The 288,358-nt window shown below is 38.6% G+C and overlaps 1 protein-coding gene across 3 annotated transcripts; it reads left to right on the top strand.

Annotated features, from left to right (window-relative positions):
* The first annotated feature begins 104,825 nt into the window (after positions 1 to 104,825).
* Positions 104,826 to 227,053, top strand: pcdh11 (protocadherin 11). Of its 3 annotated transcripts, XM_067518942.1 has the most exons (8): positions 104,826 to 104,997; positions 105,583 to 105,672; positions 111,025 to 111,605; positions 117,812 to 120,319; positions 157,111 to 157,170; positions 176,336 to 176,371; positions 181,022 to 181,220; positions 223,055 to 227,053. In XM_067518942.1, the coding sequence occupies exons 3-8, from the start codon at positions 111,066 to 111,068 to the stop codon at positions 223,516 to 223,518; spliced, it is 3,807 nt and encodes a 1,268-aa protein (XP_067375043.1). In that variant the 5' UTR covers positions 104,826 to 104,997; positions 105,583 to 105,672; positions 111,025 to 111,065; the 3' UTR covers positions 223,519 to 227,053. The 3 variants fall into 3 exon arrangements, with proteins under 3 accessions (XP_067375043.1, XP_067375045.1, XP_067375046.1); XM_067518944.1 differs by lacking the exon at positions 176,336 to 176,371 and having other exon boundaries at positions 104,826 to 105,672; XM_067518945.1 differs by lacking the exons at positions 157,111 to 157,170; positions 176,336 to 176,371; positions 181,022 to 181,220; positions 223,055 to 227,053 and adding an exon at positions 124,851 to 126,972 and having other exon boundaries at positions 104,831 to 105,672.
* The last annotated feature ends 61,305 nt before the right edge of the window (positions 227,054 to 288,358 follow it).

Genomic DNA, 288,358 nt, shown 5'->3' with positions numbered 1-288,358 from the left:
GGATATTGTGTCAGCCTCTCTGGCAGAAACATTTTATGGGAGACAATTATTAGGTTGGTATTTTCAGTGTTATTCTCAAGTGGAACATGTGAAGAAAAGCTTAAAAACACTCAAAGAAAGACCCAAGTAATGTAGCAAGTTATAATATGTGATGTGGTGTGTGGATATTCCACTCACGCATGCAACATTAACGAGCACAATAGCCACAGACGGAGCAATATCTGACTGCATTGCTACATGTTGCACATATGCCTGCCTTACTATCAATACACATCTTTGTTTTAATAGACATTTGGGCTAGTGGGTGATGCTTTTATAATGCTACACTAAAGCAATTTCCTGGTAGAAATTCTGTCAGGAGGGAGGAAGCGAATCTTAAAATTGAATCAGTATCGCAACAATGGAAAACATGCTTTCATAAATATTGATTCTTCATCTGTGGAATTCTACAAACACAATTTAACTCTGGGCAGACAAACACAGAACGAACACCAAACACCAATGGAAGAACATAATCTTACTCTGACAGGGTAAATTGCAGGGTTTAAATGTTATTTGGCTGATTTTAGGTGATTTTGAGACGAGCGCGATAACAAAAACATAATGGATTTATTCAGAATCATCAAAAATGGTTAGATTTTTATTATAGGCTCAACCCACAAGCATAGTTATGAGTTGTTCTAACAACTCCCATAGGGAAAGAAAGTGCTGTGAAGTCTTGAGGTTTTTTTTTTTGCATGCAGCACATGAAGCACTCCTGTTATTGTTTCCTTCCAGGCTAAAGGAATACAGCTCACAGTAAAGAAGAAACTTCTAACCTGTCAACATACAAGCTACACGGTCTGGCCTTCCCTTCAGCTTAAAATGAAACTCTTCTCTTTCGACGTTCCAAAATGTGGTGGCTTTCATTTCATGCCTCATATTTTGATTAAGCAGTACATGACACCACATGTAAATACGTTTCTAATTCTGGCCTTTCTCCCACTCAGTACTTGTTGAAAAAGTTAGGTTCTACTTTGTTTTCTGTGACCGCTGATGAGCCTGAACGTTATATCTGCTCAACTAATAAACATTAAGTTCTGATGAGCTGACATGCAAAAAGGCAGATTTAGAGTTCAATTTGTCTCTAACTAAATCGTTAATACAGAAGATGGCTGCAATTGTCCAACCTTTTCTTTGATTAGACAGTATTTCCAATCTAAAATTTGAGATGAAGACAGATCATTCTATTTCTTTTTTTGTTCAGCATTTTTCTTTTCTCAAAACCAGCTGCTTTGAACACTTTTGTCACTGAACTCAACGGTAAGCCAGGTCATTAAGAACTAGCAAGCAGTGCAGAGGGCACAACTTGAGTGAACACACTGCAAAACAAAAATAATTGACGCTGATTGATATGAAGTTTTTATTCTAACTCATCCAAACTTTATGCACTTTTAATAATGCACATTTTACATTTGTCATTAATAGAAAAAAAGATGTGGACTTTAAAACCGTGCAGGATCTTGAGTGCATTGTGTGCCTGGAGCATGCCTCCTGTTTATGGCGGGACACAAATGCCAGCACCCGCAAGGTGAACTGTCATTTTGGCCAAGGGCTAAATTCCACATTACCATCCAGATTTACCAATGGCAGTGATGTTGTCATTATGTCCTGCTCTCTCATCACTGAGCATGCCATTGGTTTGCTGAAATATTTCTCCATGCCTCACGTAAATGAGGGACTTATCTCCAAAACAGTGCCAAGTAGCATAATTTGATTGCATTAGTGCCTTGGCATTTCAAACTGCTTTCTTCTAACTTTCCCCTAAGCGATTGCATGCTGTGCGTGCATCTGTAAAAAAGATGGCATGACTTAATATAGCACTCTCGTTTTATGTTCATTTGCTCTATTAACATGTGATTCATTAACACACTATTTACGCATTTTAGTGGGTCTCTAAGGTCATAGCAGTGATGGTGAACCACTGGCTATGAGGATATTGGCTGCACACGAGGGTGGTAGAAGGATGTGATATAATCCCACCACAATGTGCTTGAGAGCAAAACAAAAAACGGAGGCAAGAAGTGCAGCTGGGGCTGAGGGGGCTACTAACAACAGAGCACCAGCCCCTGCAGTGGCCACCATGCTGGCTTTATTAGTTTATCGTCACAAGCTGCTCTCCGTAGAGAGTGTGTATGTGGCAGTGAGAAGGGGAAGTAATGTTTTGTGTGTCTGTGCATGTGTGTGTTTTTTTTGGGGGGGGGGGGGGAGGTAAATGAGCACGGGGGTCTGTCTGCTTGCATGTCTGTTTATGTTTGTTGCAAAATAATTTGTGCATGCAGCTGTGTGCATTAATTCGTCTGTGTGTGTGTGTGTGGGCAGGAGTTTGTCTGGCCTAGTGTGTGTGTTTGTCAAGCCCTGTGATGTTTCCAGCCTGTTGTCTGATAGACATGATTCTCCAGCAAAATAAGCACACAGTGATGCAAAGTGCCCGCAAAGTAATAGTCTGTGCAGACCAAAACAACACAAACAATAAAATCCTTTTAACGGCAAGTTCCAAAACAATGCTCTAATAAAGAGGGCTGACCTACTGAATTCTAATTATGGCTTTAAAAGGACTAATTTGAATTTTTCTGCAACCTAGAGGTTGTTTTCTAAGAATGCGAGGACTTACCGCAGCAGCCTTTTCAGATGCATATATCTTAGGGGTAGAGACAAGGCGCTGGGTGCACTTCTTCAGGCATGAACAGCAAATAAGAGAAAAGGTGGGGTAGGTGTTGCAAAATTGAACAGCTGCAGTAGTAAATAAGGTTTATGTGGCAAGGGGCGAGCAGTCTCTCATCGGTCACCACAGTAACTATGGATGTTGTTGATCCCTTGGGGAGGAAGAGGCGTCTCTTTCTTCGCAGCAACACACTTACCACCACTACTCGCAGCAGCACTGCATCCAATTCTATCCAATTCTAATCTCAAGTGTTAAATACAGATTTCTTCCAAAAACAATGCAAAGCATGGGGGTTTAATAAAATAATGTTTTTTTTTTTCTTTTTGCTGTGAGGGAATAAAACACATGAAGAAATTACTTTCATGAGAAATAACATTTGGTTGTTGACCGAGTGACAACAAAACTAAGAGACCTGGATTCAAGTGAGCTTAAAGCAGTTAAGCTGACAGTTAAACACAGTGGTGCTGCCAGGAGAGGAGCAGTAGGGAGCCAGCAAACTATCTTATTTTCAAGATGTTTGCCAAGGAACTGGCTTTGGACCAGAATCCCATTCGAGCTATGAATTTGAAACAGCAATTATTTTCAGTTTGCGCTGTGTTTTATCATGCCTGCAGTGGTATATTTACAGAAAACACAGATGGAAAGAATGAACTGTTAAGATTTTGACTTTCCTTGTTTCAATGACACCTACTTTCCTGTGATTTTGTTTCTAATAATAATCTGTGTGTTATCCTTTATGACTAAGGATAAAGGAAAAACAAAACACAAATTCAGCAAAGAGAAGAGAAACTAAGTAGTCAAAAAGTTCAACTCCTAGAGACAAATTTGACATAAATCAATGTGAAGTTCCTTTTCATTCATTAAAAGTAGCAATGTTTTTTGGGGGGGGTGTCAGCATTGACTGTCAAATCAGTACAGGAGAGAGCAGAGGATACTAGCTAGTACAACTCCCCCAGGCGGAAAGGAATGCTCCTCTCGTTTCCCTATTGATCTCTCCCTGGCTGACATGTCCTGCTTTCCTCTCCGACTCGTTCAAAGGCTAACAGGCTCATTTGAGCCATTTCTACAGGGAGACATGGATGTAGTCATTTGAATAGAGTTGCTTGGACCAGACTCATGGTGGCATGGCTTCCTGCGCATTCAGGCCAATTCGTGATTGCCGTGCGGGGAGCCATTGTAGATTTCTCCACCATCCTTTTCATCCAGGACAAATCAGCCATTCTGTGAGCGTGTGCTTTTGAACTTCATTTATCCTTTGAAAAGAATAGATGCTACAGGAACGTACCACGATAAAATGAGCCTCTTATGCTATTCTGATGTAAATGAGTCATGCTTTCATAGGAAGCAGGTTGTGTGGTTTTATTATTGCATTTTAATAATAGATTCAACTCTAGCTTGTGCTATTTCCTCTTGTCTTCTACGTATTCTGTCAAACAAACCTTCCCCTTGTTTAGTGCTCTCAAAGCTGTAGGAATAATTGTAGAGTAATTTAAAATGCAGATTTCAAAAGAAACAGAAAAGGTTTCTATCTACTTCATGTATGTACTTACAGGTATATAGAGGTCTTGCTCAGGCCGACCTAACAATGCTTGAACAGCCTTTCTGCCCTTTTTCTATTTTGCATTTTATCACACACTAGTGTGTATAAAAGGTTATACTGAAAATGTGGCATTCAAAATGAAACTTGATTTACTGAGATGGGAGCTTTAGAAACTGAAATAAACCACAGTAACCTCAAATAAGGCTGGTCACCAGTTTCAAAATATCATCAAAATAACAAAACAATGACAAATGTAAAAAGGTGAAGAAAATCCAGTTATCTTGATTAATTGCAGAATTCCTTAAAAAAACTTAATAACTAGACGGCTTATCTGAGAAATAACTGATTTTCCAAGGTAATATTTGCACCAAAGCTTTAGGCTACACCTGTCCACTGTAAGTAGTCACACGGTAAGCAATCCATTACTAGTATTTCTTTGAGACAACAAGCCAATGCATTGATAATTGAGGTTTTGACTAAACTACTTAACATTGTCCTTTTCCAAAGTAAGACAGTTCTAGTCAAAATTAAAGATAATTTTTTTTTTTTTACTCATCATCTTAGAGGGAAGGTAAAATTATTCATTTTAAAACTGCTGCTACATCAAATATCCATCACAGAGTTCCCATCACTTCAGGATGTGAAGTGATGATCCTAGGACGGAGAGGGGTCCAGAAAGCATACTGAGTGCTTTTAATAAAAAATCAAGTACTTCCAAGGTCATCTATTTATTCTCAAAAAGCTTTTAAGGTTCCAGATTGTTTTTCTCAAATTTACTACTTTCAAGGATTTCTGAAGCCGGTGGCGACCCTGGTTTATTAATCTCTGAATATAGAGAATTGTTTTCGCCCTTGATTGTCACATACTGTAAGTTAATAACATAAGATAAAAAAACAGAGGTTTCCTGATTTGCAATATGTGTATATGCAATGTGTTTGCATGTGTCTGCAGATATAGCCAGAGCCCTGGAGATACAATAATTGAAACTACTAATACTCATTCAGCCCGCTGTAGTTAACATGCCACTGATCCATCTTAGTTGTACAGTGTGCACAGTGGAAGCACTACAAAAACTCGAATTTGCCAATCATAGCATTTCTTGCACATTTATTAGACTCATTGGAGTGTACCCATACTTTCATTGTGCACTTACATATAAAGACTTGCAGTTGGAGTTAATGCAGGCGTCTATATATTTTGAATAGGATTTGCTGGATGCAGATTGGAGTTCGCCTAACTCCCTTCATCCCTACAAGTCTGACTGCAGGGACATTAAACAAAAGCAAAGAAAATAAAATGATTGTTTTTAATTGCATTCACTCTGTTCAAGTCATCACTGAACTTGAAAGCAGAGTTGTTGCTGGTGCTTTAATAATAGGCCAATCAAGGATAAAAGGCAGTATTCACACACAGTAATTGAAACTGTCCTTTACCAAACATTGCTGCTTTCTGACACATGTGCCACCTTAGAGGAACCTCAAAAAGCATGGGTTCATTTATTGTATCACATGTTCATCCCACACCCAAACACCACCAGTAATTGGCGGGTGAGACTTTTAATCCAAACTCCGGCTGTTGGTGTTCACTCTGGTTAACAGAACAAATTGCATCGAGCAATGTCAGTCTGACCTGTAATTCTAAAATTGGGTGCTCCAATCAGCCTTCTCATTGCAAGCTCTAAGTACCTCTAAGTAGCTTCACAAAGCCAGAGTTGGAGGCAAAAGCAACCAAGGAGGAACGTTTTCAGATAGCGTTCTTCTTAAAATACTGGGCAAACTTTTTGTGAGGTGAAATACTATTTTTTAGTCCTTGTTTGGCCTTTTAACTACTGTACGTTTTTTCCTGGCATGATACAAAACAACAAAACTACAGTGCAAATACTGTTATACTGGCAGAAGTGGCTGACATGCAGGGTTCCACTTCAGAAACCTCACTTCTCTTGTGCCCTGAGGAAATTTTTGAGTGAAACTTTGGTTTGACCTGATTTAAGTGTGAGAGAAACAAGAAAAGTGCTTGTAGTCGCTCTTGAAAGTGACCTCTTCCTTTTTTTTTTTTTAATTCTCCTATGTGAAATTTGTTCTTGTCCCTCTCCACAGGGAGGGCAGAGGGCAAAGTGCAGGGTTAGACATAAAGTCATGCTCGCGTAGTTGGGAGGGATTCGGTGTCTTACTTGAGACACTTAAGCAGGGCAGGTTACAGGGCTGATTATATAACAGGCACTCACCATTACACCACCCTGCTGCCTGTAAAGCTTACAATGACCTTTGGGAATGTCACATCCCAAACATCACCATTGTGAAATAATAGGCTGAAATAATAGCTCCTGTCACACACCCCATATAAGAGAAATGATCACAAAATAGAAATGAAAGTAAATGTGTTGCTGGAAATTATCACACAATATTTTAAATTGCCCTGATCAATAGTCAATCTGTCAATCAATCCTTGGCAAACAAGTCTGTCAATATGCTGACGCTGATGATGGTCCAGACACTTGACCTTTTCCACAGCTTAATCTTGGCATGGGAGCTTGAGAGGGTCTGACAGTAGAGTGTGTCACAGTGCTGAGAAAGATGAGATGAATCACAATTTGGATTTTATTGGCAGGGTCTGAAATTAACAGGGGAGCTGGAGAAAAATACCCTTGAAAGTTCAGAAAATGCCCATAAAATTAAAAATAAATAGGAAGAATATTTCCCCTGATAATAATAAATACCCTCTTTTGTATTTCACCTCTTTCACATATATTCATTGAGCTGTCAAATATTCACATGTGAATGTGCCGACTGGGTTGTTTGTGGTGATTTGTAGCAACCTATAACAATGTGATTCTCTCCAGTGGATCTTGGGCAAGAATAATGGAGCTGTTTTTGATCAGAAAAACAACCGAGCACACACAGAGCCTGCAGCAAATGTTTGATTCTTACTGTTGATGTAACACACTGTGATTTGTAATAAGAGAAATCTTAGGGGTGGAGAATTTGATGTTTAATTACCAATATGCAATGCAAAAACTGACGATACCACACATTTAGTACTTACCATTTGCAAAGTACACCGGTGAAGGGAATCCAGGGACAAGCCTTTTTATTGCCTTTTTGTAAATCTAGACACATCTCAGAAGGAGGAAACTTAAAGACTTTTAGGATTTGCAGTTGGGATGTAATTGTTTAGAAGGAGCATCTTATGTTGAGCCATTGTATTATTTCGTACTTCACACAAATTACCCCTGGAAATAATGGAAATGCTCTGAAGACAGGGCAGTGAGATCAGAAAGCTGCAGAAAGAGAAAAAAAGCCTTCAGGAGTCGAAGAATAGCAATGATTTACTATCATGAATCAGACATTGGGCCATTATGCTCATCACTTTTATTTTTACGGCCGTCACCTTTACATCAGTCTGTTTCGATTATTTTAGCTGTTGCAGCAAATTTGACGGTTGCTGAACTATATGGGAAAGTAAACTCAGCCATTGTACATATACATGATTTGTTGGATATTGTCTCGTAGCATTTAGTTACAGCTACCAACAATATCTACCTGTATGCTCATGTGCTAGAAAAAAGGGGAAAAAATAAATAAAAAACAGGCGATGGAGACATTAGAGAAAACAGAGAAATAGCATGGTGATAAAATTACAGTATTCACATGAATCTAATCAAGCATTGCTGTGCACTAGCGTAAATGCAGTACTCAGTCTTGAAAAATTAACACTTTTTTTGCCGAACAACACTTGCTCAATCACAATGTGTTTTTTTTTCCTTGTCTGAAAATGTTTTGTGTATTTTAGTTTCTTTTTTTTCTATCTCAAATGCTTTCTCATCTCTTTCTTTTCCTTTTTGACCTTGAGCTTTTTTTTGTTGTGACCATATGTGAAATCAAGCTCCTTTATTATTAATATTATTGTTATTCTTATTATCATCACTTTTTTTACATGGTCAGGCCACCCCACTAAGTGCTTTCTTAGCCTGCTGTATTTTCTTAGTACAGTGTAAAATGTTCCACTTACATATGTTACTAGTGGATCGTTGAGACCTTCTACAATGCACTTGCAGAACTCTGCAGTGAACAGTACAACCACTAGACAGTTAATCCTTGAACACAAAACCAATTTAAATACTGTGGTTCTGTGCCTGCTAAGATACATACTGTATGCACGCAAACTCACACCCACACACCCACAAAGAAACAGACTGAAGAGCCATGAGACAAATGCAGGTAAATACCTCATATGACAGATCCAATCCTACTTGTGTAACACAAATAGGGATGGATGGGTGCAGACCCAAACAAAATATTAATAAAGAGTTGTGGTTCTGAGATGTGACGAGAGCTCCAGCATTACACTCATTCATCTTTCACTTTGCTTTTCCTCCAGGCCATAATATTTCTCATCAATCAACAAGTTAGGTGTCAAGTGAGAACAATTCAGCACAAAGTGAATGTCAAGCTCTCTTCACTGCCCATTTTCCAATCTGGCAAATGAATGGCTCTCTCATGCTAATGAATATGTATTGATAGAGTGAAGATGGGATGCAACAGGGGCCACACAACCTCACATGCTAATGTGCTGGAGACATCTTCTCTGGGTATGAGAACAAATGGAAATGTGGGGATTTGCACACAAAACCTCTCAACCGTGTGCACATAACTTTAGGGTTTAGGCATTTTTTTGACGGGCTTTATTGATGGCCTCACACAATCTGTTCTTTTCCACCACCTTCACTTAGCTCTTAATTAGCACTCTGCAGTACATCCACACACAAATTCGAAGCAACACAAGTGCACCGTTACTGCACACATTTGAAACTCTGCCCTGAAACAGGTACAAACACACACACACACACACACACACACACACACACACACACACACACACACACACACACACACACACACACACACACACACACACACACACACACACAAACACTGTGATACATCTGGGATTATTGTGTAACTTTTAAATTAGCATAGCTTGTTTGCTTGTCTGCTTGATCGTCACTTTTTAATTATGTTTTAATGTTAACAATTAGCCCTGAAGTGGAGTCAGCAACACTTGATTGGAATCCTTCATAAAAAAAAAGTGTGTAAATATGTTTTATTGTTTACTAGAAATTCAAAAACTCCAAAAAGGTAGAACTGATAAGGTGGGCTTTGATCTACAAAATACTAACCCACTGTGTGACACATTACTTATGGACTACTGTCAGCACTTTGCAGCACTGAGCATATGAATTATTGTGCTGTTTTACACATCAAGTCTTGACAAACATAAATACTTTATTACCTGGGAAATTATTCGCCATCAGTTTTTATGGTGCCTATGCTGTCTGATTAAGCTAAAAGCTGCTGTCACTGGACAGTGAAGCCTAATATCTTCAGATTAAGTCTTTCATCCAATATCTTTGCATTGAGACCTTTGCAGTACGTTGCTCCATCTCCTATTAAAAACCATAATGTATTCACTACTCACCCAGTTTTTATGTGACAATAAGTAATCTGGTAAATTGTAAACCAAAGTGTAACAGAGTCTCAGAATAGCCTTAGCCTTGACCCGTTCATGCACACCTAGCAGTATGCACCATCATTTGTGAAATTCTATTTTAGCGATCATTTCTTGGCTGTCAGCAGCACTCCACTTCAGCTTCACTCATCACCCAGAAACACATACATTTGGATAAGAGGAGAGGATTGGTCATTTGATGCTGTCACTTTCTTTTTACACCACCCGCTTCTTTCTCGCCACGTCACTTGGCCGGATAGCAAAGCACTGTAAAGTGTCACCAGTGAAGTGTGCTCCTCTAACCGAACCACACACCCACCAGTCCACCCACCAATCCATCTCACCCATCCATCCGTTCAGCCATACAGTATCTGTAACAGGCAAAAAAATGAAAGAGAGGGAAGCATCTGACAATGACATGTCGACCATCTGTTACTCTGTTAAAGTAGAAAATTTATAGTGTGTGACGATAGAGATAGTTGTTAAAGGGGAGGTTATGTGGTCATGTATTATCTAATGTCATTTTTAGACCCAAGTCATTCCAAATCATTGTACAGCATAAAATAAGAAAGCATGAGGGCATACGATGGCAATATAGGATCTACTTATCCAGCTACTGGATTTGTCTGTCTGGATAATATAGCGTCTCTGCCCCCCCCCACCCCCCCCACCACCACCACCACAAAAACACACACACACACATGTGCTGTTATTTTATCGCATGTCCTCATTCCATCTCTGCAACATCTTAGATGTTGTCTAACAAAAAGTGCGGTTTGAATTATAGCTAAAGATTCAGTGCAATGACTTTAATTGCGTCAGGAAATGCTGGCTCCTTTCTTTCTAAAGCGAGCAGTGTTTTTGATGGCCCATTTAATTTGTCACTGTTTCTCTATGCTCAGCCAATTTCCATTAGGTTGAGGCAGTGTGGCCCCGGTCAACACGCGTACTAACACCCATTTCTTGTTGGCCATCATGTCCGAAACATAAGCATCTAGTTTGTATTCCCTCCCTCTGTTTCAGTGTCTGCCTTTCTCGCTCACTCGCTCAACCATGACAGACCAAATCCCTCGCTTTTTGCTCATCTTCTCCACTTAACTTTAATAGTGTGAAAGAATAATTTGCATGTTTGAGATCAAGAGATAAGAAAGAAATAGCAAAAAAAAAAACAACACGTCATTGTCATCTTACCCCCAAATATCTTGCTGTCGCCAATCAACAAGGCAATTTTCTTCCTTACTCTTCCCTCCTGTCTCCACTGTTGACTGACAGAATCCATACACCTATTTAATTATGTATGTGTAGCACCTATGGAAAGTATGTATGGGACCAGTCAGAGCATTTATTAAAACGCGGCTATGTTTGAGATCATTTTGGAGTTTTTTGAAGAAGAATGAGTCATTGTCTCACATCACACTCACATTTTAATGAGAATTGTTGGTGACCTTGCAGGTGCAGGTTATCTTAATTAGTTACTTCGGCTGCAATTCTGTAAATAAGGCAGCTGCATAATTGTGTAACATCGTGCTGACCTGTGTTACCAGTGTCACCAGTCTTTTACGTTCAAAGATCACCATGGCAACTGTAACAATTAAGTTAAGAAAATAAAGTTAAATAAATTGAATAAAACAGTACCCCCAAAATGAAGCAATGCAACTTAGAAATTGAGGTTGTTTAGATCCAAATGGACCATTATCGAAGCCAGATGTTATAATGTAATTTTTTTTTTGGTAACTACTTTCTATTTGGATGGAATTTCTTTAGATGGTTGGTCAGGAAATGTTTGTTTCTTAAAGGGGCTATTAGTTTTGGGCCAAACTAGCAAGTGCTGGAGTGTACACACACTAAATATAAACAAAAATCTGTGATTAAAATTCATGTCGAACATTAACAACCCTATGTTGGAGCTTTGTTAGAATCCAGCAGAATCATCTGTAAAAGTCCAGCCTACATATCCAAACACCACCACAGTCCCCATGTACAGTATACCTGCTATTTTTGATGCTTGGTCAAAGCTTCATGGTTATTTGATTAAAAGTCTAATTTAAAAAAATATATATGAACAAATAAATAAATTAACTTTAGTAACTAAAACTAACTTTAGTAGAAGTCACCTTTATTCTTACAAAAAACATATTTTGTGGCATTAATGTCTTTGGCATGTAATCCTCTTTTAAACAGAAGAGAGAAAGTGAAGCAAAGGCATCTCATGAAAGCTAAGCCTATCCCACTGGGATATTGTTTAAAACCTGGAAGGAGTCTAACAAACTCTGACTAATAGCTGCACCTTGCAAATGAAAATATTTTCTAAGGACAGAGTGCATGTTGAAGGAGAAACCCACATTCAGCAGATTAAGCTCTACTCTTGATCCTCAGTTAAGAGTTCTCATTCTATTCCAGGAAATTTCACACTTTAAAACTGTCTTCAGCACCCTCTAAAATTCCTTTATTCACAATCCGATGTGCAGACATAACCAATATTGGACTGGGGTGTTTGCATGAATCAAATTTATCTCTCATATACAAAGGTCTATAAAAGTAAAATGCCATAAAACTCTGCTCACCTGAAGGTAAGTTACCTTTTCCTGGAAAACAAAATCTTTGCATAATGTTTTGGTTTGGCATGCAGTTATATGCCGTGGGCATGCTACCAGGCAAATATCCTTGGCTGCTGGTGCCTTTTCCACTGAGCACAGAGCATTACAGCAGGCTAGGCCAGAGGCCAAGCAAATATTGCCCATCTAACCTATTCATATGAATTATAGAATAAATTCTGCATGAGCACAGCTGAGCTGCCTGATATATAAATCTGATGAGTAGCTCTTGCAGGTAGTTTAACAGAGTGAGAAGTGCATCATTCATGACAAATGAAGAAATGTCCCGATTATTTAAATAATTAAAATTGCTATCATCTTTAAGCTTGGTTTTGCTCTCTCAGAAAACACCAAAGTTTGCGTTTTCCAGGTGCAATTTGCAATTGAAAATATACCTCAAAGATTTTGTCAGAATAATACATTAGTGACATTAATTCACGAAGGTTTTTTATTAGAGGAAATAAATCAGTGTCACTGACAAAAACATGTAAGGTAAAGCCACAGCCATAGTACGTTGTCAGCATATTTCCATAGGGAACTAAAATTGCCTCATTCTTTGGAGTTCTAAGTGAGAAAAGATGGAACTGAAAGCTTTCTCTCTTTCTCTGCTTCACTGGTTCAAGATAACCATTGTGGAGACCAGTGCTTTTGAAATCACCCTTGTGGCCCTGTAAGACTACCAATACTGGGGAGTCTCTTGATTTAAGAGCTGACAGACAGACTGACTACAGCCAAGCCTCATTGTTCTCAGTGAGCCCGGGAACAGAACAGAACAGACAGTGTGTACAGGCAGTAGTCGGAGCAAAGTTATTAGCCACTGATTGTTACTAATCATTTCAAGTTAATTAACGCCTTATATCAAAGAAGTACCTGTAAATTTGGTGTAACTACCCTGTAAGTCACAACCTGTAAATGAAAGTGTCAGGTATCAGGTGTCTTCTAAGGATAGAAATTGTTATCAGGCTGTTCACTGATTACAATTTTTAATCGTGGTTAATGGCATACTGTGCATATGTAATGGAGAATAATTACAAATTAATCGAATCTACAGAATTTACGGTAAAGAGACTTTTTAATACTTGTAATACTGATAGCACTGGACACATGGCCCTGACTAGGTGAATTTAATGAACTGACCACTGAGCACATTTTAATTTGGCCTAATTTATTTCTACATCTACAAAGTCACATAGACTTAATATCTGCATATATTCACAACCAAATCATTTTATCTACAAAACCAGTCACTCTTACTCACTGATCCTTCTTTATTCTCTCTCTGCCAAGCATGTACAGCTGGTAGAGGGAGGGGGCTGGTTTAGTGTGGAGGATGCTACAGAGTCCACCAGAACTTGCTCAGTTATTAAGTTATGTTACAAACAAGGCTGAACGGTTAGCACAGCATACAGACAGCTGCTGTTCATAGTGTGTTCATAGCAATTAGAGCTTAGACAAACTCACCATGGTTAACACATACACACTGTCACTGCCTGTATGTGTTAACCAGCTAGATGCAGGCTTCAGCTCAGCTATGTGTGTGGGAGGGCCCATCCTCTCTGTTAGACAGAGGGGCAGAGAAACGGTACGAGATACACCACAACTACAACCTCACAGATGCTAAACTTACTCAGTGCACTCTTCAAGCGTAAATATAATGCTGAGAATCAGTTTTCACTCCGAGTCACTCGCACCGTCGAGCCCTGACAGCAAGCAGTCATCACAACAGAACCTGGATTAATGGCATCAAAAAATGTTCTGCTATTTAATTGCTATGTTTTGTATGTTGCATGTTTTATACTGTGTGTGTGTGTGTGTGTGTGTGTGTGTGTGTGTGTGTGTGTGTGTTTGTGTGTGTGTGTGTTCTATTGCTCTTACTGTACATGTTTTATTAAATTCAAAAATAAAATAATTGCACTGTGTGTTAATTTGACTTTTTTACAACATACACATGATTAAGTCAACTTACAGTTTTTATTGATATTTAATTAAAAATATTCTTGCTTTAAGTAAGCTGAACTCAAAATTGTCCTTTCAACCTATTCTAATTTTAAGTCAAATTGACACAAACAAATTGGTTTGTCTGTTATCTATTACCTATTTTTAGGGTGATCCCTTCCCTCAAATCCCTTCCCTTTTAGGTTAAAGTAATTTCCCCAGGTTAACACTGTAGCTGAATGCAGTCATAAGATTCTTAAAGCATTTTGCACTCGATTGAACACAGTTCTTATAGCAGCAAAGCAAACAGACAAACCAAAACAAGTCTTTCATGCACATATATAAAGCATAATTCAGACCTTGAATTTATGATACAAATGTACTACAGCCTTTAGCATTTGCTGCTAATTTATGTGTTCCTTACACTAAGACAAGGACGCACTGTCATGCCCTGCCCCTGGGTGCACACCAGGACACTCTGATTGTAGATGTAGCTTTGCTGAAGACAAAGTCAGGGCTGCTAATCAGCAAACAGTGATAATTTCTCTGCAAATGAGTGAGTTGGGGATGAGGTGAAAGAAACTCCTTGAATTGTTCTTGTGGTATAACTTCCCTAACTTCAAAAGAGACAACTCAAAAAAAAGACCTCAGTGCTTAAGCATGAGAATGGTGAACACGCACAATGCTGTTTGGGACCTAAATGTAATAAATTCCAAAGGTATTTTGTTGATATTTGTTCCAGTGATGCCAGCCCTCAACTAGGCTGATTTGGGAAAAATGTCAGTGTGGAATCTTTTATAATGAAAAACACAGACCTGAAACCCTGTTATGATCTATCAATGTGTCGGACAAATCACTACAATGCTGCATTTTTTTCTATGCATATTAAGTAATGACATTGCAGTATCTATTTGGTAAATTCATGTTTCTGATAGTAGTTTTACTTAATCAGTTGTGTTGTTTCCAGAAGATTGAAACAGAGGCAGCGGGGAAACAGCAGCTGCATTAGAGAATCCACCTGTAGGGAATGAATGACAGGCTTATGATGCTCTGCGGCACATATTTGAGGAATCGAGTGGAAGAGAAACAGAAGCTCCTTCTGCTTTTTTATGTGAAGGAATAATGTTAAATGAATGCTCTTTCAGACTTGCACTCTCAACCACATTATGTTTCCTGTGAACATAATGACAATAAGGTCATATGTAACGTAAAAGTCGAGTTGCAAATACAACCCCTATATTCCAAAACAGTTAGGAAGATGTGTATAACATAAACAAAGAGAGAATGCAATGATTTGCAAATCTCATCAACCCATATTTTTTTCACAATAGAACGGAGAAATTTTAACATTTCATGGAAAATATTAGCAATGTTTTGCTGCCATCACATTAAAAACGAGCTAATATTTTCCAGGAAATGTCAAAATGTCTCAGTTTCAACATCTGATATATTGTTTATGTTCTATTGTGAATAAACCTTTTTCTGGGATTGGGGTTGTACATTGATAAATGCAACCGTAAGGGGACACAAGCCAGTGTCTTCTTGTGCTAGTCCCAAGTGTGGATAAATACAGAGGGCTGTGTCAGGCATCCGACGTAAAACACATGACAAATTAAAATTGCGAATCTTGACTTTTACACCGAAAATGACTCCCATACAGGATCGGGCGGGGCCCCTGTCAACAACGACCGACACCGGTGCTGTTAACCTACAGGGTACCGGTGGAAATTGGACTACTCTTGGTTGAAGACGAAGAAGGAGAGGAGGAAGGTGTGTTCGTAGAAAGAGAGAGAAGAGGAAAGCTAAGAATGTAGGACTGACAGTAGGCACTTTGAATGTTGGGACTATGACAAGGAAGGCTAGAGAGTTGATTGACATGATGCAGAGAAGGAAGGTGGACATACTGTGTGTCCAGGAGACCAGGTGGAAAGGTAGCAAGGCTAGAAGCTTAGCAGGGTTCAAGTTGTTCTACCATGCGTCAGATAGTAAGAGCAATGGAGTAGGGGTTATCCGGAAAGAGGAGTTTGTGAGGAACATTCTAGAGGTGAAAAGAGTTTCAGACAGGTTGTTGAGTCTGAAGCTGGAAATTGAAGGCGTGATGTTCAATGTTGTTAGTGGTTATGTCCCACAGGTAGAATGTGAGTTAGAAGAGAAGGAGAAATTCTGGAGTGAGTTAGATGAAGTGATGCAGAGCATCCCCAGAGGTGAGAGAGTGGTGATTGGTACAGATTTCAATGGACATGTAGGTGAAGGGAACAGAGGTGATGAGAATGTGATGGGCAGGTTTTGTCTTCAGGACAGGAACCCAGAAGGACAGATGGTGGTAGACTTTGCAAAGAGGATGGAAATGGCTGTAGTGAACACCTTCTTCCAGAAGAGGTGGAAACATAGGGTGACATATAAGAGCGGAGGTAGAAGCACTCAGGTGAACTACATCTTGGTGGTGTGTGAAATGACTCTGCTGGTGAGGAAGATGAAGAGGACAAAGTCAGAGCAAGGAACAAAGTGGTGCAAGTTGAAAATGGAAGAATGTTGTGTAGTTGTCAGGGAGGAGCTGGGACAGACTCTGGGTGGTGAGGAGGTGCTAACAGATGACTGGACCACTACAGCTAATATGATCAGCAAGACAGGTAGGAGGGTACTCGGTGTGTCATCTGGAAAGAAGAAAGTGGACAAGGAGACTTGGTGGTTGGAATGAGGACGTTCAGGAGTGTATACAGGGAAAGAGGTTAGCTAAGAAGAAGTGGGACACTGAGAAAACTGAAGAGAGTGGATAGGAGTACAGGGAGATACAGCATAAGGTGAAGGTAGAGGTGGCAAAGGCCAAACAAAGAGCATATGAGGACTTGTATGTTAGGTTAGACACTAAAGAGGGAGAGGTGGATTTGTACAGGTTGGCCAGACAAAGAGATAGAGATGGGAATGATGTGCAGCAGGTTAGTGTGATTAAAGATAAGGATGGAAATGTATTGACAGGTGCCAGGAGTGTGATGGGAAGATGGAAGGAGAACTTTGAAGAGTTGATGAATGAGGAAAATGAAAGAGAACGAACAGTAGAAGAGGTGACTGGTGTGGAGCAGGAAGCAGCAAAGATTAGTAAGAGTGAAGTGAGGAGGACGTTGAAGAGGGTGAAGAGTGGAAAGTGGCAGTTGGTCCTGATGACATACCTGTGGAGGTATGGAAGTGTCTAGCAGAGGTGGCAGTAGAGTTAGTGACTAGTTTGTTTAACAAGATCTTGGAAAGTGAGAGGATGCCAGAGGACTGGAGGAGAAGTGTACTGGTGCCAGTTTTTGGAAACAAGGGAGATGTACAGAGCTGCGGCAACTACAGAGCAATAAAGCTGATGAGCCAAACAATGAAGTTGTGGGAAAGAGTAGTGGAAGCTCGGCTAAGGGCAGAGGTGACCATTTGTGAGCAGCAATATGGTTTCATGCCTAGAAAGAGTACAACAGATTCAGTATTTGCTTTGAGAACGCTGATGGAGAAGTACAGAGAGGGTCACAGGGAGGTGCATTGTGTCTTTGTAGATTTAGAGACAGCATATGACAGGGTGCAGGGGAGCAGAGGTGAAGAAGGTACAGGCAGAGCTGGAGGTAGCAGAGCTTAAGATGTGGAGGTTCTCTTTGGGAGTAACGAGGATGGACAGGATCAGGAATGAGGACATCAGAGGGACAGCTCATGTTAGATTTTATGGAGATACAGTCAGAGAGGCCAGATTGAGGTGGTTTGGACATGTTCAGAGGAGAAACTGTGAACATATTGGTAGAAGGATGCTGAGGTTGGAGCTGCCAGGCAGGAGGTCTAGAGGAAGACCACCAGTTGGTGTGAGAAAAGAGGATGCAGAAGACAGGGTTAGATGGAGGCACATGATTCGCTGTGGTGACCCCCGAAAGGGAACAACCGAAAGGAAAAGAAGAGGAGTTGTACATTGATACTGAACATATCCTTACTTTGCTGCTATATCTGACCTCACAGTAAAATAGTTGCTGTAATGTGCAGTTTGTGTGACTACAGCGTTATTAGAGTATTTCATGGTTGTGTATAGGTAGTTACAGCAGCTGGTTAGGGTCAAAGATCGAGGGCTCGTGTAATGGAAGTAAATCTAGTTGTTTTACACAGAATATGTTTTATTGCTTTTAAAGACATCCACATACTTTCCCTGAGCTTAACTTCATTTGTTTTCTTGCATGACCCTAACCAGACACATGGCTCAGGAAATGCCTGCCACCCCTTTGACTTAATAAAAGTATTCAAATACAAAGTTTCATTCATTCAAATAATATGTTGCATCTAATCCTAAAGATTAAGCAATTACATTTGCAAAAACATAATCGGGTTTTCAGGTTAGCTGTATAGGCTGTATGGGAAGCAACATCCATATCATAGACATTAACATTCTTGTTTTCTTATGTTGCCATTTCTATCCTAATGATGACACTTTACAAAGTTACATCAGCCTGGCTGTTTGATAAGGTAGCATTTTGATGTTTTATGTGTTTATTTCATGTTTATTAATTCACATTTACATAGCAATATACTTATGGTATTAAGTTTATATCATGTTGCCTGAAAAAGGTTCCAGAGGACAAATGAAATGAAGTAACGTTATCTCAAAGTACATTATAGGCTACTTTTTATTTTTTTATTTAACATTTTCTTTAGTAAAATGTTTAATTTAATCTAACAACAATTTCATTTGACAAAAAACTGTATTTAAAGTATTAACAGTAGACTAAAATTTTTGTATTTATTTTTTTGTGATTTTTTTTGTTGCTGTTGGAAACAATGTACTCTCCCATCTTCCACAATGTTGAATAATCTTAGTGGATTCTACCAAATGGCATTTGCAAACTGTGAAACTCAAAAACTAAGAAACTCAGCAAATATTTCCAAGTAGGGGAAAAACACAGGTGAAGACTGAGCCAAAAGTCCACAAACGAGTAAGAGTTAAACATGAAAAAGTCTCACAAAACCAAAAGGGCAAACAAGGTAGATGTGCAAGGGAGACAGAGCACAGGTAAGCAACTGGGCAGGCAGACAAGACAGGTGCACTGGAGGGTCATGAGAAGTAGCTTGACAAAAAAATCAGGCAGTGAATGAGAGTAGCAGACTACAATAATTATTGTGTGTGGGATGAGTGTCTGGTGAGCAAGGAGGTGGGTCTGTAGACCAGGTGAATACAAGCACAAAGACGTGCAGGTAGGAGGGGTCAGAAGTAACAATCCTCTGAAAAAGTGTGTGTATGTGACAATGGAACATATGAAGGCATATATTAAAATTTTTATTACAAACGTAAATATTTAATCATTACGTCCAGATGTTTTTTTTAAAATAGATATATAACACATACATGTTGCCCATCAGTCAACCACATGGACAGGTAAATTAGAGGAAATACTGTGAAAGAAAATGCACTAGAAACTTTAATTCTGTGAATCAATAGTACCCCAAGCAAGATGTGTGTTTGTGTTCATGTGGGGAGTTGTGTCAAGGGGTTGAGAGCTGTATGAATTCTTTATCTGTAGAAATATTTTCTGAGAAATATTTTGGTTGGAGTTGTGTGGGGCAGACTGTTGTAGTGTGAGCTGAAATCTCAACACCTGCAGTAATCATTGAGTCATTGGTATTGATCGGCAACCCTATTAACACGCTGCAAGTATACTGTGGTCAGTTTGGGGTAAAAGTGCAAAGAAAAGCTTGATGCATGAAAATTCATGAAAGTAGTTTCACTGTGTTGCTAGCAGCCGATGCAACTGATGCTTCTCCACTGCTGTTAAGCACTGTCTATGGCCTCTGGCTTTTCAACTGTTTTCACAAGACTACCTAAGCTTAATGCCAGAACAGAGTTTAGGACCGATAGCGTGATGTACACAAACAAACTCTGCTGAACTGAATGAAAAGGGCATATAGAATTTGCCAGGCTTTGGCATGAATTTTGCAGAAACCAACTCTTTGAAGGACAAAGAAAAAAAAATGCTAATCCTGTGCCTTCTCTTCCCACAGTTCCATACAACTGTACATTATTTTCCTTTTTTTTACATTTGGACATAAACATCAAATCCCATTTGACCTCACTGATTCCCTCCACCCTCGTTGCCTTTCCCTCACACATGCTTTTACACAGATGAGTGGAATAGAAAGTGACATTTTCCAGCAAGCTTTGTTACCCATCAGTCACTGTTAGTATGTGTCAGGGAGAGAAAACCCTCAGAGTGCTGAAGAAGCCCAAGCTGGAGCGAGGAACACGGGCCTTTGAGGGTTGGGAGGGGACAAAGGAGCGAGGAAGGATTTAACGTGCGAGTGTGTAAGAGTGCGCATCAATCTGACTTTGGCAAATGATAGTCACAGAAATTAAATTTGTAAGAACCAAAGCATTAGGCTTAAACCCCATATTTTAAGTAGGAACAAACGAAAACTTCCCTTCATACAAAAGTAATTTATCACCCACAGCTGAAGATAAACATTATGTAAATTTAAATTACCATGTAGAAAGTTTTTTTATGTTGGTTTATTATATTTAGCTATTTTCCTTATGTAGAGTTACAACGACAGCCTTAATTATTTCTGTTTGAGCTTCTTCAGTTAGCTAATGAATATAAAATACACTACTTTTGCTAATTATTTGCTGCTGTAACAAAAATAATAAGTGTATGTGCATAATTAGAAACTGCACTTGTTAAGTCTATGTTGATCACAGGTGAAGGGCTCCGACAACTTTGCATGTTTACGGAATGAAGAGGTTCAAATGAAAAGGTTTGTAGTTATAGAGGTATATATATTTCACATTATTTTCAAATCCTCTGAATGCTGTGGCCTACAGTTTATCATTTTAACAATTTATTCAGACAAACTATAGTTTCATTTGCTTAATTAATGATTATCATTAAATGGATACTAAGCATGTGCCTTTTTAATAAAATATAATGGTTCTCTGACCCCTGAAAGACCGCTTGGTTCTCCCTCTGCTTCGGTAGCATAAACAGCAGGTTTTTTTTTTTCACAAACAGTGCCATACTTTCTACTGCCAAGTAACTGTCAGCAAATGTTGGCAGCTTATATTGGTCTGATAGCCCTCTTGCTTGCTAGTTCTTTCTTCTTTCTCAGTTGCTCCATCTCCTCTTTTTAAATGTGTATAGGTGTGTTATGAGATGAAGTAAAAAGGGAAAGAATTTCTTGACTTGAATATGCGGAGAAGGAAAGAATGTTGTTTACACAATTCACACTGAGGAGTAGAAAGACGGAGGAAAAAAAATACAGCCTCAGCCTTCTTGGATTTCCACATTGTTATAACAGCGGTGTCAATGATGTGACTGTCACACAGAGAAGACAATGAAAGTCTTTACTTCCAAGCACAGGCACACTTAAATTAATCTTTTTTTAAGGAGACAAGTAAAATTTCCCTCCGTGGTTATAGCTACGTTTTGTTGGAAGGTTCCTGTTATCTAAAATTAATGAATACTCCTCAGCCAATCAGAATAGCACATACACTCAAGCCATGTTGTAAAATAAAATATGTTCTACAATCAATGCATATGCACAGTGCAATAACTGTAATGAAAACGAGGATAATAGTCCAGTCTGGAATGAAGATGGTCTTCACATTGCTCCCGGACCAGATACTATCATCATTATGAAACCTGCGAGTGCAAGAGATTGAGGGAATGCAGAGGAAATGGATTTAGAGAGACATAGAAAAAGAAAAAGGAAAAATGCAAAGGGGAAAAAGGGAGATCTACAACATTGACATTATTGTTAAATACATACAATCACAACTAGAAAAATGCAAAGACCTGCTGAAGTGGCAGTACTTGACTCACCACTCTTATACCCCTCCATCCCTCCAGGATTCACTTTCATAGCGGGTGTACTAGTGCATAAAGTCTTCCATGGCTGAGACCTGACAGCCTTAGATGCCAAAAATCCATCTTCCAATGCAATTTAGCACAGAGGGAGCTGGGAAGATGGGGAAATTATACAGGACTTGAGTCAGAGTTTTAAGGTAGCAGTGGAGGCCCACAGACACATTTGAAATGATGACAGGTTGCAAGAATCTGACAAGTCAAAAGTTAGTGACTCCAAAAATAAAATTTCAGTCACATTTTTAGGACCCTTGTGACAAGGCAACGTATCCAGGTGCTGTCATGCTCCTTCTCTTTGTTTCCATAGGCTCAGGATAACTGGTCTTCTGACCAATTCACCTCTGCAGTCTTCTCATTTCTCAAGGCAACACAGAAAAATGGCAAAGATAAAATATGCCACTTGTTGACAATTGACTTGGTATAAGTGAATTCGGAAAAGAAACTTTCAAATATGAATGCATCTTACTGCAGTTAATGATTCTATGTTTTCACATTCTTGCATTTCTGTGTTTTGCTGAGCCAGTCCTATGTGAACACAATTATAAAATTGGTGCTATATTGCTCGAATATTTCAAATGTTTATAGTTATTTATGAATAAAATCCAGATGTATTTTAATATTGAAAGTCTCTCTCACAAAATATATTTTAGATATTTCTAAAGGTCAATTTGAAAATAAAACTTTTGGACAAAAATCCGCTGCAGTTTTTACCAAAACTAAAGAACCTCGTTTTTATGTGTATTATTGATGTATTATTCACTCAAATCTGAACTACATAGACAGTCTTCTTTTCCTTTCGGCTGTTCCCTTTCAGGGGTCGCCACAGCGAATCATGTGCCTCCATCTAACTCTATCCTCCGCATCCTCTTCATTCACACCAACTAACTTCATGTCCTCCCTCACTACATCCATAATTCTCCTCTTTGGTCTTCCTCTAGACCTCCTGCCTGGCAGCTCCAACCTCAGCATCCTTCTACCGATATATTCACAGTTTCTCCTCTGAACATGTCCGAACCACCTCAGTCTGGCCTCTCTGACTTTATCTCCAAAACATCTAACATGAGCTGTCCGACTGTGAACTACATAGGCAGTAGTCTATGTAAATTCAGATGACACTAGACTATCTTAGTATATCTAGTGATGGATCTACTTTGCAGATAAATGTCCATAAAAGGATTCCCTGAACTTTAAATCTAGCCTCAACCGTGTATATAATAATATTGACATGATATGATAATAATGACAAAACTGCTAGAAGCTAATGCAACATGGCTTTGAAATTTACCAAAATGTAAAATACAAATATAAACCAGCTAAGGTATGTAATTTAACCTAACCAAGGCCAGTAAATATCCCAAAACATGGTTCTTTAAACTCTAGAAGATTTGCATTCTGCTCTGCACATTTGTGTGTGTTGAAAAGCTCTGGACACACACACACGCACACACACAATTTTGAAAAGTCAAATATCATGTTTCATTTGTCATGGTTTTGATAATAACAAAACCTGGAAGTCCAGCATAATAGTGGTCTCTAAATAGTTATCTTTCTAATATGCAATAGGTGTGGGGTGTCATATGGCTGCCTCACTGTGGTTTGATAAAATAGATTTGTTTTGAATTAGTTTTTGGACAATGGAGAGCTGATCTGTCCAAAGTCGCAGAATGGTTACCACAGATACACTGACACTCGTCCAGACTAATGAAAATCGAAAATCTGGATTCTCTGTTTGGTGTTGGTTGGGCTGGTGGGGAGGGATTCACACATTCTGTCACATGCACATTTTAATAGTACTACTCCAAAGAGATTTATGAAGCAAAATAATATGTTTAAATAATAATAAATATTTTAGTATTTTTTAATTGTATTTTGTTTTACATTTTTGGTCAATTATTATATATTACATAATTATGACAATGAACACAATAAATCTGGATATTCCAGTGATACAGGGTGGTGGTAATGAAGGTAGCCCCAACCCCCACCAAGAGGAAAAATGAAAACAAATTGATTACTCTCAATGGACATCAAGGCTGGTTTAAATGTCTGTTGATGTGAGTGTAAAAGGCAATCTTTCCTTCTGGGGCTCAACACGGCAATCTGTGAGAAAGATAAATGCAATGTGGGCAACGTGCTTGTGTCCCTCTGAGGAACACATGACCCAACTGTCAGACGCCAAAATGCCAAAGGCTTGATTGACAGTCTTGTGTTAAACTGCATGTTTGAACTCATTAGCACATTAAGGCCTCGCTACATGGCGGACCCCGAGTCATTGTTGTACTCGTGATTCTATTAACTCGTCAACTCAACACTGCACCTCTTAGGGAATGTGGAAATGTAACATGTGAAGGTAACACATTTTGAAAAGCCTTCAGAAATGGTTATTGTCCATTAATACTTGTATATAGAATTTATTTGCAATCAGAGCAGGTATTGTATTCTACAAAAAACACCTTTACCATATATGCTGCACTTAGGTTAGTAATGTACACACACACATTTGGGTGCATGCATAAAAATGCGTCCATCCCTGGATACACGCACATGCACACATAAACACACAAAGCAAATCAGTCAAATGTCAGCGCACGTTCTTTCTTCACAACAGCTGTAATTCCAGTCTCAATCATAGCACAGTACTGAGAGCTCAACATCAGTCAAGTCCGCCCACTTGTATTCTCACATCTGTCACATCAAACAATCATGTTGAACTTTAGGGTTCAAAAAATCTTTCAAGCTTTGCTACAAAAAAGGATTCAGAACTGTAAGGGACACATAAACATGTGTTCATGCCAGACTTGTATTTGGTGACAAAAGGTTAGCTCAGGGACACGAGTGCATGAATATACAGTGCCAATACATCCTTGCTGCGATGTGCAGATGATAATACCTTGATGCTGCACAGGTTGCAGAAAGGGTTTGCTTTTCAAAGATGAGTACCTGCATTTTGCTTTTTAAGTTGTGCCTATCACCCCCATGCATCTTTCATAAAAGTGATTGACGTATGGTGTTATCATCCTCAGTGGCATTCTAAAGAAGGCTAGTGGCAGTCTCAATGCGCTCTTCATTTTTAACTAATAGGGACAGCACATAGCTGGAAGCTGTCGCCTTGTTGGTCCCTGTTTGACACTGATGCGTTTCTTTCCCAGCTTGAAATTCTTGGTCAATAGCCACCCTCTATATGTACTTTGTAATGGGCATATGGTAGGATTTTCCCTTGGGTTTCTCAGATCCTGTTTTCTGTGGTGTCTCGTGGTACATCTACAACACATCGTCACGGATTTATGTTATTAAAAAAAAAAAAATCTTGTCTTTGTATTTTTGCACAGTAAAATTTTCGCATTTCGCTGATAGTCCTAAGGAGGATGCTCAGACACTTTAGTCCACTGAGTGACAAGCAAATGCCCTTTAGCATAATGAGACTTTGACAATTAAATTCCACTCTGACACACTTTTCCACCCAGGTTATAAATAATTAATTTGAAGAAGTAAGCAGTCAAGAGAATGTCACGTCTCATTTAGTTGTGCTGAGCGACAATGACGAGCTTGAAACATGCAGCTTACACGATGCTATTGGAAGCCTCTTCCAGGTATCCTGTTTCACAGTGACACAGATGCATTCGTGAATTTCAGAAAGACAGGTGATGCTCAAAGCAGGGATTTCGTTCAGTTAATTCTCTTAACTTACATTGGAGTAAGTTAAATACTCTTTGTACTCTTACACTTCAAAGCTTTTTTATTGTTGAGGGTTACCTGCGTGTTCTGTGTTGGCACACCAATAATAGCAGCGTATGACTTTAAGCATAACACACATCACGCATGCAGCATTTATAGCATTTATAAACATTAACATAAGGTGGCATATGAGGGTAGATGTTCATTTTTGGAGAGGAATTATGATCTGGTACAGCACTGAGCCATAGTTTAGTCATTGACAATGCCAGATAACACATTGATGCAATTTTAAATATTTGTTATTTGCATGTATAATGTTCTCTTTAAAACACGATTCATTAGTTTTGAATTGTGACTAACAGACTGACACTAGTGACTAACAGTGGGTTGGCTTTGCCTCTGTACTGGTCATGTTATAGTGAAGCAATGGAGATGTTTAGTATTTTTAACTAATAGGGACAGGAGGTATTATTTATGATGTATTTATAGTAACTGTTAAAATCTGAAAACTACTTTTTAAAAACAATCTTGTTATAATGACCATGTTAAGTATTAAAAATGTGAAAGTACATAATTTAGTTCTCCAACATTTGACCTCCAATAACAAAGACACTATCTAAAGAAGTTGTAGGAACCTGTTATGAGGCTTGATGACTGATGTTGCTGACAGCATGTCACATGCAAATGACTTGGATGCTATTTTCTATTTCACAGTGAATTTCCTCAGAACGTTTTCAGCCATCATTTTTTGAAACAATCACTTTCCCCAAGATTGTGAGTAGACAGACTATATTGACTATAGATGAACACTGCCTAACCCTCCATTCAAAGTCACTGTATTATGCAAGTCAATGCAAGTCAATATGTTAAGGCATTTCACCTAAATTACCTTGCACCGTCCTACAGGGTCAACATGCTCCAAAATCCTGAGTTTTCCCTGCGTCTGTGAATGGGAGATTTTTCCTTCCACCCCCTGCAATTTGGTGATGGAAATATATTCCTCTTTCAGGCTGACATGGAGTATCGTACAGGTCATATCAGTCTTTTGATCCAGCAGCCATTAATAATCAAGGGGCATAAAAAACTAGTCTTGCATATAGTCAGTCCCATTAATAAATTATAGCTCTGATCCAATTAAAAGGCCTTGCAAAGGAAGGTTCTCAGTGTGTCCTCACAGAACATTTTTTGAAGGCACGCAGGCCTGTAAATAATCAAGCCCAGGGCGATCCCCCCTTCAGTACCCAGGAGATGCAGGCTGTGTCAACAGCGTGGCACTGTGCTGTCACCACATATCACTCCTGAGCCTTCTCACAGCCCTCAGCCGTGTGAAAACACCACAGCCCTTATCTTTCCTCTCCTTACCACGCCACCATGTTAGCCTTAGTGCATACACACCGGAGCCAACTATACAGACTCTCAATTTTTGGAGAATTCTCTGTTTCCCTACTCCATTTAGCTTCTTTTATGCAGTTCTTTGAGCGCTGCAAATAGAATACGGAGTTTGATGATGTGGATATATCAGCATGAAAACAAGCAGATATATTGTGTAACTTGGAATGGAAATTTATCCCACTCTATTACCATTAATCCTACTTAATTGTACAATATAATTTGTACATTTATTACTGTAATCATTAACTCATGGAGGAAATAGATTGTTCTGACTGTATCTAAGCGACAATACCTGCTGATGTCCCTTAGAGCTTTAACTATAATATAAGCTTGTCGCCGTTGTCGTATCATTATAAAACACTCTTCTCATGCTATATTGTAGTTTTCAATTATGGCATTTGCTTACAAATGTTCTCAACCACTGAATCTAACTCTCAATATGAAAATATTGTAATTATGAGACTGTGGTGGTTGCTGGTTATCATTCCCTTCTACAAGGTGTACAGACTGGCCCTTTAAAAGGACATGCATGCAGATTTAAGGCCTTAGATGAAAATTTATGTGACTTGCCATCATTAGTAGAACGGACACGCTCATCCAGGTTGGCGTTTAGCTTTATGCCTCAGGCTTGATGATGCCCTAAAATACGAGCCGTAGTGTGTGGAGAGCGGGCTGTGACCTTCTTATACAGAAGCATTAATACTCCAGAACAATATGATGGAACATGGGAACAAAATGATCTTAATTAGGAAAAGAACTCATTCTGTCTGACACCAGCCAAATCACCAGTCCACCAGTCCCCTCTCTAGCACATTATCATGAAATGGCTTCCATTGAATTAAACTTGTCAGCCTAACTTTAAATGCGGAATGTTAGACAATACAGCACTGTATATAATAGAGTGGGTTGGTGTCATTGCATTCATACTGAAGCTGGGACTGGAAATTAAGAGGTTATGAGCAGTTTTGTGTATAATACAATCTCTTAGTGATAGAAATGTTCAGCGTAAAACTGCATTTATCTGTCCATGGCCACATCATTCAATCCTTTTTTACCAAAACATGACGATTTTAAATTTAAGCTGGAAGCTAATGCCACTCGAGCATCAATTTGACATTATGATTATCATTAACTGCTATGGGTGGCCTTGACTTACAAATGGATATAATTCCATTTTGATGTGTGACACGCAAGCTGGGCAGTGAGCAGCCTAAGTCAATGGAAATCCAGAAAGTGTCCATTTCTACATGTGCCACATGCTGCTGGACAAAGATTGTTTTGCTTAAACTTAGTGTTTTTGGTTCCACTGACATGCTGAGGACTCTAGAATAACATTTAATTTGCACAAAACACCATGATCCGTTATTTTTAAGGTTATGGATAACAAAAGGTTAATAATTTAAAGCCAGATTTATTTTTATGAAAAAACAAACAAACAAACAAAAACCAAAAAAAAAAAACTAAAAACATAGGGTTTATTAAAGCTTAAAATTAATTCACTTAAAAGTAAATCTATGGCAGAAAGGTTTTTATTAGCAGAAACCTCAATACATTTAAGTTATTATTTAAGAGTGAATCAAACAATTTACCCTATAGACCCGATTTACACCAGCGTAAACTCATTGTAATTCTTGTGATACCTGATTACAAGCTCACACTGTTGCAGGGCTCCAGTACAATTAAGATGCTTGTTCTTGATGACTTATTTGCCCCATATGATAATTGATGTATCCCTAAAGTGCAAGCAAGGCATTAACTCTGGGCCAAAAATAGATGCGAATGTTATGTATTTATTGATGAAATAATCATCAAGCTGCAGTTCATTAGACCCTGCTTTATGTTTCTGTTTTAATTATTGGTCCTGGAAGATGTAACATGACAGGATCTTTAATCACCTGAGACAGAGGCTTGCTTCCAAAGGACACTTTGCTGACACACTGAGCAGGGAATGTCTCTGCAATGCAGATTCACTGATCACTATGAGTACATGTGTCACATTACCTTGATAATTAACTAAGGGATATGTCAATTACCATAGGAGCAATCAGGAAAGCCATGCCAGCAGGTGGCTTCTAAGGATTGGGGATTTCAGATGCAGTCTAGACATCAGCACTGCCAATCAAAGGTGTACTCACCTCTCCATAATGGCCGGGAGAGACCACCGGCACCAGCAGCATTCCCACAGCAAACATTCAAAGAAGGGCAAATTGGACTCAGCTCAGTGGAGCAGGGAGGGCACAGAGAGAACCCTTCTATTGCCTTGTTGTGCACATGCGTACTGCAGTCCTTCAGTTCCCGCAGAGGTGATCTGCATTTTAGGATAGACTAGAGCTATATCCAAATCTTAACCAGGTTTAAGATGCATTGCATCACACACGGTGGTAGATTTCCCAGAGAATCACTGTGAGATTCCTTTTTGTCCTAAAATATGCTCTCACCAGAAAATGAGGGGTTTCTGCTGTCTATACCTGTCACCGATAATCCTGCTGTGACTGTTGATCTTGCAGGAATGCACATGATCCAACATGAATAAGCATATATTAATATGCTTTTCAGAATGAATGGAGATAGGGAAATCGGGCAACGTTTTGGCTGAGAAGACCCAGTCAAATGTGCAGTAGAATAATAATAAGAGCAGACACAGGGGAATGAAGGCAATAGTGCTGCAGTTAACGTAGGAGTTGAACAGTCTTGGCGAGACAGTTTCCACATAGTTCTCCCTTTTATTGTAATGAATGATTAGAACTGTGACTTAGCATTTCCAGGTCACTATAATCATTCGACAGTTTTTACTCAAATAAATGTCTCGTCCCACCATAATGCAAAACACCTTAGACGGAAAATAGGGAAAAAATCAGGCTTTGTATGTGTTCATCCACCAACACTGCACTTCTGCAGCTTCTTCCAGCTAAGCGTGACCTCATCTCTGCTTCATATAAACTCATATGTGCATGTTTGGTGCCCCCACTAACTTATTTTTTTCATTCCTCAGTGAAGTACCTGTGGGTTACTGAGGGCAGCTATCAGGCATTATAATCGCTCTACCAGCCCTGATGTATCACTATGGCGCCACTAGATTTGAGTAGTAGTGCTGTGATGTCACAGTCTTCAAAGTGCAGGTGGAACAGTGTGAGACCCTTTGCCTCTTTCTATGTCTCCGTTGTAAAAAGTAGGTGGTTGCTGAAGCAGTTGCTGTATCTTATGAGGCAGTGTGGTCGTGGGTGAGCCTGTGTGAAATTGAACTTGGGCTTCATAATATTGTGAAAGGCCAGTAAATCCCTCAACCCGCACATGCTACTCACTGAAACCAAGTAAATGATTTCCATATATAGTCTGAAGTCTTGTGATGTATACAACTTTGAAAGCCTGCTATTAACAAATGTGTGGAATGAAGAGTATCTGTAGACATTTTTGTTTTTCAAGCTGCCATGCTTCTTTGAGGCTTCAGTCTCACTCAAGTTTAGTCAGAAATTGCTTCACCAAGAATCTGTGCTTTGTGGCCAATTAAGCAAACATCATGTCTGGTGTGTTTATCGTCAAAGTCAGACGATCATTATATGGTAACGGCAGTGAAAGAGTGGATTAATTTGATGTGTTATCACATATCCAGCCTGGAAAACAATAAGTACACATGCCATGAAAAAAATGATATTTCATTCGACTCTGTCTCCTAAAAGTCACATTCCTGTGCACTGGTTTGGTTTTTGTAGAGAACACATTGTAAGGGAACAAAGCTCTGCACTTACTAACCAAAAGCAAGTCACCAGGGTTTGAACGGTGGGTGTACAAAGTACACAGCTGACCCAAGTCCTGTGTGTGGACAAGTGAAGTGCTCAGATTGCTGTTAACTAAATGTAATGTGGTTGTAATAATTTTACCCAAAGAATGTGTTTGTGGTTACAGCTTAGTTGTATAGAAATTAATAATTTTAAGAGACAGGACTGAATTATTTGCACATTTACAACTTCATAAAAACTCATGCTTGCTCATGTCATTACATTTCTGTGTTTATTTTTATTAGACAGAACTGAATTTTTAGTACAATAATTTAACAGCTAATTGTACAGTTGATACAAATGTTAATGTACGTACACACCAAATGTACTTTACATGTTTGCCAATATCTGTGACATCTAATGAATTCATCAATGTAAACACTCCTTCTCCATGTTTCTTACTTACACACTATATTTAAAATGCTGAAATTAACAGCAGAATATTTCAGTGTTTATATTCCATTTTAACCTCCCGTCTTTGCTTCTAAAGGGATTGTTTTTCTGCACAGGGATTGTAACTGTTTCAGCTTCCTCTTCCCCGTTTTCGGTTCTAGTTTTGTGTATTTTTTGTCCCTTACAATTATTTAAAAGTTTTTCCTACTGATCACTGTTAGTGATGTACAGTATTTTATATTCTAAATAAAAATATAATTTTCTAATACACGATGATAGATTATTGTGGATTTAATACCTGCATGTAGCTAAAATTAGCTCCACATTTACTAGCTGCTGTTTTTATTCCACACAAAGTCTCTGAGTCTCTATAGTAACAGGTATATTTGTTCTTGTTATTTATTACAGAATCTCTTTCCCATAATTTTCACCTTTGAAGGTTTGTTGAAGAAATCTAGACAAGACTTACGTTTAAGACACATTGTTTTCTCAGTGGAAAAGTTATAGTATTTCAACTAGAGTAAAGGATTTGAAGTGGTACTTCTACTTATATAGCAGTTGTACTTCCACTTTTACAGTAAGTATTGAATTTGTGTACATCTCAAAATTGAGTCATTTATGTGTGCCTACACACATCTTCATTTTGTGAAAAGACAACGTACTTGATTTGAGTGTGGGAGGACATTTGGCCCTGATGAACTGCCATGGCACATTTCTCACATTCACTTAAGATAAAAAATAAGACAAATATAAATAAATATCAGCATACAGTGATGCCTGCCAGCCATGTAAACAAATATAATTGACTTGAACGCACAAGTCCATAACCAAAAGGAGCAAGTGTTGGCATACCAACAGGCTATTTCTACTTTGATAATTCAGTACGCTTGTTAATCAGGTGGATGAGTCCTACGAATTGTATTTACACAGTAAAATAAAATACATTTCTTATGTAATTCATCAGAGTATGCTGACCTTTAAAAAATAGAAGTAATATAGATTCAATCCTACAAATCATAAATATTCCAATATTACATGGGATCCAGAAATCTGAATACGCCCTGCTGAGAAACAGCGCATTACCCAAAGTCCCTAGCTGAAGGACTGCCTTTTTCACAAGTGGAAAGCTGTATCTTTGAGGAGAACACAGCCTCTTGTACTCATTTTGCTCCGGGGGACAACAGTGAGCTGATGCAGCTCCCCATCTGAAGTGACAATCCTGACAGAATAAAAGTAACAGCAGCCCTAAACAGTGGACGGTGGATCTGACAAACATTTAGACGTTATCTCCCAGTTACAGTGAATAACTGCGCTGCCACTCTTACCACACCAGTGTAGCCAGTGGCAACACCAGGCAGACACGTAATCCCTTTGGACAAGAGAGCACCTCATCAAGCACAGCCCCAAATCAAAGTAATTGACAAAGCAGGGAAATAAAGAATGCATTTTGTTATCAGTACAAAGGCTTTAGCTACTTTAGTTATCTGAACGACAATAACAATCATGATTTAGAGACACAGTCGCATTAGAAAGTAAAGTCAAAATGAACTGAAAAAAGAAAATTTAATCTGAATGAAAGTAGTTTTCATTACAATGTTATTTTATTTTTGTTTTAATTTTTTGGTACACAACTCTTGATAAATATCCACAATCAAGTGTATGAATTAGGCATTAAACTGACTTGACTGCAGCATTTTTTACTTTTAGGTGCCTGTTACCTTTTTTGTTGTAAACCAAACAATATTTTTACATCTCATTTATGTCCCCTCTGGGTCATACTTTGTATCCGGGGATTGACTTTATCACACAAGCACAATCAATTTACAGATGTAATTTCATACCAGCTGCTGCAAAGATAATTCTATGTTGCTAGCTTGATCGTGTGTTTAAATCCATTTTCATGTCTGCCCATTTCACCTCCCCTGTGTGTCAGCAAGGCTGAACCAAAATTTTAATGAGGTCAAAAACTGCAAAGCCTTAGAAAGGGATTCTGGGGGTCCCACTCTGGAGACATATTTTACCATTCTAAACAAATTTCTTGGAAATTAACAACAGACTGCATATTCACGTGATGTCCATGTCAACGTGCAACCAAGCTGACTTATTGTGCGAATGTTGTAATCATCACAGCAGCCTGGCCGTTCATTGATCGGGGTGAAATTTGTTCCTTGCATTTCTTTTTGGCATTCGTGTGTTTTTGACAGGGCATTCCACTTAGGACTGGTGCACATAAAAAACTTCCGTGATCAAATATGACTTCAGACATGAAGATGGCAAACACAATGGCTTTTTTTTCTATTGATGACTGGGGAGGCTCTAAGCCAGCTAGCAGCACAAGATCGTGCCCGCATAACCTTTCACACCAAAGGATCATTTGGGCCGATGATTAGTTCTGAAATTGGCCTAATTATCCTGTAGTGTGGGCCCAGCTATAACTGTACTATGTTCTCTTGACATGCAGAGATCATTGTCAAGTCATACAAACCATACAGTTTGCTAAATAACAGGCAGTACAGTTGAGAGGATCAAATAGGCTCATGTGCACTTAAAGCCCCCACAAGAATCATTGAACATTTTTTGGTAGAACACAATTTCATAATTACTATAATTCATATTTAACTTCATAACAACATATAGGACAAAACCTGTCTGAAAAAGTAAAGCTCACTCTAAATGCTATTCGAGTATTTTATTCTAATTATGGAAATCAGGTAGCATAACGGTGGGCTAACAACACTGACATAAGCTGTTACTACTCTCTTCATCTTTAATATAATGTTGGCCACAGCTTACACTCACCATCAGTCACAATTAGGTTAGACCAGCAGAAGAACCAATAAAATAAACAAATAAATAAATAAATAAAGCTTACACATTGATCCGAATTTACCTTTCTAATTGTTGAATGAAAAACAATCATAATATTTAAATTTTAAATATTAATTTTGTGCCAAAGCTGTAGTGAGCTTATTATTTAATAATGTAATTAAAAAACATCTCAGAATGATTTGCTATGCTTGTTCTATTGATCTCAGTGATATTATAAAAAACAGCTGGGCATCTTTAGGGTACACCACGTTCACAATCAATCTGTTTTTTCATTTCTCATTCTTGGCTCTATATGTAAATGTTCTGCATTTATGTGCATATCTGTCATGCAAAATGGGACATTATGAAGGTTGAACCTTTCCTTCAGAATGAGAAGAAAGATGACAGAGAATAACCTTGAAAGAGATATCTGAGTTTCTACTGTCAGCAAGTGTAGCGATCACAGGGGCTGAGGTGTCTCCCTTTTTTTTCTGCCTTCAATGTAGCTTTCATGCAATATTTCACCTCATTACTGTAAATGTCCTCTAACAACTCCAGCAATCAACCAGTCTCTCTCGCTCTCTCTCTCTCTGTGTGTCTCTCTCTCTGCATGCACTGGTACAGTAAGTTTGATGTATTTCCTTTGCAAAAGTCTCGTAATACTGTTGCCTCATCTGCCCCAGTTTCAGAAGTATCACTTGATGGTCTAAAATCAATGAGAGACAAGAGCACAAGAAACAAACTAAAGCACTTGTGTTTGTCATGTTTTTTTTCCTTAAAAGTACTTTTTCAGGAGAATATTTGAAGAGCAAAAACAGCCAGTTCACATCCAAATTGCAATGCTGGTGCAGTATTCTAGAATGTCTCTATCAACTGGTTTAACAAATGTATTTTGCATTATAATCAATACTCAGTACTGTGTGTGTGTCTGTGTGTGTGCGTGAGTGCGGGTCTGTGTGTGTGTGGGTGTGGGTGGTTGTAGGTGATAGTATTAGTGATAATAGTTTGAATGAGTGCCGTCATATGCTGGTAAAAAAATTCTGAAACCAAGATGGTGGAAATAGGGCATCTCATCAATATTGTGCAGTCTAATTTTGTTCCCATATTAGGATATTAATTCCAAAGTGGACAGATGGCACCATTTGCATGTCTACCAGCACTCTTAGGGATCAAGCAATAATTTTGCACTTCACTGCAACTGTCTCATAAGAAGGTCATCCATTAAGTTATGCCAGGCTTTAAAAGCCTTTTCATGTATAATGAAATTAATTTAAAAAATGGGGAAGCACATGTGTATCATTCTTCACTGGATTAGCTTTAGTTGAATTACCACATTTGGTTTTTACACTGAAAAGGGAACAATTAATATAACACAACCATTAAGGTATTCAGCACTGAATTTTAGACACTAGCATGCTTGACGCTCAGAGTGCGTGCTCAGAAATGGAAAACATCAAAAGGACCTTTAGTAGTCCTTTCAGCTTTGTGCATGCCCTGCACCTCTTTGAGGGCAATGTTAAGGTCTTTGTCATTAAAGAGGTGAAAATATTTGGGGGATCATCTACATCTCTGATTTAATGATCCATAGTGAAATCTTATGAGAGTCACTTATGTCCCATAAAATCCCTGGACAAAGCTATAAAATCAATGACCTGTTTTGTTACTTAATAAGTACCTCAACTGTGGAAAGGTTAGACCTCTTTGATTCCTATGCTCCACCCCTAATATGATATAAAATATAAATGTTTCCTTGTGTCATCAAAAACATAACTTTATGGATCCTATTTGCCTCTTGACAACATACAAAGGTTTACTAACCTGTAGCCCAAGGTACCTGATTGTTATAAGGTATGTTGTTGTAATAGCTTGTGTTAATCTAAATTTTGATATACAAATTTGGACACTTTGCGGCCCATTGTACTACAGCCTTGTGGGCACTTTCCATAATATTGTACCTGCTAATCTCAGCGGGGCATTATAACTGGAATGATTGGTATGCAGCCTTAATGTGGGAGAGTCAAGAGTTAGGGGTGAGAGAAAGGATATAAAACCAACCAGGGGAAAAATTAATATGAGGCAAGGTAGTGGAACTGATAGTATTCTATAATGTGCCGGCACCAAGATTGGAGAAAAAAAATGTCACCAAATATAAATTGATGAAAGTTTGTGGATTGTTGAAACATTTTCCTATAGCAAATGTTATGAAGCTCTCGAAAAGGCAGACCTTAAAGTCTCTATTTGATGGTATTCAGTAAGTTTATTTTCTACAAATACCTTAAAATTGTGTGTTTTTTTTTAAACTTTCTCAGGGAATAGAAAAGGCACATAGTGAAGTTGTAGATCCAGGTGAGCAGTGATTATGTATTCTACTCCATCCTTGTAAATCCATAATCATTAACATCTGCTTTAGCTTTCTTTATTGAACTATTTCGCCCATGTGTGGTCCACTTATCCTCGTTAACTCCACTTTAGGCAACTCAGCACATAGATCGAAGGATAGATAGAAAGGAAAATGAGGGAGAGGCAAAACAGAAGACAGAGACAAGAGGGCACCTTTTGGAAGATAAAATAAATAACTTCTGGCTCTGTTCTAAGCATTAAAGTCCAGACATGCTTACTACAGACAGGGCTTACTTGCCTGTATTTTGTGGCTAGAAGCGATTCCTTAACCTACTGTATTTTGACAACTGACCCATGGATTTGCTGTCTGGTGGCAGGACGTCTTGAAACAATATCTATAATTGCCTTTCCACAATATTGATTTAGACAGGATAAAATAAGAGCACAGCTTGTATATTGATAATTTGTTGACTGCTGAAATTAAAAACTCATTAGAAATCCTAGAGAAGAATGACCTTGTCTCTTTGATAACATTACGGTAAAGCCACATGTTGAAATAAAGAAAAATTATATTGCATGCTGATTTATTGCTATTAGGACTTGTAAGAGCAGCAGATCAAACAGCAGTAACTGTGGCAGTTGTAGTTTAGTTGTAGTAAAGATGAGGCATAAACGGCCAGTAGACACCCACATTTGTCAAATCGCTGTGAATGACCCACAGTATTGATATCAAGTGGCACCAAACATCAACGTCCAGCCACTGTCAATATCCAAAACATTCCCTAAAGTAGACGTGCGCAAAACAGTACTCTAATAATTCCATTTGTATGCAATTATCATGCTCAAGCAATTACATTTTTGGGCCTGCTGACTTGATTAGAGTTTTTTGTGAATGCAGTGAAGGTCATATTGAGCTAAAGCTAAAGATAGAGGTGTTGTATCAACATTTGCCCACAACATACATCCTGGATTTGTTGACATTCTATCCTTGACATTTATCTTTTCTGACCCTGTGGTTTATTTGGGGAACTAGTCGAAGTAGTTGCAGTTAAAAGGTTTGGCACAAAATGTAAATGTTATCTTCACAATGTGCATAGGTTTTCTTTTATCCCAAAAATTCATTACAGTAAGTGCATGACATTACAGCTAAATAATGCTGTCTGGATGTACAGTAACCTAAAGGAGAAATGGACGATTGATGACCTGTCAAAAAAAAAAGAATTCTTTGTTCTATATATTGGTTTAAAAAATATAGATATTCCTCTACACTCGCGGGTGACCTCTGGGAAGCGGAGACATGGAAAAAGACTTTGATGTTGTGACTTTGATGTTGGTGGACTGACCAGCTCCAAAACCCCAAACAAACAAGCACGTGCTGTTGCAACAGTAGATGGCCTATTAACAGAAAAGTAACTTGTGCCCTGTGTGCCCTTCACAAAGAGACACTGAAGGAAAAATACCTTGTTTAATGTGTTAACTGTTTGATTACGTTACACGTTAACACTTTGTGGGCCATATTATTGCTGCACCCTAAATACTGCTAAACAATAAAGTTTTATTTAGTGCTGTACAAAGAGTTGCATGCACTGATGCTTAAATAGACATTCACATACACACGATTGCCATTAAAATGTATAATTTTAAGAATTTTTTGTTATTTGGGGATAAAGAGGTGCTAATGTTTTATCTACACTCGCTGGCCACTTTATTAGGTACACTCGTACAGTGTCATGTTATGCACTGCAGTAGGGCAGCACTGCCATACATTTAACTTGTACAATTTTGGAATTGTGGCGCAGGAGGTAGAGCGGTCGTCCATCTATCCCACATTTGTTGGTTCGATCCCCAGCTCCTCCGGTCACATGTCGAAGTGTCCTTGAGCAAGACACCGAACCCCAACTTAGTTGCTCCAGGTAACTTTTGGCCAGCTGCAGTGTAGCTCCCCCATCGTTCTGTGATTTTGTGTGTGCTTGTGAGTGCGAATGGGTGAATGAGAAGCAGTGTAAAGCGCTTGGAGTGCCGATAGGTAGAAAAGCACCTTATAAGTGCAGACCATTTACAAATGTCTCCGTTTTTAATTTGATTGTCAGAAACTACTACTGAGTTTACATTGGTTGCTGGCGTCATACTGGAGAGCATGTATAGCATGTGCTGTATATTTAGAGGTGTTTCTAAAGTTTTGGCCCGTGTAGTACATTAGAAACACCTCTTACTATAAGTCACTTCAGTCCGGTATAAAACAATATTACAAATGCTCACTGAATTGTTATATGAAAAAAAACGATTGCTGGAATTTTTCGCCCATTGCAATGTAAAGAGACATATTAGAGCAGAGGCCCTTAATACATAGCAGTTTTCTTCAACAGACAAAAAATGTTACATGATTCAGGCTAAAAGGTAATTTCAGTATCACTGCACTTTGATGTACACTTCCCTTAAATTGCCTCTCAATTCACCAATAAACAAGCTTTGAGAGGAAACACAAATGAGAGTTCTCTTTTTAGTAACCCACTGCTGCCTTTCTTTCACAATCTTTCTCTCACCCTCTCACTCTTTTCTAGCAGGTGATCAGGGCCATAACTAGAACATTATTTACTGGATTGGCAATGTTAAAGTTAATGTTGCAAAAATTCCCTTTCTACAGTTGGATTCTGGCTCTAATGAGGCTTTACTGATACAGCGTTGATGGCTCTGCAGAGGAGACGGGCACTGGAGAAATGTTAGACATCTACCTCCACATTCTTGTGTACCATCATTAGGGTCATTTAGTATTTCCATTGAATTGCAGAGTGAAACCAGTGGCAGCAAAGAGCAAAAAGTCCATGAAACATCACCTTGCACCTTGCATGTGCAAAGGGCTTAAAGTATATTTGCATGTTTGAGAGAGTGCAGGCTGTATCTGCTTTTTGAGCTCTTAGCACACATGAATGTATTGATTTAAAAGTAATTTCAGTGATCAGAGTCACTTGTAGAGCAGCATTGCATAGCATGAAAAGGTATTTTGAAATGGCCGGGTATATTAGAGGGAGGATTCTTGCCAGAGTATTTTTTCATGTTTTCAAATGCTGGGTGCTTTTAGTGAGTTTATATTCGATGTTGGTGTTATTCTGGTTTCCCAGATATCTTTCAAGTGACAGAAAAGTCTTTCAGGTGTCATCATTTATGAAAATTCCTCCACTTGTTCGTTTTAGGTTTGGTCCATTTGATCATGTGTTGGCATTTTAAATTCCTTGTGGAAGGCTGTGCTTTGACATCTCTGGTCATCCGGACTGTCCTGACATTTGCCGATGACAAGTGTTAAATCTGTGAGGAGGATTGTGGGGCTGCTGACTGACATTACAAATGAACAGCGGCTGAAAGAAAACACCTCTTGATGAAAAAGTTAAGTGGACAGTCAGGCAGTCCGCTCCAAAAGTAATGTATTCTCCATCACTCCTCACTCTTTTTTGATTGATTTTGAGATTTCATTTTTCTATTCACGTGCTTTCCATCAAATCCATTTTTGGATAGCAATGTCTCTCTGGTGAACTCCTGTCTGTGTATGACCATATAGTTCAAACTAGAGGAGGCTTTAGGTTTTCTATTTTATATTGTTTGACAGGTAATATGTCATCTAAAGCAAAATGCCATTTTCTGTGATAGAATCTTTTCAGTAAGCTACAACTGTGCTGTATATAATCGACACGAAGATAACAACGGTTTCTAAGAACCAATCTCAACAAAATGGTATAAAAATAACTGAGTGAAAATTATCACTGACAAAATTATATCGCATAGCACCACAAATCACATAAGAACTTGACCTCCAAGCCACCTACAGGTGACCCTCTGTGGCGCTATTACAGCTTAGAATAATTTTAGAACTTCACTAAACTTTTGAAAAGTTTTCTCATTGAGCTACAGTATTAGTTTATATTGAGTCATTCATAGAGTAGGGGAATTATGGTATCCAGAAAATCAAAATGTATAGGTGGAGGGGCTGGATACTGTAGGTGATGTTTTATTGATATTACCATTATTTATTCATTTATTTATTTTTGCCAGTAGACAGAATGATAGATTAAATGTATCATAAGTAATAATGTCTATGTTACATTTTAACAAACAAATTATAATTATCATACAACACAAGAGGTACAACACAAGCCCAAATGATGTAGACTGCTGGTCTGCATGGACACAAAGCTGGAGATCATGTATTTCAGTATTAATAACTCTGGAGTATTTTGCCTAGTATAAGAAGGAATTTGATGGAGGTGGAAATATTTGAATTACGATACACTCTGGAAATGGGCCACTACCTTCAACACAGCAGCTAAAATCCATATCCCAAAGCTCTACAAATTTTCACCTGCTGGGATCTGTCACAAGCATTTAGAGTTTTAGCTTTTACACTTCACAGAGAATTATACTTTCAACAGTGTAGGCTCAACATCATTGAGACCTAATACTGTACATTCATATTAAAAAGTTGTCAAGATTAACACAGCCGAATATGTTTACATACTGGGTCTTCCCTTCGGCAGGTGAAGGAACGTGTAAGCTAAGGCCTCAGTGTGTGACTTGCACGGTATCATGGGAGCTCCTTGACCTGTTGGTGAAAAACGGCCAAATCTTTCATTTTCCTCTATAAATGCATGGCTCTGAATTTCTCCCACACTCTTTTCAAGTTATCAGGGGAACTTGAGGCCAAAGTGAGTGATCTTGCCTTGAGGCAACATCTTAAAATTATGGAGGTTTGAAACTTTTCACTAGGCTGTAATTTTATTTTGGACAGGTTAATTTATAACCTTGTAATCAAGTTTAAGACACATAAAGACTGGAACTTTCAGCAGGGTGTGTATTTAATGTGCATACTTTTGTGTATGTTTGGTTGTGTGATTATATGTGTATGTATCCCCTACAAACAGTACAATATGCCTCATATGCCCATAAGCTATCATCAAACTCTTTGTGTGTACTGTATTGTCTCTGTCATTAGTCACACATTTCTATAAATATTCAATCAGCATGACTAGCAGCCGAACACCAAGTTTCCAAAAAACAATCTCACACCTGTTACATTATTTATTTCTGTGCCCTGGTATGAATTATTTTTCCACAACTGTCATGGCTTTCCTTTTTACCCTTTACTTTCTCAATATAAACCAAAATAAAAGCCAAATCAAACGTCTGATTCAGCTTAGAAATTCAGTCAAAAGTTCACATCTTGGGTGCCTTTGAATGTTGAGGCTGCTCCAGAGGTTTACAGTATATGAACTCTCTGATATACACAGAGAGATGTTTGGTTTACGAGGACACACGAAAAAAACAAATTTCTGCTGTTAATGTTTGAATTGCAAAAAATAATATAATATAATATGAATAAATAAAATATGATTTTGGAACTTTTTATTGCATCACATTTACTATAATATGAATGTGAATATGACTCTTGGTGTTTATTTACAACCTTAACATTATTTTATTTTACCACGTCTTTGATACAACAGAAAAAGAATGCAATGTCCATGTGTCATTTAACTTGGCTTATGAATACATTTAACCATATGTCAACCCTGAGTAATGTTCACTCTTGTTTGCTTGTTAGCTTTGTGCTCCATCATCAGTGGACCACAAACATTAGCCTATTGTTTAAGTCTGATATTCAGCCTAGCAGGTCATTAGTCCCTTTCTGTGGCATTGTTCATATTCAAAAACCCATGTTCTTTTCATCTTTCAGCCCATTTAAGCTCCATTTTCCCAAGTCATTTTTTGGTGATGAATTGGCCCCAACAGAGGCACTTCAATCAGGCCTGATTTTCTATAACACGTTAGAAAATGAGAGAGTAAATGATATGGAAATAAATCACATTTTGCTACTTGATCAGAACCACAGTCTGAGCCTGAGCTGCTCTCTGCCTTGAGTCAATTACTCATTACACACAGCTATTGACCTTTCTTCCAACAGGAAGTTCGGTGAATATCTCTGCAAGGATTGTAATTGACAAGATGTCTCTTTTAATAGAAAAATGCCCACATTTCCTCACAAGTTAATTATAAATTCAATAGTGGACCCAACGGCCACAGCCACGAAAAAGGTTAGTATAGACATTTGTACCTGCCAGACCACCCATACACGAACACATCTTTTATTCCTGACAGGGAACCCATTAACACATATACTTTTATGCCATTTAATACTTAACAGTGTCACAATTTGAAAATTCAGATCCATATACAGTACATAATTCCAGGAGAATGTGACAGGAAAATAGGCACGTGCATGTCATTTGTTCAGCATGAGGTAGCAGATATACTGTGGCCATATTGCATGTTAGACATAGTAGGCTTGTCAGCGGAGCGCACACAATACAGAACTACAATTTTCAAAGTGAAAATGATGTAATCGTACAGCGGAGACAATTTAAGAGTGGCAGCCCATCCATCAACATATGGAAAACATGACAAGTGCCTGCTATGATGCACACAGATCCGTCCTTCATTTGCCCTGGAGCCTCTCCCTGAACTCGGCTGTGGCAATGATCAACATACTGTACATCAAGTCCAATGGTAAACAATTTATTTGAAAGCAGTTGGTTCTTATCTGTTGAAAGTGTGTGATAAATCCTGACACATAAACTCCAGGGGTGTCTGGATGTTGCTTAAATCCCATCACATCAGACATCTCAACCTTCACAACCCTTCTGCTTATCTAAAGTGTAGCTGAGGGGACAAAGGAGGAAATGACAGCCTGTGCACATCTTCTTTAAAAACTAAACACATATGAGTTGTGGATGAATTTAAGCACACAGAATTTTAAAATTCACAATTTAACCCTGTTTACACGTAATGTAATGCAACAATGTTTACAGAAAATTAACAATTTGTTTTTATTTTTGTTTTTATTTTTTAAGCAAAACCTTTTTGTCCATTAAAATGAAAAGAAGCAAAAGCACTTAATGGTGTCATGCTGATTGTAAATGAAGTCAGCCTGGAGCTCTGCAACTGGCAGCCACTTTGCTGACTGACTATTTGGAAGTGAAGAGGGGCTAAATAGAACGAAAATGACAAACCAAAAATATTTTCCAACATTGAATAAGTGTCATATAGGAGAGCATGACATTAATCATCCTTTTTGCTGTAATCACCTTAAAGGATGAAGCTGAGCTTTTCTGCCAATCTTCATCATTTCTCTTCTTGTGACTCACTCAGTCTTTTTTGTTGTTGTTGTTGTTGTTGTTCCCTGAAAATACTTCAATTGATGCTAGTTGCCCTGTGGAGTTTCTGTTACCCTGTGCTTCACACACTCCATTCTGCTTTATCAAATAACCTTCTGATAGATATCCTTGTCACTATGCAGCCATAATTCATCCATGCAACATGAACAGTGCTCCCTATTTGTGGAGTATCACTATGGTATGCTTTACTATGGAGGCAATAATTTTGATATCTGGCAGCAAAATCCTACTGGCACATGAATCAAAGACGGCGGCAGGAATAACATAATTCATTTTGGATATGAATTTGTGACATAAATGGTGTAACATGAACACAGATTGCCAACTGTCCCTTGTTAAAGTGTGTAAAAGTGCGTTCAACTGTCTCACCAAAACCCTGAACTACTGTCTCTATATTTACATAGCTATTTAGGCATAGGCTTTATTAACTATAGTCAAAAAATCATTGCTACCGAATGAGCTGTCTTTTAGTTTTTCCATAAACAGAACAATAGACTCTGGCAAAACCATATGACACAAAGCAGCACAGAGGATAAAGCCGTTGACCTTGCAGAGTTCTACTTCTTTTAGCTGAAATACTTGCTGTGGTTTCACTGGACAAAGGAACAAATCACTCTACTAGATGATTGGAAATACAGATGAATCCTGGTTCCTACTGCTCCAAACTGATGAAAATACTATGGAGAAAAATCCACATGCATCATCCTGCACATGCATCAATCATGCCACACATCAGGCTGTGGCACTGTGGTGTGGGGGCTTTTTTTTCTCTGTGCCACACATTTGGACCCTTGATAAAAGAGAAGTGATGGTTCAATGCCACGGGATACCAGAGTGCTATTGCCAATCAGGTGCATCCCTAACAGCACTGAAGCACTGTTGCAGAAGATTTTCTTTTTCAACAAGGTAATACCCCATGCTACATGAACAGAATTGTCTAGGAATGGCTCTGTGAAGATGACAGTGAATTCAGCTTACTGCTATACACTGCCCAGGCACAAGATTTCAATCCAATTGAGCATCTGCGGCATGAGATTGAACATTTGGAGTTGAGATCTACTTCCAGTCAACTTGATGCTACTGTGGGAAGCGCTGAAGTCAACATTGGCTAGCATCCCTGTGAAACCATTTGACAAGATGTGGAGGTTATTACCTAACAAGCTGACACTGTGAAGAGGGCAAGAAGGGATGTGAATAAAAATGAATACTGTCCTTTAAATGTTGGAAACATATCTTACATGATACAAGTGTAAAATGAAGCAAATAAAAAGCATATGAACATAATGTGCTGTATTTTAGACAGTATGCATTTTGATTAGTTTTTTTACTTTATTAATACAGCCTCAATGAATCACTTTAATATTCACTGATGGAACAGTTGAACGTTTTGAGAAATGTGATTATTTGCTTTGTTGGCAAGATGTGGATATGACTTATGACGCTTGATTGTCAGTGTGACTACAAGCAGCTGCTTGGCTTAGCTTGCCATGAATAAAGCAGTTGCCAAGGAACCAGCTCTCTAGAAAGTTACTGGTCCTCACTGTGAAGTATTTCAGTAAAGCAGAAACCATTTTTTAATCAAACAAAGTAATTAAATATAAAATGCTAATTTGGACAGAGGTAGACTAGATGTTTGGACCTTTTCTAATTCTTTGTGCTGCAAACAAATAAGGTGCTGCTGGTTCCAGCCACTTATTTACTTTATAGACATGAAAGTGGCACCAGTCTTCTCTTCTAATTATCTATAAGAAAGCTAATAAGTGTATTTCTCAAATGTGTTGATCGAGAACATGCACCTAGATCTTTATTGGATGTTAACACCCCAACAAATGCACCAACAGTGTTTACAGTGATACTAGTTTGATATTACTAGCACTTATTGTCTCAATACTTTGTGCTTTACTTTTTATTATAATACAGTCCTACAAAAATAAGAGACTAATCTATTGTCAGAGTCATTTAAGTGTGGTAAAGTGATGATGCATCAACATTAATCTTTCTTTTCGATCGCATACTCTGGAAATGCATCTCTTGGGAAGTTTAGGGAACCTCTTGACACGCTGTTTCCTCTTCATTACCCAACCAGCTGTTGTTCCTAATGAGCCCAAAGGCAATCTCTCATTCTCCAACTTACAGCCATGTCTCTTGTGCAACTGGTGACATATCATCTGCCCACAGAGTGAGGACCAGCCACCAGAAAATGAAGTTTGCTGTCACCATCAGTTTGCCCACGTTTTTCTTGAATGTTACTGAAGCGCAGCAATAGGTTGGGTGGACTACCGAAAGTGAAGTGGATTTATTCAGATGTATTCAATTTAAAGTAGACATCTGGGGAATTTTTAACATTTCAGGATACATTTGTAAACAACAGTCATTATTTTGCATTAGATTTACAGTACTTCTATGCAACTTAGCTTTTAGTCACAAATAGTATTTCATGGTGTTTAAATAAAAGTGTTAAAGTGCAAAGAATTCGATAACAATAGAACAGAGAAACAGTTACAATACATGCTGAAAATATAGAGGCCCAGCATAACTTTAAGGCTTCGTATATGAGTAAAATTCCACTATATTATCAGTCTGTGCATGAAATTCTTAAATCAAAATGTCTCAGTGTTGCATGATCCTGTTCCTCATTGGGTTGGTAAAGGCAATGCTCCCTCATTACTGCTACCAAAAACAAGAACAATGCGCAAAGGGGAGACTCCTCATCTGTACAAGTTAGCTTCAAAGTATGTATTAGGAATATCAACACCTGAGAAATTTATTTGTACATAGTCACACATGTCTTTGCAAATAATCAGCATCAGTCCCTGACAGGGTGCTGCAGGTGTAGATTAGTTCCCACTCAGATTACAGCCTCATGAATCCTCATAGATAGACTATGCACCCTGACGCAGAGTGAAACTGCTTGTGGTGTGCCAGAGGAGAATTACTCCCCTGATGTATCACATTAATATGTGATAAACAACCTTGCATTGCCAGATTACAATAAATAATTCACTGCCCTTCAGAGGATATGACATGTGCCTGCACGGATTATTTACAGCTCTGAAATTATTCTTTTAATCTCGTACAGCAAGCTGCCAAGGTGAACCCGGAGTAAATAATGCATGGCAAAAGTTTATTCCTGCTATATATTCTTTTTTGTCTGAGGATTTTCCTATTATTTTCAGTCAATGTGTGAATGGCTGGAGAACTGTGGCAGTGTGCACCGGGTGTTTTCTGTTGTTTTGTTTTCTAATCGAGTCTGAGATAATTTGAAGGTTATTTAATATTCGTCTGAGTTACTCCACAGGGTTCATTCTTGGTCCACACACAGCTAGCCGAAGTGTAGAAAGCTAAATAAATACTCTCCAAAGAATGAATGACTTTGAATTTTGTGCTACACATGAGCCATTTTTGAAGATACAAATATATAGGTATGGGCAGACCATCAGTAGCTCAACTGGTGCTGAAAGAAAATGGCTTTTGTACCATCCCAATTGAGAGAGTAATTTTTTTAAACCATCAAAGTATCAAAAAATCTCTGAAGTGCTTCAGATTGAAGCTGATTTCAACGTTCATTTTCAGTCAGTGAGGTGTAGGCAATATTATATACTGCAAGAAATATGAAATAAGTTGGAAGGAAAAAATGTGTGGAAAAGAGCAGCTCTCCTTAGTGCAAACGTTAGCTCTTAATGGGCCAGCTACGCCCATCAGCAGACGTTTTCCCTTTTCTTTACATGACAAGCCACCAGTTCACGAGTGCCTCTGTGAACATTAAGGAGAAATGTTGGTTTGTCCCTGCTGAGTCCAGGACAAAGGAGGCCAAAGAACAGCTGTTGCCTTGCAGTATATTCTAATCTCCAAGCTCCACTGAAAAAAGGAAATGTCCGTGTTGTGCCAGAGTAATTAAGAAAGAAGTGGAGTCAGATGGATTTTGGATATAAGATGCCAGAAAGAGAGCCAGAGACAACTAGGAACAGTATCATTGTACTAGGGTGACCATTTCAAATATTCAGGTTTTTTTGTCCATTCACTTCCCAACTGCACTTTACTTTAGTGTAACTTTAATTACTTTATTGTAATGTTATAGAGTATACTGAAACTTATGTATTCGGAAACTCTGTACAGCACCTCAAGCTGAAAGTGGCAAACTCCTCATGATAAGTTGCAGTAATGCAGCTCGTGGTTGATGTGTGTTCTCCATGGCAACTGACAACTGGCAGGAAGAGAACATTAGGCTGACCTACCATCACCATGGGAATCACTCAGTCAAATCTACTCATGTGTAAAGTATGTGTATTCCATCTTAAACATGTAGCATAATATCTACTACAGTAGATTACACTGGTGGATAAATGACCAAACAGGACTACTGGGCACGCCAGGGACACAAGAGGTCATGTAGTGTTTCTTGAGAAACTCAGTACGAAGATAATATTTCTTGTTTGACAGCCACGTGCTCAGCTAAAAGGGAATAATCCACCGCAAAGAATGCGGAAGGAAATGAATACAAAGAGACACAAACTGCTGACAAAGACTTGAGAGATGTTGTTACAGAGATGTAAAATGACAAAGAAGACACACAAAACGAATACAGACACAAACTAACCACAATGAGATGCTCTGAGGTGGGGGCCTCTTACCTGTCTATTATAGGGTAACGGTTAACGGTTTGCAGAAGGATTTGCAAAGAAACGGTCACCTGTAAGTCAATTTTGTGTGTGTTAAAGTGCTCAAATTCTGATAGTAATGTTATGCTGAGCATATGTTGAAGATATTGATAGTTTTCTACATTTATGCTCTAATAAAATGAACAGCTCAGACTGGCAGGTGGATAAAATCAAGCTAAAGTTTTACAGCCACCAAACCCTTAGGCTACAGAGCCTACTTATATCATCCTCCCCATGAATCTGTAAAGCAAAGCACCTTTACCGTTGCCTTTCTTTATATACAACCTCCTCGGTTGTTTGGAGCCTTGAGCTACTGTGTTTTAACTTCAGGAAACACTGTTGCCATCTTTCAAACCTTTCAGATGGGAAGATTAGTGTGTTAACGCCTGAGGATTACAGTCAGTGCTCCATCAGCAGTTCTCAGTCTAAAGTCATTTACCTGCTCGCTGTGATTGTTGCTCTCGTCCACAAGAGTCTACACAACAAGAGATTCAAAGATTTACAAAAGGAACAGGGCAGAAATAATGAAAGGGAACTTTTCAATCCACAATGATCCTGTCTCTGAAAAATATGCATGTTCATTGGGATATTAAACATGGATTAATACACGGTATTATAATCAACAGTTCCAAGAATTTGTGCTGTGTGTCTCTAAATCAATGGAAAATTTAAAATAATGCTAATAGTTACAGTATTTGTTTCTGCGGTGGATGACAACGTGATATATTTATTCTTTATCTAAGGCAATATTGTGCATAGAATGTACATATGAGACATTTAATATGAATAAATATACAGCATACATTTTGAAAATACTATTGTAAAGCATTTCTTAAACATTTACTATAAGGTGCTCTTGTTTGGTTTGGATTTATAAAGTTGAGGTTTCTGCTGAATGCTTGGTCATTTGTAATAATGATTTACCAGTGGGAAAGACGTGTTAGTGTGTCTCAATAGTAAACATATTGATTTTAATTTCAAAGTTGATAGAAAAGACACTAAATTCATTTAAATAAATCCTGTTTAATAAGTCAGTTAATTGTTCGAACGGTCATCACCATGGTGCATATTGTTGTAGCAGACTTTGTTACAAAGCTCACACTTCGCCACAGCTTCCACACTGTTGTTTTATACTGGCTGTTTGTCGTGTGAGGACAATGGTGTTGACAGAAATATTCTGTAATGAATGCAATAATTGGCTTGATCAACCATCAAATTAGCATAATAGTCTCTCCTAATATGATGATTATGGCACCACTAGTGCAGAGGTCAAAATTCAAAAGTTAGTTTAGTGGAAATCATTTTCAACCCTCTGCTCACCGTGAGAATAACAGTAATTTGTTTTTTAGATGAGTTCAAAGTATGACTGGCAAGTATCCTTTCGTAGTTACATGAGTAATGACTGTCCGTTCTGAGCATCAAAGGTAGCAGCAAGGTGATGTTGTCACACAAGGTAAAACCTGTAAAACACCTTATGAAGGAGGTCAGGCTGGGTGGTTGGGCCATACTTCATAGTAGCAAGTGAACTTTGTGCACCTGCAAGTTTGGATGAGAGGTGAGCCACATAGTAACAATTAGACGTGCACTGTATGTCTTTGGCAGTTATTCATTGACTGCTGACATAAAACATGAATTCGCCTTGTCAATTTCAATTAGTCATGTCTCTTACCGTATGTCTCTTTTATTAATTCACATAGGTTCATCTGATGTCAGCATAAAACATTTTGACAGGGAAGCCTTGTTTCAACTGGGAATAGGCTTGATGGTTATTAAAGGGATATCATTCATGTTGTCAAGTGGTAATAATGTTAAATCAGCATAAGCTTTGTATTAATGAAAGCCTTTTTTTTAATACGCAGGACATGCTGCTAAATATTTAAGAATGGATTATTTAAGGGGGAATGTGCAACATTTTGTGAACGTATTCACAACCAGATGCAGACAAGCAAGGCCACTGAAAAAGGGGAAAATGTTCGCATCTCCAAGGGCTTGACTCCTCACCGTCACCCCAAAAAATGATGACACAGTAATGTATGGAGAATCCCATACCTCAGCATTTTTCTTGGTGTAACTTGAATTTGATGGTAGTCTTTCGCAATGTGACAATACAGCAGGGAGGGAGATATGAGAAAAAAGGAAACTATGGCCTATCAGTGACGTAACAGCACATATTTGCATCCAAACTGTTGGTGGTTAATAACATATGTCCTCTCTTCTTTGTGACCTTTTAAAAAAGATACAGTAAAAAAAGATAATGACAAAGCTTTGCAAAAGCACCACACAATTACTTTAAATAGCTTTTCTATACAATGCTATGTTTTTGTCTATTTATCATCAATCACTGTGTCTTAAGCCTTAGGGCAGGTGAAGAGGATGGCTATGTGACAAATGATTAGCAGTGCTTTATCCCCCCTAATTCCATCTTGCTCTGATCAGGATGAATTGACTGTTGCATGGATTTAAAAATAAGGCAACATTTTCTCCTCTTTTGTAATCACTCTTTCCGAATGATTAAAAAAATTCTGCTGAGGTAAAAGTTATTATTCAAGAGACTGTGTTGTAATTCAGCGTGTGAACTTCTACAAGATAATTTTGTCTTTGTGTCTGTGTTTCTGAGGTCATTTCTCTCTTCCATGTGGTTTTAATCACAGAATTTCATTGAGAGACTCATACAACAAATAGATCAATGTTACGTGCATGCCAAAGCAAAAGTTACTCTCCTTCACAGTCACTATTGGGATAAGATGGCTAACGGCAACAGCCATACAATCTTCAAGTACAAATACAGCTAAGCCGCTAAGCTGATGATTGGTGTGGGAACACACTATGTAAGCAAATGACTTTGAGGAGGAGGAGAGGGCCCTGCTGAATTCTCAATTATACTTTCTCCTCGGGCTTGGGAGAGACAAAAAAGCTAAACTGCATCATTGACAGTCAACTGGGCCAGACCAAACTCTTGCCCTGAGGTATTGTGGTCCAACAAAAAAAAAAAAAAAAGGGTAATAGAGCTTGCTCCATGTGAGGGAGGTTCATGCTGCTTTGGGACCATAGAAAGCAAGGATACACACTCAAACAATGCGACAAGTGCACACACAGACTCGTGCTTTAAAGACATCTTCCATCCTTTGCAGTGCAGGGGGATGGAGTGATCTGTGAAAATGACATTTTTCCTTGATAAATAAATGAATGAATATGCACAAATATGTATCCCACAGTGCAGCGGGTAAATATGCTGCGTGATGCAGACACAAAAGATGGAAACTATTAAACATATAATTATCACATTAAATGCTCTAGTTGGTGGAAGGCCTACACCAAGTATTTAAAAACGGAAATTTTGTAATATTTACTTTTGTACTTTGTGTTTACTTTTTACATATTTAACTTTTTATTAATTGGACCAGGATTCAACTAACGTTTCAAACATGCAGGAGCACTGTAATAAACATCAGCATTTGCATTCATACTGTGGTGATAAGTAGGTTGGCCTAGAATAGGAATACATCCTCTGCGGTGCACCATTGTTGTTAAATACTTAATGGTACTGCCAGTATCTTCAAGGAGCACCTGTCCTGTTGTTTTGTTAGTCTGATTAGAGTGTGAAAGAGCTGTAGGGAAAAGACTCAATAGGGAGCTCCATGTTAAGTCAACTCTGCGTGAACATACTTTCGAAATGGCATATTTGTTTCTACAGAAAAAATGGCCCCACAAGTGACATTCAGCTATTATCTCATCTGGTACTAAACCAACGATGTAACAGTGAGTAAGAAAATAGTACGTGCTAAGCAATTATGATCCTGAAAATGACTGATTCAAAGCTGTAATACTCTAATCTTCGTGTATGAAAGGTATATGTGTCTTGCGTTTGTATCTCTGATGTACGTTGTTACCTACCAGTCCAGCATGTCCATGCCGTGGAGATATGTTTTACTCTTGCCAATTGAATGATTGCCGTCTATTGTTATTACTAATTTATAACATTCACACCACCAGGGAATACATTTGCATGCACAAAGCCAGCTACTGTGACTCTAGTCTAATTCAAGTCTAATTACACACATAGGTCTTTAATATTCAGTGATGGACTGCATTGTTGCTATGAATAAAGCAATTAACAGAGGAGTCATTTCTACCTGAGGTGCCTCCTACATGGATGGAACATTTCAACAGAAAAGTATGAAAAAGGTTCAGCTAAAAGCTTGACTCTTCGAGCAAAAGTTTAGTCTTTATATTACATTTTTAATCCCTGTAGCAAAAGTAAGAATTGCTGCTGCAGTGTTGTGTTGACATTACCCATAATGCTGTGCGAATTAGATTTTTCTCAGACCAAACAAAACCAAGTGGAGAAATAAGGTTGTCCATGCCACAGCAAGCATCTTCATCAGAGAGAGGACAATCTGAGAATATTTTCATAATCATAGGTTTGTCCTAGTTTGAAGCAAAACCAGCTCAGTGTAATATCGGGGTTAAGGCCACTTTTTTCATGAAAACATGAAATATCAGTATAATGAGTTCGCACTTTACATGTAAGCTGTAGTCCAACTGGAACCTGCTTTACAAGTTGCTTCAGATTAATCAAAGCCACTTCTTTTGCTTTACCTCTCCCTGTTTAAGTGTGCACAGACGTGCATTTGTAGCTATTCAAGGGATCAAAATATCATTCAAGTGCACAAAGATGCAAAATGCAGCAACATACTATTCAAACACCCGGTAGAAAGTACCTGTCATTCTCCCTCTGTGAAAGGTGTGGGAGTTCTTTCCCTCCCTGCCGAGCTCTTGTCTATTTTCAGTGATATGGTTTCCAAGCCGGCAATCACATAATTAAGGCCCTTCATCATATTTATTCATCCTCAAAGGTTTCTGACAACCTACAACTGTTTTCCACCCCCACTGCTAAACATTGTATAAACATGAATACCCTTGGCAGTATATTGATAATTTGATGCATTTTGTCTTTGGCTTGATCCATCTTTATGAGAGTGAAAACATTCACTCACACACCGTACTGTACTGACAACCCTAATAAATAGATGAATCAAAGGTTGTGTTGCATGTGCATGACAAGACTCAATAGGCAGAACCTGCTGCACTGAAAGCCTCACACTTAGCTAGAAAGACTTTCAGAACATACTCCCTAATTGAAAATTCCAGTGTCCCACCAGAGTAATACACTATCATTGTGCCTATTGTTAAAAGTTTATAAGCCTGTTACAGACATCTGTGGCCACCTTAAGAGCTTTCATGGTTTATTTACAGTAAGTAGGACTAGCCAAGCTTATAAGCGTTGCTCATAGTTGCATGGTGTCCATCAGATGCCCTTTGCATGTTCAAATATTCAAGTAAGTTTATAATGGACACTCTCAGAAAGTAAGTGACATTATTGTACCTTTAGGGGTACAACAGCTTGTCACTGGCCATGTACCCTGTGTGAAGGCCCAATTGGACCTTTCATACAGTGTGTTTATTTGCACCGTTGTAGTAATTAACTATTGCCCATTGAGAGCATGTGTGTCATTGCTTTTCATTTAGTCAATGATATTTGCATTAATGATTTGATGATTGTAATAGCACATTTTCATTTCCACCAATCTACCTGAAAATCAGACTATCTCCTGAAATTGTACCTTTACTGAATAAATAGTATGTTGCACTGCTCAGGCTCACATAGTTAGTTTGAGATCCAGTAATTAGCCCTAGGGTGAACAATAGCGTCGTTTTGACCTTGAGGCAACGAAATGGACCGCTGTACCTCTATTTTTGAAAGTGGACTTGCTCCAAGTCCCCAGCAACAGCTACCTGAAATTTGTGCATCTTTAATGTCTGAGTGCTGTGAAAACCGACAAAGTGACAGTATGTGAAAATGCCTCACTTCCATTTTAAGCCAATTTGAGCTTTTTAGTAAAGGCAAAGGAGAGTCAACAGTAAAAGTGAAATCTGCAAGCTAAATGGTTTTGGGGAAAGTTCACATTTCTCCACTTTTTATAATGGTTTCAGCTGTCTGTCATCATCATCATCATCATTGTTTATTTATTTACCTATTGTGTGCATCAAAGTGTGGAAGAGAAAGGATGTCTATGCATTCATGGTGTGATGGTTTGTCTAATTTACAGAGGCCATCATGCACAACCATATCTATCGAAAATTACATTTCTAAACTGCAAGAATTTATATTCTGCTAAAAGAATGAAGAATAAACTTTTACAAACAAAATTGTTTTCTATTAAAATCTCCAATCTTGTAGTATCCTTTTTTACTGACTACAAGATTATGACTCGTAAGTGTTTTTATAATAATATTCATATAGTCTTAAGTGCATGTGTGTATGCATTGAGTGAGTTGTCTGTATTATAGATTTAATGCAGTGTGGTTGGAAAACATGTTTGTATCATGACATAGAATTAAAATGAAATACTTTGGTTTGTTATAACTAACCCTCTGACTGTTAATTAACTCCCCCCATCAGGTAAACTGTAACATTGTTCTTCCTGTTATGGTGGATATATAGTTCAAGTGTTTTTCATTTTTTAAATTATTTTGCAAAAACAAAATTGTGATAGGTTGTTTCCTGCGCCCCCCTACCTAAATCACTAGAGGTCCTTGTTCTGCAGTAGGTTGCCCCCTGTGACTAATATATATTACTAGAGCTGATTGTTTATACTGATCCAACAATATGTACACAGCACTTTAGTAGCTACTTTTAACTACTTTATATAGGAGACCACAAGATATATGTGAGAGTAAATCAGATGATTAATGGGAGAGGAAAGTAGAATAGTAAGTTCTGGTTTACATATCTGTGTTAATTATTTAAACTTTTGTCTAATTTTTAATTTGCTGTAAAACTTTAGATAATTGCAGTTGGTGACGGTGGGTTAGACAGTGTCACTTGTTATAAGTAGAGTATTATTATCAGAAAAACCTACATTTATCTACATTTATCTAAAACTGAGAATGTAAAAATAATAAAAAGAATCAACTATATAATATTCCTCTCCGGAATGTGGTGCAATAGAAGTAATAAATGTGTTATAGTTTTACTTAAGTACAATGCTTGAGTGGAGGTGCCCAACATTTTACTGTACTACTATTCTTCATTTGATACAAAATATACAACACTGCAGTGAGTCGGTGATTATGTTGTCACACATTTAATGCATTTAGGAAAGCAGTTTAATAGTATGTTTAAAGGCATATGCCAGAGTTTGTAAAGATGCACTTTAAGTCTAATAAAATGACAATAACTTTGTAGGCGGTGTGGCACGCCCTGGTCAAGCTGTACTCCCACTGCACTTCAATCATCTGTGGAGCCATCAGAGGAAAAAGCCTCATTTATACCATCTACTGTAAACAAATTAAAACCCAAAGAGCAAGTTTGATATAATTAGACTGAGTAGATCACAGGAAAATGCTGCACACATAGCCCTAATGACTGCTGGGTAAATGACTAAATAAATATGCACGTTTAAAAATGAGATTGGGTTCACTTCCAGTTTTCTAGTGTAGTGGCTAGGCTCGCTGCCAGCACAAACTCATGAGGGTGTTGTGTCGTTAACAAACAAGCCCCACACAGCTTCATTCTTTGCCTCCTACAATTTAAAATACAAGATGGGAGAGTGTGCCAATGACAGAGTAGGGAGTGATGCCAGCGACTGCACAATGTGGGGGAAGTGCTAATGATCAACACTCCTTCCTAAACCATGCAGCTGGAGCAGGAAGAAATGAGGGAATTGTACAAAAGAAAAGTGCGTCTTGTTCTTATCGACGAAATTATCAACGCCTAAGTGCAAAACATTGTCCTTACAGTACCTGTCTCTCTATCTATCTATCTATCTATCTATCCATCTACCTCTCTCCTTTCTCTCTGTCTCTCTCTCCATCTATCCATCTATCCATCCATTTCTCCATATCTCCCCCTCAGTTTGCCTTCTCATTTTGCATGTGAATTGTGTGCATCTCTTTAAGGCATTATGAGAATGAGGCTGTACATATTCAATAATTTACTATTTCATTTGATTTACCCTTTGAATTCTGAATTAACTAAAAACATGTGACATTAAACTCTTTCCTTCTGTTATGTGTCCTTTCTGTTGTGAATTAAATTCAAAATGACGTAAATTGGTCTGTGTTGCCTTATATTAACCTTGTCTAGTCATTTGTTATCACACCGATCAAACTGCAAGGGCCTCGCCACATTCCTGCAATCAGTTAAAGACAGTTGTCTGTTGTTTGCAACATTTCAATTGCTTAGGTCATATTCATCAAAATGTACTACTAATGTACTAATATGAAATGGCCACAGGTGCCTTGTAGGCCAATGGTGAACTACAGGGTAAATACCTAAATGGAGTTTGGTTTGGGTTCAGACAGAAATTTAGAAGGAGATTTGGTTTCGGGTTGGTTTCTGTCACATTATAGAATATATAATGTGTGTTATAATACATAGACACTCTTAAAACACTTAAATATTTAGAACTATAAAAGACACTACACGAAATCACAAATTATATTTGGTAAAACTGCTTCTAAGATTGCTGCTTCAGCCACATGGAACGTAACCATGGATGAATTAAAAGAGTTCTTACATACAGTACTAGAGTGTTACTCTGTTTATTGTTGAATTTTAATTTATTGAAACATATTTGTTTTAGTCAAAATCATTGAATTGGGTGAATATACAATTGTGTTTTATACTGTTTTGTAAGATAAGGTTGGGCAAAAAAAAATGCATCCTGATCCGTGCTCTGTGGTGACTGTCTGTCTGCCTAGCATGTGTCCCACATTGTCTCTGCAGCAGCTTTTCAGCTGTTTCAGCTGACGCTTAAATAAGCGTCAGTCATATTGGTAAGAGAGACCACTCTGATGGCCAGGAAAAGGCCGAGGGGTAGGGGTTTTAACTGTCAAGGTACAAATAACAAACAGTGCTTTACTTCTCTTCTAACTCTTCCTGGCTTGTCAGCTGAAGGTTTATGAAACCCATGACAGCTTATGATGTGTTCCTTTAGTCTGCAATGACCTAGTGACTTGTCCTTCTGACATGCTTCTTGACACAAATATTTACTTTGGGATCGGGAGCAAGTTTTGGGCTTTTGCAGGTAATTCATTGTGTGGTCCTGTTTGGCAAGTTCTGAGGTTAATTGGAGCAATGTAGCCACTTAGAAAAAAACGGAACTGACCTCAGTTTTGCCACATGTCACAAACATTTAGTCATCTACAGTGTCTCTGATCTGGAACAACCTGCTGTTTGAGGCAATTACCCCTCAAGGGCAAAAATGTAAACTGCCATAAACGAATCACAAATTTACTGAACACTTGAGGCATAAAAACAAAATTCATGTACATGATGTTGGCCATTGACTATTCTTTTGCAGCTGTTCAATTTACAAATATGCTCAAAAAACAACAGACGTCACACACTCCACTGTTTCCAACAGAAGGACATTACTATTGTGCACTGAAGGCAATTCTTGTTATTGAGACGAAGTTAATTAGAAACAAGTCTTGCGTAAAGACTTTTTCCTGGTAACTATTGGTGGAAAAGAGACTGACTTCAGAGAAGAACAATTCCAAGTTTACTTCTCTAAAAAAGAAGTCAGTCATACTGTAGTAATACAAATTGCTACAGAATCCTCAGCTTGACACTAGCAGACCAATAATGTGTCTGGTGAATTTATTGCCTTGATAAAGTTCTTGAGTTATAACATTATCTGTAAAGATCTGTATGGCATCTTGGTGAATCAATTTTGTGTCATTAAAAGTCACTCTGCTTATTACTGTGAGATGCCTCCTAATATTGCACTTTAAAAGTCAATTACACAATCAATAAGGAGAAGATGTTTTAAACAGGATATTAAGAAAGATAAGATGCCTTGCTGTCGATATTAATAATAACATTTTTAGCTGTGTCCCCAAGCATAAACTGTTAAATACATTAAAATGTTTGTCTTCAAAAGGTAAAATAAGAACCCAAGCTAGGATTCTAAAGCCTAATAAACTCAATCAAATTGTCAAACTTCGGGCAAAGTTCTCGGCACTCTATGTGTTGGTTTGACATTGGTGGTGATTATCATTGACGTTCGTATAACCGCTGGAGTCAGGCTTCTTCCTGAACATCAAGTATAATTAGTTGGATGGTCTGGAGGTGAGGAATGAACATTTCTTTAAGAGGAAGAGAGATATAGTGACACGCTCCTTGATCCCTGGCCCTGGTCATCACCTAAGGGAGTCCCATTGTAAGACACAGAAGGTGAGAGAGTCTACTGATTGCCCTCTGGAGAATCACAGCAGCCTGCCTAGGACCTGACATCTTGTTATGGCTCAGTGGCTCACGGTGAAAATGAATGGCCGCCCACAGTTGAGAGGGAATTTCAGGATAGGACCCTGACTATCTAACAAGCTAATCACAAAAGCCAATTAGGAGCAAGGCGTTGCTTTAGGGATACAGAGATACCGTGTCTTGGGGAAGGGAATCTAGCCCTGGCCTGCGTCCATAACCTGGAGAAAAAAATTCAGTGTTGTCGGCAAGCGAACAAACTCTGGCTCTGGATCAATCTCACCAGTGGACCGAATCCGATACCCCTTGGTTCAGTGTGCATGGACTTATTGCAACATTACTTTAGTTAACTTAGTGTTTTGACAACTTTTCAAGGCTTGTCAACATGATCTGCCCTGTTCGTGTTCTTCCAAGTTCTCAGTTGGTCCATTTTTTTAATATACTTAAACAACACAGGCAGTCAAGTCAACATGGTTTAATAGTGGAAGTAGAAGATCAAGCTGTATTCAAACGGATGATCATCATGCATTGGTTTAATTTATTATTTATTTCTTGACAAATTATGAATCGACCCTCTGTAAAGTATGTTATATTTTATTCAGTTTCAAGATCATTAGATATAGACAATTAGAAATCAAAGGTGTATTCACAGGCACTGTATACTATTACATATTACAATATTACATTACATTACAAATATTAAGGTATATTCACAAGGTGTACATTCATAAGGGATCACAAAATATAGATTGACACTGATACCAATATACCATGATCAAGAATAAGTTGTATGCTCAGAAATAATGGGACTGTAAATATGTTATTTTCTTTGCTGTGGTCTCAGCATAAACATATTAAAGAAACAATATTGTCAGTCCGGGATGATTAGGCCAGAGTCTGCCCTCTTGTGACTCACCTTTTAATCCCTCCAGACATAAACCAACTTCTGAGGTGTGCGTGACAATAACACTGCAGATTTTGTCATTGTCTATTCGTACGCAATTAGCAAATGTACTCGGGCCATTTTGGCAATCACCTGTCCTGAATGGACCATCGGGAAGGTTAAGTGCCACACTTAGGTTTACAGCTGAAGTCATATCTTCTTTTTATGAATGTTTTTTTTCATGCTTGACTTAAATTGTCAGTTCAGACACACACAGAAATTATGTCTCAGGTACACAGAACATTCCACAATTTTTCTTATTAAGAACAATTTTGTAACCAGAATAAAATGTTGTCGTGACACGGCCATACCTTTCAATCTTTTTCTCCTGTGTTGCTGATTCTTTTTTGTTTGTTTAGTCATTCTTCACTTATTCTTTACCCTTCACTCCTCTTCCTCATTCTTATCTGCATTGAGTTGCTGACTGCTTTCTCCACTGCTTTTCAATTAGCAGCTGTGTCAATGTGGCAAAATGCAGTTTCTGTGCGTTTTGTGCAGCTTTTCTTTGTTACCAGTTACTAGCTCCTCAGTTCAGCACACCTGTTGCTGCTTTGACTCCTCCTTTCTGCTAACTTTCTGCTTTGTTTGCCAAGTACCTGCCAGATTACTGCTGACTGTGAACCTGCACATGGACCATGTTAACAGCCTTTAAACAGTGTGTCAGTGTGCACTCTTAGACCCACTCACATATTGCTAAGTTCAGGAGGTGTTACAAGCACAGTCAACATTAACCACAGTCAGTTCACACTGAAAGCCAGCATTTGATCAGCACCATACTGTTAATTTCATTTGTTTTATTTTCACTTTTGTTTTTCCGATAGGTCCTTACTATGGAAGCTGGTGAGGTGGTGAATGGCACAGACACATTCTTGCAGATTGGACTGCAGCATTCTAAACTTCTTGTTACTATATAAACCTCTTTTTCTGGAAATATGCTGTGTCAAATATTCTGTGCTAAAATAGTCCTCTACGTGAAGAGGAAATATGAAATGGCCATACAGTAGCTGCTGCTGTCAGAGGCTAATTTATTAATGACTAAAAACAGATCATAACCTGAAGAAATAAACACTAATCAGCCAAACTGTAATGTAGCATATTGTTTTCAAAGCATATGAGGACACAGTATGCGAGCGTAATTGTTTTGTTGGAAAACAAAAGTCAGCTCTTCTTGACATGTCAGTTTTTAGTCAAGTTTTAGCCAATTGAAAAAGACCTGACTAGTTTGTTTCCTGATTCGAGTAAATGAAACTGTGACATTGTATTAGTGTCTTGGCAGTTCAACCTCTTTAGGATGGCTGTGTTTGTTTGGAATTCCTGAAAGTGAATAGCACTTTCATGAATGGATTAGAGGTAATTAAGTCATCTGTGTCAGCGTACATTTGTTCCCCCTGTTTAAGTTAAGACTGGGCTAAGATTTCCATTTTTCAATCAGTCGAACCAAACAGAACGATGAGCTTGGAGCCCTTTCTGTAGATGCCACAGCACATTACTCCTGCTATGCTACTGGATTATCGAAAACTTTGTTGTTGAACATGAAAGCCACTCAATCTTATTGCTTATGCACCAACATCTACTTAACAAAAGACTTCCCCAAAGCCTTTGCCATGGTTCGATCCTAATAGTCTTAGCAGCATTAGACTGAGAAGAGTCACAAAAGGAAGATCTCTCTTCCCAGCCCCACAAATTAAAAAAAGATTAGGGGCACGCAACAAATCCACTGCATGTTTGCAACAGGTGAGACATGCTGTGTTTGCCTGCTTTACTGATCAAGATAATGTTGACATTTCCTCTGAAAGGGTGTTTAATGTTTTATATCCCAGTGTTGTCAGTACTTAAGAATTTGCACAGTTTTATCTAAACCCAGGAGGGATTATGAAAAAACAGAAACAAACTAAAGAACTGCAATAGTGCGTTTCCATCCCCAGGAACATTCTGTTTGAAAACCAATAAACATACAGTACAAAAGATGGCGTAGATCACGTAACATATCAGAACAATGATGTGGCATAAAAACCCACCTTAAAGGTGAATGTAAGAGATTACCACATTGTATCAGGTGCCATGGCTCCACTTGACACAGCCCATTGGAACGAGCCCTAAATTATTCATGTTCTGTTATCTGTGATTTGTGAATTTTGCCTGATCAGTTTAGTGGGTATTTGTTCCCCCTTTGTTTTACAAGCAAAAATTAAAAAATTAAAAAATAAGCAGGGGCACAGCTTTTGTGAAAACTGTTTCAAGATCAGTTATTTCTGTTCTTCCAGTGAAAATATTAGTCTGAGACATGTTAGTCTGAAGACTGAAGGTCATCGCATGAAAGCAGACACAATTCTTACGGAATCCGTAAACTAAATTACAGTGACATTCCCATTGCTTTTGGAAAAACCTATTACTCTTTGAACTACTTAGTAACCCAGACGTTCCAATGTTTGCAATTTACATTTGAGCATTTACTAATCACACTGCTTTTTCTCTTCCTTACACATTTGCTTCGGGGTCTTCTGATTTTCCATAGGCCGTCAAAGAGCAAACGTGAATTTCCAAAGCAGTGTTGCTTTGTTTTTGATGGCCAACAATATTTATAGTGTCTGTCTTATCAGTCTGTGTCTTCAGTGTGCCACAATATGTTAATTTATTATCCAATAATTATTTATTCATTTCATTCATTTTTTTTAAGTTACACTATGATAGGGATGCGAACAGGTCGCATTAAGAACTTTAGGGCATTTACAGTACAGACTGGCATTTTGTGCCATTTTCAAAATTTAGCTCGAACACACACACACACATGCGCGCGCACAGTGTATTGTGCTTGTAATGTAATCATCCTGGCTTACTGTACTTCATTTAAAATAGACAAATTACTGAATTCATGTCATGTCCGGGTAAATTGAAGTATTTGGTTTTTAAGCAAAACACAAAGAAACAAAAAATCAAAATAATTAAAACCAGCAGATGTCATTTGATTACTACTTTCAGATATATATTATTGCTCACACATTTAGAGAAAGACAAGTTCTGCTGTGAACATTCACTGAAAGATCAGAGGTGCACCTGTTTTTTCATACTTTAAAAGGACAGTGTCAGACTTTAACTTTTATACAAGGTAATTTGGAATGTTAGTTTGTCACCAATGCAGCCTGTAGAAATTAAGGTTTATAGGTCAGATTTCATCTGGTCATACCACCATCATTTTCTCCACTGGTGCTCTCAATAATTTAAAGTGTGAAGTTAATGAAGTACAATGGGAAAACATGAAAGGGGGGGAAACTAATTGTTGTAATCTATCAAGACCACATCTGTGGGTCAGTATAGCTGTACCCTACCTCCTAGTCTGCTCAGTGGGGCTTTAGCATGTGCTGGACCTTTTTCACCATGGCCTAATAAAAAAGTCTATTAGGTTTTGCCCTAAACTGCTTTTAGCTTGGTTTATACTTGAGCATTGATCTGACGCAGACACTATGCTTATACGGGTGGGTTTTCTTCGACACTGCGGGAATTTTATTTGGTGTACTATAACCAAAGGTGAGAGAAATTGAGCAGATGATGTTGAGTTGCAGCTAACAGATGCTGAACAGCAGTTACTTTCACTGAAATGACTATAACGCAGTAATGAGAGCAGATATCGGCCCGTACTGTTCGCCTACTGAACCGACTGAGGTAGAAGGTCACAGTGCACCCATTACAAATATTAGAGTCTGCTTTGCTGCTGTGTGTAGTTATATTTCTGGGGAGGTGCATGTCAGGGGTCACCGTAGAATTCTCTGCTACGCAAAACACACACAACAACGTAGATTCAACACAAAAGGAGAAATGAAGCTTTACTAGTAGGTTTATGGAAAGATCCTGGTTTCACTTAGAATATCTTAAATTAAAAAAGCAACACTGTGTATTGGTTTGAAATGGGGAAAGGATCAACAGTTTTCTATTTTGAAAGTTGTATTGTACAGTATGTAAGTTGCGCAGCATTTCGAAAGTTGTCTGGCCTACAAGTTAAAGAAGCAATTAGTGACATGAAAACACCTAAAACTGTCCATTTAATGTGGTGATAATCATACAAATGGTTAATTTCTAAAGGCAAAATTATTAATTTCAGCAGCACATTGGTTATGATCACTGTTTTTCACAGGTTTTGCAAATACAGAGCAAAGTTGAAAGAAATTTGTTTTCCAATATAAAAACAGTGAGAGAGGTAATTGATTTTATTTTGTGTAAACAAGACACTGTGTGTTTGTGTGTGTGTGTGTGTGTGTGTGTGTGTGTGTGTGTGTGTGTGTGTAACTATACGCTCTAAAGTAGCCTGAGTGGAAATGAATTGACACATTAGTGCAGAGGCTCTTTAACGATTTGTCAAAGGAAATTAGAGCAACTGCTCTTTATGATGGTGCTGCATAGTAAAGTAACTGGGGGAGAATAATTCAGTCTCAATTCATTTTATGCTGAAGGCAGGTCAGGGTTGAATTGTACCATTTGGCTTTCGAAACTAATGGCCATGCATATCTCGATTGCCTGAACAAAAGCGCAGGATGGCCTTTATGGGCCCTGGAGTATGGGTGTGGGGAGGGCTTAGCCTGTAATGTCCATTGCTAGAGATGATCACTGACAGCTATAACCTTAAGGCACTATTACCACCAGCAGCAACCATCATTTGGTTATTACATTCAACAATGTAGTCTAATGGGTATGCCTTTGTAGCTGTGCTACAGAATGCTACGTTACCAGAGTATGCAATTGCTGACAACCTTGTTTCCCCACACTGCCTAGTAAGTGAATTAATGATATCCAGGGAGATTAAATAAAATCTGATTCATAAATTAGGTTCCATATTATGAAAATAACATACTAATGAACTCTAAACAGCTGGCTGTTTGAAAAAAACTGTGCTCAGGTTGTATCTGAACATAAAAAATTAACTATTTCGTAGCCTGGAGGAGCCACTGCTATGATTGCATGCTGTTATTCTAGTTATAAAATCTACAATCATGTAGTGTCGCAGGTTTTATGTGTTGCTAGGATGTAACAAAACTAAATGTTGTTGTTGCATAATGTTTGACTGAACTATTATCTGGCAGAATCAATCATCAACGAAAAATAATAAGACGGAAGAAAGAGATTCTCAAGGATTTTAAAAGCAATCAAAGCTCTTGTTCTTTCTGCCCGAGCACATTTTATTTGGAAGATGAGCCATCCCTTAGAGAACAGATGCACCCAATGCAGACCACGATTAGACTTCACCCTTCACATGGTTCAGAACAGGGTGATATTGACTGCTTCCGCTTCAGTGAAGTTAGTCGAGATTGACACATAATGAAAGCACAGCGGGGAGGAGAAAACAAGAAGGAAAGTGGACATGCTTTCTGCTGGCTTTCAATTGTCAGATTTCTTTAATATAGTATCAACTGCGATTACAATTACTGTTTATTATTGGTACTATAATTCTAAGAGTCCTCTTAAAAAGTTTACTCACCCAACTTTGTGAAATAGCATACTAACATTCAAAGGACCATCCAAATAAGTAACTGCTTAATGATAACTTTCTTTTAGAAACAAGGTTACAATTAGCAGCTTAACAAAACAGACGTGTTGTAGAATCAGGTAAGGTCACGCTAACAATAACACTTACTGTTGCAGCTTCCAAAATACTTCACACTGCAGTTAGCACAGTTTTATTATCATTTCTTCCTTTTGTTTAATTTAACTTCTTGGCACCTGGATAATACCGACTGAAGTGTCCTTTAGGGGGGAAACTGGGTGAAACTGTTCTATGTGGCTCTATAGGTCATTTGTAGCAGCAGCAGAAAACAGCCAAAACAAACATGTTACATTTGGGTACCAATAAGAGCTGTAGTGACCATGACACAATCACATAGGATGTAGACTCACAAAGTCTTGTAGAAGGGGGTCAGGGATGGTGATTGGGTAGACAAAGCAAAGCAATTTCCCACAGGAGGCTGGCTGGAAATTGAGTTCACAAACCACGAGGTCGTTACATACAGTGCGTAACATTAAGTGGGCAGTGTTTTTAACAACATTTCTTCCTATACCTATATATGTTCATTTAGCGCCCAACTGTCACAACCTGGCTCAATGGCCATGACAAAGACAAAAACTAGACAAGCAGAAAATATACCAAAATAACGATATCAGTCCAATGAGTGACGAGCGTCTGCATGGATGAGTGAAATGTAACATAAAAAAAGGATACAAAACAAACAAAAAGGTGCACAAGGAAATGAGATCTTTCTCGCCTGAGGAAGGCCGGGGAATCTCAAATAGGAATAGGTATTTTTGGGCGGATAAGACAAAAAACAGCAGTAGCTACTGTAGCCACAGCGTTGGTGCCATTAGTCTGCAGGCACGATTACAAATTAGAGATAATATGACAGGTTCTTTAAAATGGAGCAGTGCAGAAGTGTTCTGCTGGCACTTTGCTCCTGTTGATACCGTAAAAACACCAAACTGGGTTTTTGTTGCACTAGACTGACAGTCCTGTGTGTCTCCAAAGGGATATCTTTAGTTTCATTTAAAATCACCAAAGGCCTTGACAACGTAGTCATTTTTGATGCCTTGGGAATGAGATCGGGCTGGTTGAGACTGTAAGAGGAAAGCGGAAAACCGAGAGAAAATCCACATGAGCATGAGTGAAGCATGCAGAGTCCACAAAGAGAAGGAATGTTAACCTCTGCACCACTGTGCTGCCAAATAAGAAACTTTGTTAAAAATAACTTAAGCAAATGATGTTTTTAAACAATAATGTAATAAACTATAACTGAGTGAGTATTTCTCACAGTAGAGCACAGTGTGTAAAGCTTTTTCTGTGCACTAAGAGCTTGAAGTCATTTAAAAGCAGTAAATGTGTGTCTGCAGTCTCTAATTTCAGAGGCATGAACATCAGCTGTGATTACTTTGATTAAGTTACGTGCGAAACACCTGCCTGTTAAAAATACCCACACACTGAGCGGCCATTTAAAACTCAGCGTTGTCCTTTTAATGTGGAGAATATCAGATTGAAGATCAATATATCTGTGTGGGTTTCCCTACATTTAAGCTTTCCCTTTCATATTTCTGCCGATCATATAGTATTTTTGAAATGCTTCACAGTCTAGGTGCAGCTGTATCCCATTTAGAAACGTGATGTGGCAATGTACAACATGAGACAGAAAAAATAAGTTTGCAACCAAGACCACTGATTGTTTATGTACCATTAGGTGTCAGCACCATTACAGAGAACGAGAGACAAATCGTTTGTCTTGTAACTTACAGTATAACATTTGGGGCAGCTGTGGTAATGAAATGACTTCACTAAGCAACTCTTCCTTACCTCTAAAGCAGAACTTCTTTCATCTGATGTGTGCAAACAGAATTGACATACTGCTGATACATTGGGCAGGGTCATGACACTGCTGGCCATAGCAGCAAAGAGATAGATTTTATTCATATATTTTAAATTTTTTGTCGCGGTACAGCACCTAATACCTGACCAACTGGCTGTAGTAGGGACCACAATGTCTTCATACAAATAACCAGCACGAGTGTGAGTGTGATTTCTCATACTTGCCTGACAGTCTATTGAAGCCAGAAAAAATTGGAACCTGGGGCTTTTGCTGCTAGGTCTCCTGCCAGACTTACTTGAGCAACTGCCAAAGTTGCCCATGAAAGGAGCATGAAACACAAACATTTCCAAAGTCTGTCTGAAATCACATGCACCCAGAAACATGGGGCCAAGCTCAGGCAGGGCTCTGTGTGCCAGCATGGAGAGGTGAAAGCCTTCTGCCATTGCTAAGACATTAACTCTGAAGTCTTTTTTGCAGAGACAGTGGGGGGAAACTCTCTGAACTCTTCAACGAGTAAAGTAAAGGAAGGGTGCCTTGCTGCCCACCTCAAGGTCATCATCTTCTAAAGGTGAATGGCGAGACAGCTGGATGTTGCCAGCGAGCACGGCTTGTGGAGAGGTAGGGAACTGTGTCATCATCGTTATACCATAAAATCTTTAGCTCCAGAATCTTTCCACTGAGACAACTGATGAAACACCGTGAAGTCCAGACAGGTTGAAGCCCAGACAAGTTCGCCCTGTCGGAGGGTGAAATAGTGAGGTAGAGTAAGTGTCTATGTGATATGTGGCCTCAGAATCAAGACATGTGATTTAAGGCTGTAATTTGTAGAAATGTCATAATTTTACGCTTACGAGGTACAAAGTATAAAGACTACGGTGAGGAAACAGTCTTTATTCCATTCCACATTACTTGTACATATTTCATTCTTAATCCCATGTTGTCAGTGTATCACATACGTGCCAGTGTAAATAGTTCTAATTTTGTACGTTTGCTATTATTCTGATCACCATGTTGCTTTTGCTCTTGATTAAAATTATTCGCTCTCTTTATTATTATTTGTTCTTCAAATACAATATCCCATATAAGTTAAAACTGAGACCCCTTCTTTGCCTGCATACTTAATAAAGCCAGGCTAATAAGATTTCTAGCTCACTACCACCTATGGATGAAATGGTTCATCTTCATCTTCCTCTTTTCTAGTTGTACATACAAATGCTAACTACGGCTTAGTTTTTTTTTTTTTTTGGACAGAAATAACCTGATTGAATTAGAAGCCTTGAAAGAACTTCTCCTAATTTTTCCATTAATGAATTATCACTTTATCAGGAAACTGACCTGCTGTCTCAAATTACTGCAGGTGATACAGTCTGAGGTGTAATTAAAAAACAATTAGAAAATGTGGCAGGCTAAGAGCACCTTCACCCCCTCTCAGCTAAACGAGGTCATTAAGAATGCTGGATATGACATCTAGGCAATATCCAGGTGTGTGTAGGCAGAATCCACCTCAGTGTTACAGCAAGCACGTTGAATACATTTATGCAAAGTAGAAAATGTTTTAACACAATGTATGATCGAACAGTTGATGAAAGTATAATTGATGCAATAAAATTAGCCCTTAATCTACCGTTACATGAAAATATGCATAATTTAATTTAATTGCAGACAGAAATGACAACATTCTGTGTGCATCAGCACCAGCATGCCAGTCTGACATTTTACAATTTTATTTATTTCCAAACATTTTGAGCTTTAGTCGAGGACCAATATGCAGAAACAGATCTGCAAGGGTACTGCTTTGCTGAATCCGGTCCAACAACTTTTGCAAGAACATCTGCTTCTCCAGCTAGTTTTTGTAACTTACAGCAATAAATTGTGTGTGTATGTGTGTGTGTGTGTGTGTGTGTGTGTGTGTGTGTGTGTGTGTGTGTGTGTGGGGGGGGGGGGTGCAAGCATTACCAGCACAGTTTAGATGTTGTTTCAAAGGCATTCAATTTGGTATTTTGGTGTGCTTTAAATTACACTGAAGTGAAAGACACAGAAAGTCCACTAAGCTAAAAGTTTTTGCAAGTGTGGAGACATCTGGGTATGGGCAATGCCAACAAACACCTATGCTGAGAAGTGTCTCTGCATGAAACAGACAAACACAACAAGTAAACACACTCCCTTAACAGCATGACAGGAAGCTTCTGCCTCCTGTTTTAATAAAATAAACATAGTTTCGAACGTTTTTGTCAGATTCCTATTACCTAGAGATTGTTGGTGTTTCAACACGTTTTTGCCTCCTGTTGACCGGCTTTAGGTCACATCGTGGACAATTCCAATGAGCCACTTGGGGTTAAAATGAAGTCTTGGGCAGACACTCACATGTTGTGTCTGTCAAGTGGATCAAAAATTATTCACTCAAGGAAACTAATTAGGCAGGTTCAGGGCATCTATGATCACCTACGCACAGATTATCAAAAAGTTTACCACTCATACCTGCTGGGCTCTTTATCTCAATATAATTTGCTTCTTTTTATAACTTCAGACAATGAAAGGCAGCTAAAAATATAACGGGGCGCTCATTTTACTAGTCACTCTCATGCATTGCTGGGAGGCATTTTCAGAAACCTTTGGAGACTCTGTTGAAACCAGCTTCCTTATTGCCCTCCTTGTTTAATTTCTCATCCCAAGGAAATAAGGAGTAAAGCCTTTTTTTTTTTTACCCATCTATTGTCTGTTCTTTTTGTCGCTGTCTTCATAGCCTACAGCTCTGGTAAGGTCCATAATTTCACTTGTGTATCGTGCAGCCTTCTCAGTTTTTCTTTTAAATTAAAAATCTGGCTGCCGTTAAGTTATCGTTTCAGCCTTGTGGCAATGAAATCATTTATTTTAACTGAAGATGCACCCACTTCCCTGCCCATTCTCTAAATGAAATTAATTAAAATGCAAATGCAATATCACTTTGCATTATTTAGATATTGTCTGAGTTTGGTCATCACAGCACATTGTGACATACAGACTGGCTCCTCTGTTTATTCCCACCACACTCAGTACAGTTCCTGCAACTTCCCAATGTAGTTTTTCTGTCACACTACTGGCTCCCGGCTTTCTGTGATTTCACACCGCGCTGTTTAGCACAAGCTTATTTGATTACAGGATGGGTTACAGATCACAAGTTTTGTCAGTGATCTGTTCATGCCCTTTAAGCCCCTATTCATCCACACAGCATGACCTATAGTTTACTGACATTACGGTGACGTGGCTGGTGTTTCACAGCATGACCCACTGGTCAGCAGGGGAGTCACAACATCACTCAATGTGTAAAGTGAAATGTTTTATGATGATAACACACATGCCATTAATGTTATGAGTGTGCCACTCTTTTGCCTGATGTATTTTGGGAACTCTGGAGTATTAGCTGGTCCTTATGCACCTGATTGCAGTAGGTTTTGTTATTTATCAGAATTGCATCCACTGCATAGCACTAGGCAGTATGGGCCAGGTATCATAAGTATCTTTTAAGATTCTGATTTCACAGTATATCATAGATATTTTCTTTTTGGATCTTTGTATAGGTCTGTGACTTATTATTTAAGTATTTAAATGTACTAGGTTTCTCAAATATCTCATAACACAAGTATATGTCATTCTTCAAGCCACTGTAAGTATTAAGTGGATGTTAATCAGTCACATTGTTTTTTAGTTACATTTTCTTAATTTACCGTAGTCATGTAGCTTCACTTCTTCCAGCTGTCAGCAGATGATTATGATACCTTGTTAAATAGTGAGCAGCTACCCAGCGAGCTGTTTGACAGGGTCGTTTTTACACACTCAGCTTTGAACATGATAGTACAATATGCTACAGCAGGTGACTGACTTATGTGAGGGTAAAATGTGAAAATTCATAATCAGTAGAAAATTAGATAAACCAGTATATCACCCCGCACTACTGCTGTATAGTTCTTAAATATATATATAACTCATAATATCAAGTTTAGCTGTTGGAATATTACAATACCATTGCTTAAAGCTAAAGTATGTAACTTTTTAAAAGTGGATTTAGTAGCGATATACCCCAGAACATCTCTCCGTGTGGAGAGGTGCTGTTGACGCCTTCCATAACACAGACTTATAAAACAGCACTGGCAGTGGTGCAGAGATATTGCCAACTAAACTCTTTTGAGCAAGACTCACCCTTATAACCAATTAGACAAGATAAAACTGTATGCGCCACTTACGCTGATGCAAAAGGGTAAAGCTACAGCACCTTGTACAGATCTATGGCTTATCACAGGCCTTTGACGCAGTATCAGTACTTAACACTCTTGGTGTTTTGGTTTCACATTTCATGCTATAGCCAGCTCTATTCCAAAAAGTTGCATATTGTACAGTAGCACCATGTAGCTTTAAATCACATAGCCTCATAACTGTCTTTGAAAATCTCTTTAGTAGTTTGGTCAATCAGTGGAATCAGGACCTGCAAATCACTCCACTTGTTACTATGGAAACCACACAAACAGAAAAGCAGTGAGTAGGAACAAAGATTTAGTTATTTATTTTTATATCTCATCTTCCCTTTCATGAGAACATCTAGCATGTTAAAGCATGCGTGTGCACACAAACACACACACAATGCACCAGGAGCTGCTTTAAAGTCATAGGGTGACTGTTGCTGAGGCCTTTCTCTATATTGAGGAGCCATAATAAAATGTACATTTTAACCTAACAGCTGGAAAACAAATGATTCCAGGATTATCAAGAATGTGGTGAAACACATTGTTTTACCTAATAATGTATATTGTATTGTGTATTGTTAAAAAGGCATAAGGAAATGAATTCTCTTAAACAAATTCTTTGAAGTGATGTTGCAACTGTGTATCTCTGAATCAGAGAGATATTTTGCTGTGTGGGCTTTTAATTCTCTCAAAATGTACAGTACTATACCATACTTACCATTTTAATGTACAAATTGGGTTATCCTTCTTTCAAGGTCTTCAGCTTTAAATTAATATGACAACTTTGGCAAGGAAACGAGAATGGCTTTTAAAAGAATTTAATAAAAAGCATTGCTGATGAAATTAGCTAATGCCCATTGACATTTTATCCTGAGCATTATAAGAGTAACTGGATCTGGTGATCATATTCCCCATGGTTTCTGATGCTCCCGTCTGATAGATTTCAATTTAATTTGTAAGTGAAAAGCTAGACTTAAGGTCAGGTGTGGCACTGAAGTTTATTCTGAGGCAAGCAATAATGCATTTATGTTGCATTTGGGGAAAAAAATAAATACATTAATTGTCCTACCTAGCAGATTTATCCTCTCACTAGCCTTGTTTTTCTTTCCACCTGAAATATTGACAGCAAAGTGTTTGGAGTCAGAGATACAAGAGAGTGTGAGCTCCAATAAACAGTTGCAAGTATTCACACAGACAGCTCACAGCAAATGGCAATTACAGACACTGGGTCCCTGCCATCATCCATATCTGAATATGGTTTTAATCTTACATTCTCTACGCACTAGACAAAAATGAGTACAAAACATCTTTTGCTTGTTTTATGTCACATGTCAGCTATAATGATGGAGGCCCACAGAGAAGATTCCAGAGAAGATAACCGTATGTCTCTGTAAACCCCCGAGAGCAGCAGTCTGTGAAACAAAGCAGCCTTCACTTTTATGTCCCTTTTTTTCTCTGTGTGGTTGTTGGTAAAGTTGCAAGTAGATTTGCCATTAAAATGGCAGCAAGAACCACAGTTTTTGAGCTTCTCAATCCATTTGAAGAATTATAGCTGGTGTATAGTGGTAGGAATGTTTTCAACGCTGTTGCTCAAGGATGGATGAAAGCACACTTTTTTAGAACTATCGTGTTTTTACACATAACGAACATGTTGCATTCTGCAGCTTGTTTACTCTTCAGAACCACTTTGCTTCATTTTGATTAAACTAAAAAAGGTTACGATAACAGTGCCGCAAGTGGTACTTTTAAACATTGCCTGCCCACTTTGTGTATGACATACTTTTTTGATGATAAATCATTCAAGGTCTCTAATGATGCATCTTGATGTCATGCGTTGGTGTTTTTTCCCTGTTTCCCCAAACTTTTTGACACTTACAGTACGGCTCTGAGTCACTGTAAACTCACATTATCACACTGAACGTAACAGTACGTTTGCTATTTCAGACACTGGGAGGAAACACTTTTTTCCTCTTATTATGCTTTTCAAGGAGATCTTATTAAAACACAGTGGAGCTGTGTGGTTAGCTGACTCTGACTTTCATATCAAAGATTTTGATAACTCTCCTTCAAACCCAATTCTACAGTCACTGCCTCGCCGAGAGCCCAATTAGTAGGAGGGAAAGAATATCATAGAGTCAAAAACATGTTTTATAAGCATATATATTAAGATGAGTGGAGGAGTAATAATTTTACACAAAATTCTACATGTAGTTAAAATGTCTGTTTGAGAGTCAGATGCCACTGGCTGATAGAAGCATTTGAATGCCCTGGGTTTTGGTGACTCATATTGAGCTTCATTATGAATAACAAAGTTAATATCTTGTGAAAGCAAATGTGCAAATATTTAATTAACACTGATTTTTTTTTGGCCAGCCTTCCTGGCACATACTATAACTTTGAGTTTACCAGGTCTTGGCAGGTGAGCCCAAAAAATTAATTTTGGAAACTGTGACCTGGCAAGAACATTTAGTGTCATTATCATTAACGTCCGTCATCTATTGTAGGTAATCTACAAATGTGTAAGGTAGTCAGGTTACTTTTCCTTTTTAAATGTCTCTACTCACCTGTCTAGATACTGGTTGCTTGTACCTTAACAAAAATCATTATTATCATGTTGTGCGAGTCACAGATTTTTTCGAGTTTCAAGCACTCCTTTCCAAGTTTAGCTGTTCTGTAATATTAATTTGTTTGAGTGTTTAGCTGGCACATTTATGTAAAGTGCAATAGCTCAGCAGCGCATCAACTTTACAGGTAGTTTGCGTATACAACGGAAAAAATGTTATCTTTTAAGGAAAAAAAGCGCTTAGAGTTGAGCTGTTGAGAGTTTTTGGAATAATTCTAATTTTTCTTGTCTTACTACATTTCCCATCAATTTGTTTAAACTTTTAAAGATGGGTAACTGATCATCACCTGTAGGACAATAGAGATAAAGATAAAGGTGGAGTTTTTTTTTGTGGACTTTTATAAGTTAATTTTGTGGGTTTTCTCCTAATTGGCCATGTCAGCCTGTTGTATAGATCCCTGTGATTAGCAGCAATATGAGTATGTGTCAGAGATGCATGCTTATCTCGAAGAGCAGAGCAGCATGTCTCCACCCTTTCAGCATCAGACCCCGAATAAAAAGTACCATGTGAAGGACGACGTGTATGCATGAGATACATTTAGTGTTTGAATTTGGAGAAATTATCTTTTAAAAGAAGATTCTTGCAATAATGTAGCCATATTTTCCACCAGTCACTACCAAAATCATTCGAATTGAACATCCATGCATTATATGTAACCGCTTTTCCTGTGCAGGGTCACAGGGGGGCTGAGTCTATTCTAGCTGTCATAGGTATGAGAGACGGGTGGACGCTGGAACCCTGGACAGATTTTCAGTCTATTTCAGGTCCAAATTGAAAAATGTTCATATATTATTTTGCTTCTTGTCTTTCTACATTTCCCATCAATTTGTATTATTACTCCAAGTGCCTTTTTCAAATATTAACAGATAAAAAAGTGCTACATACAATATAAAAAGGACCAACGATATTTTGAAAACCTTTCAAAATAAATTGTCATAGATACAGTAAGGTCAAGGAACATGTTTCTTTATACAGGCAGAAAAGCTGCAATCACACTGCGCATGTGAGCCCTCATAGTAAAATAAATCAGCAATAAATTGCTTTTTCTGGAGCAACACTTGAGCTCAGGACAACACATAATTAACACCAACCACAGAAGGCACAGGGCACCCTTATAGCTGTTATTATTGCTCATGTGAGCACACGCACTCACCCATCCAGCCAGATAATGTGTAACCAGTGCAGAAGGTTCACAGTGAGGTAAGGGACATAGGATGACTCAAAGAAATACACTCACACAAACTAAATGTGGTTCTAAGTTGAGGCAAGTACATTTATTTTTCTGGAGCAAAACAGGATAAAACTGAAAGGACAAAATATAAGACAGTGTGGTTGCACTGTGGATCGCTGTAACGTGTCTTCACTCGTACACTAGGACTCAGGTCTGCTTTCTTTTAGTGATTATTTAAAAATCTCATCTTAAATTTAGATTTCTTTTTTTTTATTTTCAGAATTGTAAGAAACTGGTGTCGTGTTAATAAGCATATGAGAAAAGCTTAAGTGTTTATTTTATTACATATTTATTTATTTTAATTAGTATGACAGACTGGGACAAGAGTGGGCCGAACACATAAAAAGAGATAAAGAAATAAACAAATTGTGGTAATCCCCAAACTAAACGATCTTTAGATACTCCGATTAAAAATGAATAATCCCTAAACCTTGGTTTGATAATCCAATTAAACTACTTGCAATTATCCTCAAGAGTAATTGGCCTTTTTTTGTTAATATTTATTGACTTAGAGCAGTGCACTCTTATATGAGCAAATCTTCAAAACAGTATTTGATACTGAAATTAACCTAAATAGCAGTGAAATAAAATATTTTGTCATTTGCCCATTTTAAATAATAATTATATATTAATATTATACATGTGATCACACCATATTCATACTGTATAAATATGATATATAATTAAAATTCAGATGACTAAGTAATAGAAGGGGTAATAATTAACACAGCTCCGAAATGACCTGTTTCTACTTAGTTCCATGTTAATATCAGATTATCACGTGGAGCATGTGGAGAGTCACTGTAAACACTGGTTTTTTATTTCATTTTATTCTTACCTTCAAATGGATATTCATATTAGTCCATCAGTTAACAGTTTACAATCAATGCTCTAATAGGACACATACAAGTAAAGTGTACCGGTTCTCTGAAACACATCAAATTAGCACAATATTTTAATATGAAGAAATCAGGTCAGCGTGGAAGACATTACTTTGATCACAGTTTGTGTATTTTCCATTAATGTCAGCTCTAGTTACAAATGAATGAATTTAAACTGCTGCGTTTCTCGCTTTACTTTTCCGCTGTCACGTTGCACCACCATGTTTCTACAGCAGCACAGGACGTCTTCCTCCCTGTAAGGTTAGAATAAAATAGTGTTTTCTTTTCTCAGTGCTTTGCTTAAGTGAACTTGTATTGCCATTAAAAACACATGGCATATTGTTAGCCATAAACTGCATCCACAGTGCGCAATATGGAAGCTGTGACCCACCAGTTAACTAAATTCACTTTCTAAATATATAGCTATCCGAAGTAGCCTCATCACTTGACTCTCACTTGTGTGGAAAGAGGGGCATTAGGAAAGGGGGCAAATCGGAAAATCTGCAACCTCAGCAGAACTAAATCTTGCGCTGAGGAAAATTGTATTCACATGTAAAGAGCTCAGCATCACAGAATTTGAGGACATCTTTCATTGCGCTCTTCTTGCCCTGGTTTCCGATGAAAGCAGATGCCTTCAGAATCTGCAGAAAGACACCAGGTGTGAAGATGGTGGTAGATTTCACAACGTAACATACAAAAGAAATATCCCCCCAAAAAGAAAAGACCTCTAGGCAAATATCTGTTTAACACAAGCTGAGCCTCTGGGTCGCTGGTGGCAACATACTCGACAAATGACAGGACTTGGTTGGTTCTTTCAAAGCTTCGAGGCCATTTACCTTCATGCGACTGTTTGTGTATCATGTTGCATAAACTGGCTGACAATAAGCTTTATTTTATAATTATTTTATTTTCTCAGTCAGTGGGGTATGCATTCTCAACAAGTCTGTTTGGAATTTTATACTTTTAGATACATTTCTTCTTTGTTTTGCTCTCTTCTGGTCAGCTAGGGGTCAGCAACAGGTTTGATGTTAAATGACCCGACGTCCTTTACAGAATTTTAGTCTGTAAAATCCACAGCTAAACGGATCAGATTGCTTTGTCAGTTAAATGCACTCACTAGACAAACAACTCTTTATAGTGGACACTACTTTATGATGATTCCTTTCAGTTTTGCAAATAATGTACTGAGCAAAGAGTGGAACAGATAATTGTAAAAGACATCACATAAAAGTTTAAATAACATATGAAAAGAAATTGATGATGTTAATTTGATGTTTTTACCCTCGGTGACAAAGCACCGTCACAGTTCTGAGGGAACCACCCTCCAAGTCGATAAACTATGAGTGTTAGAGTACAACCAGAAAATGCTAAAATATTCAACCCTGAAAACTAAATGTTATATAATTATGTAATATAATTATGTGTTTCCACTTTAGTGCATCTCCCATTTTACACACGTGATTGAGATCTCTGACAATATCGGGACTCTGTTCAGGGGTTTGTAGTCAATTTGCCTATTGTAGTATGACCTAAATGTTTATTTATTAATGGACGGTTTTTGTTTAGTTGCAACTATCAGGAATTTGTTTTTGTTTAATGTTAATTTGTGCAAAATACTGCAATTTGAACCTCGTATTAATTACATATGATTGTTTGATGGTTTTTTTGAGAAACAAAATCATTAAAATAATGACTATTGGAGTTATCTCCTTTTGCCTAAAAAATACAAAATTATGAATTTAAATTAGGTATGAATTTAAATTTGTTATTAAGTTTTAAAGTTATAAAGTTACATTGTGTATTTTTGTTACCTGAATTGTGTTAAGTGTTTTCCATAATCAAAACATCCATGACCCATTTACTATCTCTGCAGGGCACTAAAAAAGGACTTGAAAATGAACCCTTCATATTTCAACCAGTTTTTTTTAACCTTACAAGTCAGCACAACATACACAACGTATGGGGTCACACGAAGAACCACAGAAGTTCCATTAGTCTGCATGCACAAACAAACACTTGAAAACCCCACAGAAAGCCAAAGGCATCTCTTAAATGGGACACTGTAGGCAGCCACATGCATCCGATGGCAAAACATGGATCCAGTGAGAGATTCTTCCTCAGAGAAACGCTTTGTGCTCCTGTGTTTCTGTCTTTCTGGGGACTAACATTAGATTTTATGACCTGGCAAAGATTCTGCAAAAACCTCCCCTCCAGTGACTCACTTACCCCCATGCTGTCTGCAATAAACAGGAAAAACAATGTCCTATAGGATGGTAGTATTTGGTAACATATGTTATTTGTGGTAATTGGCAGCAATCATAAAATGTACAGTTTGTACGTTTCCGGAGGGAATCAGTGATACAGGTGAAACCTGTAATTGTAACAACATTTTGACATTATTAAACACATGTGAAGACAGATTTCTTATCATTTAAGTGGACTTTGAAATCTATGGTATTTCTAAAAAATGACCTGTCCATATATTTACATGTACAAATTCAATAATTATTCTGACTCATCAGCAGCAGCATAGTGGTTAATTTTATATGATTGTAGCTGTGAATATCCTGCTGTAGTTGGATAGAGAATGACCTATCAGCAGACAGCTGCTACTGTCTCTTACACCGTGCTCCAGTCTTGCATTGTGGATGATGCACCCTCTCTAATTGCCGCACTCTTCCCTTTTCTATCCTCCTACGTGCATATTATATTCATAAAGCGAGCACATGCATGACTGCTCCAGACTGGCTTTTGCACATCTGTATTAAAATCAGCATGGAAGGTCTCGGATGTGTAGATCAGCCAGATGCACTGTAGCCACTGTCACAGCTGTAGGCTGAGTCCCCTGGGGAGCACTCCACCAGCCACCCTGTAAAAGAGTGCCAGAGCACATCTGGGTCCCAGCAGGTGCTCTGCAGTCCCATGATAGATTGTCACTTGCTGCAAAACCTTTGGACTGGTGTCCTTGCTCATCACGATGAAGCTTCACATTCAGCTAGGATAAACATCAGGCGTAAGGGGCAAAAATCAGAGTGTACGTTTAGGCTCAAAACGAAAAACATCCTCGGTGAAAACAGTGTAAGGCCAAATTTCAGTCGTGTAATAATGTTTTTATCACAATGTGTTTTTTGGGGCTTTTGTCTTTTGCTTAAATAATCAAATGTGGCATGCTGTCCCCTACCATCCACCCATGCAAATTATAATAATGTTGAGTCAGGAGTTTTCTGCCTTTAAGGACAAACTGTAAAGATTGTTTACATTTTTATTGAAATGTAGTAAGGACAAAGCAAGGGTAGCCAAATGTCATCCTGTTTCATCATCATTCTGTGCCGCCGTGTACTAATATCATCAGAGATAAGCAAGTGCAGTGTAATTGCAAAGATAACTTTCATTTAAGCAAACTGTAATTCTTGTCTGTGGTTCTTAATTGTAGATGTTCTCTGCAGAATGTTTCTGACCTTCATCATTGAAGCGGTGCTAAATGATTAATTCAGGATTCACAGGCTCTAAATACTTTCTCTAAATAAAAGACTATACTTCTGAATGACATGTGAGATTCACTTTTAGACTGAGCAATGCACATCTCCCCAAGTATGTTAGTAAGCTTTAGTTATATGGACTACGTTTTAGAAAACATATTTGTTTGGTTTAGTTATTTTGCCTACTGAGAATCACACCCCCACATCCAGATCCTGACAACGAATTTGCACTTTAAGAGTGTTTGTGTGAATATAATAGTTAATATAATATTTTATAGTTTTTCCATTTTTACAAAGCAGCACCTGCCTGTAACAAAATCTGTAAGCCTCATTATTTAATTTAAAATATAGAAAGTTAGGATTCCATCAAATGGCACAATAGAAACTAAAAAAGAAACATTATAAGATGATACTGCAAACGCCTGGCAGACTTTTCAAACAGGAAAGAAAAGCAAGTAAACAACAATACAGATGTTTGATTTAAATAATTCAAAAGTCTTTGGCATTAGTGTTTTCCAAGAAATCATGCAAAAGTTCCCAGTGGGAAGCTACCGCCTTGGTCTTTACACTAGTGGCAATGAGCTGGAGTGAAGCAGCGATTACAGCAAAATAGACACAACAGATAAGGAAGTTTGAATATTATTCTCTTAGGATGATCTAATTAGATAAAAGGTCTTATGTAGTGATGTTATCCTAAGTGCTTCAAAACGTTGCTTATCATTCACCCACACACTCGCACCCTGATGAGAGCAGCTGCAATGCAATGTGCTCACCTGACCCATCGGGAGCTCGTTTTTGCTTCAGTGTGTTGCTAAATGCTATTTCGATGTGGAGCCAGGAGGAACAGGAACGTGAGCCACTGACCCTGTGGTTAGTGGACAAAAGAGGAACTGAGCCACAGCCGCCCTGGATAATAAAAAAAAAGATGTGTGATCTTACACATAAATAAGATTTCATTATTGATACAAAAGCAGAAATAGCTAACTGTATTTGCCGATGCCTCAAAGGTAACTCAACACTATTACATAATTAAGAGAGATGCATCTAAAAATGAATTCTAAAATTGCCGTGTCCTGCCCAAACCACAAATCCTGAATGGACTGCTAAATAATGTAAATTCAGAGCAGTTGTAGGACTGCAAACAGAAGAAAAAAAAGGCTCCTAATTTACATTTATTATCTTCTCACCACAAATCAGTTCTTATATGCTATAAAGTTGTACACATAACAAAATGAAATGACACAGTTATCTAAATCATAGCACACTACACCTTGGGTTTAAAATTACTGAGGCTCTCATAACATTTTAGTCGTGTAGTTGTCTTCTGTAAAGTACATACTTTCAGAGTTAACTTCACAGGTTTACACAACTGGGTCAGTTGGAGGCCTGGCCGTCCCACTTTGAGGGAGAGCAAGGTGTAACTATTTTACACTGAAAGCAAACCCAAGTTTGAAAATAGCTAAGTGGAATTTGATTTGAGCTGCGCTCTCCCACCTCCAGGTCTGAGAAAAACACAGTGTATGTTTGTGCATTTGAATCCTCTCCCCTTCAACTTGTCTGGGCTTTGATTTCTTGACACATTCCCTTGCTGCTTTTTTGCTTCAATGCTCTGTGTGCTGTGTTGTCTCCCATCTTCTTGTATCCGTCTCCTATCTCATCCCACATGTGCTTCCAGGCAACGCGATGCTCACAGTCTGCTTTCCATAAAGATAACATTGCTGAGTTAAACAGATGGGATATAAATGTTCTCTCAGTGATAAGTATTGGCTTAGATACACCAAGAGATAGAAAAGATTATTCATTGTATCTTGAATTTTCAACACAAAATACAAAATCTTCTGTACAGTTAGGGATTTGGACGTTTGCACAATGGATCTAAGATATTCCTAACACACTCGACACACACATACACTCTCTTTGAAACATGTTTATCATTGTAAATGTGTTTATTTTAATGTTAGTAGTTATACCAATATGACCATAATTTGTTTTAACAGTGCCTCTGTGGAGCTAACATCACTTTGGCATCAGATCGAGGTGTGAAAATGACTGTAGTTGCATTTCACAAAATACTAAAATTTAGAATGATATGTGCTGACTAGTAAAAAAAACTCCTCAAAGGTTCAAAATTTTGTTAGTAAAAAAAATCCTTACTCAGATAATAGAGCAAAACACTGGAGCATAGGGGCAATTTTAGTTATTATCTTGAATAACTGTGTATACAATTTTTTGTTTCTTAATAAACACTTGTAGATTAAATCATAACAGTGTTTCTGTATGTGTTCGTTTATTAGGGGTTTATTTTGGGCAAAGGCCACATGACCCCACTGTCCTTTTCCTAAATCTCTGCTGTGGTGGCAGTTTTATTCCACCCTGGGAGTTGCAACTTAATTCTAAGTGTTACTGAACTCCCTGTCAAACATTGTGTGTTGATAAATCTCCTAGTTATACTTAAATCAATATTGGGGGTAAGGTAGTGGGTGAAAAACCTTTATAATCCTTGCCCTCAGCAATCTTTTGCACGCAGGCCAATTTCAGTCTGGTTTTATCATTTGAACCTGACAGTTTGCAGTATGTTGAGTGGACCCAATCCATATTGTTTGATACCACTCTTGGCCCACACCCATAAAGTATTCCAATCACAGTTGGTGGAATGTGATTTTAGTGTCAGAGGAAAGCCGTGTTTATTTATGCAGTTGTGAGATTTACACATAGAATATCAATGGGGACGGCGATTGAGCAAGCAGTAATCAATGTCTACTAACATGAAAAATGTTACAGTAGCCTACATGATGACAGGGAATATGATTAAATTCTTAACCTTTTTAATTACACAACACAATGACACAGAAATGGGTATTATCTGAAACTTACACTAATGATCCAGGGTATATGACTTTACTTTAATTATAGCTCAGTTCATGTAATGACAGTTAGGAGTTTGCAAAGATACAGACTTTGGGCTTTTCTTTAATTTCCCAATCTGTGTCTTGAGAGTAATGTTCAGTGTGTCACAGCACAAAGTTAAGTAAATGTAAATGACATGTAAAGTTTTGATATATTTGCCTGGTTAGACATGTATATTTACATCCAAGCAACCAAACAGTTTGTTAAAAGTTTGAATAAGTGAATATGAACATAAACAATATTACATTCAAATTGCTCAAACCAGCGTAACTGCAAAACATAGTAAAAATCATATACAGTACAATATCCACCATCAATTAGTAGTTAAAGATTTAAAGTTTTAAAATGTGCCTTTGAATTATATATTTCATGAGGCATAGGGACTTAAATATACATTTTTTCTGATTAAATTTATTAACTTAGACTCAGATATATTGTCCATGAGATGAATTGTCTCCAATGCGGCTTCAGTTTCATTGTCGTTTAAATGGAAGCTGTAGTCAAGTTCTTTTTTCTAAAATTGACATTTTTAGTGTATTTTTTTCATATCACACATCGTACTTTAGTGACAGACAAGCCAACGCTATCTTTCCAGATGTCAAAATGATACGATGATTCATCTCTTGCGTCTCATGAAGATTATTTGCTATTTGACCAGTCAGGTTTGCATGCCTTCACGATGCCATATCGAACATCACTGGGACATCTTGTTAACATCCCTCCAATCGAGGCCCATCTCACAGGTTGCAAGAGACAGAACCAATCTTGAAAAGCTCCTCCTAGGCTGCGAGAAGCAGCGTCAAATGAGTGAAGGGTCAGCACACCAACAGTTAGAGGGAAGCCTCGGGGACATGTATAAAATTGGATCTGCCATTTTCTGAAAAATGTGCTGTTGATTTGATACTTTTCAGGTCTGGGTTTTGTTCCTGAGGATGTCCATAATAGTTGATGAAGACAAATTACAGGTGCTTCCCTCTAAAGGAAAAGAACGGGAAGAAGAAAAAAAAAGATCTCTGGGGGAGGTCTAACTCATCTTCTTATGCATTCAGAGAAAACTGTGCATATTGTACACAGAGCATTAGTCCAGTATAGCAGAACTTAGGAGTTAAAACGCATTATTAAAAGGTAATGCTGAGGTTTTTAAGTATTCATAGATTATTTTGATGTCCCAGGACAGTTTAGCCGATGTCTGTGAACTTGCATCAGTTTTTCCTAAAGCTAGACATCAGAGACAGAACTCTTGAATTTGTGATGTCACTTGGGTGCAAAAATCAAGGGCTGCTGATTTGTGGGCATGTGCCGCCATACTAACTTCACACTGAAATGAAATTAAAATTTTAGCTCTGGGAAGCAGAATGTAAACCTCATTTGCTTAAAATAAAATTATGACTGCACAAAGTCAGCATCTTATTCAAAGTCAGCTTTTGACTAAACTGTCCAAGGGCAGACAAACAGCAGCAGTTTAGGAATTTCTAAAATCTGTGGCATTCCCCTTTGAAAATCATGACCGTAAAATTAGTTTGTTTGCTGTTGTGTACAGTTGAAAAGCACTGTGCTTCCTTTAAACTACCCCAGTTCAAGCCAACGGGGGTTAAATTAAGGAGAGATGATGCCCTTATGATACAGAAAGCTTAGACTGACTTATTCTTCAGAAAGGGATGTGGACTGTATACTCATGCGGGGAAGTCAGAGAGCTCACAAATACATTTAAATATGTGTCTGCGTTGTATAATTTTCTGTGCTGGTGTGTTTGAGTGAGAGTCTGTGTTGTGCTGTAGTGTTAGCTGACAGCCTTATTGACATTTTCTACGCTGATTTCTATGAGCTTACTCTATTAGAATCACAGAGTGCTTCCATTTAGTCTGCAGCACACTGCATGCAAAAGAAGTGTCCCTGGAGCCTCTGTTTACTAACCAAGTTGGATTTGCTGCTCCCAAACACAGCCAGGCTAAAGCTCAGCTACCCAGCAACCCCCTCCAGTGTCCCTCCCTCCGCCCTCACCACCAACACCCCCACATAGACACACACCCCCGCCGGCCCTTGAGGCTTTCATTTTGTCGCTCATCCTTAGTCTACTTTTCGCCAGAATCTGTTCAAAACTTTCCACACTGCGGGCTTTTTATGTAAATCTTGTGGCAGAAAAATGTGAAGCCATGGTTACAAACCAAATCCACATCCTCCCCCCAAAAAAAAAAGAAAAATTAAAAAAAGAAACACTTCAAACAGATTTAAGTCTCAAAATAACAAAAAAAAAAAAGTTTTTGGTGGGGGTATTGTTGTTGCTTTGAGAGAGGTACATTAAGAGCTCTTTCTTTAATAAACACTGAATAGACGCCTTTTTGCCTGAGTGAAAATGTCTTCAGTCTTTCTTTAAACAGAATAAAAATGTAGAAGTTATTTTTCATTCATTCACTTGCTTAAAGACTTTGAGCATGAGGCAACTTTTTGTCATGGGCTTTTACTATTCTTTATTTTATTGCTTTTTTTTTTTGCTTTGTTTTTGGCACTTTGATATCCCCAAACAAAATCATTCTCAGTGGGTGAGTGTGAAATAAATTGTTGTCTCTAAGAATTGCTTCTTGATGATAAAGAAAAAAATCCAAAGACAAGGCAACAAGGGAACATGTCTGTTTCAACTACACAGCTCTTCAGGGAAGAAACTTCTCACTTCACAGTTGATTAAGTTAGTCAATCTCTATTGCTTTTTCTTTCTGTTCTTACTATGAAATATGTGAGAACAGCCTATAAATAGGCTGTAACAATGACTTAATATTGTGCTATTTAGTATTGTGCTTTTACAGGGGACTGACTAGGTTACCTATGTTGAATGGTCAAAATGAAAGTAGCAGGCCTGATGTATCTTGACTTATAGGGTTTTAGCTTTTAATACAAGTCAAACTGCGGGTGGGGGGTGGGGGTGTGTGTGTGTGTGGGGGGGGGGGGGGGGGTGGCATCCAGCACTTTTCAAAGGCTGAGTAATTTCAGCAAACACATGGCATGCACCTTCGAATGTGACAAGCATTTATCATGCACCAAGCAGAATTCATACCCTTATGGCACAAACTAATTCACAGTAAGCTTCAGTTCTCACTTTTCACACTATTCTCCAAGCCAATATTTAGCATTTAACTCTGGATCATAAACGGGTTGTATTTTTAATGCGCCCCGGCCTCTCTGTGTACCCTCATTATAAAAGGTCTGACCTGCCAACACATAGAAAACAATAAAAAGTAAACATCAACAGTCAATAAGAAATGAGGATGGCAGCATACCAAACATGAAAACTGATAGCATCATTTTCATTATTCTTAGCTTTTTTGTTATTTCTTGGCAAGAAGATTAATGCGAATTTACACAGGGTTGCTGTCCTGGCATCCACGACTGGCAGACTGCCATAAATGTGGCATAATAACGCCATTCTTCTTATCAAAACTACGCTAGAAGATAGTTATGACTGCAGTGATGCTACGTTAACTAGTTGGCACACGAAGTTAGAATAACATTATCACGAAGAAATTATTTTCTGTCTTTACAATAAACATCTGCTTGATAGTTTCTCACTGCACCTTCAAAGCTGTCTTCTTTCAGCTTTTGTCTGTCACTAGAACAAACTGAGTCACTGACTGTCAGTACCAGCTGCAGTCTGTAGGCTTTCCAGACACTAAATCAATACACAACATTTTCTTTCTGATGGACACGTACTGGGGACAGACAGATTCTCCTTACCGAGTCTGCACTTGATTGAGTCCCACTTAGATTGCTAATGTGACTGATGGACTGACACAGACAGCTCTACAGGAAGTTGTGTGATCTGTTGTGACAATCTCTTGCTGACAGCAAGGATGTGTATTTGAACTGGATTGGGCTGTCGTCTCCAACTGTTAAATGCTCTTTCCTTACATGCTTCCAGTAACTTTCTTTTTAGAGGTTGACATTAATCTAGGACAGATGATTTGGTTTTATCTGGAGACACATGCAACGCTGTGTTTGTATTGTTACTGCTGCTCGTGTTTAATAGAGCTTAACATCACAATAAAAGACTTTAAACACAAAACCAGACATGTTTAGCTTTGTGTAATTAGCAATGAACCCAGCAATGAAGTAACTGCACACAGCAGCTTGGAACAATGCATGTATTCATCTCAGAAGAATAGGATTTGCACAGTGTTATCCATTTTTTGAGGCATTTTCTAACTACAACATCTGGCAGCGTGGGCTGAGGCCACGGTCATGTCTTTAAGTTGCTTGCAGACCTTACAGGCAAACACTTTAGAAAGCTTTTAAAATTACTACATTTAGCAGTAAGCTCTGGGTTTTGTAGCCCGTTGATTGTATTAATATTACAATTGTGTTTATTACAGTAAACATAGGACCTAAAATACTGTATGGATTTCAGTAGTAGTTATGGATTTTAGTATTTCAGGTTTTTTTTTTTTTTTTTAAACTGATCTGGAAGTTTCACACCATTAAATATGAACAGCCCAATATTACAGTCTAGTAGGTAAACTACTAGATCCTAGGATGTTCAGTGACTTCTTATTCCACGTACGTCACATCAACTGAGAAGTCTCAGTAAGTCCTTATCTGCTGTCATGCATCCAACCGTTGTCATGGTTTAAAATACACAGACATACAATCTTTTCAGGTGTAGGCACCTCAGGGTATCACAATTGGTGCAAGGCAGACCCAAGTGAGGAGACTGATATGGACTGACTAAAACAAAACTCTAAACAACAAAAATCGCTCCTAACAGGAGGGTATAAAAGAAAACATGGCTGACAACGCAAGTATGCAGAGCAACACAGATCCCAGGAAAACAACCTTGAACCCCAAAACCGAATGAAAGCAAGACAAATCACATCCCACTAAACCTAAGTCACCGACCAAGAAACTCAACACACACTAAAAACTAAGGGGACAAAATTAGCATAAAGCACACCAAACAAAATAGGACACAGATGAGAAACACAAAGAACTAACAGCACTGAACATCAATCTATGTGGTAACTCAGGAAACAAAATACACAATACGGAAGCAACTACATTTAAAAAAACAAAACGATGAACTGAAAGACGTATGCAACAAAATTATGGAGCAGCAATTAACAACTAAACAAAAAAGCACTCAGAAAAATAACTAGGAGACAGGACAGGAAACAGACCAAACCACAGACCAAAAGTTGCTAGAAAACAGAGTCCAACACACACAGGAGTCAGGATTGCTAGGATCAGGTAAACCATGAGTTCAGGACATTAGCTGACAGAGAGATGATGAGGATCTGGTGGGGAACTGTGGGGGAGGCTGGACTTAAATACTGAGGAAACAGGTGCAAACAATAAAGAGTGATAACAATGGTAAAGTTAAAGAACAGGACAAGGAACAGCATGTGGGGAAAAGGGGGGCTACAAAATAAAAGTCCAGAGGGAGGAAGTGAAACGAGAGTGTCGGATCATGACACATGGTAAGATCTACTGTCAAATGGAAACAGACTGCTGTCTGCTCCGACCTTCTCCATAAGCAGACATTTTCTGTTTTTAAAAGAGACTGTCCTTCTGTGAAAGAGACAATATGTTTTCACTACTGGCTGGAAACTTTAGAAAAAATATGTCTCACCACTCGGCCCCATTGTAAGTAACCGTATCTACTTGTTTGTAGTTTGATGCTACTGTAGTTTCAACAGGCAGCTGCTTCCCTACACTATCGAACTGTTTCAAGAAGGGGATAGACGCAAATTGGGTCTGTGGACATTACGGTTGAGGAACTTCTTGCTTTAAAATACATCATCAGTCACATCTTTACAATACATTCCCCACGCTCCTGCTTGCTGGTGCCATACTTGCTGAAGCCAATAGATGGTGCATCTCTTAAGAGATCTCTGAAGGGAGAAGCCCACATACTACACCACAAGTATGGGCTGATAACTGATAATGGCCCTGGAAATAGTGTGATGACAGTCAAATGCTCCTTTTTTCAGGCAATAAGACAGAGGTTAAAAACACACATTGGCCTTTTTTGATTGCCATCCAATTCACAAGCAACTGGAGGGTGTGTGTGTTTGGAGTGTCTTTAATGTAATCGCACCAAAAAAAACAAACAAATCACATATAAATCCTGCTGTCACAACCAGCAAATGAATGGTTATTTGAATCAAGTTTCACAGTGGGAAAATATTTGCAAAATTGTGTTTTGAATTATTTTTTTATTTTTTATTTATTTAAATGTTATTATTTTACCTTGTATTACTTTTATTGGCTCAAGGCTTCCTAATACTTTCAATAAAATTATGGCTGAACAATTTAGAAAAATAATTGATTTTTTCTTCCTTTCTTCTGTTCTTTTTTGCATTTACATGCACTTTACCAGGTTACCTGGTGATCTCTGGTAATCTGGGTACATACTTTATCGCACTTGTTTACTGGAAATATGTATACACTGTACATGCAGCAGACAAGTAATCGAATTTCTCCTCCACCTCAAATTTATTTCTCTCTCATTCAACCATTTAATCAGTGCGAATTAAGTAACCACATTACAGTCGACTTTCTCGGGAAAGCTGATTTTATGTAAATGGTAAAGCTGGTTTCCAAAATCAGGGTGGTGGAGACCTGATTTCCCCCGGTAGATGTTTGTCGCAGAACGGTGATTTCTTTGCCATTAATACACGTAATCAGGTTTCTAATTGGCTTTCTCCAACTACGCATTACAGCATCTTGGCTTTCTTACTATAAGTGCATGATTTTCAGAAATTCCTATTCAGACATTATCAATGTACAAAAATTCAGTTTTGCCAGTTTATAGTACATATTCTCCCCCAAAGCAAAAGCTGTTTGGAATTTGTCTGTGCTGTCTTGGAAACAGTCTTGACGTTTGGGCAGCAGCAGTATTTGCATGTACTGTACATTTAAATGTTTATTTTAATGCTGCTTCCATTTTGTGGTGGTACGGTAAAGTTACCTTCAGAGACTAATATGTACATATAGGTGAATTTTCAGATATTATGAAAAGAAAAAAGAAGGACATTTTAAACAACACAGAGTCACCCTTTCTGCTTGCTTTTAGACTTAATTGCAGTGCATACCATCCATTCCTGCGAAGGAAAGCAACACAGATGGCAGGCATGGCCCTGAAGCAAGTTGCTGTCTATCACAGCAACAATCTGCACATGCTTTTGGTGGGGACACATTTTACTCATTTAGTCATCAATGTCCTGGCAGTGGCATTCAGCCTGCTGCCCTTCGCCCATTCTGTTACCATTCCTCTCCCACTTCTCTACCGTCACCCTCCTGCTATTAGATCATGTCACACTAATGTGGGCAGTTTTGAAAAGATCTTTTTCTAAATGTTTTGGCCTTGGCTGTGCAGTAAGCTGGCATTATACAGCTGTTTGAACCAACTTTCCAACACAGGGGCTTCGGAATTGCTCTTGTTTTAGGAACTAAATTATTATCTATTTTACAAAACAATAATATGTCAAGAAGATAAACACTGCAAGGACAAACTGTTTGACCATACGTTTGCCATCAATTATGGTCTTGACCATTTTTGCATAATAATTTAGTTCATCAAACTAGCGCTGTCCTTTCATGGTGTTTTCTCATCTCTATATGAGAACTAGTGAGACCTAGTAATGTTCAATTAACAACATAAGTGGGTATTTGCAGCTTCAGATGACTTTCCACCAATCAGCAATGACCTTGTGTCATCCTTTTGCTATTTCTCATATCGGTGGTTAATGCTCACATTTCTCATACGTCAGGCATTCCCTTCCACTGATGCTGAGCATTCTGGGTTTTATGGATAATATGTTTCCCTTTATCTCCCATGTAGAGTCATCAAACCAATAGAAGCATCTTCAGCCACTCTCCCTTGCTTCACCAGACAAGCTTCCACCGTGATAGAATACATTTTTTGCTTTGCCTACAGGTTCCTACCTTCACATTCCCGAGTTTGCATTGTCTGCATGTAGCATGGAATTTTGCACCCATGCAGGGAAAGAACCAGCATTTAGTCTGGTGTGAACTCCTCCTTTCCCCCACTCTTTGCTACCAGTTGAGCGTGATCAGGACCAGGTAACCCAGCCATTTTGTTTGATGTCCTTCTTTTGACACAGTCATCCACCAAAGACATTCATGCACTGACACTGTGAAACAAACATGCCTTTATTCTTCCCAGTGGAATTTTGACTGGCTTAGGGAGGCTACTTGGTTTCAGGGCTTTTTTTTTCAGCTGAGACATCTTACCCTGAACAAAGTCTAAACAGAAATGTGGCAATGTGTGTCAAACTCTGTAATAGGCTTAAACTTTGTTTGGCAACTTTTTCTCTAGCTCTGTTTTTATTTCCCTTTAAAATGTTTCCTCTGAGTGTAGTGGTGAATGCATTCATTGCTCATTTCGTTACAACTCTGTCCCCAAGAAATAATGTTTACATATATCTGAACTGCAACAGCAGAAATGTAATTGCAACCAGATTGCATTTTCTTTTAACATAATGAGGACATGTTGTTAAATTATGTGTTTTGCAAATAGCAATTCTTCTGATAACCATGTCCTTGCAACTCTGCTGCCATTAATAAATGTGCAGCTTCACACAAATGTAGAGTTGCAAATCAACATAGTACAGTTTAGTTGAATATAAAGAGAACGTTTAGCAAACAGGGTCGGTCAGCAACCCTCTCCTGCATCTCCCTAACCACAATGTTGTTTTTTTGGCCAAGTATCTCAGCTGTGTCTTTGACTGTATGGTAAACTGATGTCTTCTGCATCTGTACATTCTCTTTGTACATAGTACATCTCTTCCAACCTTCACACCCCAAGGGGTTTGTTTCATATAACCAACAATGCTGTTCAAAGAGCGCCCCCACATAGGAGGGTAGGTGTCTGTTGAAATGGCACCCTTTTTACACAAATACGGTGGATGCTCTTTCTCACAAAATAGCAGTCTGTGCAACACCAATTTTCTCTCTAACAGCCTTAAAATGTTAGATTACAACTGTGCAAACATAGCAGTTTGGGGGTTAGACAGACAGACATCAGGTTTAGGTGTAGACACTAAATATGGAGAAGCAGCAAACAGTATGGAGCTCAGTGTTTTGTATGACAAGCCAGCACAGTCCACAGTCCATTTATCAGTCTCGCCGCTTGTGCAAAGAAGCTGTTTAGCATCCTGCTGGATCTGCACCTGATACTGTACCTGTACCTCTTGTCATACAGCAGGAGGGAAAACAGGCCATGAGAGGGGTGGTGGTGGTCCTTAATGATAGAGATTGTTCTGCATATGCAGCGCTGCTGATAGCTCTCCTTCAGGAACGGGAAGGGGGCACCAACAATTTTGCTGGCAGTCTTAATAATCCTGTTGAGCTGTCATTGGTCCTGGGCTCTGCAGCTGCCAAACCAGGCCGTGAAGCTGTGCTTCAGGATGTTTTCGATGGTGCCACTGTAAAATGTGATGAGGTAAGTTGTAGGAAGTCCTTCCTTTCTGAGTCTTGATGAGATGCTCTACCTCCATTCTATACGCGGACTCATCATCGTCAGTGATTGTCACATTGTCATCTGCAAATTTAACAATGTGATCGGCGTCGGACCTAGCTGTACAGTCATGTGTGGGCAGGCTAAACAGCAGTAGGCTCAGGATACCCCCCTGGGGTACACTTGTGCTCACTGCGATTGGTCTTGATGTCTAAATGCCCACCCTGACTGTCTGCTGCCACTTTGTCAGGAAGATGAGTACCCAGTTGCAGGTTGCAGTGTTCACACCTAGCAGCTTCAGCTTTCCCACTAGCTACTGTGGAATCTTTATTTTAAAAGCTGAGCTGAACTCGTAAAAAAAGGACTCTGGCATAGGTGTTCTTCTTCTCCAGGTGTAACAGTGTGAGATGGAGTGGGGTGGAGATGGTATTCTCTGTGGATTTTTTTGCCCTATATGCAAATTGTAGGGGTTCCAGGTTTGTTTGGAGACTGTTCTTAATGTGTGTCAGAACCAGACGGGCCACAGGGCGAAGATCGCTTAGGCAGGCTGGGTTTGACTTCTTTGAGACTAGAATAATGGTAGCGCTTTTAAGGCAAGTAGGCACAACTGCCTGCCTGAGTGATGTGTTAAAGATAAAACATCCTTTAGTTGCTCTTCAAAGTCCTTTAAAATGCATACAGTGATGTTATCCGGTCCTGCCGCATTGCATGGATGGACACTGGTGAAGTCCTTTCTCACTTCAGCTGTTGACAGGTGGAGTACCTGGTTGCTGAATGATAACGGGAGCATCTGTGGATGGGTAGTCCTAAAACATTGTTCAGTTCCTGTGGTGGAGAGTGGTTGATTCGGCATATTATATGGTGAGAGGGCTTGTAGTCAGTGATGTTCTGAAATCCCTGCCACAGACGAAGTGGATCTTTATTGCACAAGAAGTGACTGTTAAGTTCTTGTGCATATAGCTTCTTCACCTCTGTGATGCCCCATGACATGGCACTTGTATGGATTAGCGGCTAGTGCAGCCTTAGCTCCTTCACATTTGCCCTGCTTCCGCATCCTGTCGCTTGGCTTTCGGTGTTTCCTCTGGGGTATAGCTCCCGGCTTGGCCTCAGGTTTCGTCTAACCTACTCGCTGTAGGAGGCCAAGCACGCCAAGCACACTCAGCAGATGTTTATCATAACCAGAAACTTTATCACAAATTTCCAAGAGAAACTATGACTTGAATACACATCAACACGCCATTTCACTGTTCTAGGAGAAGCCGCCGCAAGCACCGGTCGCGGTGCTATGTTGTTGATAGGACCATCTTAAAAATAGTATTTTCTGGTTATCTTCCTAAGTCAATGTTTTCACCATTGAGGATGTGGTATTTTTTACATTCATGTGTCAATCAAGCACACTCTCAGCTGATATGATACCTATCAATAAGTCATGCTGGAAGCGCCACGTGTCAGGATTCCGAACAGAGTCATCTACTGAGCCTGCAAACATCAAAAGCTTAGTGATATAAAATAAAGATTGGAACTCGGTGAAGGAGCACATGCATCATAAACATTATAGGATCAGGCAGATTATCAGGTACATTCAAGTTTAACAGTTTAACAGAACGCCTTGTGTTCACTGAGCTATTTTTTCTCTTCTGTCTACATTGCCTAAATATGGAATTTCAGCATGTAAACACTAATGTGTTTATGCACATGGAAATGGCCAGTCAGTGACTAACTCATGTGAAAGAGTGAAACACATACAACCATACTTTGTATTTCACCTTGGGCTGTTTATTTACCAAGGTGAGTGTAAAAATGTGTTTTGACTATTTCACAGACTGGAAAGAAAAAAACATGAACATTCTTTGCATTAGATTTGGCCATAGTTTATAAATAGCTTGTCATGATGACTTGGCAATAAACATTTGTTTTAGATTGACTTTATTTTTACTTGTTCTGTGTTGGTTCTGTCACATTTTGCCCAGATATTCTTCAGAAGCTGTGACTCTCAACAGACTCTCAACAGAATCCTCTTGATGCTTCACTGTTGGATATTCATGGACAGAAAATCAAAGTACAGCTGAGGTGTGGAGAGTCTGCATCTTGGTTATGTTGAGATCAATATGTCTGCTCCTTGAAGATGATGCCGTCTTTCTGGTTTCCTTGGAATTTGCATTGAAGCGGATTGGTAGTGAGTGTGATGTATTAGAGTGAGAGTCCGAACCAAAGTACAGTACACCAGTAGAAATATGTTGGACACCCAAAGACATTATGTGAATATTAAAACATACCTATTGAATAACTCATTTCCCGCTATGGGAACACCTTTAAAATAGTCCTCACTACTAAATACTACTGAATCTGTTTTTTTTAGCTAAACTAAAGTACTTGCAGGGTTCATTTACTGTGTAACCAACAATGTAAACTTAAAACCTGGATCGGGCCACATTTTTCTGTCCAAACCCGACACAAGCCCAAGTATGTGCTGGCCGGACCAGGCCTGAGCCTGCGAAGAACATGTCCAAACCTGACTCTAACTTGCTTAATGACTGCTTAACACCTGGCCAAGGGACAACAGTTAATAATTAGCCTCCTGGCAAACACTGGCACATTTACAGTAATGTTGATTAATGTGCAATATCCCTGAAATAAAGGAAAGAAAAAAGAAAAGAAAAAGACAAGTGCTGTGTCTTGTATAGTACATACCCTTAACCAGAAGCAACCCACCCCCTAAAGGTTCATCATTTTAGCGCCAAATAATACCAGTTTTAACTAGAATTAAGAAACACTGTATGTATATATATATATATATATATATATATATATATATATATATATATATATATATATATATATATATATATATATATATATATATATATATATATATATATATATATATATATATATATGTATGTATGTATGTATGTATGTATGTGTGTATGTATGTGTGTATATATATGTATGTATGTATGTATGTATGTATGTATGTGTGTGTGTATATATATATATATATATATATATATATATATATATATATATATACATACATACATACATACATACATACATACATACATATACATATGTATGTATATGTATGTATGTATGTATGTATGTATGTATGTATGTATGTATGTATGTATGTATATATATACATATTTTTTTTTTTTAATGCACTAAATGCAACCCCGCCTGAACTCAAATGCAATTTCTACATTTCTGTCTGAACCCAACCTGAACCCTCAGCTACCAACAGGTCCCCTTGGGGTCACTTTAGGTATCACTTTACAGTGCTCTTCCATTTACAACATTTGATGCAAATGGAGGAAAAACTGCAAAGAAAAAAACAAAGTTCAATATGAAATAGACATTTTGCTACAGTATCTTCACACAATATATTGTACTTATAAAGAACATTAGTGAGGCCCTGTAACTAATTGGGACTTGGACTGGGAAGAAAGTGATAAATGTGTACTTCCAAAATATGAATTACACTCCCTCAACATGGCCTTTTCCTACTTTTTTATGAAAGCTGACTGCAGTGCACTGACTGAACTAATGTGATGCTTATAAGAGGGCTTAACACTCTACAGTGGGAAACTGTTCTCTGAATGTCGACATCCTGGCCCTGTTCCACAATTCCTTTCTCTGTCTCACTCTGTCCCTCCCCTGCCTGGATTTTCCTCTGCTACGCTTACTGGCGTCGCTGATGCTGCTGGTGTTACTTTAACCATCATCTTCCACCAGCATCATTAATTTTCTGTCCTGGGAGGAATTGCACTAGAGTTTTTTTGTCTTATTTTCTCCCGGCCACCCTTTTCTTTATGTTCTCTCCCCATGCTGAGAAATGTTGTATCCTGCTTCCTGTCCATAGCCACTTCCATTAGTCAATTTACCCAGCATGAGTCCAAAGTAATTTATCAGACAAAAAACCATGCAATCATGATAATGACAATTTATATTAAAGATGTTGTAAAAAAAAACCTTTAGAATCTTCTAAATGTGTGTTTATGGGTTACATCTGCTTGTGTGAGCAGCCTACAAATATGATGCAGTACCAGTCCACAGAAGGTTGAGTCTTAAACAATTTGTTAGTGAGAAAGAGTGTGCTGTAATGTGAGTTGATGCAATATACAATTTTTGGCCACCATACAAATAATGTTAGCTGTTCCTATTATGGTTAGTCAGTCCACCGGCCAGACTGCCAGTCTGCCTATAAAAACAAGGTATTGACGTTGGGAGAAAAGACCTGGATCTCAGTTGTTTTAAGTTCATCCCAAGTTCAGCCCAGTATGGAAAGAGGTTGTTTCTCCTCAATATTCTGAGTGGACGTATACTGTCCTTACTGCAGTCCCAGGACAAGCAAGAGGAACAGTGTTTGTTGTCTTAGTGCCCATATTTGAGCAACTGATGTCTGGATTGCAGTGTTTGTTGTGCTCTTATGTGATCCTGCCCAGAATAACAAAATGGATGCAGGCATAGATAGACACATTAATGGATGGATGGATGAGTAGACAGTTAAGTTCAATAGTTTCAATTGTTGATTGATGGTGGGTATATTTTGTGTCTGCCCGGCGCTCCTAGAAGCACTTATCTCAGTAAGAATGATAGATAAAATAAATAAAATGAAATAAATGTAAAATATGTTCTTTGTGGTACTGGCAGAGGTAGCCATGACAGATGAACGAATCTTTTCTGTCAACTGGGTAGATAATTTGTGCACTGCAGAGAGTTAGATATAAACTTGAATGCTACCTAATCTGTGGCTTATCATTGTAGTTTTACATAAAACTATTGTGGTAAAAAGGTTATTTTTCTTCAATTTTCAAGTTCTGTAGATCCCAAAAGTTGCCTTTATTACAATTTTAGACTTGACTCAGATGCAGACCAAAGGGAAACCGTTCAAACATTTATAACAAGAATGTACAGATATGACAAGTGATTTAAAAAAGCAGGGGAAACAGCAGGCTAAGGAATTAAATGGGTCCTCCAAAACAAGTTACTTAATGTTAGAGAGGTATGTGCCTATAATGTGAGGGTAGGTGACCTTAATATAACTAAGTATATATTAATGTATATTTACTTAATGTAACTAATATAAGATAAGATGAGATAATAGTTTACGCATGACAAAAAAACGTTACCCCCTTTTGTGTCTCACTGTATTGATGTGTTTTACAGTGTGATAGCTTTATTCATTGGGGGTGTAACAGTCATGTGCTGAAGAAGCTGCTCAGAGCATCCACAGTGTGGTGGAGGGGGTGGGAGGTGGGACGTCCCTGTATTCCTGCTCATTTCCCTCGGACACACGGCCCAAAATGTCAGTGTCGTCTGGGAACTTCTGCAGGTGACAGTGGAGTGAGTTGTGCTTGAAGACACGTTTAGAGGGTGAAAAGGGCAAAGCACCATCCCCTGGAGGGCCCCTGTGCTACAGACCACCACATCCGACACATAGTCACATACTGTGCTCTGTCAGTGAGGTAGTTGATGGTCCATGCAGCCAGATGTTGGTCCAAGTCTCCCACCTCCAGATTCCCCTGCAGCAGTGACGGCTGGATGGTGTTAAAAGCACTGGAGAAGTCGAAGAACATGACCCTCACAGTAATCCCAGGGGACTCCAGAATATAATGACAGACTCTTTTACATGGAACCAAATAAGTTGCTTTAAAAATAAGGACAGATAGGTTACTTTAACATGAGGTAGAAAAAATATACTTACATATTTAAATATGTTACTTACGTATGAAAACAAGTATCACGAAGGCCACTTTAAAAGATGAAGCTAGGTGCTGAGACAACAGCAGACTAACCAAATAGTCGAACATAAAAAGACAAAATGTTCATAATCTAAGCACTCTGCTCACTCTGAATATAACCAAAATATGAACCCAAAACATTGTAAAATAAAAAATAAATTAAAAACAAGATGATATACATAGCAGTCATTATCAATGCAGAAAATCAAACAAAAGGCGCAGAATCAGCATGAGACAAAGGAAAGACAAATACAGGGTTTGCAGAAGGATCAGACTGATCATAGCTGGGAAACTACCAACTGCCATGGACCAACTGCCAAATCATGGCATAACTGATGAGACATCCCACTGAAGAGTGACTGCAAACCAGAAACCAAAGTAGGGGGGAGATCAATGGTCAATGTGATCCAGGTGTGTCTTGCTGAGAGAAGGAACACTGAACAAAGGTAGACGTGGCGCTGAGCGAGAAAATCGTGTGTGCGCGCGCGTGTGTGGGTAAGTGAGCAGACTGAAGGCCGAGCATTTGTGTGTGAACCAGACCAGAGGACAGAGGAGACCATAGAACAAAACAAAAACAAAGTCCAAGATGAGGATCATGACAGCTTTTTTTTGCTTATAATACACTCTGCTTCTTCTTTCAAGCCTCAACCTAAGCAACATTAAGTCTCAAGAGTGCCAAAGAGATGTCTGCACACATTGTCTCTGCAATGCCATGTCTTTGGCAAGGGGGCATCCACAGTTTACAAGGCTTGCCTTCAATTTTACTCATCAAACAATGGTTGTGTACACAGCCCATTCAAGGCAGGGAAAATGCAACACAACGTGACAAGAACATCAAGCATTTGGCCATCTGGGGAGGAAGAGTGCCAAATAATGACTCCTTAGTGGTTATGGAAGCACAATTCTTTTCCTCTCCTGTCACCCCACCCCCCAAAAAAAGGGTATGAAGGAGAAATAAGAGTGAGCATTGATCTTACCATGTGTTTCTTTGCCATTGGTTATATTCTCCTTTCATCCAGTGAAAAAGGAAAAAGCAACATGACATTTTTATGTGTTTAAAAAAAAAAAAGGTGCCAATTTAAAGGTGTTGATTGATTTAAGCCCCCCAGCATTAAGTCACTTCTATGCATTTTTTCCACTTGCTTTTGTTGCCACCAGGGCCGGTCTAGTTTGTGACCTCACAAAGGCTCGTCATTAAGATAGAAATCTTCACCACATAAAATTTTATTTGAAATCAATTCAGTGACCTTCACCATGGAAAGGCAAACACATTGTTGAGCCCATCCCAACTTTGAGGCACTGTGTTAAACAAGTGCTGCATATCTTTATTAATCAGTCCTCAGTGTGCAATATTGGAGAGGTTTCAAACTTCATATTTCATATTTGCTTTTCTTTTACTTTTAAGGACATATACCAATCTTTATAAAAGAACTTTTAGATTGAAATATTTAGTACTTGTGAACGATTAAAATCAATACAGTCCAATTTGCTTTCTTAAGGATTTTTTTTTCCAAGTGAATGAATGACATATGCACATGGATATAGGTTGGGCCTTTGTAGCTGAATGTACAGTATACAGCCAAGTAAACTATTCTCATTTAACAGTGTTGCCCCAGGCTCTGCTTCACAGTAGACAGATGGAAGGAAACATCGCCACAGCATGTACAATCGCTTTCATCAAACAACATACAAAGGCTGTTTCAGCAGTCAGTTACTTTTTGAGAAAGAGAAATCTTTCCAAGAAAGTGGAATTGATATGATTTAGGCATCAATCTTAAAAAAGAAACACTGTCACACTGAAATCTGTTGATGTTCTGCATGCGAATTTGTAATATTCATGTTTTTTTGAGCCAAAATTGACAGATAAAAGTGACTAGGTAACACATTTGTCCTTCTTTTGCACTACAAATTGTTCTTGCACTGCACAGTTAAAGAGAGCAGATGTGTGATGTGGGAGAAACAGAGCAACACACTACTACTGTTTGATTATTAAACACAAATTGAAGTCATACCCACGGATGTTGTCATTAACTGCCACTTTTCCAGCCATGCTTCATCATACAATTATCATCTATATTCTGTGCTATTCATAACACAACATGGAACAAGTCTTAGCACAAAGACCATGTTGTGTCATTAGTATAAATAGGTGATTCATAAATTGCTGATTGCACGTGTAAATGCTTACGCTGAAAAGATTTGTGTGTGCGTAAATCCTGACGAAATCACATTTTGTGCCTACTTTTAAAATTAATAATTATAATATTACAAATTTGTTTGGGGGGGGACCTTTCTCTCAACACTCAAGGTCACCTTGCAGACACAAAATAAAACAACAAACCAATTAACAACAGTAGCAGCTTGAAAAAATAAGACCTTTTTTGATTGATTTTAGGTGGAATAGGCAAGACGGAAAATGTGAGTTTTAAAACAGGATTTAAACATGGGGGGGGGAGTCTATGGATCAGAGGTCTGGTGGGAGGGAATTCCAGAGATGGGGGGCAGAGCGACTGAATGCTCAAGTCTCCATAGAAGAGACGCTAGCATGTGGAGTGGACAAGAGATGGGCTGAGGAGGAACGTATGGGCGTGAGGGTGTATATGACGGGACTGTATTCTGACAGGTATGGGGGTGCAAGGTTATGGGGGGCTTTGAATGTGAGAAGTAAAATCTTATAGTTAATGTGACCATAGACCGGGAGCCACTTTTCCAATCAGATAACCTTCATATGTTAGCTTCCCAAAAACAGTAGTTTAGTGAGACTGTCATGTAAAATATGATTATATAGGCTGTTTGGATCACCAGCCAAAAATGACCAAAAGATACTTATTACTGTTTGGTGACATCTAGTGAACATTGGACATAGGACATAGTATTAGTATTGAGTATTGAGGACATTATTAGTATTAGTACTGGAATTACCCACAGGAGACTGGGGATTCAGTCCATTGTTAATCTACTGCTATTGCTGTTGTTGTGACCAGTCACACAATGCCTGTGATGTGGAATATGATGTAGCATCAGGAAAGCAGCAAATTTTGAGGAAAGCCACGAATTCTTAACATCATTATTCAATCTCCAACCAAACTACTATGTTTTCACAGTTGTAATGCAGCATTTTTGAGTGTTTAGGGAAAAAAAAACTGTTTTGCACCAGTTACACAACCAAAAAGGATGCATTTTTAACAAACGCCTGCCTCTCTATGTGGAGACAAAACAAATGATCCTGTGGATCCTATGACAGGATAGGGACAAATGACCTCTGTGGGCATGAGGCCTCAGGTGTGTATACTTGCTGTTTATCAAAGTATCAGTGTGGAAAATGGCAGCATCATCAATGTCACTATCCATTCAGATTACTGCGTACTTTGTGTATGTTTGGAGGATTTAAAAGGTTAGCTATGAGAGGGCAGACTCCAGTCCCATCATCCCTGACTGACAAGGGCATTGCCTTCTTCCTTTGTATGTTGCTCATGTTGTGTAAAATCTGCCTTTACGCAACCTGAACAGAAGCCATGGCAACACTCCAACATCCCGACAGAGAGAAACCAGCAATGATGCATAAACAAAGCATATCTTTACTGTGTCTTTACTATTAATGATCATTATACTCCTCCACTTGCCCTAGAAGGGATTGAGTTACATTTACCTGTAGCGTTATTGTCTGACAATGTGCATAACCAAACGTCTAAACCTACGTAGACTACATGAGGTCATAATTAATGTATGTAAATAAATAGTTTTAAATCAATATATTTAGGGCCTAAAGATTGTGAAGTCAGTCAAATTTCTAGATGCTTTTTTAAAAATGCAATTACTAGTTTTTAGCAAGACATTAACACACATTCGAATTAGCTCTGCTGTAACCTATACCTCTCACACACATTAATTTGGTGAGGGGATGACAACTGACAATGATGGTGGTTCAGGCTTTGGTCTAATTGGCGTGCTGCAAATGCACATCACTCAATGTTAGACCTTTCATTAGCCTCAAGAGTTCGGAGTTTTTTGATGAATTCTGCCTCATCCTTCTTTACTCATGCTTCAGCTTTGTCTGACAGGTTATTATTGACAGAGGTCCTCTGTGCAACAGAATTTCATGTCGACTTGAGGCAAACAGTTTGATAGAGAACAAATACAATAGCATAGTTAAAGTCAACTGAAATGGTGCTTTGGGAACTCAAAGACTATGTGCAGTCTTTACCTAATCATACCAAATACAATAGTGACTGTGAGCTTTTTTGAAGTGTTGCCAGTTGGAAAAAGGGATTTTGGATTTCCTTGTTTCCTTTAGAGTTTTAGTAGGCTGAGTCACATGAGGTCCTATATGTGAGTAAATGCGTCTGTTTAATGGCATCACCTGTTAAAGTGACACCAGCGGTTATTGTTGCTGTCTCTTTAAGTGCTTAATTGGCAAAACCTCTGCATTGCAGTTTCTGTAAAAAGTGCTATAAAAGCACTGTCAAAAGTCAAGAGAAATTCCACTTAGTGGTCAATTTAAGTAACTTCCAGTTTCTTCAGATATTTGATCACTACTAAGATGCAATTTGCAATCAAAGAGTGTTTTTGCAAAGCATACCTGAATATAAAGTAGAGAGAAAGGATACTGTAAATAGATTATATTTCTGAAAGTGATGAGGTTTTGCACTCTGTTGGTTTAGGTACAAAGAGCAAATACACAAAGTATTAAAAGCTGAAATATTGCAAACCAATGCCTTCTTTTTTTTTTACTGTGGAGATCTTACATGTTGCATATTTGATAATAATCAGAATGATCAAAGCAGTAGTGATATGAATGACCCTCTGAAACACTGTGATTTATCTTTGTGGTTTAGTTATTTCCCCTCCTGACATGACAGTATAATCTTGCCTAAAGACTTTTTCTTCTTCTCTATCTACTCCTCTGAATGAAACTATGGTCATGCACACTGCATATTCATACTGTGTAGTGAAGTTCAAACATTATTTCATTCTGGCTTCTTGTCTATCTTGGGTTTTTACACCATTTCTATTAAATTCTATCCCTGTTGCCAATAAGTTGAAAGCAAATATTGAATTGTCCTCGCTCTGTCCACTCCATCGTTCTCAAATCTTTCTATTTCTCCAGAGATCCTTGAGAAAGTGGGGGAAAACAGATAGAAATAAATGAGAAAAATAGAGATAGTTTCTACTCATTGTGGTAAATCTCAGTGGTTCGTGAAAGTTACCATGGATACAAACCCAGCCTGTTTTGTCAGAATGTCTCTAACTCCTCAAAAATGTCTGCAGTATTTCTACAGAATGGACATATTTGCACTGTTCTTTTTCTGAGTGACATGCTTTGGGGAACTATGTTCTTCTTTTTTTTACTGCTGGAGAGATTGAATATTAACAATTTGGACTCAAATGCTGAAAAGTAAAAGAAAGGAATCCATGGCAACATTTAACTGAGTGATGAACAAAGACAGTGGTACAGCAGCCACTGCACTGTGTCTCTTTGGAAAAGTTGTGCTGTTAAAGCTAAAAACGTAGTACAAAACCGCAGAATGGCATTGAATTGAGTATGATCTGCAAAGAATCTGTCCTTTCTAAAAACCTCTGAATGTTAATGCACAGCGACCTCGCAATTTAGCTTTGGAACCCCCTAATTCACCCACCCTTCTCCCCAGCTGTGCCTGACTGATAAGGTATATTAGTGAGTGAGCTCTTTCTTCCAATTATTTCTTTTACATGTGTGCATAACCAGACATGGTTTCAGTGGGAGGCCAACGGCAAGCATGATTAAAAGCAATATTGAGAAAAATCTCTATTTAATCATATATTTATAAAAAGACAAAACCTGCCTTTGCACATGACTGCAAATAATTCTTTTAGCACGGCAGTTTTGTGTTAACATTGTCGGAAAGAGTAGTCGATTGGTTATTGTGACAGAAAAACCCCAAATTATTCTCATTTCATCCTGCACATGATACTGCACAGTTTTTTAACGTACATTAAGGAACAACATCAAAACTACAGCATGAAATTTTTAATTGCACTGTGATATCCAGATTACTTGTTGACGCTAACTCCAAGCTATTTGACTTTTAGAATAAAATTTTTTTAAAAAAGCCCGAAAAGAATAACATAAATACCTGGGGGAAAATTGGTCTTGGCACTGTTCACTAAAACAGAAATCTATGAAATAATCACTGAGTGGACCTTAAAGCTAATCTTCTGCTTTGTTAGGCTGCGGCAGCATTATAACTAAGGAGTTTTGCCATGAATAACCAATCAAGGGTAAAACAGTAATCATCACCAGTGTCAGAAATAAATAGTTTAATGATGCACCCATAAAATATTACACTTGAATACTTAAAGATGGCCCTGCAATCTCCCAGCAGTTGCATTTAGATTAAAGTATTATTTGGCCTAAACAGAAACAATCATCTGACCAAATCTCTGCCCCTTAGTCTTTAGGGATGTGTAGTGTGACAAGAAATAATGTGGAGGAAAATGGTGAGCAGGTGAAGAATGCTGTTTATGAAACCTTGCCAGGGGCTAAACTTGTTAAAATGCAAAGGTGAAGCCATTTTTTTGTGTGAGATGATGGCAAAGGGACCAGTGTAGTCAGCTGTAACAGGGTGGTGGTACTGATTGACCTTTGTGTGATCATAACCCTTTATGACCTACATAAAAGCACCTGTTTGGAACCACCTCAGGGTATTTGGAATGGAGCATCAACTTAGTGAGCCACAACAGGAAAGTGGCAGCTTGACAATGTTCAATCAGTAATGTTTTAGGCCAATCGATATGTTACATTGATGCCTTTCTCCTTTTGTGTTCTACAACCTAGTTATGTGTGTGTGTTCGCTTCAAGTTTCAGCAAGTTGAACTACTTTTATCACTTTCTGAAGATCTTGTTCACACTTGTATCGTTTTGATGACGTATTTCAGTTACCTTTTCATTTAGCCCACTTTTCAGATAATTCCCTCAACACTTGATCATTTTGTGTTGATGAGCTGAACTTTTACATCAAAGTAATTATTTTACATCATAGGGTTCATTTCTTTTCAATGCCGTGATAAGAGCTCTACCGCGGCCCGATGTCACTCTCGGAAATGTCTCGAAAGAATCTGAACCTCATCATCATTCAGAAGTGATACAGTGGACCTTCCCTGGAAATGAAAACGCAGAAACAAGCCTCGGTATAAAAGTGAACAGTGCCCCCCTCTTGCTTCCAGGCCGATTTCAGGAGTTGCGTGGCTCCTGCAAACAGCAGGGGCATCTGTGGTCCACAGATATCCCGCCATCCAGCTACATCGCAGTGCAAGTATCTCTCCAACGCAGTGCGGCTTTAAGAGGAGCGGGGCTCTTAAATCTGTGGTTGGCTCCTCCTTCCGGCATGATGTCAGTCGCAGGGAGAGCGAGAGTCGAGGGGAGAGCGAGTGGTGGGCAGTATTGAGGAACTGAGTTTATACAATACTACTGAGACATCTACAGCTTAGCAGACAGATACGGTGAACCGCCTATCCCGGCTCCTGTAAGTGATGCTGCACTGAGGCACACTTTGATCCAAGTCCACTGGGGGGGCGATGCGCTCTCTGCATCCCTCCTTTAAGAGTTTTTGGGGAGCGTGCACAAGCTCGAATCAGTCTGAACAAGTGGTTGCAAAATATATAATATTTATGCTTTCAGTTTTTCAACAGAAGTCCATTTTCGCTCTTGGATTGAAGTTTTCCGCGCGTGGTCAAGAAGCGTTTTTGACGCACACGTGTAAGTTTGGTGCCAGCGATTTTCGGCTGGCAAAATAAAGTAGGGATTTCAAGCCACACGTAGGCTAGAGGTACGAAGTTAATATAAAACAAGCTTGGACTAATGCGTATCTCCACCCGTGGGATTGCGAGCCCAACACATCCGAAGAGGAATTACAACGTCCCCTCCAAACAAAGTTGATCTCTGTGCATGTTCCTTTTTTTCCTTTTTCTTTTTTCTCTTCCACATGAGGACCGCAGTTTTTTAGCGCATGGATAAGTTTTTGTAGCGGATAACACTGTTTTTTCTGTTTGCATTTCATTTTGGTGCCGCTTCTGATGAGGATCTTTTCTCCTCCTTTCCCCTACTTCAGTTTAATTCATGGCGCATCTTTTCCGTAAGTCAGTGATGTCCCTACGCGGCGGCACTCGCGGTTGATTTTTCATCTAATCCACGCGGAAAGGTAAGCTTTACTCTGGATTACGACTTTTCACATAAAGCGTCTCTTACTTAGTCTTCTCTGAGTGTATACGTGCACATGACTGGTCTCTGTTTTACTGTGCGCATTGGTAAACGCTGGAGAGACACTAATTTATTGGTTCGCATAGACTCTAATCGATGTCCTAATACCGGCGAGGACCTAAATCACTCAGTGCAAAATAAACTGGGTGGGAATTTAGTTATAGTCTACAAGGCACCTGGATAAATCAGTGTGTTGCGACAGTGGGTCATATTGATGCTCTGTGGGTTTTCCTCGAGCTGCTCCCAACAGCTCTCCGTGCACCTGATGTAAACAGAATTTATCCATGGGCACAGTGCGTCGTGGATAATAGAAGGCGAGTTGTCGCATTATGAATATGTACCGCGCGGTTGGTCACGACTTCGGGCGTTATTAAGTCTTGCTTCAACACTGATCGCTAGATAGATAGGCCTACTTTCCGAGAGCATCCAACTGCAGGGACCTCTCAGTGCTGGTTTCTCAGCAGCTTGGCTGCTAAACACTGTGCGTGGGTGCGCGGCAACAGCGCGCTCCTGGTCAAGAACTACAGCTGCCATAGACCATCACCTCAGGGGCTACCAACCTGTCCACGCTCGGTCTCTTATAGAAAAAATAAAGCCAAACATAATAGCCACAAGGAATAACAGTTCAAATAGTCACGACGTAGAACCCCGCTGGCCTGAAGATTACACGCCACAGTTGGTTGATTTGGTTCCTAATATGTTTTACTTGCTCAATATACAATAGATTATTATTAGGTATGTTTTGAGGGACTCCCACAAGGTCTACTCAATTTAATATTTGCTGGAGAATTAAATCAAACGGTAATGTGAACCTTCCCAGGTGAGCAGCATATTTTGGCTGTAGGCTAAGGCGTTTGTATTAAAATAAGAGTCAGCGTGAAGCATTTAAAAGTAGGAGTAAAACTGTTTCAGTAGGCACAGATTAATTGATCATAGTCTGCAAAAGCTGTCAAATACTTTGTTTTGCTTTAGTCTTACTTTTCATATTATAGTGTACGATGGATTGTACAGTATGCTGTATCTCTTTCTCCATTCCTTTAGATTTCTGATCCATCCTTTATATGAAAAACTAATTTAAGAGTTTGTCCACCATTTAAATAGTTTACAGATAAATATTTTTTGTAGTCCAACTGTCATGAATGATAATACATTTAATACAACTACCCGGTGTGCAAGTGTACACATGAAAGAGACTATTTCAAAACTCATAATGGTATCCACTCTACTTTCTTTGGAAAAACGAACACGCTGCAATCCATAAAAATGTTCTGGAAGGTGTTTTACCAGTGTTTTCCCCTTTAATTAAAATGTAGTTTCGTTATTGCTTGAGACTTTCTTTTTTTTATCAATTAACTGCAGAATTATTTAGTCAGTCCACAATAAGATGATACGAGTGGTCACAGGGTCATGAGTTTAAAGTCAAAGTTTACATTCACAATGACGTAGAGCTTTACTTAAATGATTACGGTTATATTTAGTTTTAAGATTATGTTTGTCTACATTTGTATGGACTGCCCTCTTAAGGTCCATGATTACAATGTTGTAAATTAGTTTGCTAATTTGCTAATGCAGGAGTCTAAGAAATATTACTCAGCGACTATTTAGTTACTCACATAATACAGCTCTTCATAATCTAATCTAAAAATTAAGAACCTAGTTGAAATGTGAACAATTACTGTATCATACAGTCAAAAAGCACTGCCAGACTCGATGCAAACATTGTGCTGCAATTCATTTGTAATAATTACGATATTTCTTTGTCGTTGATATTGTCTCAGTAGTGAGACAGGCAAACACAGTAATCCCAGTATTACTAGAAACTGAATACACACATTCTTCCAGTATTCCATTTATTATTAACATTGTCCATATGGCCATTTATGTCAAGCATTGTTTTCTTTTTCTTTCTCATTTTCCACTGTCCACCTAGGTGATGTAGTTGTTTCCCAAGTGAAAACACCTTTTGTTCCCTATCTGTGTAGAGAGAATTGTTCTGGATATATGGACTGAAAAAGAACTGAGTGATCTTGACAAAGACCTGGTCTGTCAGCCTGTCAGCCATTCTCAAAGCTGTTGAAAGAGAAAAAAAAAACCCTGAGACAATCAAAAATATTACATCTACCAGTGCCCTCTTTTGAGAATCTCTTTGGTTCCACAGGCAGTATTGATAGATACAACAGTGCTGAAAACTTGGTGTTGACAGTTTAAGGACCCCAAACATCTTCAGTCCCAGCCTCACACTAACTACACTCAGAGCTGAGGCTGTCTTTAGGTGTGACGGTGGGAGGTGGCGGTTGCTTTATGCCTCCCCTTTAGCTGCTACCTCCAGTGGAGGGCCTGTCCATCACACTGTTGTGTAAAGTGATCCATGGCCGGCCTGCTCCTCTTCACTCTGTGCCTCCCAAGAGGGAGACTTGAGTTTGCCTACTGGATTCAACTTGCTGTCTGGGGCTCAAAATAGCATTTCTAGGGGACTAGTGAAATGTAAGCAAAGGAGACACTCTGACTGACACCTAGGATTTCTTTCTCCCTCCCTCTTACTTTTTATTCCCCTCCAGCACAATTCCTTCTCTCACCTAGCCTGTCCCTCACAGACAGGTTTATAACAAGGCCTACTGACAAGTAAAAAGCTAATGTTTGAAAGTCATGGTTAAAATTCAAACCTTTGTTAAGTCAATATAATAAAATGAGAAAACAATAGCAAGTGTGTTCGACTTGATGATTTCTGTATTTGAGCTTCATGTTGACACAGCAAGAGCTCTGTCTAGCTACCTGCTTTATACACATCATATATGTACACCGTCTATAATGGTAAAATGTTGTTTCCTAATTTCACATAAGCGGTGCCAACGTGTCCGTTTTGTTGCTGCATTTGTACTCCATGTACTTTGAGTCAAAAACATACTATACTCCTTCATCTGCTGGAACATTATCGTCACTTACAGGGCAGAGAAAATCTAGATCATGCTTTGATCTTTTATGTTTTGTTTTTTTTCACTTTGGCGAATCACATCCCATTTAAGAATGCAATTTAAACTTATTATGCATTGCACAAGCTCAGCCTCGGACTGCCTGGTGATCATCACAGTAAAGCAATTGCTGCTCACTCTCAGAAAGATGCACACTTCAAAGTAAAGTGTGTCACAGTTACTAATGGGCTATATTTCATCAATATTTTGACACGACAGTAAAATGGTGCCTGTACCATACTGAATGTGTAGAATGAATAATCCTCACATTGATCAATGTCAGCCGTTTTTTCCCTCTGTCCAACTGTCTTTAATGAGTCTCATGTGACTGCTTTATGAAATGTGTGAAAAGAAATCTGTCTTTACAGGCTGCACGAATGCCTTGCAATTGTTGCTGATTCAAAACCAGCTTAATTAAATTCTTATTTTTAATCAATTCCCCCTTGTCGGTAGGCCGAGAGCTTCAATGGCTATGAACACTGTTGCCTTGCCAATTTAGAGAACCCCTGTAGTGCAGTTTAGGTAGTCATACCTTTTCTACAGGATATTGTTTGACTCATGTAAATGGATGGAAATTTCATAAAGTAGGAAATATTAAGGTTCCCAAAGAGCTGTTTGAGATCCCTTGTTAATCCAGGTATGTGCGCTTTTTCCACACCGGCTGTACATCGTCTGTGTAACGGCTGTCACACACTTTTGCCATACTTTGAAGGCAATGGACGTTTGATTTCAAGGCAGCTGCTTTATTAATACAAACAAATATCTTTAGGAAAATAATATGGGGTTAATAAACACCTGGGGCTTGGTGGACCTAAACATACAGTGGGATATGAGCAGTGAAATTACATTAGTTGTTAAATATATTGCACTGGAAAGCACATGGGGAGCCAGTTTTTTTTATGTGAACATGTGCATGGGTGGCATTACCCTAATATGTCAGTGTGCACTAAAAACGAGCTAAAATTCTGGAATGTAATTTGGTTGTTCTACTGAAAAATATCTACTGAGCACAGATAAACTTTGATAATTACACTGCATAACCACCACTGCAATGTCAAAGCACAATTTAAGCCAGTGTGACCTAGTGTTTAGGAACTAATATGACTGTGGTGGAAATTATGTTATTTCTTATATACATTATTTAGATATTGGAGAATGGATTGAAAAAGTCAAATGGGTACTAACAAACCAGATGAAGCAACTCCCTAATATCTGACTAAATACCTACTAATTAGCAAGTGGAACACAGTCAGTATTTCGTGCTAGCATACTGTATACTGGCAGTGAATCCCTTGCTAAGTATGACTCCTTCATCGTCTTCCAGTGACCTACTTGGGCTTGGCAACTGGGGTTCTTGCCCTTTGGCAAGTGTTTGCACATATTAAGCAGTTAAATAATTTGTAGAACAACAGCATTGAATTAACTGGTACTCAACGCAAGAAAGCATATTAATGAACAATGTCCAACGATGGTGTAGCCATATGCACTGCATGTTTTCTGTTAAGGTTGTTGTTATTCAGTACACGCAGAGAATTGGATGCTGTTTGAATCAGGTGTTGGAGAAAACACATTCGTCAGGATGTAATGAAGTTATAATTAAATTTCACTAATTTGACTGATGACGCCTCCCACAATAAATAATTTCACATTGTTGTCTCCTTCCACCGCAGATACTCTTAACACTGCTCTTATCACACTGCGTATGTTTACACACATGGGTGTTCATGAAATATTTGAGAGCTCAATTGTTTACATTCAGAGCAAATGAGGCTCCCCATTAATAGCTGCTGTCAAGCGGTACAACTGCAAGTGTGTGTCTGTGTGTGTTGATGCGTGGAAGCACCGGTGCTTAAGGCTCATTTTAGCTGCCTCTAAATCAGCTGAAGTCGGGATGTGAGGTGCAGCGTATGACTGCACCGCGTTGATTCACGTAGATTCACATATGAATTTGTGCACTTTAGTTTGTGAAAAAGCTTTCAAATCAAACTATTATCAACAGTGAACTCAACTGCATTCCTACTTCTCCATAAAAATATGAAACGGTTCATTACAACGATGAAATGGATTGATGGAATACGTGATCTACTAACCTTTACGTGTCTGCTTGCTCAGTGGATGTCACCAGAGGTTAATTGTGTAAAACCGCTGTTAATTTGCTCTGAAAGACATAGCAAGGATGTAGGCTCATAGCTAGTTAGTATGAATAGGTCAAGATGAAAACTGTTCTTGAGAGAAAATTGTACTAATTACAGAAGAATTTGAATGCCATTTACATTGACAGTGCGTTCTCCTTTCTCTCTCCCTTTCTTTCGCTTTGACCTCAGAATTACTGCTGTAGAAGTGAATCACCCATCCACTCTTGATTATGGACTTAGCAAGTCAAGCTCATGTGCTGGTGGTCTTGCTCACCTGTGTGGTCTTACTATGTCAGGCCCAAGAGAGGGACTACACGGTGAAGGAGGAGCAGCCAGAGAACATCCGCATTGGCAATCTGCGCAAGGACCTGGACCTCAACCTTGACCCCAACATCAGGCTATCATCACCTTTGCAGTTCAAGCCTGTGTACAAGACAGGAGATGTGCCTTTGGTGAGAGTGGAGGCCAACACAGGGGAGATCTTTACCACCAACCACAGAATTGACCGGGAGAAGCTGTGCTCAGGGGTCTTCGCTGAGAAGCGCTGCTACTATGAGATTGAGGTGGCTGTGCTGCCTGATGAAATCTTCCGATTGGTCAAGATCCGCTTTCTGATTGAGGATGTGAATGACAATGCACCCCTTTTCCAGTCCACTGTAATAAACATCTCCATCCCAGAGAACACAGCCATCAACACTCGATACCCAGTGCCCTCAGCATTTGACCCTGATGTAGGGATCAATGGAATCCAACATTATGAACTGGTCAAGGTGAGAATAACTTCTGTTTTTTTTTTCCTATATTGAAATGTAGCCCTCATTGTCTTAACTGGTTTTTAATCCATGATGGCATTTTCCATGCTTTACTGTGCTTATAATTCTAAAAAAACAAACAAACAAACAAAAAAAAAACAGAATTTGCAGTGTTTGTGTGTATGAAAACGGGAACTGTTTTAAAAAGCATTTAAATTGCTGTGTGGTTGAAAACACAGTGCTACAGCTCTTCAGTGCTCGTCATTAGCCGAATGATTGTTGAAAATGAGGATTTAAAATGAAGCTTATGTGACCACATCTATAAATAACCTATTTTGTAAATCATTACAGGTTAAAAAAATGTTTGTTCAATGTTTTATGAATGTTGTTTTACCGTCCATTGCTTTATCATTGTTTTTGTTTAGTTTTTTTACATTAGGTACCCACCCAGATACAAGTCATGACTCCTGAAACGCCCTATTTTATTATTTGCTATACATTGGCAGCTGTCATTAAATATGAAACAATTCAAAATGTCTAAAGTAGGTAACTGAAGCTGGCTTTTTTAAGTAAAGATTTTTAAAGACCTACTACATAAGACCGAAATTGATAGTCGTCGGCTGTGTATCCACATTCTCGTGTCTGAACTAAAAGCCATCTTATACAAAGTAATTTAGTTTAATGGTGAATGTGTGAAAGGGCCCAAAGCCTCATGATACTAGAACCAAGTGCAAACTACTAGTTTGCTTTATTGACTTAATAGTGTAAATAGCTTTTTGTAGAATAAATATGCTTTTTGGAAACCCAAACACAGAACAATTAAAATAGTAACATTGGGCTAAACCATCAAAGACCACGTCACAATTTGTCTTGAAGAAACAATTAGAAACATATGAAACTGTTTAGGTTAGAAGTATTTAATGTTGTTTTTTTCCCCAAATAACCCTTTGGATGTCTGTGTGCAGATTAGTCAGCACACATATTGATGAGTCTGACATACTGCTACACTATGCCTCTAGCATGCCACCTGTCTACATCAGGTCTGCTGAATATGTTTAATAAATAAAGTCCTTACAGTATTTTTCTTTGCTGGTTTGGCAGATGTGGTTTTAATGTAATAATTCTGCATATTCTGATTGAAGCTAAACCTGTTTTAGTGTTCTGTACTAAACTAGTGTGCTGTAATATCTCCATATAGAAAAATTAATTTTGACTCAACATTGAAAAATGACCTACTTTTTCATGAAGTGGGATGTGTCATGGAACCTACAATGTTTAATACCGGCCAATATTTCCATATGCTTTACTTTATTATGAGAAGATTGTAAAGACAGGGAACCTTTCACTATGTACAGTAAAATCAAAGACCTCGCAGTGGAAAGTGCAGACACAGCATCTAGGGCACGTCCAATTTCCAGCAACAGGTTACATGTGCTGAACATGGTAGATTAAAACAAGTGAGAATGAATCTACTGCATTATGCTAATAGGTGTCTCATGCAGAACTAGGTAAAGGGTTTCTTTAGGTTCTCTGTAATGCTTTATTAAACTGTTGTGCCATGTTCTTTATTGCTTAATGGGGAGTCATCCCCAAATCCAGAATGTTGCGTATTAGTATGTAATTTTCATTTATCTTCCAGTATTTATTGATACATAACTACTGGAGGATCTCTGGAGGAAATCCTAAACATAATAAATAAATAAAAGTTCCGGGATTTGAGAGCATGGTGCAAGATAGAAATGACAGGTCCATCTACCCAGTCTCAGGTGAATAGTTAATAGTCGGATGGAATGAAGACAATCGTTGCTATCCGGGTCTGCCTTGAATACCAATTTGCATTTTTAAAGAGTCTGCCCACTGCCAAGGCCTCTCCAGTGCAATGTCCTGAATTGTTCATGCCTAGAAAATCACCAACCAAATGTTCTGCTCATTATGATGATCATCTGCAATCATTTGCTTTGCCCTTTTCACAATACAAAGCTTACTAAACCCCTTGCCTAGGCTGTGGTTGTATTATCTTTTGCAGAGAATTCTTCTTAGAGCATCCTTGGCACTGCATCCCTGTTTCATTTCTTCTCATTATATTCTCATTGTACTTGAGATTAATTTCCCTGTGTTCCAGGTTCCATAAGAGTAAAACACAGTAAGAAGCATTAAAGGAGCCAGAGACGTTTTCGACCTTTGCTATCTGTAATTTCAGAAGTACAGTAGAAATCCAAGGGTTTAGTGGGAAAGAATGTGAAAGCATTTCCTAGAATAGCTCTTGGCTGCTAAGCCACCCTTGGACTATCTTTGTATGGTCTTTTTCTCAGAGGCTCCCTCAAAATGATAGTTTGCCCAGTTTTCCTGTGTTGTGCGGGGCACGGTGCTGAAATTGCTACCATTGTGTAGCTCAGTGAGCCCTACACAATTGTCCATCACTCCACATGTGGTGGTCCAGCAGAGTTGTCAACATACAGAACAAATAAAGGAAATTTTGTACAACTCTGTCTTTTTTTAATGTTAAGAGTGACAGCGGGTAATTTCATCCTACACGGTGCTTCTGCACCGTACATAATGGTGGGTAATCACACTTTGAAGAAAACTCTGCCATCAGTGTAGTGCAGTCGCGTGTTGCAGTACCTGAACTGCAGAGAAGGCATCCTAAGAAATGGTCAAGGTCAGGGAAAGCAATCACATGCATGAATGGATGAGGATGTCCCATGAAAGCAGATTTGATCACTTTACATATTCACAGAATTTTCACAGCAAATATATATACTGTAAGACGAAGAGAAATTCTGCTTTTGGTTTTTGCTTGGGATTTGGCTTCACTGTTCACAAGCACTCACTCCTTCTCCTGTGATGGATGATTTTGTGGAATCACACATTATATTATTACGGGCTGCATTAATGTCAGCATCTTCAGACATACGTACTTAAAGTGGACTGTTCTGCTGCTAGCTGGGCTATGCGTAGCTGATAAGGTAGATGATGAAGAGGATCTCTGCATTTTGGTCTGGCAGTCTGGATAGCTCTTGAACCTAACCTCGTGTCATCTATCAATTTTTTTTTTTTTTCTGAGGTGTATGCACTCCACTTGGCCGCTGGATGTCAATCTGAAATATACCTAAGATTTCTGAGTGGATGGAGTGGTCTTTTGCTGGCAATCCAAGAGCTTGAAAAATTGTATTCCTAAACTGATTCCAACTTTGCATTTGATGATGCAAAATTTATTCAAGCTCAGTTCCTGAGTAGCAAGTAAAAATTGATTAATGCATCGCATGCTGCCTATAGGCAGTGAATAGGATTTTTTGGGGTAGAGAGCTCACTGTCAAACATTTCCAGTTTTTATTAGCATCCTATTTTGACACATTATCCTCTTCTAGCCGCTGACAAAAAGAGACAAACAATTCCCAGTTTCTTTTGTCTTAATTATATGCATGAGATCGTGGCCAGTGGCAAAAGTGGATGAGGGATGGAGAGAAAGAATGAGGGGGGGATGAGAGACAGAGAGAGTGAGTCTCTATCAGCATTATAAAGAGGTGTTATAGCTTGTGATGAATAGCCCTCCGCAGTTAGCCCCATCTATGGGCATCACCGTGACTACAGCTCTCCTGATATATTCACAGCCCAATCTCAGTCTCCTCTGAGTTTTAATAAGGTCATCAACTTGACTGAAAGATGCATCCACTGATAATCTGAGGCACTGGTTCAGAGTCGTCCTTCCCTCATCATGAGCCAGCTCTGCTTCTGTCTCTGTCCCACAGTCATTTTCATTCAAATTACCCAACTCTGTGATTAGATTGTGTACCACACATATCCCACATATATAGTGCCACAATCTCTGTCTAAGCTCTGACGAGACCTGTGGCCTCTTAATGTGGAATACAATGTGAGTCATCAAAGTTCAAGAAGACTTTACCTGTGCAGTATATGTGTGGTGAAGGACTGAGGCATTGTATAATGTGCACATTTAGAGAACTTTGTCCTTCTTGCACAGCCTTACAGTAGGGTTTCCAGTGAGTAACTCATGGTATTATTTGGCCTTTTCATAGCCTGCCCTAGATCTTATCAGAATCCACCAGACTAATTTTGCATTCAGGAGGATGCACAGCCTGAGAGATAGCTCTCTTCAACTTATTGAAATGCGCTGAGTGCTGTCTTGTCAGTTGTAAAATTGTGTGAAACCAAGACAAAAGCACAGAGGAAATGCTGTCTCATAAATCATTGTGCTGCATTTCCTTTGACACATACTAACTCTACATCCTACTATTAACATCAGGCTTTGCCAAATATCAGTGTGCAGATACTCAGCTACTGTGCTGAATCTGTGAACTATTCAAACAACTGAGGATTGAGGAGCTCTGTGCGGATGGATTTGTACTCAGCAATAGAGCCCCCAGAATGTTGTCTTGGACATTTTAGTGGTGAAAGAAATAGTTGTGCCATGTGCATAGATTAAGCACAGTTCATCCGTAAGGCACAGGGCTTTTGTACATTTACAGCTTTATATACCAAGTCTTCTTATCCTTATGTGACTTTTCCTTGCCAGAAGGATCCCAATATAAGGTGTGAGGGATCATTGCTGCTGTGTTGGCTGTTTTAAGTAGTTCTGTCAATCACTTACATGTTGACAACATTCCCTCTGCAAGCAATTTTTCAGAGTACACAATAATTTACATGCTGCAGCTGCACGTTTACTTGTGTCGGCTACAACACTATGTTGGCACAAGGGCGGTTCTAGATTTTAAAACCAACTGAGAACTCTCACAGCCCACAATTTGGTTGAAATGCTCCTTCCTTGAACGAGGCGAATGTATATATCTTAATCTCATTTGATAGCTGTGCCTAGACAGAGTAATCTCTTCCAACAATATGTGCAGCATGAAGCTTATCTCTTTAAAGAGGATGCTTTTTCTTGTTTTAACCATGAAACTGTTTCTGACTGAAAAAGCTTCAAAGGGCTCCTTTGTTTCATAATGTGCATGCAGCTCATTCATGGGCTTGATCTTCCCCTTATTTCCTTCCCCTTCTCTCGCTTTCTGTCCTTTTTTGTCACTTGTCTCTATCTTGCTCTCTTTTCTTTCCTTTTCTTGCTCTTTTCTAATTAGAAAATGTGAATAGATCCATACCATCATTTGAAATTGTAAATATTAGTGCTAGTTGTTTTAGGTTGAAGGCAGTTAATCTCTACAGCTAGTGCCAGTTTCTTGGGTTTCTCATGAGGATTACTTATATATTTGTTTTCATTTTCCTCCGGCTTTACTTTTGCCTAGATTTAGACATTTATGAGCCAAATGCCTTTCTAGTATGCATGGTTTTCACTCCCCTTCTTTTTAACTATGGTGATCTGGCTGTGCATTGGAGTTTACTGCTGTGCCTTTATTTCCTTTCTCATCATGAAGTTGTAACGGCTACCTGCTACATTCTAACTTCACACAAGGTACTATGGTAGAATGAAATCTCGTTTATAAAAGGTAGCGGAAATGTGACAAGAAGTCCAAAGAGCCAAATGAATCAATTTAAGCATTGGTTGTCAGAATGCGGACGTCTTGATTTCCTACGATTATTGTTCACATTTTTATTCACACTTTTGTGTTTTGAAAAGTGCATATAAGAAAAGAATGAAATGTTGAGACAAGCTGATGATGAGCATGTCTGAATATACTTTTGGATTTTTTATCTTCAGAATGGATGGAAGAACCAGCTACCTTGATTAGGAATTTCCTGGGATGTTTAATTTGATTTTGACTTTCATCACAGCCTAAAGGCCTGTGCCTAAGAAGAGCTACAAATAAACCTTATAGACTTTTTAGCTGTCTAAGACAACAGCAAATACTGCACTTTAGGAACAAAACATGAACAGGAACATTTCAGAATCAATTGTTCATTATTCCTATCTTTGTTATTACCCAAGAGAAAATATGATATTCTTATTTGTCTCTTTACAAATAGCTTAAGAATTTGCACAACTTACCTCAGCCTCTATCTGTGATTGTATGACCCTTTTTTTTTATATGACCCTTCAGTCATATAAGGAAAAACCCAAGAAGACAAAAAAATAAAAAACAAAACCATTGTGAAGAGCAAAATGAGGAGGGCATGTTTATAGTTTATTTATTAATCTAAAATAAACTAAAATAATCACATAATCAAAACTACAGTATTTTTTACGTATGATTTTGACATTCTAGTACTAAACTTAATAAAATTTAACCCAAAGTATTGTCTTGTCTTCGCAGAGTGTCAGCGAATTTGGCTTAGACATCATTGAGACTCCTGAAGGTGACAAGTGGCCACAGCTTATTGTGCAGCAGAACCTGGATCGTGAACAGAAAGATACGTTTGTCATGAAGATAAAGGTGGAGGATGGCGGCAATCCTCCCAAGTCCAGCACTGCCATTCTCCAAGTGACCATTTCTGATGTCAATGACAATCGTCCGGTCTTCAAGGACAGTGAGGTGGAGGTCTCGGTACCAGAGAATGCCCCCATGGGGACATCAGTTGCTCAGCTTCATGCCACGGATGCAGACCTGGGTTCAAACGCACAGATCCACTTTGCCTTCAGTAACCAGATCTCTGCCTCAACTAAACGTCACTTCGCCATTGACAGTTCTACAGGACTGATCACTGTGAAACAGCCACTGGACAGGGAGGTAACTCCTGTTCACAAACTCATCGTCCTTGCCAGCGATGGCAGCTCCACTCCCTCTAGAGCTACAGTGATTGTGAATGTAACAGACATTAATGACAATGTTCCGTCCATAGACACTCGCTACATTATCAACTTGGTTAATGGGACTGTTCTGCTGTCTGAGAATGCACCTCTCAACACCAAAATAGCCCTAATTACTGTTACTGACAAGGATGCAGATCTTTATGGCAAAGTGGCTTGCTACACTGACCATGATGTTCCTTTCCGGTTGAAGCCTGTCTTTAATGATCAGTTCTTACTAGAGACAGCTGCCCCTCTAGATTACGAGACGACTCGAGAATATGCAATTAAGATAGTGGCCTCGGATAGGGGGATGCCTCCTTTGAACACTTCAGCTATGGTATTAATTAAAATCAAGGATGAGAATGACAATGTACCAATCTTCCCTCAGCCGGAAATTCAACTTTCCATACCGGAGAACAATGACCCCTCCACACAGTTAATAAAAATCAGCGCCACCGATGCAGACAGCGGGCATAATGCTGAGATTATTTATACTCTTGGCCCTGATGCACCTGATGGGTTTAACATAGACAGACGGTCAGGAATCCTCTCTGTTGGCAAACGACTGGACAGAGAGAAGCAGGAGAGGTACTCATTCACTGTCATAGCGAGGGACAATGGCTCCACGTCCCTGCAGAGCAATGTCACTGTCAGGCTAATTGTCCAGGACCTTAATGACAACAGCCCAGCTTTCACACACCCTGAGTACAACTTCTATGTGCCTGAAAACCTGCCTCTCTATGGAACTGTGGGCTTAATCACGGTAACGGACGCAGATTCTGGAGAAAATGCTGTCATAACCTTGTCCATTTTGAATGGTAAAGATAATTTTATCATCGACCCTCAAACTGGTGTGATCAAACCCAATATCACTTTTGACAGAGAACAGCAAAGCTCCTACACATTTATGGTCAAGGCAGTTGATGGAGGGCAACCTCCAAGCTCCTCCTATGCTAAGGTCACCATAAATGTAGTCGACGTAAATGACAATCGCCCTGTGTTTGTCATCCCACCCTCCAATTACTCATATGACCTAGTGCGAACCACCACCACCCCTGGTGCTGTGGTCACCAGAGTGTTTGCCATTGACAATGACACAGGTATGAATGCTGAGCTGCAGTACAGTATTATCAGCAACATCATCATCACATCTAGGGTCTCTCCTCGAGGTCTTTTCGCCATCGACAAAACAACAGGTAACATAACACTGCAGGAGAAAATAGTGGCAGCTGATCAAGGGCTGCATAGGCTGGTAGTCAAGGTCAAAGATCTAGGCCAACCTGAGTCTTTACATGCTATTGCACTTATTCACTTGTTTGTCAATGACACTGTGTCAAATGCTACCTTTATCCAAGAGCAGCTGCGAAAAAGTATGGAAACACCCTTGGACCGCAACATAGGGGACAGTGAGATAACGCCTCAAACCAATGGATATGTGATTGTTGTCATTGCCATCATAGCAGGAACCATGACCGTCATCTTGGTGATATTTGTGACTGCCTTGGTGCGCTGCCGGCAGACACCCAGGCACAAAGTTGTACAGAAGGGGAAGCAGAGTGGTGAGTGGGTGTCACCCAACCAAGAGAACCGTCAGATCAAGAAAAAGAAGAAGAGGAAGAAGCGATCCCCCAAGAGCCTCCTCTTGAACTTTGTGACAATTGATGAATCGAAGCCTGATGACCCCACCCATGAGCATGTTAATGGTACACTGGATCTCCCTGTGGAGCTAGAGGAGCAAACCATGGGGAAGTACAACTGGGCCACCACGCCCACCACCTTCAAACCCGACAGCCCAGATTTAGCCAAGCATTACAAGTCAGCTTCCCCTCAGCCTACATTTCAAATCAAACCGGAGACCCCAGTGGCCCCAAAGAAACACCATGTGATCCAGGAGCTCCCCTTGGACAACACATTTGTGGTGGGCTGTGACTCACTTTCCAAGTGCTCATCGACTAGCTCCGACCCATACAGTGTCTCGGAGTGCAGCTGTCAGGGGGGATTCAAGACTGCGGGGCAAATCACCACCCGACAGGTAATTCATGACTTCCTTTTTAAACCCACCCACACTAGTCCCCACTCGCACTCCCAGTCCTGCTGTCCCATGGTACTCGATGTGAGAAAGGGAGGGTGGCAGCATGGAGCCAGTGGATTTTCCCACAAAGACCATGACCATGTCTACATGAATGTCATTTGCACCTAAAACTGTTTGTGCTGAATGCTTGCAAAAGTAAACAAAACAAAAATAGCACAATTTGTCATAAATATTACAGCAAACCTTTCATTGTGCTAGACTGTTATTAATTCATGTATTCACCCTCCTTCATAAGTAACCACAATTGCATAATTCTCTGCAAAAATACCTGTGCAAGTTAATTTCATGTTCAAACGCTTGAATAATGGCAGCAGTATAATTATGATGGCTAGATATTTAAGTGTGTGTGGTTGGTGGCTATGCAGCTTGATTTAGAAGGTGCCTGGATAGACGGTGATGACTGAACTCTACTCATGCATTTGAGGTCACGAGCAAATTAGGCTGCATGCTTATATCGTTAACTGGCATGTTTAAACAAGCCAAGTGGAAAATAAATATGACAGCCAGAGTGACAAGGGCTAATGTCTTTTTCAGGTATTCATTTTGTGAAGGCTACCTGAAACCTAATGGCACAAAGCAAAAAAATGTGCTTTTGACATGTTAAAACAGCTTGGTAAATAATGCTACTTTTTGTGGCTTCTGTCCTAAAATATTAAGTGCTGTCTTAACTGTGCCAGTGTGGCTTTGTGGGAGAGATGCTCATTTGAATGCCAAGGTACAGCAAAGGGCTTATGATTCCCTAAGAGATATGTGCCAAATGCAAAGTGCCCCAATAAATAAAAGCTGGCGAGGGACATAAATGTAAATCAGAGGTAAGGAGAGGTGGCCTTGCTCAGTGCTGACAGCCAGAGCAGAGCGCTGTGGGGAAGACTGAGTACTTCTTTGGGTGGGGGAGAGGGGTCACAGGGATCAAGGTGACGCAGAGTCTTGAGACCAATATACTTAAACACCAAGGGAGCAGTAGTCCATAAAAAAGCCTGCCTGGCTGGCGTTGCATTTAGCCCATAAATGCTCTACTTTATTGACCCCAATTATTGTTATAAACGACATACCTTATGTAGATACACATTCTTTACATTCTGTAGATTAGTTCACAGAAGCAAAGATGTAATGGAATCACAACAAGGTTTGCTGCGGTGATGTTTTGTTGCACGGAAGGATGCTTTCACTGTATCCCCAAACACAGAATATGTACAAGTTAAAATTTCACCTGATTTCACCAGCACAGTGGATTCTATTTTTTATTTTTTATTTTACTGATATGTGTTGTTGCCATAGTTTTCACTCAACATCAGCCATTGGGTTTATTTTGCTGGCTTTTCCAACCATTTCCTTTTTTCCTAATTTTGTTTTCTAGGGTTTGGTTGTGGCTTGGTTGCTCTGCCTTTCATTTTTCTTAATGTTTTGATCTTGATTATCGCAACTGTCATTCATCCAATTCTGGGTCAATTTCATGATATTGCATCAATAATTGATTTTGTTTGATGAGGTGCTTGCTTTTGTTTGTGTCTAGCTTCACATTGCACACAGTAGATCTTTGGTTCATTTCTGCCTTTTTTTTTACCCAGTATACTTCTCTGTGTTAAAATTCCTGATGGCATACTTTTGGTATATGACTGCTGATCCCGTGAAGAATCGTGCTTGAGATAATTTATGAAGACACCCACACAGAGTTGATAATCATTCACTTCATCCACCTTTTATTTGAAACCCTGGTTAAAAGATATGCTCTGCCATGGTACATTATACATAAGCCTACTACATGCCCTTGGTACTAAAAAATTTAATTCCTAATGTGTTTATACGACATACTGATGAGTTGTCAGGATGATTTTCCCCTCTTCCTGGTAGCGACTGCCCTGAAATACGCATAAATATTCAGGCTGCGTTCTACTAATTCTGAATTATTATCTGTCATGAATTTTATGCATTAAGGATCTAAATTGATTTTCATTTATGTAGCTGATCACAGTAGAGTATTTTTGTGCAAGTGATTTAAAATCAATGAATATTTGATTAGTACACATCCTTCCAAATCGTTCGTTCCACAATAAGACGTTATCTTGGTATCTGATTATTTCGTAGGTATGTTTTTTTTTTGAGAGAGGTCGAGTTTAATGTGTATAATAGCCAATATTTTAATGTCATATACTCCCAGCATTTAAATATGATCAAAAAACGGTCCTCACTGACTCTATTCAGAAACTTTATATCCTGTAATGTTAAGCTGATAATACATTAAAATGTTTCTGTCCCCTTGAGAAATTGACAAGTGATGCCTCCCACTTTAAACATTAGATTTCCCACTAGTTTTAAGTGTGCTTATTTAAAGCCTGTGTCATAGAAAAAGTAGCACAAAGCTTTGCCTGATGAGGGCTGATGGCTGCAAAGGTTAATTAAATGCACTAAAGGGTTAATCACTCGTAATACAGTATGATTAAAATCACTGTAATTAGGTTTCGAATGAGGCTGATAAAGAAGAAAAAAGGCAGCCGTCCTTTAAGATTATCGCTGATGCCACTTGCTATCCTTCTCAGGATCCAAAGTGATGTGACAATAGTTGACCAGCAGTGCTGTTTTTTGAGGCCCTATTATAGTTTCAGCTCTCCTTGATTTCATCTTTGTGCGTCTTTAAAGAGAATATATTTCCAAAGTCTAAAGAATACTTAAAAGTAGCACTTCCTCAGAAAGTGGATTTGTTGCTTTCAACTAAGGAGGTAAAAAAAAAAGACAATAGTTGAGCACTCTAGAATTTTTAGAGATCGTTTTAAGTATCGTTTAAAAGAAAGCTGCATTTGCTCTGTCAGTGCTGGCTACTGAGGCTCTCTTGATACTAAGCCTAATACCAGCAGTCCAAAAGCAGAGATCATAGGCAGGTTGTCATCTTTTTCTTTTTGTTCATCAAAGTGACAGACAACACCTTAGTGCCTTTACAACGATCTGTCATTACCCCACACTCTCGCACACACGTAAATCAACTGAAAATTTAGCAAAGATAAAAAAGCCACCCATGAAATCACAAAGAGAAGGGCACAAAGGAAAAGATGTTTACGATTGAAGGTCACCAAGATGTTTTTAGTGACTTTACAGATGTAGATGATAAAGATTAAGCTTGTAAAAATACTTCAGAGACCACAGATTTGTGCCACCATATGGCTTCATTATACAGTTAGAGCTGTATTTGTGAATGCAAACCTCCTCCCTAACCCTCCCGTCTCCACTCAGTTCTTACGCATCTCATCATTTTCTTTTAACCCCTACCCCATGATATTAGAGGTCAATCTGCCTCTGGTGATGAGGAGCACTTGTGAGAGCATGTGCTTTAGTGGAGGCAGATCAAATGAGTACCACCCTGCTTGAGTGATCTCAGACACCACCATGAATATGCAGGGAATAAAAAGGCTAATACATTCTTTTGTTTGGCCCATAATTCAGGGGCAGGAGCACGAAGGGTCACTGCTTAACAAAACTAACCTCCTATGACTCAATGCTGGAGAAAATGCTCTTATTGTATTTGTAGTATCACATTCACATACATCACATGATTAAATACCCTGTAGACCATAAGTGGTGTTTTTCTTTCTTATAATGCAAGCTATGGAATTGTCTTCAAAAAAAAAAAAAAAAAAAAAAGATCATAATATGAGTGTGCTGGAAACTGAGGGCAGCAGTGAGCTAAATCATAATTTATTTGTGTGGGTGAAAGTATGGGCCTTTCACACCAGCCACCCATGTTCTGATGACAAAGTGCTTGTGCTGACTCATATTGGGTGCATAGCCAGGGGAAGAAGTCATGATTTTAAAAGGCTAACAAGGCTTGTTAATCAAATCTAATGCTAGAATTAAAGCCTACCGCCTGATTATAGCGTTATTACTGTTGTTGTGTTTTACAGTTTGCTTTTTGTTCGTTTCAGTCTTATTTCTATCGACTCATTGCATCTCCAATCACTGTGCCTTGCTAATGTGAGCACTGTCAGGTCAGATTTATGCTGATTCAGCTATTGGCAGGTATGTCGTTAACTTTCTGAGGTACAGCAAAATGTCATATTCTGTACATATCAGAGGACCCACTGGCAAGGGTCCAAAAGACAGAGTGGGCCTAAATTGATCCAAATGGCTTTTGGAGGGGAAATGAAGAGTGCTGCACTAGTGTGGTGGAAGACAAAAAGACAAATTGGGAGTGATAATTGGAAAAGATTGCATGCTCTGATAAGTACAGGAAAATGCACAAATGTGTGACACCTGTAGCATTCTTCAAGGAAACCTGACAAGAAAATGACATGATTGCCAGCCATACCTTGAAGAATGCTTATATATAAATAATTTTTTATCTTCTACGCTCTCTTCAGAGATTTTTTTATTCAGTGTTCAGCGTAGCCTCACACTGATAAGGCTACAGCTTAGGCTGCTCAGAGCTCAATGATATTGTAACTACAATCTCCCTATATCTGTCTGTCTCTCTATATTTCAGGAGACGGCACTGAAACCACCACACTATGGCACACTCTGTGGCACAGGTACAGCTCGCTCCCACAGGATTAAAATCAATCTCTAGCTCCCACTACCTAAAGAGAGAAAAAGAGAGAAAAGGGAGAGAGAGGGCAGAGGGAGGAAAGAAGGAAGGCAAGAACTGAAGAGGTGAAACAAGTACTTTACTATCTCTACAGCCTCAAACTGCACCTCTTCATACAATCGAGGGAAAAGATGAACTTGGAGGGGGATGGGGTTGGGTGGGGGAGGGGGGGTCTCAGAAAAAGAGAGACACTTCATGTTGCCTGCCTGAAACTTGACAAAGCTCCTCCTGTGAATCTGTTGGAAGATTAATATGCTTTATTGAGTCCTATGCTATCACTTGTGTCAGTGCAGACGATGCTGTACTGTATGCCCTGAGCCCTCCTCGAAAGGGTCCCACTCCAGCACCCACTCTGTAAAATAGGTGTCAAATACAGTCAGTAGATCTGTAAAGTATGTTTCTATGTATGTATGTATATCTATCACAGAGTTGAAGGTGTTTATATTTATTAATTCTATTTCTTTGCCTTGTTTTCAAAACTGCCTGGTAGCCATTTTATTTTCTTATTAATTTTTTTTTTATTTTTATCTTTTTTATCATTTGACGTTGCTCTATTTGGGCTTGATCATGGAACTTAAGACTTCTAATGTATTTATGCTGCAAGGTCTACAAGCTGTAGGCTAACTGTAAATTAGTACTGATCTCATGTCAGAGTTATTGTTTTCTTTTCATTTTTACCTCTTTCTGTCCCAATTTTGATGCAACTGATAGCAATTTAGTGACAATGGTTGAGAAATGCGCATGGCCCCACAATATGACCACGTTTGTAGTGCTTTACAGCTGTGCTACTGATCGCCATGCTGTTATTACACTGGGAGAAATGGTAGGACATGTTTAATACTTTGAGCTAAGCCACAATCACAAGGGACTAACTGCTAGGGTTATAATCAAAAGCTGTTTATTTAGGGCAGATTTGAAGAGCACTAAGCCTGACCTTTTGTGTGTCGCTTTCAATTTCTTAGTCAGAACTGGTTTAACCTGTGAGATCCATAATAATATGACTCCAGATGGTAAAAAAGGAAAAATAATAATCCCCAGGCAGTCTTTAATATGAGTTGGTGGGCTTAAGCAAAAATGACTTGACTTTGTGCACTTATTTACACTGACAAAAGAAATTTTCTGATGTGAAGAACACTGAACACCAAAATGAAAAGGTAATCCAGGCTTCAGTTTGAAAACAGCAATAAGTTAACATTTGACAGAAGAATACACTATGGTGCACTTATTACTTCTTAGGCCTCTTGTTTTGAGCATCGTTTTGCCTCTATTTCTATACCTTTGGAATCATTAGGGTGCAATATGTCCTGACTAGAATAATTTCTACACTATACACAAGTAACTAGCTTGATGGGTTAGCAGCATTGTTGTTCAATAGTCCTGTTAATTGGTTAGCTCAAGACTGCTTTGATAGGTAAGACATAAAAGGCGCCTACGGTAAATACATATAACCATAGAATTAAAGACATTAAAATGGACATAGTCAATTGAAAATGTACAGATGGGCTGGACCAGACGCTGTTTCCCCTCATGTGAGAGACAATATATATATTTAAATAATTTTACCACACTGACTGAAAGTCTTTTTGATTTTGCTGCAGTCTTAAAATGTCATGGTCCTACGACTAAGTCTATTTTAAAGCTTTAAATTTCATGTGTGTTGCCTCTTTGTGAGGCAGGTTGTTATTATTGAAGGAGGTACATATATTCATTTAATTATGTATCAAATGTATTCACCACTGCGTAGGAGCCACGGTGTGAAATATACATAGCATCCTAGCACTGTGTGATGATTAGATTTGCCTGATCCTTGGGTAAAAAAAAAAAAAAAACTCATATATGGGGAGAACTTTTGTCCTTGTAAAGGAGATCTAGACAACCTCACTTTTATTCAATGTAAAGTACAATATGCACCTTACATGATCTTTGTAATTGACTTTGATTTGCCAGTGTGGAGAAAACTGTAATGTTTTGTTTATGTATGTGTGCGCTTCTGAAATTTATTAAAGTCTTTTGCATTGTATTGCATATTTTGATGACTCTTCTTATTCATTGTTTTGAACCTTCAATAACAGTCTGAATCACTAAGTCATTTTATTTTTCTGCACACTCTACTGCATCTGCTTGCTGCAAACTGTCAGACTAAAAGGAGGCAAAACACATACAAACACACAATTTTCTCATATGCAGTTTACCAGTAGCATCTACTGTATCTGTATTATAGGTCAAACAGGCTGTGGCCTGTAGACGTACACCTGTCTCTCTGCTGGTTTGAAAACAGTGAAGTGGCTCATTTTAGCAATGTGATTTGCAACAATATAGCACATAACTGGGAGAAAGAATATGAGAAACGCTTTAGATATAATGTACATTGCTCATTAGAAACAGATTACAAATAAAAAATGTTATGGAAATTTGGTGGGAGCACATCCTTTGAAGTGCACAGACAGAAAACAGCAGAGCAGAAGCTTTTTTTGGAACAACACAACTTTTTTTTGTTGTTGTTTCTCCTCCACGAGAGCTGATAATGATCATTTGATAATGATAACCCTGCTATTATGATGTACAGTCGTGCACAAACACAGGGTTGAACATATCTGAGAGGAACATTGATGCTAGAAGGTACAATAACCACCAATCTAACATTGTTATGAAGTGTTTATGCATATTTGATCCAAAAATACAGACTTGAAAGGCATTAAACAAAGTCAGAGTAGAGACAAGAGAAAATGTTTAATTGCTTATCAAAGTTGCTTCACATTTTAAAACTGAGAGGGAGCTAATCAGTTCCCTTGGGGGAAGTGTCCTTGGTGATTTGAGAAAATGATGCACACTCAAGTAGAGCATTCTCGTATAGAGAGTGCATAAATGTCAACTTTCTATTAATAGATAAATGTAAACCTGCTAAATGCCTCTTTCTCACTTAAAAACAGAGAGCTTGAGTAGATCAGAAGGTGGCTGTATCTCTTTCAGCTAGATAAATTATGGTTTGATTTTTTTTTTTTGTTATGCATAATTAGCAAATAAAATATTGTAAATGAACCATAAATAAATACATTAAAAACACAGATCAACAAAGCCAAAGCATTATTGAGTCTTAACATTTGTGCATGAAGAGTAGGCGATAAATTGATTTTTCCTCAGCTTCGGAGTACAAAATCAAAGATGAGAAAGAAGGAATGGGAGGAAGGGGAAAAACTGTATTATACCAGCAGGAGTTGCCAGTCTGGGTTATAACAGCAAATGTCTTTGGCATGTCTTTGGACCGTTTTATTGTTGCTTTTCTGTTCCCACAGAATTGTGAAGTTGTTTTTGTTTCGCTTGTGATTTTGGTCAGCTCGCAATAAGTGCATTGCCAGTGATTTTTATCATCCATAAAGAGATTTTAAAGGTTGTCCTATGGTTGTATTACAGCATGTCACTGAGGGAAGTATTTCCAGAGTTTCTTTGCTGACATATTGATTCATGATTTATGAGGATGCAGTATTCGATTTCATCTAACAGGCCAGGAAGCTAGTTATATGTAGAAAGTTTGATTACATCTAATGCAATAATATGTCTGCAGATGGTGCAGCATATACAGACACACACACATGCAGGAGCTCACACACACAGCAATTCATTGTGGTGTGATGGTGAGACTATCCATATGGTCCTCATTAATTGTATTTTTTTTCACTTTCCTTATTTCACGATTCATAGTATGGCTGTAGGGTTCTTCAAGCAAACGTGCTATGTGCAGCAGTTTCCTGTAATATAAAACCTTTGGGTGCATTGTAATTATGAAGCAGTCATGTTTATTGTTAGTCATGAAAAATAAGCTCTTAGATAAATCATAAAGTTCACATAAAGTTTGTAATTCTAAAAGAAAAAACATACACACACATATGGTTGGTGACATTCCACAACCTTGAAAATGCAATCAGTGCAATCAGTTAATCACCACCTACTTTCCGTCTGAAAGTAGGGGGTCTATCATGACATAAGGCTAGAAAAAAGTCCTTATTTGTGTGGATGACATTGCAAATGATCTATGGAGATGGCAAAACCCACTTTTCTTTTTTCACATTTATTTTACAAGTCATTCACATTCTCCACTTAGATTACCGCCAATCGCTGGAGGCAGCATAGAATGACAATGCAACATTACAGATTGTTTGAGCTTAAGTAATGTTGTTGTTGTCTCCACTAATTTTTTAAAGCAATGTGCACAATGAAATATGAGCTGAGCTGTGCATATTTCATATTTCTCTAAATTTATTGTGATTGAAAATCTGTATGAAATGGCTAAGAAGTTACAGATTTGAGCATTTTGGTAGTGGAGTCATACTTTTGTATGACTTTCACACATCTTTTACTTTTGTCATTAAACAAACCCTTTTTTGGTATTTCTGTTTCACTACCTCTTCTCCGAATGTTCAGGTGTAAATATTAAATATGCTTTAAATTTAAATTTAATGTTAAGGGTGTCTATGGGGATGTGTAGGTCAATTAGCTAAGCAGCAAGCATGTTCAAGATATGATGTGAAGTTGTCCTGAAGCAATACTGACTGTCTAAGCAGGGGCTGTTTATGCATGTGGTGTGCAGTGGTGCAGGAAACAAGAAGATGCTGTCTTTCTGTTGCACTCCACTCAAGGCAACACTCCACACTACTGCTGCCAAATCTCTGCCAAACTGAATAATTCAATCATCCCCCATAGCTGCGGCGGTCTAGCTACCTTTGTGTGTGCAACAATCAAATCAGTGTGGAAGCCCGCCGAGTGGTTCTTTCTGAGACACTGAGTAGCTCTACAGCCTGGAGATTGTTTCCATTGAAAACAATTCTGTTGATTAAACGAGGTGTGACCATGGAGCGAGGATCTGAGGAACATCGATTGCTTGTACAATTGTTTGTTCCTTGTTAAAAGTGTGATCTAAAGCAGCGGTTGCTGATAGTGTGCAAGGAGCATACCGTATGGTTTGCTGGTGTGCCTTCAAGACACAGTTTTTCTGTCTTCCCAAAAACATCCCAGCCAGAGAAATCCACCCTGATGTCTCGCGTATGATTAACAATTCCCTTATGACAGACAGCCATATAAATGTTTGGTGTAGCAGATATATGGATGAAATGTAGTTGCGAGTGCTTTGGCGTGACTTTGGCAGTGGCTGATTATTTTTTTAAATGCATGTACCTCCAGTTGTCACAGCAGGGATAAGTGAGATTTACAAGTATTCTTTAGGAGACACTCACCATCCCCATTGCTCTCTCCCCACCCCTGTTTGAAGTAATCACATGGCTTCAACCTCAGTGTTGTCCATGTAGATTTAACACTAATCTCTCCGAACACAAAGACAAATACAGCGAAGGGAAGGCAAAATCGAATTTGCAATTTTTGTGTATGTGTCTGTGTATGCATGTGTGGATGTGTTTATTTATTTATTGAGCTATACCAGGTCACTCATGGTGCATTTTGAAACTAAGGTACAGTCACGTAGCGGTTGTTTGCATTGAAATTCCACCCTCATTTTACTCTCTTTGAAGCATACAGTGGCATATCTGCCCAGCAATCTATCATGCTGCTGGGGCTAATAAATGCAGTTTTCAAACCCAGCCACATCCCACTGTGGGTCATTGTTCAACACTCTGTGATGCCTTCAATGTTGTGTAAAGCAGAGTCTCTTTCCTGAAGGGTAATGGAGCTGTACGACTAAATGAGTTCAGTCTCAAACAGTCAAAAATGAACGAAAACTGTAGCTCAATACAAAATCTATTGTGTGACAACAAGCAAACAGTATATCATCAGAACAACCTTTCCTGGAAGTGATTTTTTTGGGAGCGAGTTTCAGCTGAAGAGATTCAATCATTATTAAGAACATTTTCATGGATGCAGCCATTGCATGTTAGGAAACTGAAGTGGCACGGCTCAAAGGTAGCAACTTAAGACATTGTCCAAGAAGGGCTGTCTGTGTCCTCCTTAATCCTGGTAATCCTCATACAGAATTCTTGATTTGCTTTTGTAAAGAGATTGGGAGATGATAAGATGCTCGTCCGCCTCCTTAGAATAGCTGATAATCTGGTTTGAACAGAGGACTCAGGGGGTATTTAGTCTGCCTTAACATTTGCCCAAGCAGATGGCGCTGACGGGGGAAGGCGCAACCTTACACTCCGACCCCTCCCCCTCTGCATGGTCCACTTCTTATTAAAAAAAAAAAGAAGGAGAACAGTGGGATGATAATCAATGTTGTTTATTTTGCTGCTTGACTCTTTAAGTACTTTTAGCCAGATTATAGGCTTTTGCAGGGGATAATCGGGAGACCGCAGACAATTGCCTTTTTCCATGCTGACAGTATCCCCCCTCAAATGCGTAAGGAAGGCGATTTAAAGTAGATGCCGACTCCTAATTCCTGATTAGTCCCATTGCAAACCTTGTTAAAATTAACTGGACACCGCGCTAATCACTGCATTTCAAACACCCCCTGTTCCGGTGCAGTAGACATTGCATATCCGCCCGTGAGAAGACATCCCAGGAGTGATATCTCCACAAGTACTCGTGTTTGAAGCTGCAAGTTCACCAGTATGATGACACACACACTACGAACCCAGAAATCTACTCCAGGGTAATTGTAACACTTCAGGTCTGAACAGTGAGCGTTCTGGCCTCTTCTGAGACAGAGGCAAACCATTTCTCGTCTATGTTGTAGAGTAAAAAAGAGACAGTTCTTATTTAATTTGCACATGTCATTGTCAGTGTTTAAAATCACAATACATGTCAAGACATTCTTATCTGCTAAGCTGAATGAATGTAATGTCACTGTAACAACTACTAGAAGCAGTGCACTGGCCTGTCAGTGACACTGGAATTAAAATAGCTCTGATTACATGCAGTGTGTAAGTGTTGGCTTGCCAAGCCCACCTCTCTAGTCTCATGCCTCTGGCAATCTTGTGAGCTTGCACTGGACACCTGCAACAAAAGCATCTGACTAATAAGATCAGCCCATTGACTAATTGGCTTCACATGGCATAAGTGACTTTTAGAAGGTTTGGAAGGACTGTTTAACCAATGCATTTGATGCTTTCACATCTTTCTTTGTCTCAGCAGTTGTGTTCCATAACTGGATATATTACATAGCTGTCAGGCTCAGTCTGGGGCAGAGACACAAAAGACAAGCAGAAGCCCCAAAAGCATCCCACTCAAACATGTAGCAAAGTTAATCCACAGTCGCAGATTTTCTTAGCTTCCTTCTGCTTCATTCAGTGACAAAGCCAAAGGGTACAAAGTAAATGGGCGAAAAACACTCTGAAAACACTATCTGATGAAATGAAAAGCAGGTTGTGCAAAACCCACAAACAATATAAATTATAACTGCAACTGCATCCACAGCTTGATATCTTTGTGTCATACTTGATACGATTAATGCAGCAATTACAATGTTCTTGTCATGTGTTGCAGTGTTTAAGTGCTGTAATATGTCTTATGAACTAGAGATGCACATGCAGACTGGTTGTGTATTAGTAAGGCGGTACTGTATGTGTAGAGCCATTAGCAGGGAGCAATAAACGGTGAACCACAAAAAAGCAAATGCCAGTCAGTGGTAACACACATTGCATAGCTCAATCTAATGTCTTGGATCTTTAAATGTTGGGACACTTAGCTCTTTGAGTACAAACCACGGCATTAACTTACACTGCAAACAAAAGCAAACATGTCTAAGCTTTTAACAAGGTTTTGACCTAATAACCTTTCTTCACCAGGAGCAGATCTGCTTTCCTTTAGATGCTTTAACTGAATAACGTGTTGCTTTTAATATACAGCAGGTAGTAAAATATAGTTATGGCGCTGGGGATCATATCACACAATAAAGCTGAGATATAACTAGAGCTCGATGAATGGAATGATAATAGAATCAGGGATGTTTTCAAGAGACTTCCTAAATAATGTGTGTGATATCATCTGATAGACATAAAGAATTTATATGTAAAAAAGAGCAGCAACTCATTCCCAAGATCAGACAGACAGATTATTACATGTCACCTGAACAGGTTTTTGTTGCACAGGTCTGCATTACTTGACTGGTCAAACAGTCATAGCAAAGTAATATGGCTTCATGGCATGCTGTGCCATGAATTTAGACTGGGATTAGTGCTTTGCTCACACCTCTTGAGTTGCCCCTTTCCAGTTATGACTTGGTTATAATAGTCATTTAAAAGAAACTGGCTTAATTTAGTTTCTTTTGATGTGATTTTGGAGTTTCTCTTCACGTTTTACAAATAAAACTATTAAGACTGCAGTAATTCTGGTTTAAGGTCTTCTTCTCCACTAAATATTCGCGCAGCCAGTTCAGCATGATTAAAATAATTGAATTAGAATCTTTTCTTGTTTTGTTTTATCTGTTTTTTTTACTCTTTTTGTTTTTAGGAGCACATGGATATAGACTACACTATGGAAATGCTATGCACTAACAGACCTTTTTTTTCTCCCTCTCTCTCTGTGCATCTGTCTGGAGTGAATGCTGTTACATGGTCTGTTTTCAGCAAAACAGAAAGACCTATTCATCCAGGAGCATTGCTCGTATTACGGACAAATTCACTACATATATTGCCTATTCTGCCCACATATATAATAGACAGGCACTGTTTTTGATGGAGCACACAAATGTCTTCAAGCCCTGAGGTAATGGACAACACTTTGGTGAATTGTGCCGACCTTATTGTATTGTGTGAATGATTGTGTATGCTCCCTCAGTTAATGACTCTGCCCAACTTTGACTTTGAGGCAGTGACCTGAAATAAGGCACACAAGTGAAATCTGAGCCTGGATGAACCTAGAAGTGATTAAGGTCACCCAGACACCACATTGTTTGACCCCTCCCTGGTCAGACACAACGACCAGTGTCTGCAAATCCTTTAGGAGTCTTTTGTGGGATTCCTCCTCAACACAAACACTAGCCATTGATAACATGTTTGGAAAGAGTGCCAGGATGATTAAATACACCTACAAGGCAGGCCCTGATTTTTTAGTACTCTATTGTCCTGGGAGGAGTAAGAAAACATGTTGTTCCTTCCTAACATGACATGTTTTTAGATTTCTGGTGACCAACCAAAGTTCAACTTTATAAATAGCCTAAAGTATTTTTTCCCCAACACATTCATTTCTGGATGTAAACAGCTTATCTAGATGTGTGGTAAAATATTAATATTTTTTTATATTTCAATTGGCCCTCTTTGGCTTAGACTGGACAGCAGTATAATAAACGGTGTAATCAATAAATGATGCACTTTGTGCTGCTACTCATGTGTCCAGTATTGCTATGGACTTGCAATGGGTGCTGACTGCACAAAGGGAGAATCACTGAGATCACAAAACGTTCAGTGGCAACTTTTAATGGAAGTGCAAAGTAGTGCAGTACAATGAGCTAACTGAGCTAATGCAATAAGATAAATATAAAATATGCATCATCGAATATGCACATCCAAGTGCTTAAATATGCATCACATATAGGGAAACATCAAGTGAATGAAGCATTGGAAGCAAGGCTGCCACACAGGATCCTGGATTCCTCTTATATTAAACTCCTTTTGGCTTCTAGTTTAATAAATTATTTAACACAGTGACTGAAAAGGATGAGTTTCCAAGTGTCATTGACACGAAGCATCTTTGTCTTAATGCTATGAGGAAAACACGCATAACATGAGATCATTTCTGCGTCTTGAGGGTAGGGTGCGCCGAGTAGATCTCTGGCTTGTTTTTGTGTGTTGCTATTCTGCTGGGGATCAGTACACCGCTCTTCGCTACAGCCATGATGCTCAGATAAAAATTACTCTTCCTCTGGTGTGCTTGTAAATCAGAGTGGAGGGATATAATGAAATAATGAAGTGTGCCTCTGCTTTTTCCAAGAGAGACCATTGGGACCCTCTATTTTTAGACACAACAAAGAGATTGCCAGGGGTGTCCAGTCTCTCTGGTTAAGTTAGTGAGTTTTATCCACTTGTCAATGTACAACTGCTCGTCTCAGTGCTTGGACACATGCTGGGAAGAAATGGAGGCCAGTGTCTCCCTCTAGACAATGACAATTAAGTCTCTGTGGGATTCGGTGGTTGTGTGTGTCCATTGGTAGTCATTCTTTGCAACCTAACACATGATGGACTTCATTGGTGAGATCAGGAAAGTTGATTTTTTTTGTTGGCTACATGCGTGGTAGCCGTGTAAGGTGACCCTTCCCCACCAGCAGATAATGCTTTGTCACTCAGAGAAATATAGCAGATGAATACTCAGCACAATGCTGGAGCATTTGTCATCAGGTGTTCTCTTTCTAATGGGCTTACTACAGATGATCCAGGTCAGACAAGTACAAGGTGCTTTACACCAGCAGTTAAGAACGAATTCTTAAGAGGGATCACAAGATAAACCTCCTAACATTTTAGATTTCATTGTGTAAACGGTAATCTAATTCTCACTGTACCTTTAACAGTTACTCCTGCCAAATGTTATCCCTTTTGTTTGCGGTGCTCTTTCTAAATGTTTCTGTCCACGCAATGACATGTAGGTTGTGTCTACTTTTATCCCTGAGGACTGTTCAACCATCGATTTATTCAGCCAGAACTCGGTTAGAGATATATACCCATAATTTATTTTAACACCATTATCTTTGAAATGCTCACAACAACATTTGACCTTGAAAATATGAATTTGCAGATGCAGCAAGACTGGATCTTTGCAAAGTCAGATATATTATGGGATCCTTGGAAAGAAGGAGGGGTCAGTAATGCTGCCATGTTTGCCTTTTGGAGATAACAACTTAGAGGTCATTTGAATGACTCAGTGTAATGTGGGTCATATGGCCTTATAGCCTCAAATGCACTGAGCTACCAACTTCTTGGCATGAGATATTTCCTCTCTAGCAGGATTTTATTATATGACTGTGGCTAGTTGCTTATGTATGGATGATCACTCTGTTGATTATTTCCAGAGTACAGGGCCACACGCATGGGGCTGGTTGATAACACGAGGGCCTACGTGTAAAAATCCGGGAGGTTTAGAATGAAAGTTACAGTAATGTGTGTTGTCCTTCTATAAGATTCCTCATAAAAAATATTGTATGCCACCTGAATGGAGAACCATAAATGTATCCTTAACATTCAGAATTAGTTTGCCTCCAAAACTAACTGTCCTTGACTACTTTAAAAGGAAAACATAAAAGGCAGTGCATGTCAAGACACACATTCCCCAGCAAAGTGAAAATTCCTGTCTCTTATCTGTTTGATTTTGCACTTAGGGATTTTTTTCTTCATCTTTTCTCTTCAAACATCAAGTGCCAAAGTCATTTACATGTGCTAGGGGCAACCAGAGTTAAAATACAGACATACAACCTACTGCTGTCTACAGGCAATGTGTGAAGAATATAAGGAGAGTTTAATGTATTGGTAGTATGAGGAAACAGCAGAAGAGTAAACAGAAAAGAAGGGGAAACTGAAGGAAGGAAGGATGAGTAGGAGAATGAGGGAAATGAGAATGGTAGGGGGTGTGAACAGTGAAACACACAAAGGGTAATTCAATTTGACTAAAACTCTCTGTCGCTTCATACAACTGGGGGATTGCCCAAACCACCAAAATGAATTAAAATTCATGAACTATTGAAGAGTGAGCTGACAGTAGAAATGGAGAGTATGATACAGTTTTATTAAGATTGTTTCTTTCTAATCACAAATAAATGAAGCTATTACTATACCTTAAATTAAAAGCAGTATTGTTCCCACAGAGACATCTGATCCCATGTGTAACTCATTTAAGACCGATTTAGGCCCGTATTGAGCTGGCAGGAAACTGAAATTAGGGTAGCAGAGCATTTCGCTGCATAGCATTGTCCAACTCCTGTGGGCTTGGTTCACTGTCTTATGGACAGCAATGAAAGTTTTTGTACTTGAAAACCATATTTACCAGGTAAAAATAGGTGATGATGAAGCTAACTGTAGGGCTAACATTTCTTCGCCCGAGTTTGTAATCTTAGACACGCTCATTGATGTGTACACAGTGGAATCTGGCTCAGGAAGGACACACACAGCCCATTGTTCATAATTCTTCCCAAACCAGATGAATCACAAGAAAATCCAGTGTTTGACTTTTATCCATCCACAATATAAATAACTAATTTATCAATTATGCTTAAAGAGGCATACAATGGGCAGAACAGAGAAAACTGTGTAGCTGGGATAATCCCTTAGAAGATTTATCCTGACGTTGCCTTGAGGCGAATAGTGGGAGCAAGAAGCTGCCTCCCTCTCTGTCTCTCTGTCTCTCTTTCTCTGGATACATAGTCACTATCACAGCTCCTCATCAGCCCTGTTTAGTTATATTGCATTGTGTACTTTAATATTCCAGACCAGTTAATCCGTCAAGTGAAGAGATTTAGCCCAAGATTACAGTGATTCGATGAACTTTCAATGATGCACTACTCATGATTAGCCCTGAGGCACTGTTCCTGATGCACTTTATGTGCGTTTGCATATATGCAGGTGTTTGTGTGTGTTAAGTGAGGTGGCTGTCTACAGCTATCGTGTGGGCGACGTTGACTGCTACAAGATAGCGAGAGCATTGCCATCGATGGTCTGACAGCCCCACAGCTTCCCTCAAGCTACTCAGGAGATACTGTAGGCGGTTTGTATTCTAAACGCTAATGACAAAGCATAGTCAAAGCACATAATCCCAGAGAGCTTAATTTTTCTTAATGCTGTCTTAAGTGAAACAAAACATCTCTGTGTGCTAGCTGTGAGAAAAAAAACGGGACGCCTGATTCTTGGTTATATAGAATTGAGCCCTAATTGCAGGTTCAGACCTGAGCCATGTGGTGACCACCAAGTTGCGAGTGGACTAGTTTTTCTGTGGTCTGGAACGTGAACCTGGTAACTTGACCTACAGTACAGGCAGAGGTCCAACATCGTGGGCCACCGTAGTGAAATTGCACCTCAGGATTGCCCAGGCCTGTTGTGAAATTTTAGTATGCACATTTTAACCCAAGGTGAGGTGTGTTGCCTGGCAACAAAGCAAACAAGCCAGCACAGATTTGGATAACATCTGTTTTCAGTTCATGAATTCTATCAGTGGGAGCATTCTGTATGTGCAATTACTTGAACCAATCACATGCAAAAGCTTTTTCAATCTGGCTCCTTGAGTGCTGTCACTAGTTATTACAGAGCGTGCTATTTAGCAAAAGTGCATTTGCAGTTTGAAGAGCATCCCAAGATATTAGTGGCATCTAATTGCATTACCTGGAGGAGACTGATGGCGCCAGTTAAAACGACTGGCCCCAGTTCAGACTGTGTTGAAGGCAAGTGCTCCTTTACAGGTTATACGTCATGTTTCTGACTGGAATCTTTTGTCGACTAAGTGATTTTCTGACAGCTTTAAGCTTCCACTCACCTCACCAAATACCCCTATCCCCTAAGCAATCATACATCTTAGCATTAATCCACTTTCATCCATGTAAAACTAAGACAATGACAGAATGATAATGACAGCTAATGCAGCCAAATTTTGATTGCACGCTCCAGATTATTTCTCAGTAACTCAGTCCTGATTGATTCATGCAGTCACGATTGTTTACCTGGCAGTGGTATAACATGTTCCAAGAGTGCAATTCGTATTTATTCAAGCAAGCCACCAGTGAAGCTCACTGCAGTAACTCTCAATTTCAGCCCTGAAAAAGCCTGATTTGAATTTGGAAGTTCTTTATGATTTAATTTCTCTTAAATAACCATCAAATCTTTAGGTCTTATCAGCAATCCATTACCCTGCTAATATTTCCTGCATAATGAACAGAAATCTCCATGTAGCTTCTCTTTGCAAAGATGACAGAAAGAAATTGCGCTTCAAAATGTACAGTTTCCATAGGAACAAAAAAAAGTCATCTCATGGGCGGCTCAACATCATTTTCCAAAGGCCACAGGCAAATCTTGATGACTGAGAAGACAATAAGGTGAAAACTGCCAAGTGACCCTCACAGGAAATGTCTATAGCACCTTCTGCCTTCCACTTCTAGATTTAGTAGGGACTGGAGGGGTTTTTACCTCACTCTCTACACGTAGTCCAGTGGGACTGTCGTCTTGGGAATAGCATGCCAGTTTTATTGAGCAGGGAGTGGCGGTGGAAAGAGACAAGAGCTCTCATAGATGCCTGGATGTTTTTCATATTAAGGTGCGTGGAGAGGCTTAAGATCTCACTGGTGAAATGACTTTTTGGTATCAAAATGCCAGTTAAGGTTGCATAATTACGGTAACTGTGGCATATCTATCTGTATTGTTGGTTTAAGATTTGATCACACTTGTGCTACTGCCCTCCCTCCCCTCATCTCATTTCACTTCTATTCCACCTACACATTCCTCTCTTCCTCTCTCTACCCCCCTTGTGCCACTACTCTTCATACTAATTCCCCAACCTCAAACTCCTCTTTTTTTCTGCCTCACTTCCTGCAGAAAGTAGAATGTCTATGGGCATTTATAGTCACATTGATATGAGCAAAGGATGTGGGTAATAAATCGCTTTCTTTCTCCCAATGAGCCATAAGAAGTGGTGATAAAAACAACTTTTTCTGTTGTTGTGCGCTTTTGCCTCGTGAAGTGAAAAAAAAGAGCTCTGTTTGAAGTTCAGATTAGTCTTCAGGGAGTCCCACCTATTGGGACTGTTAACCTTTAGCCATTCAGCTATAAAGCAAGTGAGTTCCATTAAAATACATAATGCATGAAGTGCCGAGATTGCATGCCATTGATCAGCACTTGAATAAATTGAGTTGAAATCCTATTAACATAACCAGTTACACATAAAGTGAGATGAATAAAGTGCACTATAACAACCGGCAAAATTAGCTACTATCAGACACAGTTTTGTGATAGTTGTATCGGTCCAGCTTACTGAAGGTAATTTAGAAATAAACACTAATGAAATATAATTCCAGATATTTGGTACATTTTATTTTTTGAACGCAACAAAAACCTAAGTATAAACATGCTTCAATTTACAGTGTATCTGTGTATCAAACACACTCACGTCCTTTGGGATGTGGCCACAGTCATATGTGATAATTTCTTCCATTAATAGATGTAACTGGTTTGGTCCAGTGCCATAACATCAAATATTCATTACCAGCAACACAGTTGTAGTAATGCATTGCAGCTTCCAAGGCAGCATCTAGACTCATGGTGTCTGTCTGCTTCCATGTGTGCATGTGTGTGGTAACAAAGATGCCCCCCTGCCCCCTACAACCACTCCTTACCATGAAGAAATTGCATGCCCCCCACTTTTAAAGCAATTAAGACTTACCCTGTCATCTAGACAGGTAGCCTCTGTCTCCAAAAGCGCACATGTGCTAATGCAATAAGTCTTTGTTGGACTAACATGTTTTTTAGAAATGTTTTTTTTTTTTATCTTTAACACCCCCTCCGTCTTGTATCAGAAATAATTAGGGCAATTAATTCAGGTGGCTACCCAGTACAACATATGTGTTTTCAGATGAGGTGCCGAGGAGACTCTGTCACCGACCCCGTGCAGACTGGGAGATGACCCAAATTAAAGCACGTTTCCTCCCCACCCACCGCTCCCCCTTCCTTTTTTACATCCCCCCTGCCACTTCCCCCACACCCCCATCCCCTGCCCCCCTTCCGGTGCCATGCCAGCCTCCCCACAACAATGCCAGACAAAGCTTGCCAATAGCAGCAGCTCCTTAATGAAATAGTAATTGTGACTGTGACTTGCATGCATCAGTTGCTATTCTGTCCTGTGTCATTGCACAATGCAGAGAGAAGTCTACAGTTCCAGCTCTGTAATTGCATTAATGTTTAGTGTCACACCTCTGTGTACAGTTTGTTTTCATTACAACTTTACATTAATTGTGATTGTTTTACCAAGTCTGTTGCTTTAATGTTTAAGGTCTTAATATCTTAAGTGCACATGTATTTGTAGAATTGCATTTGGTAGAGTTAAACCCAGTGACTGAGATGCATGAAGCACATTTAATATTCCCTAAAGAAGACTTGTAAGAAGATTTTTGGTGGCAGTAACAGCTGTTCAGAGAGACACAATAGTGTGGAATATTAAAGATCAATATATCATTTATTTCAGTGGGAGTCTATAATGGCTGTGCAATTGTACGCTCCATTACTGGACACAGGGGCCTAGACTGCTGACCAGTCTCATCTAATGAAAACAAATGTACTTGCAGGCTGAAGAAAAGAAATACACTACACCACAGTTCATGTTCCAGTGTCATTTGGTATGAGGACTTTGGCCCTTGTCTATGCAGAACGGCAGGCTTAACAACTCAAGTGTCTCATTATGTGTGGGCAGGGAAAGAAAAAGCAAAAAAGTGTCCTAATAGCAGATTTCTGCTGAAACTGAAAACCAGATTGCAGTCAGAAATGTAAAATATAGCACAGCATATGTTCTCTCTCTCTCTCTCTCTCTCTCTCTCTCTTTCTCTCTCTATCTATCTGAATTGTAGAATTTTCATTTTACTACAGTCTTAAATAGTCCGGATACCACATTTGTAGAGATGTTCCAATGAAGTGTCTTTTACAGCTCTTTTATCAGAGCACAAATGAGATCAGGACTATTATTTCCAAAGTGCTCATGCTGATCCAACATCAGTTTTAGCTTTAGATCATGCCGAAAATGGAAGAAAAACAAGGACATATTTAGTGATCCCAGATCAGCACACCTCCTCTGAGAGGCGTTTGATGAGCACAGCTCTAGATTAGATTAGAGGCCTTGCACTGATGAATGTAATCCATCATCTTGTAAGCAGCGGAAATTTATGACAATTTAGTTTCAGTAACTCTGTCATAAGCCCTTAGCTTTTAGTTTTCAGAGTTGCATAACTACAAACAGAATAAAGAAGTACAAATGAATGCTCGTGGGGTGGCATGTTTTATAAAACTTGGGGGATTTTGATATGTGGCCATGACAGAGATTGAAAATACATTGTCTTTCTACAGTAAAAGCGCCTTTTTTCTATTTCCTGCCTCTTCATTCTTTGTTTCACCTTTTGCCACTCCACTGCAGGCAAAACAGAAAGTGTGGCGGTTCCATTTCATCAACTAAACTTGGAGATAAAACACGTATAAAACTGGATTTTTCACCACTTTATTCCAGTTTGTGAGACGACAACTTCTTTGAACTTGATTTTATCCCCCCATGGTGCAGCTACTGTGTAGCCCATGAAATAAGTCTTCTTACTGGGCACCAAGGGATTGAATTGATCAGCGTCTCAACACATTTTTTTTTTTTTGTTATTCATGTCATATTTCTGTCAGGTGTGGCAGCTCATCAAGCTGAAATAATGAGGCCACATTCCATGTTTGTGACAAAACTCTTTAGATATTTATGTGATGATGAATTCTTTTGTAAAAAAAAATTGGTGTTGTGATTATTCCAGCAAACACTCTTTTACTGTGTGCTCATTTTGTTTACATTTAGAATGACCAGTAAAGTGTAGCTTTTTCAGCCACAATACTGTAATTAAAAATAAAAAGATGAAACTAAAATTCATGTTTATGCAAAAGGTTGAAACCATAAATTCAGCAAACCAGTTTATAAGTGGGTGTATTAATTTAATTGAGGCAAAATCTGTTGGGTGACATGATTGTGGGATGTGGGCGGGGAATTTTCCCTGCTAAGGAGTTTAAATGTTTATGCTTTTTTTGTTTTTTTTTTATCCTAATACCCATTAAGTGGCGTTAAATAATGTAATTTGACACTGGAATAACAATTTAAGAATACTAAAATCAAGTCTTACTTCTCCCTGCAGTGTGATTATGGTGTTTATATTGTAGCAATAAAAATATCCCATGACATCATGCTCCAAGAATAATTATGGTACATGTCAGTATACTTAGAGTAGACTGGAGTACACCGCTTAACAGTGGTTACTGGTGTCTCAAACACATCTCGAACGCTGTGATAAGAAAAGCCATATCACATATCCATTCAAGCACTTCATAAAAGAAGGTGCAGGTTTTGGATGAACTCTTTGTATGCTGGTTGCACAGACAACAGCTTGACAGTTAGTTTCAAAGAACATCTTAGCACCTGAAGGGAGGTGTGCAAGTAAGGAGAGAATCACAAAAGTGGTTCAGTCATGCACATCACATTGTTCCTGTTTTATTAATCCCTACTGTACATCTCTGCAGCACTTAAAAAAGACTTTAGCTGGCACCCTCTTACTCACATCAAAGTCAACACTTGTTTGTTGTGTCATCATTAGAAATAGACATTTGCCCAAACAGCTGACAGTAACGCTTCTAATTATGCAGGTAGGAGTTTTCTTTGTGCTCAGTGGAAAGAAATATTGGTTCCTGTCAAGTTACAGGTGGAAAAAAGCAATCGAGTGAGTGGATGAGATTTCAAAATTTGATTTCCACAGATTCTGTCGACCTAATTCTGAAATATGCAGTTCAAAGTAGTTGACCCTGTAACAGTTTTGACTCGGCTCCACAAATGCATTAAAATGTCTAAACTCCAATAACATCTAAATGTTATTGAACCAGGTTTTTCTAATCCATTCACATCTGATTGCTGTAGCTACACTTTATTGTTTTGGGAACTGTCTGAACTATTTACCTATTCATTGTACAAGACATTGCAGAGGTGACTTCTGTGTAATTTACCTATATGTGTCACCTCCTGTTTTGTTAATAGTTGATTTGAATCATATGCCTCAGTTTGGTGAGCGTCACATTAAAACTTAATTAACTCTCCATCTACCACTATGAGGAGTTTGACGTGAGGCGAATGCCGAAAATGCACAGTAGGGAAAGCTTTGCAGAGCATGCCGTGCAAAAATCACACTAATTTAAATAATTGACATTATACATGCTGTGTTGAATAAATAATTATATAAATAAATAACACCTCCGGATCATAGCTTAGGTTTCTCATTAGAAGGCAAGCTGTGCGTCTTCGTGCTAAGGAATGAAAGTCAAGTGAAGCAATTGCAATAATTACAGCAGCAAGAAAGACATGTGCACGCACGTTTGGAGGGGTGGAGGCTTAACGGAAGCCAATGAGGAGGGAGGCGCTGACTGTCTACAGGTGCCTCTGATTAAGGGGTAATCTGGGCAGCCCTCCCCTTTCTTATCTTTGCAACGAGCCCTGCTGCTTCTGGGTGCCTCGAGCTTTGTGGCTGCCCGTCGTAATGAGCTCCACAGACACACTGTTGATGCCCTGCAGGACAGTCCCTACAGAGCCATAATGAGCCCTCCAGTGTACCAATTCACCCCCCCAGCCTCCAACATGGGTGGGCACTGCTTGTTCACCAAACCTTTCATTGCCACCATCCACTTCAACCCCCTTTCAGAGGTAACAGAATCCCCTCTGGGTTCACTGTGATGTCCCTGCATGTGTGGTAGGAGGGATGGCCCTGGGCCCAACTTTGGCATCAATCACTTTATATCGTGAGTGGGGTGGAAGGCAGAGGCGGCGATTGGGATTGAGTTGCGGCGAAGATAGAGGGGAGGCACGAGACTCCGGGATGGAGTGCTGGGTGAAGAGTGAGGACAGCTGAAGTACCCGGGGAAGGAAGAGGTAAATGATGTATAGACGGATAGAGAGGGTGAGGTAGCTGACATATGGAGTGAGTGTGAGAAAAGGAATGAAAGATAAATTGTACTTTGAGAGATCTGAGAGGGGGTGACAAGAAAGACAGGGAGAGAGTTAGAGAAGAATATCAGGGTATAATGAGCTCTATGGAAGAGGGTCGGTAATGAGAAGGGGAGGAGTGTCAGAGTCCAAGGTGAGCAAAGCTAGAGGGAGAGGGAGAGGGAGGCTCTTTGCTAAACAGCAGTCCCTCTGTTGGTGTTGGGGTGGATCTGTGTGTTTAAGAAACTGCACTGCTGTGCTTTTGCTCTCTTAAACAACCAGGAGGTGGGTGAGAGGATCGGCGGGTCTGACCGTGGAGCAGGGCTTTGAAGCTGCCTCATGCTGAGAGAAGCTGTACTGGATTTTAAAAAGGCCTTTCAAAAAGAAATAAAAGAGAGAGAGAGGGAGAAAGAATCATGGACAAAAAGAAATACAAACCAGAAGGACAGAAAGAAAAACGATACATACACTTGACATGATTCATACATAAGCTTTTGCTCATCTATATTTATGACAGTTTGTAAAATTAACATAACAATTACCTTTTTTCCACAAGCCTGTATGCAGATAGCAAGATGGCAATCATGAGCGTGGCGTAGCATTCATTAGGATTATTCACCATCATTAATTATGATCATGAGAAGTTTTCATGGTTAGGAATGCTTCCATCTGTTTCTCAAACATAGTTTCCTTTTGCATTAGAAAGGCAAAAAAATGGAGCAGCATGTCTTCAGTCATGTATTTTCCCGTGTCTTGCATCTACGGATGCCGTCTGTGTGTGTACGCTGGCGTATGTGAGAGTGTGTGTGTGTGTGTGTGTGTGTGTGTGTGTGTTCTTAGTCTCTTGTGACGTTCAGGGGTAAAAAGGAACTCATCACCTTTTATCTGTGCTGCATTTATTCTACACTAGCAGTGCAGCAGCTGTTGCAACCATGTTTTTTAAACTGTTGTAAACCTGGTACTAAAATCTTTTGCTTCTTCAGTGGAAGATAGACAGATCGGTAGTTGCTCCTACCAGCACCTGAAACGACTACATTTTTCATTTTCTGAAGAAATACACTTGGCCATGGAGTGAGAATGCCACATTATATACTGATACACGATAGATAGAGTAAAATAAGAACTTTTAAGACTTTTTGCACTACAATAGTTACATCTGTTTCAGAGAGGATTAGCATGGTGGGTAGAATTGAGCAGTGTGTCTTATTTTAATTGCAGTGTATTTTAAATGACTTCCCATTGCTCTTCTTCTTGAATACAACCTCTGCGGGGCCAAAAACGGTCTTTTCAGAACATGGTTCCATCTGGGAATAAGGATTACATTATTATTATTACTATCTTGTGAGGGATTAAGGATTTGTCTCAACCAGTGACTGTTGCCCTGCAAAATATAAATAAATCACAACACAGTGACACACAGTCTACTGTTCAGACCGTGAAAAAAAGAAGTCATTAAATCTTAAAAAAACAAGGTTTACATCCTCTGAACAAGGACAATGTGCTCTTTTAAATGACCACTTGTCAACTAAGGTTTAAAATACGTGAGTGTTAGAGTGATGTTTGGCAGTCCAGCCACAGCTCCAGTCTCAAGACAATTTTGGAATATCAAAATTGGTATTGGGCTTAGTTTTTATGTATTTGTGCCACATAGAAGTTAATTTGTCAATTATATATATATATATATATATATATATAAAGAGAGAGAGAGAGAGAGAGAGAGAAAGAGATGAATAAAGTTACCTAAGACAAGTTACCTAAGCCATTTTGTTCCCTCAGTTGTCCTTTGTTACTGTGTTTCATCAGACCTTGTTTATCCTAATAATACAAACATGTGATAAAAGGCCCCATCTCTCACAGAAAGATGAATATGTATAAACATTAAAACGCCATAGACACAGAATAAAGCACAATACTCAGTGAATGTTAGATTTCATACTGAGGACTTTATAGTACTAATATTGGTACCATTACTTGCTTTCACATGTGTCACTTGGCTTCAGTGCAGTTTACACAGAGGGGACACCATAACAAAGCACTGCCCACAGCCACAATTGACCTTTGGGGTTCTGATCCCTTAATGTGTTTCTCTGTGTTGGTGCTGATAAAGCCTTCCTTCGCCTCTGTCCAAATCTATAAAGCTTTTTCCAAAGATGCTGGTAATGTGGAGTGAGGGACACAAATATCCTCCCCATTCCATGGTCATAACCTCTGCCTCTGCCATGTCTAATAGGTGTTGAGAAAGCTTTGGATGCGTCTCTGTTTGATAGCCTGCTGATGGTTTGGCTTATCATTTAAAGAAAATGTTTGTATTGAGGGGGCTGGGTAGAAACCAGATTGTAATTTTTAGTGAGGTCCACTCAGGAGGTTAAGCCCGAAGAACAAGAGCATCTACTAAATAGCAATCTCTAATAAAGTTTATATATTTGTATAATCATACTGTACAATGAGTCTGAGCTAGCAGGTCATTGTCACCACTTGCCTAAAACGGTAGTTGGTACTGGAGATGTGAAGCTGAGTTTTTTTGGTTGGCCTGCAGAGATTGTAATACATGCTTTTAAAATTATAATCTATGATTCTGATTTCTAACAAATTTGGTCAAATTTAGCACAATCCCATAATTGTCCTCTTCTTGTCCACAAAGTGTTTGTGCTTAGAAAACACCATGTACAGATGAGTTTTGACTTTTAATTTAGAGTCCAAAGATATTTAAAGTCAGAACCCTGAGATCAATGTCAGTATTTTGAGAAAATTCAGGACTCCTAATCATTTTCTGTACTCCTAGCTCTGCAAATGGGAAAAATGAAAGTGGGCTGGGCCAGGTAATTGCAGCTTATCAGCACAAGGAGCCCTCCTACTGGAATATAGTAGAGAGAAAAAGAGCGGAAGAGAGAGAAGAAAAGAGGAAGAGACACAGATGAAAGTGCCATTTCAGTGTACAGAGATGCAAATGTTTCCTTAAGCTAACATAAAAACAGTGCATATGCAGCTGGTACAAATGTTGTTTTATAATCAGAAGTAACAAAAAAGTGTATTAAAACAGTTATAGTAAAATATTGAAAATTATATTGGTGCAAATGATCACATCCCCCTTGACGAATTAATACAAAATTGACTTTAATTAGATTCTGAAGTTGTTGTCAGCTTTGTCTTAAAAGTGTAGCTCAGCAGAATCCTCTGGCTCTCACTAATGACATATACCTGACTTCAACCTGACTTTGATAGGACCATTTGTGAGTAATTTCTCTAGATCACCTTGATAATTAAAAAGAGCAAACAATGGCTGTCTACCTTTCCCAGTCATATCCGATCCTGTCAGCGGGTCTGGCTGTCAACCAATGGACTGGATTATATAGTTATTTATTTATTTATTTACTGACCTTCACACCAGAGATCGGACTTCACATATGAATCCCATCTATAGTTAAATATACAATATGTCCAATATTTGAATAACATTTATTTATCGTAGAAATGTGCTCAAAAACTTAGTTTAATGTGGAGAGGTGCTAAAAAGCCTTCTGTGACCCCGACTTAATGAACACCACTGCAAGCAGTGCAGACATTCACTTGTAAATGTTTTCGAGTGATGTTCCCCCTTCTAACCAAACACAGAATTTCAATTATTTCGGAATGATTAAGAGGGTTTTGAGGCTTTCTCGTTTATTGTAATTTCATAACGACAACTACCTGAAGTGTTAGGCAGAGCAAGATGTAAACAATATACATTTGAAACGTCATTTCTTAAAAAATGTATTCATGGTTGGAGTTTAGCTCTATAGAAATTAAATTTTGATAAGACACGAATGAGTAAATAAAGTAAAGACATGTGATTATGCTACTTTTTCATGGCATAACCTATTTAACACAAAATGGTATACAAAATAATGCTGTTGATATGGTCTTGAGGCTTAGATCTTATTATTTTTTTAGAGTAAATAGAACCTACTGAACATTATATAAATAGAAAAATGAAAAGTCTGACTTTATGAAATTCAGGACCATCTATCTAACCCAGATAACATGTCTTAAGTATGGCTTAATTGCATTATTTTACTCAGAAAGAGCAGTGGGATTCATAACATTAGTTACCTCCTATCTTTCCTCCTGCCTTGTACATTGGGCTTCAGCAGCCCACTGCTGCTTGGCGAGAAAACTCTCCACTGAGGTTTAACGCAACCAATGAGATTATTTCTGCTTGCACAGCAGCTCTGTCTCTGAAAAATGTTTGTATAGCTAAAGCCCCAGTCTGCCTACATGTCCTGGTTCATGTGTGGCCATATCTCCCCAGACTGGGGTTTTGGTCGAGACCTCTCTGCCTTCTAGTAATGTGGAACACATGCCTGGCACCAGCAGGGCCATGTAGAGAATGGCACACAGCTGGTTTGATTGGGTTTTGGCCTTAGCTGCCGATGTCTCTGCCATCAGTGCTCAAGGAGCAGTCAATGTTAACTGTGCTCATACGAGGAAACTGGAGCCTTCCTGATTCATTCTCAGTCTAGTAGTGAATCATGCTCAGACAGATAAAACGCTGGTGTTGTTTTGTGAGATGGGTATCAATGTCTGACAGAAAAGCTGGGGCTAGACATTCCTCAAGCTCCTTCAAGTCTCAATCCCAGACAAATGAAGGGGTCTGTTTTCAGAGAGCAGATTGTTGGGTTGACTATGGCGGCTGACAGCATATTCTCCAAAGATAAGTACATCTACTCCTGTGGAAATGCTGTAGCCATGCGCACTTTAATCCTAAACGCGGCTGCAAAAGACTGCAATGCAAAAGCACAGGGGTCTGAAAGGTTGATATTGAGCACCTCTCCTGAGAGAAGGGTAGGCTGCTCATCAAAACAGAGCAGCATCTCTATAATTTGCGAAACAGAAGATGATTAGCATACATTTGCCAGATTTACTTCCAATGGTGTCATGCTCTTTTGTTCCTCAAATGTACTTGTTTGTAGCACCAAACTCACACAGCCAAGATGTTTATCATTCTGACCTTATTGTCAAAAAGACAGTAAAGTATCACAGAGTGGATTTGCTGATTTATAGCACATTCTCTGGGTAATTTAGCTTGATGAGAACTATTTATTTTCATTTATCAAAATAAAGTTTTGCCTGACCGTGAGACGCAGTCAATAACAATGTGCAGCTAATGTAATCCTGAATACAATTAATGCTCTGCTCACCCAACTAGAGAAAGAACTGCAGTAGTAAATTGGTTGACTGTTGCTGATAAGCTTAACAGCAAAGCAGCATCCAAGCGTTTGAATGAGGGCATTAATGGGTGTTTAAAATGGGAATAATGAAGTGAAGACAACAGGGTAGTGGTGCCTCTTGCTCTTGAGAGGAATGTTTGCCAGTGGAGGAAAATGGTGACTAGACTTACTTGTAAAGGACATCAGCAGATAAGTAGTATTGTAGGTTATAACTTAGAAAATACTATAATCACAAACAACGTGGAGGAAAAAATAAAAAGCTTAGCCTCATTCCAGGATAATTGTCTCTTTATATAAAAACAGCAGCTTCAGACACTCTCGTGCATTCATACGCAGATACTCAGTCGTGCAAAAACGTGAATTCAAACACTCACGCAGATCTCTCTTAATCTTTTCGGCGCACACATGTGCACGCTCATGCCCACTTGCACAAAAAATACACGAGCAAGCACAAATGCAGTGCACAAGCACAAAGCAAATGTCCTCGCAAAGTAGATGAGCTCCATTCTGTGTCGAATTGAAAGCATCTGCAAAGCCAGTTCCTCTCAGCCGTGGAGGCGTGCATCAGCCGGCAGAAGTGCCTGCTTGGTGTCCCAGGGTGGCTCGCGTAACACTTGGCCTACTCCCTAGCCACTGCCTGGATCAGAGAGGCCCACTGCTATCATCCAGGCGCTGGCAGCAGTGAGGCTAGGCTTAGAATGACAAATTGGTTAGAGGGAGCGAGTGACGAGAGCAGGCCAAGAAATATACTTTGAAGAGAGAAATGCATTGTGACAAGCATGCCACATTATATGGTCAAGTGTACAAGTCTGACTCCCGCCATGTGGATTGATCCTGATCCCAAAGACACTTAAATGAGGCGAGGCTCTCTCATCAAGACAATGCCAAAGTATTTATCTTAGAAAGTCACCCAAAATATTTCTGGATTAGTGAGCTTTTCAGCGCACAGTCTCTCGTCTCGTGGCCTCAATTTGTATCAAATTGCCCCACGTCTCCAAACTATCTGAGCGACAGTGTTCAGATTTTAACAGCATTGCAATATTCACAAATGTCTAAACACACATATAATTATATCCAGATTAATCCAAGAAGACCTCTCTCTTTAGAAATCAGGAAATTTACATAACTCATTTAAGACAATTACAGAAATAATCAGGAAAACTTCATGTTGTTTTTATAATATCATGCTAATATGATTCACAGCGATGAATTATTGATTCAGAATACTTAATTCGCTATTTAAACAAACTGATCATTTTCCTATCACCAGAAAGTAATGGTGTTTACAGGTTGGCAGAAACAGCCTTTTCGAAAAAATGCATACTAGGGAAGAAGTAATATGTTTAATAAATGTTGTTATTGTTTGGCACTGAGGTGGAGCTTGAACTTTAGTGAGAGTGCAGAAAAAGTGTGGCCATGCTGCAGCCCTACTCCCCTGAAGGTCACTCACTGCTGCTGCCAGCATTTGGCCATAATATGAATACTTGAAACTAAGAGAAAATAGTAAAACTGCAGGATTATTTAAAGAGAAAATTGGCATGGAATTGATACCTTATCTGAGAAACAAAATAAGCCACGCGTGTGTTACAGCACACAGTAGCTCTATCGCTCAATTTGAAATGGCATCAGGCTGTGAAATATTGGCCTTTGTGTGATTGTTTTCTTTAGGCGTCAGGTTTCCAAAAATGCTAGAAAGCGTATATAAACACTTTCTTGACATGTTATCATAAACCCCTACAGTATATAATTTGGCTGTTGTTAATCTGACTATTGCATTTATCAGAACAAACCGTGATACCATAGACTCTGCAATGTGTTGGAGGTCCACTTGCTTCCAGACTACGTGTGACGATTACAAATATAAGGAAATAATAAACATAAATGCCATCAAAATGTCATAAACAGCTTAAGTTTAAGGTAATAACCATAAACCTAATTTAAGCATGAAACTTTTTTTCGCATAAACACATTTTTCAGTCATACTCATTTGGAACTGATGTGATGTAACTAACTTTGTTCACAACACAGCAGCTTTTTCAGGTTGTAATTACAATGCTTTTCTGCAGGCTTGTTGGCACCTTGGTCAAAGGCAAGCTCCTGTGTGCCTCTAGGACTCCCTCTCATGTAAATTAGGACCACTTTCGTTGCCAAAGCAATCATGACATTGCACTGGTGCAAGGCTAGGTCTGCAAATAAGCCATGTCAGAAGCACACACACAAGACACCGGATGTAACCCTCTTGAATTCCCTCTCTCAGCAAACTGCACAGCCATACCAGTTGGCATCTCCAGAATTTAGTTTGAAGTTGTAGAGTATTTTACTTTTGTTGTTGAATTGCTTTGCAAATGAGGCCCACCCTGGCACGATTTCAAAGAGCTTGTGCTATATGTGCAGCTTCCTTCAGGCACTAGTTTCTGAACCTTGATTATTCTGTATGCATATGCACAGTGCTGCACTAAGCTCACATGGAAGACTAGATAAACATGCCAAGCTGGGACGAAGATGGAAGGCAGCATGTTTATGTCTTGTCAACCTGTCTGTATGTTGTTTCTGTGCTCCTCAGCTTGACTGACACGGTTTATCTCATAACATGGCAGATAGATAGTATGAAAGCCTCACAGGTTTTTACCCATTAAAATGATATTCAGTTATTTTTGATGGGCTTTTTTGCCTGAAACCACGCCTTATAATAATCCAAGGTTCGAGTGCCATTCATATTGAAATGTTATGTTGCTTGAAACCACATCAAAATAATTGTTTTGATATGTCCTGTTTCTGTTCTGGCAATGACATTAATAGGGGGTGATTGTACAATGAGGATAAAGAAAAATGTTTGAGGTACGTTGACTAAATTTGAGCCATGGATCCCCTGGCTCACAATTATAGGGTTTTAGTCTGGGCATCATGGAAAAGGCATTGCTTTGCAATACAAGTGTTGCACATATTGCGTGTCCCTTTGATTGCATGTCCAAGTCACCCACTAAATAATAATAAAGTAGGGATTGAAACACTGCAAAATAGCCCAAGGCTCAGAAATTGCTAATGAACAGCAGCGGGGTGCAGCTGGGGGTGCAGTGAGGGGTTAGGCAACTGAAACCTAACTTCCTGTTTCAAAGGCAAAAAAATGATTGCATTTTTATACTCAAAAGATCTGTGCCATTGCCTCAAAACACTACTTGTATTACTGGCTAAACGTATACGCATTTACTGTAGAGGACGAAAACAAAAGATCAACCCTGGTCTCCTTTTTACCGGACATAAATGTGCTAATCAAAAACGTCAGCACATGTCAGCTTTATCTTCCACAGCACTTGCTTGTGCAGATTACCTCTGATAAGCAGTGTGAGCACGAGCTCCTTCATCACAATATTACAAATACACTGCATGTGTTTTACGCTTGTTACACTCTCTTCTTTCTCTGCCTGTCAGGAGCTTTTCTGACACTGCAGAGAACCATCAAGTAAGGGGAAATCCATGGAGAGAGGATAGAGACAGAAGGCAAGAAAAAGGGAATATATTTGGTGTTATGAGCTGCAGATCAAAAACGTGGCAGTCACATGATCAAAGGCATTCGATAATCCTTGAACTACATTGCTCCTTTAATCCTAGTGAGAGAACTATGTTTTATTGGGGGAGGGGGGGCACAATGTGGGGGTGGCAATAAATCAGTAACTAGCTGTTGGAAATGCAGTTTAGTAAATGTAGCACAACACTTTTGAGGGAACAGTATAAAGCCTCCTTGTGTTTGGGGGGACGGAAAGCTGAGCCGATGGGGCTAAAAACACTAATGTGCCACAAGCCCCTGTCCACTCCCAGCACTGAATAGTGGTCTTGTTTTTTCAATCGGCTTGTTGGGGAAGTCGGTGTGTTGAATGTGACCAGACTGCTATATACTACATCTGGCACATAAAAACATAGCGCCAGTAACACAGGTTGTGGACTAGGGTTTCTTTAAAACAAGATGCTTCCTGGTTAGTTCTATGGCGTATTTCACAAAGTACATTTTAAAACTTATATCCAAGACTTGGGTGATCTGGAGGTTCTAATAATTCTTGAGGAGTGTGGCTACTTGAAGTAACTCAAAGGTACCAAGGCACAGCAAAATTGATCCAAATCAGCATGTCGCCAACAAAGCAGACAAAGAAACATCATGTTTCAGTTATCTTTCCGTTTCCTTGGATAATAAAATTTGTTATATATCATACAGTTTCGCTCTCTGGGCCTCATCAAATTACACCAGCCACCCCAAGTGCTCTGAAAAGACAAAAACATCAATATGTGGTGTAATCCAAGGCTCTCTGTTGCAAGACTTGTCAATAGTGTTTCCCTATCAGATGCAAAATGTCCCAGACCAGAGGTGAGCTGAAAAATGACAGTTGTTTTTCCTTTCCACGTCTTTCTATTTACCGTCTCTCTTCCACTTACATGATCATCATCACATTTGTGTCTCCTGTGAAAACAGTGTGAGTTAAAGCTCACCAAGTGGCATTGTTTCCGCTCTGATGACATATTAATCTTTAATAATTAACTTTTACATGTACTGGAGCTGTGTGACAAAGGGACGTGGCATAAAGTGAAATGTGATGTTTTGTTCTGCTCAAAGAAAAAAAAAATTAAATTGTAATGGGCAAACAGCAAAAAGTAAAACAACAATAATTATAGCCTGGGGAGATTTTGCTGTGTTTGTATGTGTATCCAAGAAAGGGAAAGGATTTAGATTATCTATGGTTGGTATCAAGCTTGAACAGGCTGCTTTAATAATGTGAACTAAAGCACTGAATCTAAGAAGGGATTTTAGAAACATATTTAGTTTTTATAAACATTTATTCTTTTACATTGTTTGTACTTTCAAATTGAAGTGATTGTTAATTATGAAATGCACACTTTGTTGTTTACTGGCAATTTTAAATGGACTTTTAAGAAAACATTAGAGCATGTTTGGCATTTGAATTCATATATTACACAGATGTAATGACCCTTTGCTTTTCTCTGTTAGTTTTATAGTGTTCTATATAGAATAATCTGCATATTGCAAAAGTTTGTTTGATGTTCTACTTACAGTAATGGAACCGTGCTCTGTTTTCATCCATCTTAACTTGAAGGGCACTTGAATGTTCCTCTTGCTCCCCATGGCTTTAGTTTAGGGTGTTAATATACAATAATGCTTTTAAACTTCTCTCTGACTTCCCTAAATTAAAATATCTCTCTTCTTCTGGATGAAAAATGCCTCCAGACGTCAACACTTGGAGGAACCTTCAGTTCAGATTATGTCATCTTGTTGCGCACACTATGGAGGGTGTGATTGTGGTCAACCTGCTTTTCCAGAGCTCCCCCAGATGGTATTATCTGAACTCTTAATGATGTAGAACTCCTCCGGGTGATGTCATCTGGAGGCATTTTTCAGCCAGAAGAAGCAAAGTATAAAAAAAGGGGAAGTCAGAGAGAAGTTTAAAAGCATTATTTTATATTTGCACCCTTAACTAAAGCCACAGGGCCTTTAAACAAGCGTTATACAGTACAAATTTTGAAATCAAGGTCATGCAGTCTTTGTCACGGTTGATCATACTCTGTAATCAACCCTGTCTCCTATACATTGCGTTCCTACACAACTCAACTACAAACACAATTAGGTTTTCCAGGAAAATGTAATTTCAACAACATTATGTTGTTATGTAATGTAAATGTGTAAGTTGCAAATATGTTGATACTGAATATATCAATATTATGTTACCAGACAACGTATTTTTGTCTGCCACAATATCAGATCTTGCAGCAACATATCTGTTTTTTTTCCTGCCATAATACGCGATCCGAGAGTAAAATGTCCAGTTTGTTTGACTACAGCATTGTCAGCATTTTACGTTTGTGATTAGGCAGGTACAGGAGCTGGTTAGGGTCTGAGGAAAATCTGTAGTGGTCTAATAGAGGAAAATCTAACAGTCCTTTTACCGCTTTTAAACACATCCGTGATCTTGCTGTAACCCTAAAGTCAACGGTTTTCTTTCCTAGGCCTGGCCCGACACGGGGCTCCGGGGCCAGACTTCGTTGGCTTGGCAGTCCTGTGCATTGTGCAGCCGCCACCCTCCACAACCACCTCTTGGCATTTTCGCTTATTCAAAGTATTGTTTCATTCAATCAAAAAATACATTGTTTTGGAACGTAATAATCCCTAAAAAAACGGAGTCGCGTTTGTTGTAGACAAACGTACATTTTTAAGAGACAGGGTTGTTGTGCATGTGCATGCTGAATGTGTGCGCACGCACAAAATCGCTCCTCTCCCCAAAGAAAATAACTTGTGTTTATTTGTCACATCAATTAGGATATCATGGTTATATACCCTAGTAAATCTGTAGGGAAAAATTTGTCTACTAATTCCATCATCCCAGCCAGACCCATTTATTCATTTATATTTCATGATGTGGTGTTTATGCTGCAGAGAAACCCTCCCTGTTTTTTATTCCTCTCTCACATGCCTTGGCCAGTGAGGTGTTCTCCTTTCGCGTTGCAATGAAATATAGATGTTAAGAGTCTGGAGAGTTGAGTGCCTCATCTGTCCTGGTGATACCATAAGGCAGCCATTAATAGTGTCAGGGAGCATCAGACATACCACAGGCACATAATTGGATATGGGGACATAACTGAAAGCACCTGCTTGGAAATCAACAGGGCCTTCCCAGGAGTCAGGTACTTGGTAGATACCCAAAGAAGTTTGCAGAGCTCATCCCTTTCCCTGCTGGGTTTGCCTCACTCGTTGCTCTTTTCATTTCTCACTGAGGTCAGCTCAAGATGGCTTCTTGTTTTCTTTTTTTATGATGGCATTGTGAGTATGCAAATACTTTGGATCTTTGCATAATCACAAGCAGCGGGACCATCTGTTGTTGGCTTGTTGACTTACCTTGTGTCTGCTTTTTAATGGTGTTTTGTTGTATCTGAGTGATGTATTGCTGTATTAACAATGTGATAATCATTTAACCTCAAAAAATGCATTCGGGCGTGTATGCAAAACTCTGAACATATGTTCAGTGAAATCTTCTGACAAAGAAGGATTTATAATCCTTGTGGCAGGATAGAAAGTATGGGGAACTGGAAAACAAAACAAAAGGCATCATTCTCATAATGTATGATACGTTGATATTGTTAAGATAAAGATTTAAATCATGTCGACAAAAGCAGTGGTCTTGGATTAGTGGACAACAAAGACGTGCTTGTTGAGTCGCTTAACCCCTCTAAAATATATTGCAAAAATGCTAATGGCAACGACCAGGAAATAAGCCGCAACTTCTGTCACTGAAGATTTGTAGGGAGATGCTCTTCACTGAAAACATGTCCCTGATAATGTGTTTTTCTTGTAGAACCCAAACCAGACACCGGAGAAGTCTTTTAACTCATCGCCCCCAATTTGTCCTCATAAGGTAAGCTCCAGTTGGCTTTCCCACAAGGGGACAAACAACATTATGTGAAATTGTTGCAGATATTTTAAACAATTATTATTGTCAATCTCACATTTGTAAATTAGCTGTATATCATGTCAAGATCTGTTTCATTTTTTCACATGTTTCACTCACCATATGCCTTCCACGAGACTCTTTGCCAAAGGATGCGTAAATTAATTCATCAGTGGTTCTAAAAAGAAAATGTTTTCATTTCAAAATCATCACTAGCTTGACAGCATACTTTCTTTTGCTGATATTATTTCTGTCTATATTCTGTCATAATTCAACATTTATTTAAAACAAGGTGATAAGGCCAGATTTATTCAATGCTAATTAGTCCTGTAAATGCACAGTTAAAATCCTCACTTCAGTCTGACTCAAGTCATCTCCAAAGACTGAAGTAACTTTCCCCATCAACTTCTGCTCCTGATGCATGCCTCTTGCAAATGTGATAATGTGCTATGTAGTGAAATTCGCACCATTTCAGTTCACTTAGCACCAAACGTGTTAAAAATGCCTGTGTCCTTTTTCTGGATGAATGGCTGGTATGGTGAAGAGTGGCTTATTGCAAGAGTGGACCTTGGTAAAAGGAACCCAGTGGAGAGATGTTGTCTGACGACCTGTCATCAACTGTTCAAACCCTACCACCCTGCTACATCACTAATGTCCAGCTATCTGTCTAAAGTGACTTTGGTGGCACTGAAAGCAGCAGACAATGGTAGGATAGTAAATATTAATAAAATATGTAACCCCCCTACCCCACCCCCCATCCACACATACGCCCCACTTGCTGTCATTGAGAAGGGAGACAATCAACTTGTGTTTGTAAATATGTCAATGCAAAATAAACCTGGATGTCCTTCAGATACAGTAGTGCCCAAACTTCATCTGACCTTGATGAGGAAATTATAGCTCACTACTGAATGTTGCGGATGTTATGATATAGGAATGCCTCTCTTTCAGTAGCTCTAAAGAATATGTAAGTTTCTGTCCCGACTGCCACTCATTCTGCCTTTCTCTGACTTGCTCTCTCTCGATTTTCACACAGCTGATCTGGGCTGATGTAATGGGGGAACACCGTGGGTTTTGCGGATAGTGTTATTCACGTTTTAGCTGTTAGCAGCGGAACATAATCTCCCTCTAGTCAGCTCACATTAGTCTCCATGATCCGCACCAACCCAATATGTGCAGCGAATGCAATGGGCCAGCTGGGGTAATTTAGTATGTCAGTCAGCTCAGGAGGCTGGTAAAATCAGTAAATGGCTGGATATGATTTATATGAAATGAATATTCTGATTATAATAGCTCTCAGAATAGAATATCCGCTGTCTTTTTACACTTCTCTTCATCTGCATTGTGTGTATCCCCCAGATAGATAGTGAAATGAACAGAGGGCTTTTAAACTGACTGCTCTGTGATTATATTAAGAGTGTGAGAGCGAGGAAAGAGAGGGGAGGGAGGAGATCGGGTGCCCAAGCACTAAGTATATATAATTGCTTCTTGACACATTGGCCAAATTCTGCAGTGCCAGGATCTGAGTGAAGATGATTAACGGCTGTCCGAGTGGGTGGGCACTGCAGGTCGTTCAGGGCCTTTGGTTTCCATAGCGATCCAAGTCTAAAGGCCAAAAATTGCATACTGAAAAATCCCAGAGGTCCCCACATTGTTAAACTACAATTATAACTCACATCGAGAGCATTGTCTGTCCACCACAAACTCTTTTTTTCAACGACCGAGTGGCATGCTGCTCCCCTTCGTTTCCTTTATTTTCTCCACAATTTTTATTAAATGGTCTCTACTAGCTGGCAAGAAGATAAAGAGTGAAAATCTTGCATTCTGTGAATAATTGATGAGTGGGCTCACCTCAGAGCATCATTACAGTCTGGCAGTCAGGATAGGAGGTGAGGGTAAGATCATATTTCTGACACTCAGTTTAATACAGAAGAAAATTGTATCAGTTTTTCACAATGTTTTGCTGAATCTACAGCATTAATAATAGTATCTTATTATAGTACAGAGGAATAGCAATAAAGTGTGAATACAATACATGCATGTTTCATTCGCACAACCATGAATCATATTTGTAACACTGCTGGTTTCTGTGCTTGACAAAATGTTCTACAGCAGATAGTTGGTAAGAGGTCTTTGCCTTTGGAAATAGCAGTTGGCGCTTTAGCTGATGAAATTATGTACGTGCATGTATCTATGTGAACAGTGCAATCTAGTTAGGTGACAGATGGAGAGGGCAAGGGATAGAGGTGGGGATCAAGCACCTCTGACAGTATGGGGCTTGCACTGCACCCTGTTCCTGCCAGCTCTGAAATTGCTATGGTAAACTAAAAGCGTGCAACTCCGGGATGCCATTTCACAGTTTTGTTTTCCACACCAAATGAGCACCGCTCCACTGAAATGCCACCTAACAATGTAAAAGTCGAGCGATGAACACGACAGACACCTTGATTTTTTTTTTTAAGCGCACTGTATCCCGTGGAGTTCGACTACGACTCAAATGTAAACACGCTCACCGCCACAGATAAAATGTGTAAGAGATCTTGTGTGCGGCTGCAGTTTTTAAGCCAAGAAAAGGCCAGAGAATAAGTACATCTTAATGATGATTCATTCTGTATAATAAAAGAAAATCCCTCTGGCATCCAAACAAGGGGCTAGTCATGCAGCAATTAAGCTTAGTTAAAGGCATCAAGCAGGCTACATGTGGTTAGCGAGGCATCTTCCTATACATGCGCGTCCTTGGACATCCGAGCGCACAGAAACACACAGTCACTCACTCAGTCCCTCTCACAGACACACGTGCACAGTCTATTTGAGGTAAATGTGATGTAAGAAGACAAGCAGCAACAACCCAACGGCTCCATCACGGTGCCTGGGGTTGCATTGGTGGCCATCATCAAACAAATAATGCTTTGTGACTGAAAAAAGGCAATGCAAAAGGTCATTTGTGACCCCTGGGACCAGTACTCTGCAGCATCTGTCACTAGCAAGCACCACATGTCCGTGTCAAATGGCAAAAGGTATGCAGTGCAGCCAGCCTGCCGTGTAATAAAGGCAGTAGCTCTATATATCCATAGCATCACTGACACAGTTGCATTAACAGGGCTCTGCAGTCTCCTGGCTTATCTGCTGAATGTCCAACATATACATGACTGCGAAGAGACACAGGCTTTACCGATACTCTAAGTATGACTGAGCTGAATATGAAACCAAACATAACCATAAATGGGTATTATATTTCAAAGATTTTTGTTTAACTTATTATAGATTCAGTTCAGTGTGCACTCTCATGGTAATCTTGAGGGGAATCTCTAACAATGACGAGGCTCCATGTTTGATGTTATCTCTTTCGTCCCACAGTTTTCACAACAAGAGTCAAGGGCCTCAGAACTAGGGAAGATTCAGGGGAAACTGATGAGGGAATATGTAATCCATGCTTCACACCTGCCACACTTATTTGCATCAGACCACACCTCCGTGTAGAACAAATCAATAACTTTATATTTCTAACCAAATTCCTCTTTTTGAATGGTGAAATCTAATTTTTATAGACACACTGACAAATTGGATACCCCGACAGCTGCATTAGAAACAAAACAGACACACAGCAATGACATGGGATGTTCTGTAAAAATATACCACCCATAGTGTGTGTAGAAGCTGCACATCTCACAAAATTACATTCTGAATTCTCTCAAAGTGCAAATGAGGCAGAGTTATATGGTATATTTCCCAGAACTCCTGCACTGTATTTTTTCTCTCTCTTACTGGCTGTCCTTTTCTCTCACTTGCCACAGCATATCCCTCCCCTCAATATTCAGCTAAACCAATCAGGGATTTGAGAGCCTCACTTCCAATCAATTACCACCCAAATCAGTGCAGAGGCCCTTGATATAGAATCATTTGTCAAATCAGTGCAGATGGCTGGGGGCAGGTACCCCTGTGCCATAGGCCATATCCACGTGGAAATCTCTGCTCAGGGTGGGCTCTCTTGACGCTCCCCAATCTATTAATGGGGAAGTCATTGTGTGCTCCAGGACTGCAGTCCAGCTGCCGATCCACTAGATTGCTAATGTATTAGCATCTCAACCTGACCAGTGGATAATACTAAGTCTCAGAATCTACCATAATAATTTGGACTTTAAGCACAGGCAAAATGTGACTTTTACTGATCCTACTTCAGGTGTTCATATGGATTGCACAGGTTGCATTTTAAAAATACAGCAATATCACATTGGACCAGCTTTTAGCAAAATATACATTAGCACATGTCTATCTACTGAAGCAGAGAACACACTAATATCCAGACAGACATACAGTTTTACATCACACATGGTGCAGGTGTTCACATGTGCACGACACCAATGTTTTCTCTTGTCAGTGAGGTGAAAGCATTCTGATCAAAATATACAATCTGATGATTGGATAAAACAAGGATACAGAAAAGTATAATAAAAGACAGAACAATAGTGAAAATGTAAGATGAAGATGGACTGTCACAACCTTAAATGGAGACGAACAGGTAAACAGTGTTTTCATAGAGCTTGAGTTAAATGATTCAAATTCTAAATAATGAGAAGCCACTGCAGATATCTGAATAAACAGAAATTATATTTATAATTAAATCATTATAATTAAATCATTATAATTAAATCACCATAGCAAACAAGGGGAGTTATTAAATAAAAAATGATGTAAATGACAGTAGCAGAGTGACAGATGTAACATGAATAAAAAGGATGTCAACTTTGTTTACCATCAAAAGAACAATATAATAAATCCACTTAAAGATGTCTGTTTGTCTCTTGTGCAACAATACAGTGAATATGTCTGGAGTAAGAATATAAAACTTGTTAAAATCAGGTTCTGTTGTAGAATTTACAGAACATAAGTATCACTGTTGTTGTGCTGTAAATCATTAGACTCTAGAAATGTTCTGTAACTCTTCTTCCGTGCTCCTCACAACTTGTTCCCAGTGTCAACAGGCAATTCTGAGAAGTTGCACAGTGCATCTCAAATGGAAAAAGTTTCCAAGCACAAAGTACTAGTCAATGGGTTGTGTCATTAACGTCTGATTGGTTCATTCATTACCCAGGCTTGAGAGAAAATGTCTATTTGCTACTGTTGATGTAGCGCTGAATTGTAGGGGGACTAAAAACCTGTCAAATCTGTCAATGTCTTTCAAACCTGTGCCATACGAATAGCGAGTAGTGCACAATAAAGTGACTAAGGTCACTCTTCTATCTCTCTTGCCAACATAAAATATAACTATACAACTTAATTTCAAGGGCAAATATGTTTGTGTATGGAATGTAATTGCACGTGGATTACAGTGTCCAGTAACACAGTGAGGGTATAGTGACAAATGGCAAGTGTTTATACTGTTAATAACATTTTCTCAGAAAATAAATTTACCAGCAAAAATATTCAAACTCACATTAGAACATCTTGTTTATCTGACAACAATGTTATTAAAGTTGTTTTTTTTTTTTGTGCATGTGTGTAGGCACTCACATCATTTGGTGAGGGGATCAACACAAACACGTCACACACAGCATGTTTGCTTCTCCTTAAACAAAGCCTTACTCTTTTTCTGACCAAATACTTTTGGGGCTAAACGAAACCACACTTCAAGCTCGGCAGTCAGACTGTGGTCTGTGGTTTGACAGTCCTGTGCTTTCATCACTCACCATATGTCCCAACTGAGCGCTTCAATCATTAAAAAATTACACTAAAGCCAAATATGATTCACCCACAGATTAAATATAGTGGTTTGATTCTAATTTTTAGAAGACTGGGTTGCTCTTACCACGTAAATACACAAAGGTATACAAAAAACCATAGGTCTTTTCATGCAATTCATTAGGAGGCTTTTTTTGTGTGTGCATGTAAGTCCAGCTCCAGCAACCCACACTTCAGTAAAGGAAGTCATCATTCAGTGAGGTTTTTTTAGGTCAAGGTCTTTTCTATAATATTTTTGCTCACTAGCTGCTGTCACATATGTCACCTTTGTCACCTGCACTATTACCAGGTGAATGTTTTTGTGTGTGACATCTTAATGTTGCATTACGCTTGTGGGCCCATGATCTTGCATGAACTGTGGTCGAAAAAACTATGTTGTTAGCAATAATTGAATGTTTTCAGATTCATATGATTTCCACAGTGCAAAACCCACATTGGAAAACCTAAGAAGATCAGGTGTTCTGTAGTTTTAACATGAGAGATGATGGGCTATTAGAAGTAATACATGTGGGGGAAGAAAGTAAATTTAGTCATATGGTTAGATAATTGGCAAACAGTCAACCAAGATGGGCTTATTGAAGAGGTCACAAAGAGGACAAGAAGTCACAGGTTGGGTCATGTTTAGAGGACTGCTTAAGATCACAGCAGGCACTTTGTTGTTACAAGGCCCAAAGCAATGTAGTAGATAGTGAGTCCTGGGGTCACAAGATCTACAAGAAGGTGCAATGAAAAGGGTTTTATTGCTTCTCAACTGACATCTTCAGATAACCTAGATAGGGACAAGAGTGATGACTGTCAACTGCATGCACCTGGTTTCTTTAGTCATGTTTTGTGAGGGTTTGAGTATAAATAGGAGGGGTTTGAGAGATACAAGTCAGAAGAAGACACCAACATCCATGTGTTCTTCTCCATGCTGGCATGTATTAAACTGAGATGGTTCATCATGCTGATTTCTGTCTACAATTCTTCCAAGAGGAAAATTTCTATCACATACAAAAGCTTTGCTGGGTTGTACTCACAGCCAAAGGGTAGGAGTTAAAACTGGGATGACAATGTAAGTTTTAAGACAATTTTTAAGTGGCAATACTAAATTGTTGTCACAGACCGGAGTATTACTAATCAGTGGAGCTCCTCTCAATGGTGACTTAAAAACCCTGTTTTCAGGTCAGCCATTATTACATCCTGGTTAAAAACATACTGAAGAGCACAAAGGCTATAGAGAAAATCATGATGTGATAAATTTCTTGCAAACAGGTGTTTGCTGAGCCACTGACCTTATAAAAAGTGCTTGTTGTGGCTTAGTTTTTTATGAGTAACTGAGCTTAACAGTTTGACAATAACCACCAACAGAGTAACTGAGGACAGAGAGACATACAGCTGAATGTAACAGCTTGATGTGTAATAGGATTGGTTTTCATGCATGTACTAAAGTGCATTAGGAAAATGTGGGGGAAAAAAATTATATGTGGTGATGTAAATTTTGGAGTCCTGGATAGTAGCAACGTTTTGTGTGGAGAATCTAAATGCCAATCTTACCAAGCCCAATATCTGTATGTCTGGGATAGTAGATTCTTCCCTGAAGTGTGTTGTATCTTGGAAATTGTGATCTTTTAGCACAGAAAGAGATCTGAACATTCATCCATCTGTAGCTTTAAGCACGTTGGCAAATAGTTTTACAAATATTGCACTTGTCCTTTAATGTAGTAAATAAGACTGCTGTATTGACAGGACAAAATGCAATATCGACCTGTGATGGGAGATGGAAGAATTAAATGTTAACGAGAAACAGAAAGTTCTTTAACTTAGGCACTTGTAATTAAACATTTAGAGTTTAAAATTAAGGATATGTACAGCAAAGTCCGGGAAGGATGGAGGCTGAACTAATACTTCAAAGTGTCACACTTGGAATCATTCATGTTTTTAAATATATTAGTAAATTAACTGTTTCCCCACATATTTTATGAATGACCAAAGGAGCATTATTATTATTGGACTTCTTTTTTGGACAGACATAAAATTTCTCTAAATGAAAAATCAACACTGTAACTAAATTCCTTTGCATTGATTTTCCTGGGCAGGTTGTCGTCATGTAATTGTTTGCCATTAGAAGAAAACCACGTAGCTAGATCTCCATCTTTAATGACTTAAACAAAGCCTTTGAGGCTTCATTAGTTTGCACAGTGGTGCAGCCCAAACTAAATTGTCTAAGAAATTGATATCAAAAGTTAAAGCGAATAGAACTTGAGTCCTTGGGTGAACTGGCCTGTCAAAACCAGCATGAAATAATAGATAACTAAACACATAAATAAATATATGAATAAAAAACCTTCAAAATCTCAAACCTTTCATTTAAAGATGAATCATTAATCATAAAACTCTCAAGATTCATGGTTATGGCCTAAGTTATAAAACAGCTTCTTTTAATGATTTTATTCATAAGCAAAGTATTATTCAGTGCCTTCATATTTCAGCGATGTATCCTGGCCTCTTATTTTTTCCTCACAACCATTATAAATCAGTGCACTGCTGTGGGATGTCATGGATGCCAGCCCTCAGTTCTTTGCGCAAGAATAAGACAAGTTATGTGTGTTGTTTGATACACAGTCTTTTAGAATCTGACTTCAGATCAACACAGCATAACTGTGTCTCTGACAGACAGAACAAAGATTGCCCAAATTAGAAAAAATATCGAAAAAACAAATCCTGAAAAAGCTCCCAAGGAGCCAGTGATCACAGGCATACTGACTCAAATGACCTGAGTGACCGATTTATATCTGCAAGCACATTCTACACAGTGCTGGATTTTATCAGCAATCGACATAATCATCAACAAGCTATATTCACTGACACTGTAGCCTGGTGGGTCCTTCATCTGTTCTCCAATTCTGCAGCCGTGCTTTCGCTGTTGGTGCTAATGAAGCTACATTTTAAATTCATAATACCTCAAGTGTTTTCCTGGATGTCATCACCTCTTTGTTTTTTCAGAGGTTAAAAGGTTTTATACCTAACTCCTATTTACAAACCCACTTATCAGTTAAATTAACAGCAAAAATGTGATATCCTGTCAAAAATACCTTGCACTACTATGAGAAGCATCTCAATGTACCTCATTATTTTTCCTCCTGCTAGTTTACTTTATTCAGTACACTGTGGTTTACGCATCATTGACAAAAGGCTGTTTTAACAATAGTCAGTGTCATCTCCTAAATTTGCACCAATTGTAACACACGCAATTTTGATGTTTCTATTCCGTGACACATATTTCATGATCTCTGAAAATGCTGTGTATTGCTTCAGGAAGAAGGGAAAAATTACAAATGGAATAATAAGAGGAAATTGCAGTTTGGAAATGATTACAAGTGTGTAAGCTCTCTATGCAAGAACATGCTGCATAAGACGTTTTACTCACCCTCTGCCTTTGCATACTTCACACTGGCATAGTCTTTGGAGATCTAAGTCATACTGAGAGAATTTGACTCTGCATGCTAAAAAGCCATAAATACGGACAAAGACAAAAACAAGAAAAAAACATAACCAGTAGATGACCTTATTACACTCAGAGTCTATCATGCGGAAGCAATATTGTCTTTATTTGCCATTATTACCACCCGCCATTACAGTGAGTGGGTGGAATATCAATTTGATAAAGAGGGCCTCTGACAAAATGTTAAGGAGCCCCCCTGTCATGCGAGACACATCCCTACTGTTGTGAGTGGGCAGATATGGCTGTGTTTTACTACTTATGGGTATGCAGTGAAAGAGCACAGAGCAGCTTTCGCTGTAATAAGGCATTTACCAATGCAGAGGAGCACTGTGCACTGTGAGAGCATATGTTAATGCACTTGGCTGTGGCCAGAAAAACAGCGAGAGCTTTGGAAGAAAAGCACATGGGACTGGCCTCCTGGAGCACACATTTGCCTTCCACAAAGGTATTAATATGACTGGTGCTCGGTGGTGGAGGAGCAGGAAAAATGACCCTGGCAGTGACGAGAAGTTTGTTTTGGTGATGGACCCCAGTTGAGCGAGGCAGGCTGGGGAGAAGAGACAGCTCTGTGTTCAGTGGCTTTTGAGTTACATCAATGACACACTTTTAACCGACACCAGAAAAAACTGACATCAACATATTTGAGGAAGATATGCATGTGCCAAATGGGGATATGACTGTGAGCCTTGTTACTGTGCTTTATCAATGTTTTAGCACAACTGTGCCATTGGCATAGCATGAGGACGCTGTGAGTTTCTTTATTAAAAGCTGACAGTTACATGAACAAATTGTGCACGGAAGACTCAAATGAAATGTATGCTATTAGTAAAAGAGTCAGATGAAAAATTATGTCCTGACCCACTATTTCCTTTAAGTTTACTTTAAGTCTCATTGTATGTTTACAAATACATAGGCTTCGATAAACAACATAAACAGAATGCTGATGCTACAGTAAAGAGCTCATGGAGACGGGGACAACATGCCAAGTAGTCATCTTGTCTGTTTTTCACATTAATATGTGGATATATGGATTATGTGAGAAAACATTCCTGAACCGGGCATTGGTCTCTCTTGGATAGTATATACTGAATATTGAGTATGTTGACTCTTAATATTTTATCACTAGCAGCAGTGGTCAAAGTAGTTTTGTGTTCTTGCTCCACTAAATGTAGCTGCAATTAAGCTGCAACTTGTGTTTTTCTTCCTGTGTGTGCAGTCCCGCTAAAAAGCTTAATATTGTGCCATCTGCCTTTTTTTTAACTAGGATTTCACAGGTCCCATGAGATTTTTATGACCAGTTTTTTTACTGGTAGTAAGTAAGTAAGTAAAAGAGCAAATTACAAAAATCATCTTTACATTTACAATATTAAAATGATGCCGGACAATTACACTTGACATCATTCAGCATTTAAAATAAACTTTGTGGTGCCACTGATAAAAACAAGAGCAATATGCTGCTGATGCTAACATTGCATCAATGATAAACTACATATAAACATAGTAAATACTGTGTCTAGGCAACATCAATGTTTTTTCTTTACTTATAACCCAATGCAAATGACTTGTACACACATTTCGAATGTGCAGTGCTGTGTTCTCTATGATAAATGTAATCTCTTAAATTATAAATTGACTTTGTGTAGTGATTAGATTACATCTGGAATAGCAACAAATGCAGCTTTCTGAAGTGAGATCCATCAACTCTGTACCAAACAGTAGCTATTATTCTTATAGACAATAATAATAAAATAATAACATTATCACTTCTTACTCTCACTGAAATATATGACAAGGCCTCAGTCATTTGGACTGAGAATCTTTCAAAAGCTTCTCTGTGAAATCCTTATGCTCATGGTGATATGAAGAACGACAGTGAATACATTTTAAAACGCAGATGAAATTAGCTGAATGACATTACAGCTAACCGCTTGGTTATCAATTGCGAGTTAAAATTCAGAAGTCAGAAGCAACTCCCAGTATTCAGGAGATCATTTCCATAAATGTTCTGAGAATCATTAATCATATCATCATTGTGCTTCATGTTTGTCGGTGAATGACAATGATCCTAGCTCTTTGCTTGTAATACAGTATGTCATTGCACATCACACTCTATGCACAATGCCTCTGCCAGTCTCAATGAAGACAACTGTCAGACGATTCAGTGGGAGAGAGATCAAATGGATGAACAATTCACATTACTAGGGAATCTTGATAAACTGAAGTTTCGACACAGGAAAGGGCTTTTCATTCTATTTTCCACTATGTTTCCTCTTTGACAGTACACTTTTTTTTTTTTTTGACAGTGCACTTAATGGCCACTTTATTACATGCACCTTCCTCTTAATGCAGCTTCCTCCTCTAGACAGTGAATCAAGCCTTTGTGACTCATTTTGCAAGCGGAGATCTTATGTAGACAGGGTTGAGAGGTTCATTTAGTGTCCAGCCAGACCTGTAGGCTCCAACATCAGTGCTGCACCATTTTTCCTCCACAGGTGTACAAATGAGTGAACACATGGTAGTGACATATGGAGGGACAGCATTGGACAAAACTTTGATTTAGATATACTGTTTAAACTTCAACAGTTAACACAGTTTCTCTGAAAAGTAGGGAACGTTAACGTGTCTTACAAATCCTGGTTTCTGTTGCAATGTCACTGTAATTTAACCTCCAGTCTGTTCTAATTCCCAAGACATCAAAAAGCATCACTTTTGTCTTGGTACAGTGAGTCACAGGAACAAATTCTTCAAGCATAGACACAGCATATATTACTCAAATGTTCAGTATGCATTAATACTAACACAGTGGATAATAGTTTAGAGTACATTAAGGCAAAATGGAGTTGTGATTTAATTCAGGAGTCTGTTGTGTCATTTCAGCTAATTTCCCTGCCCTGTCCAGTTAAGCAGGCTACACAAACATAAAAAAAAGGTTTTCAGTCATTAATTTATAATGCAGAACCTGTCACTTGTAAAATGATGGATATTGCAGTGCATCAGTAGGATAATCATCATTGATTGTGACATCTGTACAGTAGCTGACATGCTAGAATAAAGCAAGTAAAGAAACAAGTCAAAATACAGTAGGTGGGATGTGATAATGGGGTGAATGGGAAACATTGAAATCTGGATGTGTAATGTCTGAGCAGGCATAATGTCTGTGTCCCTGACAGTGGATTTTGATTTTGAACAGAAAATAAAAGACCAAAGACTATTACTGAATGTGGCTAAAATAGCTGCTAGCAATACCGAATATGACATGTTTGTTTCCACTCCATCTCAGTGACACTAAAGTGGCTGTTTAGTTATTTTGGCTTTTGTACACACATTTAAGACATGGAAGACAAACACTAATCAAAAAGTAAAACAAATGTGCTAAAATCAAGGTGACCACATTGTGCACAACTTCCAACTGCATAGTAAGGAAGGGCAAAAATGTTTATCTCTGCAGTGCAATGAAGACTTGATATCGGAGGAAACAAATAGCAGCTTGAAGGAAAACAGAATAATACCTCACGTCTGCCAGTACATGGTATATTTATGATATTTTTGGTTCTATAAATACACCTAACATTGTTGTTGACCAGGTGCAACCCTTCATATTGACAGAACACTGTTTTTTAAAAGGCATTTTTTTTCTAGCAAGATAATGTATCATTGTCTGAAGATGGTTCCAGGAAATTACTTTACTCCGATGGTCTGCACAGTCCCCAGATCACAGCCTGAAAAAACTCTTTCGGGATGAGGTGAAGTGGGATGTTCACAGCATCCACGCCACCGGAAAACTGCAAAATCTCTGCTGTCAAGTCAGTATAGATCAAAATCCCTATGGAACATCTCTCCCACTTTGCAGAATCAATGCTTGAAAAAAAAAAAGCCAGGGTCAAATAAAACCATACACAGTGTTACCAAAGTGTACCTACACGCAATAAAATTGCCAATGAGTGTATTTACAATACTGGAAAAGGACGACACTTCAGTCAAAGACCTCCGGATGGAATATTCCTTCCTTTACTTGACTTCTTAGCATAGACACCATGACATCTTGAATTTGCATAGTAGTAAAGATCAATGTAGCTCTTGGAGTCTGGTGTGACACTTATTCAAAACAGCTCCCCCTTTTTTTCCCTAGTGTAGTCTGGAGCAAAAGAGGGTGAGCAGGCAGTGAGTGATGTGGGTAAAGAAAGTCAGACACTTTCTCAGCCGTAGTCAACCTCAAAGAGCATTTTGTCATGTATCTTCACTTGGTAAAGTACCTGCAACTCTCTTCACATCACTACTGAATCAAGGTCTGTTTCACACTTTTTGATGCTGTTTGATGTCAGTTCACATGTGAAACAAGTAATGGGAGACTAAAAAGCACATCTTTTCCAAAACTGGCATAGCAATTTTTTTCCCGTCTTTTTTTTAGCACACAAATGGTTTTACGTAAGTGATAATTATTAAGTTAGATGTCACAGCATTGTGAAGGATGTCCTTCAAACTGCGCCTGATTTCAAGGGACAGCTTGACAAAACTCAGTTTGAATTTGGTTGAAAGCATGTCTAATTGAATTTTGATACGTAATTAAATCAAGCAATAAATCAGCCCAGATCCCAATGCAACCGACAATTCAACACTCCTGAGCACCACAAGCTAATTATGATGAAGTTATTATCTCAGCCATGGGGAGTACTCTGAATGGCTCCTTCTGCATCATGTAGAATCTTTTCAACTAGAATGTACTCAACCTTGAAGAAAGGGCATCTCTCATATTAAGGATCCAGAAGATCCCATAAATGTCACTTGCTCAGTTAGCAATGTACCCATGTTGACACATTGTCCCACTTCAAAGCAGGTGATTAAAGCAGTCACGGCAGCGACACGTCTTTTCGTACACACAAATGCACCGAGCCAGAAATGATCAGTTGTGTCATAGGTCAGTAATTACAGCAAGTAGTAATTCCTGTCAATAATCCCTCGATGTGTGGGAAGTGGCTATATTGATTAAACATGGATTTAGAGCATCCTCCTCATCATCTGTTTTCAGTCTCAAATGGTTAATCACTTACATCCCCTGTAATTTAAGTGTGCTTCAGATGCCACGCACAGTGCATGTAATCTCATGACATATAAGGTATTAAAGTGAAGTCTAATTATAGCTTTGCAGCTATGTGTCATATCATACCTTTTAATATCTTCACTAAGAAGACAAATTGGTGTGTCTGTAACGAGGGATGATGCATTTTCCAGGTGAAACAATATTCAGAAGATGGTTATGACTGTCACACAGTCCTTCCAAATAAATACGCATGGTTGAATAAAAAGTGTTTTAATGATCGCCCCGCTTGAAGCTGAGAAATCTTTTACAAACACACGAAGAAGCGAGACTCATAATTCTTCAACTCCCAAGACAGCCATACTCGATCTGGCTGGTATGGCTTCGTAAATGAATCCTCTGCAACAATTACTGGAGTAGCCTCCTTCTACATAATTTGATGAGCAAATAGAACATTGATGAACTTTTTTTAATTATTATGCCACTTGGGATTCTGACACAGGCACTGCAGAGAGGGAGGGGCTCCACCACTATATCTGCGAGGGAGTGTTTTTCCTCTTCCTTTTTTTTTCCCTCCTCCTACCTCCCTCCTTTAATTCACCCAATTTGTCGGTCCAAATGAAACAGCAAAAGGTTAGAGTGTGGAGTAATTAACAGCAGCTAGCCTAATGAAATCAGGAGGGGCCAGTACGCTGGGAGGATCAATACCTCACTGAGAGTGAAACAAGACGGGGGATTGTCCAGGGGAAACACACATATAGAGACCACTTAATAATAATAAGCTGATGAAAAGGCAACATGTTGTCCACTTGTAAATCAAAATTGGTTCGAACACACTGTGACATTATTGCTGTCTAGTAATTGTGTTGGAGGAAAGTTGCTATTTGCGCATACTTGAAACGTGCACAGGATTTACACCACTCTGTGTGGTTTGCTGAGAGGGTTTCCCTTTATTGAATGTCAATAAGTACATCAATACACTTTGGACAACTGAACACCAATGCAGAGGGATTCTATTTATCTAAGGCTACACTTAAGTATATTGAAGACTTTATTAGCCCCTTTTGATGAGGAGGTGTTTTGTTTGCAACAGTTTTATCACGCTGTCTGAGACATGCTGCGTTTGCCAGAAATATACGGGATGTAAACTTGAACTCTGCCCACTGTTTCTTGGCTGAGGCAGTCACGTCTCCTGTGCCTGCACACATGGGCAGATGGTGTTCTACGTCTAAGTTTTCCACTGCGAGTATTTGTTTTATGCATGCATATGTCTGCATGTGTGCGATTGTGACGTGGCCAACTGAAAAAAGCTGTCATTTTCTTCTTATTGATAAATGCAGACAAATCCATCTCATCTGTGGGGAAAAGCATTTTATAGCAGACCACATGCTTTTCTCCCACCCTTTCTAAACAGCTTAATTTTTACACTGTGGCACTGCACTGACATTTGTGGAATAACAGAGCAGCCCTGACAAGTCCTGCTTGACCATTATTTCCACAGACTTCATGCAATGGGACTACTTGAATTTAACAGCAGCACACTATAGTGAGCTTCAGCATTGAACCCTGAATCAGTCAAAACAAATGTGAAATAGGAAAAGGCAAGCTTTGGCAGCTCAAGAGACTGTGGCTAGATAGCATGCTTCCTGTCTCGTTGCCTCTCTGTGTGTGCTTTTTCCCACCTTCTAAGGTATTTACACCATGAAATAAACTGTTATGTAGAAGGCTGTAGAGACAGGAGCAGCAGATCTCATTAAACTTTTAGGAGAACGGGGACCCAAGGCATTAGGGGTTTAAAGCTTTTACTTTTGCCTTGAAGTTTTACTTTTCACAAACCTCAGGTATGTAAACGTTGCGCTTACTGTTAATGGGAAGACCTCAGAAAAGCTTTGTATTGTGATTGTATTGATTGTATGTTCAATGCTAATATTATCACACTTCACATCCGCATAACATTCCATGTCCTATTCGTTGCCTATGGGGTTGGAATTTTGTTGGCACATATTTCTCTTGGATTGCACATAGATCTATCAACAAAATTGCAAGAAACTGTGCTTTATGTATGGACAAGGAAAAAACTTGGCTTTCTTTATGTGAGAGCCACTATTTCTGTGGCCTAGTGCTTTAAGTTGCAACTGATTCGGATTCAGTTACTGTGTATACTCTGATGTATAAATATAAATGTAAATATGTACTGAGGGAGACTGATTTACTAGCCTATGTACAAAAGCTGATGGAAAATAGTCTTTTTAATATCCCTGGTATGCACACAGTAGGCTGATCACCTCTCTCTTGCACACTGCAGTCTTGGTTTCCACCATAGATGTAATATTAGCTCCCCTTCAATCACCTACGCACAGCTGGAATGAACTCTTAGCTACCTTCTGCCTATGCCTTTTGATTATTACCCAGTCTCTCTACCTCTGTTCCAACCTGCCATGCCACTGCTCAGACCCTCACTGGAAAAGAAAGGCTGTTGCAGCACTTCATGCTGTCTTCAGTTCAAACTAGGGAACTCTGTGCTGAGGAACTCAAAGACTGTACTGCAGCCAGAATGTGTTCACTTCATACGTTACAGCAATATCAGATATATCAGCAATACATTAGCACATTAGCATTGTTTGAAAAAATGTCATACAGTGCTGCAGTATAAAACATGTTTCTTTCATTCTACCCACCTTTGCCTATTTGTTTTTTGCACAGCCACTGTGTCTCAAAATTGGTATAAATTTGGATATAGAAAATTAGCACAATAAGGTCTGGTGTTTTTAATCAATTATTTATTCAATATTTTAATGATCAGAGTGCCTGGGGTGATCAAAGGCTGGGTTCAAGCTCTGCTGCTGCCTTTCCTCACTAAGACATCCCTCTGTACTTTGATGTGGTTCACCAACAAATGCACTTATCTTAAGCATAACTCTCTCCCAGGCTTGCATGTGGGTGCTTTGAAACTGGTAGTTTGAGAGGCGTGCATACAGAGAGAAGGTCACTGACCGATCCATTCTGAGGAGAGAAAAAAGATCTTCAGCAATCAAATGCACAACTACTATTTTGAATGTCATCTAAATGAGAGACACCCATAGGTCACCTTTTCAGATTCCTCATGTACATTATCATACGTTTAATTGGCTGGCAAGGGCTCTAACATGAGTATGCGTCATGAGGTGTTGAATAAAACATTCATTTAAGAAGAAACAACTGCCTAATGACAGTCTCAAGTAAAATCCTGCTTGACCAGTCAGTTGATGCAAATAAGTGGTTCGTCAAACAGACCTGACAAATGTTGGTGTGCTTAAAGTCGCAAACAAGATTGTTGTTGTTGTTCTTGTTCTTATGAAGAACCGTCATGTGTTGTATTGTATCTATACAGTTTTTGCATAACCTACTTGTGCCTCCTGCCTTACTGTGAATGAAAATAATATGGACAACATTAATTTAATGCAGGTAACTGCACCAATCTCTTTTACCTTCTTGTTTTCATAATTACTTGAGATTTTTCAAATTTGTGTGTGTATTAAATAAGTAAAATTATTATTTAAGTACAATTTAAACAACTTTGGACAAGACAAAATAAAAGGTATGAAGATTAACTATTTTAATCACTGTAGCAGGCGGAACGTTCCCCTCACGAGATGGCACTGCGATGCCCCAACAATAAACACAGCATAAAATACAGTAACTTTACCTATTCTATTAATCTGACATTGATTTGGTATTTTTCCACTACTGTGGAAATGTGGGGCAGTGTGAGAGGTGACAGCGAGTCAAAGCAGCAGAGACCAAAACACTGAGCTTAAAGGTGCTAAAAGGCTTCTTATAGCTGAGAAACACAGGAAAAAAAACGGTGCAAAATTAACTGTATTACTGTTGTAAATAAATGTTGTAATTACTTTTTATGTTACTCATAACTTTAATTTAAATGTGTGTCCCAACATTTATTCTCAAAACTTTTTTGAAAAAACATTTAGTCATAATTATGATACTGTGGCTGACCGTTGTTTGTCAAAAATATGGGGACCTTACTTTTTAATTTAGTTTAGTTGTCCACCACAAAGCACCATTTTGTTTTCTGATGAATAGCTTGGGGTGTACTGCTCCATCGCTCAGTCGGTAACAGCATCCCTGGGTGAACAATTATGGCGGAATAATCTGTTGACATGAACTTGCTTCCTGTTCATTGTTTTACCGTTCCACCCCAGCAGTCGTCTCTGCTTCTCTGCTGTCTAAGTGGCTCCACACTGCCAGATTTCTTCTATTTTCTTTGCAAATCAAGTCATGTACTCAGATTATTATACACAGTACAAAGAAAACAAAATTGGTGATTAAAAATTAAATACTCTTATCTCTCTGTGAGTTATCTCAGTCCCCAGAGAGAGGATGCTATTTTGCAGGCTTGCGGGTGTCTTTTGTTCCCAATTTAGAAGCTTGTTGCTGTTTATTGTTAATTTTTGATGCTTCATTTGATATTCTGTTCACTTTCCTCTCTGACATGCAGAGAAAACATCTTTATCAAAGTGTCAGTAGCGTTGTCAGGGTGTCAGGTTTGCCCTATTCTTTACATTTCTAGGGAGAGGGTGTGTACTCTGCACACTGGTTTATTGGCATGCCAGCTGAGCACAGAAATGTGCTGTACAAACTCTGTAAGCAAGTAAGAAATCAATATGTATCCTAAATCTCTATTCCACCTCGAAAAAAGACTTTAAACCCCTAAATCTGCGCGATTGTCAATTGTGAACTCAAACTGACTTTTAGAAGACTGGAAAGTTCCCAGTGCACTTTCCTTTGCTGGCTCCAAACCTCCACTTCCATAGAAAATCCTCTTTAGAGTAATTGTCAGACAGTGATGTGAAATGACTGTTCTTATGTCCTTGCAGGAGGCCTGTCAACTTGGCAAGATAACCTCTGTGAATGTAAGTCTTGCTCTGTTCTTTGCTCTTTCTTGCATGTGCGTGATCACAATTAAAGCATGATACTGTGAGCTGCTTTGTGTATATTTTACTATCACACATTAACCCCCCAACACACACACATCAACCCAACCATTCACCTGTCCAACCATAATCTTGTAATCTTTTTCCTCATACAAAAATGTTTGCCATTTAAAAACCAACAAAAGCACCAATGGTTTCTAATGTTTTAAATTGAGTTGAAACCTTTGAAATCAAGTGAATTTTGTAAAAACTCCAGTTAATGTGTAGCATCTTAACTCATGCGTTGTTGGAATGACAGAAATTTGTTTCTATTAAGCAACATTTCAACAATGGCATCTTCTCAATGTGTTCAATGTTTAGCAAAGGTATTTGTATTTGCTGAGAGTTACACAAACACGTCTTTCAAATTAATTGTCTGTATTGTTTCAGGTGAAATATTGGTCCCAAATTCATTCCACTCTTTAGTGAGATGCCAATACCATTAATTCCACTTGTGTTCTGACATAGTACCTTCTATTTTGTTTTAAATGTTTTGGTTTCTCTTCAGTTTTTCTTTTTATTGTGCAGTTCATGTCTGCACACAGACATATTCAGGGTTGAGCAGCAGGACTGTCGGAGTTCTTTCGGCAGTTTGCACAAAGACACGTTTGAGTAACACTTTATTCAAACATTTTTCAGTCTTAGCACACAATTCGGCTACTGTGTAATGCTGCAAAGCACATGAAAAAACACTTTTATTTTTAAAGTTTGTGCTCAGAAGTGTTTGGTAATAGTTCAGTTACGTATGAGTAGGTATTTTAGTATTAATATTAGTGAGTATTAAGATTTACTAATATTGCTATAGTTTATGTTTTACAGAGAAGAGCATCATTGCAGATGACTCAACAACAGATGAAATTTGTAAAAAAAAAAAAAAATCCATTTGATTTGTCAAAATTCTCCCAATAATCTCTCAACACACTTGCTAGAATCACTTCCCTCTTCCTCGTTCCCGCCGACTCACCATTTCACACGCAGTGGCATATCACCTCACACATAATAGGCTGCGCTGGAACAGCATGTACGGAAAGAGAAGAAACACCCACAATGAAAAATCACTAACAGATTTTTGTGAATGTTGCAAACAATCTCAACTAAGGTCTTGTGATACAGCATTTTTTTTTTTTTTTTTTTTTATCTTAGCATCGCTGTTTTATTTATTTATTTATTTTTTCATTCTGCATAAGGCATGCGCGACATGACAAATCACCATCTCCTCTGAACAGATTTATGCAGGTCTAGGTGTGCCCGCGAGCTGATCCTTATCTAAAATGGCAGAGCCAATCTCCCCTGATTCACTCCTAAGTGGTCCCTGTTTATCACTCACAGTGAGGTGGTTGTCAGCCAAGTCCTTCTCTGTGCAGCACTGACTTCTTTGCTATTTCTAGATAGGGGTAGTTGGGGGAAAAAGTGTACACTATTATAATAAAACTCAAAGCGCTGTGGTCTACCAAAGGACACGGTGGAAGCCACTTGGCCTCCTCTCTTCTATGTCTAAATATAACGGACATCTAATCCGGTAACCCGTGGATCCAGCCCCATCTGCCTATTGTCTGGGTGGTTACCAGAGGGAGGGTTTTGGATTTGCTGGCTTGTTATATGGCAGAACTTGGCACACATCTCTCCTGTTCGTTTTATCTCTGTGTACATACTTCTCAAGGCACTGTTTTATCTGGCTGAACGGGCTTTGTTTGGTCTTGATATCTCTTACCACAGCTTGTCTTTGCTTTATGGATTTCTGGCAGCTTCTTTAAATAAGTGATAATGCTTAGCACACTCACCTTGACTCCTGAGCGAGTGTTTGTTGTCGTGTGTCATGTTTGTCTTCTAACATCAATGTTTTATTCACATTATTCATTAACGCAGAGACAAAAACTTTTATTATTAAGACCCCTTAATGGTATTTAATTGTAATTGATAGCTCTATACAACTAAGTACTAAGCATCATGGAATCAAATGAGTCTTTTCTTAACATCTGGCACAAAGTTGAATGGACTTGAATAAACAGCAGTCTTAAAATGAAGCCACTCCCTATGCAAAATGATTATGTCCTAATTGTCACAGACAGCTGTTTGTTTTAATAGATTCTGGATGTCATTGTTGGAGCAAGTTTCCAATAATTAGAATCATGTGGAGAGGAAGCATGCTTTTTGTAGTGCTGCCAACCTTCCGTAAGTGGGCTCTTTCTTTTTTGCTGGAACCTGGACGTTGCTTCTGCGTGCGTCCTCCAGTAATTTGAGAAACAGCTGCCAACTCTGTTTGAGAACAACTAGATATTTAGACTACTTGAAAGAGTAGGGAAATGTGGCACGCAGAACTGCAAGATTTTGCCAACAAGGTATTTGTCTCATGTCTGTCATAGAAAATGAGTAAAATTGTGAGAAGTGTCGTATCCCTTTTTATACAAAAGTTAAGAAATATACCTCATCATTTTGGCAGTGGAACATGTCGCACCGCGTGCAGCAAAAGCAAGATTAATTTTAATCCTGTATCCTATATTTATTTACTTGGTACAGAAATTAGAGCAGTGCATGTGAACAGATAAGTATGTTTTTTCCTTATTTTGCCAGTAGAAACAACAGCAGTGCAAATCTTAAAGGCTGTGTGTGTTTTTTGTTTGTTTCTTTGACTGCATGCCCCCTTTCCTTCTCTTTTTCTCATTATTTCTGATGTCGTTTTCTTACTAGCATACACTCACACGAGCACACAGACACACTCAGTGATTTGTGGCCTCAGGATCTAGATGAATCAAGTAAATAGAATATTTAGCTAGCTGTTTCAACATCACAGCATTGAAAACCACTCAGTTGCGCTTTCAGGGTGCTAATTGTGTGGATTTAGGTTAGTCAACCCTCTCTGATAGTTTTTAAATGAAGCTTTTTGTGCACTTGGTTTTTGGCAGTTTGTCCTTCATTAGTGCCAGACTTTATTTCACTCTCCCTCTCCCCTCTATTTTCCTAGCCTTATTTAGTCTTATCAGAGAACAATAAGAGCTTTATCTGCACACTGTAGTGACTAAGGAAAAGTATATTCACAAAGAGACATCACCTCCTCCTGAGCTTAAAGGAGCATGTGTTAATGATGTTTTTAATTCAGGACTTGCATATTGCTTTTGTTGCTATAGCGATGAAGAAAATCAAGATAGCATGCTCCACTATTTGCTCTTGAAAAAAAAAAAATCTCTTATCAGTTTGAATAATGGGACGAATAAAATTCACTGCAATAACCGAAGCTGAGGGCGTAATTATATTTTATGTGTTTTATGTCCCTATACAGTGTGCTGCAGTATGATGTTACTCAGGGAATCACGCGAAGACATGAATCCAGTATACAGTATATATCACTCTGGCAGTGCTCAGTTTTAACAGTGTTACCTCAAAGCCAAGTCAGATCTCCTCGCTCATTTTTCTCTTTGTCAAACGCCAAGGACAAAAAAAAACAAAAAAAACCATAAAAAAGTAAAAACTGGAATCATTGGTGACTGCAGATTACCCACTGTGCCTCACGATGTGAATGTTTGTGGTTTGTTTTCTGAGGGAATTGCTAACATGTTAGCAGACACCGCTACATATAGTGTGGGTTTTCTTTTTCAGCTGCAATGAAAGGTCGCAACATGAACTTGTGTAAACCACTGGAGAAATCAAAAAGGCCTGTACCTTTCAGAAGAAAATGCCCACATTCCTGTGATCCCCAAGACTTTACAAATCAAAGTCTCAGTCTCCACTCTCTTCCTTTGTGTCGAAATTGGGTGAGAGGGAAAACTAGGACATAGTTCATCTTGTTAATTCACATCCCATCTATTACCAGGATGGAAATTCTCAATTATAAATCTTACTGTCGTTTTATTATCTGAAAATCCACTGGATTTAACACTCCAGAAATCATTTTTGGGTTATGAGGTCGATGTTTCAATTAGTCCCCTTGATGATTAGATGCAGTTTGGGCACATTTTCCTTCTAAAAGCAGGTAAAGATGATGGATGCATCGCTGGGCACGTAACAACACACTTGATACAATTAGACAAGGGTCCTCCTTGTAAATGCCACCTTACAGTGTTCATTCACTCATAAACAAGCATTGCTGTCACCATTCATGATGATATTAACTATCTTTATAGGCAAAGAGATTACCTGTAAAACATGGTTTCTTTAATACCAAGGTACATGCATCTCTGGAAGCAACATATGAGTCAGTGCTTTGTTCAGAAAACACAACAAACACAGTGATGCCGTAACAGAGGGCAAGTATCAAAGTTTGAGTTTATGAATTTTACATTTTGGTGATTCACTAAGGTTGTTTTCTACAAGTTTAGTCATTTGATCAAATAAGAAAAGAGCAAAGGAAACATATGAGTCTTAACAATAATTATGACACCCGACACTACAGTAAACTGTAGTTTTTACGGCCCTGAGAAATTTAATTTCTGATTATTCTTAAATTCAATTTTGGTTGTTAGGTGTGACCTACAGTCCAGCAAAGCTGGCCCTCAGACTTTAATGTTTTACTTCATGCTCATCCCCACCACACTTCTGTACTTTCATGCACAATGTGGAAGACTTCCTAATCTCTTGTTTGTTGTTGTGCCCTAGACTCAGCGTCGTGTGACGTTCCATCTTCCAGACGGTTCCCAGGAGAGTTGCAGTGACAGCGGGCTTGGAGACCCAGAGCCTAGCAGCATGGCCAGCACCACCCAGCCTCTTCCTCTGAGCTTTCCACAGGAGGAGTACTACGAGCAAACATCGCCTAACAGCCGTACTGAGGGAGATGGAAACTCAGACCCAGAATCCAGTGAGTCCTGAATTTTGCTAAATTTACACAGGCAAATCTGGTATGTTTCTTTTTTGTTTTTTTTTTATTTTTTGTTATTTTTAAGCCAACTCTCCACAGCATAATTTACAAGCCATCTGTGATTTTAGACATTAAAATTGTTTACTGTGCTTACAGATGCAATTGTCATAGGAACCACACAGCCTTGCAAATACTTAACAAGGGAACATTTTCTGTCAAATAATTAGCAACAAGCTAGTTAAACATCACATTTGGCTTGCTGTATAACACATGCTGTTTTCATGAGGTCATTTTTCAAGCAAGTAGGACAACAACTTAGCTGTGCAAGTAGGATGGTAGCACTGCTGAGAGGGAAAAATATTTGTGTGATTTGTGTGAGATTGAAAAAACCTTTAAATTACATATGCCAACAAACTGCATTTGATCAAAACAACACAGTAAATTTGTTGTGTTGTGTTGTCTGTTGCATGTGAAAAGTTAGGGTAAGGGTGTAGTTTGCACAATGATGCGTTTATTATTGACAATGAATTTAGTAAGACTGAATTTTGTAATGGTTGTGTTGTCCACTGCTAAGTCTACAGTATAAGGGGAATCATACTTCTGAAGTTGGAACTCTGCATTTATTTGTTGAATTTATTCAAATGATTCACCAGACAGCTGTCACTGCATGGCTTACTGCCCGTTGATGTTCTCCATAAAAAGCTTCATTGGACGCTGGGATGCACAACTCCTACCTCATACATAAACAACTGAATTTTTAAAAATCAATCTTCAAATAACTGGCTGAGGGGAAAAAGAGTGCTTAAGACACACCACAGAGGACTCTGGATTTTTTCCACCGATGGTAGAGTAGTTCCAAACCTGTGCGCCAGCAGCATGCCAATGCTGCAGCTGAAATAATTTTGCTCCACCTTAACACGAGCAAGGCTATTCTGAGTCCCCTATCATCAATATGTCCTTGTCACATACCGAACCCCCCTCTCCAGCACTGGATATTCTAGTCCTGGTGAATCAGATTTTGTGTGGTGGAGGTAACCCTGCATCATGTATTGCAGACTGGTTCGAGGCTCAGTTCGGAGCAGACCTTCACTCCTCCATTGGCCTGTTTGTGTCAATGCCGGGGAGGCTTTAGTCATTGCGTAGAGTTACCTGTCAAAAAATATCTTTTTTTTTCTGTCTAGTAGAAAAAAAATCTACGGGACAGGGGAAAATAGATTGCTTTGCATACACCTACGTGCAGTATAGCCATTGTGTCATAGATGTAAGTGAGACAACAGTCCTTGGTAAATCTGCCTCTCCTGCAGCTGCGCTGACAGGTCCGGGGCTGGGGTGTCAGTGTGAGTGTGACTGTGAATTTGTTAGACATTAGACAAGATGGGTGACATCCTGGCAATGGGTTCCTGCTCATTTACATGCAAAAGTCCAGCTCATTTGTGTTTTTCTATTTGTGTTGGGAAAATTACAGCCCAGAAAAAAGGAAAACTGTACTTTTTCAATTTTTTATAAGATTTGCCTTTTTTAGACAACCAGCTGACCTTCATATCCGTTCACTCATACACACACGAGTACACATGCAGACTTGTGTAGAAACACACACAAAAACATACATCCAATGACCAAACCTTATTTTTCCAGCTGTTCTCCTTAATATATTCACCATGGTAACTGCTGTGATTCATATACTGTAGATGATTCATTTGTGTACAGAGGCAATTGCTCATCATCTCATTAATATTCAGTGACATAAACATCTCATACTTCATAAACTTACTCAAATACTGCACTTATTACCCACTTTCCCTCTAGGGTAATATTTGTTGAAGTGCATTAGTTTTAGATAGAAAGCCATGCTAATGTAGTGAAAGCATGTGTAAATTGCTATATAAAAATCACAGCAGAGCGAGTGCTAACAGAATAACTGAAGGTGTAGAATAATAATATTATATATTATATATTATTAGTGGAAATTAGAGATTTAATTGTGTTTCATTGATGACAAAGCTCTTTGTAAAGCTGCTGTGTCCTTAACATATCATGCAGCATTAAAGTGTAATTCAAACTGATGTTGGTAGTAAAGCAAACATAATTTCATATTTAAGGGATGAACGGCACATGAAAAGGTTTTTGATTCTTTTTATTCACTCACATCAAATATATTTTAACAAATGTACCTATAAAGCTTTACAATACATTCCCATCTAAAGTTGCATATTTCCTATAATTTGCTTTTAGGTACTACTGATTTATTACTTGCTTACACACACTCGCATATCATTTGGAGGCAGAGTGAAAGTCGTCTGAGTCATCCGGCTCCATTTTTCCCTTCCAGAAGTTAAGTCAGATAAACTCTGACTCTCTGCTACTCAGTTCAAAAAAAGAGATGGATCCTGTGCATGTTGACTGTCTCAGAGAAGAGGGTGTTGGTGACAGAGAGGGGCCTAAGATGGATTAGATATGGTTTTATCAATGAGCACCAGGCTGGCATGGCGGTGGCAATCTCTTATCATGTCGTCTCAATTTGTAAAGCAGAAAGAACAAGGAAAAGTGGAAAGAGGGGAAAGGAGATGGCCTGACTCCAAGTGAACAGGGAGAAACGGAGCTGGAAGATTGAAATACTGTAGAAAGAGTGAATTTCAGGAGTCAAAAGCGGTATTGTTTTGTAAAGGTGCTTCAGCTTGGACCTGAATGTCAGCTTGCACTGAATAATTGTCACTGCCAAAGGCAAGCCATGTGGCCTTCTTATGACAATGAATTTCTTTTTTTAAGCTGCATCTTTATTAGACCACCCACTCTTGAAATAAAGTTCATATGACATTTTATGTTTTTATTATTTATGAGTTAGACGGCTGTTCATTTTATGGGCACTTGGTTCCCCCTGCAGGCTCACTCTCCCACCCCCCATCACTCTTACACTGTCACCTCTTTGTCACGCTTTGTTTCAAAGGTTTTAAAATTTTCCCCTTTGTCTCAACAAATAGATAAAAGCTACAAATTATTATCATTAGCATATGTGTTTCTAGGTCCAGCCCCATACATGCGACAGCTGGCTTTGGCAGAACTACACATCCAGAACAGTTAGGCGTGATGAATCGTACCTGTCCCTTTTGGCCAAATCGCAATACTTCATCAAAACATCAGAAAGGGGAATGCATAATGGTATGTGATGCACATGTCCCTTGAAGAAGAAGGATGTACAAAGCTTTCTTAGTTGACGTCCTCATCTCACCTCAGATTGCAGCACTATTACAGAGGTTCGTGACTAGACTAGACTTTTTTGTGAAATCATTAAGAGCAGCATTTTAAAACTACCCAGCTGATGAAAATAACTTCCTTGACCTGTCTTGGCTCAGATATTGTGTCGCGTGAAATGTGTTGTTTTTTTAATCACCAACCAATGAACAACCACTGGCCTTTTATTGAGTGAAGGTATTCCACTTGTGAGCAGTTCAGCTTTGTTACCATTAAATAATTGAATCTTGTGTTTTTATTTTTTTTTAATAAATGTACTAATGTTGAAGAGCCTGTCCTGATGCTGGCTTAATGATGTCCTGAAAGGTTTCTGCTGAATGATGGGAATTATCATGTCACAAACAACAACAGTGCTAAGCCCTCAGACAAAGTGCACAAAGTGGGAACAAATCCCTGAGTCTAAATCCTCCACATGTTTCAAACAATACACAATTTTGTTCTCTGGACAATTTGTAATATACTTATTTCCTTTGCCTGTTGTTGGAATTCAGGGATTTAGGAGCCTGTGCTTTTACCCACTCACCAGCAGCTCACTAAAGGCAGTTCTGAAGTGGTGCATTAGTCTCAGGAAGAAACATGAAAAAGCTGTATAGTATAGTGCTGTATCGTAATCTGTGGCATATGGCTTTCAAATGACCAGCTTACACCTTGTCTGTCTAATATCTAAATCGGCTATTAAAATAAGCCAATCCTTTTTAAACACTGCAGGCATTAATAAGATTATAGTTTTAAACATTCTGCAAAGTGTATTACAAAAGCGGAGCCTTTTCCACCAAAAAGAAATGGTTATTGAAATTTAAAAAATATAAGTCCGTTATTTTGTTAAATTTTTAATGTCTTTTCCCATTTTGCACAATTGCGTGTCTAAAGCTTATATAGCACATTGTATTATTCCTGATGCCAGACAAATAATCTGCTTATAGGCTTGTTGGGTTTTTACTATGTGGGGGTTACGTTCTCAATGCTTTGATTTCTTTAGGTCCAAAAGTTTCCACTTGACTGATTTACAACTGCTCTTTTTCTTGACTTGATCTAGAATGCCAAACACGTTGGTACCACTTGAATTTTTAATACTTCTCAAACCTCAGACTCTAACCATTATGACTGTCCGCCAATGGCAAGCTTGCACTACGATAGGAATTTAACTGTCTAGACACAATCTGCCCATGAATAAAGGGATTCTATGAAGAAAAAGCTGTGTGGTTATGATTGGAACCCTACAACTAAGCGGGACAAGTCTTAGTACAAAAGTGTACCACTACATTTTGTCATTCACGGCAATAGTTTAGCATATCATTATATGACGGCAACAACGTTGTAGTGTTCAGTACAGTTAGCTGCATTAATTATTCATAGGAGTCCAATCTCAGTTTCACTTTGAGGGTTCTCATATGCAATTAGACATAATGAATGTGCTTCTTAATTACATTCATTTGTGCAAATTTCCATTCCCCATTGAATTTTTCTGTGGAAACATTGTGACACTGACCAATGGCATATCATTTGCAATGTGACTAAATCCATTCAGCATAGAACAATTAGCTGTAATTAGTGTTACAATGTCATCAGCGACCAGGGGGAAAGACTAAGCTGACATGCAAGGCAGAAGAGGACCCTTGTTCAGAGCGTTAAAAGTCCAACATACTTAGTATGATCCAGATAATTGGCTGACCACAGGTTCGAAAGATGATGAACTGTTGTAAGGCTTTTAGATCAGATTTTCCCCCCACTAACTTTCATAGATGTAAAGTTGACTTAGAAAGGCGTTCTCTTTGAAAGCCATGCCCTTCTCCACATTTACACACTTAGGCTGCAACCTTTTACTTCTGGCAGATCATCTCATCATCTACTGCTGACAAATGAGCAGCTGCACTGAGGTAATTAGGAAGTGCCTTGCTTAAGGGTACATGGCTGGCGGTTGTTAAAAGATGGGTGGGAGCAATTCTCATTCATTTCACATTGTGACCCCACGTATTGTCATGGTATCAGAGATATTCTGGCTGCAGTGTGTATATTTAATTCATGATGCACATAAAATGGTAATGGAGCATATTTCTTTTCTTGCAGTTATCCCACAATCTACAAGATAACTTCTTCAAACTACTTCTTTTCACATAATTTGCACCAGTTTGCTTCCTGCTATATATTCTCCTTCATATAAATAAATAAAAGCCTTTGTGCCTTCTGGCTCCCAGAACTTTTTACAGCTGCCCCAGTGGGCCTGCAACAGAGCTAAATGAAGCAACAGTGAGTATTAACCTACATAGATTGGACCTTTCCTTTTAAGATGAATTTAGATTTAGATTTTCTCTCTCCTTTTTTTGACCGCCGGGGGTCTAGAGCTGAGTCAGAGGGGGATTTAGATGGACTCATCTGTATCCTTCTCAACTGATTGGGATTTGGTGCAAGAGCTCAGTTCTCCGAGGTGATGTGGAGGGGAACCCTTGTTTTATCTGGTTCAAATGCCACACCAGTTGTCTCAGAGAGAGAGACGAGCTATTGATCTGGAGGAGTCAACTCAGCTTGCAGAAATCTCTCTCCGGCCTCCTTCAAACGACTCAAAAGTGTCATGTTAGAAACCTCCTTTTCCAGAGTATTAGGCCCCCTCTTTGTTTCCCCGCCAAAGACTTCTGTGAAGTTGAGACAGAGGCTTTCTGGTGCAATCATCCACGTCTTACCAAGACAAGATTGGAAAGATATCAAACGATTTCAGGACAATCAGTTGTTGGACTTTACAGTTTTCCTTCAATTGGAAGCGTGTCAATGTCATGAGTGGTAGGAAATAAAGTGGATATTAAACACATTATCACAGTGTTGTAAGTTGACTGACAAACCAATTGAAAGTACTTTTTTATCTAAACCATAAAACCCACAGTCTCCAAAATACACAGCATATTGAGTGACGTGAGTGACACATACAGTGCTTACTATTTGCCTTTTACTTTACTTTTAGTGGATCCGATTTATTTAAGCTGATTTAGCTTTCACCATAAATCTACAACTTAACCTTTTTTAATTATCTTGCACATATTTAGCTAATTTATTCAACTAGCTTATTTTAGGGGATTAAATAACTTTTTAAAATGAGAAACATATTTTTGTTGTTAATGCATTCTTTAATACTTTTAGTTCAACATTTGCTAATGCTCTGGTGGGCTCTGAAACGTGTGACTGGAATACTCAAGCAGTTTAGGACGATTTCTAAGAGAAAAACAGGACAGTTGGCTGGACACACCATGGTTGACTGTCCAAAAAGTTGCTGTTTCAAATTCAGTCAGCAGCACTGTGACTTGAGTGGGTTTTTCAAAGACCTGTACAATTAAAATACTCATTCCGAAGTTGTTAACATGTTCAGTAAGTCTCGTGTCTGGTTTGGGAAGGGATCAATAGCTGCCAAGTTTGATCGTGTCTCTGGACAATCCATTCTGAACTCAGCAGGGGTAGAGAGAGACTTCAAACAAGGATAGAGGCTCAAAGACCCGAGCCAGCAATTCACTTTGTTCCATTTCACTGACTCTGTGATTTCTAAACTGGAATATGGCTCAGACTGCATATTAAACCAGTGAAATGTTGGGGTTGAGCAAGTTCTGCTGCTTTGGTCCTTGAACCCCTCTAGCTGATATGATCTCAAGAAAACCAAACATGAATCATTAAAAACAACAACACACCTGAAATCAAACGGGGGCAAGCAATTTATTAGTTGCCAATGGTGTCTATCACATGTGGTATCAAAAGGCCATGGTGCATTTTTTTAAATTCTCATTTAGTTTAATCTGATTGAAACGAAGCAGCCAGTAAATGTTGCCTGAACCCGCTAAGTCAGAAATCCTCGGATAATAAACTCGCTTGAACTTTTAAACTTTGAAGAAATCTCACTACAGATGTGGACAAACCTCCCAACGTTTCATAAGAACCACACTGCTCTTGCAGTGTGATGAGCTGAGGTTACACCTGCCTGAAAGAGCAGAAAGTTTCCCTTCAGAAGCAGGAGGAAAACATCGGAAGGCATAAAATATAGATGTTCTAATGTTTTATTTATGGGCATTTGTTATAGATAGCTTTTTTAAAAAAACTCACTCTTTTTCATTTTAAGTTTAAGAACTCCATTTAGCATTAACGTTTTTATGATTTAGCACCTCTCGTCCCTAAAAAACAACCCTACACAACATGTACACAAATGCACGCACACTACACAGAACACACCTGCCACTTCCCAGTTCAAACTTTAACTCAGAGCATAGCATTATGGATATGTCCTATTTCATGTCCAGTGTCTTGGCAGCACACAATAAAACTGCATCTTTGAAATAGGAATGAGCTTTTCATTGACATTCAAACAGGAAAAAAATTAACATTTGGATAAATGGAAATGTGTGAATATAAAATTTTCTTCATTTGAGATTTTATGTTTGTCTATAAATTGTGTTACGAGGTCAGAGGTCAGCCTGCTTCGTATTTCAATAAAGCCATTATGCTGTGGCTATGAGGTGTCATATTTCAGTATAACCAATGGTATGGTTTATTGTTAACAACTGCATTAGTGAGGCTCAGATGGGGTTAATGGAAGTGCATCTGTCTCTCTCTCCTTTTTCTCCCTCCCATCATCTCCCATCCCTTCTTTCTGCTGTTAAGATATAGCACCACAGACAGATTAAAATGCATGGTCTCATCCTTTTCTCATTTTTCACATGCAGTTGGTCTCAAGGATAAGGATGGCCTCTGCTTAGAAGGACTTATTGACCAAAATAACTGTGTGTCAATATGTCTCCTGAAGGCTGAACGGACCACAGCATCACAGAAGTTGTATTTTCACCGGCTCTCTCAGGCCTTTAATAATGTTGGTGTCTGATATGGAGCAAAGCAGCATGGCAGGATAGAAACATATGGCAAAACATTCTAAAAGCTTCATTGTTCTAAAAAGAGCACATTTATTGATGCACTGCATGAGGGCAAAATGAATATTATAAGTATGCTCAGAGGAACAGAAACAAGAGAAATCTGCTTGAAGAACGACACGCTGGGACCACTGTAAAATTATATTGCTGCTTTTCTCCGGCTTATTTTTCAATATGAAATCACTATGAGATAAAGTGCAGTTTTGATGAGATCCTATTTACAGTGATAGTTGCAGTATTGCTGCAATGACATCAATGATATGATGACAGACGGCTACAACTATGCTGCCATCTGTCTATATTTCACTTATTTGCATATTTCAACTAAATGTGTCATTCACGAGAAATGCAATATTTCCCTGTGAAATCATTAATTTCACAAGCGCGAACATACAATTGCAATAAATCTCATGCATAATATAACACACGCACACACAAACCCATACACACACTTTAATTTTGATGAAGTTACGAGCAGTTAATTTAATTGTTTGGACTATAATAAAGCATGCAGGTTACAGTCTGTTTTTAATCTGCATCCACAGTTAGTGCGGTGATTTAATCCCATTGTTGAATGCACTTGCATGAACAAGATTTCTCCCCACTGTACTGCATGGGACCACCCCCTCTGATCAATGTATGCACTGACTGGTTGAAAAATTGGAATTTGTGGACAAATGGATCACTTCAAAAACCACTCATGGGCTGGTAACACTGACAAATGGAGTGAGAGTGTGGCAAGGAACGAAAGAAGAAGTTGTGCTGAATGAGTGGAGTAGGAAAGAGAAGGAAGAGTATGGGGTTTCTAGACGGGGTATGCTGAGGGAGTAGATTTTCAGGTAAGCCCTGCAGGACATGTTTGGCCTAACAGAAAATGACAGGGGGGGTTTGAGGGGCTTGACACTGAACATATAAACCTGGCTGTTCTGTACCCTCTTCAGCAAGCGATCCGAGGCATTCATCACATTCACGGTGGTCAAGTTCGCGAGGCACTTCTGCTCGGGTTCTTTGTGAGGCATCTGTGGGGACCTCAAGGCAATGTAGCACTTGTGAGGTCAGTCAGCTGTCTGCCACTTCATGCATGCAGAAGCAGACCTGGCGTTCAAGCTTCTCCAGAAGCTCCGGCAAGCAGGCAGACAGACTGTGTCCCTTTGTCCCCATTTTCCCCAAACACCTGCGTGATTGCATTGATTTGTTCTGATTTCATTCAGCCAGGGGTCCCGCAGGATTTCAAGTGTCAAACATCTGTCATACCGAGACTCTCTTATCTTGACTAATTTACCATACTCATAAGGGTGAAAATTGCACAGAACCGAATGTGAATATGTAGCAAAAATGAGCAAATAAAAATTGTGTAAATTTATTTTAATTACATTTTTTTTCACATTGTGGCCAAAAAGGCATAAATTAGATACACAAGAATGTCTACTCAAGCGGCTCAGTTGTCAGAGCAGGCGTCCAGACCACAGGGTCAGTGGTTTGACTCCTGCTTCCTCCTGGCTACATGTCAAAGTGTTCTTGGGCCAGACACTGATCCCCAAGTTTCTCCCAAGTGGGTTGGGCAACACCTTGCATGGCATCCGTGTGAATGGGTGAATGTGGAGTAACATTCTAAAGCGCTTTAGATAATGGCCCTTAATAAGCAGAGCAGTTAGCAGAAGTGCCTGGTGTTTTTCAAAACGCATAGACATGACTTCTTTGTATGCATCTTTTGTATCATATATTATTTTTGTGTTTGTTTTAGATAGAATGGCAAGAGAGTGAACGACTTACGGACTGAAAGAAAGACAGCATTCCGCAAAGTGAGCTCACAGAGTTGGCAGAAAATAGACTGGAATGTCTCCTGAAGCCAGTTAGAGGCGGCAGCAGCAGCAAAGTCTTTGTTATGATAAAATCAGGGATGTCTGCAAGTATGCCCTTGATTCTGCCGTTGGATTAACTCGGCAGGTCACCAAGGGAAGGCAGATGTTGACTTGAGGCATGTCCCACTGCTTCCACAAGGGCTCCGGCTGGTGTCGCTGAGCTTACAGGTGCAGAGGGGATGGTGGACGAGGGAGTTGGGGGTGCACTAAGCCTTTGCTTAGCCGCCACAGGGCTGCACTGGGGATGTTGGAATGAGCAGATAGGCTCATTTTGATCCACTGAGGTATAATAATTGATGATCAGCCCTGCTGTCACATCTGGGAGTCACTGGTCTGTACCATAACAAACCCTTAATGCAACACATGGCAACTGTGGACAGACGGAGCCTTGGGGTCTCGTCTAGTTCTTGTGGTATAAAGGGTTTTTAGGGCATACAACTCCAAATAAAACCCTAAAGGAAACCTTAGTGTCCTATACTTTTATGTATGTATAGCTGAGGTCATTACTGACTAGACAAATGTAATTACTAAAAGATGTCTTTTAAACTTTTTGTCTCCCTGAAGCCGTGTTATGCCTTTTATTTTGATGATTCTGTCTTAACACACAGTGGCGAGGAAGAGCACAAAAATTAAATGTTTGAAACAAAGTAAAGAAAAATAGCATAATGAGGAGAAAGCCTCTGAAAAACTATGTTAGTCTTAAAATAAAAGAACATTTGGTTTACACTGCATATTGTAGAGCAGAACATGCAGAGTTTTTATGTTCTGGAAAAAAAAACACAAATTTTCTTCTAATTGTTCATTTTAATGAATCTGCAGAGAATAACAGGAAAGGGTTGCCCAGAATGTTTCTTTCAAAGTCCAATACCCTATCGAAGCTTAAAATCTGACCTAATTTCCTCCCCTCTTCTGTATGTTTGCTCTTGTTCTATAAAAAAAACTTATTTGGCGTTTGGTTTTCTTGATTAATCACCATAATTTTCACAGATACACAGCGCATGCGGCATTTTTACACGCCAGCCATACAAAGAAAGCATCCATAAAGGCACACACACACACACATATATATATACATTGTACACATGCACCTTGATCTGCATCTAGTTGAACAAACCTCCCACGTTGTACAACTAAGAACAGATATCTCAAACACAATACACTACCAATGACAACCTAAGGGCCTTTGAAAGCCTCCACTCGCTGATCCTTCTTCTGTGTGGTTCAGCTGCTGCAAGAGATCAAGCATAAACACAGCAGGCCAACACGAGAACATTCCCAAGCTGAAAGTGAAAAGCCTCTCAATAACCAGGTCTCTCATAGTGTCACTACCTATTCTCAAAATAAATGTGATGCACAAAAAAAAGGAAAAAAAAAAAGTTGGGGTTTCAGAATAAATTCCAGAAGGATCAATAGGCTGCCATTATCCTGGCCACACTGAACAACATTTAAACCACTGAGCGGCTTTTGTCTGATTAAAAAAAAAAAAGAGCGCTGTTCCATGTTTGTTGTCATTGTTGGTCGTCAGTGATCCGATCAAATTTTAATCACACTATTCAGCCTCATTGATTTCAGTTTACCACAGATTGTGTTGAATGAAATATTGTTCTTTTTTCTCCATCAGTGGCAATTACCCAACAATGAGAGCTCGATATCACAGTGTATTAGAAGGCATAGTGTTTGTGAAATGCTTGGTTTGGGCCACTTGTCTGCAGCTGCCAGGATTCCAATAGAGCAGGCATACATATTCACATGTGCAGCGGACACTCACTAGGCGCTCATTTACTTTAATATACTTATACACCCACATGTCCACCACTTACAGTGCAGACAAATGCCGACAGAAAGACAATCACACGCATCATAGGCACTGAATAGATGCCTTCTCTGTGTTGTGTCTCCGGTGTTGAAAAACATGTTTTGCCTTGAAAGTTAAGAGGACAGAAAGTCAAAAAGATTTGTGCTCGTATAAAAAAATCTTGGCTCTGGACTATTACTAGTTAATTATTTGTAAAGGTATTTCTAGTTTATTGTCGCGCATGGCGCAGATCCTATATCATTTCCATCTAGGAAGTTCTATTATGATCATGATGTTGCAAATGATTAATATTAATTTTCCCAAAGTGGAAAATGTGCATATTTTGTCAGAAACCTGGCAAAATCCATCTGTCTTACCTTTGGAGCATCTGCCATAGCTTACAGGGCCGTCCACCTCACGAGTCACGGGGACATAGGGACATCTGTCCCAACAGATAGAAAATCAGGAGAGGGCCATCCATTCAGTTAACGCTTCGCTGAGCTCTGTGTTATGTTCACCATAATTTGCTTTTGGTTGCTGCAGCATCCCGGAATATTGTTTTGCAGCAGCTCAGACAAAGTCGGCTGGTTGTAATGTGTCCCTTTTCGGCCATTCTGCAAGCAGATAATTTGATAAACCCCCAGACGTAATGGCTATGCTGCATCCTGATAAATGTGGGTAATATGACAAGGGGCAGAGGATTTCCCTAACAATTTCTGAAGAGATGTTTGGCTATTAGGATGATTTGATATTTTCCAGAGAGAGTACATTTGATCTGAAGGGAATGTATATTGTTGGCATTCAGTGTAACACTGTATGACTTTTTTAGTTATGGAAATTGGTGCCTAGATTGTCTGTTTTCTTTTTAGGCTCGTTTGTAAATTTGGATGCGAATGTTCTATTTGGATTTGCTCAGGCAATACATCCTTTCAAATTGTTTCTGCCATTTCAGATACAAAACCCATATTCCACAGGGGAAAGACATAAAGTAAGGTTACAAATACAAAGTGTTACACAACTTCTTGTTTCTGTTATAGCACCATATGCTCTTTCACTTCTCCCAAGCAAGAGCACTCTCCACTGCACACATATTATTCATAATACCCTCTTATATATTCTTGAAACACAAATCAGAATAAAGTTAGAGAAACTGACCACGCAGTGACCCAAAAGCTCACTCAGCCATTCCTCCTTCTCTCAGTTTGCTTTCTCTCAATCTTCTGAGGGGAAAAGCGTCAGCTATTCCTCATATGGTAAAATATGCAATCTGTGCCTGCCAGTCTATGAGCGAGTTTTGGGTTAATCCTCATGAATACGTGACTTTGTCTGCATGAATAAATAAAAACCTGCTCACTGGGTAATTGAGGTGCTGTTCCACTAACAAACGAGGACACAATTTGTAAATGAGATTTTTTTCCCCCTCTGATCTAGACCCATGGTGATTTTTATCACATGAAAGCGCTTACTAAAATCACATTGATACACTGCATAAAGACGACGTGACATTGAAATGGTGGGTTCTCCCCTAAGGACTCTGGAAAAAGTTCCATTATATGTCTGTTATTTTATCATTTGCTTCAATTTGTAGAAGCTTAGTAAGTTGTAAAAATGCCACAGAGTGTTGATGGCTACAGTCTTTTGCCTGGTGGCAGAACATTTCGAATAAACAAGGATTAACAATTATTTAACTCTACATTATATGAACGACCGACAGTAAGTGAAACTGTTGAGGAGTCTACTTCCACATATACTATTGCACATGTGTAAGCCTTTGGATTGTGACAGTTATTGTACAATTCTTCACATAATACATAAAATATTTATTCAAAATAATATCTATATCATAAACTATTATGAAACGTTCATTGGCTTAAAAGGTAGAACACTTGTGAAAAGGAGCTGTAGAAAGAAAGAAAGCCACAGAGAGAGGAGGTCACCCCCGATTCCATCACGGCTGGTTGTTCTTTAGAAAGTGTTTTTTTTTGTATTCAAAGTGGTCCCAATTATGGTCAATTTTGTGTTGTGAGTATAAGGGATTCCATATGTTGATTCCCTTTATAGAAAAAAAGCTGTCTGCCTAAAGGAGGTTTTGTGACAGAGCACTTTGCGATTTCCCACAGCTGCACTCCTGGTAATTGAACCAAAAGCCCAAAAAGGTTTCAACATGTCAGTGAGAGCCCCTACAACCTGGTTATGTAAACATTTATAGATGAATGTAGTGCTGGCAAATTTAAACCAATTATCAGACCTTCCCAGTAGTTTAGAAAAAAAACAGCATTACAGAAAATTACGGTTTGAAACCAATTTAAATATGAATTAACTTAGTTGTGCTCCTGTGTGCACAATTTAACATTAGAAAAAGACTTTGAACTCTGAAACCTGTTTAATCTGTGCATTGCCTTTTAGATTTAATTCACTTGCTCCATCTGGTGAAGGCTGTCTCCTGGACCAATAAAGCATATGGACATTGTTTTCTTAATCAAGATGGATAGCTACGGAACTGTAGAGATTAGCCATTCAGCAGTAGTGAAAAAGCTTGAGGTGGTTGTACTGCCTGACACACATGTAACAGTCTGATCTGCATACATCTGGAGACCTGATGTGATTCACACATTTTAAATTACTGAAAAGTCCCTGTATCATTCTCTAGATAGAAAAACTTATAACACATTGCTGGTTTTATATATGTCCACTGTGTCTCCACCTGAAGAGGGTGTCAGTTTCTTTTATTGATTTGGACCCCGTGGTACCCGTAGGAGTCCATCCTCTTCACTTTCAGGACAGGAGGTCTCCTGTTCCTCTGGTAGACCGCCGCAAGCTCACTGGTTCTGATGATACTGAGCTCCAGGTGAATGTCATTTCACAATGCGAGCGAGCTCTCAGGTCTCTGTACTCCTCTATACAAGCAGTTTCTAAGTGAAAAAACACTTTTTTTCTTATTGACTTATGTCTATATAGCAGCAACTTTGACCCCCCCAAAAAGTATCCTCAATATTCTTAACCTAAAATTCCTGAAAAGCCTTCAAATGTATTATACTGTATCAGTCTTGATAGACCTGCATGTAAACTGCAACCTCAATTTGTGGTAGAGACATGTTTTATTTAATTTTTTCTGTCTCAATTCATTTCTTCAAGATGAACCATTTCTTTTTTTAAGTGTTTGCGCTTTACTACTTATAATATCTACTAACTACTTGGTTATTCTGCACATATCTATTCTGCCCTGCTTGTCTAGTGGCTGCCACAAAAATAAACACAAATATAACAATACACTCCAGTTTTGAGCAATAAAGAACCTCACCAGGGTTTCTCAGAAATATCGAGGCTGTATGCAAAATGGCTGTCACCCTTACAAATCTGAATAATACATTAGAATGTTAAACTGGCAATAAATGAAAAGTCCAAAAGTTATAATTGTATCAGATGTGTCTTGCCATGCTTTTATGAATGTCTCCGGTGTTGTCTGTGGAAGCCATCTTGCATTTGCTCAGAGACTGACAGACCAATTAGCTTCTTTCGCACAAGAGTACCTGTAATGTATCTTTCCTTCTATCTTGGGAGACAAGCTGTGTACTACAGTAATAGCCAACAATTTGGGTAGCATTTACTGTAAGGGCAAAAATAAACAACTCTTATGATACTTATCTCACAAGCTCTGATGACAAAGAATATCTTGGGAATGATATAATCAAACTCAGATAGGGCACCTCCAGCTTTTAGCTCGTCATTTACCATCAAAGTACACTTTTCTGGTGTTTGATATCCCACCAAATCTGGCCTTGAGAAGTGCATTGATATCAGCAGGGTCTGCTTCGCCAGTCCTGCCCCTCACGCCTAGTGCTTGACCCACTTATTTTCTCATCTTTCCCTGTTTTCTCATGAGATTTATGCTTACACACTGCTTTTCCCATTACAGAGTGAGTGGATGCACGATCACATCACATAGTCTCTCTCTCTTTTTCACTCTCTCTCCCTTTCTCTCTCTCTCTCCCTTTCTCTCTCTCTCTCTCTCTCTCTCTCTCTCTCTCTCTCTCTCTCTCTCTCTCTCTCACTTCACTCTCTCAATATGACTCACACATACACATACACATGCAGTCTGTCTACCTGAATGAGTTAGGTGATACCAGCTCAGTTAGCCAACAAATAAATCACAGGACAAATTGACATATATGCCGCAAGAGAGACCGTCTTCAAAGGAGTCGTTGAACACTGCATGCACTATAAGGACCATGATGGATATTGACAAAGCACTGAATTTAAACCAATAACCGATTCTCTGAAATACCTCAGACCACATGGAGCTGGACAGAACCTTACGGTGTGAGCAACATTGCAGAGTTTAAAATCTAACTTCAAAGATGTTGCAATATAATGCATTAATTCACACTTTAGCATTTACATGCAAACCTTCAGGTTGCAGGGAAGCTTGTATACCTGAGGTTTTAATCTGAGGGTGTTCCTGTCTGCCTTCACCATGTGAGATAGATGCATGCAGGGTAAACAAGGCAACCTGCTGGGCAGAGATATTATGTAGTGCATTATCTATTCATATCTAACTACGTATTACAAACTGTATCATTTTTACACATTAAATACTATACAGTAAATATTGATTATAATGACAGTGACCACAGGATGCTGTTGCAGCAGAAGAGACAACCTACAGTGTCACGTTTTAGCTGCAATTCCCAAGATTACAGTGTAAATCAAAAGTAGTCTTCTGAAGATACAGTACAGCCAAACAGAAAGAAACATGTATTACTTTCATCATCCTCTATTTAAACCAGTACAGAAGAAGATGCATTTCTGAATAAAGCGTGTAGAGCTGCACGCTTTTTAAACAATGAAAACCAAACATCTGCAATGTTTTCTGACCTTGAGTACAGCATAAAGTGTTTGCTACTTGTAATGAAGCCAAGTCCCACAGTTTGCTGGAGGCAGTTTCATGTACAGTATATAGCTTGAAGCCAAGCAGGGCACTTTTCTATGCAGCAATGTTTGTGAATTTTTATTTTTTATTTTTTTCTAGTAGTGTGTAAAATCTAAGATTTGTATATTTCACCTTGTTGAAATTACATTCAACAATGTGTTGATCCTGCAATTCAACCTCACTGAAATTAGTTATTTTTCCCTGAAAAACTGAAGATCAAAGCTGTTCCCAATAAAGGGGATCTGGGACCTTTGGGTGCCTTATTGATTTTTTAAATAATATTTAACAAGACAAATTATATCCAAAAAAGTAAAGTGGAGCATTTATTGTAGTGCCTAATATGGTAGGTAATTATCCATTATCAATTAGTTATTGTGCATATATCTGACATTTTCATTAGGGAACTTGCTCAGCCAGGGATGATAAGGGATGGAGAAGTCATGTAGGCAGCAAAGTTTAGGGCTGGAGTTTAGGTTTCTCTGGAAGGCTGCATAATATTTCTTAATAGGGTTGAAAGCACGCTTGAGGCAGGTCTGTGGAGATTTTCTCTTCCTCCCCTGGATTATCATTTTTAAGCAGCTTCCTTGGGAGCATCCAGAATGAACATTATAAAAGCTGGGGTTGTAAAAAAAATACCATACCAAAAGACCATACCAATTTAGTTATTTCACCAATTTACTTCCTTTCATATGATTTGCAAAACGCACTACTCACCCTTATCCTGCCTCATTTTGACAAAAAAGCAAGAGCAATGTGAGCCTACTACAGGAACTACTTTAAGTTGGACAGTTTATTGATTTTTTTCCCGCTTATCTGACATACTCAGCCTGTGCACTTTGTTGTTCTGTTTATGCATTTCATAAGGAGTGGGCAAGCGCTATCATCAGATTAATGCGGAAAGAATGCTTTGCTCCTGATTTGTTTTTATTAATGACGAGGGAATAACACTGCGATATTATACCCAGTGCTGATGCAAAGAAGTTTCTTTTCATTTTCATAGAGATTTAATATAAACTTTTGGTTTGGAAAAAGAAACAAAACAGAACTGAGTTCATGACGGTAAAGGGAAGATTCTTGGAAAAGAGTGGCACTGATCTCTCCATGGATTTCAAAGCAAATATCACAGAGGCATCCCACTTTATTGTTTTATGCAGTTGATATCTATTGAGAGCTGTATATGCAGCATGCCAAATCTTTGAGCGCAAGTTGACTTTTATATTGAATCAAATGGTAAAATTACAATTCAGTATTATTATTGATTCTTAGTGGAGATAATGTACAAATGGTCTGTCATGTCAAGTGTTTGCATTTTCAACCTACTGTGTCCAGGTCATGTTTGTAAGACAAAGCTTTGTTAGCTGGAAAACCTGAAATTCTTCTTGTAGCTCTTTCTGATTTTCCTTTCACAGCAATAGCATTTGCATTTTTCAACAGAGCCAGGATTTGAGCAAAGAGTGTGATTGCTCTCTTTGCTAGTTAAATGTTTAAAGAAGACATGCAATTTGAATTGCTGCAGAGCTCATCAATATGAAATTGGACTAGTGGAGGGAAACAAAATGTAAAGAGGCAGCCCAGCACTCTGTATGCCCAAACCCAACACTCCATTTTGTACCACAACAACACAGGGCAGACCTTCTGAAGGAGAGAAAGAAAGAGAGAAAGAGGGAAAAAACTTTAGGCTACTCTACCTTCGCAGGGTTTTCCTTGATGTCAAGACCACAGATACTTGCAACACACACCGCAGCCTCTACACAGTTAATCTAGGACAGAAACGAAATGGCTTAGATTAGAAAGAATGAGAGATTAATATTTAATACATTTTAAACATACAGTTTATGCAATGTTCAGTTATTGGTAACAAAGCCAATGAATGACATGCTTTCAAAATCCATTCATAATACATCTTACAATGTCAGTTAAGCTTATTTCCACATTTACAGTCAGGAGATAATGATTTTAAAAACAAAAAGAAATGGGTCTGTTAACTAGCATAAAACATTTTATATCCATCCGGGGGAATATTTCATTAGGGCTCTGTGCTTGTTATCTGTCACTCAAAAAACGATCCAATAGCATTCATAATCCCCCTAAAGCCCACCCGTTGTTTTCTGCCCCCAAATCCTGCTGTGTTTGAAGATGTGTCTGCAGCAGCAAATTATTAAATTGTATTTTTTCACTCTCAAGGGTTGTCAGCAGCCTTGCAAAAAATACAATTTCCCAATATAATTATGATTTTAAGGGGGGAAGGGGAAAAAGTAGAGCTGATATGCTCTGACCAAACAATTGGGCTCAACCTTTTGACAAGTGTAGTCTCCTTGGTTCTTCCTCCTAATGTCAAGTCAGACCCAAATTTGACTGATAATCAAGCTCAGTCCTAACACAAATGTTTCTCAACAGAGTAAAATAATTTGTATGGAGAGACAGTCAGAGTTCAATAGACTTTCTGTCATCGACTCCTTCAGCTGATAAAATGCACAAGGCAGCAGGGCGAAAGGGAGCCATTTGCAGAGTTGACAGATTCCATCATGGATGACTTTAGCATACCTGAGCGCTGCTCTTTTCCTGCCTTCTGCATGCCCTCTGCAAGCGAGAGGAGTGATGAATCAGGCTTTATGGGCCTTCAGAGTGCCAGAGAGGCCAATCTGTGCGAATGGCTGTTAAAATTTGACATAACTTGACCAAGCCCTTTTAACAAGCTCGAAGCCATACTACACCCACAGCGCAGGCTACACATTTGTACCGTTCTCTAATATACTTTGCCCTGATAAGCTTCTTGCTGAGTTCCTGATTAACAAACTTGGCTGTGACTATAAGTTATAGTGGAGAACAAATATTTCTCCATGCAATTAAGTTCATGGTCTGCCTTGACTTGCTCCCTGACTTTTTACTGCTGCTTGCAGAGATGGAAGAACAGTAGCCTCTGATCCTGGGTTCAATTATAGTTTTATTTTTATTTTTTTCTGAAAGCACAGTTTAGATCATTGGCTGTTAGCCATCATACCATCCTTACCCGGAATTGTTTCTTCTGAATAAAAATGAACAAATAAATAAATAAAGACTTAGAACAAAAAAGGATGCAGAGGGAAAAAAATATAATCAAATTACTCAACATGTTTCCTTATTTCTAATAGAGTAGTTGCAACAGGAGGCCCTATCTTATTGTTTTATTAATATACAAAGCCGACAAGTTAATCTTTGTGTTGTTTCCCTTTTATTACTGGAGGTCCTAGAGCACAGCAGGCAAGCAAAATATATATACACACAAATTACAAAGCTGGGAAAATTAAAAATCATAAAAATGGTAACTTAATAAAAGAAATTAATCTGATGACCAAAGTGGAGCAAAATGCATGTAGTAGGTTCATAGCGAAAATGAACAATCGACTGTTAAGTCATGAAGCAAAAGTAATGAATCATTGTCAGTATTTTAATGTAGTGTAGTAGCTGTGAGTTTATCTATTAACACAAATCATTCCACTAGTATAAATGATGCGTAATGCTTGTTTAGTTTTTTTACCTAGAGTGAACAGAGTGGAGTACTGTGTTTTTTCCACAAAACATTCTAAATTTCAGTCTTAACCTGACAATCATTATCTTTTAAAATGACATTGCATCTTACATCAATACTGACCATATCAATTTTAATTTAGAATGTGCAGCTGCTGCCCATCTGGCTTATTTTGAAACTCCACACTGAATCCTTAATTCTCTCCACTCTCTCCAGTTGCCCTTTGTTTGCTTTTACAGTGACCTGTTTTGCCACAGCATCATATTGAGAAATTGTTGTAACTGTAAAAGCCTTTTTATTTGTATGTGTCCATCATGTTGCTTTGACGACAGACATGGCTAATTTATAGTGTATGGGTCACAACTACTGGGCCAAAGAAAGGGCAGATTGATGTACAAAAATGGCAATATCACCTGGGCTTGAATTCACTCTGATCCTCACTCTGAATATTTTGTTGATGTTGTGAAGTCACATTTTCACACAGTCGCTTCTATGTGTGTGTGTGTTAGTAGTTGTTGTTATGTGTGTGTGTGTGTGTGTGTGTGTGTGTGTGTGTGTGTGTGTGTGTGTGTGTGTGTGTGTGTGTGTGTGTTTGCGCGCACGCCTGGTTTTTGCCAGTGGTCTGGCAATCATAAGGAATAACACAGCTCCATGATTGCACTCTGCCTTTGAAAAAAAAACTATTCCCCGTTGAACTCAAACAACCCAAAGCCTTTCTCACCAAACTCAATATTTTCTCTGAATCTATTCGGCAATATATGGACAAGAAACATAACTGAGAGGAAACACTGGTATTTGTGACAGTGAATTACAGTAGGGCACCTACTGTATATTGTTCAATCTAGTCACACACACAGAAAATATTCATAGAATAAATTGGTTATTATGGAATCAAGTGATTTAATTTTCCAGTGGGTAATTCTAAGATTATAGTACTGCATAAAACAATTATACAGTAAGTCAGATCACAACACATGTGTGCAGAATTAAGCTCTGTGTATTCTTTAGTGTATCCCAGGTTAAGTGCTATTTTCATCCACATGTCAGCTGGTTTGGTCTTTTCATATTTTTTTTCTTTTAGATCTGACATGCTTTTTCTTCTTGTTAAATGTCACTGACAGATTTTGACATGAAAACTTAAGTTAGCAGTATCCAACCTGTCATACTGTATTTGTAAACAGCTTACGTTTCCCTTTCCGAGCTTAGGGGAAAGGAGGTGAAGCCTGACAGCAGACAAGGGTTTTTTAACAAACATCCTCACATGCATACATAATGCCCCATTTCAAAAAAGAGAAAGTTTGCCGCTCCATTTAATACGTTGCATTTCTGTGAGGGCCCAGAGGATACCTTCTGTCCACAGCTTCTATGGGCTGCATGCACTATTCTTAGCAACTGTGGATCTTACTGTATGGCAACACAGCTCACCACTCCCCCTATCTATGCATCAAGGAAATGAGTGATTTAGTGTAATGAGATTATACCTCCTGAGGAATCTATGTGCCTAAGCAGAGTCAAAGTGTCTTGGAATAATCCATCTCATGATGAATTACCTCGAGTTTTTGCAAGATGAACTTTGGTTTGCTGGACAAACTTTAGACGTCCTGCATTGGCCACATCAGCTGCTACATGCTGTGCTCATGTCCACAGATAATGATTGATGTAGCCGAGTGGTGCGATTGCTGTCTTACGCAGCACTAGACAAGGCCAATAGAAATCCTGTGGATTCCTATGGCTCAAGCCGGTTTAACTCATCAGCAGAATAGGAATCTTGTGGGTCCTTTGGGAGTTGTGCTGGGGATACATCAAGGGCACGTGTTAGGAGCCAGATGACCCATGGCCTTTGCCGACCACTACCTGACCTTGGAATGAGATTTTTGTCTCTGAGTGCAGGCTTAAATCTTCCTCCCTAGATCAATTTGATGATGTATGAACGGTTAGGCAGGAAGCTTTGGATAAGTATCTAAGTATAAAGACACACATGGGACATGGTGTATCTGTTAAATCATCTCTCATTTTTCTACACATTTTAGATTAGAAAAGCGACATGACACAGCACCAGGAAAAGCCTCACCTTTGTGCTACATGGACAGTAGCTAATAATTGTACACACCCACATGTATTATTAAGACTATCTTGCCCTGAAAATTAACCTATTGTTTCTTTTTTCAAGAAGCCTATTACAACTTTTAGTTCGATTTTATTATTAGGCAGCTTCTAGCAGCTGTAGTAATTATATTAGAAGCAATGTGAAACGTCTTTGTCAGAGAAGGGACATTTAATAATCATATTCCCATTCATTTCATATTTCAAACCTTGTAATTACAACCCTACAACCATAACACCATGTTTGCTGTTGAAACCATGACTATCTGACTAACCGTAAATGTAACCCAGTTTATACCTTCCCTAAGCGTAAAAAATAATTGTTCCATAAGCCTTCATAACCATTATCATCCTCAGCATTAAGATTCAGTGTGCCCGCGGCAGTCAGGGTCTTATATCAGGAGATGCTCCTAGCAAGTAAGAAAAAGTAGCCTGTACAATTGTTTAAGTTGGCAGGATGTGTTGATATTATTTGCTTTCTGAGATGCATTCAGATTTGGCAGCTTGAAAAACCTGCTTAGATAAAGGTTAACTCAATACTAAGCTCTTATGTCTGAAATGTCTGAAATTTTGTCTGAACACATTGATGATCTATAGGCAAAGAGACATCCATTCAAGAGCTTAAAAATTATTTTCTATCGGCAAGCTAGTCTGAGACCACAGAGGAAGAACAGGGCATGAAAGAATGAATGAAATCTCATCTATTCATTTTAATGTCTGTCCTGCTCTTCTCTGGCAAACCTATACAGTAAATAGTAAACTTGTTTCCATAATCAAAAGTTATATTTCATACCGGCATAAAGATTGGTTTACATATGACAGAAACTACAACAGACACTTCATATGTAAGTGTTTTTCTGTGTGTATGTTTCCACCCCATGAACAGTCTGATCAGTGCCCATGCAGATCAGTAAATGACACTGTAAGATTCCAAAATTAATGTGAGTAGTTTATTAACTTATAGTGAACTCTGAATAGTTTGTCTAAACCTTATTTCACAGTTGAGTCAGCATGTGAGACATAAATAATTTTCATAAAAACCAAAGTAGAAAGATTTAAATTATTTAGTGCCAAACTCAAATTGCAATCTTTAATAATGCTCTTTCACTACTTACAAGACACAATTTTAATAGCAAATTACTGCAAGTGTATATTTAGTGTTTGTTGCTTCATTGTCACATACGTAGCTATTCAATTTTTGCACAGTAAAAACATTGACAATGGTGACTATATGTAGCATGCATGGCTAAAACATCAACCAGGTGGCAGTTTGAAATTTCTCACCTTTGGAAGGAGCGAAAGTAAGCAGATGGCAGGCCTTTAGGGTCCATAGCACATTGTCGACAACGAATTACAGTCCAGAGGGGAATGGGATGGCTGATAACCTCCATCCTATGGTTCCATCTGCTGAATCCTAAGCAAGGACAGTGCATTCAGACATGCAAACTGAGACACTGACATCTTGCAAGCCTGGTGTGGATTTGTACAAAAGGTAAATGGAGGATTTTCTTTGCTGGAAAATGTGTATTTCATTTTTTTTTAAACGTACCAAGAAAAACTTAAAATGAGGCAGGAAGGTTCATCTTTTAGCTATTTCTATAACTCACCATTTTAATATTAAATGTTTCTTATATGAAATATTTGAACAGTGGTACATTTCCTGGATTGCAAAACCTGAGTAAAACCTCATAAAAGGAGAAGATGATGTAAGAAACTAAATGAAATGGTCATTCAAATAGATTCAGCCTGGCATTTGTACCTTCAATACAAAGCAATCTCCTGGCTGTTTTCAGGACATCTATTCAAAGCTCCTCTGCATGGCTCTTTGGGGTGATCTAGAAAGAAAAGCCTCAGAAATAGCAAACAAAGGCAATTGTCAGAAAACACATGCCAAGTCTTTCTTTTGTCCAGTTGAAACAAAGTGATTCGTCATGTTCTGTACATTCACCATGTTTCAAAATAGGCTTTCATCACAATAGGGCTATCTAAATCCTATTGTTGCACAACAAGGCAATGTTCTCCGAATCAAATAGAAAAGGAATAATGTTGTATCTAATTGCAGTTTCTTCACTATATTCTCCTACTGGGTTTAATCTAGCTCCATTCATGCCCCTGCTAATCATAACATGTGTGCAGCAGAATTACCAGCAAATATAATTCAGGCTGTTACAGTCACACAACAGGCGTTGGCAGGAGCCTTTATAGCCATCAACATAAACTATATACAGTCAGTTCAGTTTCACTGATTTCTCAGTACTGAAGGGCTACAAAGGAGAGTGGACATTGTAAAGTTACTTTCTCCACCCCTGTTGCAATTGCAACGAGGGCTGCAGCCACCCATATGCTCTCTACAAAACATGCTGCCTCCACAATATTGTTCAGCCTATTTGTATGTGACGGGAGGTCCCCTCTCCTGCCACGCTTCTATGAGAAGCGGGTGCAGCACGAAATCAAAGCCTCTGCCGATACAACAGCTGTTTCTACTTATGTAATGGCTGCAGGATGACTGTTCATATCCTGGCTCGTTGAAGCTGTCACAAATCATTACTCTTCGGCCTGTCTGTGAGGCCATGCTATCAGGTTGTTTTTGGACATCTGTGCCTAGAACGAAGCAGGACACATCATTTAAGCAGGCACCTCACACCTTTGCCATGTGACAATATGGCTTAAAATAATCTGGCCTCACCTGCAGCTCCTAGTTTGTTGTGCTAAAGTATGGTAATTCAGTGTCACTGAACGTCGAAAGTGTGAAGCTGATAAATGTTTAACCTGGCCTGTGCTAGTCTGTGCATGTGCCTTAAAAACAAAACTGGCTGTATTCATAAAATGTATACAATGCCATCTTTTTTCACTTCTGTGACTACTTGACTATTCAAGGAAGACTACAAGAAAAAAAAACTACTGAACATTTCTAGATGGTAGGGTTTATTTATGTCTGTTGCTCCCTCTTGTGCTTTGCTATGTATGTTGTAGGGTGGATGTATTACTGGTTACATGCTGCAAAAGAGGGCCCTGTAGTGGTGCCTCAGACCAAATAGCACATCAAGGGGCTTTGCTGCAGCATTAGTGAGGTCTTAAGTAACTTCTCAATACAGGAAGACATTGAAAAGAGAAACTGAGGGAGATAATATGCCCTCTACTGGAGAGTATACATGAAGAACTCGAGAGTATGCTTAAGAATTACTCACTTGATATAATGTGCTCAATATTATTATTTTACAGATTTTTATAAGATGCATTTATTGCATTTACTGTACAGGATCAACTAGAAAGAGGCAATTAATTAATGCATCCTATGTGTGTATTTCAACAACCTTCGGTACTTTTTGCTTTATTTTTGTGATATGCTTCATCTATTTTGCTTTATTTACAGCTGCAGGTGTGAACGGAATTTAATTACAACTAAGCAGATTATAATAAGCTTTTAATTTTGAATGGAGCATAAAGATGTAAGCAAATAGCATAGGATACTTTTTTTTTCCTGCTTGTTGCTGATATTTTGCAAATAAGAACAAATGAATTATAAAAAGCACTGAAGCATTAAAGTAAGATGTACAGTTTGGCCCAGCTCATAATTGCTTTTTCAAAGACTAGCCTTGGAAGTAATTAGAGGTTGGAGTAAAAACACTAACCATTCAGATAATCAGCCTGCCATTAACACCTTAGGGACTATATTCTGTTATCAGTTTGACCCTAGCAGGAAAACACATTCTCCCCTCTGATTTGCAGGCTTTACTCTTTAGACACAAAGTGTTAGTGGATTGATTAGTGCAAAGGTCATCCTGTAATACTCCCAGCATATTTGTGGTCCAGGAAGTTATTGACTAAACCAAATGGATGGCATCATACTTTTCAGCAAGATTGTTGTTTAGCAGCCCCATGTAGGGCAGCGTAAACTAATTAGGCAGTCTTTTGTTTTTTCCTGAAACAAAATCTTCTGTTATTGCTTGACCTTTCATGGTGGCCATTGATAAACTTGTCATTGAGTGTGAATTTTATTACGGAAAAGAAACTCATCTTTATTGATCAAATTAAGAGGCAGTGGATTTCAGGAGGGAAAAAGGGTCAGAAAGGTGTACAAGGTGAAGCCTGGTGAATAGGATCACAACCACATCAGTTCACCAACTTCTCACTTTTTATTTATTTATTTATCTTTTTTTATTCCAAAGTAGCTTTACTGTAGTGGTTTGACTGGCAAATCAAAGTGGAGAGGAGAAAGAATGTTGATTTAGGAAGAGAAAAAAATATGATTCATGCAGTCTTTGTCAGTACTGGCAAATGCTTAGTTTCTATAGTACACTTACGAGAAAAAGAACTTAAAAATACTGCATAGGGTACTTCATTACTTTAGGTGTATGATTTAGTGCTTTACGAAGCCTAACAATTCCTTGACAGTTCCTCCACATTATAAATGTCAGCATATGAAATGTTTTGAAACATTTTGGCTCCATTCTAAACAATGGTATCTGCCATTTTGTTGCAATCCCAATTTGCAATTTTAACAGACACCTGCCCTGTATGTAGCAGCGCTATTTCAACAAATGATTCACTGCACAAGAGGGACGGTAAAAACAACCTCTGTGACATTGTAGGATTTGTTATTTTGTCGCTACTTGATAAGTAGCAATTAAGTAAATTGGTTTCTTTAACTTCTAATGAATTAAAACTTCATAAAACTAACAAGAAGCTCATAGTATTGCTAAGCAAGTCAATTTAACTGAGTTGTTTAAGTCAGGAGATATGTTCAAATTTTCAGTGTATTGACTAAACAAATACTGTGAAATATTTTCCAGCCTTTGTTCATTAATGTCTTGGATGGATTCTAAATAACACAATTACAAGGAAATGTTTTGTTCATATTACACATACCTTTTAGTTTTTGTCTGACCATATGGTCCATGTGCATTTGGCAACAGGTATGTAAGGTGCAAATAACTGTGAATAATATAGGCCTGCTTTCACATGCCAGCCTTGACAGCTTTAAAGAAAAAACAATACTTGCTTTCAGTAGGACGTCATGCAGTTTTATTTATGGTTAATTTAATTTATTTACAATATTTCTGCTTCAATAATTGATGCACCATCCATGAATCGTCCTTTTCACAAGGAGGGAAGACAGCATCCTATTTAATTTTGTTATTTTCCCATTAAAACCTGAGAAAACATCAAAGGCAGAATGATTTAATTAACAATGTGGAGAGTCTGTGTACAGCCGTCTGAATTTTGCAAATTACTCTTTGCTGAGAATAAAAGACTTATCAGGCCCATACAGACATCGCTGCGCACCTCAAACGAAGTTGTGTTGACACAAGGAAGGGAAAATACATACAAAAAGAAGAAAATACATGTCTCCTCCAGACAGAATTATCCACTTCACAGGTATTTCCAGTTTCCAGTTTCCAGTTTGGAAAATTAATACCCTTTCTTCTTCTGCCAGTAGAGTTTACAATTCTTTGTTGTGTGCCCTGTGAAGTCCAGTGTGAACGAGAAATAGAAGGGGAGTTAAGTGTCATATATGAAATATGATTTGTTCCTTAAAGCCTTTTTAGTTCTTGATAATTGTTATTATCATTGTTATTATTTTAATTTTATTATTTATTATTATTTTTACCAAAATGTGTCTCAAGGATGCTGATTATTCCCTTTTTTCCACTTGGGTTTGAAAGCTTTCAGTCTGTTTATCACCACTCTTGGCTAAGATGCACAATCTAACCTAGCAAACCTACAGACGTCCTCAAAACATGTTTAATAATGACAATATTTCAGATGAAAACAGCAAGTAATACCAGTTGGCGCAAGTTAACTACTTTGAATGGTAATTGTGTTACTCACAAAGAGCTCTTCAGAGATCAATTGAAATGAATAGGGGTTTGGAGCCACAAGTATTCCTCATGGTCTTTAAGCTCTGAAGACATTGTCGTGATTCTTTCAGCAGTGCAGATAGTTTGTTTGAAAGTCTCCCATACCATATTGAAGAACAGTGTTTTGTTTTAACATTTCAATGTTGTCTTGAGGTGAGATATGATGTCTGATTAGATTTTCATAATGAATTATGAATAGAAATGACTGAGGTCGCATGCTTGCAAATTAGTAAATTAGTTTTATTTCTGCTTGTCAAAGAGATGGATTGTTAACACCCAGCCTTCCCTAAGTCTGACTTCAATATGTTGAGTCTCTAAGAGCTACTGTAGATAAGGGTCGATGTGTGGGTGAGGAGTGGAAGAGAGATAATGAAAGAAATACTACAAACTCTGCTGTAGGAAAACATCACCAGACGCTGCCCAACACAAGCTCTGTTTCTTTAAACTCTATCCCCAAATGGCTTTCCCTTGTTGTGTGGACAGCCTGTAGTGGAAGTTGCCCGATCCAAACACATGCTTTAATAATATAGCAGAATACCTGAAATTGTCCTTTCAAGATGAGAATACAGTCAAGAAAAACAAACACATAAACCGCAGCGGAAAAAAAAGAACAGCAAGAAACAGGCAGAGTGAGTAGAGACAAAGACAGAAGGGGAGAGAGAAAATAATTTTTTCTAGGGGTGACACTTCTAACCAATTCAGTATCATACCTACAGTATGCTGTGTTGCACTGTTCCTCCTTCTGTCTGACATTTCTGGGTTAGAAAGTGCCTCTTACAGCTCACCATCTGCATGTTTCACATAAACTCACATTAAGATATCTGAACTGAAACGATCTTTTTCACTGTCGAGGCGCGATCTTGTTCTATTATTCCGCTCATGAGCAAGTCACCACAGGTGAAGGGAATCGCAGAGCAAGGAAGAATATTGTGGTGATAGAAATGTCACATTTGATAGAATCACTTTAATTACATGTGTGTACTAAATTGTTCCTCAGCGCTTGTACAATGTGTTGGCTAATGCCATGCTTTGAGTGACATTCTAATTCACATTATTTCATGGGACATTGAAGAAAAAAACATCTGGTGCTTTATCATTTATTTTAATAATCAATTTAATTATGGCTTAAATCAATCATGAACGACCTTTAGTAACATTCAAGGAGCAACCAGTTTCTCTCGAGGAGAAATAATGAATCCGTCAAAACATAGTGACAGAGGCTTTAAAGCTATGTTAGAACAATGTTCAAAGCAAGACTTGAGTACAACTTCCACTACCGCTACTACTGCTACTACTACTACTCCTGCTACCACTACTACTGCTACTACTACCACTACTACTACTGTGCTGAAACAAAAATAGTAATATAAATTATTCATTAAACTTTCATTATTCTCATAATCATGTTTAATAAACGCCTCCTGATCACCTCACCCCAGACCCCCTCCCCATTTCAGTTTGCTTTGTACCCTGGCTCTAGATGCTAGGTATTTTTGATGGGGTTTGGGGCGGGTATGCGAGGGTAATGGAGGGAGGGGGGCGAATGTCATCAATCAGCATTAACCATCAGCTCTGAGGTATTGACTGATGATTCACCATGGCAGGATCTCTGACTCTAAAATGAAAGGGAGCAACAGCAGCGGCGGCGGCAACATGAGGCAGAGACACTCAGTTGATTGGCACCTCATTGAGTCTGGCAGGGGAGCCTTTGATTGCACTAGCTGTCAATATCACGTAATTGTTTTTCTTACATACATGGTACCCTCTGTTTTTTGCAGCAGGTTGTACTTTTCGGTTTGTCTGTATTGCATTGTGGAGCTACTGTTTTGGCAAAACTTATTATAATTTTAATGAATTATTACGAGGACCGAACATTTGCTGCGCGTACAACAGCGATTTTATGGCTAGGTGTATCCTTTTGTTGATACTGAGAGCAAAATAAAATGTGTTTGTATCACCACCCAAAACAGTATGTCATCATAATATCAGTCCATTAAGATTCACAACCCATACTAGACAGCTAGATTAGCTGCATATGGCTGTAAATCTGTCCTTCACAGCTACCCTAGGGTCCATCAGAGTAGTCAGTTATGCCTTGAAGCTTTAATTGGGCCCCTTTGAATTATCACATTAAGTGTGTTACTGGAATACATATACTGAGCACACTTCTATCCTGACAAGGGTGAACTCAGTGTGTATTCACTGAAGTGAGGCTCAAATTGAGTTTAAATTTCTTCTTAAATGGCACCCGTAACTGCTAGGGGAACTGTTCAGGGCTGAGAGAGCAACCCTGTTTTCCACCCCAAGGTCAGTGGAGAAGACGAGATTTAATTGAAATTGAAACTGTCTACCTGAGAGTTTGAAATAATTAGCAATAACAGAGTGGAAAGAGGAAGAGTCAGGGATGAAGAAAAATAAAAAGGACATCACCGCAGATAAAAATGGCAGACTGGTGGCAAGTCATCAGTTCTGGTGAATTGAATGTCAGCGTGATTGACTGGACTTGACTCTGGATGTCACACGTGAAACTCATACAAGTAATGCAAACAAGATGATGACACTAAAACTTTGCCCAAGGTTTATGGGAAAGACTTTTTTTCTTTTCTTTTTTTTTTTAATAGAAAAAGCAAGTGTAATGTTGGGAGCTGATAAGCTCTGACCCATGGTCTTATGCAAAATAAGAGACTCAATAGGCCACTAAATGTTCATGGAAACTAAACCTCTTGTCTCCGGCAAAAACACTATTATGGATGCATGGCTCCCAAAATCATCTACCCTGTAGTAGTAGCTTTCTCCTCCCACCCGTAAAACAAACTCTGCCACCTCTCAGCCCTGAAAGACTTCAGAAGTCACTTCTGCCGGCCCAACGTTTCCGCACCAGTTAATAAAGGGGAAATGAATTGTATCAGTGTTGCTGTCTTTGCTCATAGTGAATAGGAAATTATCATAGAGATGGGTATTGGTGCCTTCACACACTGAATTACATAGAATGCGAGACAGTTTCTCTGTCTCACACACTCACTCACACACATGCACATAGGGGTGCATGCGTGCAAAGACACAGTAGCTTGAAATAAACTGCATGGGTGAAATTGGCTACAGTGATGTCATAGTAGCTGCACCACTGGTGCCGGTGTCAACGATGAGTCAGGGAGCCCTGGCAATTTTCTCCCACAGTTCTACAAGCACTCGGACATGTTAGTGACATTCGGGGCTTTCTATTTCTTTATTTATTTACTTTTTGTGCAAACTTCTTGTCTCTCCATACCATCCGCCGGGCTCTGCTAAGACATGTCAACATTAGAGCTGATAGTAGATGCCAGACAGAAGAAACGTGGCATACCCTGGCCCCTTTTGTGGGTGTTTGTCATTTTAGAGGAGGGCAAAGCGATGGCCACAAATAGGATGGCACCACGGGGTAAACAATGTAAACCTCGGGGTCTGACGGGCACACAAAATCAAAGACATAGGGTGTTAATATCGCATAGTTAGCACTCTGGGCTAAACAGTATCAAAGACATTGAGGTCAATGGGTTGCCAGCAGTCTCTAGAGCAAAGTAGTTGCATGGCTATTTTCACCACCTTTTCCTCTGTGGATTGTTGTCGCCACTGGAGCATTCACTTCATCACCACAGGCAGAACACAATCAGCGATTGTACTTTCTGTTTTTGTCCCCTTTTTTTATACATTATTTATTTATTTCTTTTATTGTGAGTGTTTGGAAATGAAAGAGCAGCTATTAGACATACCACCCAAGGAGTAAAAGCAGTGCTGAAGACACTCAAATTTGTTGCAAAATATTCAGGCCAATGGGACGAATATGTTTTAACGATGCTAAAACCAATCACTTGTAGACAGTTGGTATACGGCTGTTTTGATTCAATATGAAATATGTCTATAGTTTTTAACCGAATGTAAACAAAGTTCTTAACAAAGTTGTTTAATTAACCATGTTTTTTATTACATTTATGTTTTCAACATTTAGAATTACTCAAGATACAGTAATGAATGATATCACTACATCTGTCTTGTGTGCTACATTTAATCTGTGTCAATAGCACTGTGTGAAGCTGTTAATGCTGTTTAATGTCAATTAATTATGTTTATGTAAAAGTCACTGTTTTTATGATGGAACTGCGTTATGGTTATTTAGTCTCAGAAGGAAACTGTTTGAATTGATTCTCTTAGAGTGCTCACACATACAGCAGCCGTGTCTGACTATTTCAACACTGCAGTAAATGGAAGTCACTACAACAATAGTTATTTGAACTATCAAGAATGTATGAAGAAGTTTTTCTCCATTATTTATATGTTTAAGTTTATGACTTTTTTTTTACGTTTCAGCACCTGCCAAATTCTTTCACAGTCTTTTATTCCCCTAGTGTCTATCTGTATCTGTCTCCCTGCCAATGCCAGTTGACAACACCTGAACTCAACACACCGCAATGTGCATAGTGACAAAAACATTAACACAAGCCCCCGAGTACCTCTGTGATTTTTTGTAACTGCTTACTGTATCCATCAGCAAAGGCCTGGAGGAGAAAAAAGCAGATCTCCAAACTTTCATGGCTGGGTTCTGGGGTGGAGGATTGTGACAGTCAATGTCAAAACAGTAAAAGTAAAGCTGTGATTTATTGAATGCCCTGCTTGTGTCTGCTTTTATGTTTGCCAGTGATACATTATATGACTTTTCTTCTGCTTTCAAGAACATGGTGATGCGGATGAATTAAACATGTTAAGCAGGAACAGGTCTTTCACTGAAAGCCTTACCCTTTTCATGATAACCCCTTTATTCAGTGGACTTATCACAGTGTATAAATAGGACAGAATTCATTATTCAGGGGAGGTTTCCGTGAAAAATTAATAGTTGTCCCCGGAGGAGGGTCTGTGGCGCTACGGAAAGGGAAAACCTTTAAAGTGTACATGCTCTAGGGGATCTGGAGAGAGTCTGCCTCTCATATTAAAACCTTTACCATGCTACACTACACACTGATACTGCATATGTAAGTTTGCTCAGCACTAATGACTGTGACTAATACCGTACACAGTCTGCACTCATGCCTAAGCTGTCCGCAATATACCCAAGATTGTGAAAGAAAAGGAAAGAAAAAAAGGACAGCGTGAATGTCTGCGCCTGACACCTCATATAGATTACACATTTTCAGGATTGCCTGTTGGACAAAATGCCAGGACTTGAGTTGTTGACATCTGAGGAGAGTCTCCTTTTTTGTGAATATTCTGAGCGATTCACTTAGAAAAACCACACTGTACAATAAACGCACACCGTAGAAAAACACAGCAAATACTGTATAGCGGGTCGTCCTCTCAGCTCCGTCATATAGGAGATTACAATTTTCCCCACGCCCAGATCACTCATGCAGGGAAATCATGCCACCGCTGGTGCTGAGTGGTTTTCAGCCTGCCAGTTATCCACTGAAAGATGGGCTTCAAGATGCCTTTGTATCCAGTCCTATCTGCCTGGCCATGGAGGCAATAACAGTAATGTATGGCTAAGGGAAAACAGAGCTAATCATCAATGACTGCAAGATATATAGCATATGCAGTGGCACCTTGTTTATTACCCTCTCTTCTCCCGCTGCTCAATCCATCGGCTATACAGACACACCGCCAGATCTGAGAGCTTCTTCAATGTTAATTTGATTCATTCTTGTTTTCCATAATAATTGGGGGCAATGGGTCAGTGTGATGAATTTGCTTGTTACATGACACAGGATGCAGCAGAGTGGTGTCTGTGGTGCAGTTTATTTCTCTCGTTGTCTCTACTCCAGCATCAGAAAGGAGGGGCTTTATTTTTATTAGCTGTTTTTCTGAAAATATCCAGTTATTACTGGCTCTTAAGGCAACAAGTTGAATTCTTTGAAGACGTCCTTATGCTTCAAATCAGCTCCTAATTGGATTTTCAAAGGAAAGCTTAGAGTGTTACAAGTGACATTTACATTTTTAGAGAAGTCATTTCCTAAAAAAATCATGATTGTTTAGATAGTATTTCTTCTGGAACAATCCAATCTACTTGCAAATATCAGACAGCTTTGTCAGGTCCCAGTAGTTTCCTTTCTTTCTTAATCCTTCTAAAATATGTTCACTTAATTTTCATTCCATGCTCTTTATTTTCATTTCCCAGGCCCTGTTTTATCTACACAATATGGAAATTTTATGACATTCATCGATGTGCCATGAATTTTAAGGTGGATTCACTTTTTTATCATATAAATATGCATTTATGTATTGCTTTCCTTGTCAGGAACTGCACAACCACTGTACGTCTACAGCATCGTCCAGTGCTTGCACAAGTACAGACACAGAGAAGAGAATGAAAATCTGCCTTTGTATGAGATTTTAATCTGTGAGCATCTGCGTATGTGTGCGTGGGTTTATGTGAGTAGGTGTGTGTTTGTGTGTGTGTGTGTGTGTGTCTACACAAGCATAGGATCTCTGTGCCTCCTCCTCCTGTGTGTTGTGTGTCATTGTGGTGATGAGCACTGATTGCAGATTGTTATGGTGTTTGCACCTCTCATGGATCTGGCCCATGCTGGGTATTTGGCCAGGCCTGATTGTGTTGATGGTGACACCGGCATCTTGTCCTCAGGTGGGGGGGCCCAATAGCAGTCCAGACATAATGAAGGATATCTAATCAACCAAAGTCGCACACAAAAAAGTCAAGTGTCAGAAAAGTGCTTTTCTGTGTTCTACCTTCCCAACTGTGGTCCCTGTTGATGGAAATCACACAATTGTGCTTGTTGATGTCGCAGCTTGCTTTTTTTGGTAAACATTTTAAGCTCGGCCAATACAAACATTTTGGGGTGTTTTTCCGCCCTTCACAACAAAAGGGACTTGGCAATAAAGGAATTTACATTAAATTAAGTCTGTACATTGTCCTCGTGTTGTATATCCTCAGTGGAGAAATGGGTGCTTCAACCTACAACATATTTCTAATCAATGACAACAAAAAGATAGAAGCAAGTGCTTGGCACTGGGCTGTTCAAGAGATCCTTTCTCTCTTTGTGCACTTTGTCCTTTCCCTGTGCTTTGTTATTTGTTTTGGTGTTCTAATCTCAGCCAAGTCAATAATATTCTTTGTTGTCTGAAATTGTGTGTCGGGAACAAAAAGGGCCTCCTTCTTTTGTTGAAAGTACCTGTCTGTGACTTTTCTCTCTCTCTCAGACTCCCAGATAAAGTAATCATTAGACGTTGTTTTCTGCCTGCAATTACTTTCAGTTACAATGGGTCAAACACTAGGAAAGCAAAGGGGGTCGAGGAAAGACAAGGCTAGATAGATTACAGGAGAGGAACTGTATAGGTCCCACAAGTGCTGATAAATACGTATGTGGCTCAGAGACTCACCGTTGTCAGCGATGCCTCAGTAAATGCATCAAGAGTAATTAGTCTAGAGTATATATGGACAACAATGCTCCACTCTTATCTGCGTCACATTGTCTCCTTTAAGAGGAGACTATTCATTACATCTGGCACTATTTGTTTCTAAAAGTTAAAAAAGGGGGAACTGGCTCTTCCATTTCATATATCTCGCATTTTATCGCTGCTCTGCAGAATTGCTCCGAATGCGTATGTTCCAGTGGAAAAATCATTACCTAAGGTAACCCATTACCTTTGGAAGTGGCATAATGGCGTGCTGTTCTTCGACCATGTGATGATGTGGATCCGGATGGCCAGGAGATAAGAGCTCCATAGAGATATTTCTATTGCTTCATTCCATTGTACAGCACAACAAAATCTTCAGTAGGCCTTGACAAGCATGTATCCAAACACAGATTCTTATTGATCTTAATACATGCCTCCCACATGGCATCACTGACCTCTACTGGTCTCTGTTTTCCAAAGAGCATACCAAGTTTTTATTGCCAAAATGGAATGTTTACTTCCTCCTCCATGCCCTTGTCAGCAGTGACAATGACAGCGCTTATTGCCTTCACCGGGGATTATACTGTACCTCTTTCTGATAAAAGTAAAGAAAACCAAATAGCATTTGAGTCTGACGTGCAGAGAAAAGTTAATTTTCAGATTCAATGCCGGAGACAGGCTTCTCCCAGAGAAGTTACAGACCTTTTCTCCAAAGCTGGATATTTTTATCGGATTTTTAAATACGAAAAATCTGTCACAAGTGTTCAACACAAACACGATCCCACAGAAAGCAGGAATAGTGAAAAGCACCAAGGGTGTACAGTAAGTACGCTGTCTCGATTTCTAATCCTGTTAAAGTGAAACATTAATCTCCTTCATATGATGATTGCTTGGGCTGTGATGAAATAATGACGTTGCTCTTTTCTGTTCGACACCAAGAGGTTTTAATAGCGCTGGTATTATTAATGACCATCCACTGCTTATCCAGATTGTACGTTTGGAGTGGGTATATGAGCGAACTGATAAAGTCTCAGTAATTACAAACCCAATTATTTATACTGATATTCTATGTTTGAAAGAATTTTCCATATTCTTGTGTTTCAGTTTTTAGTATCCTTTCAGACCTCACCTGTCTCCTAAAGGTTATGAATCTAAACAGCAAACATAAACATTTTTGTAAGTAATATAATGAATTATTGTGATGCAACTTTTTTTTTTAAGAAAACAGCACTACGTTTATTAATGAGTCATAAAAAAGCGGATGAGGTGGATAGAGGACATACAAAGGACAGTACTGTCATACGGAGACCTAAACATGAGTTCATTTAATGTTAAAAGTGTTTCTTTTAATCCAGAAAACAGCTGAGCTCCAACCTGAGCCAAGTGATGTGAGTAACTAAACACAATGAAACTTAAAAAGTACTTAAGGCAGACAACCTGGATGTTGTACTACAAAACTGAATATTTTGACAGAAAAAAAAATGTTGTCTGAGAACATTTTAAAGATATGTTGAGAATTAATTTGCAAATTGCCATTTTGGTTGCAAACAAACCCTCTTTATGTTAATTTGAAACATAATCCAGTTACATTCCTAATTAAAACAGCTGATTTGCATTTGCAACTTGGTTCTATGTAAACATAATTTTTAGGAGCCAGACTATCGTCTGTCTTTGCAAACACAGAGACACATGATAGTTTATCCCGTCCACCTTTCCTGTCACTTTCAGCCTCATTTCATCTTCTATACACAAAAACACATAATATGATAGTGATAATATTTTTGCACTCATGATAGCTGTAGTGCTCGCAGTACTTCAAGTTCTGTAACCCTTGACAAGCTCTCCATTTTAAATATCTCATATAGCTGAATATCTACCTCTTTGGTTTTTTCTTCTATTCTCTGGCACAATCAAACCTGTTGATCCCGAATTAACTGAGAGCGAGAGGGGCAGAGGTCTGAATGATAATTCTCTTGGTAGTGAAAGTTTATTTATTTATTTATTTTTTTTTGCATAGTTACATTCTGGAGAATGCATGAACTTTTGCACTTTAGTGAATGTTGTGTGACTAGAAAAAAAAGCTTTGCAGTGAAGAAAACTTTCTTTGATATGTATAAAACCTTAGACAATGACTTCACATTTACAAACTCCTAACAGTAAGAACTGTACTGTAGTCATAGGCTACACCTGAACACTTTTAAATCACATACAGTTACAGCATTGTGTAAAATATAAAATACGGAAACATTATCTGTTGATCCTGTGTGCTCACATGGAGGCAGTGTATACTCTGCAATAAAGCTTTCATTTACAATACATATGTTTCATGGCTGTGGCATAAAAGTTTGAATAGAATGCACTCGTCAACACTGTAGGATGAGTCAGGGGCCTAGTCCACCTTCATGATGGCTGTTGGAGGAATTTAATGTCCTAGATGCATGCAATTATCCTTTTAATTAGCAATAATGAGCTTGTGCATGCTGAAATAATGAGTTGAATCGTGATATGTGTGCAGACCTTAATGTGAAGCTCATCAAGATGTAACTAGCTGTGTCAGTAAATATCATCAACTGTCATGTTAAATATCTCATAGTATTGTACTGAAAAACCCCAATCAGCTGACTAATATGCATCATAGCTGTTTGTGTGTGTGTGTGTGTGTGTGTGTGTGTGTGTGTGTGTGTGTGTGTGTGTGTGTGTGTGTGTGTGTGTGTGTGTAACTTGTAATGCATATAAGTATAATAAAATGCATTACTTAAAGCTTAAATGTCAATACTGCAGATGGATAATTTAGCACTTGAACACCTTGAGTTTTATCATGGTTAAAACAAATAATTAGGACATTACCTTGATGATAATTGAACCAATTATCCCTATATTACAGACTGTGTACAATGACCTCTCCATAATCATAAGGCATCACAAGTCTCAAAATTTTTAATCACTCCTTAATATTTTAGCAATACATTCTGTAGTAATATTGAAAACAGAAAATACCATGCACAAATAAACTTAAGACATATGATTAGCTGATCATATTTAAGATGATTATAATGAAAATTAAATGGTTTAGCATCAAACCTGCACTGAAAAGGACACTGGTGAATCATCTGCACTCCAGGTGGTTTCCAAAATGTGCTTGAACAGGGGCTGGAAAAAATAAGTTGAAAAACTTTACACTATAATTTTGATACATTATATATTAAATTCTAATATTACAGACCTAACAAATGTAATGAAGCTTTTGTTAAGCTAAGATGGAGTGTAATACTGGAGTGAATTAGAAAGATGTCAATGTGACTCAAGTGCTTAACTTATTCTTTCCCTGCTTTAAAAAAAAAACAAAGTATAGTCCCAGAAATTCTAAATACTGAAATCTGAACAAAATATTAAATACAGTGTGTCACAAAAGAAAATATTTTAAGGCTATTGAATAGCTCTGGATTGCAAAATATTGCAAGCATTCAAGTTATCATGTCCAAGCCCCGTATACTTCGAAATTAAAAGATTTCACATTACAGAGAAGTATCTGCACTCTGTTAACCCCATCTTGTGTCCAGACGAATTGCATGCTGTAATGCATCTGGTATTTTCATTAATTCCAAAATAAAATTCTAGGGGAATGCTCTGCATGCCATTCAGCATTCTCATAGCTCTCTCTGTACATGTTGATACAAGCTGTAATGTTTGACCACACGAAAGTAAGGTCAGTCGAAGGTAGATGCAGCGGTGTTCGATCTGTGGCTGGCCAAAGGATGTGTTGATGTTGCAGAACAAGAACGCCATAGGCTACCGCTGGTATTGACCTTCCGTATGACCATAAGGTCAACTAAAAACCTAGAGCTGCATAGTGGGGTGTCCAGAAATGGGCAACAAGACCACAGATAAGATATTACCTTATGACAGATCAGATATATTAGCCTGCAGGCTGTTTTGAACCAAACACGAATTGAACACCACTTACCAGTTTTTCAGTTTAAATGTATTATAAGTTCAGTCAAATCTACAGAGTAACAAAACATGTATCAACCACATCACTACTGCTCAGTGAAGATGAATCATCTCAAATGAGCATGTAGGTCTGATCTGTCTATTACACCCCATTGTTTGCCATTATCCCCACTTGTCTGCCATTCAGATTTCCTTGAAGGGAATGTAGGAAACAATGTTCCCTGCATCAGGGGATCTGTGGCGTCAGTGATGTGTGATTCCTCCCGAAAGCTCCGCAGGGTACAGTTGTTTCCCCTGAATACAAAAGACAGCGGTATCACAAGCAGGCTGCGGCATACCTAGCTGACGAAAGCAGCCAGAGCTGTCAGCGACATCACTCACGCCATGCTCCCACCCTCCCAAACCCGCCACCGCCTTCCCAAACTATCCCTCTGGAATAGGAAATAGTACAGGCTCATGTCTTTTAGAGAGGCTGAATGTGAAATATTGAAATACAAAACTGGAGACACTGAAGGCTGTTGACACAGAACTACTAAGAGTTTAAGCTGTGCAAAGTCACAGAGCCAGGGATTACCTTGCATTTGTAAAGTACACTACGTTAAAGGGCTGATCATTTAAACTTGTGGCAGAGTGAAGAAATCTGACAAAGGCAAACACACATTTACTTCATGTGTGTGTCCAGGTGCATGTTTGGGCAATAAGACATTTATGCTAATAGCATGACTTCATCAAAAATGCCAGTACTATGAAAAGGCATCACTAACAGCAGAAAACACTCTGAGAGAGATTGAGTCGGGGCACGGCAGAGACTTGGCTCAGCTCTATTGTGCAAGCTCAGAGAATGAGAAAGCAGCATCCATTTTTGCCTTAATGAAGTTAGTGACCCTCTGAAAGGTGACACATTTACCACCCAAGGGATTTATACACTCCTGCTCCAAGGCTCCAGTTCAATATGGAGAGGACAGATTTGACTCCATGTGGGTACTCCAAATATATCCTCAGAATTTATGCCCGGCGATTCATTTTCAGACGCCGCTCTCATAATTAAAGTTGACGCTGTGCTGTTAAATGTGTGGCAGCACAGAAGTACAAAAAAGTGAGTGCGTTTTTCACCAATCCAGATACTTAAAAGACATATTACTATGGCACAGCAATCTGAACGTTCATTTGATTTGGTTTGGTAAAATACCACAAAACAATAAACAACAATAAACAAGGTGGCAAAGAAGATCTGCAGATGTCTGCCGATGAAACAGAATTACACCGAGCGTGCAGAACGTGTGTGTGTGAAGGAAATCATTGTCCTAGTATACTAGGGTCTTAGGCTGCTTAATTATGTATAGCATTCTTACTTATGCAAATATACTAAATAATTTCTACATGACAGCTTGAAGCTAAGGCCTAGAGGAGTGTTGTGATGTTGAATGAGGACCCCCTTTTCCTTTGCATGGCCTGGGAAACATAACACTGCAGGCTTTTGGTTGCCTTGGTGCATAGTGTTTTACATTCTAATTATCTGGCTTGACAGGCTTTATTGCAGAGTCTCAATGCTGAGGCCTCATCCCAGACTCATTCCACATGTGATGTCAGTGCCAGGATAATGAGATAAGATAGTTTGAGTGCTTAGCCTTGCCCGCGTCGCCTCCTCATTCAGTTTTCATTTTTTTCTTACCTTCCATGCATGCAACTTAGACGTTGCCACAATTATCTGTGTTTATTAATTATACCTGAATATTCTACAGAGGCTCACAGGAACCTGGGAATGATGTGATTTGTTTTTGTCTGTTTGATTTGAGTTTTTATATTTGACCAGATTTGTGGGGGATTCTAAAAGATCAAAGGGTTTAAGTCATGCCATATTGACAGAGATTAAAATAAACAATGCTTTGTTAAGATGTTCATTAAATATTTAATACTGTAAAGACAATCTGTGACACAAACAGTAAGACATTTTTTTCTAACTCTAATTAAGCAACAGGGAATTCATTGCATATTGTAGGTAAACAGACAGAGTCGTGGGAATACCAATGGAAATTAAATGCTCTGCCGCTGCTTTTTTTATTATGAGATGAAATGAAACATTTATCATTGACTTTCAATTCGCTAAAAGGCTGACATTTTGTGGGTCAACCACTGATAAGACGACAACTTTCTTCTGTTTACATTATGATTCATGAGTTCATTCAGTGCATTTACAGCACCCTTGTAAAATCATTGCATTCCAGCTGCACTCCCTGTATGTTCTGACCTGTTGGATTAACTACGTTGTTTGTCTTTTTCTCTTCTTTTTTTTTTTTCAGCCATCGAGGTGAACCTGCAGAAAGCCTTGGCTGAGGCCTCTGAGACCTGTACCCAAGAGTGTCTGATACTGGGCCACTCTGACAGCTGCTGGATGCCACCAGCCCTGGCCCAGTTCCAGAGTCCTGGCAGCAACAGCCCCACCTCCACCCCTTCCACCACCGCCATCACTGGTACCCTCCCCTCTTTTGGCTTTCAGCAGAGCTGTGCCCGGGGAGCCAAAGCTAACATGGGCAGCATGGGGGTCATGGATGGCCGCCATACCCTGGGTAGGTCTGTGCCCAAAAAAGATGAACTAGACAAAGGGATCAACCGGCCACAGTTCTACAACACCCTGGATAGACACTGCAGTAGTAAGAAGGAGGACCCAGTCAAAGTTATCCCCCTGGCAAGCTTCTCCTCTCTCGGGCAGCAGATGTCTACCGGCGGGGGCAGCAGCTCTTTCTTACATGAGCACCAGTTGTAAAAGACAGATCTTCATTGACCTGACATAAATGTGACTCCGTCTGTGGATGGCGTTTTGTCAGTGAGATTATGATCAGTATGTATGCTGCGTGTGGAGGTATGCATAATTAGAGTAACTTTGACCAGCTCCAGACAATGCAGACATTTGGGGATGGTTTTATTCATAATGGTTTTCTTCAGACAAATATGAAAGGAAGTGTAAGTCCTAACATAGCAGACCCATGTACAATAAATCAAAGGTAGTTCTATACCAAAGTAGTTCCATCACAAAAAACATAACATTTTTGCTTTTAGTTTGGTGATGCTTAGTGATAAGAAAGGGCAATGTACGCTTTAAGCTCCTTGGGCCTATTGTAGCTTAGTGGAACTGTGTCCTAAAAGATTATTTTGCACAGAAACAAATGCAAATACAGTACTTTGTGTTGAGTGAGCTAAACTGGGCTAAATGTTAATTATGAGCTCTGGGTGGATGGCGTTTCTGTTCAAGTTCAAGTGAAGTATTGCGCTGTATAACATGCCGCAAAAACTCCTTTGGTGGTGGAAGATGTTTCCTTTGTCTTGCCTGAATGTGTTTCAGAAGTCTATTTTGGTCAGGGGACTGCAGAAGGATTAAAAAAAAAGTCTACAAAGCATAACTAGGCCAATGGTAGACAGCACCGGTAATCTTTTGTATTCCACATTTTCACTATGGAGCAGTACACAAAATATAACAGAAAAAAAAAAAAGACACAAACTGCTGCATGCATTCATACACAGACACACACACACACTCACACATAGCCAAGATGTTTACCATATGGTGCTTGCTCAATCTGCCAATTCTATTAAGAAAATGTTCACCTCTAGCATTATCTCAGTAGTTTAGCCTTGCAAAGCGCAGAGAAATGCGCTTTGTAGAAGCACCCTTTGTTTCCCTCACATTGTCTCTATTTCTCACATTTTAATCAGAAACATTCACTTAATACCAGCTATGTAGCCAATTATAAAATTCTCAGCTGAATTATTTTGATGTGTGATCTCAGTAACGACCCTCAGCGTGGTTAAAAGGTCTGGAAGCGTTTTTCTGGCTATCCAGAAACAAGCCCTGCGTGTGTACAGGTAAAGGAAAGATGACAGGCGCTCAGAAATAGCAGCTTTATACATTCCCTCTCTTCATTTCACATCATTGATAACACCTAAGCTCTTGCTATTAATTATTATTTTGTGTCTTCTTACAGCTCCGTTTGGCTGCAGACTTTCTATTATCAGTTTTTACTTTGTGTTGACACTGGAATAATAGGCCAGGGTGCAGGAATTTCTTCAGGGCTGAATTATTCATGTTAATGTTATTTTTGCAGTCATGATAGAAATAGGCATTGGCACTATTTGAAGGGACCTCCCTGAAGGCTGCCCCTCACCATGGTTTCATCATCCACGCACTGCATCGTTGCCTATGTGTGCAAATTGTACTGATCATTATAACTAGAGTACTTCAGACTAACTTGCATCTGTAACAGATTGGGTGCAGTATAATCTATTGCTACAGCAAAAAGTGACTTTGCTGATATCCAGTTTTACTTTCCAGTAACATCTAAGCCAGGTGTCTACATCATCAGGTCTATGATTCATGTGATTAATTTTCTTGCACAATGTTGCAAATTGGGAACAGGCCTAAATCTATAGAGTAACGTGGCGTTCTCAGGGGAACGTGGAAGGCAAATTGTGTTTGCATCCTCTTAGCTACCACAGCTCTACTGTTGTATTCTTAGGGTCAGGACTTGTGTCATTATGAAAAGGAGACTCCGGTGAAATGATCACTATCAGGAACAGTGTGTCAAAGACACAGGAAGGGGCAATTCAATTTTACAAAAGTCAATTACAAAAATGAATTCACTTCAAAACAAAAGAAGCAACTTAAATAAATCCTCCTATAAACATCCGCTGATGAAATGCCCTTGTCTGGAAATCCAATTTGAACTCATTTACTAATACTTTTTTTTTCACTGTCACTTGACATCTCATTTTATTGTTATAGGACAGACATGTATCAGCAAATGTTAGAAACAATGCATATTTAATCAAAGGGAGCACATATCATAGGAAACATAAAACATGATGTTACAACAAATACAATTATATTGCTCTGACAACTACATGAAAACATATGATATTTAGTAGTCTTTTCAGTCTGTATTTACAATTTGAATAAAGAGGGCAAATGGCTGGATGCTTTTAACAAAAATAAATGTGAAAAATAACAATTAGGTCTTTAATAAATATGACACAGAAAACTGTGCCCTTCCTCATACTGCAGAGGGAACGAATATCCATAAAATAAATAAGTAATACACTAATAGACTTGAATAAAAATGTGATTGTTTCAAATGTATCCAATCACAGGTGTACAGTAAGCACAATATCACCTATCAGTAACTTCACTGTGTTTTAACTTACTCTGCCTACATAATCCATATGTACTGTAATGTTGCAGCAGCTACATTAATTAAAAGACCACTATTAGGGCGAATGGTATAAAAATTGCATGAATGTACATTTATAGGATGTTGCTTTTGATACTAACATGGGTTTTTGTCGAGCGCAGTCCCATTTTGTTTTACAATATGCCCTTTTAGAGGTAAGAAGAAAGGTGTTTTTATATATTTATTTTTAAAGTGAGCATACCATGATGTGAAAGAATGTGCATTTGTATTTTTGGGATAAGCCTCCACTGAGAAAGTACTGAGTGTTTCATCTTTCACAAATAAAAACAAAACTAAACTAAAAAAAAAAAAAAAAAAAAAAGAGTGAAAAAAGACAAAAATGTTTAGTGATCACAGGTTTTCACTTTGCATGTTTCCTCTCACAGTTATTTTCCAGTTTTGGGTTTCCTCTGCCCTAGTGATAGAAACAGTAAAGATGCTTTACATAAGACTGAACATTGCTTTTCATTTTCCGAATAATTCTATTCAAAACGTGTGTCATTATTACCAAGTCCGCCTCTGTCATAATCTGCATGAACTGTTTTGACATTGGAACTATGTAGTTCATGCATCAGTCATTAGATTCAGTGTCACAATTGATGTTTACTTGTTTGTCTGTCTTATGAAACAAAACAAATGTTACACAGTGTACACATTAAAATTTTGTGAAGTGTGCGTACCACTTATGCCTCTACGTACACTGATATCTATATTGTCAGGTAAACTGGACTTTAAACTGTACATAGCAGTACCCCTAAGAACTCGTAATGGTTACAAACTGGAAAGACATATATGGTAAAGACTAGACTACAGGCTAAATACTGGAATTCAAAGGCAAAAGAAGTGATGAGATGACAATCTCTCTTAATGTAAATGGATACATATGCATAATATTGGTGAGAGTGTGTTTGAATGTGTTTATAGGTGATCCTGTATGTGTGTGAGGGAGAGCGTCTCCTTGCATGTATGAACGCGTGTGTGTGCCTGTGTGCACATACATTGTATGTGTATACTGGCATGCACCTTGCCAGAATATTTTATGTACACTATGTATCTTGTACAAAAACTATATCAAAATATAAGATTTAAGTATATGCTTGTAAATTAGTCATCAGTGAGTAGGTCAAGAGGCATTGAAAGATGGCTTCAGTGCTTGCCAGCGAATCTGTATTGGTCGGTCAAAGCTATACAGTCTGTGTTGTCATGCCTTTGTAAAGTATCCCATTTAAATCTACAAAAAATGACCTTCCATATGGTGAAAAGATTTTTCTTGTCATTGAATTTTACTTTAGCCATTAAATATTGAGTCCTCAAAGTATTTGTGTGTCATGTTTGTCCTTCAATTTATACTGCTGTTTGATTAAGTGTTTCTGAAAGCGTTGTCATATTAGTGATAGATGTGATGTGAGAGCATACTGTCACTTTATTCCAAACATGGCAATGACAAACAAATGATAGAAGTCACATCAAACTGGACATGCTATTTTACCTCTGTCATTCATGTAAAAAAATTACCAACTTAGCCAGATTGATTATATGGTTAAATAAATAAGTTTTTTTTTTACATTTTTACACTTCCATCTGAGGACTACTGAGCTTATCTGAACAAAATCACAGCATTTGTCAACTTAAGGGTCAAAGATGCTTTGTATTGTTTTTATATGCACGAACAATTTATAAGCATGAACAATTAATCAACAAAATATTGTTAATGCTTTGTTATAATTACAGACAAATTATGATTAAATCTATTATCTTCCATTTGCTCAAGGACAAAGCTATCTTGAGAACAGAACTCCATCCTTGCCGTGCGGGAGGGCTATCCAGCCCTTCCGCATGGCAAGTCCCAGGGCAAACACAGACAGACATACACAGACAGACAACCATTCACACTGACATTCACACCTACAGGCAATTTAGAATCACCAATTAACCCGACACGCACGTCAAACCTGTAAGCATCGGTAGAACATGGAAACTCCACAGAAAGAGGCCACGATCAGTCGGACACACGAACCTGCAACCTTGTAGCTGTGAGGCGGCAGCGCTAACCCCTCCACAGAAAGTACATTATTTATTCTTCTGCTAAAAGGGCCATACGCCAGGCTAAACTGACTTTGGAAATTGTAGCTTTAACTCCACTGAATCATTTAGCATATATCATGCAACATTAGCTTTATGTCTGTAGCAACATGTTGAATCTAGGTTTAATATTGATTTTCCTTTCAAAGCTGCCTTCACAATTTGGTTGAGATTACGTGCCTCAAAAAATGTTTTTTCCATGTGCTGTTTAGGAACTTAATTTTAAGAGACAAGGTGGGACAGATAAACACACTACTGATTTATATACATATATAATTCCCCAAGTGTGTGTCAATAAACCTTGAATGTATGTGATAGTTATTGAGCCTTTAAAATGTAGAGTCTAAAGAGCACTTTGATACTTTATATTAGGGAAGGTCAGAGCATTTATTGATCAATTCCTGTGTTTTTGATTTGGTTCAACAATAAAAATCAATGTGCTTCCCATCACAAGGTCATTCCTCTACTCATTAGGCTGCACAGCCATTATCATATCAGGGTAGGCCATAGGCTCTCGGAAGTAGCCTAGAAATTTCAGAGTAAAATCAATAAAGACAATAAACCCTAATTTTAGCCTTTTATTTGCAGGGCCAAGACATGAAGGCAAGTTTAAGCCACTAGTATCGTTCTAGTCATGTGCTGTGGCTGTTCAGAATGACACTTTTGATTTACTTCAGACACTGCATCACCATTTTTCAGTGCATGTTATCATTTTTTGTGAAGCTGTCTACTCTACATATGGGCATTTACTCTCCTACGCAGTGAAAGTAAAGAAAATGTTTTAACCTTTTTATGGGCACTGCTTGTGATAAATCTGTATTTTGTACTTTTTATTATCCATACATGTACTCGTTCATCCATCTGTCCATTTTGCCATCCATCCATCCATGACAGCTTTGATGCCTTAATGGTAAACTCCGCAACAGCTTTGACAATTCCCCTGAGCTATAGATCCTACCTTGGGCTGTTTTGGCTTAATGCTTTATCCACTGTTTTCTTTCGAATGCATACAAGCCCTCAGAGAGGAAACCTCAAGCATACACTATAGTGCAGGGGTTGATGTTCATGACAACAGGACATGACAGGATCCCTTTGCACTGACTTCTAGCTTGTGCAACACAAAGCACACTGTCATGTACTTCGTAAAGTGCCAAAGGCTTGCTGGACTGTGTCATCTTGCCGCATCTTCAGCATATGTTCAGTCCCCGATCTCCTTAAGAGAGCCAACTGTGACCTGCCCCATTAGTTTTCCATGGTAATTGGCTAATAATGAGACAGTGACAGTGCAGAGGATGTCCACACTGTCAAAACACATGCATACCCAACTAAACCAATCTGCATTTCCAGTAATTACTGCATATTTGAACAGAAAGGACTTTGTGATCCTAACGGCATAGTGAGTGCCTGTTTCTTTCACACACTCACACACACATACACACCCTTCTTCCCCATCTGCTAACAAGCCAACTTATTGTAAGCCTACTTAGTTCTCAAGGTGTCATCTGTTGAAGTGTCGGGAGAACATATAGAGTTTGTCAAACAGTACACTCATTTCAAATTGTAATTAAACTGGCCATCAGGTACCTTGAGGCTGTTTAGTCAACAGTAGGGTACTAATTACTATAAGATGACCTTTGGAATAATATCTGGTGAATTATTCATAGTTGAGAAAATTGCTTCAGAGACACGCCAACGACATCCAAGAGACAGCGGCGTGTACACACTCACACTCAGTAAAATTCAACTCAAAGATTTCAGCACGGCCATGAAAATGAGGTCAGCGAATGGATGAAACTGTAGCTTTGTTTAAGCGAGAAAATGAGATGGTTGAGATAAGCCCTGAAAGACGAAACTAGGAAGAAATGAGGGATGTTGCCAACCAGAAAACAGACTTACTCATGTAAAGTTAATGTAAAGAATTTGGGAGAAAAGATACCGTCTCTTGTCTCACAGTGGCATAAGAAGAAATACTATCCTGTGATGCAAGTTGACATGCATTTATAAACCTTAGAACAAAACTTGAAGAAAAAAATAAAATGACATAGTGTAAAAGAAAGGAGGTCATGTTAAATTAAAAAAGAGAGAGAGAGAGAGGGAGAGAGCATAAAAGAAAAACAGCGGCAACACTTTGTAACAGATTTGTCCTCCTACACTGACTTTCAAAGCCACAAGCAGCATCATGCTTTAACTCTGTCCTGGGGCTATTTTGAACAGAAAGGGCAGAGATCCTGAAGAGGTTCTTCCCTATCTCAACTCAACATTTGGGGACACTTTGCAGATATTAGTCCTGGGACCATGCACAAAACCTGTTTTCTACACCTCTGTGCTACATCAGTGCACAAACAGTGGGAAAAATACACTTCAAAGTGTGAAACTCAAGTGACCACAGATATACCTAAATAGGAAATCTGTGGAATATGTAGAATAACTCTGGGATGTCTGTGCTTCTATAACATTTGAGGAGTAATAAATAGTTTTTCACAGGCCAGGTCTCTTTTAGACTGACAGTGCCTCTATTACTGAGGCACAAGTAGTTACCCAGTGGCCTGAGCACTATGACAATGATGTTAACCATATGGCCAGGCCCTCTGAATAACCACATTTAGTATGATCGCAGTTCAGTATTTATGGAAGGTTTTGAAAGAGGGTCAGAGACAGTGCTCTTCACTGCCATCACACAGGACCCCAGTGATTAGTAGAAATTTGGGGTAATTGGTGGTAATTAACATTGACCTTGTCCTCTTGGACATTAGAGAACCGAAGCTATGCCAGAAAATCTCCCCCTGTCAGTGCTCCTCTGATCAAGAGCATTTACTGATAGGAGCCAGTGGCCCAAACAGCAGAATAAAATCTGTGCAGCTGTGTGTGTGTCTGTATTTCAAAATGTGCAGTGCTCAGTGTGAAATAATGATCAAGGCCTACATTTCATTTAGGTATTATACACTTAAAACACATTAAGCATATTTACATTAAACATTTTTAAACATATTTTGTTATGTCCTATTTTTTTCATTTTGTTACATACATACATTTTTTTATTTATGTATGTATGTATTTATTTATTGGCAATCTAGTGATACTGATAATGCAGTGTTTCTGTACCATAACTGCCAGTAATGCCTGTTCTGGATTTTTTTGGGCTAAAGTCTGATTTTTGTAATTTTTTCACATCCAAGTAGTATTTAAAACTGCACCGCAATAGACCTAAAAATATTAGCATTGTTAGCATTGTTGTGAGACACAAACCAACTTTGCCATCTGTGGAATCATAATTAAATCAGTATAAAAATGTTTGTTGCTCTAAATCCATTAATAACAACTCCCTCTCTTTTAAATTCTCTCAGGGTTTTCCTGCCTAAATAAAAAAAGATGATACATCTGTGTTGGTATGCCTGTTAGGTAATAACCAGACACTAAGTTCACTTTATGCCCCTTTCACAGTAAGGAAGTACATCAGAGAAACTGCTTTTGCTGCGAGTTCTTTGTGCAAAGGTAAAGACAGTATCACAGGGCAGCCACTGTGCCTGACAAGCCTGTTCACGTTCAGCACACACACAGCTTTCCTGCAGTTAAGGCAGCAAGTCCCTGAAGCTCTTCCTCCACGGAGTTTATTGTCAGAGTCGCTCCGATGGTAGGACGTCTCTCCCTCCTCTTTGAAATTCAGAAGATCAAACAAAACAACAGTGTTGATGCAGGCCGTGTTGTGTTTGTGGTTTGAATATATAATCAATTTCCATGGTTAGAGGATTGTATTTGTTCTTGCATTGTTGCTAGATTACTAACTTGATAATGAATGTAATAATATACCATACTACACTGTATGTTGACCTTGTTCATCTATCTATCTATCTATCTATCTATCTATCTATCTATCTATCTATCTATCTATCTATCTATCTATCTATCTATCTATCAATATTTCAAAAACTTAGGAAAAGTAAGAAAATAATAACATATTAAAAAGAAGTGGTTACCTGCACAGAATAAACATTTACAGACTTTGCTTCAAGAAATGAACAGCAGCAACTTAAAATATGTGTCATTTGTGGTAATGAAGCCAAAATATGCAAAAGCAGTGGTACGGCTTTTTAATCCCTTTCCAAAGCAGTATTATTCTAGACAATCAATCTTTTCTTTCAAGAGCATCTATTGAACAATGGCAAGCAAAAGCATGCTGGTTTAAAAAGAAAGAGGCAACAGTGAAAATCAATATAGCAATTATGTGTGCAGATAATGGACATCAAGGTGTTATTTGGAGTGACCGAAAAGAAGAGGTGACATACAGCCAATTCAAATAGAGCAAACATTTCATTGTCTCACATCTGGCGCTTCTGGCATGGATTTAGTGTCACCGTATTCTAAAAAAACTAACAATGTTTCTGTTGTTTCCCTGCTTAGCCACAGTTGAATTAGCATTGTTTAGCACTATCTCATCACTGGATTCTTCTTTATGTTCACACACAATCACCAGCCTAAGCCTGAAGTCATTTAGCTATTATGTTTTTATCTGCCGAGGAACCCCTGAAAACAGAAGCAGCAAAGAGCGATTAGCTATTGAGTTGTTGAACAACAAAGTCCACGCATGAACACATCCTCCTAAACACACGCACACACGCAAACACACACACACACACACACACACACACAGGGCAAAAAAAGGACAGTCAGACAGAAAAATGCACATGCATCAAGACACATTCTCATATCTCCCTATTTCTACATTTTCATTTACTCCAGAGAGGTCAGATACAGGTCTGTCAAGCTTTTGGGGGGTGGGTCAGAGATCCGAGGCCAGATGTATATACAATACATATGGTATACATACAATACAAACTGGTATGTACAAACACAGAACATTTGGGGGAAAGTGCACACCTCAAGCATGCTTCTGACCATGAGGAAACTATCAAGAAGAAAATAAACACAAAACACAGTCCGGTGTTAGAAAATTGTTTGGTTTTGTCAGTATTCCTGACTGTCTTGTTACCTTGAAATCTACATTATAAAAATGCAAATTTCAAAGCAAAAATTTAAATAATTGTTTAAGCGGTGTAGTTTCTCTTTCTGTTCAGTTACAGAAATGACATTGTTTCCCCATCGGCATTTTAAAAATTAACTTCAACTGTGAAGTGTCCACTTTGAGTGAGACAACTGATCATCTTTCAGAAGTTTAGTGCAGAAAATAAAGATATCAAAGCCATGCTGCTTTACTGTTATGCTTGATAAATCAGTGGCACAGATGTTACAGATGGCCACAGTTGTGCAAAATGTCATTTGTAATGAAAACTCCCCAACACAGTACAATCTGCAAATCTTCTTTCTCAATCTTCTTCCTTTTTGCGCTAGAGCAAGCACCAGTATCAATATGCAAACTGATGTTTAAGGGCGTTTCTGCTCCATTCATGGCGAATTGTGGGAGTGGAAATGAAGCTCGTGCATGCGTGCTCATTTCCACGATGACTGAGATTTAGAAAACAGAACCAGCCGTACGTGATACTTTATAAATCTGTGGCAAAAAAAAGACAAATGTGTATGCCTATGTCTGTCTCTGTGAACACACACAGTTTGAGTCATGAATCTACACAGAGTTTTATTCATCTGGCCCCAGGATTTGATAACTGGAGGGAGTTTAAAGAGCAGACGTTTGACAAGCATGACAATGCTTTGACAGCCCTCATTGGGCCATGATTAATGACTGACATCCTTGTCGCCTGTCTCTTACAGAATGCAAATGCAGCGCTGGAAGAAAATTACTCTAATGTGGCCCGTAATTGGATGCAGGAAGTATCACGTAAAGCAGGGACATGATGGGGCTTTTTGCTCCAGAAACAAGGCTTTATTATAGGGAACACTACAGAGATGATGAGAGAGATGCTGCAGCGTGATTGAAAATGACCGCCAGCAAATCCTTCTCATTTGTAGTAACACACTGACATTTAGCAGTGAGTCTAAGGATGAGTGGAGTCGATGTTTGGTGTCTTGAATTGAAAAGTTACTCCTGAGCTGGCTCCCTCACTTCATGCAATAATCATTTTCCTTTTGCTAGTTTGGGCAAATGTTACTGAATTAGGGCAGCGGGCGTTTTGCCGAAGACGACGGCTTTGTCAATACATTTTAAAAAGTAAGTCTTCTTGTTCCACATAAAAGCATCCACGCCACATTTATTAAAATTTCAGCCAAGGCTTGACATTGACTAGGTGCTCCTTTTCCAACAGCTGGCATCCAATTTTAATGAATATGCATACACACTGACATTTGTCATTGAGTGGTTTGATTGTAATGTTGTTCATGTTAGCCTTTCAAGGAAACTAAGTTCTAATACACCAGCTTGGTAGACAAGCGTTTAGTGTAAATAAATCTAAAGGTTTAACAAACAAACAAAAAGACAAATCGTGCTTTCTATGGATGCAATGAGCACCCTTCATTAACACAGAGAGCTAAAACTCTTTTTTTGTTGAGTGGAGGGTTGTAATGACCTTTGCCCTGATGTGGTGGCCTTCCGCTATTCACCAACACCCTGTTGAACAGGTTATATCAGCTGGGCAAGTGCTTTAGTGAAAGATAGATTTTATATTTATTGCTGATCGCTCCGCATGGTTCCATTCTTATACAACGTATGAACAGGAATGTTGATTTTTCTCACCAAATAACATTTACATTTAGAAAAATTAAGAACGACTTTGTCACTTCCATGACACCCCTGCGGTTGGAAGAAGTGTTATAAAGAGGGACTGCTTTTGAAGACGACAAATATAAACACAATTACGACAAACAAAGGAGAAAAAAAGAGATGTGCAGTTATGCGCAAACTTGATATTCTGCACGCGTTATTGTTAAAAGCAGGCAAGGCTGAATGTCTCTTGTGAAGTTCCCCATTATACTGATTGTATAATAGATATAATCAAGCAACAATGTCCAATTAGCACAACATAGACATGCCTCTGTCTAAAAAATGAAAGGGATAAAGAATAATTGACACAGTAAAACTGTTTGTTTGAAACACTGGGGATGCTCCCTAATCAGAGCTTTATTGATGAATCCAGGGGCTTAAGGAAAAAAAGACCTTTGACGTATATCTGTGATATGATGGAGACTGTGAGATGTGAACAAAGTCCTTTCCAGGTGGCTTGAGTGATTGCCTAATCCCCTGTAGCTAGATGATTGCAGAGCAAGGTCAGTTTGAAGGCTCAGACTGATTGAGTGCTGTCTGTGGTCGGGGGCTCGCTCAAGTCTCTGATGCCATTAGATGGACAGCGGCTGAAGATTCACTCTGAAGTTTTTCAACACTTGGACCAAACCTGTCCAAACTGAGTGACACTGGTGTGCCAGTAATCGTCAGGACACAGTGACAGGGACAACACAAACAACAATTGTCAAGGTTGTGCTGTCATTAATAATCAGGAGGGAGGATGGGTAATTTTGAAATTATGATGGAGTGAGTGTGGAGATTCAGTCGTAGTTTAGGATTTTAAAGATTAAAAATATTCTGCATGTGTGTATTTTAAACCATGTCTCACTGCGTTGTTCTCGCATTTTATATACGCACCCTGTCTATAGTGTTGGGTTGAAAAATACATGATAACCATGTTATCATCCCCAACTGCCTTCACCCAGTTCTGCCTTATTTTCATTTGCATGACATCAGATATAGACTATTTTGTGCCAAATAAATCCTGTTGTCAGTGTTGTCAAACTGCATCTTATACCTCATCGACACCCATTTATTTCTCAAGCTGTCATTTTGTTACTAAACCGGGTTTGTGGTAGAAAATTCAGCATTTCCTGGGGCTGCAATTGGATCACCCCCTACCGCTATACATTCAAATACCAAGGGAAAGCTCTGTTCTGTATATCAAACTCTACTAGTCTGCAGCAGAAATCCTTTGTGTGGACATCTTGGTGACAGCTCCTTGGCAACTTGTATGCTTGCGTGCCACAAGCTCCCTAAGCTGACTGTTTGGATCAAGTGGGAAGAGGCAGCAATCCCAAAGAGAACAAAATAGCAGATCCCAGCAGCTTTCACAGTCGATGCTATGAGATTTACTACACTACAGAGGACGGTGTGTGTGTGTGTGTGTTTGTGTGTATGACAGAGAAAGAGAGATGGGGAGGAGTGTGTATGTACTTTGAAATCTTTTGAAATGTCAGACAAATAGGAGTCACAACAGGTATTAATGTTCCCATAATGATCATTCGGTGAAGCTTAAGTGTAGCATCAACATGCAAATGTGTTAGATAATAAAGCTGTGACTTTTTTTTTCCTTTAAAAGCCGTAGAAAATGGATTAAATCCGTTTTCCCCTTTACCACGTGCACTTTGATGTGTCAAGCTTGTCAGCTGTTTGCACTCAATGCAAATGTTTATTATTTTAAAATTAAGCACAATGTAAATGAATGTTTGGAGTGTTTGAGTTGATTCATTGTTTTGCTCGTGCCTCTTATATATACATACATAGTTATTTTCTCTCATATTTCCAGTAATTAGTATTCTTAATTAATATCCTATGTAAGTGTTTTTTTTCACAGAAAAGCCATAAACAAAACAAGTATTCAAGTATCACAACTCTTTCCCATGAAACCCAAATGCAGATGATATCGAAGAGGATTTTGAGCATGCAAAGTTTTGTTTAAATATAATAGTTTATCAGTATTTTCTCCTTCCTCAAAAATCCCCTAAACCACAGATGGGTATTTCGTTGCTGGTGCTGATTATAGGGGAGCTGAACTTTTAAGAAACAGGCAGAATTGGTTCCAGTCCGGTAGACACTCCACATCACTTAATGTATTCCAGTCTATTACCATTTTTGTTCTGACACCTCATTCTTTTCCAACCAAATATACGAGGGGGTCATTCAATAACTGACACCTCTCTTCCATACCGTAGTCACATCTTTGTTGCTGTTTGAGCATGTGTCACAGCTGAGAGGCCTGAATTTCAAGAGATAGATTTGCTGACAGAGGCATCCCATCACTCTTTGGGCTGAGGCTTGCACGGGAAATGCTACACTGTAAAGGTGCCGTAGCCTTGTCACTTTCATCTGAGGAAATTGATCACAGCAGACAACAGCTGATGGGTGCAAGTCAATGGTAGGGGGCAAAAGGATGCTCCTTATTCAGATAAAAGATCTGTATCATCCAACCAGTCACTTTCATTGATAGGTTGGCATCATCATCAACAGTGAATCAACCTGGCAGCCTAGTGTCCTCTTAGGAATTGTGCTTACATCTCTGCATCTCTGTCAAATATGATGCCAGGAACATGCCAAATTTCTATAACTTATTTCTAACTGGTTAAGAATTCCATCTCCCCATTAGGACATAAAATCCCCCACCTCACACTCGACAGGCTACCCATATGAGGCACCTGGAGTTAGACAGCGAGCTGTCATTGTGCAGGTGCACTGGGAAAAATATTCAGACTAAAAAAAAAGAGAAAAATATAACAAGAGCATCCTCGGACTTCTCAAATGCCACTTAGCATTCAAGGGCTTTGCAATTCATTAGTATCCCAGTAGACTGGTTAGATGTAAGCATCTGTTATCTGGTTTCAGTCCTTATGCCATCAATGTCACAAATAATCACATATAACAGGTGGTTTTACAGCTACAGGTACTTTCAATACGTCCAACCTGATGCATTTCCTGTCACCACACTGTTCCATTTGTACAAAACATTACTGGGGATGAAGAATGTGTTTACATGTGTCATTATTTTAGTATTTAGTTTCACAGTTTGCAGCAAATTTTATTATTTAATAGCAGGACATTTGGCACATTGCACTTCGCTTGCAACCTGCTGATTGATAGACAAGGTATTGAAGGTAAACAAGTTACTGCAGTTTCAATACAGCAGAAGCTGCACTGCCCTACAAGGCATTCTTAGACAAAGATCTAAAAAATAAAATGAGTCATTTAAAATTGCATACTAGAATATTCTAAGTCTGACACTATTGTTATTGTATCATATGGTCATAATTTTGTAGTTACTTCATTACTAATATCTTTGACTATATGCTATTTATTCAGCCTATTGTGATTCATTTAGCTGCAAACATCATTTAAAGTTTAGATCCTTTCAAATTTTGTCCTTTAAGTCAGGATCTTCATATGTTTTATACCTTTTTAGGCAGTTTATGGCGGTCCATGACATTATACATTTAATCGTCTACCATAATTTTTTTTTTTCAATTATACAACTTTCAGTTTTCATAAATAAATTCCACATACAAAACACAAGTCCAACACCTATTTTAACCGTAATAGCTTCTCTTCTTAATTTCAGCTCATTGGCACCAGACACACAATTGTGGCCGGCTTTACAACATATTTCATTTTACTGTACACACTCAAAAACAGTGCATTACCACTCTGCTAATATAGAAGATTTGCTGATTTTAGAAATAAAGTTATATGGGTCAGGCATATGCGCTAAATATAGATGATTGGGTTTGAACGGGCTGGACTGGGCTGGAGTAGATCCTAGTCTACTGTGGGAAGGTTGTCTGCTTTGACGTGACTGTAGCTTGTTTAATATAGGCACTAGATGTAACTGAAAGAAAAAAGTTTCCTTGTCATTTTGTGCTGCTGCTACAGCCTAAAGAACAATGTTTTATAGGAGGAAGGCTAATGAAGCCATTCAGTATCTCAGTTAAATTATTCTTTTCTAATTCATCCTTCTACTGTCATTGGCAGCGATTCTGACACTATTATTTCTTGCGAGACTTAATCAGCGTGAGCTATAAGTTTTGACCCAAGGTGTCTTTTTTTCGATCTCGCTGTGTTTTATCACTAATTCTGCCAACAATGATTCAGCATTTTCCTTTCTGGTATTTACGCTTGAATGTGTTTTTTTTTTTTTTTTTTTGCTGATGATAACTTCAAACACACGCACAATATTGTCACTTTCAAAATAAGAGTCTTTCTAGAGCAGTACCTCAAGCCTTCAATGTGCCAGATTTTTTAAAATGTAACAAATTAGGAACTAGAGTTTACCAGGACACACTGAAGTTTCCAGGGTTTCAAAATAAAGCAAAAGTTAGAAATTTACATTGGCATTCTGAATTACATGTTTAAACAACCCTGCACCTTTCAATTTGTGCTAATATAAGTATGTGACTTTTTTAAAATAAAACCACAAGGAAGCAATAGCCTTTTAAGGTTCAGGGTATTTCTTTATTTTAATTTTCTTCAGCATTTCCTTCTATAGTTTTTTTTTCTTACATCATCTTTGCTTTCATTCAATGTTTTGATGTTTCAGTTATAAATGCACACTCAGCAACTTCTAAGCAATCAGCATCTTTTTTGGCAACTCTCATAATCTCATTATATCTGAAATTACTTTTAGTTTATTTTTCTCAATTGTCTATAATTACTGTTTAAATAAAGTGCTAAAGACAATGCCCAGAAAGTTCGTGAAATTAGGAAAAAAAAGAAACTTAACTACATATGCGTGACCTATTTTATATTTTCAGACATTACAGAGCCAATTGCACAGTCAGGGTAGAGAGTCAGAAAATGTTGAGATACAGCCAGCCCATTGTTGGCTTTGATCTGGGGATCATGGATTTGTTGACAACAAAAATATAGATTATTTTTTTGCCTTATCCTTCAAAGGGCCTATCTCCATAAAAAGGAACCAAGTGGTTGGTTGTGTAAGTCAAATGAAGGGGTATTTAAGCATACAATACAATGGTGCTATCTTAAACATTGCTATAATTTAATGCCATTTCATATAATAACTAGAAGAGCAGCCCAATGAACTATGTAAGGTTCAACCTGTGTGTTGTTCAATTAACAATATCATTTTAAAAGATGTACCAGTTATTGTGGCAAAATTATGGCATCCAAAATTGGACCAACACCTCCTAAACAATGTCTCAACAATACTCAGTACACAGCATTATTCAGCAAACAGTGCTGATTGATGCTGTAATGTTTAATTCTGTATGGGGCAACCTTGAGGAAACACACTATATTGAAATACTGACCATAGCTACCAGAGTCATACATTTTGCTGTTCATTCACCATCACAGACACTTAGGTTTATGACTTACAGTAGTAGTTCTGAGTAGTTCTATATTTACTGCATGTTCTGTAGGTTTTGTTTTTCCATTTTTGTTGTCTTTTGAATTGTCCACTATCATTCCTTAGAAATAGATACAGGTTGATTTTAACGTTTTTGACCCATCTCGACATGCCTCCTGCTAAGAAAAGACATCATAATTACAAGAGGCTTTGAACTTGACACTTGTCCTCTTTGAGTGGAGGGGAAATGATGGAAGTGAGGATGGATGTGGAAGTCTCCTGTGGACATAATCACACCATCCTCAGAACCTACAAATTATTGTGAGAACACACAACAGGGAGCATCTGGTAGGGAATGGACAGCTCTGCTGAAATAAAAGGGAAGGATTCCAATCCATTTTGACATTAGGCAGGTCATCTGACATTAGGCAGATTGACCTCTCGCCCAATGACACCTCGGACAGGTTGTCTCTGGGCCATACAGACACATACACAGACAGACAACCATCCACACTCAAATTTACACTATTGGTCAATTTAGAGTTAAGCTAACACACATGTTTTTGGGCTGTGGGAGGAAAAAAGGGTACCTGGAGGATACTCACACGCACAGCAGAGCTAATCAATCTACTACCATGCTGCCTTCAATTGAATTCAATTTTATTTTTTATTAATACAGTGCCAATTCATCACAAAAGCAGTTCAAGGTGCTTTACATTACAAAGTTAAGACTATGGATTTATAGAGAAAACGCAACAAATCCTTCTTGATTAAGCAATGGAAGAAACTCCCAGGAGAACCAGACTCAGACTCAACCAGATGGGATAAGTGGAGAGTGTAGAGAGACAAGAAAAAAAAGCAACAAAAAGTACTGTAACAACAAAACATTGGGCAGCCATTACCTGCACAATTTTATAGGGAGGGAGAAGCACAACTACAGTGAAATGAAGACACAAAGCTGCAATGTTGACAGAGAGGGAGGTGACGAAAAGGGCTTTAGTGCATCAGAGGGGCATCTATAGCAGATTAACTAAGATGGATCAGAGTCACTTAAACCAGGTCTAACTATATACAATTCTACTTTCAAGGCTTGAAAGTTACGAATGTGAACTGGGAGCAGGTTCCGAAGGAGAGGAGCTTGATAAATAAAGGCTCTACCTCCAATTCTTCTTTAGGAAATTCTAGGAAACCACAAGTAGACCTGCCTTTCAGATCTATATGCTACTATAAAGGGCTTTAAGAGATGATCAGGCTTGACCAGGGAGAATGGTTTGAAATCTATAATGAATTTTATAAAGATCCAAGGGAGAAAAGAAATATGATCTCTCTTGGTAATTCCAGTCAGCACTCTCACTGCAAGGTTTTGGTTTAATTAGAGGGTTTTCAGAGAGTTACTGGGAAATCATACTAGTAAGGGGTTACAGTACTCCAGTCTAAAAGTAACAAATGCATGGACTAGTTTTTCAAAATCACTATGAGACAGGATGTTTCTAACAATAACATTATGCAGGTGAAAGATGGCCGTTCTAGGGATTTGTTTGAGTGTATGTATGAGTGAAAGGACACAACCTGGTCAAAAGTGACTCCAAGGTGGCTCACATTAGAAGTAGAAAAATGGGCAATGGTAAATGATAACGTTACAAGCCATTTAGGCCTTTACATCTTTTAGGCAGTCACATGTGCTCCCTTTTTATTAATCTATAACTGGCTAAAACACCTGGGACAAGACAATGTTTAAGTCAGGTTTTGATTACAGCATCCTTATAAGCATTTAGTACATAGCCTGTTATTAAATATAGATTGATAAAATCTAGTATGAATGTATCTCAAGGGAAACAGCTTTTTGAACAGTATAGTGAGGATAGGGCTTAAGAGAAATGTTGAAGGATTGATGAAGTAATAGTTTAACTTGACTTAACAGCAAAAATCATAGGGAAGAAGCAGTCTTATCACGATTAGGGTGAGGGTGGACCCAAGGGAGGAGACTGTGCAAGTGACTGAACTAACAAAAAGGCTTTTATTGACAAGAAATTGATGACAAACGAAAATCGCTCCTAACAGGAGGGTACAAGAAACAGGTTCACCAAAGGTAAAGACTAACAAACTATCCACGGGACCAAACAGGAGGGGAGTTAACTTAATAGAAAACAAGACGACAATAGAACTAACATTGACAACAGGAGGGAGACATAATTTACCAAAATTAAAACAACCAAAAGGTTCAGGGATAAAATAAGGCTATGAACCGAGAAAATCAATCTAAATAAACACAGAAAAAAAAAAAAAAAAAACTAGGGGACTAACAAACTGAAACACACCAAATGAAATAGGACACGGGTAAAAGACATACGCTACTAAACAAATGAACACACGGGGAAGGCTAAGGAAAAATAGAGATACACCAAAACAAATAGGACACGGACAAGGAACATCAACTACTAAACAAAAATGAACACTCGGAAAACGCTAAAGAAACTAATCAACAGAAATTCACCAGACCTCAGATCAAAGGATGGAATTACACAGAGTCCAGAAAACAAAAACCAGGATTCCAACAATCAGGTTGACCAAGAATTCAGAGCAGTCACTATGAGTTGAAAAACAACAAGGATCTGGCAGGAGAATGTGGGGAAGACTGGACTTAAACAGTGAAGGGAACAGGTGCAAACAATGAGGGATAACGAAGGTAAAGTTAAGGAACAGAACTAGGCCCAGGAAGTGGGGAGAAGGGGCCACAAAATAAAAGTCGAAAGGGAGGAAGTACAATGGAATCATGACAAGTCTTCGTAGGAACCAGCCCTTATGTACAATTTTAGAGCTACTTTACAGGAGGATCTGTTTTTGATAATTATGGGAAAGATCTGGTAAAGTTTTTCTCTAATAGTTACAATTTGTATAGTACCTCATGAAGTCATTGCTGCTGAGAGTTAAGGGAATACATGGCTCAACAGAGCTAACACTCAGTGCTGAAAAGAAACCTGGGGTTGTTCTTTTTTGCTCTATTAATGACAAATTATATGTGGTTCTTGCACTTCGGAGGCCTTTTTAATACGTTTTAAACTTTCTTTGCAGGCAAAGCGTGATTCTCCTAAATTAGTGGAATGCCACTATCTTGTGAATTGTACCATGGAGCTACCCTCCTCTGATTAACTGCCTTCTTTTTCAGAAGGGCAACAGCATTGAATATTGTATGGAGGCTGTAGGTTTATCAGCAAGATAATCCACTTATATGGGAGTAAAGTTAAGTTGGCTACTCCCCATTGTATTGACACATGGCAGTGAACCACATGATGAAATAATAATTTACATAAATTTGTTAACAGCATTTTGAGATTAAAAAAATATTTTTTTCTGAATGCCATATGCCATATAGTGTAAATTTAAATTCCACTGAATAATATAAAATTAGAAAAAAGAGAATTATTGGAAAATACAGTTATATTTTCAGTGTCAATGCCATATGTCTGGATAAGGTTTAGGGTGTAATTTAAACAGTGAGTTGTTTATTAACATTTTGAGAAAAAACAGATGAATCTAATGCATTAAGGGTTTAGTAGGTTTTTTTATTAGGCTTGAGTAAAATTGTTTCATTTTAGTCCATACCCTTGTCCCCATTTCCTTATCAGTTCATGAAATCAGAAATAACCACAGGTTAATGATTGGGTTCTCCTACCATGTGAAATGTTTACAGTGTTTTTAATGTGTAGCAAAACTGTGTATACCATACTGTACAGTGTGTATTAAGATATTACAGTTGTATATTGTGAACAAACAAATCAAATGCATTTTGTTTGTTTATGCCATAATAATATACACTGAATGGTCTGATTATTGGTTTAAATTAATTAATTTATAAATTAAAATAATCTAAACTCTTAATGCACAAAATACAAACATAAATTACCCTTATTTTCATAAGGCACATTAAAGGCTATAGGGCAAAATCAGATTTCTCACTTTTAAATTGCCATGGACACAATAGCAATTTCAGGATTGCTAAAGCTGAGACAGTGCACGAAATCTCTCAGGCTTGTCGACCTTTATCTCAGCAAACATCAGAATCCCTATACAAAAAAGCAGAAAATGAGCTATTGATTTTTCTTTTTTCTTTTCCCACTCACTTTCTTACTCCTCTCTAGTATTGTCACTCTTTGGTCTAAATGAAGGTCAGCATTGGTTGCCTTGTCACTACTACAGAGATGCCCACTAGAAATATACAGTTGCAATCTGTGTTTTTCAAAGAAAAAGGTCTAGCAGTACAGGAAGAGGTTGCTTTGGTCTTTAGGGATTAATTGGCTCAATAAAACTTTAACATAAGCATAGTTTTCATTGTTCTAAAGGCATGCACAATACTGTTTGAGTATCTGAGAAAAATAATTACCCATGTTGAAAGAAAAACACCAGTAAAAGTGAATTATGTTTTCATTTTTTTGACTTTTACAACATTTTAACTTTGGCAATGCTTCTTAAAATATAAAGAAAAGAAACCTCTAATGTGCGAAATCAAAGTATCTCACCTCAGTCTATTGCAGTCTAGGTACATTTATATTATTAATTGCCATTTTTTTCCAGTTTCAAGTTTTTAAACTCAAAAAGCTCAATAGTATCAAACTGGTAAATCATAGTGTGCAACATCACAGATTATGAGTTCCTCTGTCTTACGCAAGGATCTAACCCCTCTCCAATATAGATTGAAATATCCCAGCAAATAAGGATAACAGCTGAAACTCAGTTTATCTTCCCTTAGAATGGGCTTCCATGTTTAAATAATCTTTCATAAGCTATCATATCTATTTGGACTTACTCCCCAGTAGACTGATTCTAAGATCAAATGTTTATTACCTGTCTAAGTCTTTTGTCCTGATGTGCCTTGTAATCCTCTAAGATTTCCTGCAATCTAAATTAAGTTGAGAGAACAGAATAAAATTTGACATGTTCTTTTATTTGTTAATATCCACAGAGTCACCCAGTCAACAACATCGTGTTTCATTTGACCTGAGAGTGTTTTCTTGTCATCTGATAGGTGGTGGCAAAGATTCCTGTCATGATGTTCGGTACATCTGCAGGATCAAACGCATTCTGAAATCTGCAGTGACATCAGTGTGTTTGACTTGGCATGCCTCTCTCATCTCATTTCATCACCTCCCCAAGGTGATCACGCTATCTTGCCAAATCCAACTCAGTATACAATGCAGAAGCCTTTTTTGCATATTCTTCACACTTGTTTATGGTTTACTGAGCAGGTCACTTACTCTGCTTGCTTGAACAGCTGCTTCACAATGACCCTTACTCTCCCTAACAGGGGTTGGAAGACTACTTGTGTGCTGCTTCCTGTCAACTTCTTCTTTGCTTGTGAGGCCCACTGATGACCTCATGCACAGCCTTTACTAGGGCCACATGAATAATTTATCCTTTAAATTTAGCCCAACCTAGACATTTCAATGTTTGATGCCCACGGGCTACGGTTTTAACAATATAGATACTATTCCTTTCCTCTGTGCATCGTCAGATAAAGTCTGAAAGCACAGCACGTGCAGTAGGTATCAAAACCATGGGTATCAGGAATGCTGTGTGTTCCATTTCTTTTTTCTATTAACTCTTCCTGCACTATCTTCACCCATACAATTGGATTGTATATAGGATGCAGAAATTTGAGTTGGGAAGCATTGTATTCTGTGTATTAGAAGATAAGATAAGATGGAGCTTTAATAATCACCTTGGGGACACCCTTACAGAAGTAAGTAGCAGCATGATACTTCAGAGAAGAATATTAACCAAAATGTAAATACAGAAAATCAACATAAAACAACATATAGGTACTGGAAAACTCCGGTTTGGTAGAACAAATTGGGGGGAAAATGTGCTGTATAGTCCTTTCAACATTTTTAAACACAGCCTTTGTTTAAACCTTTGAATCTACTTGATTCAAGTAGAAAGAACCAATAGTTTGTAGAAAGAAACAATAGCCCCCTGGGCTCATTGGCTGGATTAAACATGAAGAGTAGCCGGTTGCATAGACCTATACTGAGTCTCTTTGAGATCAGTAGGCTGCACTGCCCTCTTTTGTACGGTGTCTCCCTTTTGTCAGACTGGTTTGGTTTGTGTACACACACAGGTACTTGTAGGTCTACACCATCTCCACCTCTTCACCCTGAATGATGACAGGTGTCAGTAGCTTTTCGCTCTGTCGGAAATTCACCACCGGCCCCTTGATCTTGCTGACATTTTGCTGCAGATGGTTCTCCTTACTCTACCAGACACCCACTATAACGAAATCATCAAAGGACTGCTGGAGGGGGCATGATCCAGACCTGAACCTGAAGTCAAAAGTGCAGCAAATGAATCATGAAGGAAAGTGACCCTTGTGTATCAAAAAAAATTCACGAAACAAATACTTCCACTTAAATGTGTTTAAGTCATGTATATTACATATATATGTGTGTGTGTGTGTGTGTGTGTGTGTGTGTGTGTGTGTGTATATATATATATATATATATATATATATATATATATATATATATATATATATATATGCAAGTATATATATATATATATATATATATATATATGCAAGTATATATATATATATATATATATATGATATGCTTAAACTAAATGCTAATATTTGCTTTTTAGACTATAAGGCTAAAATTTGCAAAGCATGGGTTATTCTGAGCAAACCGTAGTTCATGCATAACAGTAAATGTGTCTTCTAACGTAATGCATCATCAAAATGCAGCTGATCTTATTTGTCTTTTCTGTTATCCCCATGTAGTTTTCTTTGTTCTTTCCAGATAATGTTATCATTAGGTACTGAACATCTTACACAAGTGCCTATATGTGTTTTTTCCATTGTTTACTGAAAATTATAAAATAACTTCACTTTCGTTTCACACCATTTGTTTAGCATTTAGCTTTGAAAGTTGTTCGGTTACTTAGATACAACTTAATAAAGCACAAGCAAAGAAAAGAAAATATCTCCAATGTATCACAGTCAATTTTTAAAAATGTGCATATATCTTGCTGAAACCTTGGATGAATTTTATCAATCAACAATTCACACTGCATACATAGCTATGGAGCATCATACATATAAAGATTTCCTTTACATGACTCCTCTTTACTTTTGAAGCACCTCACTTGCATTGTTAGGTAGTTCACGACAAACTCACATAGATTCATTTTACTGTTGTTCTTTATATCTAATCAAACCAGCTCTCACTTTACTTTCTGAAAAGACTTTGAGGGACGTTTTTCGAAAATGTTGTACTCTGGCATTTTCTCAGATCAGACTCCCCCCCGCCCCCCAAGGACATCTCCTCCTGCTGCCAAGACCTGTCAGGCAGGAGCATCTCAGAGTAAAGGGGTGAGAGGACACCAATTAGAAAGCCATCCTTGGCCACGAGAGCCAGCGGCACAGCTTGCCACAGGAAGTGGGATGTCTGACTTCCTGCATGGGGTCACAGCTGTTTGCAGGGAGGTTACCGCTACCGGCCAATACGCGGTACCGTTTAGCATCTGACGAGGCAGGCCTCATTTGAATAGCAAAGAACCATCTCAATGTCACCAATAAATTTACATGATTTCTTTTCCTACTACAGCTGGGATCAGAGCGAGGACTTTGCTGGAATTAGGAGAGCGTAACAATGTCAAAAGAGCAAGACCAGCTCATTTCAAGTTGGCTAGTTTTGAGGTAAAGATTATCACTTCATTTAAGTAAAGTTATGTACAATTTGTAAACACAAAACATTATAATAATCAATCTGATGAGACTACAACAATATATACCTATGTATACTCTCAACTCCGAACTACACTACTTATGTTTACCCAAATAATGCTCCTTATATAAGGATTTTTTTTAACAATAAAAAAAGAGACTCAGTGGGGAAAAATATATGATATATAACAAAGTTTGCAGGCCACAATCACTCCTAGTGACTAACTTGCAGCCTTAACCACTCGATCAACAGTACGCCCAGTTTTTTGGTGCTTTTGAAATAAAATTGTTTCCTGATTCCTAAAGTATTTATACAGTTTGCATATTGGAAATCAGATGACTGTGTTACTGGCTGTGTTACAGTAAAAGATCAATCAAAATTAAAAACATTTATAGTTAAACCATCAAAAAAAAACATTTGAAGTAGTTCCTCAGGCTATTAAGTTGAGTAATTTTTTTTTTAGAATAGTTATTCAATCTAAAAAATAATGGATGTTGATTTTGGAAACAACGTCTTAAAATATCAGATGAGTAATCAAGAAGGAAATCTCAAAGCAGTTTCCTCCATGCATAAAAGATTCAAGTATCTTTACCTAGGATGGCAAACAACTGGAAACGTGGCAGGGATGAGACTGTGTGATTGGCTCCTGCTATGAGCAGCTGTCTAGAATTCCCGTATTTGGTCTCAACCCAATTACATCCTCTGATCCCCAGTCACCGGGCGGATGCAGTCTGAACCATTAATCTCCCTGGCTGAGTACTATGCCATGTGTTAAGATCCAGGACCCTCCTCCTCCCACCCACACTTCACCACCAAACCCCACAACTAAGGTTGAAAGTCATGCCAATAATTTTGACTCCTTTGACTCTGATGTCCCCTTGGGCTCATTGTAATTATGGACAAGTCTCTGATATGTTAAAAAAAACATAATGTACAGTTCACTTTAAACACTCTATTCACCACTGCAAACATGCTATTTTTAGACCAAGGTTCAAACAGGAGTTACAGCATGTGCATCCAGATATGTGGTGCAGGTGTGCTGTGCTAGAGAAGGGATAGAGGGAGTAGGAGGTCAAAAACATTTTCTGATCTGGGATGTTAACGACAAAATATCCTGGAGCTGTGTCAGGGACCAATTCCAACAAATCATTTTCAAAAGGGACAGTAGTAAACAGTGGAGTTTTTCTTTTTTTTTTTTTTTTGTTCTTTCTTTTACAACTGCCTATTTCAGAAAAACGAAAGGCACCTTCAGTTCATGGTCTGCAAATGGCTCTTTGGACAAAGAGAAAGCAAGAACAAAAGAACAAAACAATTTTCTCTTTACTTCTCACTTCTTAGAATTTTATAACTATTTCAAAGATGAAAACTTTCGATTTAAACATTTTGTTCTCTGTCTTTACAATAACTAAAAAAAACATTGCTTTGTTCTGACCTCTGACTGGCTCGTGCAACTGTGATTAATGCCCATAACTGTGGGAATAAAAAACCAGGCTAATGTAAAATTAAGAGAAGTTGCCTAATCAGGGTCTGAATTACATGGACCCTCAGTTCCAGTTTAGTGAGCCCTTTTTTGTTAACAAAGATTAAGGGAGGAGTCAGGCGGTCCTCCATTGTTCCTCTGAGAAAAGAAACTCATTTGCTTTGAACGATAAATGTCTTTCGAGCATAAATCATGTCTCCTAATCCCTTTACCAATGCCACGCAAATCGTCTCTCATTTTACAGATCACACAAAAGAGACAATGAGGTTTGCACATATAGCTTGTAGCACAGTCCTTCCTGCTGAAGAGAGATGGACTTTCACATAAGATTGCAAGATTAGAGTTGCCTGCAGCCTTATATATCACGTGTGCTGATGTTGTGTCTCTCTTAAAACAGGAGGAAATAATTTCCCAATGTTAATCTTCAGAGTAGAGACAAAGATTTACTTTCTAAATGTAGGAAACATGAAAATAATGCTTAGACAAAATGCATTTAATAGTCTAGGTTCTACCAACATTTAACTTGGGTCCAACTTAGGTCTATTACACACCTTTATACTTAAGTTTCCAAACACGATATGAGTAATTTACCCAGGGGAGCCAGGCTGACATTTAGCTCTGTGTGTGCATGTGCTCTGTTTCTATTCCCAAGGCAATGGTGACTTTACAAAAGATGCAAGCATCCAAACTTCTAAAGTAAAATGGAATATTAAAAAGGAATATTAAGTCCCCTATGAGCTGATTCTTCATTAAGAAGAAGCTTTTAAGTTTATCAAGTTTTTAGAGCCCTCTTGATTTTTCCATAATGTTCTTAACTTGAATAACATAATCACACAAACAAAAGTGGTGGTGGAACGCAGCAACTGAGGTCAGGATGTTTTTGCTCTATAGGAACCCGCTGTCTGTACCATCGTGTGGACTTGCCTTTCATGCTAAAATAAACACTAGAGGGCTTGCTGAGTGGGTTTTATCAACAACTCTTCGCTGTGTGATATCATCTCTGCTATAGTGGCGCTGAGAATAAAACGCAAACAAATAAAGCTTGGGTGATGTCCGTTCTGTCTGCCAGCAAAATCTGTGTCTGTGTTTGTGTGTGTATACTTTGAAATCACATAAAAGGCATATATTGATGTGTGTGTGTGTGTGTGTGCATAGCCTACAAGCAGGGGGCACAGCCATGTAATATGTTAAGATCAGTGTGTGTAGCAGACGGGTGTTTGTTTGTACCTGTGTGCTTTAGTTGCTCCACGTGGATCACATTGTTTTCAAAGGGGCCTGTGTGTGGCAGCGACATCTGTTATGAGCGGGTGATCCATGTCCTCTTAGTTCCCATATAACAAGTCATGAGGGATTTTTATTCAATGAATGCCCAACACGGAGGGCGCCATCATAAAATTTACCACCTCACAAGGGCATTGTATAGGTTGTGCTGTTTACATCCTGTAACTGAGTGCTAATTCAACTGGTTTCTTCCCTGACAAACATGTTCTGTCTCAATCAGGACGAGTCATACAATTCTTCCTGCTGAAGGGTTTTTATAGAAAACAGCTGCTAGATTTTCAATTGGAGAGGCTCAGCATTATTTTGTAATAACAAGATATTCCCTGCTGCCTATTATCATTAGTGTCGTCTACGGTTAGTGTACATTTCAGCATGTTTGCACAGAACATGGTAACAGTGTCAGCAGTCCACCTTTAACACTGGCAGCATAGCAGGAGTTAAAAGTAAGCTTTCATCCCTTCTTTGGATAGAAGGCTGTTTTTAAATGCCCCTGGCTTTCTTCCAAGCTCCTAGCCTCAAGCCTATGGGTCTAACAAGCATGATGCTTTGAGGATTGACTTGTTATTCAACCCAAATTTACAAGCTGATTACTATGCAGACATTGAGTGGAGTACAAAAATGTGCTCCTTATTTTTACCAACAATATGTTGGATGTCCAGAGAATTAAACGCTGTGCATGCGTATTTGTATGTTTGTGTGTCTGTGGGAGCGTGTATTTAATGGGCACTGGCTGAAACTTTGATGTAATTGATAAAAGAAGCTGTTCCCCTAATCCTAATGGCACAATTCCTTATGATCCTTTATGCACAGACTTGCAGTGGATCAAAGGAACAGAGTTTTGCCCTAGGCAATAAAAAATGTATTAAAAATGAGGTTGAAGGATATTAACAGGATAAAAATCATGCAATTTACCCAATTGATAAGTTTGGCATTGCCTGTAGTTCACGGGGTGTTTTCATCATTCACAAATAAAACAGTTCTAACACGTAAACCAGCAGTTCTTTGTTACAGCATGGAAGATACACTTTTCAGTCTCTAATGAGCTGTATTCAAAGTAAAAATCACTGGGGGTGTGGAATCATTACATTATTTGTCATATGTTCTCAAGTGGATGATTTGTGAAGATTCATATTTACTCTATATTAGCATAATTCAGCTACAGTCTCTGCATGTTCGTGATGTTTATTTTTTTATTCATCTTAGGGTTTTCATCACCCACATGGACAAAGAGTGATTTCAGATACAGCCCAGCTGAGATGAGTGGTGAATGTTACTTATGTAACAAGCCTTTTCTCCAGTTAACACAACCTCATATCAACAGAGAAATATCAGAAAAGAAATAACTTAAATATGCCTACCGGAGCATGTTCACACATAAGGATGAAGCAGGAATTTACAAAAGAAGACATTGCAATTATTTCTTTAGATTAAAGTGTAATTGCATGCTATTAAGCGGGGAAGATGTTCCAACTAATGCTTGCATTACATACTGCAGCCTCAAAACATGTGTTTTATTTAAACTAAACTGGCTGTGAGGGTGAAAACATAATCACAAAAGCACACAAAAGGCATGACCTGTTATTTTGTGTTGGGCAGAGTAATTTCAGTGGCTGAGGAATAGAGTGAGACAAGTCCTGGTAAAATGGGCTCCCTCACAGGTGATCTATAGTTTGTCAGCACCAATCAGCCTGGAATGGGAGAACAGTTCATTCATCTGTTCGTGGCTTATTGAAGAGGGTGGGCTGCTTCTGAATGCCTCAAGCCTACAACTCCTTCCACAGACACTATTGGATTGAGCCTATTTATCTTCCTCTTTATCAGTTAAGAATGCACGTTTTGATCTATACGTCCATATGATCCTTCTCACTGTGAAAAATTCTCCTACACCCAGCACTAGGCCTCCTGAGCATGAGAAATAGTTGCAAAGACTCCACTGCACTGACACATTTAAAATTTTGATAACTTTGGTAAAGAAACATTTTACTTCTATCTCTCCATTATCTTACCCGCTTATCCAGTTCAGGGTCGCAGGGGCCTGGAACCTCCTCATTGGGCGAGCAGCTGGGTACACCCTGAACAGGTCGGCATTCTATCTCAGAGCCAACACAGAGAGAGACATACACACAGACAACCATTCAGAGTCACCAACATGCATGTCTTTGTACTGTGAGAGGAAACCAGAGTGCCAGGAGGAAACCCACGCATCCACAGGGAGAACATACAAACCTGTGACCTACTAGCTGTGAGGCAGCAGCGCTAACCACTCCAACTCCAAGCTCTCCAAAAAAGATGTTCTGAAATAGAAATATATGCACATTACTCACGTTTCGATATAGACGAGGTCTTTTAAGGTCAACAAAGGGTTTTAGTATAGCGTCATAGAACTACCAGTTTAGAACTACTTTACTTGTTGTAGGTGTACTCTAGGATGTTTGAGATGATGGTGAATATCCCTTTGTCTTGAATGTACCTGTGTTCTTTTTAATGCACACGTGGCTATATAAATAAGCCCATTTACCACTGCCATAACAAAGTAGATATATAAATGCACTGGCTGACAGTTTGTGCTTAATACACTGTTACATATGTGTAGTTTCAGCCGGGCAATTTGCTCAATGATGCACTAGAAGTGATTCCTATAAAGTACAACTAGCCATGCTTTTGTGGTTGCTACGCCAATTGTGGAAACTGCAGAGCTTGTTATAGTATTTAGTTGTATGTCCATTCTTTGCTGGATTTGGAACCATTCAGGTGTTGCCTATAGCTTCTCCAAGTTTGAGTTGATACAGTTAACTTCATATTTGATCAGTTTCAAAACTGGAAACCATACTAACTTTTCTTTTCATTCATTCATAAAACAGGTTCAGAAAACAATTTCACATCATTACATTACATCTGTCATATGGTACACAAAATTGTGAGCGGGTACTGAGAAACAAGTGAGGGACCATTGAAGAAAAACATTTTTGATCATTTATGAGTAGATCCTGGAAAACCTAGTAGGTAATCATTGGTTTATATGGAGTAAAAGTCAATTTTCCTTTTAGGTCATTTCTGATTATCTTACTCATTCTGCTGCATATTGACACTGATTATGACACTGATTAGCTTATTCATATGTCATTACTTAGTTACTCACCATTGTTAAGCATTTGTTTGGTTATGTATTATAATGCCTTACTTTACAGACGCAACTACAAAAGCATTGAGATAATTATGAATTAATAAGAAAATAATTAGTAACTACACAATGAAATGCACCACTTTACTTTAAGGACACAATAAGCAAATGTCAGATAATGTAATGATTACAAGTTTAAAAAAAATAATAAGAAAAAGGAATTCACAAGTTTTTCATTTGGCTAGCTGCACCCTTTGCATAAAGGCCATCGCTTGCCAATGCAAGCATAATTAGTGATGGTTGCAGACCTTCAGGCAAGGGAAAAGCAAAGAGTAAAATAACAAAATATATATATATAAGTATACAGTATACAGTAATTTGACTATAAGATTGTAGGCTATTGCAAATTGTCATGAGATTCAGGCAGTTGCACCTTTAATTAGCCTATTATTAAATAGCATTACTGTTGTCTACATGTTGAGCTAAAAAGAATTGTTTGTAAAATGTTTGAATGCACAGTGCATAGCCAACACTTCAGGGGCAATTAGTTACACTACTGCTTAAAAGAACTTCAAAAAAACAATTAAAATATACCAACCAATTAAATGTCAGTGTTTTGCTTTCTATAATTTTCACATGGTTGATTTTTCTCTGTGCTCTGTGACCGTTACTGTTACTGTAAAATAACTTCACAATAAAAACGTTTCCAAACAGCCAGGGTTCGTAGCACAATATTACCACTATAAAACTAGTTGTTGGAAACACAGTGACATTTAATTAGAGCTGACTTTCAAAATAACGTTTTACTGAAAACATATAAAATCAGGTTGCTATACTAAAAATATAGGGTTACTATCAACGATTAATAATGATTTCATTCTGATGTAATCCGTCCTCTTGTCAGTCCTCCCAAGTTGGTATCTAGTTAAGAGATTTAAACTCAGAATTATGGGTATTTTGATGATGCCATAGAAATGAGGTACAGCCAGTAAACAGAAAATGATTATTAATAAAATGCGAATCTTCTCTCAGGTATTATCAGATTTTTTTTACAAAAGTGGCATTTTCAAAATTTGGGATGTGTTTTTCTATGACATCAGCTGAAAGCTGTCATCATGAGGCCATCATTTGCTGAAAAACTGAGATGCAGTAATGTCACCTTTGTATTTTTCTTTGTAGGTGCATGCCATAGGGAGTTTCAAGCCAGAGCAAGACAACCAATAAGTGCTAAAGTTTTATCAGTGTCATTATTGAGCTGCCATGGTGAAAGCGCCTGGATCTTACTGTGAAGCTCAACTGGTTTGCTGTGCAGCAGATATCAGTTAAATAAATCCCACTCCACCAGAGTTGGCTGTTACATTCTGTGAACCCGACACTAAACCACACCTCAGCACACAGCATGTTCCAAATTTAGCCTATGCCCTCTGTGCTGCTCAGCACCAACTTTCTGAAGTAAGTCAAGATTTCATCTTAAAAGAGTGGAATTTACTGCATTGCCATAAAAGCTAGCACTACCAGAGAAGCACAATGCATGTTCAATAAAACATTATGAGATCATAAAAGGTGAGCAATAATGCATCTCGGAGGCAGATTACATGAAAATCAGGGAACCAATAAGGCTTGTAATAATGTACTCTGACATACTGGCTATAAAAAGGGGGCAAACACTCTTACATCTCAGCACAGTATACCATGTTCTTTTGCAAGAAAAAAACAAATCAGTAATTGACATGTCTTCACACAGAAGACATAAGAGGAGACGTACATTTGAAATCAACTGTCTGGCAACAGTTTCAGCAAATAGCATATCAATAGGTGATTTGGTTAGGGTGCAGAAACGTAACTATATGTTGCTACACATTAAAGTCACCTCATACAGAGATGTTTGAATTATTCATGATTATTTGTAATACTACAACAGCTCTGTTGGTCCAGTAATGGATTTCAGACAGTACAGATAAAGCCAGTGGCAAAGGCCTCAGCAGGGTATTGTGTTTGCAGTACATACACGACTCTTCGTGAAATGTTATTATTCCTCAGTGTCATTCCATTCTCTTCCATGAACCTAGACATAACTGAATAGATGAAAGAAGTAATGTTTAAGTTTCAATTGAGCAAGTTTGAAGGTTTCATCATGGACGACAAGTATTCTAATAGCAGCCCTATTCACACAGTGCAGGACCAAGTAGTCTTTCTCTATCTTCATCATTCTGTGCCCAGAGGAATCAAAGCCTTTTTTCTTTGTTGCCATGGAAACCTTTTACCCTTTACATTTCCTATTGTCACATGTGTTTTTTGTGCCTGTCGATCTCTGTGAGGCAGAGTTCTGATGGTATTCACCATGAGACACTTACAGCAGAGTTTAAAGAGCTGCTGAATTCTAAACCATACGTCAAGTAAAGTATTGTGGGATGTTTGCTTAGGCAATTAAAACTTCAATGCTAAGGCAAATTCAATGAAAAAGTAAGGAAATTTATGTAGCTATTTAAATATATAATTTTTCCGAGCTGTTAAATGACAGTCTCTGTGAAAGTGACAGCTTGGTCACATAACTCAATCACAAAAGGCTCCTAACAGGGAAGGGTATCATTTGGCCCCTTTCAGCAGAACCTTTCTTGTTGATTACTGACTGACTCATCATGTTGTTGAAAAGTGGCCACAAAAAATTGTCCACTTTGGATGTATCTGGATATGACTGTAAATGTATTTTGAAAGAAAGAAAAATTATCTTGACATTTGCTAAGATATGACCTGGAGTATTTACTGGTTACAATACTCGTTAAACCCAAATATATCAACTGTTGTCATCATGAACTTTGTGGAATCTTGTTTAAGTTAATTTACATAAATTTTAAGGATAACTTTTATTCACATTCGCCATGTGGAGAATGAAACTGAACTGAAAACAAATAATTGATTGATGATAGTAGAGTTGTTAACATATTATAAAAAGCAAGTATTAAATTGCTACCAACAAATAACCAAACAAGATTTCAAGAGAGAGAAAGTTGTTATAGTGTTACATTTTAATTACATGTATCCAGATGCAAAGTCAACCCTAAACCTAACGTAAAATGAATGCACGTTCTGCTATAGTCCAAAAGTTGGTCCAAAAAGTGTGTAAAAAGCTTATAGTAAAATAATGAGAATTATTCACCATCCACTATCTCCACTGCTTATCCTTTTCAGGGTCACAGGGTGAGTGAGAGGAAACCCACGTAAGCACAGGGAGAACATGCAAACTCCACACAGAAAAGATACAACCATCGAGGATTCGAATTAGGACCTTACTGTTAGGCATCAGTGCTAACCACCTTACCACTGTGCTAGCCAATAATGAAAATGAGTGCAATACATTGCATTCTCCTTAACAAATGAATGGGCTGAATGGTGCATTAAATAGTATGTTGATGAAAAAATATATTAGTTTTACTTGTTTACTCTTTTTTTTTTTTTTTGCCAAAATAACCCTTCAATGTGCAGGTTAACAAGTGTTGTTCTATACTATAGTGAAGACAAATATAATTGAAAATAAAAAAGTAGCATGTGGAGGAGGTCCTCATTAGTTGAAAGATCCGTGTTGGACTTACACTGACAGGTAGGACACCAATGATTTCCTTACATGAACTTGAAAGGCTCAAGTCTCATTGTTGTCAATGCAGGTTTTCTCGCTCACCACAGCCATGGCCTTGAAAACAGGCATTTCTGTGAGCTGTGAGATAAATGTGGATGTGAAATAAGTTTTGAACCCCCACAATCACTGTTCCTCCCAATTAGAGCTACAATCCTTGTTTAAATCAGTATCTGGATTTAGGTGAAAGACAGGGAAAATAAGGTTTAATGAAGATATGGCAGATACAGAATTTTGCTCAAGCTAAGGCCAAGAATTAAATAATGAAGGGTGTCTGACTATAAGAAAACCCAGAATCTGAGGGCTAACTTGATTACTACAAACACACACCTTCACCTGGACATCAATTATATTATACAATGTGTTCAAATGTTTAACAAAGTGACTCAGACGCAGTGGTTATATATACTGTAATATGAATTTGAAAAATGAATAAACCATAATAATTATTTTCCCTGCAGTTCAATCCCATTTAAACAAGTTCTCAAACACCCAAAGATAAACCCTGCCATTCCCTGGTAATTGGCAGCTCTATAGTCAGAAACAGCAGCCATAGTCAAATGTATTCCTGGGGTCAGAGCAGGCGAAATGAATCATATTTGAAACTCCCAGCTAAATGTAAATACAGTAACATTATTATTGACACAGCAGTTGATGATGCCCAATTAGGCTAACCGGAGGTCACTAAAATGAATGTTGAATCGGTGTGTAACTTTGCCAAAACTACTCATTAGCTTTCTCTGGACCCCTGCCAAATCTGACCAGCGATGACATTTGGCTGGGTTTATAGGCAACCAAAAGTATGACAATCCAAATTTTAGCCTATGACTGTGTCTGTTCCCCGACCAACTACTGTAAATGACATAAACCAAAAATGAACACAAGGGGAGTTAATCATGATAACCTAATAAAAGTTAAAGTTAAGACAACTTCTCTTACATAACAAAACCCCAAAACAATTAGATTTGGATTATTAACCATCAGATCTCTTTCGTCTAAATCTCTGTTAGTAAATGACTTAATAAGTGATCAACAATTCAATTTATATTGTCTTACTGAAACTTGGTTGCAGCAGAAGGAATATGTCAGTCTAAATGAGTCGACCCCCCAAAGTCATATTAATTATCATGTTCCTACAAGCACAGGCCGAGGGGGAGGAGTAACTGCAATCTTCCACTCTAGCTTACCAATAAACCTTAGACCTAAATATATTATATTTATATATATTATAATTCATTTGAGAGTCTTACTCTTAGTTACCCAAACTGGAAAATTCAAAAAACACTTCTATTTGTTGTTCTATACCGTCAGATTTTCAATTCGATTTAGTGCTTAATACAGATAAGGAAATAACACTGGATGACTTTAACATTCATGTAGATGCTGACAGTAGCTGCCTCAACACTGCATTTACTTCAATATTAGATTGAATTGTTTTTTCCAAAAATGTAAATAAACCCACTCAATGTTTTAGTCACACCCTAGAGCTTGTCCTTTAGTGCGGCATTGAAACTAATAATTAACAGTATTTACTCATAATTCTCTTTTATCTGACCATTTTCTAATAACATTTAAATTTACAATAATGGACTATGCAGCAGTTAGACAAAAATCCACTACAGCAGGTGCTTAAGTGAAAATGCTGTCAACAAATGTAAGGAAATCATTCTTTCATTATGTGCTTCACCAGGTGCCAATACAATGGAGAGTGGCCAACTTAACCATACTCCTGTACAAGCTGATCATCTTGTTGAAAATTCAGCAGCCTCGCTACATTGAATACCTGATACAGTCGCCCTGAAAAAGAAGGCAGTAAACCAGAAGTGGCAATCTCCATTGTATAGTTCACAAACTTGCAATTTATAGCATGTAACAAGACAGTTAGAAAGCAAGTGGCATCCCAATAATTTAGAAGAATCCCGTTCAGACTGGAAAAAGACAGTTCTGTCCTAAAAAGTCCTCCATAATGCCAGAACAGCATATTACTCAACACTAATAGAGGACAATAAGAACAACCACCTTTTTCTATAGCTATTAGAGAAAAAAAAGGGACATAAAAAAAATCATCCATTGCATCGATCGGTTGTTAGTGCTACAAAATTCTATCGTGACAAAAACTCTGAAACCATCTTAAATTAATCTTAAATTAATAAAGATTTATTTCAGCCTCCGGTCTGGCCAATTCTTTTTATGCTAAAAGTCCTAAAGCTGGTTCAGTACCTTCTACCTTCTCAATATGGGATGGGGTCTCATCTGGGTGGCCAATCAGATTTTGGGCAGCCCCTCTGGCTCAAGCCCCTGGTCATATGGATCAGTGAACTGTAAAAGCACTGCCATGTAAGGAGGCAGGCGTCTGATAAAATTGTCAAGCTTATTTTGCCTTATCTTTGCCATGAGATTAAAAACATTAAAGGTTAGGTCAGGGTTAGTCACTAAATAAATATGTTAGGATTAGTTAAACAGTCATGGTCTGCCTTCAAATCTGTGTTTCCTAAATTTCACCCCTCTTTTTGTGCACAATAAAGCAGAAGGCTGAAAAAAGCATACCCAAAATAAAATGGTTGTGATTCCTAAATAGTAACAGCTAAAGTTTGGTGTCATTGATGTCATTTTTTTGACTGAAAATGGTCAAATGGAGATGTGCCAGGTGAACCAAGGAACAAAATGGAATTACAGGCACACTTGAGGACCATAAATCTTCCAAATCCAGTGAAAATATAGCAGAAAATTAGCTTTCTGGATTGTTTTATATAAGGGTATAAAAAAAAAAAAAAAAAAAAACATTTTTAGCAATGTCTGAACAGTGAAGTGGACAGTTTAAAGGCTTTTTCTCTTAGACAAGACAGTTTGGACTAAAAGCTTGGTACCATTTGAGGATTCAATAACTTTGTGCATCTGAAAACATCATAAAAGGTGTGGAACGGCAATGTGCTACTTATGAACTCTCGGTACAGTTTGAAAAACTGTTGTTGCGGTGGCCATTCCATTTTAGATTGCTTTATATAATTGGAGTAAGGTTTTCTGCTTTTAACAAGATATAGTTTGTCGGGTTTCGTTTCGAAAGACGGGTGCAACTGTGAAATATCTTAGGTGATTGTGCATTTGTTGCGCAGGCGACCCAGGTGGCGCTCAACAGGCTAAGTGGTAAGATACAGTAAATCTCTTCATTGTTTTTTTGTGAACCATACAAATGACATAGTCTCATGTATTTTACAGGAGAACAGTTTTTGTATAAAACTTATTCAGCAGCTTTGCTAAGCCTTTCCTAAAACCAGTAAAAATCATCAAGTTGTATAATGAATGTTTGAAAAGCTATTGTGCTTTTTGTGACAAGGTCTTTAACAAACCACAATCTCTATTGTCAGTATCTGTGCTGCCAAAGACAGAACTCAAGAGCGCTTTTTCAAGTTTAATACATTTTCAATTTTTGTTTCAGTAACAGCTGTATAATAGTTTTAGTGTTTAATGTGGCACTATTCTGCTGCTCCATTTGTAATGATAGTGCCTATAAACAGTATCTGACGATATTTATATACATTCAACTTCAACAATTTTTACCCATGTTTCTTCCGCACAAAATGCACGTGCTGGGAGATAAAAAAAACATTATCATGGCAGCTGTCTCAGAACAACATAGTATGAAATAATACACACAAGAGCCTCTTTAGTCTCTTTGCTGATTTAAACACGGCCTGTGCAAAAGAGACACGTTGTGGTTATTAAGGACTGGTGACCTGATTTCACTGCAGAGTAAAAATATATATAAAAAAGAAACTTTTGAAAACCTGCAGGTTAATCCACTTGCCTGTTTTAATATTCTGTGTTTGAATAACAGCATTTGAGTGGCAGTAATTTAATATGCCTCTCATATTGCTCTAGAGAGAGAAGAGTAAACAATTATATGGAACTACAAACAGTGAATCTGGATTACATGCATCATTTCCTGTGAATCCCTCATACGTTGACTGGTGATTTCAGCTCTAACATAGGAATGGCAGTTTCTGTCACTACCAATAAAATAAATATATTTCTAAAGAGGTAATTGAATGAAAATGTATTGAAGGTGTATTGTCCAGTTGTGTACCCAGACACATAGCTCATTTTGAACAACGCAACATTATTGGTTTAAAGCAAAGATTATGTCTGTGTAACCATGGGCCTGTGACCAATGGCAGACACTTTGTAGTCAGCTATTGCAACTTCAAACTTGTCCCTCAAACTAATCTACTTCAACACAAGCCTTTTATTCTGCTGAAGGCCAAAATTATTTGTACCTCAATCAAAATGTTTTGATTGAAAAAACACAGACTATATGAGTTTCAGTGAGAAAGATTTTTCAGTGTAATCTTCACTTAAGAACCACAAACATTAGAAGTTAAAAAGATGATTGGTATATGTATAACAGTATAAGCATGTGTTCCATGAAATCATATGCTTCAAAGTTTTGGAAATGTGTTTCTTTTAGTTTTATTTCATGTACGTATTACACTAATGACAATGTACAATCTTCAACAATATATTTATAACAAAACACATTCTAACTACATGTACATATTCCATGACCGAAGAGGAGCAGGACGTAGAAAAATATTTTCATGTTCTTCATAACATAAGTGTTTGTGGAAATTTCACCATCTATTTCAGTGAAGTCTCAAAAGCTTATCCATTTCTTGAGATGAAGGTGAATATAGAAACAGGGTTCTACAGCTAGAGCTTTGGAGAGCTCAGCTGGATGCTAGATGCAGACCTGGAGATAGGTGAAGGCAGGGGGTCTATTAACACTTAGGGGAGCCATGCCTGACAGCTCCTTACTCATCTGGGCCCCACAGGGAAACTTGTTCTTGCTCCGGCACTGTTGTGATGGTCAATACCAATGCTTCTGGGGACACCTGGATGTGAGCTGGGATATTCAGTCATTGTAACTGCATACTGCCCCATCTTAGAACAGGGCATTCACTCTTTTTCTTTTGATTATTTATTTTTTTGCTGAGCTCAGACAATAAAGGCAACAGTCCTTTGAATATTAATGTAAGCACAATGCATGTAAACCTTAGAGTGAGACTTGCAACTGAAGTCTTGTGCATGGAAAGCAATATGCAGTAATCCTGAGACCATCAAGCACCCGTTGTTCTTGTTGCGCAGAGACTGCTGAAGGCTATTGTGCTATCGAGGCAATAATGTCAGTGCCTGTTAACTCAATTTACTCATTTTATTCTGCATGTTACAGATGTGAATCAAGAACAATGAGGCAAGTTCTTGTTTATTGTACAGAGCACAAAACACTGTGAGGTGTTTGACATGTAATTGTATAAATTACTTTGATTCATTAATTTTTGGTTTGTTTAGTACATTTATTAATGCTTGTTTAAAAACTCATATTATATTCAGATAGATGCTATTTTCACTGTTAATATTGCTGGTATCTCACATAATTTGGCAAACGTTTGCTACAGTAGCACAATACAGTGCAATGCCACAATTTTGGCATTAGTTAATTACCTGTTGTTGTAATGTAAAAAATGTGCTATGAATAAATAGTCATTGCTGTAAGTACATCGACATCATAATTAAAAATCCCCAATGAGAAAACACACATTCAGATGACTAGTGTGCGCTTACTTTGTTTTTGCCAAGCGGCTAACCAGCTGGCTAGCTTCCATTTTTTAAAACTACTTTGTTTATTAAGAGGAACGGACTAGCTTGCAATTGCTGAGCATGCTAAAGTTGCTGAGCCTGCTAAAGTTCACTACCAGTTTGTCAAAGTTGTCTTTATTAATAACAAAAGACTAACAGCTGCTGTGTTGAACTGCCCAATGATGAGAACATTCACAAGTCCAAAACATGGAACTCTTTCCATCATTACTGTGCCTTCCTTAAAAATCACCTCAATAATGAGTTCCAACCAAACAAATCTCCACGCAACCAGTGAGTCCATGTGTCCAACTGCTATAGTTTCTGTACAGTGGCCGAAGTTTTCAGACCACTATACCCCTGTTGAAGTGAAGCTGTTGTATGACAGTTGTATTAGAAATCCAGTACATGAATAAGTTTCTATGTGTGTGGTATCCTGTTTAATATGTGTGTACATGTGTGGGTAATATTTTACCTTGAGCCAATATGGCAATTTCCATCTCACAATGGATTCAAAAGGGAGTTCATCTCTGTGTCATTCTAATCCAGCTCACCGAGCAGTTCCCAGAAAACTGATATGCCTATGAATATTTGCTCCCATCCTTATGTAGATGTGTCTTAATGGACTCTGACAGCTGTATGGCTATTATTGATGTCTCTGCAAAGTATAATGAAAGTGAAATCACTCCTCAACAATAGGTGGCAGCTAAATGGTGAAAATATTCGCCTACTCTGACAGGTTAACATGTATCAAAAAATGACTCCCCCCCTCCATACCTAGACAAGAGTCATTAGTGAACTGGAAGCATCAAACTCATTTTATTTGAGATGCCTTATAGAAATATCTATCTTGTACATGTAATGAGTTACAGTTTTATAATCCTCCGATGATTTTAGCCATGCAGGAATATTTTTAATGCCACATTCCTGGACAGTCGTTTAAAATAAAACCTTGCACTGAATAAAACCATAATGGCAATTTTGGAACCAACGTTACTAATTTGTAAATTTCCTCAATTTTTCAGTGGAATGCAGGTGGCAGGCATTGAAATTCCGGGCACCTCCTAGCTATGGTCATCGTTAATTAAGGCGGCTGTGTTCTGACTTATTGACCCCCGTAGCTCAAGGGATTTTGATGGGTTATGGAAGAGCTCATGGAATCTGGCCCGTGGCCCAAGTTCTTTCCGTTTTGGTCATCCACAGTGTTTGATGCATGGCAATTTAAATCCTCTCGTCTAATTAAATGTGATCTGCACTTGTGCTAAATTACTTTTTTTTTCTGCTTGCTGAGAGATATCAGCTGCCTCTCACACAAGGTGACATTCCACTTTTCCATTATGCAGGATTATAACAGGTAGGTAAGACTCGGAGGATATAGTGTATGTAGAGGGCCGCTACCACACTGGAAGTCCCTTTTTTTATTTCTGGTGAATAAGTAATGGTGATGAGCAGACTGAAAGCCTGGGGGAATCGAAGGGATTTGGGGTTTAATTCACAGCTTAGCTACCCCATCTCTGGTGTCAGCACAATGCAAAGTTCAGTGCTAAATCATTAATAAAATAATGCCACCAGTCAGCCAACAGTCAACGCAAAAATGGTGAATTCTAATACCTTTTGTGGTCAATACTTGAACTCTGGGTCGTAGCAGGGTGGAGACACAGAAGCGATGGAATCAACGAACGTGTGTGTTTTGATACACAAATTAAAACGAGCTTTACAAATACACATCTATTTAAACATTTTCTGCTTTTTCTCTACATTGTACTGTGCTTAAAGACACAGTCTTTAAAACACAGGTAAACATCTCATTAGATGGAATGACTGAACCACTATTTTGTCATTAGATGTTTGGGTTTGTGTGGATAAACATCTTTACATCTCAACCTGACAATATGGTATACGGACTAATATTGTATCAGAAAAACTGGAATTCTTCTTTCTGTATATGGATTAAGTAGCTTACTGTATTTTGTTAAACCAACTAGTTAAAGACAATTATAATGGACTCAAGTCTATATATGAATACAGTCTATATGAATAATATATATGCATGTAAAAAATGCCTTGAATGTTTCACATAACATAAAAAATAATATTAAATAAATATGTTTAAACAAATATATATAGAAATAATACTTAAATTGCTACCTTTTGCCACCTTGCTTGAAGTGCATTGTTGTTTGCTTGAAGTGCATGCAGTTTTTATTCTAAACTAAAATGATAAAAAGTTATCGATCTACAAACAAAATGTATACTAAAAAAATACACAATATAAATTAGAACAATTTAATACTCATTTCCTTTTTTCTCTCACTGACACCATTACATAAATGTGTTTAGTTATGCATTTGCAAGTGTTGTGGAAGATCTATTTTTTTTTTTTTTACATTTTAGACTAAAGTCTTTTAACTGTAAAGTGTGCTCCTCCCTTGCCTTCAGCCAGTCATTGGTAGACCTCTCCACTCATCTCTGTGTGCTTAAATTTATGGGAGAATCTCAAGAGTGAAGCCTCCATTGCCGCAAAAACCAAACACGGCCCAAGTGGAGCTATGGCAGTAGGCTGACTGCTCAGTCCTGTTGATGATGAAACGCCATGCTGGAAAACACTTGAACCCTTTTCACAGCTGCACCTACAGTAACTCTTAAAATGTAACACATGTTCCTCTATTTCTTGTGTCCAAACATAAGCAGCGGGTTAACTGCTCTTCGGAGCTTTCACTCCATTGGCCCACAGTGCAGTGACCTTTTGCAATAAACCTATTCCCTTTGCTCTTATGGTTAAGCTGCTGAGCAAGAAAGACTGGGCTACTGAGCTTGGCACAGCAAGCCGGGCTTTTTCACACGAAAACTCCACACTAGGCTGGTCTGAACAAGTGCTAGCAATGTATTTGTAGGACCCTGGATGAAAGTCATTTTGTTGTTTGTAAGGCAGAAAATGATCAAGACTGTCAATAAAAATAAGAAGTAGAACAAAAAGAAGAAGAAGAAGAAGAAGAACATCTTGTGGTAAAGCTTGTTTACCACTAACTGTCAAAGCTGGTGCTAGAGGCAAAGCTACTCACTCCCAAGGAAGTTCAATAATTTTGATGTTGTAAGTGAATCTTTTTATGTAGGCTACACATCATATATAACAAGGTAAGTGCTACCTACAGTATGTATGTATCTGCTTCTGGAAAATTGTAGAAATCATTTTATCTATTCTTCATTCTCTATCTATTGGTGTAAATAAAACATTGGTCTGGATCACTTAGTTGTATAAATAACAGGGTATTGCTGTGCTGTAGTGAGAGAAGAGGTACAGTCCCGGGTGTGTCATTGCCTATTAATTTACTTTTGTTGATCTTTAAAGTAGGGCTTGCATGTTTGTGCTGTCATTTAGAATCGCTTATTAGTGTCTTTGGATGGATACAGATCTATCAATGTATTTGCTTTCGATAGTTCGCATTCTAATTAATAGTTCTACGAAATGCTTGTACTTCTGTGAGCAGGAACTGATACTAGTCCTCCATACTGGTTCTGTCTTATGAACAAGTGCAACTTGTTCTGCTTCCCCCAGGGGATGGACTGGCACATTCTGATCAAACTCTTGAATTCTAGTTCTAGTTGAATTGTATGCATCATCAGTCTTGTGTGGGTATACGGAGAAAGAGCACTCTGTCTTGGAGTATTTCCCACTGAGTGTTAAGGAATTGTCCATTGCTCAAACTGATCAGGGTCCCTCAGTTGGATTTTTCTTTCCCTAGCTGTTTCAAGAGAGCCCTTTGAGCACATTTGGCACATTTCTAAAGACAGTGAAAATTAAAGTTGTGTAACTATTTGCTTTGACATCAACAAAGAGAGTTAGTGATGTGGGTACCTTTCATTAAACGTAATTTGCATTAAGGATTTTGACATTTAGCTCTAGAACATCAGCACAAGACACTTAATCCTCCGCTCCGCTTTTTTTGCAAAGGTTAATTGTGTTTTAATTTTCACCGTGATATGTTTGGAAGAGATTGATCAAAATTTATTTAGAGAAGATATACACATTTGAAATCACGTTGTCACAATACTTTCATGAGAAGAGGTAACTTCATGGGCAACAGAGTAGTTGCTGGCTGACCTGTCCAACTATGTCTATCTATGTGATACAGTGTGTGGCTTTGGCCTCATAGTAGCAGCTAAACTGTCACAGAAATACACGCATTAGTTGCCTTGCTACAGGTATTGCATTAACTAACTCTACATGTAGTTATCTTTTGAATCTTGAGGGTGAATCTTTCTTACGGTAATCCTGTATATACTTTCCAATACTGTGCAATTCATTCAAACACAGGTACATGAAAGCTTGTTGGAACCATGAAAGGCTGTTTTTGCTTTACAGTACATGTCACTTGGCTCTAATCCATTTGAGAGAAGCTAAAAAAGCTTACATTGCCAATAGAACATCTACTTTATGATAATGAAGCTTTGTATCCTTGGAGTGTGTATTTTACACCTTTCCCTCTCTTCCCTTTGGTTCTCTATCATTGTCCAGCAAAGGCTCAGTTATCTTGATCATATTCTTTATTTCCCAACTTCACAGGAACAAAGCAGTTCTTTATTCTCTTAAGGGAATTGAGATGTGTTGTCAGAGACTGTGATGCTATAAACCTACAACACAATGGTTACCTGATGCACAGACTCTCTATTGTTATAAAACCATTCACACAAAGCAGTGAAAATGATGCTAACTAAATGGAACGGCACTGTACGACTAACTCAAAGGAGGCACATCAATTGAGTCACAATGTGTTATATTTTAGCAGCTGTACATCCAGAAGGACCAGAAGCACTCATTGCTTGAAGTGTGCTTAGTGTTGCTGTCAATTTTGAAATGAATACCCTCTCTTAGCGTCCGATAGCAGCATTAACAGGCAATTGGCTAGAGTAAATGAGGAAGTGGATAAACATTATCTGTCACTTCATGCAAACATAAACATTCTGTTCCCATTACTGCTGGTGGGGGTACAAAGTACAAATACTTTGTTACTGTAGTTCAGTAGAACTCTCAGGTATTTGTGCTTCATTATTTATTTATTTTTACTTTCTGCATTTACTTCTAGTATTCAAAACAGGCTCATTACTTTTGAAATGCATTAAAGAATTATCATTTGGTTTTCCTTTGGCATCATTGTGCAGCTGCCTTCAATGCAGCAATGTACAGCTTGTTAATGCCAATAGTTCTGTATTAAGTATCTAAATAATATATTATGTCTTTGTGCTGTTTAAAAATAGGCATTAAACATAAAAACCTTTTTTGAATGGATAACAATAGCTTCCATAAAATAAAAAATCAGAGCATTTTCAGGTTGGGTGGTGGTGTTGCATACAACTGATTTGCACAAAGTAGGAATTTTTTTCTTATTTTAATTAAATGGTTACATTACCTTCAAACTATGTTAATATAACATGAGGTCCACTTAGCTTTGCACTGAAACAGCTAGTTTCAGTGAAACTTACATTTTTACTTTTATAATTTAGTTACATTTCAGAGTCGAGAAGTCTTTATGTATCTGTATTTCTATTTAGTAAAGAATGTGTGTACTTTTGCTACTGTAATACAGTACCTTGAATGTTGGGCCATGAAACAAAAAAACACTTAATAATTAAAGCAGAGTGTTTTATTTATGTCTTTAACTATAAATGACACTTGTTTTTGAGTGGCCAGTATCAGGTAAACAAAAGGAAATAATGTGATTAATGGTCAGGTGGATTGGAGTAGCAGATCATTTCACACCTCTAAAATCATAACCTGTGGTTTCTCTCCAGGGTTTAGTTAAACTTGTCTATCTTGTATACATATTTATGAGATGGAGGGCCCTAAAATAAAGCATCTGTTTTGATTCCATTATGTTCAACAGATAGTATTTTACAATTGAAGGGTGAAATTACATTTGACACATATTTATGTGATGTTTGCTTGTATTGTTGCACTTAAAATGGCAGCGAGACCATTTTGGAAGCAAAGGATTTGAATCAGCACCAAGTGTCCAGGGAAAAAAAACAAATGGTCCTAATTCTAACAAATTGCTGCAACGCTACTGGGCTTCTTCCCAGTGGTTCTTTTATAAATTGGGACATAATGCGGCAGTAAGTCAAAGCATCCCTCATTTTTTATGGGACAAACTCGATGATCTGTGTGCCTGACTGTGAGCTTGAAGAAACACACGCACACGCATGTGCACACACACACAGACTCTTGCAGACACATACAGACACTACACCTGCAGAAATGTAGGCTTAGCAAGCTGGTGATAGTGGGAGGGGATATAAAGGGCCCATAGCGGAACTATTCCCAGCGGGCAGATAGCAATAGTCAAGCAAGTTCAAGGTATGATCTCTGTTGGCCCATGAGGGGGACTAATGAGTGACTGGAAGAAGGGGGAGGAAGATGATTATACTTTACATACTAACCTTGGCAACTGGGCCTGTCCTTTAATGACGGCATAATTCAGCGTTCACCTTGAGAGACTGCCACGGGTTTTGGTTTATGAGGTCACCTGGGTAACCTCAATCACTCAAGTGCATGCTCTGTCTTTGCTTCAGTGACTTGCCTCAACACACACTCACAGGCACATAGGAACTCACACACTGCCCTGTGTTACAGATAGGCTGCCTGCCGCCATCACTAGCGGCAGAACAGGTCAGATCCCAATCTTCCTTCCCTATGGCTCTCTGTTAGAGATCCTTGTGCTGGGTTGACTTGTAGTTATGAGTGGAGTGATAGATGCTCATATAACTCAGGATTAATCTCTCAGTTTAGGGAACAAGGCAGGGTACTGACTTCAATATATGAGTCGTATTCATAACCCATACAATAGGTCTACTCATTTAGTGCTGTTGCAATTCTATATGACAAGTTCATCATTTTGTCATTCAGGGACACTTTTGTGTTTGCCTAAAAAAATTACTGTATTAGTTGTTGAAAGAAAGTTTGTAAATGTACTATTTGCTCAGCCCTTACAGTGAAGCATATTGAATAATTAGTATGCAAAGAACACATGATTGTGATTAAACCCAATCATTTTAATTACTGAATTTATTGCTAAACCAGCTATCAATTTGTCACTTGTGTGTCATTTTTTCAGTAGTTATCTTCTTACAGATGGAAGTCTTCGTGCGCAGTAGAAAACCAGGTAGACGTGATTTCTACGATCAATACAGTGGTTACAGCATAGTGACGCAGTAAATCTACAGCATTCAATATTCCTCTTTCAAAGTGCTGCTTTAAAATGTTTGTTGTTTGATGTGTTTATTCGTGGGGCTTCGGGGATTTTACTGCTATTTTACTTACCTTTTAGAGTGGCCATTTTCTGCTGCTAAATCTCTACCCCAGCCATCACTAATTGATACTAGATCTTATTTCATATTGATCAAAAACAGGCTGCACCACGTCCGAGAACATTGTCTAATTAGATGATGTATATTTCATATGGCTCTTTGCAATACAATACAACACACGGATGTATTAGAATAGCCATTATTCACACAAACTCCAATACGTTTGACAGATTTATTTTTCACTCTGCTTTGGCAGCCAAGCTATTTTTGAAGATGCATGTATTTGACACTAATTTTTGGAAGCATTGTGCGCGGGGGGCAAAGTGGTTCTCTTATCTACATTATTAAAGGCCTCAGATGTGTTTTTCTTGTTTTCAGCTGATGGAAATATATTACCATGAAGCTGCGGAGAGCTGTAGCAGAACAGAAATGTATTAGCAGCTCCTGACTTGCTCTGGTGCAAAAGTACAGGATGAGTATGCTTGACTCTACAAATATTGCCTGTGCTCCCTGTGTATGCTGGAGAAGAGGCAAAGCCTGTGTGTGTGTGGTGATCAGAGCAGAGTTTATATTTCAAGTGTATGAAATCATCATTTACAATTGTTCTGTTAACTCTGTTAAGAGTACAGCGCTTCACATGACCAGAGGGTTAAAATATAAAGGACAAAACATACATCTAATGGGATTCAATAAATAAAACTGTATCTGCCAACATAGCAGTTTTCACATAAAAATGTCCTGCAGTTTCTGATATTTTTCTAAGCTTCACAAGGAACAGTTTGATGTAAAAAGACAAATAGATTGAGAAAAGAAAAATAATTGACTTGGCTTTTATTTGCCCAAATAAAAATCAGGTTCAGAAAAAGGTTTGTATTCAGTTATACCTATGTCCACCTGGGATTAGGACTTACGAGCTTAGCTTTCTCTCTTAAAACGGAAATGTGTAACCATAGCTCAAGACCAATAGGATGCAACATTGCATAAAAAATATACTGACAATATTTTTGAACATTCTGACTGAATTAAAAATGAATGAGAAATTACAGTCACCCTATCACTCAGTCTCCTGCCATCTCAATTACACTCAGTACTTAGTCTTGTCAGATTTAACCATGCAGAGTCTCTTTAATGATGACTTTCAGCTCCTCTTTAGAATTTACTGAGAGCTTTGATGTGAGTTGCCACCTTAGATTGCATTCAAACACCTGTCACTTTTCCAGATTCGAAAGAGGGGAGATGGGAAGACGTACATCGAGAGAGACCAGCAGGTGTGTGTTTGCAGCCTTGCAGTGTAGAAAATATACTGTAGCCAGACACAAACCAGAAAACAGACACAGGCAGCCATTGACAGAGATGTTGTTATCAATATTGGCAAGTGCTACTCTTCAACCAGAAGTCCCACTTTTATTTGGCCAAGGTTTGGGCAAAACAGTGGAATTGATGTGGAATTGATCAAAATGGCTGTACGGCTCTCTCATCTAAAGGGAATTTCATTGATCTGCCAAGTCCTTCTCTGTAATTGCTTCAGTGAAGTGTAGGAACAGCAGTTTCAGGTGGGTAGGTATCAGAGGAAAGAACACAGCTTGGACAATTTACAGATCCTTAAAGTAAAAAGACCACCTCATCCCTCCACCACCCACCGCAACACAGGCTCCGACCATTAGAACTGCATCGACAAACGCAGTGATCTACTGAAACAAAAAAAAGTGATTACCATAATCAGTAGCGTCCAGTTAGTATAAAACTGCTTTTATCATAATTTTTTTTAAACCCAACATCAAATTATGTATTCTGATAAAGCTGTAAAACTGCCAGATCTTGTTAATCCATATTATCGGCTTATCTCTTTGTATCTTGATGCATGTGCAGGCTCAGGTTAGGCTGGCATTTGGTTTTGTGTTACTAGACTGCCACCTAGTGAATGATTTAAAAAGAAAGTCCCCATCTGGCATCCACATGAGAAGCCACTGATAGATTGAGCTGCTTTGAGTCAAGTGTCAGAGCCTTTATGGCATAGACCTATTTGATGGAAACGCATTTAGGCTCTTGTCAGCATTAACTTGGAAAATTAACTCTAGGTTAGTGAAAAATCATCAAGGAACCCAAAGAGTTTAATTTGTTAGATGTTTTATATGGCATAAAAAGTCAGAAGAAAGATTATGAGCGCTGAGATTTTACCTGAAACTTATCAAAACATAAGCTACGGCATATAAGATATGGGTATCGGTATTTAATAGCGCTGTACCAGCACTGTTACTCATTTGTCATCTTCAATATCTCTCTCTACGTTTTTCATTTTCTTCCCCTCTCAATCCTTCCAAGGAAAAAGCAAAACTACACTTTCCATTAGGACAATCCACAGCCAGTGCAGGAGTTGTCTAATGTACAAAGCAGAGGCAGCTGCTGTTGTTAAGCCTTCAGAGAAATTTAAATTACTCAGTATAGCTTTTATTAGGTACATAAACCACAGTGACTTGGCTTCCTGGTGTGTCTGACAGAGACTCATAATAATTGTCATAACAAAAAAGGAGGGATCACAGGGTATATAAAAGAAGGAAATGCACTGGGGCAAGGCAGCAGGATAATACCAGAGAGGTCAGAGTCCCTTTGTCTCACAGTAAAAGACCCATAACCCCTCACTGAACCAGAGCTTTGTGATCTAGTCCCAAATGCATATCCTGTTTGTAACAGTTATTCCAACTTTTCTTGTGAGTGAAACAAAGCCAAAAAATTCAAAAAGCAAAAAACATGTGAGCGAGACATTGTGAGGATTTTTGTTTCCAGCCTGTCACTGCCTCTTTGGCAGTCCAAACCGAGAATTTGGATTTTGTGGCCAACATTTGAGCTTAACTTGACAAGAATTGAAAGTAAGAAATATGTACGTAAGAAACCAAACCATTGTCAGTCAGTACTCAGGAATTTTTGAGAATTTTATGGCTCATATTCATCGTCAGAAGGCATCAGATTTTGTTCATTTTCATCAGATTGTACATTATGTCTCCCAAATATGCAGATGGCGGTCCTTATCTTGTAAAACTGAGTAATGACTAGCTTGGGTAAGTATTGTTAAGGGACTGTTACAGCAGACTCAATGAATTGCACAGCAGGGGCTAATTGAGACTGAGAGAGAGACTGAGGAATGATTGTTGCATTCTCCAGAGATGGTTTTGTCTGAGTCCAGGCGAAGGTGAATGTCACCCTACGTCTGCTGTGATTACCTTTCGTGAAAAGCAGATTACACTTGTAAGTATTACTAGGTTACAGATATTATTTATTAAAAAGCAACATCGCCTGGCAACTGGGTAACACTTTAAGAATAATCAGCCTTCTTACTCATTCACAAGTCATTTCAGAGTCTAAAAAGGATCTTAATAATAGATGAACTTCAGAACAACAGAAAGAAAGGGAGAAAATAACAGCGAACTGTCATGCCAGTTCTGGTTTTTAATAATGTGCTGCAATGATGGGTTATTTTTGCAGGCTCAAATCAATTAAAGTGTTTTGAGTAATGGATTATCCAGCATTTTACTGTAAGCATATATTCTGGCAATCTATTGAACAATGGCATTTGTATAGACATAATTTAATGAACATCTGGTTTTCAGAGGATGCCTAATGATTTCTCATTCATCTTTCACTAAATGGCTAAAGTGCACGCAATTACGTTTTTAATTAGCTGTGAATATGTTTCTGTCAATTGGAGTGATTCATCTCTTAAACATGAAATGTGTCACGTGTTTTCAGAAAGGCTGTGTTGATTCTGACTTTGGAACAAGTGTATGTCCTTTGGGGTGAAAGTTAAAATATAGGTCTTGCTGGAAAAAAAAAAGAAATTAATAATTCTTGGTATTGCTTTGTTCTTCCGTCTAAGGAGACAACTGCATGATCTTAAAGCAATATTCATTCTCTCCCAATTCACAACATAAAATTTTTAATGACAGGAACACAGATATATTTAATCACCGGGCTTCCCAGCCCTGTCGTTAAACCCTGCTGCCTGCCGAAGCAAATCAAGAAAATCTCCAGGTCCCTAATGAATACTGTTTGGCACTTCCCAGTCTCTAAGACCTTTTGGACTCCGTGCAGTGCTGACAGTCATTTCTTCTGGCCCAATCACTAATTCCTCATTAGAAATGATGAGCTTCTTCATCACCTTTCTTTGGAAAAGGTTAGGCCTGGGTCCAGAGGAGAGATGCGAAGTCCTTCACTCCAGACCTGATGGAAAGCTTCACAGGCCTGCAGCTATTGATTGGGGTCTTCAGGTTGCCTTTCCACCAATGTAGGGGTCTGCACTGCAGCATACTAAGCTGATGTGTAATCAATGACTCATACCACAGCCGGCCTCTGTGCACAGACCCGTCAAATTATACAGTAGCCATCCAATATCTGACATAGTGTGTTCTTAAAACTGCCTTGCGGAAGGATGGCACACACAGACAGACAAACACGCACCCACAGGTAAATAAGTTTTGGACGGTGGACAAGCTAAACAGTATACAAGGATGTGCACACATGTGCAAACTCTCGCATACAACACACACATGCAAACTCTCAGACATGCAGAAAACAACCACCCCTGGGTCCTGCAGGGCTACTTTGATTTTTTTTATTTTTTTTATGGTTATCATCTCAAATACTCTGTGAAAAAATATACAAGTTATAAAACCCAATCCCTTTTAGAAATGGTTGCCTTCAGAGTCTTGCAAGCCCCAGCTCTGAGATGTGGCCTATCCGTGCACTTGGCCGTGCAGCAGCTCCACCGTGCCCTCCTCCTCCTCTTCATGGAGCTTAATGATATGCACAAGCACACTCCGGGGCCAGCTTCCCAGAGCATTTAATCCACAGAGATATGATACTATGCTGGATGTTGTGTCATCCATCACAATCTCTCTGTTCTTCGCCTTTTCTTTCTCCCTCTCTCTCTCCCTTTATACTATTATACCATCCTCACATTGTTTGATTAGGTCCTCTGTTATCTATCTATTTATCTGTCTGTCTGTCTCACCTACCTACTTTTAATTGATGGAGTAATCACACTCCTTTGAAACTTTAAATGAAACACTTTGCCAAAATTACTTTTGTTGTTTCTCTTCTCCTGTGTCTTTGCTGCTAAGTGCTCATTGTTGTGGTGTTGCTGAACTAAGCTCCCCGGAGATATTTTCTCAGTCCGATAGTGTATTTAGTTCTGCTGCATCTTTAAGTTTGATTTCCTGTTTATAAGGATTCAGTCTGTATGTGGTGTTCCTTTCTTTTTTCTGCTCGGCCTTGGTGGGCATTGCTGCTGATTATAGCACTTAATTTCTTCTGGTGTCCAGTTTCTCTTCTTGTGTCTTACAAATAAATATTAGTACTGATTTTGGAAATGCTTTGAAGAAGGTTTCGTATTATTTAATACTTGTATCTTACGTGTATCCTAATACACTGAGGATCAGAATTTATCTTAAAATGTATGAAAATGTCACAGATTAATAATTTGGATTGACACAAAGGCTTTGAGTTCTTTTTTCTATAAATCACAAAAAGTGCATTAGCGTAACTGCAAAACATTACTGCATTTATCAATATAAATTCTCCAGATCAATATTGTTAAGTCAACACATGCCCATCACTGCAATTCTTTATCCATTACATGGTCCATTACATTGTCCCTACGGCTTCCCGACAAGCCATTAGGTAACAAAATCTCACAAAGGAAACACTATCTTTCACATCGCAGGGCGGTCAGTTTGGAGGCTTCAGCCGCGTATTTTGCCCCACCTTCCTTTGGGTTTTACTGTGTCGTGGGGAAGACAAATGGATAGCCATTAGTAGTGTATTAATTACATGTATAAAAGTACTTTGTTCATCAATCAAACAATTTTCCCTCCACTTGTCAAGTGTAATTTGGTGACAGTGAACAGAACCTGGAAGGCCTGTTCTGATCTCTGCTGTGTGGTGACAATGGACTCGCACACTGAACGCGTCGGCGTTTCGCTTCTTCCACAGAGTCGCACCGTCGTGCCATCCTGCTGGGCAAAGGTTCACAACAACACCTCGAACAGAATAGACTAAAATTATAATGTCACTTTAGATTAATTACAAAGATCACTGGAAGACTAATGATTACCAGTGTCATGATGCATAGATGCGCCGACACAGTGACACAACCACATTTTAGTGGGTAGCATATACAATTATCTGTACTTTTACGCTAGAATGAATGTCAAAGGAGCAACGCTTTGAAATCCAGATACCACAAAAGATTAGAGAGTGTAGACTTTGAGGCATTACTACAGCATAATGGGACACTAATACTTAAGTATTTTTGAGTTCTTTTTATGTCCATTTCCACTACTCATTAAATGATTTGTGATTTACACTACTGTACAGTACCAGGTTTATGGAGCACACAGTGTATGTGTATAGTAGCTGATGTAATGCACATACAGAATAGAGCTTCTCCACTTTAAAAATATAGTGACAACACTGACATAAAAGACCGTCGACACATCATAATATTTGTGACATTATATATAATTCAACACTTTCTCTGGAATCAGCTCTTACATGGCGCAACAGATTATTGTTTGCTAACCTGTTTTAGATTGCATGGATACATAAACACATGTCTGCATACTGCTAGTGTAAAGCCAAAGTCACTGAGTGTTGGTTTGACTTTGTAAAATAGGGCAAGTTGAAGATGTGCAGTAGAATTGAATATTGTATCTTACGTTCTGTTCATTTATGTATGATCTCATAAAAAACTAATAATTTATGTAACATTTTCACATCTATGGTATTTTATTATTTTATGGCATTGTTGTATGTATAATTTTGATTATGCATTCAGCAGTTTCTTTAAATGTGGTTACATTTAGGCTTGTTGCATGAACAGCTTTGTAGAATTCTGAGCAGTATATTGGATTGTCTCTTCTGGGATATGAGAAATGCTGGTGTAGGCCCTGAGGCATGGGTATGACAACAGAGGTAAGAACAAACATTTTTGCCTCCTCTGAGCCTCTGCACTGCATCCTTGGCCAGTTTAGTGCGTACAGAGCCCTCTGCGTATTCACTGTGTGATACCATTGACACAGATTATGGATTTTACCTGCTTAAAAATATGCTATGTGGGAGCGTGGAAATGTCAGGGAAGGCACCCAGGCTCTGAGATTTACTGGGAATTTATAGATCACCAAATGCTGCTCTCTAAGGAGAAAGGCGAGGAAAGTCCATGCATGAGGCTCGTCAGAATATAACCACTGTTTCCTATTTCACCCCGAGCACGAACTGATATCTGGCAAATTTGCATATACATGTATTTGAACAGATCCAATCAAACGTCAAGGTGCCGACACAATTCCAGGATTCAAAGCAGAATAACAACCAGTGTTTCAGCTGTAACTAATACCCATAGCCCAAGGAAGCGGAGGGGAGCGTGCTTTATCTTTGGAACAGATAACATTTAAACCACAGAGGAGTTTTAAGCAGACGGTATATAGCAGCACAGGTCAGGTCACTTGTTCTTGTTACTGCTAGAGTGTGTCAAGCAAACAGAATGGATTACGGGTGGACAAGCTTTGCTGTCATGAACCACGTGGTTCAATAGGCCATCTGTTTATGCATAGTGCTGATTAATTATAATTTGTAGAAAGCATTGTGTGCCTGTACAATGTTCTGTATGCCTGATAAACAGGATCTTAACATATTGTCCTGGTAGATACGTTTTTTCTATTTTAGGGTTAGTTCAGGGTTACCTGGTAAAGCCTATGGTCTTATTGACATAGGAGGTGATGCTGACATCAACGCGTGTGTCTCTGCATAAAAAATGACAAACTCTGAATGACTTTCTAGGATTTTCTTGGAGTATAACTGACCACATACTTTCCAACCAAAATGCATCCCTTATTAAAATAAGACAAAATCAAGTGTAATGATTGTCTGAAAACCTTTTTTTTTTTTTTTCCCAGACCCGCTGTTAATGAACGTGAAGAAACAGTGCAGGAAAGGAAGTGGAACAGAGGTGAGTGAAAGAATGTATTAAACCCTGAATGGAGAAAGAGAGTGAAAATTTTCCTCATTCGTAGCCTTCAGAATGTGTTATTAGGGAATGATTTCAACAGGCTCTTAGTAGCTCTCATTAGATGGTGTATCAAACCAGAACAAAACTCACTTCTCCTAACTATGTGGAGGAAGTGGATTGGAAAATTAAATGGGGAGAGAAGAGTGAGAGAGCAGTCTCTGCCACGCTCTTGTCACCGTGCCCCTGCTCCCACTAACAAGTCAGCTCAGTCGACTTGCGCTGAAAGTCATTCACATGCTCTTTAATTTCACTTCATTGATTGGAATTTAAAGCCCCAGAAATATAGCAAGGAAGACATTAAGATTATCTATTCCCTAAACCGTGTGCTGAACATTTGTTTTTAAATTGTGGTACAGTATGGCTGAAAACTCATCTTTTGAGTTTGCAGCCCTAGAACTTCACCAACTTTACAAACTGAGAGTGCACTTGCCATTGGGTACTATATGAGGGGTTGTGGTTTTTAAAGAAGTATATATTTATATACTGCATCCTGTAGATCAACAAAAGTAACATTTCATTAATCTTGACATGCTGTTCTTGCTTGATGCCAGATGCTGGGGACACAAGCTGTCGAAACAATAGACATGCTCTCAATGCTTACTTTCCCCTTTCCCATTTTTCTTTGTTTGCACTTCCAAAGACAGCATTACATCTGTCAGCAAGATATGATTTACATAAACATCAAACTATTCTTCTGAGTATCTGTCAGAGAAACTCTTGAGACTTGCAAAATATTAGCATTTCAAGGCTGCATTTACACTATGTTCATATCTATTTTGCATATACTATTTTTGTGTTTTTAATTTACAGTTATATGGCTGCTTAAGTCTTCTGTTATGACTAAAGTATAGAGATTTTAGGCACGGGATTACTTGTTCATTAAATAGCGACTTCTGAGTTTGTGAAAACTAAAAAAGCTATCTTGTTTGGTAAGATGCAATAAAAATATTCACAATCGTGCTGCATTCTGCTGGTGATAAGAAAATCAATCGAGAAAAAAAAGAATTACAACAGTAATCCGATTCACTTCACTCAGCAACTGTATGCAGTCACATCTTGAAATAGCAATTACACCTTGGACGTGAGTGTGGCTATTTTATAGATTATCTTCACTGATTGTATATCACTCATGTAGGCCGACGGCTTCTGAATGACGAACCTTCTATTAATGATAACTTTATGGAAACTTCATACTGTTTGTCTACAGTAAGTATTTTTGAGTGTATGCTTGTGTTGATTTCCTGTACATGTGTGCATGCTTGTGTGAAAGCCTGTGCTTTATGGACACAGAGTGTTACCTTTGAAAAAGACAAAAGTGGCACTCCTGATACCATTTGCATGATTAGTTGTTACTGCTAAATGGGGCTGAGCACTGGCCTGAAATTACAGTTGTATAGAGAGAAGCAAATGACCAGCTTGATTGATTTTTTCAACACCTAGGGAAGATGAATACCAATAACACAACTTGTATTTCTGAAAGCAGCTCATCTGTGCCTATTCTGAAAAGGTTGTTTTTTTTTTAGATCCGCTTCAATACTCCTCAATCTTTGTTTTATTTGCTGTTGTGCAAGACAAATACAATAAAAACAGTACTAATATCTCAATTTAACCCTTTTTCCCCCTTCAACTAAAGTTTTCTGAGAAGTTTAGCATATGTGCACATCACACGACTAATACTAGTTGTGAGCGCACCAGCCCCTGCACTGACAATATACAGTGCCCTGAACTTACAGTATATCTTAAACATTACACTTCAGGCGCTGTAAGTATAAATATTGCCTTTATATGTGGTATTTTACTTTGCTGAAGTGCACAGATCAATACTCTATGAATTTCATTCTATGAATGAAAGCATCTTAGCTTCAGGAATAGCCTGTGACCTGTGGCGTTGGCAATATCATTTTTGCCTTCAGCCCTCTTCAAAACTGCAGGTTTGAAGTATAAAATCCATCATAACAAGACACATGATCCTTGGTGTGTCCAATATCAGAGTTTTGTGAAAAAACAATGCAATTGTTGAAGAAATTGTGCTTTAAATGAACCATTTTCTTCGGATTGTTTTGCTGGTTTGAAAATTAAATGCGGTTTGTAGATGTTTTGCATATATGTTGGCATTGTGTATATTTCTTCATCTCTGTGCTGTGGTGAGAGTAATATGACATATGACATCATTTTGATAGAAATGGCCTAGTTCTATCATCAGTACTAGAAAAACGGTGGACTAGAGGGATTGATTGCATTTCACATTGTTCCATTTTAGTTAAATGAAGAGTGACTAGTAAGACATTGCATGTTGAAGCTTTATTTAGTGTCAGAAAAGGGCAGTTATTTAAATAACATACTCTGGTGAACTTTTCTCTTAAACCCTCTTCCATGGCTGACCACTGCACACGTACCTTTAAATGAAGTTTAGGAGGTGTAACAGTTCACAGACAGCAACTGGCATGCCTGTGATGTATTTTTGACTAACACCAACTTTACACAGACTACATAATTGGCTGCTTTGCATTTTATGGATGTTTTCGACTTTTTCTCTATTTCGAGCTGACATCCTCAGCTGGCTTTTTGTGTTGAGTTTTTTAAAATGCTGAGCATGTGCGGAGAACATTGCTCTCAACTCTAAACATTGAACTGCCTGCAGTGAAAGTGTTCAACTAAGCAGTATGACCTCTGATTACTGAGATTCACTGCTCTGAACTGATGTGCCATTTTTTCTGCAGCTGTGAATGAAATGCATTCAATTTGAAAAAGCCAACAAAGAAGACTTTAGAGTTCTTTAATCCTATTTTAAATCTCCTATAGTGTTTATTGTATATAATCCAAATAGTCCTATTATTTGAACAACGAGAGAAAATAATAAAGCAGAAAATTAGAAAACAACATAAAATGAAAATTCAATTACGTTAAATGTATAGTCTAGGTGTCATCTCTGGAAACTTTATTAATGTAAAGCAAGATATTATTAAATTAATTGGTTCACTTAAAAATGAAAATGGAAAAGCCCTCAAGGTGTCTCCAGGCTCTAGCAGGTGGACTGTCCATTTTCTTCGAATTAAGGCCAAGGGCTTTTTGCCCATGATTTCCAAAGCTGTGGGGCAGGAGCTTGAGCTTGTCATTTTAATATTTCTGATATCATGCCCAAGTTGAGAGTTAAGCTCCAGCACAGCACAGTTCTGAATGCAAATAGTTTTACTTTGATATGCATTTTGGCGATTTTGTGAAAATTTTACCATAGTAAGTGTGTTTAGGTGTGTTGGGCCACTAAGAGCCAGGGACAAGCATTCAGAAAAAGCTCACTTTATGCTCGTGGTGCTGCTATCGAAAACCTTTTTTTACACCAACATGAACAAAAGCAGGGTCAGCACACGCTGAGCATTATAGAACTGATGCCTGATGATGGAGAAGGAAATCAGTCTGAAAATTATTAGGAGAGGACAAGTTAACTTCTGAACTTTAGGAAATAGTTGAATCAATACACATAAACTGTAATTTACAATTGGCAGATGAAAAAAAATATTATGAACATACTAATACTGCTACATAAGTATTCAATTTCTCATGTGCCAGTTTATGATTAACACTGTGGAAAATATTATTTGAATGCGCCTTAATATTTTAGTTTTATTTGTATTGATAATTAATAATTATTATAGCTTAGAGTAGAATATTGTATAAGTAATAGTAAAACTGAGCACAGTGAGTGTGTGAGTGTGAGATATAGGGCGAAGAATGTATGTGCGTTGTCTTGCAGATGGAAGAGCAGGGGGCCGGCTGAAAAACAGGAACCAGCCTTAATGTATACATCTCCTAATAAGGAAGACAACCTGAGAAGAGACACTCCCAGCAGGAAGCTGTAGGAACAGCAAAACAGACTGTCTATATAAGATTGGGTCAAGGGAGAGATAGCCAGTCAGACTTCTGCCCCGACACTCTGTGTTGTTGTTAGGGAAAAGAACTCTGAACTCTGTCTGAGCTCCGTACATTTTGCATTTGTACCTTGTATTATTTAGATTATAGTGGTAAAATTGTTATCATAGAATAAAGCATCTTAAAAGACCGTCGTAGTCCTCTCCTGATTTTGAGCACGTGACGACATGTCCACACATTGCAAAGTTGTCAATAATAATCTAAATCAGATGTTTATTAACAAAAAAAGTTTTTCAGACACTGAAATCAACACACAGATATAGTTAAGGAGGCCTGTCTCCACCTGAAGATCAGGACTATGATTTGACACTGGACTGCATTAGTCAAAAATAGGATCCACCTCTCAGAATTTGATGCAGTCTGAATTTCCTGTGACACATGATTTTAGGCCTTATCTTCAGCTCAACCTTTCTGAAGTTTCCTTGGCGGAGAGAGGTAATACACGTGATGGGTTGGACTATAATCCCTGTGGATACAGTGAATCTACATTGGCAAAAGGACAATAGTAATGATATTCACCTAATCTCCCTTGACAGATTCAGGACATGCTTTTCATTAACACAAAAGTGGATAAGAGAGCAATAAGCACTGTTTCAGAGTTTACCTAAATCCTTTAAACCTAACTGAGATTCACATTCTGGTGTCGCCTGTCTCTGTCTGCTTGGGCTTAAGCCAATGCAGGTATCATATTTACAGAGCTCTTTGACATACTTTTTCGGCCATATTTTTCAAAGTGTGACTACAAACAAAAGCGGGGACAAAGTTAATTTCCCAGATTTCCATGTAAACTTAAACTACAAAGAACAGATTCTGTTAGAAATATGAAGAAGACACATGGAGAGAAATGTTTTGCTTCTGCTTCGGTCTTTAATGTGTCATTCAGAATTTTAGGACAAATCAAAAAAGGGGTTCTTAGTATATTTTCACTGTTAACAAGCTGAAGGAAGTTTCTCTATTTCAGAAGAATCTGATATTTTCTAACGTGTTTAATATCTCCAAAAATCTCTGGCTGATGTAAAATCTCTAATAATCATAAACATATGGGGATAAGAACAATCGTAAGCTGATCTCATTAGATTAGGATCCTATTTAGCTTAATTAAAACGCACAGGCTGAAGTCTGTACAGCATATCTACATTGCAAAAATCATTTATTATTTTCTGAAAAAGATGCATCACATTGTGCCAAAGATGATGTTTCTTAAGAGCATGTGTTTTTCAATTTCTAGTTATCTGATTCTATCAAACACCTTCTTGTTTCTCGATGTCTGGAGAAAAGTTATCGGATGAATCTTAAAAAGCCTATCTCTCTCTTTGTACGTGAAGTGAAATGGTGTCAGTGGAGTTTCTATTCAGATCGCAAAGGAGGTAAGAAGAGGGAGGATAGCACTTATTTTTCTTTTTAATTAGCTTCATCTGAGGAATTATCCAGCACTAATATAATGGCTCGATTCATCTCCCACACCATCTGGCATGAGAGCGGTGTACCTCTGGAGCTGATTGCTTTCCCCCGGTGCTGTGTAGGGGTAACAGGCTGTTCAAAGGCTGCTCTGGTCTCGGACAGCTGAGCAGAGGTGGGGCAGGAGCAGCTGGCCTTGGCGCCATCACCTGCTGCCTGTCAGAAATCTTTCGAATATGGTCCATCCGTGCCCTAAGTGTATGTATTTATGTGTGGGCACGTGTGTGTACATACAGTACTTTAGAATTGACTTCAGGCAGACCACATATTTGATCCTCTTCTTAAGAAAACTGGAGAGAGAGGGAGTGCACATTACTAGGACTTTCATGAACATCTGGGAGAGACAGGTGCCATATAAGCAATAGTGTCTGGAGATGGTGCACTTTGGTTACTTTGCACTTATCGCCCCATGGCAGATACCGTGGCCAAGGAAACATGTGTTGCAATACATTTGTTTCTTTTTAGCACGTTTTAAAAATTGACCTGTGTCTTAAACGCCCACACCTTATTTGAGCATGGCAATGTCCCTCGGGTTTTGGTTAAAATACCGTATGTGTCACAGTGACAGGGGACTCATTTCACCGTCTGACAACATCTGGTTTGCTCTGAGTTCTCCAACACCATCCCACAGTGCACCCGCAGTGTCACTGCGTCACTAACACCTGTTGACTGTGACCTGCTTTCAGTCTCAAACTTGTGGCAAACATTTGGTTCCCTACAACTCAGAGAAAGACAATGTCCCTCTCATTCACTGAATAAAAGCTGACAGTGACACATGTGACAGTGATACAGTAGATATCACTCATAGTGACAAATCCACAAAGACTTATCACCTAACATTATTGAGTTTGTTGTTTCACTTTTACTTAAGAATTTTGGTTTATTCCTAAAAAAATAATCAATCCTCTTTCCAGAAGAACACAAGCACAACCCTCTGTAAGGTTTAATATAGAAATAATATTATTGGAACTGATAATATTATTGGGTGGGAGGGGAAACGTGCTTACATCATTGTCCATACATGTAAATGTGATTAGTTGTCTGTCTCCATACAGTATGTATTCGCTGTATCAGCCCAGAGATAGACTGGCGATCTGTCCAAAGTGTACCCCCCCATCACCCACTGACAGCTGGGATCGGCTCCAGATCCCCATGACCCTGAATAGGATAAGCGGTTAGGATGATGGATGGATGGATATTGGAAGTTTTAAAGAAGCCGTGATGCTAATGAAGTTTTAGGGCACTCAATCCTCGGCCTTCCTCTTTCCATCCACAACTGTCAGCTGAAAAGGCCGTGGTGAACAGCAGCCCTATTGAAGTAAGGATGGGTCATTATGAATAAGGACACTGCCCTGTGCATATCAAGTATATCAGAAACCCGCAATAGACAACGCAAAGAATAAAATGTAATACAAATGGAGACATGTTGACTGAACAATGTTAAATACAGGAAATGAGTGTTTGTGTGTGTGTGTGTGTGTGTGTGCGTGTGTATGTGTGTGTGTGTGTGTGTGTGTGTGTGTAGAGGGTGAAGAGGGTGAGGATGGTGGGAGTCGGGGTTATTGAGGGTATCTTATCTAACAGTTGAGCAGCTTTATGGCTTCTAATAGGCACCTTGTCGGATTGAATTGTAAATATGGAGCGCCATTGTGCATTCAGAGGTGTGTACATCCTCTGCTTCATTTAACAGATGCTAAGTCATGACCAAGCCGTTTATTACAGCGTGCAATCCGCAATTAAAATGAAGAGCGGCTCACAAGGAAAAAGCCATTTGCCTTGGTCCAAGCTGCACTTACACACCAGACACAAATTTCACTGTTACTTGAAAACTTCTCATGCATGGAGCACATTATCATTTGATTTCCATCCAGAGTTCTCAATTAAAATTATACAAAGGTTGCATTTCATTACCTGAGCTCGGGGCGATTTGCAGGCCATTAAGCTCATACCTGTACCAGTGGAGATGTTTTCGAGGTGAACATCTGGGATTGAGGAGGCAGAGCATGAAATAGAATGCCCCTGGCTCTCTGCTCTGCCGTTTGTCCAAAAAAGGCCAAAAGGTATTTGGATGGCATGCATAATAAAGAGCATGTTTATATGCATCATAACAATTTGGTTTAGGTTTTAAACTGAAATCAGCAATGAATCAAACCAAGCTTATCATACAGCCACAAAAATTGTATGACTCAGTATGCACGGTTAAACACAAATGGAGATGTAGTTTTAGTGATTGGATAAAGGAACACATTATAATAACATTATTATTCTGAAGAAGGGGAAGAGGAGGAGGAGGAGACTTGTCCCAAGGTGAATTTGGCCTCATAACATGAACATGTCACCAGTGAACACTTTTTATCACTTTCTAAATACTGAAGACCTGTAAAAATGCAAAGTGTTCCTTGATGTATTCCTCACAAGGGATCAAGTTTCTCTATAAAAATGTAATTGATTTCTGTGCCATACACTAATAAAGACTCACTATGAAGAAACTACTCTTATGAGACCTTTTAAGAATCAGACCTCATTACTCCTTGGATCAAATGTTTTCCTCTGAATCATAATATAAAATAAAAACTGCAATTATGTTTCCTAATGATATAATGCAATTTGGGTGGTAATGTAATAAAAACCAAAGCTTAAGACAATCACCCAGTAGATTTGTGTGATCAATGTAATTCCTCTGCATATTTTGCACAGTGTGAGGTGAGACTGAAATATAAGCACAGACTAAAGATGGAGATAAACCTTAATCATAACAGAGTTTAATTTCAAGTGATTTTAATCTTACTGTGGGTTTGCATGAATAAAAGGAATAATAAGGATTTTTTTTTCACTCGTTACACTACTGTTTGCCCCAAAGCAATTCATTCTAGCAATGTTGCATTTACTATTTAGTGCTGCTTCTAAATAACAAGAATGATTAGTGCTGCATGCTGCAGGGTTAGTTACCACATTTATAGAAGAGATCATATGCATGTATTACAAAAATTCAGTAATCAGCTTTATCTTTAGTTTCACATGATTTAGCATTACTCATTGCTGTCACATGTAAAAATTGCATTCACTGGTTTCCTTTATATAAGAAGCAATATCTATGCAAAGAGCTGTTTTATCAAGTGTTACTATGCTTGCTATAGAGTATTACCCTTTAATCTTTTGCACTTGAAAGAAGTGAAAAGAATAAAAAGCCTGTCTAATGTCTTTCGTGAAAAAATGTAGAAAAAAAAAAGATCAAAACCCGTAGCAAAACCCACACTTAGTGCTGGGCAGCTTTGGTGTGTCTCTCTTCACACTGTTGTGAATAATAACATTTCTTTGTTGAGGATTATAGGTCCTTGCTACAGGGTGTTCCAAATATTTTTGCTTGTGACAGACTGAAATGGCTTTCAGTTTGTCAAATAACTGCAGAGTTGCTGTCTAAGTCATGCAGTGAACATTTGAAGATCACTTTCCTCAATGCTGCAAGGTGGCTGCGTTAAGAGAGCCCCAACACAAACTAGCTTTTCATTTCTGTTATCATACTCCGACAGTACGGGGATCTCACTGGAGATTTGTGTGGTACAAGTTGTATTCTAGATGATATGCGGTAATCAGGCCCTTTGAGTCTCCTTCTGTCTCTCTCCCTCTTTCTCTTTCTCTCTCCAGTCTGTCTCTCCCGCTTTCCCCTGCCCTCACTAAAGCTGGTGAGCACTCAAGTTTTGCAGTGTTTTAGCATTACATCATTCCACATGGCACACTATTAAGCTTTTGGGAACTGGGAAGACAGCCCAGGCCTTCAGATTTGTCATTGCATTGAGCTCCATTGTTGCACTGAACAGATGAATCGCATGCTGACCAGACCAAGACTAAGCTAGGAGAAATAATTAATGCACACTTTTCTCTCAAATAGGGCACATGGACAAGTGGTGACACTGCAACTAGTTGTGAGATTTTGTCCCATTTTGTGTCAACATTGGGGACATACATTTGTTTTGCAAAGGGCATGGCCTCCATCCATCTATCCCTCCATCTGCCCATCTGATATTCCATCCAGGTACGATGTCATGGTGACGCTTAGTTATGCAGTGGAATTTATTGTCTGCACTGCGGCAGATTACCATTGCTTAACATGCTACACAGGAGACTTAAAGAGGCAGCACTTTTCGCTGTGTTGCATTCTGCTGGTAACTATGTTAGAAAGTCCGAGGCATGCTGGGAAGTCTGGTCATATACATGGTTTCCAAGGCATACAGTGCACTGCAAGAGAAGGGGCAGACTAAACATATTGAAGTGGCTCATTCATTCACCAGTTGTCCTTCCACTATGTTTAACTTTTAATTTTAATTGCGTATTTAGCTTTTGTTTTAATAATGGTATAGATTGTCCACTGTTCTATATTTTACACACAAGCCCACTTTTGCCAGTTTACTGAAAAATTGCATTAGCTATTAAGTCATGTGGTCATTAAAAGTCAGCTCACATGCACTCCTGTCAAGAGAATGTTTTCTTTAGTGCACTTTCACTTGCTCAAATGTGATGTATTGTGGCAGTCAGGGAAAATGTTAAGTTGTGTAATGATCAGGTGTACAAACCCACTATTTACAAGATCAATATCTTGTGTTTAATTCACCCAAAGCATCTTTCATATCTGGTAACCTGCATGTTATGTTTTGACATTCATTCCAGC

The sequence above is a fragment of the Channa argus genome, chromosome 10 (genome assembly GCF_033026475.1).
Source record: "Channa argus isolate prfri chromosome 10, Channa argus male v1.0, whole genome shotgun sequence".
NCBI lineage: Eukaryota > Metazoa > Chordata > Actinopteri > Anabantiformes > Channidae > Channa > Channa argus.
The sequence above is the reverse complement of the archived record's forward strand: the minus strand, read 5'-3'. Positions and strand labels throughout refer to the sequence as shown.

What these genes read in the sequence shown, in the direction of transcription:
- pcdh11 (XM_067518942.1), top strand. Translation starts at nt 111,066, where the DNA reads ATGGACTTAGCAAGTCAAGCTCATGTGCTGGTGGTCTTGCTCACCTGT. An exon ending in AACATTATGAACTGGTCAAG is followed by an intron (nt 111,606 to 117,811) that starts GTGAGAATAACT and finishes TTGTCTTCGCAG; the next exon opens with AGTGTCAGCGAATTTGGCTT. An exon ending in GGCAAATCACCACCCGACAG is followed by an intron (nt 120,320 to 157,110) that starts GTAATTCATGAC and finishes TTTTTCTTGTAG; the next exon opens with AACCCAAACCAGACACCGGA.